Below are 274,849 nucleotides of genomic sequence, written 5' to 3' on the forward strand. Positions count from 1 at the left end.
CCATCAAACTTCTGAGTGGCAAAAGTGCTTTGAAAAATTATCCCAGCGAATGCAGAAGTGTGTTGAATTCCAAGAAGGATTTTTGGATAAAGAATAAAGTAATTTTTATTATTATTTTACTGTGGTTTCATAATTAAGCGCAAAATACATATAAAATAAATCCTTCGTATCACTAAACATAACATCCTTGGATTCCTTTATTCGCGATGTAAAATATATATTTTTAAATCCCAAGGAATATATTCCCGGGCTCTCAAACACTTTTTTTCGATAATACCTCGAGCCTTGATGTTACTGCTATACTAAATTTAAAAGTGACGACTTATGTGTAAATTTTTGAAAAAATTGGAAGAAGTTTTAGAAGAAGATGGAATTAAATCTTTGGTATGAAATAGAGGTCCCGGGAGACCAAAACACACTTGGAGAAGGTCGATGCTGCGCGAACTAGCAGATGCCGACAGCACATGGGACGGTGCAAAAACAAATCCACAGAACCGTGTACGATGGAAGAGTCTAGGCAGAGTCGAGGCCCTATGCTCCCGAGAGGAGCGAGGGAACAAGGAAAAAAATGAAATAATTTTCAATACGTAGTCTGTGCAAAGGCGAAAAATAATTCTGAAAACCACTGAACTATGCCGGATATCTTTGATATTGACAAATTTGTATAATTTATTAACTATTCTAGAGATTACGGTTTGGCGCGTGACTACCATTCGGAAGTATGTAGCTTCAAATCTGCGTGCATGAAACAGAAAAATGAAAAAAATGAATAAAAACGGCTTCAAAGTCTCCAACTTACAACGCCTCCAGAAATAAAAGCCAAGGCATGCATTTTTTAAACAGTTTGTGGTTATTTCTGCATGTTTATTTAATCTTATATTTAATTTTTTTGATTGACACTATTAAAATAAATGCGCGATATGAACCTAATTTCGATTGAAACCTCAATTTTTACTAGGGTTATCACGTCTACGAGTAAAAGCATAGGCCGGCAAATTATTTTCGTTACTCTGAAGAGTTTGACATATATAAGTTTATGTTTATCTCGATTCTTTTGGGCCATTACACACAAACCGCATGTTTTTAATGAGACACATTTTTGAAAAGTATATTTTATTGTTTGGTTACATGGTTTTCCAAATTTTATATGACATAAAGGCGTATTTTTCATGTTTATTTTCCCAATTCTTTTCCATTGAGGAAATCTGTTTTGGTGTACGTTGGCTTCATTTTCGACCATTCGCACAAAATTATTCATTACAAATTTTGCAATGCCAACTGACAGAAGTGATCCGTGTCAAAGTGCGATGTTCTCTGTATTTTATATTGTAATTAGGTAGCATCCATGCTAATTAACTTATAAAAGTTCACAGTTCTTTTGAATAATCTCTAATTCGTATAATCAAATTTATTTGAAAATAAAGACTCTGTTAACCTTTACTCAAATAGGCCTCAAAAACCTTGCGCAAAAGGCAGTCAAGATGCGTGAAAAGTGTTGAGCAATTTCATCCTCGCAGTATAGGCAGCCAGATGGCGTATTATCTTATGCTGGGTTCCAGGCCACAGAGATATACCCGAGAACTGTAGAGCTGATCAACTTACAAGATAAGGTACCTGTATGCCAAACATAAGTAATTTTATGGGGATACCTCTCGCAACTTGTAAACTTCTTATTAAGGACGCACTAATCAGTTCTGTCAATCACAGATGGATTAGTGCCAATACCTGTGAAATTGCTAGGCAAACATGGCCAAGGCTAAATCTACGTCTGTCCAAGAATATTATAAAATTGAGTAGACTTCAAATTAGGACCTTAGTAGGGCCCCTCACAGAACATTATCTCAATGGAAATCATGCAAGGAGATTAGGTCTTTACATGCATGATTTCTGTCGTATTTGCAGAAATGAGAATGAGTTGGAAACAATTCAACACCTTTTTTGCACATGCCCGGCGCTAACCAGAAGCAGGAACCGATATTTAAGATCCTACTTCTTAATGAATAGAGATAATCTATACACTTTAGGTATCAACAACCTTTTACGCTATTTCAAAAGCTCAAGATGGTTCAATATGGAAAGGAAAATGTAGCTCAGCCTCTGCGGCTCACAACGGACCCATTACGTGGTCTAGGTGGCATCGTTGTCTCTATGTGCGATGCGGGTGCCAAGCCTAACCTAACCTAACCTAGTAGCAGTCAGAACTCATAAAAAAATTGTTTGCAATGCTTTTAATGTCAGCTTCTCTTGCAGCTATCCGCTTCCTATTTTCCGATCGTGATGGTATTTTCCCCAAAGATGGATCTTGGCTCACAAATCTCTAAAGATACCTGGTCCTACTCTATTTTAGGTTTATGGAGCCCTCGGTGAATTAATTTATGGTGTGTACCTGGGCCGCCGTAGGGTTGGTGCGTGATTACCATTCGGAATTCACAGAGAGAACGTCGGTTCGAATCTCGATGAAACACCAAAATTAAGAAAAACATTTTTCTAATAGCGGTCGCCCCTCGGCAGGCAATGGCAAACCTTCGAGTGTATTTCTGTCATGAAAAAGCTCCTAATAAAAATATCTGCCGTTCGGAGTCGGCTTGAAACTGTAGGTCCCTTCATTTATGGAACAACATCAAGAGGCACACCACAAATAGGAGGAGGAGCTCGGCCATACACCCAAAAAGGGTGTAGGCGCCAATTATATATATATCTGGGAATACCTATTTTGAGTCGCGTCGTTCTAGGTTGCCTTATTTCCTAGTTGTATTCGGCCCCCCTCGAAAAGCTTTACGCGTGACTACCATTTTGTAGTGCCCGAATCCGGAGAAAAATAACATTCCCATACTAAAAATAGAGTTTTAAGTTACAAAAATATACAATCGTTCAGCCCAACCTCCCCAATAAACAACTGAGCGACGTCAGCGCCGCCATTCACAACTTGTTCACAACATTTTCTTAATTTTGCTGAAAAATTACATATTTTTGCAGCCATTCATCTGTCGATCATTTCATTCATAAACTACAGGCGCATGCAAGCACACATAGCTTTATGTATATATATGTGTGTGTATACGAATGCGTATATGAAGTAGATACCAGCAATGTGAATGAATTCTCACACTCGCTAACACATGACCACACACACACACATACACAAACACTCGCAAACAAACGCTCATTTAACATCCACAACCGCAACCGCCGCCGCTACCGTTACCAACGCCAATGCTAAAACAACACTAAAACTACAATTGTAGCCACCTGTCGTCCGCCGACCAACCCCACCACCCGCAAGCAAACGCTGCTCTAATACTTTTGCATCTCATTGTTACTTTGTGGATAGGCTGGTTTTCGACGTAAGCGCAGCGAGGCGCACGGGAGGAATCGAGTGAATTTTCTATTTTACCACACACATTAATTCATAGTTGTGGCGCTTTTTCTCAATGGAACTGGTTTTGCTGTAAGCTGCTAACTGCCAGTGGTTTGGAAGCTGGATGCTGGGGCATGCTGCCACCGCAATTGTTGTTATTATGTATGTTGTTGTTGTTATTTTTGTTGCTGGACTGCTGATTGTTATTCATCCATTGAGCTCACCTGATCCCACCAACTAACCAGCCAGGCAGCCGGGCAGCCAGCCAACGAAGCAGTCGAACAGCTGCTCATCCGGTCTGGTCAATGGGAAATGTTCGCGCACATATTTAAAAACTACAAATATAACAACAATAAAAGCAATAAGAAAGCACATATGAGCGCAATAAAACAACGGCAGTCGATGACCAACAATTACAGCAACAAACAGCAACAGCAAAAACAATAGTAAAACTATATTAAACTGCCAGTGGTTATTGTTCTTTTTGTTTTTGTGATTGGCGAAAGGAAACTTGACGGTGGGGTGGGGTGTTTGGATGTAAAGCAAACAAATCTGGACGAGAAAATACTCAATGAGTTTCATTGATTAACGCACGCGGTCGCAAATGTACGAGTATTTCGAACAAATGAGATCTGGTGGCTGGCAAACTGGCATCGAAAACGACAACAACAACAACAAGAGCATTAACAACTATAGCAATAAGAACGCACTCAGCTGCAACAACAAAGTAAGTAAATCTAAAGATATAAAGTAAAAATTTAAATTAAAGAAATTCAGTTAACTAAAATATAGAGAATCGAGAATATGTTAACGTAAATAGCAAACAACAACAAAGCAAGCTCACAATGTAGCAATAAAATGCAGCTAAAACATTTCTCCACTAGTAAGTACATTCGCTTCAATGAATCGAAATCACATTTGCGGCTAAAGCAGACTTTGGTCCGGTGCTTTTGATTAGCTGCTTTATCTATGAGTCCCATCTGCCATCTCGAAATGTACCAAATAAGAGGAAGAAACGGCTGATCTGGTTGAAGTGAGCAGAGTTAGACAGCTGCTTGCAGTCAGACAGGCCGATAGATAGGGTACATATGTGCGAGGTGTGGCTATTAAATAGCATGACTGATGCTACTACAGAAGAAATACGCTTGCGCCAAGCCCCAGCTGTTGTGCGTGAAGTCTTCTCTCTCAAATACGGTACCTCTTACTTTTGTAAGTCAAACGTATTCGAGGTAGATTTTTGTTTGGTCCGGACAATATTAAATGTAATAAATAATAGAGCAACGAATTGTTTTAAAATTTTAGCTGGAAAAGGGGAAAACTCGCTACTGAAAATTATAGCTTACTGAAGCAGTATTTCAAGTACCAAGAATCCTAGTCAAAAACGTATGGGAATACCGAATTGTGCACCTTCACTAGGCTCTTAAAGTTCAAAAATGAATGCCCTCAAATGAAATCCCCTTGGGCTCTGCACCACAATCATTCGCCGACTTGTTCTGCGTTATCTTTCAAGAAGTTAGATTAAATGTGTGGGGAGTTGGACAAGTCCAAGCACTCAGTCAAGAAGACCATTGTACTACACCCGGATAGATTTTAGCGAAAATAATAGAGAGACAGAATAGTTACAGAATGGATGGTAAGACGGAGAAATTGATTTGAGGTCTATCCTCCACAGAATCCTTATTCTCACGAAAATATAGGCACATTGGGTTGTCAAAGTACCAGTACTCTCAGGTCCTTTCCACTAAGTTTTAGGAGAAAATTCGCTAATTTCCTGTTTGGTTCTTTCACAAAGCACTTAGTTACTCTGCAGGAGCCCAACTCAAACCAACGCTTATGTGTAGACCTCATAAAGTCGTCAATCCATAATTGATCTGATGCAGAATTAACCCCTAGGATGGGTTCAGAGCCCAGTGATGTGCTTGCAGAGCCTTCATTAGTCAGTTTATCAGCCAAATGAGACAAAATTTGTTGTGTTTTGCTACACTGTTCAGTTTTGTCTTACATTCACCAACTAATTTCGAAGGTCGGCGTGGATTAGACAAGAGCCCTTAACTGTCACTACAAATTCCAATACTACTATACCGCAATATGCAGCATTCAAGATGGCATAGACTTCCGTTAAGAATACTGTAGCCATCTATCCTGTAGCGTAGGAGTACTTAGTGTCTTCGTCTACTATCCAGATCCGTTACCGTCACTAGTTTTTGACCTATCGGTGTAGAAAGTGGGCTGAAACCCCGTTTCTAGGTTCTCTGGACTTAACTATTGATCTTTATCTGGGATCAAAACGGCATACTTCCTACCGAAGCTAACGTAAGGTTTCAAGAAGTTTCTAGTCATACAGCCAATTTACCTATTTCCGTTAAACTGCCTAATACTGCTAGTGTTTTCCAGGCAGAAGTGTAGAATGTGCAGATGCAAACTAGTCAACTCCTATGAAGAAGAGATCAAATCTCTTGGTTGTGCAGGTAACATTTCTCTGATCTGGTTTCCAGAACATAGGAGCATACAGAGGGCTGATGAGCCTGTTAGGAAGGCGTCGACTAATTTGGCTTCAGTAGTCTTCTACCCTGTCATCGGCACCATTCTCACTGTTGTTACTGTTGTGTAATTGCACAACTTACTTCTCAGGAAAGCGCAAGAGAGATGTAGCTCCATTTCTTCGTATGCTATTTCGAAAACTCTTTGGTCCCAGGACAATAGACGCAGGACGCAGATAGTCTTGGAGACTCAACGCAATTCAATTTCGTACCTGTGTTCACCGATAATTGGACGATCGGCACATACGCAGAAAAACTAGGTTTACCATTTAATCCCATTTAAATTGCTGATAAGCTTGCCAGGAAGGGGCCAACTGAATTGATCTCAGATCCCATTGCAGAAGCTGTGGGGATCTATCAGAGAAGGAGAAAGCTGCTTTCTTCGACAGCCTGGGACAGCACTCCATCCTAAATCCCATCAACCTTCTCCATTACATCAATAGCTCTGACTGATTGTAGATATCTGCCCGTTGGACGTCTCACAATGGTATCAAAACGGCGCTTTAGTGCTTTATGGGGAATGCCAGACCGGCATTTCAACCATTTCACCCACTTATAGCAATTCCATCTTATTCCCTACATTTTGCACTGTAAAATTTACATTTCCTAATACAAAATAGAGGTAATGGGGTTCGTTAAAACGTTGAAACGGTTGAAAGAAAGCGGCACGTGGCGTTTTTTACTGTATTAGAAAGAACTTATGCGAGGTCATCCGATTTCAGTGACCACATCCATACATTGCCACTGATCGAATCCTTGTTTTATATATATATAATTGGCACGTACACCCTTTTTGGGTGCTTGGCCGAGCTCCCCTCCTATTTGTGGTGCGCGTCAATGCGTGCGTCAAATGTAGGGACCTATAGTTTCAAGCCGACTCCGAACGGCAGATATTTTTATGAGGAGCATTTTCATGCCATTGCCTGCCGAAGGGCGACCGCTATTAGAAAAATGTTTTTCTTAATTTTGGTGTTTCACCGAAATTCGAACCAACGTTCTCTCTGTGAATTCCGAATGGAACGTGGGCAAAATATGCTCTGCTTGTAGCCTGTACACGGTCTTGGATAGCAATTCTTGTATCATCCGTTCTACTGAGAAGCGGTCCACGCTTTCAAATTTATGATCGTCAATTCTAAGGTCGAGCGCTTTTCTCAACATGTTAAATCTTGTAAGGTATTTCCTTTTGTTTTCGTTGATCTTTAGTCGAAAGAATTCAGCTTTTGTTCGGAGTGCTTTGAATACTTTTTTGAAAAGATTCGTATTTCCCGCGGAGATGACCAGATCATTAGCAAAGCCACATATTTTGGAAGCTTTGGTGAATATAGTCAGCGTTGCAAAAATGGAAAGAATTGTATGCACATAGATTGTATGTGACAAAAGATAAATATATAAAATGTTTTACAGCGTCAGTTTCATTATTTAGTAGTCACACCTCGTATATGCTACCAAACACGCATCGCAAAAGCCGTCAAAATGCCGTTTATTACAGTAAAGTTCACACACATACACATACTTATGTAAATGTATGTGTAGACCTATGTTTCTAGGTACAATAGAAGTTCGACTTACTTAGTTGCCGCCTTCCCTCTGTTCCACTTCAGCGCTAAATACGGAGCAATCAACCTATTTCAGCACATCCGTTCACCGGTCGATTGCGTATCACGCCAAACAACAACAATACAAAAAGCGACCAATGGACACAAGACCAAAGACACTACAAAACCAACAACAACTACAACAGAACATTTACCTCTTTAGCCAGCAACATTTGTAGACAGAGATAAAATGGACCAAGAGGAAGGATGTTGTCGCCTTTGAAGAGCCAAAATAGAGAATAAGAAAGACCAGATTAGTGCAAAAAATATGCATGTAAATGAAGTCTCTAAGGAAAACTACTTTACTAAAATAAGTAAAAAGTGGCGAACACCATTCATTACAGGCAAATGACCACTCCCCTCGAACGTTCACTACTCCATCACCTCCCTTGGAGTAATACACACAGACACACCTTGCTTGGTTACGGAAGTTCCCAACATGCAAAACAGTTAATATGCCTGTGCACAAGTGTTCGGCGATCAGCGCAGATCGTTATCATTACACATATACACGCATACATATATACACACATACATCTGTACGTATGTATTAATATGTTTTCGTTTATTTGTAAGCTGTGAATCAGGATATATTTCCGGAATGACAATTCCGCGCAGCTTTGATGCAGCTGGGAAACAAGCCCACGTTTGTGCTGCTGGCGCCGGTGCTAATATTTGCATATGTCAATTTGTTGGTGTTAATAAAATTTATATTTATGAGCAGGTTGCCACACAGGCGTTATTTTATATTCGTGATTTGTGGGACATTTTTGAGAAACGGGCGGGGGAAAAATATGCGAGTAAAGCAGTATTTGTCGGTAATGGGACACAAGGGAAGTTTATATATGTATTATATGTATTTTAGTATGTCCAATCACAATTAGAGAAAGTTATTTTTCTCATGTAATGGATGGACTCTCGTTTGGTTTTTTTCTACGAAAACTATAAAAAACAAAACACCGAAGATCACTTCAGTAGCTGTTCGTGTTAAGGGGGTGGTAGGGTTTAGCGCTAAAAAAAACACTTTTTTTTGAATTTTTTACAGAAATATGGTTTAAGATACTTTAATAAAATCAGTTGCATGTTATTGTACATCTTTTCAATAAGTTTTTAAAAAATATTAATAATAAAATATTGACAAATAAGCCCATGACAGAGTTTTTTTGGAGATATGTTTTTCGAGAGGTGCTCTGCGGTGCCAATCGCCATTTGTCGTAGAATCATCTGAAACCAGAAAAGTCGAATTTTTCAGTTAAAGTATGACGTAATGCTCCCCCCCATATGAATAAAATTTTTTTTTTTTCATTTTTGTAGTTTTGGTGGCAAAAAAACGTAAAACGAGCATTTTTGGTGAAAAATTTCGCCATATTTGTAAGTGAAAAACAACCTTAAAAAAAAAAAAATACAAAAAAACAATGTGGGGGGGAGGTATTTTTGATTTAGAAAACGTGTGCCAAATTTGAAAAGAATCGGTTGAATAGTTTCGGAGTTGTGATTGGCACCGACTTTTAAGAAGTCGTTTAGGGAAAAACGCGTTTGAAAAAATGACTCTGAAAAATTATCTATGCTCCGCATTCGAGGTAGAGTGCCTACAAAGGCTATAACTTTGAGAGTTCTGCTCCGATCCACTTAAAATTTTGACACAACATTCTTGAAATGATTTACTATAAGATGAGTGAAGAAAAAAAATTTCGATTTTGTGACCCTACCCCCCCCCCCCCCCCCCTTAAAATATTTTTCTTCTTCTTCTTGATTGGCGCGATTACCGCTTAAGCGATGCTGGACGAGTTTAACAAAACGCGCCAGACGTTTCTTTTTCGTGCTAACCGGCGCCAGTTGGACACATCAAGTGAATTCAAGTCCTTCTCCCTCTGTTCTATCCAACGCAGAGGAAACTTTTCTCTTCCTCTGCTACCACCAGCTGGTATCGCATTGAATACTTTCAGAGCCAAACAATGAAGTCGCTGGATTTTTATTCGCTGTACCATGGTTATGTCGTCGGCGGCTGGTGCGTGACTTCTATTTGGAAGACGTAGTCTCGAAACTCCGTGAAACACCAAAATGAAGGAAAAGTTTTTTCTATTGTATTGTAATAGCGGTCGCCCCTCGACAGGCAATGGCAAACCTCCAAATGTATATATGCCATGAAAAAGCTCCTCATAAAAAATTGTTCGGAAACGGCTTAAAACTGTAGGTCCCACCATTTGTGAAACAACATCAAGACGTACGTCACAAGTAGGAGGAACTCGGCCTAACACCCAAAAATGGTGTAAGTGCCAATTGCCCATGTGGTTATAGCGTCCAAAAGCTCATACAAATCAATGTTCCATCGCTTACAATACTCGCCGTAACCAATGTGCACAGGTCCAACAATCTTGTGCATTTTCTTCATTTCAAACACTACAAGGGACGCCTCATCCGATGTTGTCATCGACAAAGCTTCTGCGCCATATAATAGGACGGGCATTATGAGAGCCTTGTAGAGTGTGAGTTTTGTTGTTTGAGAAAGCAATTTACTATTCAAATGCCTACTTAGTTCAAGTACCACTTGTTGACAACAAAGATTATCCGATGGATTTAAGGCTGTCGGTGTCAATACTGGTTCCTAAATAAACGAACTCTTTTACAACCTCGAAATCCTAACTGAGTTGCCAATTGTGTATAAAAATATAATAACTTTATGATTAAAAACATATCTAATTTATGAAATCAACATACCACCTTGATCAAAAAGTTCCCGGGACAACCGCCACGTGACGCTCTAAGCCAACTGCTTTAACACATGGACTGAAAAGTTCCGTGCCTTACACATAGCTGACACTAGTTTAATTGCATTCAACGCATTGGACATCCAAATGAGGCGGTAAAAACAGAAAACATAAAAAAAATCCACAAAGTCGTTTTGAATGATCGAAAACACTGTGCGACAATTTTGGGGTCATCAAAATCAAACCGCACCGGACCTTTTTTTTCTGAAAATATACCTATTCAATAGCAAAACCCTCGCTGGGTTTTTAAAAGTTAGCTCGATTTTTTTTTTTATTGCGTTTTGAAGTTTTCTATTTTCATGAGATTTTGGAGTTTTACCTGTACGCTAAATTTGACTTATAAATCGACCTTTGTTTGATTTAATCGATTTATTTTGTCATAGCTTGATGCAGAAATTTCGTACATGTACAAATAAACTTATTTTGAGAAGAACCTATATCTCAATAGGCAATTTTGAATACCAAAATTTCGAAAAATTGTATGTTTTTACCATTTTTTACTGTAATTATGAAAATAATTAAAATTTCTCACTATTTCTTTTAGCAAAAATGTTGCAAAATGTACTAAAAAAGTCATTTATAAGATAAAAACATAAAACTGAACTTTAAGTTTGTTATTTTCTAAAAAAATTAATTTTTAACAAGATTTATCTTCATAAAAATAATTTTTTTATACTCTGCTTTAAATTTTTTTTTTTAAATATCTAAAAACTCTGTAGGTAAAAATATTAAATAGATTAAGTAAAAAGAATATAGACTTGAATTCTTATATTTTTTTTTTATTAAAATAAAGAATTTTTACGTACTAAAACCTTAGAGACGAGCTCTTTTCGACAATGATTGAATTCCAACATCATCATTATCAGAGTAATCAGATTCATCAGTAAAGAATTCCATGCCTGTCTCTTCTTCTTCTACCTCATATTCTTTTTCCTCCTGGTTACTCCATTTTCCTTCATTTTCTTCCTGGTCGTATTGAAAAATATGTTTACTCCACCAACATATTTCGGCTAGTATGGCACCTGGAGCTCGTTTTTCTCGGTATCTTGACTCAAATGGCATCGCAGTTTGATGGTAGCGCTCTCCTTGCTCATCTGATTCTGTCGACAATTGTTGACTAAAATAGTCCAAATGTTGGTGAAGAAAGTGAATTTTTAGCGACATATGGACCCCAATTTTGGAAAAAGCGGGTGGTTACGTATAAAATTATTTTCATAATTACAGTAAAAAATGGTAAAAACATACAATTTTTCGAAATTTTGGTATTCAAAATTGCGTATTGAGATATAGGTTCTTCTCAAAATAAGTTTATTTGTACATGTACGAAATTTCTGCATCAAGCTATGACAAAATAAATCGATTAAATCAAACAAAGGTCGATTTATAAGTCAAATTTAGCGTACAGGTAAAACTCCAAAATCTCATGAAAATAGAAAACTTCAAAACGCAATAAAAAAAAAAATCGAGCTAACTTTTAAAAACCCAGCGAGGGTTTTGCTATTGAATAGGTATATTTTCAGAAAAAAAAGGTCCGGTGCGGTTTGATTTTTGATGTCGCACTGTGAAAGTGAAGTTGTGTGAGTTAGCTGGCATCGTCAAGATATCAAAAGAACGTCTTAGTTCACATTTCAGTGTGAAAAACCTCTGTACAAAGTGGGTGCCGTGTTTGCATAATGCTTTGTTTCATCAAAACAACGCACCGTGTCACAAGCCAATCAAAACAATGGCAAAACTACATGAGTTGAACTTCGAATTGCTCCACATCCAACGTATTCGTCAGATTTAGCTTCGAGCGACTACAGGCTGTTCTCAGACCTTAAAATAATGCTCACAGATAAGAAATTTCGCTTGAACGCAGATGTTATCGCGGAAACTGAAGGCCTACGAGTATTTTGAGGCAAAAGGTAAATCGTTCCACAAAAGTGGCATTGATATCTTAGAGCAACGCTGAATGATTGCGATATTCTTGATGGAAATTACGTTGATGAATAAAACTAATTTTGAATTAACAAAAAAAAACGTGTTTTCTTTGTTAGGCCCGGGACTTTTCAGTCCATGTGTTATTCATGAAAAAATACTGCTGTGTATCACAGTGCGAATTCAGCAGTTGTAATTTGTACATTTGTATGTTACTTTTTCATTTCTGTATATTTTACATCAGCAAACCCCAGCAAATACCCAACAACAGCCGCTTGTTTCACATACATACGTACGTGCATATATTGAAGGGGCAAGCACCACATTCGAAATGCCACATATCACTGTTCGTGTACTTACTAAATTTGCTTGTTTAAGTTTGTATGTGCCCACAAATGTATCCAGCATCCCAATGACCAAATGGCTCATTCAGTGGTCTCGTAAATACCCACAGACTCGCGTAGCAAAGATAGAAGACAACAAAAACAACGAAAAACGTGAGAGTGCGACTAAAATGGGAAGGAGAAGTGTGGAGCGTTTCCACCCATACATTTGCGCGCACACACACACGAGTTTGCAACCGCGCATGATCGCTTTCATTGTTCCAGCACATACGAATGTGTGTGTGTGTGTGTAAGTGTGTAAAAACAAAGTGAAAAAGGCATAGAAAAAACGTATTTAATTTGAGGCAAACTAGCAATGATTAGGCACATCCGGTTTACTAACCGAAAAACTGTGCTCGTATGCGGCGCAACGCACAAACACTCACGCGGGCGCATACATGCCAACACATACATATGACCGTACGTATGTACGCGTGTATGTGTGCCTGGATAAATGTTACCCGAATGAAGATAAAGTTAATGGCAATGATGCTGCTGTTGATGTTGCTGCTGCTACCATTGCTTCAGAGATTTTTGCTGCTAAAAAGTTGTTGTTGCAGCTACTGTGACCGCTGTTGCTTATTTGTAATTTTTGTGAGACTATTGATTCTGCTGGTAGTTGTAGATGATACTATTGTTGTTGTTGATAATAGCACAAGATGAAGTGGTAGTGGTGGTGGTGGTGGCGTTATTGCTCGCGTTATTGCGTTACTAAGCTCCACTCGTACATATATGTGTGTATTACTGTTGTTGTTGTTGTCTTAAGCGCAGCCTATAATGACGGTGTTTGTTTGAACTACTACTCCCGGCCGGCTCCTTTCCTTCGTTCTCGCCAACAATGTTGAACGCCTTCTGGCTGTGATCATTAATGATGTTGCTGTGGCTACTGTATTGCGCGTTGCTTTGTTGATGATCTTACGAATGGACAAACATAAAAACATTCGTACACATTCATTCTGCTATGCTGCCCCTTTGAGTGAGTGACTAGCAGGCTGGCCATTTGGCTATTAAACATATGTATGTATATGTGAGTACACATAGACTACACACACACACATACAAACATGCATACATACATACATACCTGCCAGTCTAGCTTTAATCATCATCATTATCTGGCTCATCAATGTTGCCGCAATCAGTTGCAGTGGCCAGCCAGTGCTGGTAGCAATGCAAAAGCGACAGAAATGTAAGGTAGAAATTATGGCTGTAGTAAATATTGCAAATTTTTCTTGGTTGCAAGTATTTTGGTTAATAAAGCTTAATAAACTTTTCTATGCAAAAATGTTTTTGCCACCTAAGTATTGCGGTGTTTTATGTGCGCCTATCACGCGAAGTCTATGGAATTGAATCAAGCCGCTAATTTCTTAAAAACTTTGGTTTAAAACTAACCTCGTCAAGCCGACAAATAAAAAATGGTTAAAAAAATCCATTCATGGGAGAGCATGGGGCCGCAATAACTACCAACTAATGTGAGCAAATGCGGTTGGTGACACCTATCCCTCCGAAATGTCAACCTCACCTTCATGTGGTACCTCCTGTTTAAAACGAACGAGGCTCTGGCGTCCAATCATAGGCGGTGTAACCTTAAAACCTTCAGCAGAGGAAATGCTGTAGGTACCCAAGCAATTGCACTGCTGTCTGAAGGATCAGCTGGCAACCGCGGCACCAGAATCGAATGCCCAATTACTTGCCAATCTTAAAACAACCTGCTTACAGAAACCAAAACAAACTCGTCCTTCGTAGACAATATGATTACTTAACAAGAGCCCCTATTGAGTGGAATCCCCATGGAAACCGTAGACGAGGAAGGCCATTGAACACTTGGGGACGATTGTAGGATTTGAAAACGCGCGCCGTGAATTTAACCTGGAATGAAGCTAAGAGACTGGCGCAGAGCAAATTTTAATGGAAGGAATTTGTCGTGGCCCTTTGTTTCTCACTGGAACCATAGGAAATTATAATAATAGGCGAACATGACAAATCTGGCAAAAATTAAAATACCAAATCATCTCATTATTTTGCAGCGTCTTCTAATTCGATACGTGTCTAGAATTATCAGTGCTCACAGCCCACTCCAATGACATCTTTCTTTTACTATATTTACTTTAAACGCATGAGGTCTTATTATGTTTCCCAATGGATTCAAAATGGGGTGTTTAACTCACCTTTATGAAATGGAATACAATTTTAAGTATCTGCAGAACGCATTAAAGGGGTACCAGAAATTCTAGAAAAGCTACATTCATGGGTCTCTTATTCAAAAATGACAAACGATTAGCTAAAGTTAGGTTAGATTAACTTTCTGATCAACAGCCTTTAGTGTCAACAAGACATAAAAATCGAGCAAATAAAGGGTTTTCCAACAACAGGTGTTACAGGTGAATGGATTGCGCTACGATTTTTTATGGCCGCAATTGGAATATATTGAACTGGACAACGTTTGTTTTCAACAAGACGGCACTACGTGCCACACAAGCAACGAAACCATTGATCTTTTACGGGAAAAGTTTTCGGACCATGCTATCTCTCGAAGAGGTGATCACAATTTGCCACCGAGCTCTTGTGATTTAACACCTTGTGGCTTTTTTCTTTGAGGCCACGTGAAAGAGAAGGTCTATGCCAACAGCCCAGGGTCAATTCAAGACCTCAAAGATGGAATTCGTGAGGCTGTCGAGAACTTAGGGCAGCCACTTTGCAATTCGGTTATGGAAAATTTCATGAAAAGGATATTGTCCTGTAAGCGTGGTGGGCATTTGCCTTATGTTATTTTCCACTATTAACGGCATACCTTCCTCTTTATAATGAAATAAACATCCGATCATTTATATTAAAAAATAGCATTTTTCTTTGAATATCAAAATAGCACCTCTTTTTGGAAAACCCTTTAGCAAAGATAATGGAATTGATAGCCATCTTTGTTGATCTTTGCCTTTGTTGTTTTATCTGTTTCGACTTTAAACCCACTTTCGACAAGGTGCAAAGCGATTTTGAACTTCATGTCATTCGATTAAGGCGACGGAGTTTATAAGCCTCTATTGCCATTGTCTGCTGCCATCATTTCCTGTGACAGACTGCGTCATTTGACGCAACAGTTTCAACTAAAGCGACTAAAGTTTCAACAATCAATCGAAATTCGTTTCGCCACACTTCGGCACATCACGTCATCGGTGATCCACGACAGCAGAATTCTGCTCGCTCATTGTTATATCCCGACTTCACTGGGGTTCTTTGTATTTTTTTATTTATCTAAAATTTAGAAATTTGTTTACCACTTACCCCGTTACATTTAATGGAAAATAATATTGATTGTCTTAAAAGTCCAAAATACGTCATTCATAGTTGTACTCACCTAAAACAAGAAAAAAATATTGTTACTACAATTCGAAATGTTTCTATGGAAATACAATATAACATTGAAGTATTTATATATTTAAATTATTTGGACTATTACTTAGGCATATTGACATGTACATACGTGCAAGGAGAAATCCAAAATAAAATATAAACTGGTGTCATAAAAATGTTCGTCGCCCCCTGCGGGTCGGGGAAAAGAATACATCCGCGGTAAGACATGACTGTCGTAAGAAGCGACTAAAGTTGGGCAGGAGAGGAAGGGGTTCGGCCTCATATAACCCGAGTACCTCCAGCGGCAGGGCTGAAAAGCTCATTAGGATCGAGATCAGTAAGACCCTGATTTCGGTATACTGGAAAATAATGCTACAATCGCCTCCATCCCGTTAAAACTCTGGCAAGCTTTCGGGTACGTTCCTTACACGTCACCATTAAGCTGGTGGTGCAGGCTCGGTTGAGAAATCCTGACTAGTTCCTGTCCTCGCTCTGAACTCTATTGCTCATGAAGCGTAGAGTCAATCCTCGCATGGCCTCCCTGCTCGTATAGATAACCATGGAGACACTTAGGGAAACTGCACTTTCGTGTAAGGATAGCGGCCTGAAGTCGGGACTCAAAAGAATTTGTTATGAATACCCAAAACAAAAAAGATGAGGAAGATGGAGGAAGATGCAATCTCCCAATGTAAGCTGGTGATAAGGTCTATGCAGCAGACATTCAGACCTCAAAAGAACACTAACAACGAAGTCAAAGCTGGAGTATCTAAAATAGCTGTGCTGCTGGATGTAACGCTGAACTACAGGCGTTTCTGAAAGGCAGCAGAAGACGGAAGGGCGCTCTCGAACACGCGAAAAAACACTGCCATCCAGCAAATAACAGATACTCCCACCTCTGCGACGACAAACGCGAAGCGAATGGCAATCAACCTGGCTGCCCCTGAGAGCTGTAAGAAAGCCAGCGCAAATGGACCAACAGGCAACAAAAACGGACCCCCTGAGAGAACGGATGAAGACTGGCAGACAGTTACTAAGAGGGGCAACCAAAAAAAAAACCGATGGAGAATCTAGCCGAACCAAGCAAAAGGAGCAAGCCGCTAACACAGCACGCCAAGCCAGAAGCTGTTGTGATAAAACCCGCAGAAGGTCATAGCTATGCAGATGTGCTGAAGGACTTGTGCGTGAGATTACGACTGATGAATCAGTCAAAGTAAGGTCCATCAGAAAAACGAAGGTTGACCCATACGTTTCGAATTTGATAGTGGGGAAAAAAACACGCCAGAGTTCGTGGATCAGCTGAAAGATTTGTGACATTTGGCTCAGTGGAAGCGAAATTTTTGCATCTAAAGTGTCAGTATGTTTGTGTCATCGGTACAAAAATAAGTTTCAAACAAAGAGCTAATATCAAATTTTGTTTTAAAATCGGTGAAACGTTTACCGAAATATTTGAATTGATGAAAAAAGTTTATGATGATGATTGTCTATCTCGCGCAAGAGTCCATGAGTGGTGTACGCGTTTATAGATGGTTGTGAGCACATAAATGACAATGAACATACGGGCCGCCCAAAATCAGTAATCACCGAACACGCCATTGAAATAGTTCGTAAATTTATCAAAAATGAACCGAAATCATTGCTAATATTTATGGAATCGGAGTTGAGTATCTTCAAAACATCGATTTATCGCATTTTAACTAACCACTTGGGCGTACGAAAGGTCTGTGCACAAATTCGAAAGGTCTCATTAAAGAAGCAAGAACTTCCTTTACTACATTGTAACTGGTGATAAAACGCAGTGTTTCCAACATGAACCTGAAACTAAACGTCAAAGTGCCGAATGAAATGCTCCAGACGAGCCACTTCCCAAAAAATCGCGTTTGGAGAAGTCAAAAATCAAGTCAAGTCAATCAATCTATCCTGGCGTTTTGAAGCGTTTGTTGTCGAATAGGCGCCTTGGATACCGCGAAAGAGGAAACTGGCGCTTATTGCATGATAATGCACCATCTCATCCGCACACTCCTAACCATCCCAGCACCACCTCTCCCCGCCCTCTCCCTGCATCCCATCGGTCTTTCTCTCTCGCCTCACCCCTTCATAATGGTATCACAAAGGACGAATTTTTCTTCGTCCAAGTGTACCCATTCCCTGGGCAACCATACCAACCTAACCTAACCTAACCATCTCATTGATCCACTCTTGTGATTGATTTTTTGACCAGAAATCGCATTTTAACCATCAATCACTTACCGTATTCGTCTGATATGGCTCGCTGTGACTCCTATCTATTCGGAAAATTGCATTTGGCCATGAAAAGAAAACGTTTTGCGTCCGTAGATACCATCCAAAAGAATTGTACCGACATTCTGAAGGACATTCCGGTCAATGACCAGAAACGCTTTTTCGAAAAGCTTGTAGATCGCGCAAAGCAGTGCATCGATGCCAGAGGGGACTATTTTGAATAAATAAACTCGAAGTTATCAAAGCAAAGCTCCTGTCCTTTCTATTTCAGCTCAGTCTTGTTTATTTTGGACTTCACCTTGTATGTATGTATGTATCAAACAAAGTTTTTATTTACACTTTTGTTTGTAAGTATTCAGATAAAATAAATTCAAAATGAATTTTTGAATTTAATTTATTCAAAGACATCAGATAATATTGTATTATATAATAAAATGCTTGTATTTTATTCACATAACGAAACATTTTATTAGAAATAGGCTTTGCGTTCTTATGAAAAAATATATGGGGAAACTATCTTGGACTTTAGAAAACTATAATAGCAAATTCATAAAAATGAGTTATTGAATGATCAGTTAGTTGGTTGGTTGAATTATATGGTTTATGTACTAGTGTGAACTATATTTTTGTATAGAATTAATTGAAATTAAAAGATAAATAAATAAGAAGTCAAAATTTATCGATATGTGGTGCACACTTTCCTTTGACGCCGACAGTATGCACGTGCATATATTTAGCTTAGTTTTGTCAAAATTGAATTTTTAATCTTTTTTAATTCCAGTGATTTGGGGGATTTTCGTTTAAAGCAACAATGGCAATGTGGTCAAGAAGTAAGCCTCTAAAGATAGCGAGGTGCAAATATCTTTATCTGATTTGGATGATCAAATAATAATTTTAATGACGATATCAGTATCCCACGGGGGTAAATTTCACTCAATCACTTTTATCAGCAAATCAGTAAATTTAGACCTCCATCAATTTGGTGCACACCAATTACTGAGGACGTACATGATGGAAAGTATAATGAGATGGCGCCTATCGTGATACCGTTACTTTGCTCTCAGCTAATTTCACAATGAGTTACGTGATTTTAGCACCAGTATGGCCAGATTACCATTTTCGTAACTTGATTTAGCATTTTTTTTTGTTATTTAGTCTCGGAGTTTTAATTCTTTCTTCATGACATTTTTCTAGCCTGTTATAATTAAAAGTAAAGTTTATAATTTTGTAAAATATATTTTTTTTTTAAATTACTTCAATAATTCACTCAGTTTTATTTAGCTTTACTTTTTTTAACATCTGGTGACATTGCCCGCGCTTGCAGTTATTGTTGCTGTTCTTCTGCTTTTAGCAGTCAAATCTCTCTCTCGCTACTGCAGTGTTGCCCAGCTTTGGATATAAAAACGCACTAAAATGCCCATTTAAAGAAAATAAAATACCAAATTTGTATTGAATTACATAGCGAACTTTGTATGCGTGACAAATTGTCTTTAAAATGTGCGTTTTTTTAAATAAATGGTTTATCGATTTATACAATTTAATTTATGAGTTTTTTTGTTAAAAGAAACTCTTTTGTTAAGGGAACGACTTATTTGGTATATTTCAGATTATGTTACAAAATAGAGTACTCTTTTTGAAAAAATGTCGTTATGGTTTCTTCAGTATTTTCTGGTATTTTTTTGCTTATTTTAACTATGAATACACATCTTGATGCCCTTTGTCCCACTAAGGATTGAGGACCGGAAGAAATGATTACATATCTTTGGTTTTAATTCGCATTCAGTAAATTCAAACGCTTTTTTTAAATAAAAGGTAAAAAGATTTTCAATATTAAGAAGAGTTGAGAGAAGAACATTTAATATTCTTGCATATCCTTAAAAGGAGCAAAAAATTAAATTTTCACTTTCAAAATATCAAACTTTATAAGAATCAAAAAATTTGCATTAGCACTAAAACCTTCTCAGAGTGACTTTTTTGAACATTCTTTTGTTTAATAATACAGTTTTTTTCTAACTTACAGTTTCAGTATCTTCAAATCATAAACAAAAAGAAACAAACACCAAACATAAAAATTTTCGTATTTTGGGGAAAAAGCACTAAATTTATTGTGAAAAGCCAATTGTTGGCAACACTGCAAAACTTGGCAAACGTGACGTCACGTACTCTCTGATGGGCGCAATCTTGTTTCTATCATTCTTGGAGGACGTACTGCATGAAGTCGAAAACTAAAATGGGCATTACTGAAATACTGCCGACGACATATTTCCAGATGCCAGAAATAAGCAAACTACAACCCATCAAATATTTTGTGGGGTGACTCACACCCCAATGTATCTAACGAAAGTTAAAAATTTAACGAGATTGCCGTCTTCGATTTGTTTCTAATAATAATTTTCTACCATTTATGCTAAGCAAATCTATGTAAGAGTTTAGACATTATACAGCGTGGCGCAAATTTAATCAGCCTATCGGAAGGTTTATAATTTTTGCGCATAGAATGGCGTCTAGAAACTTATAAGCAATGGAGCGCGTATAGGTCAGAGTAAGGAATTTCATCGCTCAAAATAATAAATATTATTAAATAAAAAAGTTATTCAAAAACGAAATTGGATGATTCATTTGGCGCCATATTGTAGAAAAATGTCATCACCATCCTTTCATCGATTCAAACCTGAACCACAAGCCATTTAGCATGCGATAGCTTTCGCCTCTTTGCACTCCATTCTCCGGCACTGTTTCGGTTAATATTTGTTGTTTTTGCTACGGAACGTTTTACTTCGTTTTGCCATTTTCATGCGCACTGCATAATTTTACAAAAAAATGCAAACATATTTACATATCCATGCATGTACATATGTTTGTATGCGTGTGTGTGTGTGTGCGTATGAATGTAGGTGTACTCTATTGTATTTATGAGCGTAATTAGCCACAATTATAAGCATTTAGGCATATTATTGCTGTTTACATCCAATTTAATATGATCGATTGTGGTTTTGTTGTTGTTGTTGGCGATTGTGGTGTCATTGCCGTTAGCCGATGAAGTGCTTCTCCATTAGTTGCATTCGATTGCACTGCTGGCTTGATGATAATCAATTAAATTGCAATTTATTGATGTGTCCCCATGCATATCTGCGGTTTGAAGTGAAATTGACCCCAGCTTTTCATTTCACAAAATAAGTGTGTGCGCGTACAAACATACATACACACATACATACATACATTTTTATGCATATGGCAGTATCCACATATTCGCTAGTATGTAAACTAATTGCAATGAATTATGCTTATTAAAAGCAAAAACAAAAAAGCTAAGCTACTGAAGCCGAGCTAAAATTGGATATGTATGTGTGTGTTTGTGTGTGTATGTAAGTACACATTAATGGCCGCATTGAGCATCATCTCGAGTTATAATTGATGATCGCATAAAGCGATCGTTGAACCTCAGCCAATGGAATAGACCATCGAGCTGTGAAGCTTTCGAGGTTAGTCTAGATTTTCTTGAATGAAATTATTATTTAGCGCCAAGATTCTTTAAAATAAAATTAGCTCAGGGAAAGGAAGCAAATCGCCAAAAATATGAAAACTGCCACTGCCTAGGATAGATTAACAAATAAAAAAGAGTTGACAACTTTCTAAAGCTTAAAACGACGCGCAAAAACTTGTATCTATTGCAATGCCATGGGACGAGAAAATCGCTGCTATGAACCCCATTGCATATTGGGCCAAAAATTTACTGTCTACTAAATTTGAAATATTCTTGAGAGCCTGATATTATGAAGCTAAGTACGCGAATCTCAATCATACGAAAACAGAAGAGTAAGAGAATGATTTTGTGTTCCCACGGCAGTTGGTTCTACGTTACCGTAACGACCCGGATGTATATCCGTCCAAGGATTGCCACTTCAGCAGCATTCTCCGTATGCCCATGCTGCTACAACAACAATGATTTTGTGTTTTTTTAAGGATATAATCTCTCCACAGGATTTTAGCTCTCTTAGCTATCGGAGTTCTCAAATTTTCTTCATACTCGAGTAAACAATATCCGGAGTACCAGGACACTAGCGTAGTTATTTTTTGAACGGTTCAACATTTCTAGTGCATCAACTCGGAATTGTGCAGGGTTACATTGAGATGTTCGAGCAAATCTTGTTTTGATTATTTAACAGAGATGTGCTAGATTAATTGACTGAATTTTTAAACTCCACTTTACGGGCTGGATTTTAAGAAATAAGAGGCTTTCTATTCAGATCGCTTCCATGAAAATTTCGCAACTGTTTTTGCCTTTATGTTAGCGACTTTTCATAGCTAAATGTCACAATCTCTGACCATATCAACCAGCCGTCCAAACTTCACCCCGTGAAAGTCAAAAAACTTAAGGAAGCAGTCTTGACAGTGCTAAGGAACTACATAACCCTCACACCAAACCGTTTTGAGTCATTTCTGAAAGCTTCAAGTTCCCCCTTTCTCATTCATTAATGGGTTGCATGATTTACTTCCATTTTTTTGCAGAACTTCAAGTTTTCGTACTACTATTTTGACGAACTTATGTATACAGATAAACTAAAGTCAGCTGAACAACGCTCATCCACACTTTTTGTACGTGATAGAAAATGTCACACAATCGCCTGGTGTGATCACAAAAGGTTTGAGAGAAGAAAACGCTACCCTATGAATATACCCAGAGAAGAAAAAGAAAATTCGACAGCCTGACACAGGACGAAATACCTAAATGCGGCATTATTGCGAGAAAAGAAAACACCGTAAGATTTAGTCAACTTGGCTCTCACTTCTTTGCTGAACTGCTCTCGCTGATATATTAGGCCCAGATATTAGCCACCTGACTAATTTCATCAGCAGCACTAAGCGATTATGTACTTATATATGTATACAGGGTGTCCGAAGGCAGAATTAGGAATTAAAAACCAAATTAAAAAGGTTTATCTCGATAACTCTTACAAAGAAGACAAGTGCGGATTTTATGTTTTTAAATTAAAACTCTTTTAATCTGGTATCCGTCGATTAAACTCATGTACTACTGTGGGCAAAAAGTAGGGTGAATTTATTTGTCAAACTTCGCGGGATTAAAATTTTGCTCTAGTTATTTTTTTCATGAGTTGGCAGCACTGTTAATAACATCTGGGCCAACTTTCATGTGAATGTCATTATCAGTAATATATTTACGTTTGTGTTTACCAAACGACCAAGAGTGCATTTTTCGATTTTTACAATGTCTGATTTGACTGAGCAGAATAGTGCCATCAAATTTTGTTTGCGGAATGAAATTTCGGCTGCGGAAACGTTTAGCATGTTGCAGAAGGCATTTGGTGATTCGACCATGTCACAGAAAAATGTTTATAAGTGGTACAAAGACTTCAAGCGCTCCGAACGACCATCGACGTCAACAGATGACCAACACGTCAATAAAGTGAAGGAGTTAGTGCTCAAAAATCGTCGGTTGACTGTTAAAGACCTTACTGATATGATCGGAATATCAGAAGGATCTGTGAAAACCATTTTGAAAGACCATTTGCCTACGAAAAGTCAAATCTCGTTTGGTACCGAAAACTCAATTTCTTGGGAAAAAGTCGTCGCGTTGATGTGTGTGAAACAATGCTTTCAGACTATCAGGACAAGCTCAAATGCATCGTTACGGAAGATGAGACTTGGATTTATGCTTACGACCCTGAAACAACCGTCCAATCAAGCGAATATCGTGCTAAAGGCGAGGCCAGACCGAAAAGAGCACGTCAAAGTCGTTCAAAAATAAAGGTCATGATGACAGTTTTTTTCGATTTTCGTGGTGTGGTGCACTATGAATTCCTTCCACCTGGCCAAACTGTTAATAAGGAGTATTATTTGAGCGTTATGCGTCGTTTATGTGAAGCAATTCGCCTAAAAAGACCAGAATTATGGGCCAACAACTCTTGGTTTTTGCATTACGATAATGCACCGTCTCACACTGCAGTCGTTCTTCCTGACCATTTCGCCAAAAATTCCACGCATATCGTTCCGAAACCATCTTATTCGCCTGATTTGGCTCCGTGTGACTTCTGGCTATTCCCAAAACTCAAGAGACCACTCCGGGGAACGCGTTTCGAGTCGATTGAGGAGATAAAAGCTGAATCGAAGAAGGTGCTGATGACTATACCGGAAATGGACTATTTGGCATGTTTCGGGGATTGGAAAAATCGTTGGCATAAGTGTATTTCATAGAGAGGGGATTATTTTGAAGGGGATGAAATTGATTTACAAGAATAAATAAAGATTTTTCATTTTACAACCAAATGCACCTTACTTTTTGCACACAGTAGTAATCTGGTTTCCGCGCCACTCGCTGGAGAAGTGATGTCGTGTTATTTGTACCAGAACTCAAAGCCATGTGGTCCGTGGTGTAAAATGATTCTTTCCGAAATTTATTCAAATGTGTTTTTTTTTTACAATTTTATCCGCTTCAGATGTGGCGCTTTAGAATAGCCCTTCAAACGGAGGATTCGCTGGCTGCAACATTTGCCATTTCTTTAATTTTCGATGTTGAAAGCGCGTAATTCAATGCAATTCTAAGGATTTTGCGGGGTTCCTTCGGTGTTAAAGCCATCGCAGTTCAAAATTCTCATTTTATTGATTAATTTTAAAATAGACGTTTGAAAATACTCTTGAACTAGTTTTTCATTAAAAATTCTTGGAAGCTCTATACTGATGCAATATAACAACAACAAATCACCACCATAATTGGTTTAATAAAGTACAAATCTGCTAGCATCATCTTTAGGCTTCCCAATAGACTTCTTTAAGCTTCGCAAATCTGAATGCGGAAAAGCACGCATTAACCCGAGCAGCTGCCATAATTGCGGAGCAAAATGGAAAAACTAATACGAATATATCACGAATTTTTCATTTTTCAACCCCCAATAATTAATATGCAACACTCGTAATTCGGTGCCAATCGCATATTACCCAGTGGGCCAACTCACTTATGTGCCATAATCACCAGTTACACCTTCTAATTTTGCCACTACCAATCCAGCAATAATCTGGCAATTGCATCTTCACCGACCGGTCAACTTTACATGTGGCAGCAATGTTGCCGCCCCTTTACGATTTCACAATGCAATTCGGCGTGCAACTTAAACTTATTTCTTGGCTGTTACAGTAAAAACGCGAACCAAACGCAAAGATTGATTGTTGGTTTGTTTTTGATGAAAGCATAGAAAAAGTTGGCGCGAGCGAGTTTCAGTTGCAACACATCATTGTCATGCCTTGCCATGCCACAGGGATACTATATATGTTTTTATGCGTGTATGTATGCGTGTGTGTATGTATCATTGGTAAGAATGTGCACATGTTTGTGAGTGGTAAGTATTTACATACGATTGCCTCAATCGATTGGCAATCGCGCCGCGGTGCAGTCATTAGAAAACGCACCTGCCACCAGTCGACTTGCTTTATGTACGGTAAAAAAATGCTGCAAGCAACGCCGTGCAAGTATGGCTTGTTGAGTACTGCTTACTTGCGGCTGTGTGGCAGAAAAGCATAGTTAATGAGTTGTTTGCGAGCGACTGCCTGTCATTGCCACATTTGTGGCAAATGAAGCGTTGCATTATTTTAATGGCAGTTGAGCAGCAAACGATGCAGTCAACAACTGCACGAATATATGAAAATTAACCACACAAATGTGGCAGCCATGGTTTCATATGAATTTCTACTGTTCCTATTTGTTTGAATTAATTTTTTTGCTTGCTATTGATATGAGGATCAGTTGCGTTTCATAATATGTAGTTCAGTGTTTGTTTTTATTTTGCCTTGCATAGTGGGTCAATTTGCAATTTAATGCTTCATCTATTCGTCCCTGCTATGTTGTTGCAATCGCTCCTACAATTGTATGACTAGTCGATCTGTATGCAAATAAATTTCAAAAGTCAGGCTCATCATAAAAATTATTTATTAACTACGTACATGGCGGCTCATATTAGAGCATAAGCCCTGCCCGTGCACTTCTGCGTAATAGGGGCGTGCAACCTATTGCAAGTCACTGCATCACTTCACAAATGCATTACATTACTTATATTTTTTGTTGCATTGTTGGCCACATTCATACTGCCAAGTGTTTCTAATGCGTTCAAAAGGCTTGACAAATATGTCGCTGGTGATTGATAGAATATATCTGTACTTTTTTTTAATATTAGCATTAGCGATACCAACTAAAAGTTTTAGAAAAATTTTGTGTCTATGTCACTACATTTAAAAGCAATTAATTCACGCTTTAATCAACATAATTTTACTATTAATGATGTACTGCATCGGTCAACATGGCTTTTTTATATTTTATATTTGACCTCGGTGAACAGAAAATTTCTAATTTTGCTCGGCCTACGCACTTCTATATAGTATACTTCTATGTATGTATAATATATGTATAAGAGGTGTGCCTATTATACTGTAGTAGCATAACAACACCGATACTAAAAACTAATTTTGAGCTCATACAGTGACTCACACGTCTAACGGATGCATGCAACGTCGACTTTGAAACTTTTCAATCATAATATATTAGAAAAATTTTAAGTCCTCTATCCAATTCATCCACCATTAGCAGAATAAGAGATACGCTCATTGGCAAGGAGGCTTCCTTACGCTTACTTTGGATACCAAGCCATATAGGAATTCACGGGAACGAGATGGCAGACAGTGCGGCCAAGCAAGCCGCCTCAGCATCGATTACAAAAGACGATATTGCGACACCAGAACGAAACTCGAGTGGTTAAACTACACCCACCACCACTACATTACCATAAACTTAGAGCATATACCCCTACAATACCCCACCGGCGAAGGGAAAGCACAAATAAGACACTTCTTCCGGCTACGTCTTGGCCACACTATTGACACACATCAACACATCCCGACTGGGGAGCCACCTCGAGTCTGCGCACATTGCGGAGAAGCTCTATCTTTAAACCAAATATTCCAGGATTGACCCGCCCTGGTAGACGCCACAAATCATTACCTGATTAAGAACTGAATTAAATTGTTAAAAAACCCCACATCCGATAATATCATCGCTATTAAGAACTTTATAGAGCACATCCGAGCCCGAATTTGAATTAAGTATAGGGTGGGTCATGTAAAATTTGCTTTTTGAATCGACTATAAAAAAAACAAATCAATTTTTTTCAAACCTTTTTTTTATTCTGAAGATTGAACATTGTCATTTATGAATGAAGAATAATATCGTTCAAATGATTGCCACGACTGGCTTTACAGTAGGCCATTCGATCAACCCAATTTTTAAGCACATTTTCGATTGTTTGGGCTCCAATTTCATGAATGGCAACTTCGATTTCGTGTTTTAAAGCATCAATCGTCTCTGGATGGTTCGCATAGCATTTGTCCTTAACGGCTCCCCACAAAAAATTGATATCGGAATTTCGGCTGATTATTCGGTTTTCAAAAACGGTAGCCAAAAGTTCGAGTGTAACTTTGGCAGTGTGACAAGTTGCACCGTCCTGTTGAAACCAAATGTCGTCCATGTCATCCTCTTCAATTTTTGGAAACAACTCGTTGAGCATGTCACGGTAACGCTCGCCATTTACTGTAACCGCGGCTCCTCGCTCATTTTCGAAAAAAATGGCCCGATGATGCCGCCAGACTAAAAATCGCACCAAAAAGTGACTCGTTGTGGATGCATTTGCTTCTCTACAGTAACGTGTGGATTTTCTGAGCCCCAAATCCGACAATTTTGCTTATTGACATAGCCACCGATGTGAAAATGAGCTTCATCAGAAAAGAAGAAGAAGACTCACCACTTTGGAAATAGGTTTTCAATATTTCCCAATTTTGTTCAAGCTTATAGCGTCCCATTTCGTAAATGTCAAACCTTTAAGTAAATTATGACCACATTTGACATGTCATTTGTGTTAACATTCTCAAAAAATAGGTGGTTCAAAAAGCAAACGCTATATGGGCCACCCTGTATAAATTGTGCGTATTTAGTTTTTAGTATATAAGTTTAAAAGTACAAGCATATTTAGTTTTATTTCTACACGAGCCTACTAATCTTCCTGTTTTAAAATTTTTTTTAGAGCTGATAGCCTTGGCAGCTAGTGTTCTTTTTCAATATTAACGTACTTATGGTAATTTAGTTTAATTTGTTAATAAATAATAATAATAATAAATTTAATACACATAGGACAATTTAAATTTAAAAAAATAGTTTGTACCTACTTATAATATTCCTTGCAAACACAAAAGTGTGACTTTTCAATTCACTGAGTAAAAATTAAAAACAAAACTCAAAACATACAAAATCGCTCCACAAAACTAACCGAAAAGTTACAAAAAGCACGATTTTGCAAGTAAAGGGGCTTTCGATTGTTGTGAAATTTCGTTTGCCTGTTCTGTTTTAAACATCAATAGTTATTGATCAGTCTTTGACATAGCAACACACTAATATGACGCTCTTACCTACTTATACTTCCATTGAAATTCGGAAGCTAATTATTCAGTTGCGAGAAGACAAAAAAACAATAAAAGAAATTTCAAATATCGTTAAAAGGAGCACTTCAACGATCCACGATATTATCAGAAATTGCGCAGAGTAGGGTACATAAAATATATTAGTAGGCATGGTCAAGGAAAGAGACTTACAAAAGCTCAGAAGAAGTTTATAAGATGAATTATTGACAAGGATCCTTTTTCTTTGTCGGAAAGATTAAAAAGTGTATTAGAAAGAGAAAAAGGGAAGAAGGTTTTAGCTAAAATAATCCGTCGTTCCTCAGAAGCTTCGATGTATACACCTAGTAAAGCGGTCGTAAAGAAGCCATGCATATAAATGTATTAATAACCCCAACACTGACTTAGAAAACGTTAACAAGTGGGCCTGCGTTAATGGATTGGTCTTAAATTCAAACAAATAACAGTGCATCGTTATTTACAAGAAGACATTTTAACTTGACGACTGCAATGCAGTGACACTGAACAATTCTATTATAAAATTTATGGACACTGCAAAGAAGCGAGTAACGATGAAGCGCCGCAAAACCGCATATTTTGGTCATATTATGCGTGGCCCTAAATAAATATTGTGATTGCAACTTATTGCGCAAGGTAAAATCAAGGCAAATGGTTACCTGTACGCCGGCTCGAAAAATGTGATCATGTCGCAAATTTACCACTAGAGAAACTTAAAACAGTCATTTCAGCCATCCGAAAGAAGAGAGGCCTGATTTGGCATCTAATGATTTCTTTTTGTTGAAATTTGAACAAAAATAAGGTGCGAGGTCAACGTTTTCCAGCGCTTGAAGAAGCTGTTGAAGCCTTTAAACAGCTCGTTTTAGAGGAATCCACTTATTAGTGGCAAAAGGGCTTTGAAAATTGGTTCACGCGAATGCAGAAATATATTGACTTCCAAAGAGAATATTTTATAAAGCCATTTTCGTTATTATTTTACTGTGTTTTCATTATTAAGGGCAAACTATATAAAACAGGAAAGCCTCGTGGCTCATTAAGATAGGAAAACATACATATATAGGAAGTAAAAAGCTCCTTCTACCACTGAGATTAATATGACGATGCAAGTCGCTACAGTTATTACTTTATTGCCTGCAATTTCTTATCTAGGAAAATTATAAGAAAATCGAGAAGAGGAGCTAACAAAATAAAAATGAGTTCCTTTTAAGAAACTACATATATCCGAATTCGAAACACCTCGGTATCTGTCACACAACCAAACTCATAAAAAAGTAGAAAATAGCTATTAGGCTATCATATTGTGATTGAGTTATACAAAGTTCAGGAACGGAAAAAAATCATACTACATTACTTTTTGAAGAACGACAAGGTTGAAAATTGAAATTGAAAATTTAATAGGTCGTGCCAAGGAGCACCAAGCGATTTGGAGGCTCCTGAAACACTCAGCCTAAAAGGCTCATTGTACAGGGTGGTTAAATTTTAAGGGCCGATGTTGAATGTGAACCACACCTAAACGTCAAGTTTTTTTCTGCATTTCATTTGACATTTTTCAATTAGAGACTAACCATTTTGAACCATGGAAAGATACATAATCGAGCAACGCGTTAAAGTTATTCAGGTTTATATGAAAACGGGCGTTCAAATCAAAATGCATATCGCGCACTTCGTGAAGAAAATCATCTTCAGTGATGAGGCACATTTTCACCTCAGTGGATTCGTCAATAAGCAGAATTGCCGCATTTGGGCGAATGATACTCCAAGAGTGGTTGCCGAAAAATCAATGCACCCACAAAGAGTGACTGTTTGGTGCGGTTTATGTACCGGCGGCATCATAGGGCCGTATTTTTTCCAAAATGAGGCCGGTCAGGCAGTTACTGTGAATAGTGTTCGCTATCGTAAGATGATAACGAACTTTTTATGGCCCGAATTGGAAGATATGGATGTGGACGATATGTGGTTTCAACAGGACGGTGCCACTTGTCACACAGCTAACAAAACAATGGTTCTTTTGCGTGGAAAATTTGATGGCCGAACAATCTCACGTCGCGGCAATGTCAATTGGCCGCCAAGATCATGTGATTTGACACCGTTGGACTTCTTTCTTTGCGATTATTTGAAAGAAAAGGTGTACGTCGATAAGCCAGACACAATTCAAGAGCTAAAGGATGAGATAATTCGGCACATTAACGGCATAGAACCTCAATTATGCCTCAGCGTCATCGAAAATTTGGACCATCGGATGGAGGTGTGCCGCCGAGGCTATTTTGCCGATATTTTGTTCCATAAGAAATTGAGCCATACCAATATTATCATAATAAAGAGAAATGACAATAATTTCCTAAAAAAATTGTATTTTATTCAAAATCAACACCGGCCCTTGAAACTTAACCACCCAATATTAGAGCTCTGGAAATAGGGTAGATAGTCAAGGAGGAAAAGAGAAAAGTATCAGAGAAGGAGATAGTAAAGACAAGGTTAAAAACACAACAATCTTAGAAGCGTTTAGCCTAATATTTTCATTACTGATAGTCACTTGGCTAACAGAAAAAAATGTTGATAACCTGAAGTACTGCGCCAGTGCGAAGTCCAGCCGATGAGCGAAATATTTCCACTCAAATCTTTACGTCCAACTTCGAACCATCTATGAACAGGTGAACTGTGACCTCTTTCTAAGTGTTACACCCTTCATATTCCTCTGTTCAGAAAATGTGGGTGATGAAGGATTCGCTTGAATTTAACGTAGGTGTAAACTGGTCAGTTGCAGTGGTTATTAACTCCAAATTGCGAAAAATTTCAGTGTGAGTTTAGTATTTGCGCAACCCACATAACAATTCGTAAAAAATCGGTATAAACAGATTTGGCATAAAATAATTTGCATGAGGATGAACTTTCGACCAATCGTATAATAAGCCCTACACTAGCCTTATATCAAAATGCTTATGTATGTACGAAGATTAATGTGGTATTCACCAATAGCAAAAACATGCTGAATTTATGAGATTATTTCTGTCAACATACGACGCTAGCAACCTAACACTTTACACTTGTCTGCTGTACTCAGCGCTTACGTAGACTCTGATATTTTTATCATCTGCCAAAGTTACCCACTTGAAAGATATTCCAAGCATCCTGAGACGGTATTGCTGCCTACCGTCTGAAATTTTCGACGCGCAAGGGGAAGCAAGCGTTTGGAAAAGTATAAATCAATGAATAAAATCATGCCTGAAAAACAAAAAACAAAAGCAAAAAAGAAAATATCATAATAACAAAAACTTTAGACGGCAGTGCGCATTGCAATAGCGCCAACAACAGCGAGAACATCAATTAATTGCTGTTTATGTTTTTGTTTGTGCCAGGTTGGCTGCCGTGAAAATATCATGTGGCGCTTTTGTGTCTGTGCCGCCAAAGGCTACTTGCACATTGCCAGCTAGCTCCGCTTCTTCTACTAAATATACGTATATGTATGTGTTTGTGTGCTTGTTTCACATTTTTCACCAAAAAACTACAACGAGTGATAATAATAAGCAGTGCGCGTGTGTGTGTGTGTGTGTAAGTAGCTTAAGTGCTTGTAGCCAGCGATCTGGCGCTTACACAAATAAGCTACTCGGGCATGGCATTGGGGCAGGAGCGTATTGCTTTGCAGCGTAAGCGCCACACGCACAGCGGGATGCGCTGAAAAACGCTTTGATGCGGCTGCTAAATGCCAAGTCATGGCTAGTCAAGTCAGCGCCACTTGTAGCTGCCATCTCGCTATTGTTTCACCACTTCAACACTTCTCCCGGTCGCTCGACGCAGAACGCAAACGCTCGTATCTTTTCGTCTAACTATTTGCCATCCTCTTTCCAATAATCTTTGTAAGCGTTTATAATTCTTTTGTTACACAATTTATTAAACATTTTTATTGCATTTCGCGTTCGCCTTTGTTGATTGACCTGTCTTTTAGTGTCCGTCAGCTATTAAATCTTTTTCGAAATTACTGTTTATTCAAAACGAATTCGTATTCGAGCGATTTATAGTCGCATAGGTGTTTAGAAGAGAAATGGGAAGAGTGGCGGACGTATGTATTGCAAATGTCTTGACGCTGACCATAACACCCACAATGCCAAGCACAAAATCGTACACACTTCGCCAGCGAATTTTGTGCGCTGCGTAGCTGTGCATCGCCAAGTTTCTATTGCTGGTGGCGGCGATATCGATTAGGCAGATTAGTCTAATTTATAGCAAACACTTCATGTGAAAAATTAGGAAAAAAGTTACATAAAGTCTAAACAAATACTTTATTACAACAAATGCCCACTTACATCTGCGCTCAATGAGCGGCGAGCGTCGAATGTTTAATTAAATCTAGGAAAGAATATATTGCAGTAATTAAACGATCGCAATAAAGTTGGGTAGAAGACAGCATTTAAAATTATTTGGCCAAAACGGTGAATATAGAACAGAGAAAATTATATACTTTTTCTTTCGAGTTTATATTTAACTCTCCGTTTGGAAGATGTTCCGATAATCACTTTCGCACCTCGGCAATGCAGTCTGGCCAGACTCACATACAGTCACACAAGAAACTGTACGGACCCGCACTAAAAGTGGTATTTGAGGCAAGCTGTTTATTTCTAAGCGACGTAACCTTTATAAAGGGTCTTTCAAAAGGCGCGCAAACTGGCAACTTCAAACCATATAATGCCCAACCAATTTTTTTGTTTTAATTCCGATTAAAAAATTTTAAATTTTTAGGAAAATTTGTAGCTTTTTAATAAAGTTTGTACAAAGTTTGAAAGTTTAATGGGCCTTAAAATTGCATACCCAATATTTTTTTTGCTAGCAATTTTACAATTATTATACATATTTGTCCAATTCTTGTATAAGTTTTAAAAATTGGATTAATAAGGTTTTTTTAGACTATACTTTTATAAAAAAAATAATAAACATTAAAAAAAGAAAAATAGTTAACACTAATCAACACTGTGAGGTGCTACATTTTCTTCGCGGGATCTGGTTTTAAATTATTTCATTTTTTTGTATATTCACTGTTTAACCCTGCTGAGGTAACTTACATCTTTCTTAAGAAATTTTATCTCTCTCAGTCTTTTTAAAAACTATTGAAAATAAGAGCTTATTAACTAAATAAATGATCTATATAAAAAAAAATTGTACCAAAGTATTTTAATATATACCTCAAATATACCCCCTAACCCCTTCACTTCCCAGTATCCCCACGAACAAATAAATCTAAAAGATTTTTGAAAGAAAGCAAAAACATTTTGATTGCAAAAAATGTATTAGTACAAGGTGACGCAAAATTAATCATCCAATTTTGTTTCGAGTAACTTTTATATTAAATAAAAAAATATTTTGAGCGATAGATATCTTATTTTAACCTTTTTTGGCGGGACAACTAGCAAGAACACAACTCAGACATTAATTAAGTACATTGCACTACACTTGGATTCCCTTCTAATTTTCTTTAAATCTACCCGATCTCCGAAGAAATCTGAGTAGATCTTGTGGTGCCAAGGAGCCAAGGTGGTCGCTTCTTAACACATCGGTGCCAAAGACCTCAAACCTGATTCGAACGAAGACGGGGCAGACGCACAGGAAGTGGTCCGCCGTCTCATCCTCCACTTCACAAGTTGGGCAGAGTACACTGTCTGAGATGCCCACCCTTTACATGTGCTTCGCCCACAGAAAGTGGCAGGTCATCAGTCCAACCAGCTGTCTGCACTCCCCTCTGCTTAAGGACAGGAGGGTTTGCGACAGTCGATCGGACATGACAGGTAACATTAGTTTAGTCCATCTGCAGCCTCTCTCCACCTGCCAAGCTCGCTTGTGGGTTGTAGTAACCCATTTGCTAACCGTGGCTTTGATGGCCGCAGAAAGGAGTGGGAAAACGAAGAAGTTGGACTCAGAGCCCATCTTAGCTAAGGAGTTACGATACCCTCGCTTCCCACGATACCTACGTGTCCCGGGACCCATGTTAGCATCAGGCTGTTATATCTACCGACATAGTTCAGCCTAGATTTACAGGACTCGACTACCCCTGATGTGGTTGGAGGGTTGTCTAAGGCCATGAGCGCAGCTTGGCTGTCGCTGCAGGCACATATAGATCTGCCTCTCCATCGGTTTTCCACAACAAAGTTCATCGCTTCTTGTCCTCCTGGATTCCACTTAGACCCCAGAGCCGGAACCATGCTTGGTCCTCGAGCCATCCGTGAAAATGCGAAAACAGTGTTTGCCGGGCACATTTTCAGAGTTTGATCACAACTGAGCCTCTGGCAGCACTACACTGTATCTCTTTTCAAGTACGACTCTTGATGGCATGGAGTCAAGGGGCATGGAGAGAATCGTTGGATCGAAGTTCATGCGTTCTCTGTTTTCCAATGCCAGACAGGGTCCGTACCAGTTTCCATTGTGTTTTAGCCTGCAGATGGCCTTCAAGGCCTCTCCTTGGATGAAAGCATCAAGTGGTGCCAAACCAATCAGAGCATCTAACGCCGGGCCTGAAGAAGTCCGGTGCAACAGATGGCCACAGTGCGTTGTAGTCTCGATAAGGTCCTCCTGACTCCCACGAAAGAAAGTCTACTCATCCAGACCACTGATACATAGGTGATAATAGGTCTTATCATAGCCGTATAGATCCATAGGACCTTGCTAGGAGAAAGCCTCCATGTTTTTCCAAAGACACCTTTGCACTGCCAGAAGGCTGTCAGTGCTTTGGATGTTTTTGTTTCAACGTGTGACTTCCAAAGAAGTTTACCATCGAGGATTATTCCAAGATATTTGATTTCTTTGGATAGCTGGATTGTGACCAATTCACCAGCACCCGGTCTACACCAAGTCTGCTGGCAGAGCTGCACATACTGTCGAAAGTGGCATTATCAAAAGCCTCCTCTATATCCAAAAAGATGCCCATAACGTAGTCTCTTCTTTTAGCCTTTACGCGCTACATTGCTTATCTGTTTGTATGCTGCAGCTGTTTAGTTCACAAGTGTCAAATATTATTGACGTACGACGCCAATTGCAAAAATTATAAATTTTGCGATAGGATCATTAATTTTGCGCCACCTTGTATAACATACTTCAAACTTACTTTCTTGTATTACCAATTCGTTTGTATATTTAAGTACAGTAGATTCTGTTTTTATGCGGTTTATTTTTATGCGGTTTTGAAATAGTGCTGTTTTTTTTTTTTTAAATTAAAAAATGCATGTCGACCTATCGGGAATTGTACATATAAACAAGATTCTAAACCAGCTAAGCAAAAACTCACCTTGTACTCATCACAGATTATATCAAAAATGCTAACCCTACAAGTATGGAACCGCCTGCATCACCATCCAGATCAGACGTGTTCATTTCCTTAAGTGACGGAAGTGATTTCACGCCAAATCCTAAACGAATGCGCAACACGTCATAAGACGATCATATGCGATGCTAGCATTCGTTCGCCGAAATTGTTCTGCATTTACCAACCCACACACTCTCAAAACATTGTATTGTGCCTTTGTTAGATCAAGATTAGAGTATGCCGCTATTATTTGGAGACCGTATCAAATAGGTCTGTCTAATCGGATTGAGAGAGTTCTGAAAGTCTTTCTTCGTTTTGCGCTCCGATCTTTAAACTTTTCTGAACCTGTACCATCGTACCGCTCTCGATGCTTATTAATTGACTTAAAACCACTTGATAGCAGACGATCTATTCTATCGTGCTCATTTATTATTCGTATCATTTCTGGATCTATTGATTGTCCTTCCCTTTTAAGTAAAATTCAATTTAATACCATATACCCAATATGAGGCTCCGACAGTATGAAACCTTTAAAATTGGCTTCTCGAGAACCAACTATGGGGTGAATGCTCCGATTCCTAGGGCATGTGCAGATTTAAATATGTTTTTCAATTCTTCTGGTGCTGATTTTACATGGCCGTATGGCATCTTAGTCAATCATCTTAAATCGTTCTTTTCTTAGTAACTATTAAACTATTGTACATTAGCTTAATATAGTCTGTAAGAATGTATCCATTCAAAGACAATAAATAAATAAATAAATAAATAAATAAACATGCGGGTATTGTCTGATTCTATTTCTGACGATGTAAATTTATTTTTCGATTCTGACGTTTCTTAAATAAAGATATAACTTTCAAAAATACAATTTTTTGTTTATGAGATTTTATTTAATTATTTCAGATTCATGCGGTCTATGGAACGTATCTATAGTTATAATATGGGACTAGTACCCTTTTTTATGCGATTTTATTACATTATTTCAGGTTTATGCGGTTCTTAGCATTTGAAACGTATCTATAGTTTTACTATAGAACTGGTAGCTTTTTTTATGCTGTTTTTTATGCTGCTTCTTGCGGAACGTATATACCGCATAAAAACAGAAACTACTGTATTACGAAATTCAATTAATTGAATTTTAAGGTTATTTATTTGTGGGTTTATAAGTTACTATTTCCCTACATTGGTTACATATGTATATTAAACTATTCATGTTAAAAATATACTAATTTGTCATTTAATTGCACATTATCACCAAGGTTTATCATATAACATAGTTTTACGTAAATAAACTTAAAAGTGTGTCCGTGACACCGAAACCAATTTTCTTCTAAACGCAGTATTTGTACGTATAATTTTCAGGTACGCATAATTCTTTGTGCGACTGTATATTCATTTGTTGTTTATATATTTGTAAAGAAGATAATGCAATATTTTTTTTCTTACATTTAGATAATTATGTAGATATATAGCCAATAAAACTTTAGTAAGATATACAAAATTTCATGAAGATTAAGAATATCTTTTATTTACAATTTAAATAAAAAACCTAATCCGACTCATCTTCCAAAGGAAAGTTAAATTGAAATTTATTTTTAAGCGTGGTATGAAATTAAAAAAATATTTTATTTTCTAAATATAAATTTCTCTTTTTCAGTTAAAGGCGCTGCATTCCACTCCAAACGGGAATGTGTTTATTTTTTGCTTTCGTTGGTCGATTTACTTGGCAGCCTCATAAATTTGTTTGTCACTCGTTGTTTCCAAACAAAAATCCTGCACTGAAATACGTAAGTATTCGTGTAAACGTGTAGAAGGATTGCGACTGTTTGCCGTTAACTATGCATGTATGTATATGTATATATGTATATGCATGTGTGTCTGTCTATATGACGTGTTGACTACCTCTTTCAAATAAACATAAATAAATGCTTCTATACATACCAATAACCTCTGTGTGTATGCATGTGTGTATGTATGTACGCTTGTGTATGTGAATCCATACGTTTGTATAACTTACGCAGTTACGTAATGTTGACAGCACTTGAAATTCACACTTTAATTCTTACAATTATGGCTGTATTTCTTCTCAATACAAGCCTAAAATAGTAAATATATACATACATACACACATTTTATTTTTTTTTTAGTTAAACAGAAATTAATGTTTTAATTAGGAGTTTTCGAACATAGGTAAGAAAATAAACAAGGAGCGCTCCGAGATAAATATCGCATAATTATAAGTACATATAACCCAGCGTAGATGTAGTGGAAAAAACCAGTTCGGATTTACAAAGCTCTTCTCACATACCTTCCCAGACTTATAAACATATTGCCCTTTATTGCCCTTCTAATCAAGCCTACTGAGAAGCTCAGTTAAAGGTTTTCTGTTCAAATGCCTCCCTGCCAACCTGCAAAAGCTGCCCCAGTTAACATTGGATTTCTTATTGGTTGCATTTTTTGGGTGTTTGGCCGAGCTCCTTCTCCTACTTGTGGTGTGCTTCTTGATGTTGTTCCACAAATAGAAGGACCTACAGTTGCAAGCCGACTTCGAACGGCAGATATTTTTTTATGAGGAACTTTTTCATGACAGAAATACACTCAGAGGTTTGCCATTGCGCGCCGAAGGGCGGCCGCTATTAGAAAAAACTGCTTCTATAATTTTTGTGTTTCATGCACAGAGATGTCCACCTACAAACTTCCGAATGGTAGCCTTCGGCTACGGCGACCGCCGTATTTGAGCTTTAATGACTATGATAGGGCTCGTTATCGCAACGTTCACACATACAACAGTACAAGTGATCTTTCAAGGGATCTATCTACTGGCATATTCAATGCAATGCTGCACTTCGTCGTAAAGAAAGTCAACAAAGGTGGTACCTCGTTAGATAAAACAAACCAAATGTGCGCTTACGCTGATGACATCACTATTCTCTCGAGGAGTACGTAGAATTTAAGCGAAACGTTACCAAAAATTAACAAAATTGCGAACGATATTGGCCTTACTGTAAGCGAAAGCAAAACCAAATATTTGTTGAAAGCGTGGCGACTTATGCAGGTACAAATACTTCATGTGGAAGGCTATATGTTTGAAACAGTGCAACATGTTACATATATGTATATCTGGGAGCCATGTTCACATATATGTAGCTGTGATTCAACTCCTGCAGTCAAGTATCACATCGACGCAGACAATAAAGCGTATTATGGTCACCTTAGTTTGTTCAAGTATCGACTGTAAGTAAGTAACTGTAAAGCTAAATATGTACAAAGCCCTTATCGGGATTCTTAAGGTTGCTGACTTCGCATAGACTGCTAACATGGCGAGAAAATTTTTTTCGAAAAGATTTTTTGCCCAATAATAACTATCTAATAGCGGCAGGCTAATCACCTACCCTGTCAGAAATCAAATAGATTAACGTAACCAACGCAAGACAAGCCTGGTCGAGGCCCTATGCACCCGAGAGGAGTGAACAAGGAAAAAAAAAGAAAAACATAATATATGTATCTATAGAACCCGGTATAACTCGGAACTAAATGATTTTACCCAGAACGCAACTGCTGTGCGATTTGTTAACGCGTAGCGCATAAGATGGCTAGGTCACGTTATCCATATGCCATCCATAATGGGCGTGAAGGCCGAAGGCAGACCGGGAAGCTGATAAATAGACGCATTGGAAAACGATCTTAAAGGATTGGGAATTCGTAACTACGAAGCAAAAGCTCCAAGTCGGCCGCTTCGGAGGAGCCTTGTGGAGGAAACTTTGACGCACTCCGTGTTGTAACGCTATGAATGATGATGATGATGAGGTATAGTTAGAAAAAAAAAAAAACAATTTTGCAACATGTCACGCTGTTGCTGTGAACTCAGGTGTATATCAACATATTATTAAATAAATAACTTTTCCTTCTTCTGCCGTCTTCAGCTTTTAAAGTCAAACTGAAAACAAAAATAGTTGAACGTAAATTTATAGCATACATTTGTCAGATGCAGTTTCTCTATCAGTCAATGGAAGCGTGACTGGCAAAATTCAAGCTTAGATTTCAGTTACAAAAAAAATTTAAATGCTGCTAAATAGGCGTATCCTTTTCGCAATACACGTTGGGCAATTTGTTAGTTTTGTGAGAAACTTAGAAAGCGTAGGTTGTTTTTTCAAAATGAATTCCGCGTATGGAAAATGGATTTGAAGAACTATTCCTATCTATTATACCCTAAAAGTTTAAAAATGATACGTGGATCTTCAGGAAAATATTTGAAGAAGTCAATGGTGCAATGGTATACCGAAGTTTAAAACGTTGACGCGTTCTCCGGACAAAGTCCAAAAACAAAAATGCAAAATACCTTTCCAAAACAAGGGCAGAAGATCATCGATTAGTTTGTGACAAAGCTGAACTTATCGTTGCGTGAAACTGGAGCAGTTTTAAGGGGGGGCGGGGGTAAGGGATAAAAATCGATTTTTTTTTTGCATGTTATTGTAGTAAAACATTTCAAAAATACCGTGTTAAAATTTTAAGTCAATCCGAGCAGAGCATAAAGCCGAGCCGCCTCAAGCATTTGCCGAGACGCAGCAGTTGCGCGCGTAGTCCGTTACAAACTTTAAACGCGGTTTTCTCGAACCTTTTTTTTTAAAGTGCGTAGTCATTGGCATTTGAAAACTACTCAACCGATCCTTTTGAAATTTTGCACACATATTTTACATATAAAAAACCTCCCCCCAACGTTTTTTTTCGCCATTTTTTTTTATATTAAGGTGGTTTTACACCTACAAAATGGCGGCATTTTTTCGTCAAAAATCACTTTTTACTTCAAACGACTACCAAATGGCTGAAAATGAAAATAAATCGTCAAAATAAACGTTGGGGGGAAGTTTAACTCATACTTTAACTAAATTATTCGATTTTTTTGATTTCAGATGATTCTACGCTGAGATATGCTGACTACTGCAAAATGTATTTTTGAAAAGACGTCTACGTAAATCTTCTCTCATTCGCTCATGTTGCAATATTTTTACATGAAAATTTTGTCAAATATTCTTGAAATGTTACTTTATAATATGCAACAACTTTTAATAAACTGACTTGAACCGTTTCGCTACAATAAATTCATGAAAAAAGTGTTTTTTTAGCGTTTATCCCCCTAGGAACATTTAGGTCTCGATGGATATTTTCATTGGTTATATACCACGGCACTCCAGTAACCATTTTTAATATTTTAGATTTTCTTCGTTGTATAATTGCAATATTGCTGGCACTTGCATTACCCCACAGTAGTGACGCATACATCCAGATTGGCTTAATGATTATATTGTAGAGAAGAATTCTGTGATCAAGGCTAAGCCCGGAACGGAAATTGATTAGCCAATGAAGATCTTTCGTTTTTAGCTTCATCTGTCCACTTTTGGCCTCAGTCTGCCAACCACCTTCTTATGTGTTTCAGATGACTGTTGAGTTCACCCAACGCTCTTATTAGACATTCGGAGCGACAAAGGATTGCAGTGGCGTCAGCGGGTTTGTTGGAAGATCAGACGTGTATATTACATATAAAAGCGGGCCCAGTACACTGCCCTGTGGTACGCCGGCTTTAATATCATCAGTTAGGTAGTTTTTATATATATCTTATCATAAACACCCGATTTGTAAGATAATATTATAATATTTTGTGTGAGTTTTGTGGCAGTGTGAGTTGGATTTTGTAGACAAGTCCCTCGTGCCATACTCTGTCAATCGCTTGAGCTACATCAATAAATATGGCTGAGAGATATTCCCATCGTTCAAAACCATTCTTATTTCGGAGCTGATACGATTGACTTGCTCAATCGTGCTGTGTTTCTCACGAAAACTGAACTGATGAGCTGGAACAATATTGTTTTGCTGCAGATGCGGCATCAGTTTTCGTATAGGTCTTATAGCTCATCCTGGCTTCGGGATCATTATAATATTCGATTTTTTCCATTGAGAAGGAAAGTGGCAACTTCAAGAATTGCGTAAAAGAGCACACTGAGAAATCTAACAGCGTAGTTACTTAGTTTACGAGCAGCTTTTTCATGGCAGAAAAACACTGGGAGGGTTGCCATTGTTTTAGGGGCGACCGCTATTAGAAAACCCTGGTTCTATTATCTGATGTTCATGCACGCAGATTTGAACCTACGCACACCCGAATGGTAGTCACGCAACCACGCGAATAAGTCGGCCGGAATACGGGCAATAGCTTGAATAATAGACTCATTGATATGCAATTGAAATAAGGCCATAGTTTTTAGAAAAAATGAGGGATATTTTCAAATTATAGACCAATATTTAATTTCACAGACTTGAACTTTTTTACCTGTGCCCGCCTCTTTCCATTATGCGCCGCAAAGCGAAATATCTCTAAAAAGCTTTTGAATAAAAAATTATGGCTAATCACCACAAATGCATGCGTAATAATAATGATTATAGCTAAAAGCAGAAAATTGCAAAAATTAACACAAAATTCAAATATATTTGCCAATAAATTGCCGCACTCATAACAATTAGTAGAGAAAATTGAATAAGTAGCAGTGGAAAGCAAAAAGAGAAGAGCAAACAAAAGTTGCTTGAGTGAAAATGGAAAAAAATTAAGTCAAACGGTTTTTATAGAGATTTCATTATTTTAATATATTTAAAAAAAAAACAGTCTCCCCCCACCAACTGCTTTTTACTTTTTTAATTTACTTCGTTGTTTTTTTTTTTGTTTTTTGCATTTTAACAACTTGTTTTGCACGCAGTCGGTTGATGGTTATGGCGTTTATGCCAGTCAAACGGAGTCAAAGTAGTGGGGTGACCAAGTTGTTCGTTCCCGTGTGGCGGTGCTGTGCCAGTTAATGGCAGTATCGGATCGTCAGTTACGCTGGGTTATTGACGCGCTACGTAGTTACACACATACACACACGTATACATGCATATGTGCGAGTATCAAAGCATAAACTTTTAATATTATTAAAAAGGAGCAGGTGAAACTTTACGCCAACCGACACTGACTGACCGGACTGGACCACTTTTTCCGTTGCCGCAGTCGTCACAAAACGAGCAAAAGCACCGTGTACATTACAAATTTATATGGGCTTGTATGTGTGTGTGTGTGTGTGTATACTCACATGTCCATCTGTATATTACTCTACTACTTGCTGCCGTGATTGTTTTTATGCTGTCCGCTGTTGTTTTGAATTTCGCAACAAATCTATCGTATCATCGCAGTCTAATGACCAAAGTGTGACACAGAGTTGCCACACTTTGCAGTTTTGCGAAGCATCTGAAGCAATTGAAACCATATTTGTATGTGTGTGCATATCGAAAATAAATTCATTGCTGCCTTCATTGGTTGCATGCTAATTCCACATGTTGCATGTATTGTATTTGCTGCAATCGCAATGAAATGCTGCACCGCCGCTGTCCATTCGGAGTTATGGGTTGTGAGTTGCCACGGAACAATTGCTGCAGTCAAATGGTTTCATCTCGATTTGAAGAGACAAACTTTGTTGCAACATTATTGCAAGCAGCAGCAGTGGCAGCAGTGTCAGCGGAGGCAGCAAACGTTCATTGAGCAAAACAATTGTTGCTGCGCCGTTGCTTGGAATATTAATGACGTAGCCGATTGATAATGGGGACGGCGATGGAGGTGGTATTGGGGCTGATGGTGGTGAGGTTGTTTTTTAGTTACCAGCGTTACAGCAGCAAGCAGCTTTGGCTTATGTTGCAAGTATAGTTTGCTAGCCTGCCTACTGACAAACTAGACACATACACATACACATTTCAGGCTTATGATTGTAGGGGATCTGAGTTTGATTTAAATGCGAGATATTCCATTTGAGTACTCATATGTAGACAGTGTCGGACGAGAAAAGAACACCAGCTTGAAGCAAATTTTCTTCCAAAACTGTCCTCGCTGAAAATATATGCGGTCCGAGTCTATCAATTAAAGTATACGCTCTGAAAAAGAGAGGTTCTATCCACTGTCCGTGAAACTTTAACAGTATGTATGTATGTATAATTGGCTAAGATTATCACCTACGAAAATCTTTTAAATATCACGAACAACTTGGATGCGATTAGCACACGCGGAATACCAATCAAGATATTCCTGGCATGAAATTCGAAAAATTGCACAAGATCGCTCACGTTGCTTTGAGTTTGTTTCCGCCCTATGCTCTGATCAGGAGCGGTATTTCTTCATATAACTATATAAATAATTTCATGTACAAACTCTGTATTGTTAATTTGGCAAGAGATATCAAGAAATAAAAAAAAAATGTATGTATAATTGGCGCATACACCCTCTTTGAGTGTTAAGCCGAGCTCCTCCTCCTATTTGTGGTGTGCGTCTTGATGTTGTTCCACAAATGGAGGGACCTACAGTTTCAAGCCGACTCCGAACGGCAGATATTTTTATGTGGAGCTTTTTCATGGCAAAAATAAACTCGGAGGTTTGCCGTTGCCTGCCGAGGGGCGACCGCTATCAGAAAAAACTTTTTCTTAATTTTGATCTTTCACCGAGAATTCTCACTCTGAATTCCGAATGGTAGTCACGCACCAACTCATTCTACCACGGCAGCCGCCGGAGCTTTAACAATTATTTTTTATTTATTTCAAAAAAGTGAAATAAACATTTAAATATTCTTACTGACTATTTAAAACGATAACTTAGAAATAAAGGGCAACGAAAAATCAAGCAAAATATATATATTTCGAAATCCTGTTGAATGCTCAAAGCGAGCTCACTAATGGCGCGTTTCTAGAATATTTCATACCGAGGGTCTTGAGGTAAAAAGGAAAATTGAAACAAACGGACAACTCGATATCTTAAGCTCAGATGGACTTCCAAATCGCCAAATTGCTAAAAAGATTGGTCGAAGTCCAAACGTTGTGGATCTTGAAGTGAAAAAAGTGTATTCTATGGTAAAAACTACAAAGCAGAACTGCGATGGCTTTGACAACGAAAGAAACCCAACAAATCTTTAGGATTGCATCAAATTCCGCTCTTCCAACAGCAAAAATTGAAGAATTCCCAAATGTTTGCAGGCAGCAAATCTACCTTTCGAAGAGCTTTTCTAAAACAGCCGCATCTGAAGCACAAAAACTTAGAAAAAAAACTACCTTTGAATAAATTTCGCAAAAATGTTACAAATAATGATCGCGGTAAATGGAAAAAAGTAGTATTTAATGACGAAAAGAAGTTCAATCTGGATGGGCCCGATTGATGCAATTACTATTCTCATGACTAAAAAAAAATAGGAAAACCTTGTATTACAATGTTGACCGACACGGTTGATTTTTTCTTCCAGAAAAATGATTGCCTCTAGTCGAGTGAACCCGACTGTATCTTCTATATGCTGGGGCCTGCTGCCATAAATCAAATCAAATAACTCGTAAAGATTCTCAAACAGTTAAATTAAAAATCTCTATCACATCCACCAAGCATTTCCTACATCAGCGAAGAATAATCTTAGCTTAAAGACACGAATTAGATGAGTTTGAAGAGCTTTAGCTAATTTCTAGTCACCCAAGTGTCCCCATTTGATTGTCCTGCACTGTGCGTACTTGCATTTCATTATCGTTGAGGGGTATGCCAACAAATACACAAACTATAACACATGGGTCTATTATTATTATTGTTGCAATTGGTGGCATGCAATTGTAAAAATGTTGGTCAAGTGGCAATCCACGCGCCGCGTCAATTCCCAAGCGTACTCAAGCCTAAGCACACATACACACAGATTGCATGTGTAGGTATACAATTGCACATATTCGCCTTCGTATTTTACAATTTGCTATGAAAAGTGCCACTGCAATAATGCCAAAAGCAACAATTCTATATCTACACAGCGCAAATGTAGGGTGAGCAGCAATTGTTGCTCCGTGGACTGACTTACATTCTTAAGTACCTACTCGTAACTAGATAGGCGCATACATATAAACATATAGATGTCAGTCCGTATCCATGTATGTACGCCATGTGCCACGGCAAGCGCATTAATCACACCAGGTGCTACTTCGTAAGCCAAGCCATGTGGCTCCCACTGTCCCTATGCATTTCTGTCTTACAGAGCCTCCTGCCACACAACTGTACACACACATACACATACATATGCACATATTATTGCCTGCAGTAAAGTGGTGGCGCGCGCCCGTTCAAATGAAATAAAAGCAAAATCAAAGAAATAGTTCATGCTTCAACTCCACCACCCCAGTCTCCCTCACTGCGGCGTGCATGCATTGACGGCTTTGTAAGGCCAGCTTAAGACAAGAACGCTCAAATTTTCTTTCTTTTATGAGCATCGTAAAAGAACAGCTTCTGACCGAAGAAATAAAATGTTTGAATTACTTTTACTTGGGCAGCATAGAGGCGAAATGAAACGCAGTCGTAGTAATCCATGTGTCCATTGGTATTTAACAGGCTGATGGCTGATGGGGTTTGTTCTTACTCGTATTGGTACTTCTAATCGCTGAGGAATTGGCATTAGTACTGATATGAAGTAATGGTTGCTGTCATAGGAATCCTACAGCTAAAAAATTAGTTTCGCACCAGCCACTCAGTGACACCACACTGCTGCTGCTAGTACGGAATACTGATTGCTGTTTACATTATATGGATGTTATTGTGGATGTATTGACTTTTATTTAAACAAAAACAATAATTATGTCAATAAGTTAATCAATTATATATTCCCCGTTGCTGTTTACAACCTATTTCCACCTCTCGACGAATTTGTTAACACCGTTCCGCCAAAAATCGCCTGGTGTCAAAGAAGTTGTTGAGCCACTTTTTAAGGACCTCTTTGTTATCGATAGTAACGACTTTTATATGGTTTGGCAGGGAGCGTAAAATATGGTAATCGGTCGGAGCAAGGTCCGGAGAGCACGAAGGATGCTGAAGGAACTCCCATTCGAGCTCTTGGAAATCGGCTTTGACGACTTGTGCAACAATGACTCGGGTTTCTCCTGGCCAAGGGTTGCCGCCCCAGTAAACTAGCCCTGTCTTATGTACCGTATCCCACTTGTGCAACATGAGGCCTGGCGTTGTCGTGAAGGAGTTTGATTTGACCATGTCAATGAGGTCTTTTCACGCGGTGCAGCTGGGCAATGATGTAGAGTGCCTTGTTCACCGTGGCATTCTTTTCGAGCATTTTCCAGTGCACCATGCCCTCCCAGTCCCTCCAAACACATATCATGATCTTCTTTGGATGCAGATCGGGCTTAACTCTCGGCATTGACGTATCTCCTGGAGCCATCCACTCCTTTCTTTGCTTCATATTAACGCATGGGTACCATTTCTCATCTCCCGTGATGATTCGGTACAAAAAGCGCTATTTACGACCGCGTGTTGCTCGATGGCGGGCGAGATGCTGAGAAGCAATTTGAAGGCGACTTTCTTTGTTTGTTTTTGTTGAGCTGGTGAGGCGCCCAGGCTGCTAATTTTTCGGTAAATCCCATTGAATGAAGGTGATTGAGAATCTTTTCATGATTGCAGTTCATTTTTTCCGTCAATCCACGACTGGTTTGCCGACCGTTCTGCTTCAAAAGTGATTTGAGACGTTCCTCATCGAAGAAGGTCTTCCGCGGCGGGACGTGTCAATGACGTCAAAGTCGCCATTTTTGAACTTTGCCAACCATTTCCGTGCTGCAGACTCACCTATAACACCTTTTCCATAGACGTCGTAAGTCTCCTGGGCTGCTTCGGCAGCGTTTTGAACTCGATAAAAAACAAAGAAGAGCAAATGTCGAAAATGTTTTTTTATGCCTACTGGGTATTCCAATTCTAAGCCTCAAAACTAATAAAAAATTAAATAACTCAAAAATACAACTCACATAGTTTTGTAGTGGAGAAAGAGTTCTACCGAATGAATACTTACCCTTTGCCAAGCAGCTATGAACTTATTCCCAAATCCAATAAATTTAGGTGTATTAAATAATGTACTAATTATGGAAACACTGTGGCGGCAGTCGATTTTACTTCTATTATATGTACTATTACAAAAACTGTAAATTGCAGGAGCGTCAGCCTTTCTAAATATGCAAAAATCATGAAAATCGGTTGTCAAATACTAAAACTGTCAAATCTTCTCGGAAAAAGTGCAGTAATTCTCTCAATTTTGCTCTGATTGGCTTGGAACTTTGACATATCACCTTCCAGTAAAAGTGCTATAACACTAAATATAAAATTTTCTGATACAATTTTACTGCTCAAATCGAACTGCCTGAAGATGTGACTAATTAGCGATGAAAAAATTAACGACGATTGACATACAAACACTTGGCAAGCCTTTACGTGCGTGCATGTGTACGTACTAGGGATGCTAGTATTGACGGAAAATTTTGAACTCGAGGTTTCGGGATTTTCCTTGGAACATAACCTTCCTAAAATGAGCAAAAATTCACTGAAAGCATTTCAATATAAATGGATGCAGCGCGGAGAAGATAGAGACATCTCGGCCATTTGCAGTCAACAGAAAGGCATGTGCGCTCAGTCCAACCCAGCTCTATCTTAAGTTCAATACGGGAACTGGGTCTGAATGAGGTACAGTGATGAGTAGATGGCACAAAACACCATGAGTTGGAAGTGAAAACCTCAAATAAAGCTAAATCTAACTTAAATAGACGATGAAATAACATCTTTTAGTCGGCCAAGCACAGCTAAGAGTTCTTGATAAATGATAAAAGCAATAATTTAATTTGCCTTAATATAAAAATCATTAAACAAAAATATATAAAATAGAAACCTCTAACCACATGTAGTTATTCTTATTATTGGCGTTGTACTAATGCCTAAGGATGCCTTAAACTTACGGTACATGAGAAGCTTAGCAGAACGAAATGACAATGGATTGGTCACGTCCTGCCTAAACCAACGGGCGACGTAACGAAAATGGTCATCGAATGGAATCTGCAGGGCAGCCGTAAACCAGGACGCCCAGCACAAATCTGGAGAAGGCAGACCAAGCTCGAAATCGCAGCAAAAAACAAAAGCTGGAGAGAGATAAAATGCCTAGCTTTAAAAAAATGCAGTAAATGGATTGTGGTGTTGGAGCTGGTATGTATTCTCATAGACTTGGAATTGGAAAATCTGTGCGTCTCCTTAATACCAGCAGCTTCTTACAGGCGGAAGTGCTGAAAATTGGGGAAGCTTGTAGGCTACGAATCACAGATTTCTCTTTTAAAGGCAATATCGCTATTCTTTCGGATAGCCAAGCTGCAACGCAGGCACTGGGTTTGGCTACAACAAGTGGTGGAGCAAAGTAGGAATAGCCTTACCATCTTGAGTGAAAACCATAAAGTAAGCTTAATCTGGGTCCCGGGGCACCGGAACATTGAAGGTAACGAAAAAGCAGATGAACAGGCAATAACGTTCTTGCAAGAATGCAATTTCCCTAAAATACCTTCGAATCACGGATTGTAGATGTAGAGACCAGACGAAATGCAAAATCAGCAGGACGTTATGGCCCACCTACAACCTCAAGCAATCGTCGACATTGATAAACATGAAACGACGGGACGCCTGTAGACTAACGGCAGTCATAACTGACTTTTGATTTATCGGAGAACAAGCCGCCAAAATGGGCATCCCTCACAGCACATACTGTCATAGTTGTAAATAGCCGGAGAAAAAGGAAACAATCTTCCACTTCCTCTGGGAATGCCTTGCCCTACGGAAGGACAGAATGTTAACCCTGGGCAAACCGCTGCTCGAGGGTCTCGAACAACTGTCTGGCTTAGATGTCAACAACATAATAAGGTTCTTAAACCGCACAGACTGGATATAGTCATGCCGTAAATAACTAGTAACGAGGATGTGGCAACAAAATGGTGCGTATGCGCTGGTAGGATTCTGCATGAATCACTACGTTAACCAGCCAACCAACCATCCAATGTAAATGTCAGATGGCGCCTTGCAACACAAAAAGTTTCCAAAGTCAGAAATATAAAAAGCAACTCTCGCTGTTTCAAGCTTTTTCTTAATTTTAGTCGAAGATGAAATTTTTTTCTTTGTAATTTGTAAACAACAGAAGCTTACTCAGTGCAATTGAATGAGTTGTTTTGCTAATAAATACTATATTAAGGATGCAGTTTTTAATTCGAATCAGTTTACATAATTTCGCATAGGTAAATTAAAACAAGTTTCAAAACAAGTAGAAAATTTAAAGGCTTTTATTGCAATCAAATGTGGTAATAAACAAGTTTTCACTTCTTTCAATTCGATACTTAAAATTTTTCGGGATCACGGGATTTAAGTCCCTGCTACATACCGTTAAAACATAAGTATATTCTATGGCACCTGTTGAGAAAAATAGTAAAAAGTAATTGTATGTTTCTGTAGTAAAATGCATATCCATACATTGACACGTGTACATACATGCTTATGCATGCACTGGTGTCGGTGATTTCGTATGTATGTAATATATTTTTACATATTAATGCATATACGCATACGCCAATAAAATCTCATGCAGGCACTGTAGGTGAAAACCTCCGTACTAATACATAAACGCACATACGTAAACACATACATGCACACATACATACAAACATACATTTGTGCATGTTTAAAATTTTGCAGCTAACTACTCCGCTGCTATCTAAGCTTGCCCCCTCAATTTTTTCTCCTTTTGCCCACCTCTTGCCGTCTTCATTGCCGTGCTCGCAATGCCATTAAATTTTCACATTTCCTTATGATTTTAGAGCAACTTTTGCTCGTTTTGGTGCGTCTATATACATACCTATGTATGTACGTATCTATTTGCCTGTCTCCTGCTCCAGCTTCACGCGGGCTCCTGTTTCGCACTAAGCTTCAGCTGCTGCTGCTGCCGCAACTCCAGCTGTTCTTTTCAAATCTGATCATTCCAAGTGATTTTTATGACTCGCAGCTAACTGGCGGCAAGTGATCGCTAAAGTTGTTATTTTTTTATGCTTACACACCGATGCAAATACACATACATGTGTGTGTGTGTGTTATAGGAATTGCATGTGCCGTTTCTGTTCTGCAACAACTCCAATCAAACAATTACATTGCGGTTACAAGGAGTACAAGAACTACAAAAATAGGAGTATTTAAAGTAGTAGAATGGCAGCGAAAACGGTGCAATAAGGAACTACTACTCCAGTTCGTGTGTGAGTGCGTGCTTACATACATACATGCATACATCTATGCAAATATAAATTCATTCTTATGTGCATTTTCTTCTACACACTTACATATTTACGAACGTCTCAATCGAGCGGGTAATGTAAAGACAGGTTTTGTGAAATAAGCCAAAAATATTCGAGCGATTAGAAAAAATTATTAGTATGACACAAAAATCGGCCATACATACAAATGTAAGGTTGTGGGCATTTTTTACACTTAACCTTTTAAATCTTGGTGAACTAATAGATGGTGATGCTATTTACCAAAAAATATAAACCTCCACTCTTTGGACTTCCCAATTTAAATTACCACGTTTTCCCGCTTGCATCGGAAGTTAGGTATCTTGGAGTGATACTTGGCTCCAAAGTCCATTGGAAGTTACATATTGAATATCGAGTAATGAAGTCCAGCTAACTTTCTACTTCTGCAAATCTATCTTCGGCAAAAAATGGGGACTCAAGCAACAGGTCGTTCTTTGGATGTAAAACGAAGTGATTCTGCCAATTTTATCGCCTGGTTTGGTGAGAAGCTCTTCGGAAGGGCTATAACATCACTAAACTGGGGAAGATGCAAAGGACTTAGATTAGATTAGATTCTTTATGAGGTTTACACCCCAAACTCATGGTATTTTGTGTCCTCTCTACTAATCACAGTACCACATCCAGACCCAGTTCGCAGTTATTAAACTCAGAATGGAGCTGGGTTGGATTGAGCGCATGTGCCTTTCTTCTGGCTGCAGTTGGCCGAGAAGTATCCGGGCCTGTTCCGTGCTATAGCGCTGCATTCCAGAAGAAGGTGCATTAAAGTCTCCTGAGATTGCAGAAACGACAATAATCCATAAACCAAATCCCGATCATGTGCAGATGACTGCGCAGTCTGCAATGGCCTATGAGAATGCCCGTGAGTATTCTGAGTTTATCCTTGGGAGGGACAAACACGTGTAAGAGACTGCTTCCACCGAAGCATCTAACACTTATTCCAGTGCTGCCGTTAATGTAGTTTTGCACTTATTTCCCATTGACTTTCGCGTTATTTCCATCGCTGCTCAAAGTGCAATCAGGTTAAAATGGGTTGGCACCTGGAGGCCATCCCACAAGGAACGTGGTAGCATTTTTAGGTAGTTAATTCCGCATTTATCTGAACTTCGTACAGATCTCTCCATCCGCAAACTGTAGTTTGAGGATCGTGTGCGGGCAATATTTTCAAGATCCAAACCTGGTCAACTCCTGTAAGGAGGAGATCAAATATCTTGGAGGTGCAGATAGCATCTCTTTTGCCAGCAAGTGCTACTTTGGACTGAGTAGGCAACTGAGCAGTAAAGTTCTCTCTCGACGAACAAAACTAACACTCTACAAGGCTCTCTCCTTGCTCGTCCTAACGTATGGCGCAGAAGCTTGGTCGATGACAACATCCGATGAAGCGACGCTTGGAGTGTTTGAGAGAAAGATTCTGCGCAAGATTTTTGGACCTTTGCACGTTGGCAGCGGCGAATGTCGCAGGTGATGGAACGATGAGCTGTATGAGCTTTACGACGACATAGACATAGCGCAGCGAATAAAGATCCAGCGGCTACGTTGACTGGGTCATATGTCCGAATGGATACAAACGCTCCGGCTCTGAAAGTATTCGATGCGCTACCAGCTGGTGATAGCAGAGGAAGAGGAAGTCGTTCTCTGCGTAGGAAAGATTAGGTGGGGAAGGACTCGGCTTCACTTGGTGTGTCCAACTGGCGGCAGTTAGCACGAGAAAGAAACGACTGGCGCGCTTTGTTAAACACGGCCAAAATCGCGCAAGCGATTATAGCGCCAATTAAGAAGAAGATATCATTTCTCTGATCTAGTTTCCAGGACATAAGAACATAGAGAGGAATGAAATTGCTGATGAGCCTACCAGGAAGGGACCGACTTAATTCGTCTCAGTGGTCTACTACACAATCATCAGCATCACCTTGACTGTTTTTAAAGGGAAATTGCACAATTCACTTTTAAGGAAAGCGCAGAAGAGATGGAGCTCCATTTCTTCATGTGCTATTCAGGGTCTCTTTCTCTGACCTGAGGGCAACTAACTTGCACTAAAAAAGCTTTTCATATACTCAAGCGAGGAAGAACAGGATATGAATTAAAATTTAAATGCATTTCAAGTGTTCCGACCTTTCTAAAGATTTGATTACAACGTTTCTCTTTTTTAGAGCAAAGAAGACACAAGTCCGTATTTTTAGAACGAGCATTTGAGCACTGTTCCTCTGCTTTCAGATTTAAAACTTTAACTGCAGAGCTCCATTAATAAATGGAATCACTTTCAAATACGAAGAAGCTTCAGCAGATCTCCAGAGCTGCTCACACAGCTGAATCATAATCTTATGTAAATAATTATGAAGTTATTGGAATAAGATAATAAAAAAATAATAGTTTCATTCATTGATCGCAACAGTTGGCATCGTCTACTACTTAGCTATTCCGCCAAACCGGTTAGTTGTGGGAGCGATTTAACCGCAAGACCGCAAATTAATTGATGAACGGTAGCCAGGGGTATTCTGCCTTCCTCCATCGCCATCTCCAACTCTTCTAGCGCGCCTAACAAACCAAACCAATAATCAACCTTTTTTTTTGTACGCCAGTTCAGTAAACTCAACTCGAACCCCCCAACGTCGTCACTCCAATGGTGGCGATGCATATTAATTGCGGCTAAACATAGACTAAAATTGTGATTAACATGAATTTATGGCATAAAGTTACAAACTATGAGCAGTTAGTTCCTCCCTTTTATTGATTGCTGTTTTTTTTTCGACTTTTTTCGTTTATTTTTATTTTTTTATTGTATTTCTTGCTGCTTGAGCGCCACTTTGTTTTCGATTGTTCATTTCCTTTGTGTGTTAGTCTTTTGCATTTATTTCCATTTTTTACGTTTGTTCTCCGAACCATAAAATGTACACTTTTAAATAATTAAATATTTGTCTAATATATCTTCTTAGTCCATTGACCAGCTACTCGATATTTAGCCGATCTTTGAAAGCGAACTGTTCGAGTAAAGGTGCCATCAGACGCGGCAAGGAAAGTACTTGCAATAAGCACGCCAAATTCCGTGAGCCCTTAAAAGTAGGTTTTTATTTCCGTAATTTTACTAAGAAATTAATTTTATTAATTTTCTGAAATTACTTTTCGGCGATAACTAAAACCTCTTCACTACTTTTTGAATTTAAATTTCAACTCTGATCGAGCTTTTTATTTTTACCATCGGTCTTGTGGACGTGCAAATGACTACCGATAAATTTTCAATAAAAAAAGAAAATAATGCTGATCAGCCCGCGGGTGAATATGATTGCGGTTACGTTACCAAAAAGAGAAGAAATGGATTTGCCAATGTACAGGTCAGTTTGGCTGAACGAGTTTTTCGAGCGTGATTTGGAAAAATTCTTATTATGTTTGTTGCTTTTCAATCTCGAAGTAGTCATTAACGCACAAGTAATATACATATCCGTCAAGCACCAGCGGTCAGCAGTTCTTTAGTATGAAGTCTCTCTCTTTCTAATGCAGTACCTCTCGCCTCGGTCTAGCCGTGAACTGCATTCGGATTTAGGTTTGGGTAAAAAATATCGGATTCATGAATGTCAGAAAATATATGCACCTGTACCATATAAGCGATGGAAAAATTCAACTTTAGATGTTGGTCTACGTGTAAACACAGAGAAAACGAAATATATGGACTTCGCAAAGAAACCGAGTGATGAAATCGATCGTGAATGCGTACTGAGAGTTAACAAATTGAAGGAGCTACTTAGGCCTCTTCATCAGCAGTAATTCTGACACTTCCGTGGTAATAAATGACCGATTAAGCGCGCCAAATCAATCATTCTTCGCACACATATCAAAAAATTATTAAAGCCTCAATTGCTATCAAGAGCTCAAAAGATGACAATGTATAAAGCGATTGTAAGACCCATACGAACATACAGCAGCGAGGTATGGGTACTTAAAAGAACAGACATCGACCAAATACTGAGATTTGAAAGAAAGAGACAATGTTTGTACGAGTTTGATCCATTCCCTCGAGATGACGGAGCTTATCGGATAAGCTGAACGCATTGATAGATAACGGAAACGCAGTACGCTTTGTAAAAAGTCAACGAAGTAAGATGGATGGGGTACATAGACAATGAATTGGGCGGAGAGGTAGAGAGAGACTAAGTAAACGCTGAATTAATGAGGTCACTGTGGACCTGTGGCAAATGGAATTGACAAACTGGAAAGGCGTAGTACAGGATCGATCGTAGTGGCGAACCGTAGTTGTGGAAGCAATGGTCTGCACAAGATTCTTATGATGATGATGCTATGAAAATATCGATGCATCAAATGTTGTGTAATATATATTGATATAGATATTTCATATGTATCGATATATCGATATTTGTTATAATATTATATATATCGATATTGATATATCGATATTTATTGGTATTTATATCGATATCGATATTTGGATATTTATTTTCATATATATCGATATATTTTGTAATATGTATCGATATCGACATATCGATATATTTTATTATATTTATCGCTATTTACTGTTATATAAGTATATCTATACCGATATTTATTTTTATGTTTATCGATATTTATTATTATAAATTATTGTTATATATATCGATGTGGATATATCGATATTTTTTATTCTGCTTATACCGATATTGTTAATATTTTCCTCTACTTGCTCTTCGTTATTCGCATGAGAGATTTTTCTCACATTTTGTTTCGCATTTTGATTGTAGCAAAAGAATTAGGATAGTTTTTTCCTCATTATTTAATAATAGTTTGTTGACCTTTTAAAAACTGAGTGAAGGTGCCTCACACACCGTAAAAATGCTTAGACCACTCACACTTCTTCCCAAATTATAAGTTTCCATAACGGAATATTCAAAACAATTTGTTGTTCTCTTATTGTAGAACGACTAGTCATGGGTTCTGCACCTAAACAATGCGTCGGCTCAATTTCTAGGCTTTTAGTCTATTAAGCCCCCAACTGTTAGTCCATCCGCTTTATTCTCCAAATCTTGCGCCATACGGCTTATAGCTATTTCTCGAATTGAAATTTGCATTTGCAATGAGAACAAGAATTGAATCTGTTAAAGCTAAGGAGATAAGAGCGACATGCGTTCTGAAAGCGATGTACGGAATGCAAAGGTGTGGCCAACATCAGACCGTCAACTGGCTCTCAGCGATTTTGAAGGAATCAGGAATCGTGCATCCTTGCATTTTGAAAGAGCTAACAAAAGAAGGTGTCCACTACTATTTCAAAGAATTTAAGATTACCATAGTTTTGGGATGGGTGTATAATGAAGTTGAAGATAAGTAAATAAATTTGAAATCAGTATAAAATATTTCACAGCGTTAGTCTAGCAACTAGTTTTACAGTCTGTAAACTACTTTTACAGAGTAGAGGGCAACTAGCACCCTCATTGGAAGGACTTAACCTTAACAGCCAGACTTAACCTTCCTTTCAATCCCATCTGCAGAAGCTGACAGGCGAAGGTAGTGAAAGAAAGCTTTTCTCACAACTTAACTGAATGTCCAGCAAATTAATGAAATCTCAGACATAGGGATAAAAAGTTTGTTGCTATACTTGAATCTCACGAAATGGATCTGACTCAAAACAAAAAAAAAACATCAAACAAAAACATAGAGATCACACGAGAACAGTGGTAGTAAAACGACGCTAGTCCCTAATGAGGATTATTTCAACAACAACAGAGGTCTGCTTATTTAGTAGCTACACCTCGTATGCAGTGCACCATTTTTTAAATTTGCACAAATCATATAAAGAAATTAAAAACGCATTACGGTATGAAGTTAAATACATATTTTGTTTAGCTCTGGCCTCCTTGAAGGGTCTTAAGTAGTGAAGGGACATAACCTGAGCTTCAAGTCCAACTCGTTTGCTGTTTTATTTATTTGTTTGGGCTCAGTGTCTAGTATGGGCCAAAGGATACATGTAACTGCTGTTGGGAGGAATCTCATTACTGTTTTCAAAGAGTCATTTTATTTGCTAAAGCTACTCAAAAGAACTATCGAAATGCATTTTTGAAATGTTCGCACTGAAAGTAATTTGTGGAGAAAAAGAAGTCCATTATTTTTACAGTAGATGGTTGTAGTGATCGATATCTCGTAAAGAATCGGTCAAGCAATTTAAAGTTTAGACATTACACACGCAAAAATAATGGATTTATTTTTCCCAAACTAACATTTCTGACAGCAAACTTAAGCGAAAAGTACTTCCTCGCCATGTCTGATCGCAGCTTTACCTGAGTTCGCTTAATTTTTGTAGCTGATGAGAAATTAATGAATGGACGTTTGAGGCGGTTTGTGTGTGAGAATCGAATAATGAATGAATGTGCCTGTGTATGTATGTATGTGAAGCACTGGCAGTAGCTTATTCTCTGATTGAAGTGGAAGCTGTTGCTTGCGATGACTGGCTAGAGATGCTCCGTTTGCTGGTTGGTTGACCGGTTAGCGTATCTCCGCATTTATTGTCGCTCACACAAGACGCTTTTTGTTTTCACTATTCCCGTAAATTAATGATTTTGCATAAATTAACAATACAAATGAGACGACTTGCTTTATTTGCTATCTGTTTACATACAGACGTTTGCGTGTGAGTATTGGCATTTTTTTGTAATGTAAATATTGTGCATATGTATATGTACATATATTAGTAATTAATAAATATTAATTGACTCGCCCCCAAGTTTGATTGAAAATATATTCTAGTTCAGGTTAGGTTAGGTTAGAGGTGTTCTATGACAGGTCCTAATTAGACTACGCAGCTTTGTGATATAACAGAGTGGACTCCTATTTTCCTAAAACCAAGTGGTAAACTCAGTATCATTTTCATTGACTTCCCAACTTTGAATGGCAAACGGTCATTAAGCACCTCAAAAAAAATTTCGATTTCCACATCCCAACAACTCCTACAGAAGTTATTGCAGGGAGCTCCCAATAATGGGTATGTGCTACATAAGTCAATTAAGCAACGTGAGTACCCTGAATCCCAATATAAAGGGTTATGCAAACAGATGTGTTATTTTGATATTCAAAGAAAAATGATATTTTTTAACATAAATGATCGGATGTTTATTTCATTATAAAGAGGAAGGTATGCCGTTAATAGTGGAAAATAACATCAGGCAAATGACCACCACGACTACGCTTACAGGACAATATCCTTTTCATGAAATTTTCCATAACCGAATTGCTAAGTGGCTGCTCTATGTCCTCGATAGCCTCACGAATTCCATCTTCGAGGTCTTGAAACGACCCTGGGCTGTTGGCGTAGACCTTCTCTTTCACGTGGCCCCAAAGAAAAAAGTCACAAGGTGTTAAATCACAAGAATTGGCCGCCGAGAATTGTGATCGCCTCTTCGAGAGATAACACGGTCCGAAAACTTTTCCCGTAAAAGATCTATGGTTTCGTTGCTTGTGTGGCGCATACCGCCGTCTTGTTGAAAATAAACGTTGTCCAGATCAATACCATCCAATTCCGGCCATAAAAAATCGTTAATCATCTCTCGATAGCCTTTTATATATTTAAATAACACCTGTTATAGGAAAACCCTTTATATACCAGGCTCTTCAATAAGTTTTGTGGTTCGTTGAAAGAAGGCGTTGCTATTAGACTACATTTTTTTGTTATGTTGGTCCACTCTTCATATGAACGCATGCGAAGTTTCATTTCAATCTGTCAATTCATTCTTTGTTTACAAGCTATTTAGTACCGACGTGTCACAGTATTTTCTACAGTGGAAAAAAATCAAAAATCTAGTATCGTACAGAGATTGAATTTTTATTTTTGGAAGATTTAAAAACAACGGAATTTATGAACGAATATTGTATGTATAAAGACTTTTTTCCATAAATTAGTATACTAGAAAGATGGGCGTCCTTAAACGTCCAAGCCTTGAAGACGATCCACGTCAAAGACGTCCAAAAACAGCAGCAACACCAGAAATTATTGGAAAAATACTGAATATCGTATTGGAAAATCGTCGAGTGACTGAAAGCGATTCAGAAGAAGGCCTAGGCATCTCATTGAGTGAAGTATTGTATTTCAGAAAGTTGGGTGCGCAACACCCATAGAAATATTGAGGGAAACTTTAAAGCTGATGAGCTAGCCAGAAAAGGTACTGCTCCTGAACTGTTCAGTGATAAAAGTACCATTGGAATACCCATGGCCACGAGTAAACTAATAATAAAAAACCACATTATCCAAGAGGCCAATAGGTCATGGAGAAATGAAGATACGTGTCTAACAGCTAGGCTACTATGGCCGCAAATAAACAAGAAAAGAACCAAGGAATTGCTTAGTCTCTCAAGAGACAATATCTCGAAGGTCGTGGCTTGTTTAACCGGTCACTGGCTATTTGGCAGGCATTCCCCGAGACTAGGAGTTTTCTTCCATGAACATTGCAGAAGTTGCAGAGATGAGGAAGAGGAAGAGGAAGAGGAAGAGGAAGAGGAGGAAACAGTCAAGCACTTCCTTTGCAATTGTCCAGCCCTAGCTAAAGTCAGAGCAGGTTATCTAGGTAAATATATTACTTCTTTAATTCTCTCACAGAACTGTCTGGCGTGGGGTTGGGATCAATACTACGTTTCATAAGAGCCACAAAATGATTCCACGAAGGAAGATAAATGAGGTTCCCGTGTAGCACAGTGGTATCACAACAGACCTGTAAGGTCTAAGTGAGTTGGTCTTGCAGACCGACTACCACCATAACCTAACCTAAGGTGGGTGCACAATGGGTGCCGCATTCGCTAACAATGGAACAAAAACATATTCGAGTGCCACATTCTCAACAACATTTAGAGCGTCTTCGAAATGATAAAGTGGGTTTTGTGCATCAATTCATCTCAGTGGATGAGACTTGGGTCACTCACCATGGTCCTAAATCAAACCAAGAAGTTAAAGAGTGGTTCTTCGGCTTCGAAACGAGTTCGTGTCCAGAAATCATCCAAGAAGGTTTTAGCACTAGTTTTCTGGGATGCAAAAGGAATTTTGTTTGTGGATTACTTATATATACATATATAATAGGAGTTGGCCGAGCTTCTCCACCTATTTGTGGCATGCGTCTTGATGTTGTTCCAGTTTCAAGCCGCACAGCAGATCTTCTTTATGAAGAACTTTTTCATGCCAGAAATACACTCGGAGGTTTGCCATTGCCTGCCGAGGGCGACCGCTATTAGGAAAAACTTTGTCTTCATTTTGGTCTTACACCGATATTCGAACGAATTCTCTTTCACCAGGACAATGCACCGCATCCATGAATTACAGTTCGAATTGTTGGAGCATCCCCTGTATTCACCAGATTTGGCCACTAGCGACTTCCATCTGTTTCCAGACCTAAAAAATTTCATGGGTCGAAAGCATTTTTTTATTAAATGACGAGGTCATAACATCTGTGGAAGCGTATTTTGGAGCCCTTCCAGATTCTCACTTCAAAGATGGAATTCATAAATTGTAATCTCGTTGGAGCAAGTGAATTGATGTTCAGGGAGACTATACTGAATAACAAAATGAATTTGAAACCATAAAATTGTGTTTTTCTTATCGAGCCGCAAAACTTATTGAACAACCTAGTCTACAAGAGTTCCTCTCGTTCCGTTAAGGAGCAAAGACCCGTAAAAAGTTCTTTCCAAGCTGTTCTGTCGTTTGCATGACTTTTGATTTGTGTGTTCCATGTTTCAGAGGAAATAGATTTGACAAAATTCATTTCAAAACTGAAAAGCTAAACGAAGGCTTTGGAAGTTCTTCTAACATGTATTTTTCTTCTCACATGGCTTGACGGAGGAATTGTGCAAGTTGTGTTGTCAATCTATGGTGGACTCTCAAGATATATATTTGAACACTTTATTAATTAAGCAGTGTGCAATTCGTGGTTAGAATATCGAGTTTATCAAGACAACAACGGACACAAAAATAAATACAGTGGTCACACAAGCCGGAAGGCGAAAAGTATTGACCTCACGTGCGGAACGCAACAAAGTAGCATCAGTCGCGCGAAAAGTTGAAAAATAACCTCCACGATACCATTCCGAGATATTCAAGAGTCTTGGCCTAAAAAAGTAAGCCCATAAATAGTCGTAGTTGTCTGCCAAATGCTGGTTATCATAGCAGAGTGGCACGCCGCAAGCCCTACATTTCAGATATTAGCAGAAAGAAGAGATTGGAGTTCGCCAGGCGCTATATAAATGAGCCAAATTCTTTTTGCAAAAACGTCAGATTCAACGATAAGTCGAAATTTCATGTTTTCTGATCAGAAAATACAGAACAGAATGAAAATATCTTATTTCCACCGTTAAGCATGGAGGAGGAAATGCAGTGGTTGGGGGTGCACAGCTGCATCCGGAGTAGGGAAAATGGTTTTTATTGATTACAAAATGGCCAAACATCTGTATTTAAACATTTTGAAGAATAATTTGCATGATAGTGCCATTAAACTTGGACTGGGTGCTAAAGGGCTCTTGTTCCAACAAGACAATGACCCAAAACACTCATCTTGTCTCGTGCAAGAATGGCTTATTTGTAAGCAGCGTAAAATTCCTCCTCAATTACTGGATCTAAACCCAATTGAGCATGTCTGGGAGCTCTGAGAAAGGAGAATCAGAAAGCTCAAAATAACATAAAAAGCGTAATTAAAGGCAGCTTTAAGTGTGTTCCCACGACAGTCGGTTCTACGTTACCGAAACGACCCGAATTTAAATGCGGCCAAGGACTGTCACTCCAGCAGAATTCCCCGTATGTATGTTTATGCTGCTGCAACAACAACAACAACAACAGCTTTAAATTTTGAGCGGGAGAAAATTGCTGCTAATGAAACCAAGGCATTGGTAAAAAGTATGCATCGACGCTTGGAAGCAGATATTAAAGCTAAAGGCGGTCCAAAGCAGTACTGAATACTCGTATTTTTTTTTTTTATTTTTTTATAATAAAATATTTTTTATAAGGCTATGTAGGAATAATATTTTTGCATAAAATTGTGCCTTATTTTGTTATTGCCTTAAGGGGTTACATGGGTTTCGTGGGTTCAAAACCTCGATTTTTTTTTTTGGCTTATTAATTTCTACTCAAGAATCTAAGGAATATTATCCTAAATTTTCAAGTCGATCCAAATAATAGAGAGATACAGTCCTTGGAAGGTGTGCGCTCCAAGCCACTTTTATTGTTACTCAAAACTTTAAACGCGTTTTTCTCGGAACTGTGTTTTCAAAGTCGGTTGTCAAATGTTCTCGAAAACTACTCAACCGATCTTGATGAAATTTTATTTACACAGGTGTTCGAAATACAATGTACTCGTGATTGAACGAAGGATTTTGTCTTTTTTTCAATTACAACTATTTAAAAAAAACAAAATGTCAAGCAAATTTGACCGAAATTTTCATTTTTTTGCAAAAATGTCTGCCAAAATTCCAATTTTTCCTTCGTTCAAGCACCAGTTTATGCGCTTAACTAAAACACTTATTTTTGTTTTTTTCAATTTCGATGATCCTGTCAGGAGTTATGCTGACAACGCGGACGCACCTTTTTTCGAGGGGTCACCGGAAATGACGTCACAATGGAGGATATTTAATTTCTTTTTTTGAAAATTTCGGAAATTATTCTTTAAATATGTATCTATAAGACAGAAACAAGTTTGAAAATAAATAATTTTTGAAATAAAAAAAAAATATTGAAAATATTCCTTTTTTACCCGACGAAACCCATGTAACCCCTTCAGTTCTCTAATTCCAGAAATGAACTTGAAATTTTTTGTTCATTAAATATTGAATAAATATGAACTTTTTACGAATATATCAAAATTTCGTTCTTTTGTATACATCGTGCAAAGTATCACGCATATTTGTTAATAAACTGTGAGTGTACGAATAAATTGTGTGACCACTGTATGTCAATCAAACAATATCCAATAAGGACCGCGATTTTTAAGTGATCCCAAAGTAAAGACTTTGTGCGATAAGAACTTATTGCCGACCAAAGTGCTCTAACTACTTAGTAAGTGGGTTCCACTCGCATGCTTTGTTTTCCGATCGCAGAGCATTTTTTATTAATAAAAAATTTACAGGTTTTTTATTTTATATGATTGAGTTCACGTACATCCATATGAGCCATCCAACTTAATGTACCAACGCGACACGACATATCAGTAACAGAAAAACAAAAGAAACCGAGCCTCAAGTAGATACAACATTTTTTTACTTTTTATTGTTGTTTGATTTTCGCTTCTTTGGAATCAGCCTATGTTTGCTCGCAAATGGTTGCAGTATTTGCTAACAAATTCTACCCATATGGTTTAGATGCGGACGAACGCTATCTTCTGTTGCATAGTTTTAGGCACGCAGTGTACAGTAGTGTAAGAGTAAAAAATAAAGTGAACTTATAACATTGAATGAGCTAAGAAAAGGTATTTGGAAGTTATGCTAAATGTGGTTTTATACGATATTATTTATGTAATTGTGGGATTTAACAAAAAATAATGATAATAAAATAAGGTCTAGAAATTTATATAAATTATTTTTGTTATATTATATCAAAATCTGTTTCATCTGTTTTATTCTTAATTTTGATTAATTATAAAAAAACTAAAATAAAATAGAAATTTATACAATGAAATCCCACTAACAATAACAAATTAATATAAATTTTTTAATAATTTTGAATTAAATAGAGAGAAAAATAAAAAATACTTGAAAACTAAAATAGAAGCAATGTAATATGGGAATTCCTGTGGCAACTTGCAAATTAAGGATAAAAAAATTACTCTCCAGAAGGCCAATAGGTCATGGTTAATTTGGCCGCAAATAGATAAGAAAAGTTCAGGAAAATTGCCCAACCTCTCAAGGGAGAACATCTCGAAGGTCGTGGCTTGTGCTACCGGTCATTGGCTCTTAGGTAGGCACTCTTCTAGGCTAGAAATATAATATCCTGGTAGAAACGATGAATACAAGGAACAGGCGAACACTTCCTCTGTAATTGCCCAGCCTTAGCTAAAAGTAGAGCAAAGTTGTGAAGAAAATATTATTTCGAGGAGAAGCCATCTGCAGGCTGAAACACAATGGGAATTGGTACAGCTCCTGTCCGGCATTTGACAACAGAGTATGCATGGACTTCGATGCAACGATTCTCACCATGCCCCCTGACTCCATACAATCCAGAGTCGTGCTTGAGAAGATAAGAGATAAGCTTGAGAAGAGAACTGTGGTCAAACTCAGAAAATGAGTCCGGCAAACACTGTTTTCGCAGTTCCTTCTGTCAGTAAGCAGAGGAGACTGTAGGAGGCTGGTTGGGCTGATGACGGGCCACTTTCTATGGGCAAGGCACATGGAAAGGTGGGCATCTCAGATAGTGGACTCTGCCCAGACGGCGGACCACTTCCTGTGCGTCTGCCCCGTCTTCGTTCGAATCAGGTTTGAGGTCTTTGGCACTGATGTGTTAAGAAGCGACCACCTTGGCTCCTTGGCACCCCAAGATCTACTCAGATTTCTTCGGAGGTCGAGTAGATTTACAGAAAATTAAAAAGGGAATCCAAGTGCAGTACAATGGACTTAATTATGTCTGAGTATTGCACTTGCTAGTCTGGTCCGACAAAAAAAAAATCCGGTATTGGGATAAAGCCTATCCTACGCCTCATAAAAGAGGTTCCATGATAAATAAGTAGTCAGGTTCCCATATTACACAGTGGTACCACAACGGGCCAAACACAGTCTAAGTAAGATTTTAAATAAAATGTTAAAAGCCCAAAATATGTGTACTAATTAAAAATCCAAAAAAATCAAAAATTTAAATTCAAAAAAATAAGAATCGCAAATGGTTTTCAAGAAGTACTTCATTCGCTTTAACCCATCAAATCAACCCATTTCTTGTTATTTAGTAAACATCCGATATTGCGACATTTGGATCAAAGAAAATTTCCGGAATATTCATTAGATGCTTCTAAATTCCAGCAAAATCATGGATTGATGCATATTTTGATACGGCGGTATTATCGACCTGAATTTGTTAAAGAGGCTCCAAAAATCATGGTGAAAAGAGTTGAGAAGCTGTGGTTAATAACAGATCGTTACTATTATCCGGGCTACAGCGAATTGAATAGAATCAGCTGATGATCTGACGTAGCCGGGGTTATGAATCGGTTTATTTACGAAAAAACTAAAAATGTGTTGGTGGCATACAAAAAAAATCAACACAATGGCATTTCCTTGCCGTCAACAACGACTGATTGGACGAGTGAAATGATTGTGCAGAATTCAACTGCCGAATCGCCCACGACGTGGCAGCCGAAGTTGCTCGCACAATTTTGTTTCTCTCCGTAGTAATTGGACAAACCTTGTAAATCTATTATCCCTGCAAAAAACTGTGTTCTTTGAGCTGGGCATAAAAACTGAGGGAAAAGTACAAATGATGTCTTAGTGAAGAATTCAACAGGAACGGTATAGATCTAATATTCGCCCACCCTCAATTTTTGGAATGTTTTTCTTTCATGCATTAATATAATTTTTCGTTATATATGTAGGTATATGGGCCATTTATCGCCAGACTGAAAGGAGCAAGCGAATTTTCTGACGCGTACTCGAAGAAGATTAGATGTCTAGGGTTTATAAAGAACACTGGGCCTTTCATCAAGTAATCTGCCTCGATGCACACAGCTAAAACAACTCAAGTGTGATTGCGGGAGAATATTTCAACTTTTATTATTTGAAGAATGGCCCATCAATTAGCCTGGAGCTAGAGAGCTTGCCAGCAAAATTCGGAAATCTCAAGCAAACCTGTAGTAAAACAAAAGGCGAACATTTTGAATAATTTTCTAGTTTTAAAAAATATTATTACTTAATGAAAAATAAAAATTGCAATGCAATTAAAAACTCGTCTCTTAAATTTTTAAACTAATCTTCAGTGGTGACTGAACTTATGGCACAACCAACTAATTCTTCAAACCGCCTTGATTGATCCCAAGGTAAGACAGATTTTGGATTTAAAATTTGCGTAATGTTAGCGCAACTTTTGAGGGCTCATTTCTTGAACTGCTGTTCAATATCTGCTCCAGGCTAAGCGAGAAGTTAGCTACCAGGATCATATAATTTTTATTAGGTAGTCCGCAGGGTTCTTGGGTATTAGGAGTTAGGACCGCAATTGAGAGGTGTAAAGATCTTCTTAGACTCAATGCACCTCTGTTCTTGTAATATTCACTACTTTGACTTCCCCTTAGAAATTCAACTGCATAAAATTGCACTTCGTATTAATTTTTAGTGCGCACATTTTTATGACCACCAGTGTAGGTGGTTGTGAGGACCTTGAAATCGGCATCAAACCTATCACAATGATTTATAAAATCTATTTTGAGTTAAATTTCGTACCACTAATTTGTTTCTGTTTTCATTTATTTACGGTCGGTGTATTTTCTGTTGTCTTTTGGGTATTGAAAATTCGAATTTCTTTTTTTTTAGCATATGTACATACCTACAAATGCATGTAAATCCTAAAAAAAATTATGCGAGCATGCGAAAATTTTATGAAAGTCAATCAAAACGCAAGAACATAATAAATTAGGGGACTAGGGGAAAATTAAAAACAAAAAAACTCCCACCAATGAACGCATTCCCAACAAAAAACGTATGTGGGTATGTATGTGCACACATACATACTATAAACTAAGCAAGCCGAACAGCCGATCTCGAACGTCAATCAATTCATTTTCTGCAATGAAATTTTATTTCCATTCAGGTGCTCAGGTGGTGAAAAATTTTCTGGCTCTGCAATTTGTTGTAGCTGTTGCATGTGTTGAATGAGGGTGGTGGTGGGTGAGTGTGTTGAAATTAGAGAGAAAGAAATGCGACCGACTTGGAGCGTTTATGTATTTATATTCGCGTGTGTTTTCTTTGTGCACAATTCGCCGAATGACTAATGGAGTGCCGCCGTTAAGATATTGTTGAATTTTATTTTTTGTTGCTCTTTGGTAAAATTTGTTATTGTTTATTTGACTTTTTTTGTTTTTGTATTTCTCCTTACTTGTTTATTTCGTGCACGATAAATTCTACTAGGCTTATCGCACAAATTCCTTATACAAATGTGAATTTGTTGGTGTGTTTGTGCGCTTATGAGTGCGCCTGGGTGCTTTCGTTACATACATATAATGTTTTAATTCGTTATTTTGTATTATGTATTTTTTTCTCTTTCTTTAACCTTTGAATATGCGGCGTCTCTACTCTTCGCAGACTCTACGGAATGGGCTTTTGCTTGAGTACTAGAAAATACATGCACACAAACACATACGAAAAATCATAAATAAAGAAAATTTATATGCATTTAATAATATTTTTATCGCTTGCACTTTGTTTTAGTCATATACTTATGTATGTATATTGACGACTGTGTTAATCGAACTCATAAATAGAGTAACCTAGTCTGGTGGAGTGGAATTGGTGCGCATTCATGCACAAGTGCATGGTTACAAATGCATAAACGAGGGGAGAGGAGAGAGGATTTTTTTACTTACCCCTCTTGAACGGTTTAATGCAGCTATAAATACTAAACTTCAGTAAAATTACTTTACTGGCATTTGAAATATCGAGTTTTCCACAAATCAATCGAAAAAAAGAAATAGCTATTGGGAAAATTATGATTCTTAGGCATTGTTTCGAAGCGTTGTACAAATGCAAGAGCTGTGGAGAGAGAAACTTATAGTGAGGGAGAGACAGAGACACTCAAGGCGAATTGAGCATCGAAGGTGGTTACTTCATTTTTCGCGATTTTGATAAGTCTCACGTCAGCTCCCTTCGCAATACAAACCAAAAAAAAAGTAGGAGAAATTGCATGTTTGTGAAAATTCGGCGAATGGCTTGGTAATATTGTGATTTCTGAGATTTAAATTAAACAAACTAAGTTAAAGCACAAATGAATACAAAGCCTCCAAATGCAGTTTTTTGTCGTCAACGTTGTCAAAAAAACGACGACATAGACATAGCGCAGCGAATAAAGATTCAGCGGCTACGTTGGCTGAGTCATCTCGTCCGAATGGATACAAAAGCTCCGGCTCTGAAAGTATTCGATGTGGTACCAACTGGTGGTAGCAGAGGAAGTCCTTCTCTGCGTTGGAAAGATCAGGTGGAGAAGGACTTGGCTTCACTTGGTCTGTCCAACTGGCGCCGGTTAGCGCGAGAAAGAAACGACTGCCGCGCTTTGTTAAACTGGGCCAAAATCGCGTAAGCGGTTATCGCGCCAATTAAGACGAAGGAGAAATGCAGTTTTTTGCGTTTTTATACGGAAATGCAACTGTGGCAAAAAGTGTGTGTGTGTGTATAATTTCTTGTGTTTGATTGTTTTCATTACTTTCGCCTATTCTTCTTCTTCACAAATAAGTAATTCCCCTTCCTTTTGTTTGTTTATTGAAGGACTCTTACGACACGGCGAATTCGGAAGACACAACCTTGTATTCTATCATCCTTGACAATGTGCCTGTTTACAGAAGTCATCTGACAATAGCTGATCTAAGCGATTGTGCCTTCGAAACAAATGAGTGCCAGATTTTTGTCATCCGAAGCGAAATGGGAGAGTAACTTCGGCTGTCATGTCATCCGCTATTCTGTAGCAGAATTCTCTCCGCTTATTTCGCACGTTTTCAAACACTGGTCCACTCAGTCATTGTTCAGAGGCCAAGAAAGTAACACACACAGAGATTGTGTTGATTTTTTTCGTAAATTACAAATACAATCTCAGTTTTTCGTAAACAAACCTCTGTCATAACCCCACTGGCGTTAGTTAATCAGCTGATTCTTTCAAAATCGCTGAGAGCAGGTTAACGGTCTGACACACGGCTACACCTTTTGAATTATTTTCTTCCATTTCTTCAAGCTCTACCTCCATGAGGTGAGGTTACACCGGCCAAGCAACGGTAAAAGGTTATACCCCATTAGAGGTGCGCAAAAAAAATATTTGCTCATTCTATCGCAATACCTCAACAATAACAGATTCGTGCTATGTTTTTGTTCAAGTGGATGATAGATTTCGAGTACTGCCGAGAGAACTCTAATCTCAATGAAAAGTTTGTTTACGGTTGAAGTTCACAGTGAGACTTGTTACTGACTGCATAGGGATACGCACGGAAAAAAATTGCAAATCCGATGCAGGGATAGAGTCCCCTTGTCTTCAGATTACTTGCAAACACGTATAATATACCTAATGCCCCAGATTGTTAATTTAAATTCATTTGAATAGAAATGTGATTCATATGCGGACAGAAATTTGTTTTTATTTAGGCTCGCACGTAATATTTATTCAGAAAGCCTTCAATTGCACGAATACTCGTATTTATACACGCGCACTATATTTTACACAAATTTATGTAGTCCGACGGTACGAGTAAACTACTCTTCTAACACCACCTTTTAGTAGATTGTTTGCAACGGCTAAGCAAAAATAAATACCTCTTCAAATTCATTGCATTCGTAAAAATTGATGTCACCCTCAAGAGTACCTACAAACTCATGCATTTTAAAATGATTTGTCTGAAATGAATTTAGCACACATTCATGCGGCAAACAAGCCACTTGTTGAACGTGGTCAGTACCTTCGGAGACACACACAGTGGTGGGCATAAAAATCGGGACAAATGGTAAACTTGCATTTAAAAGGCAAGTTAAGGTATGCCGATTTTTAGAAAATAACCGAAATTGGTTGAAGAGCAAAATTTTGGAGTTCTACGGAAATAAATAAATAGATATATGTATATATATTGGCGCTAACATCCTTTATTGAGTGTTTAACCGAGCTCTTCCTCCTATTTGTGGTGTAAGTCCTGATATTGTTTCACGAATGGAAAATATACCATACGATATATGCGAACCAAAGAATTGGGTTTTATAAGTATAAGTATTTATTAAAGAGTTATAACTAATTTTTTTTTCAGATTACAAAGATCAGCCTGTGCAATAACGGTCGGTGTAATCAGATCAGATCATTACCCAGGGAGACCCTTACCGCCCTGAAACACCTTATTCCCATAGATCTACATATCAAGAAGATGGCAACCATGAGTACGTGTCGGTTAAATGAAGCGGGTCACTGGAAAGAAAAACTTTTGCCCATCCCAATCTGCGACAAACTCACACACCCCGGAGAGGACTGACTACATCGTCCCAACGGTAACATTCAAAAGGAATTTCGCCACTCTCTTCCCATCTCAGGAGGATTGGAATAAGAGACTTTCACTAAACAATTTCAACACTACAATCTATAGAGATGACCCTAAAATAACATGGATTGTGGTGTCGTAGCAGAGATGGAGAAACCAGCCCACCTACAACCTCAAACAAATGTCAACATTGATAAGCATGAAACGAAGGGACGCATGGAGACTTCCGACAGTCATAACTGGATTTTGGTTTGGCTGGGAACAAGCAGCCAAAATGCGCATCCCTCACAACTCACACTGTCACAGTTTTAAACAACCAGAGAAAAAGGAAACAATTTTCCATTTCCTTTGTGAATGATCTGCCCAATGGAAGAAGAGAATTCAACCCTGGGGAAACCATTGTATGAAAGTCTCGAAGAACTGTCTGACCTAGACGCCAACAACCAAATAACGTTCTTAAATCGCACAGATTGGACATAGTCATGCTGTAAATAACCGTTAAACAAGTTGGTAACGAGGATGTGGCAATCAAATGATGCGGAAGCGCTGGAAGGATTCTGGATGAGTCACCACTTCAACGAACCAACCATGACTAACCAGGTGTGTGAAGAGGAGAACTAAAGATACGTCAAAGAGAGTAAGACTTAAACAATACCATCTCGAAGCACTGATCAATGAGCTTAACTTTGAAGACGATTTTATGCCCCTTATCATATTGAAAAGGATAGAGAGCAAGAGAGGATCTTAGAGTAAAGAAGCTTCTAGATAATCAGATTCCTTAAAATCAATCCGCCTTATTTTAAATTAATAAACGCTAGAGAGGATATGCAAGACATTTTGTGCGTGGAAACGAATTTGTGCAGAAATTTGGATGAGTCTGAGAAATCTGATTAATTCAACGCCATTTAAGCCGTTGTTTAAGTTAACAGAGGTTCGACAAATATTCAAAATATCTTTTTAATCTAATGTCTAATGACTTGTTAAGAATGTGCTATAATCTTTATGGTGATAATGTAGACTAAGTTATATATGTAAACCACAAAAATATTCCATTGAAAATGTAAACATACAAAATTAGCAAATTTGTATCCCAAAAAAAAAAAAACAAAGTCATATGCAGCATCTTTTTCAATCAACCTTTTACATACAAACTAACAACTATAACTTAAAAAAGAAAATCGCAATAATGCATCACTTTTTGGTGTTCGTAATTTTATGACCACAACTGTAGCCATTTATTAGTGATGACCATCCCGGGTTCTCAAACGTAACTTTTCTATCATATTAAATAAATGTGTACCCAAAGGGTTAAGGTAAAATATTTTTCAAATTGTGATTAGGAGCATAAATAGAAGTAAGAGGATTGGAAATAAGAATGCAAATCCAAGGCACTGTTGATTTATTCTGATACATCAAATGTACCCAAGACTTAAAATTTGTCTTAATTAATAAATGGGTGGTTTTTAAAATCAATTTATACTTAACAGTTAAATGCTTTCGATTATTGAATTTTTACTCAGTTTTACAGTTATGTCCCAAATTATATCCTGGAATCCCGAAATTTCTTGAAAAATATCTCAAGAATCAGAGACTAAAAATTAGTCGCTAATACTGACATCCCTAGTCTGTATTTATGCATATACATACATATGTACACGCATGTACATACATACACACATGTAAATTTTCATATGCAAATAACTACTCGAATGTAGAGTACACGACGGTGAACAAATTACTAGAGAACGGGATGCGACAATTTAGTCATTTCCGGTGCACAAACAAAAAACCGCTGATATACAAAAAGTTTGACGTAAAAAAAAACAACAATAATAATAAAAGCAGCAGCAGTCCGTCAAGGCGAAAAGTAACGAGAATATTAAAACAAAATCCGCACTCTTAGCGTAAATGAAGCGGGGATATGGAAGTAATCAGACCACGGTTAAAGGTACATACACATGTATGTATGTATGTATGAATGTGTATACTGTGTGTATGTATGAATGTGTATACTGTAGTGTATGTTAGGGAGGCCAGCCCCTGAAGGGGATTATTGTATATTTACATATTTACACACATATGTGCATATGTATCGACCTACATGCATGCGTGATAATAGGGGAGGGGGGAGCATACAAATTTCAGATTAGATAAGTACAATAGTTAATGAGAGGAAGATATACCACAGCAGTGAGCTGCAAAAATTGCACCTAAAAGATATGGTCACATCCCTTGCTTCCACTACCAACAACACACACTTCCTTATTCAATCTCTCCCTACTTTAAGCCAATCTATTTCTCTTTGTTACATAACAACAACAACAATTTACATTTTTACGCTCACTCATTAATTTTTAAGTTCATATTTGTTAGCTTAGTGGGAAGAATTATGTAACCTTGGAAATCATTAATATATTATAGTTACCTTCCAAATGAACGGGGTATGTATGTATGTACATATGTAAGTACACATGTAAATTGTGTGATTGTGCAGTTACTGCTAGATTTCCAAGATATCCATCAAACATCTGATGCGAATCATCTTTTTTCGATAAAATTCGAGAGGGAAAAATTTAAGTTTAACTGCAACGCTGTAACACTAGCGTGGCAGTTATTTGACCTGTTTTTTTATATACAATATTTTTTCGCGGGCCTCCCTCCAGTTTGGTTCCATTCTATATAAAAATGACCTCTGTGAAATTTGGTGCCAATCGGATAGGGGAAAGGTGTGCCCCGAGCCTTTCAATATGCAAAATTTACCCCAAAATGACAAAAAATTTTAATTTCATTAAAAGTGTGTTTTTCATTTTACATGAGTATATATACAGCGTAAATAAGTAGTAAAAAAATTTAATTGGTAAAGTATATTAAGTTATACATATATAAATTGAAGAAGGAAATTATTATCCATACAGTATTTAGCATATATAGGTAGTTCCGTATGACGCTTACTTCATTGCAATTTACAATAGTTTAATAGCAACATAAAATAAAAAACAAAAAAAAGAAATAACTCATTGAAGAAAATAAAATAAAAATGAATTAAAAATCTTTATTTTTATATATAGTTTGTTTATTGCTGTCTGGGAACTTCTGTCGATAGTCACTTACAACTTGGAGCACGTACTGCATTTGTCGCTCGTTTTTTGTATATAACTTATTAAAATCCTCTACTAGTTTAACACCTCTCTCCACCGTATCATTTGTTACTTTAAGTTTATTAACTACTTTTAAAGCTTGGACGAAATCTTCATGTTTGTGCCACCGGGCAAGATCTGTGCATAGGAATTCGTCATTTATGTTAAATCTTGCAAAGAATCGTTTTGTTTTGTTGGAGACAAATTGTACAAGTCCTTGGTTTAATAATTCAGGAACTTGGCTTGTTTCCACGGTTATTCTTTTAATACTTTTTTCACATTCAGCATCAGTTTCACGATTCAACGCCTTTACCATTTTTATTTTTGATTCTGCCGTCACATTTGGGTCAAAGAAGGCCAAGGCGATGGATTCAGGATATAAATACCACAAATAATTTTTGATTTTTTGTAAAGCCGCACGAGAGATGTCTTCGTCAACTGTCCGGTATTTATAAATTTTGGAAAGAACACTGAAATCCAAAAATGGTGCTTTGGCTGCAGAAGGTGCACAAAACCACGCTTCGATATATATACTGATAAGGAAAATGCAAATATCACAAATTGCATTTTCCTCACGCGGTGATAATTTAAATTCATCGCGAAACATGAATATCTTAAAGCAATAAATAGCCTTAGCCATCCACCTTGCATGATGGATAGCTCCTGGAGCACGGAAGGAAAAGTAGCAGCCAATTGTAAAAATTCTCGATAATCCTCTCTCGGTTGTTGTTCTTGCAACGTGCTTCGTATAAAATTAAGAACTCGGGAAACATCGACCGGATCCAAATGTTTTCTGATCTTCTTATTCACAATTCCGGTTTTAAAATTATTTACATTTATTTTACCCCAAGCAGTTTGGAACTTTTTTAAGATTGGTACGGTTGGGCCGGTAGTTTTACCCATCTTCTCCTCGAAAACGGCTTTTAAAATGATTTCGTATATGTGATGGCAGCAAGGCAAATATAAGAGATCTTTTTCTAGAAAGCTTTCAATCAAAACACACGCACCATTAAAAGCGCCCGTCTTAGAGGCAGTAGTGTCAAAAACCAATGCTTTTACGTAGTCCTGAAGGCCCCATTCCGCAAGGGTTTCGCAAACAGCTGTTGCCTGTTCTTTTCCACTCCCTAATTGCAATGCAGGTACACCAAGAAGTTGATCAGCACCGCAATTTGAAAGAATAACAGGAAGTCGGTCTACTGTCTCTTTACCTGTTAGTGATGGCAGTAATTTACTATCCCAATGTATCGTAGCGGCAGACAATTCCTTATCCTTAAAGATTCGGTAGCTTTCTTTTCGCGGAGTTTCTCACGAGAATTGTTAATAGACCACCTGTTGATCGCAAAAGTCTCCACATCTTGACCAAGGGCTTCAAGTGTAGCTATAAGAATATGAACTGCATTCCTGTCACTGATCTTGCACTTATCCAAAGCAGCAGCAAGCTTAGGAGTTATTATTATTTGTCGTCCTCTTTTTTGTTTTGCTGGTACAGACAAATGTTTTGAGCATTGCGGAATTTCCTCTGAAGCACGCTTCTAAATCTTCTCCGCTGCTTGAACTCGACGTCATCAGTATATCAGATTGAGCTAGAAATAGTATTAACAATATAAGTATGATTTAGTTCGATATACATAAATATTCATGTTAAATAGGTAGCTAGAGAAGATGAAGATATGTAAATACTTACTCAATTGAAGAACTTCATTATTGCTTCGTTCTTTTCTTTTCTCCTCTCGTAATTTTCGCTCAGAAACTCGAGTCTCTTTCGCACTTAGCTGGTAATCAATTCCATACATAAACCCCGGGCGTCCTTTCATCCGCTGATTGTTTAAGAACTGCTTATCTTCTTCAATGGATATGATATTCAATGCATTAGCGTGTGCAATATCGAAGAGATCCTCGAGTTTTTCAACGAGATCTTTTTATTTTTTTCTTATGATCCATCGACGTTCTTGCAGCATGCTTTTGAAGTTTCCGCCACTGCTGATAGAGACCTTCTAACTTTGGTATACAGTTCTTTAGTTGTTGCGTCGGAATTCGGGCTTTCTCCCAATATATCATCACTTCCCGCACAACTAGTGAAGCACTGCCTCGTATTGTTGACTTACACACCCGTAAATTGAAAAAAAAAAACTTGTAACGTTTGTTTTACAGATGGAAGTTTGTTTCCAAAAATTTCATTTGAATGATACCCGAGCAGATAAACTTTTTCTCGTAATAGAGGTCGCGACATTGTACTACCGAATGTCTTCACTTCAAATGTTGTACGCAACTAATGATTTTTTTAAAAAACTTTAATACAAAACTTTTTTAGCCATACAAATTTGAATTACCGTTGTTATTTCAGAAACGAAATGCTCGCCTACTTTATTTGATACTAGTACTAGTTTTTGATATTGATATTATCCAAGACACGATGTGTAGTCAAAAAGCAAGGGTCGAACGACTTGGTAGATTCTGCATTGAATATATTTTTTTTAAGCGTAATAATTTGAATTATCATTGTAATGTGATAAACTAAGTGCTCGGCTACTTTACTTACTACTAGTACTTATACTACAAATTTTCGGGTTTGTTGAAACTTTGAAGGCCCGGGGGCACACTTTCCACTTACCAGATTTACTTCAAACTTTTTTTCCAACATTTTTATATATAAAGGAACCAATCTGGGGGGTAGCACCAATAAAAAAATAATCTTGCAAAATAACTGCCACCCTACTGTAACGCTCTATCACAACAGTATTACACAAAGAAAGGGGAAGAATGGGAGAGAGATGTGCACATGTAGTCGTTTTGAAGGTAAAAACGACAGATGGTGGCGTTAATCGGGATTGACGACTTAATTTGGAATTACCTCAGGACTTAATTTCAACTAATACGGATTGACTACTGGACTTAATTCAAGGTGCGTCGCTTCCCAATTGCCAAATGTGTGAAAATTATTAAAAATTAATATCGCATTTCCTGTCGTCTATAGGCCTACCTATAATCTTTTGGACCCACCCAGCTACCCCCCAGACAGAGATGCGACATTGACTTAACGATATGCTGAATGTGGTAACCGTAGACATAGCAGGCAAAACGCCGCTGCACGTGCCGCTGTCAGATTGAGGAGTTCGGGCCCCAGAAACTAGACTTAAGTTACGGGCAGTGCAGTACCCTTAGAAACTTTGTCTTTTAAACATCTTGCTACCGACACTTTGGGTTTCCGGTCACAGCGCCTTAGAGGGAAACTGCTGTGCCAATGAGTTGGCCAGACAGGGCCCCTTAGACGGCATCAACGCAATATGAGAGAATAGGAGTTCCCTTAAGAACCTGTGATATGCTACTGGAAAGATGGGACTCGCGTCAACTCAGCGAGTGCTGGGCTAGTGCGCAAACATGCAAAGTCGCGAGATCATTCTGACCGCGGGTAGATTGGGGGCGCTCGTAGGAGCTTATAAGACTAACAAAGCTACAGCTTTCGAATTTGGTAGGTATCCTCACCGGACACTGTTCGTTAGGTGTCCATGCGGTGAGGCTTGGCATTGCTTCAAGCCCTTTCTGCAGAAGCTGTTTGGAAGACGAAGTGGAATCATCTCAACACCTTCTTCTCAGCTGCCCTGCTCTCGTCGTGCTAAGATTTAAGCATCTGAGCTCTCACTTTTTCGCTAAACAAGTGGATGTTGCGGGTTTAAATTTCACACATCTGGTGAAATTTATCAGCAGCTTGAAGCGTTTATTGCAAACATAAATCGCCACTCGTTGGACGCCATCCTCAAATCCTCTAATCCAACCCTTTGATTCTTTCTGGTTCCTCCCCCTCTCCTGTTCTCCTCCCCTCCCCCTGTATGGTATCACAACGGACATATTTTTGTCCAAGTGGGCCCCTCGTAAGGACAGCCATTTAACCTAACGTACCGACACTTTTTCTATCCATATTCGCTGAATATATTTGCGGGCGATATGAAATTGGAAGGAAGAATTGGTAGCGGAGTATTTTGCGAGGTGCTCCCTATTAAGCTCAAATGCAGGCTACCCGACCACTATAATATTTTCTAAGCGAAGGGAGCCGCAATCAAAGAAGCAGGAGATTAATTGCTTGCTTCTTCGGCAATTAGGGCACTGTTCCCGTTGTTGCTACGCTCGAAATTAGCCGAATGGGTTGGTGTGCGACCACCATTCGGAAGTGCGTAGGTTCAAATCTCCGTGCATGAAACACCAAAATGATAGAAAAAGTTTTTTCTAATAGCGGTCGCCCCTCGGCGGACAATGGCAAACCTCCGAATGTATTTCTGCTACGAAAAAGCTTCTCATAAAAACACCATTTGCCGTTCGGAGTCGGCTTAAAATTGCAGATCCATCCATTTGTGGAACAACATCAACACGCACACAACAAATAGAAGGAGGAGCTTGGCCAAACACCTAACAGAAGTGTACACGCCAATTATTTATTAATTTTTTATTTTTTATTGAGCTCATTTGGGTTTCTGGTCAAAGTGACAAAGCGCGAACCTGCAGGATTGATGAGATTATGGATAGACTCAGCGAGCGCTAGGTTAGTGCGTGTAAAGTCGCGAGATAATTCTGGTTACAGGTGGATCGAATACGCTTAAAGGAACTTCTAAGGCTAACAAATTCCGTGATACCTGATATTGGTTCTAGTTCTTTCTGCAGCAGTTGATTGGGTAATGAGGTGGAATCATCTAAGCACCTTCTTCTACACTGTGGCGCCTTAGCTCTCACTTTTTGTTACACCTGCGGATATGACAGATTTAGATATCACACATCTGATGAATTTCATTAGTAGCTTGAAGCGGTTAATGCAAATTATTAATTAGCCATCGTTCGATCGTCACCCTTCTCTAATCCAAAGTCCCCCTTTTTCCTTTTTCCCCTCTATGTTGTCCTTTAGCCCCTGTATGAGGATAAATTCGGGTTTTTGTCCAAGTGGACTCTTGCATTAGTACCCATTTAACCTAACCTAACCTAACATAACATAACATAACATAAAAAAAGTAAGTTTAATAAAATAAGGTAAAATTAAATTATATTAAATGAAATAAGTAGTAAAGAAACGGTTAAAACACCTGATGAAACAAAGAAAATGTTTAACTTATTTGTTAGCTTGAATCAGAATGTGAATCACTCTACTCACGCCAGCGCTCATTTGGCAGCGTTAAGTGTTGGCGATAGGCACGGGCACGTGGGCGCGTGCAAAGTTTTTATTGCATTGCATAAAATTACTAACCCACACATACTTGTGCCATTTGAAGCATGCAACAACATTGCGAATTTTAAAAAGAAAGAAATATAAAAAACGCAATGCATAAGCAAAGAAAAATACAATTCCAAGAATAATAAGAGAATATGCCAGTATTTAGAAACAGAGGATAATAGCATAAACCTCTTGGTGCAACAATAATTTTGTAGAGATTTATAGATTACAGATTTAGGAGTATTTAAAGAAATTTGACTGGCTGCAGTAATTATGAAACTTTTTCATTTATATGTAATTCACACTTATGAAGAGTATGTATGCGTGTATGTATGTATGTATATGTATGTATATGTAGTGTCAGTGCTGGTGCTAACACCAAGGGGCAGCATGAGTGAGCGTCTGCTTGACTGCAGGGGAATAATTATAATGCTTTTGCAATCACGTAATGGCAATAAGCAGAAACAACAAACCCAAACCTAGATCAAGGGGAAAAAAGCAACAACAGAACTTTTAACTGCAGTTGCCATAATCGATTGCGCGTAAAAGCGAATTATGAATGAAAAGTAAATGCATACACACAAGCATACATGCATACATCCATACATGCATATGTCTGTAAATATGAATGAATGTCTAAATGAATGAATGAATGAGTGCAGGAGAGAATGAACGAATTGCCCACAGCCAAGCAATAAAACCGGCTAGAAATACTTGTAAGCACACAAAAGTTTATGAATGAAAATTGTAAAAACATAAAAATTGTTAACGCAGCTATTTCATGGAAATACGAGCAGGGGATCAAAAGCAACAGCGGCAACAGCAATATCAACAGCAAAGAAAAACATACAAACCAAGCAACAGCAACAACAGCACATGTAGACAAACGCTATGGCAGGCAGGCAGGCAGGCAAGTGATCTCCTAAGGCGGCAACAACACCGACCGCAAAAGTGATGGCACATATGAAACGCGAGCAACATGTGGACAAACCTGCATGCAAACAAATCCACATTTGTGTACATCTCCATGCATACATACATATATACACACATACATATATGCATATGTATAAATGTATTTTTGTAGCAAAGAAACAACCAGTTTGGGCACTTTGAACATCATCATCATCATCAAGTTCACATGAATGGTTGAATATAATCAGCACTGCGGCACGTAAATATGTGTGTATGTATCTGCATACAAACCAACAACCCCACATGCCTACATACATACACACGTATGTACATATGCGCTTTTATGGAGCACACTTGTGTGGAAGTGATTATGCTGATAGATACTTTTATACAAATGTGGATACATTCAATCATGCGATTAGACGCAACAGCAAAAGGGCCAAGCCAACAGGCAGCAAGCAGCAAGCAACAGACGCAGAGAGACATGGAGCACAAGAGACGCCGTCGGCTACTCAAAAAGTATTTGCCGGCCTGACTGCTTGCCTGTCGCAAATGAAAAGCTTAACCAGCTGCACGCGAATGGATCACAATAAATTCAACTGCAACATAAACAAAAAACTTGATTTGCCCTAATGAAACCAAAAAGAAATTGTGGGGAACTGAACAGACCGATAAATTTGGTAGTGAATAGGAATATACAAGAGGGTGCGAAGGCAGATAAAAGAATATGAGAAATTATTGTATACCCTTGAGAAAGTAGCAAACTCTCACTCGAGAAAGGTAAGATTTTATCTACGACATACAGAATGCAAAGGTGTCGTCAACATCAAACGGTTAAACGGCTGTCAGCGAATTTGAAGGAATCAGCTGATTTGCTGACGTGTGCTGGCGCATGCAGAAGATGTGTCTATAATTTGCCTAACGTTCATTGAGCTTATCGGCCCCTATGCCTTTTATATTGCACCTCACTCGACAAAAGAAGGACAATATTATTTTTAACTCTGATTTAGAAAGAATAATTTTTAATGTTGCGCGGATATATCTTCGTGCTTTGTTGCCTTTCTATGCAGTTAACGCCAGAAGGAATTATGCACGTAATGCACCTATTGGAAGGGCTATTTGCGAATTTAACCAAATCTCAAAATCTGTTGTCCTTGATTTTTCTTTGCCTAAAATAATTTATACGATGCCCTAATTTAAGTAGAATTGTTCATTAGTCTGTAAGAAATTAAATAAATAACTAAATAAGGGATATGACTGCGGTTTATTTACAACAGAGGTCGGTAAAAACTGAGATTGTGTTGGTGATATGCGAAAAAGATCAACACAATTTTCGCTTATGTTGCTATGCTGCCATGTATGCCCATACTGAAAAAATCCATCAAACCGTTAACCGGCTCTCAGCGAATTTGAAAGAATTAGCAGATTGGCTGATGTAACTGGAATTATGAGAGCAATTTGTTTATGAAAGACTTAACTCAGCCTGTGTTGGTAAGATACGAAAAAGATCACCACAGTCTCCGCTTATGTTGCCGTCTGAATAACGACTGATTGGAAGAAAGTGTGAATATGTATGAAATGAGCATGCGGAATTCTGCTGCCAAACACCCCGATAATGTGACAGCCTAAAGGCCAAGCCTGGTAAACTGGACTTTTTCTGGGCCCGTGATGGAAAGAGGAGGATGGTTCCATGTGTAGAAGTCCACGCAAGTGGGGAAAGTTACTGATCGCCATTCACTTGGGAATGGCCAGGACGATTCTTCTGCATATGGTTCAAGCAGCTCACAACGGCCGGGATTAGCCCACGTATCCTCTGGGTAGCTTCCGAACACCCGTTCGGGAGTGAGCTAAAGTGAGAAGGCGAAACACTCCAGGATAGCTGGTTGTGCGTTGGGTTTGGGACCCGCCACTTAAAAATCCCCCCCAATGAAAACTTTAAAAAAGCCTCGGATGAGACCTCCCTATACTGATGACGACCCCTGCAAACGAACTAAGGAATACGATTTGAGGGCATGCACCTGGAATGTCCGGTCCCTTAATGGGGAAGGTGCCTCTGCCCGGCTGGTTGATGTCCTCGTGAGAGTAAAGGCTGACATCACTGCCATCCAAGAGATGCGATGGACGGGGCAAGGAAAGAAAACCATAGGACCTTGCGACGTCTACTACAGCTGCCATGTAAAGGAGCGCAAATTCGGTGTCGGATTTGTTGTGGGAGAGAGACTTCGTCGCCAAGTACTGTCGTTCACTCCGGTGGACGAGCGTCTCGCAACAATCCGCATCAAAGCCAGATTTTTCAACATATCGCTAATTTGCGCCCACGCCCCGACGGAAGAGAAGGACGATGCGACCAAAGATTCCTTCTATGAGCGCCAGGAACGTTCCTATGAGCGCTGCCCCCGCCACGACATAAAAATCGTGCTTGGCGACTTCAACGCCAGGGTGGGCAAGGAGGGAATTTTTGGTCCAACAGTCGGAAAATTCAGCCTGCACAACGAAACATCCGGTAACGGACAGAGGCTGATCGACTTCGCCGGGGCCCGAAACATGGTAGTCTGCAGCACCAGATTCCAGCATAAGAAGATTCACCAAGCCACCTGGCTGTCTCCTGATCGAAAAACACGAAACCAGATCGATCATGTTGTGATAGATGGAAGACACGCTTCTAGTGTATTAGATGTACGTACGATCCGAGGACCCAACATTGACTCGGATCACTACCTTGTTGCAGCCAAACTGCGCATACGCCTCTGTGCAGCAAAAAACGTGCATCTACCTACGCAAAGAATGTTCGGCATCGAAAAGCTGCAATCACAACAGACAGCCAGAAGATTCGCCACTCGACTCTCACTCCTGCTCTCAGAGAGTACTGCCCAACAAACCGGCATCCACGAACAATGGAGCAACATTTCTCGTTCTCTACGTACCGCCGCCGAAGAAGAAATCGGATTCCGGCGAGCCCGAAAAAACAACTGGTACGACGAGGAATGTCATACTGCCGCAGAAAGAAAGGATGCCGCCTATAGAGCCACGCTGCGATCGGGCGCAACGCGAGCCATGTGGGATCGCTACAGAGAGGAAGAGAGACGTATTATCCGAAAGAAGAAACGAGAGGCCGAAATACGTGAGTGCGAAGAGCTTGAGATGCTGGCCAACAGGAACAACGCCCGAAAATTCTACCAGAAAGTTCGGCGGCTTACAGAAGGTTTCAAGACCGGGGCGTTTTCCTGTAAGAACAAAGACGGCGAACTGGTGACTGACGTACAGAGCAATCTTAGATTATGGAGGGAACACTTCTCGAACCTATTAAACAGTGACAGCTGCGCATGTCACCGAGAAAGTGAAGATCCCGATACCCCAATCGTTGACGACGGAATTGTCGTTCCGCTACCCGATCATGACGAGGTGAGAATAGCGATAACGCGGCTAAAGAACAACAAAGCCGCGGGCGCCGACGGACTGCCGGCTGAGCTATTCAAACATGGCGGCGAGGAGCTGGTAAGGTGCATGCATCAGCTCCTATGCAAAATATGGTCGGATGAAAGCATGCCTGCCGATTGGAATTTAAGTGTGCTCTGCCCAATCCATAAGAAGGGCGATCCTGCAATTTGTGCCAATTACCGCGGGATTAGTCTTCTAAATATCGCCTATAAGGTTCTAGTGAGCGTATTGTGTGAAAGGCTGAAGCCCACCGTCAACCAACTGATTGGACCTTATCAGTGTGGCTTCAGACCTGGAAAGTCTACCATCGACCAAATATTCTCAATACGCCAAATCTTGGAAAAGACCCATGAAAGGAGAATCGACACACACCATCTTTTCGTCGACTTCAAAGCTGCATTCGACAGTACGGAAAGGAGTTACCTGTATGCCGCGATGTCTGAATTTGGTATCCCCGCAAAACTAATACGGCTATGTAAGATGACGTTGCTCAACACCAGCAGCGCCGTCAGAATTGGGAAGGACCTCTCCGAGCCGTTTGATACCAAACGAGGTTTCAGACAGGGTGACTCGCTGTCGTGTGACTTCTTTAACCTGATGTTGGAGAGCATCGTACGAGCCGCAGAACTTAATCGCTCGGGCACAATTTTTTATAAGAGCGTACAATTGCTGGCGTATACCGATAATATTGACACCATCGGCCTTAACAACCGCGCTGTTAGTTCTGCCTTCTCCAAACTGGATAAAGAGGCAAAGCGAATGGGTCTGGTGGTGAACGAGGACAAAACGAAGTACCTCCTGTCTTCAAACAAACAGTCGGCGCACTCGCGTATCGGCACCCACGTCACTGTAGACAGTTATAATTTCGAGGTTGTAAAAGACTTCGTCTATTTAGGAACCAGCATTAACACCGATAACAATGTCAGCCTTGAAATCCAACGTAGAATCTCTCTTGCCAACAAGTGCTACTTTGGACTAAGTAGGCAATTGAGTAGTAAAGTCCTCTCTCGACGAACAAAACTAACACTCTACAAGACTCTCATCATGCCCGTCCTAACGTATGGCGCAGAAGCTTGGACGATGACAACATCCGATGAAGCGACGCTTGGAGTGTTCGAGAGAAAGATTCTGCGTAAGATTTTTGGACCTTTGCACGTTGGCAACGGCGAATATCGCAGACGATGGAACGATGAGCTGTATGAGCTTTACGACGACATAGACATAGCGCAGCGAATAAAGATCCAGCGGCTACGTTGGCTGGGTCATGTCGTCCGAATGGATACAAACGCTCCGGCTTTGAAAGTATTCGATGCGGTACCAGCTGGTGGTAGCAGAGGAAGAGGGCGGCCTCCACTGCGTTGGAAAGATCAGGTGGAGAAGGACTTGGCTTCACTTGGTGTGTCCAACTGGCGCCGGTTAGCACGAGAAAGAAACGACTGGCGCGCTTTGTTAAACTCGGCCAAAATCGCGTAAGCGGTTATAGCGCCAATTAAGAAGAAGAAGATGGAAAGAATAATAAGATGGCGCCTATCGTGATCCCGTTACTTTGCGCTCAGCGAATTTGACAACTAGTTACGTGATTTTAGCTCCAGTATGGCCAGATTACCATTCTCGTAACTTGATTTAGCATTTTTTTTTTTGTTATTTAGTCTCGGAGTTTTAGGTTTTTCTTCATGACATTTTTCTAGCTGTTCTAATTAAAATGTCATGTTTATAATTTTTCAAAATATACATTTTTTAATAATTATTTAAAGAATTCACTCAGTTTTATTTAGCTTTCCTGTTTTTTAACATCTGGTGGCATTGACCGCGATTGCAGGTGTTGTTGGTGTTCTTCTGCTTTCGGCAGTCAAATCTCTCTCTCGCTACTGCAGTGTTGCTTTGGATATAAAAACGCACTAAAATGCCCATTCAAAGAAAATAACCCAACAAATTTTTATTGAATCACTTAAAGAACTTTGTATGCGTGACAAATTGTCTTTAAAATGTGCGTTTTTTTAAATAAATGTGTTATGCTTATGTACAATTTAATGTATGAGGTTTTTTTGTTAAGCGAGACTCTTTTGTTAAGGGAACGACTTTTTTGCTATATTTGAAGTTATGTAACTAGATAAAGTACTCTTTTTGTAAAAATGTCAGTATGGTTTCGTTAGTATTTTCTGGTATTTTCTTTACAATGAATATAACTCTTAATGTCCTATGTCTCACTAAGGATTGATGACCGGAAGAAATGATTACACCTCTATGGTTTTAATTCGCATTCAATAAATTCAAAGGCTTTTTAAAATGTGTAAAAAGGTTTTGCATCTTAAGAAGAGTTGAGAGAGGGGCATTTAATATTTTTGCATAACCTTAAATGGAGCCAAAAATTAAATTTGCTATTTCAAATTATCAAATTTTATAAGAGTAAAAAAATTTTAATTAGCACTAAAATCTTCTGAGAGTGACCTTTTTTAACCTTTTTTTGTTTAATAATATAGTTTGTTTTTTATCCTAAAGTTTCGGTAGCTTTAAATTAAAAAAAAAAGAAACAAACACGAAACTTCAAAATTTTCGAATTTTCGGTATAAAAAAGCACTAAATTTATTGCGAAGAGCAAATGGTTGGCAATACTGCACAACTCAGCAAACGTGACGTTACGTACGCTGTGATGGGCGCAATCTTCTTTCTATCATTCTTGTTCTGGGCCAATATGGAGAGCGAAAATAATACAAACAAGATTGCGTCCATCAGCGAGTGCGTGACCTCGCATTGGTGCAGTTACATGAGAGAGATTTTCAAATACAAATAAGAATGCAAGAAGGAGAAATTACACAAACAACAAACGACTATATTGCATAAGAGCTACCACAGACTGTACTTCGTACTTCGTAGATAAAATCTTACCTTTCTTGAGTGAGAGTTTGCTACTTTCTCAAGGGTGTAAATTAATTTCTCATATGTGGTAACACAATCAAACCAATACCTTATTATTCTCTCCATGGTGGGTAGAAAGAATATAGAGAATCCATCATTTTTGGTCTGAAGAACGACCAATACGTGTGTGAAGCCCCAATGACGTACCAGCCAAAGTCACTCTAAGTAGTTTGCTTGGATTTAATCTAGTACATACTACTTTTTTTTCCTTGTTCACTCCTCACGGGAGTATAGGGCCTTGGTTTCGTTAATCTATGTTGATTTCTGACCAGGTAGATGATTAGCCTGCCGCTACATACTACTAGACGGCGCAAAATTAATCACCCCATCGGAGAATTTATAATTTTTGCAAATGGCGGTGTACATCATTCATTTTTGACACTTGTAAACTAGACAGTTGTAGTAGGTACATAAACAGCACGTAAAAGTCAAACTAAAAAAAGAAAAAAATATTAAAACACATATTGCATGCTTAATTTAGTACCAGCCACCGTGTATTTAATACCAGGCTTGCTTCCTTTGAAAGTGTTCAAAAAAAAAAGAAGTTGGTTCTGGATATTTGCATGAGAAGTGTTGAATAACTTTTGTTAATTTTTATAGAGATCTCGCGAGACTTGTGTTCCAGCATTTTCCTCCACTATTGAATGCAGAGGGCGCGAGCGTTTTGAATTTTTGGATTACGTTCACCAAATTCCCTTTCGGACTCCGTATAATGAGATCCACTACCAAACGACGCTACGCTTTTGAATATAATAGATGTATACTACAGGATATGGCACCAATTAAAATGGCCAAATCGCGGACAATGTTTTTTTTCAGCGCTTCGAGACCGGTGAATCTTTTAATACGGACCTTGCTGCTATCCAAGATGGCCCAAAGTCGTCGACGTCTGGAAAATTTGAGAGTCTGGTGAAATTTAAAGTTCGGAACGTTGTTTTTTACACTCGAGCTTTGTGAGACGGTGCCGAGTCCTGTTGAAACATCCACGGTCTGCCACCGAAAGGTTTCTCTGCCCAAGGCTTCACAGCAAATGCGTCGCGGCTTCGCGTTTACTCTCGGCAAAAAGCTTCCGCGCTCTTCTAAACAATACTCTGGACTGTCATTTAGCCAACTGCCAGACAGCTGATGCCCGTGCATCTGAAGTTGGTTACACCCGAATGCTGGACCCTGTATATATATGTGGGCCGACTTTCCTGAACTACCGACCCAAGGGCTTTAATGATGTCATACCTACATAATATATAACAAAGACGAGGTCGAGGTTTACAGAAAAGAGGTACATCAAGCTCACCAGCTCTCCTATAAGTCAATTGCAAATATATTGGCCTGGAAAATGATACGGCCATCTGGAAGATATTGTAAACTTTTCTCACTGATGTAGTAGTTGCTAGGGGTACTGATTCCTCGATACCTGTACTTGCAAATAAATTATTATTATTGTTATTATTGTAGCATTTAGCACTGCAGCCTGGAAGATTTAGTGTGCTCTCTTTCGAGGATACAGAGCTTTTTCTGGGCCCAACTTTTTCAATAAATTTTAGTATTTGCACTATTTTACTACGTTTTATTTCCTCCTCTGGTAAGATATAAAATCAAATAGTGTTAAGTAAGTTAAATTTTTTAATTTTAACTCAAAGAGAAGTGTGTGAACGGTGTATGTGTAACCACATGCACACAAATCTACATACATACAAACATATGCTCGAAAAATTATGTATCGAAAGTGTGGAATTATGAATGAAACTGCAAAAGGAAAGAACCACAGGAGTCAGGCATAATTACAAACAAACAAACATATATTCGTTCTAACAGTGAGTCGGTCGATCGGTACTTAGGCACTTGGTAAGTGGAAGCCACGAATGTACGATTATATGAATGAATGCATGCAACGGATGACGGACGCACCCAGCGTCACACAGCTAGCCAAATGAATAAATGGGCCTGCATGCAGTGACAACAACGATCATATTGCCGCAGTGTACGTGGCTGTCGTTTTTGCTGCTATCGCCCACGGTCAATAGCAAAGTCAACACTACCAGCCAACTTATGCTTGCCGAGGGTCCACTTACAACCTACGTACACACATACATAAATATACCCATACATACTCACACAATAGCGCCCCTGCTGTTCTTGCTTGTTGCATGTGGCAAACAGCAGTGGCTGCAAGGCAACAAAGCCGGTTTCCCCACGGTGGGGATACGAAAAGAGCAAAAACACTACCAAAAGCATGGCAATATAATATAAAATAAAAGAAACTAATAAAAACAAAATAAAAGATACTAATAAAATCCAAATAAAAGAAACTGATAGAAAAAAAAACATACGTATGTATGTAGGGGCAAGCTGTCGTTTAAATGCAGCGTCAGAAAACAAAGTGGAAGGTAGGAAAGCATGTATGTGTGTACGTGTGCATTTTTTGTATGTGCTTATGAAGAAATGAATGAAAATATCTGGCAGCAAGTAGGGAGCGCCGTATAGCGCACTCATCAGTCAAATGCACATCAGTGTTGCCTTGGCTTGGTGGCAATGCTGGCAGCGACGTGATCGCACGAACTCATACATGCACACGTACACATGCAATGGACTTGTATGAGCATAAAGGTGGGTAAAAATACGTATGCCCACTTTTAAATCAAATACAAAAACACAAATGAAAATGAAAACGAAAACAAAATTTGCAAATATTGCAGAGGGGAACTCAGGAGAAGCACAAGAGTCTACAGTCAGAGCGGCAAAGATGGCCAGTCGTGGTGGTGAAGCTATAAGAAAAAAGCTAAAAACAGCAGTGGCAAAAAAGATAATACATAAAAAGCAAATTTGGCAAAGAACTATGGAATGGGCAAGAAACTAAAGAAATCCCGAATTTTTGTATGCACATTAGGGTGCCTCACACAAAAAAAAAGTCGTAATCGTTCCACCGCAATTAAAAAAATCATTTTGTTCTATGACTGCCTCCAAAACATTTCGGAAAGATGTATAGATTTACCGATTTGAAAATGTCTCTAAATTTTGGCCGATTTTTTGCAGTCCTTTTAATTGTAAATTTTTCTTTTATCTGAGGTCATTTTCTGGAAAATTTGTTTTTAAAAACTTATTTTACTTATAAAAAACCCGATTTCTGAAGATATTTCCAAATGACGCGTAGATCTTCATATTTTGCTGAAAGTCTTTAAATATATACATCTTACAATTCAGAACGAAAAGCTGCACCGATTTTTTTATTTTTTTTTTATAAAGAGCGAAGCTTCCTACTGCACATACATATGCTCATATGTAGGTCCAATCGATGAATGAATGAATGGCTGTGCAAAACGAAGTAAACGACAATTTCTTGTAGCAGTGCAGAAAAGTAAAACTGAAAATAACAACAGAAATGAAGAGGCCGCAACAAAAACCCATGGCAGCAGCAACATTAAATATAGCAACAAAAAAGAAAACCAAGAACAGAAACAAAAACAAAGTAGCAATCAGCAAAAGTCAGTAACAATGCTGCCATTGAGAATCCTCTTCAGTTCTCTTGGATTGCATTCAGGCACAAACTGTAGGCGAAGTTAGCAGCGCTGCCAGCAATAACCAGAAGCAGTAGCCGAGCGCAGCAGTTGAAGCAAAAAAAAAAAACAAGAAAACATTTAAGCAAATCGACTGAATGAAAAACTACTAATAACCCAACAACTGTGGTGGATAATAAAAGCAAAGTAAAGTCAAATAAATGCAAAAATAGTCAAAAAATTAAAATGTCTTTTCCCCCATCGGTGAATGAAAACGAACGTGTTTGTGAAGCAGACCAAGAGAACGTCCACAAAAACAATGAACGAAAAACTATGAATAAAGTAATGAATGAATGATTCAATGGACGCTAAAGTTGGCTGAGAGTAACGTCAACAGGCTACAGCTACCTACATACACACGTATGTATGAGTATGTACATATAGACGAGTGTATGTGCGACGTAGCGCGATCGCCAACGTTTGCGCCGACATTAGCTAGCTGCCCGCCGTGGGTAAGTTGGAGCAACTGCGAAAGAGAGCACCGCAGCCGGAGTAAAAAAGATACGGTAAGGCGAAGGAATGAGGGCACAGATAGGTGGAGATATGAGAGCTTTGCATGAGAATACAGCGACAGCAATAGTGGTATACCCAATACAACAAATATATGGTATACGCGCACAAGAGTAGACGACAACCCTGTAGGGCGAGATTAGGCTTAAGTTGAAAGGCAAATGTACAGCTAAATAGTTTAAATTAAATGGAAAAATGACACACTTCAAACTCAATGTGTGTCGTAAAATCTCTACTTGTTTCGTGGTGCATTCAAAACAACAACTAGCGCTATGTCGCTAGCCGCTGTAAATAGGAAACGTCAGATTTTAATATTTCAGGCACAAAATACAGAAATAGGTTCCAGAAGATAAATGTCTAATAGCAGTTGTCGCATAACAGTCCATGGAAAAGCTTTGAATACTGCACTGTTATGAACAAAAACTATGAACAGAATACAGATACCTTAAAAATGGAAAGCAGAACTAAGGCGTTTACCGCGAATCAGGAAGGATACTCGACCGTATACTGGCACGATATAAAGAATGCAATTTCGGTTAGTTTTCTGGAAGAAAGAATGCAATTTCGGTTAGTTTTCTGCCCGGCATAGATCCCTTTCAGCTTGTATAACGGATAGAAGAAGTTTTTAAACAACATTTGTATATAGTTTGCTATATTAACAAGCAAAATCACCATATTTGGGGATGGAAAACCCCGCACGAGATTATCGAGAAGCCAACCCAACTCCAGAGAGTGGCAGTTTAATGTAAACTTTGGAGTAGTAGTCCATTTTCTGAATACTGCCAAAACACCATTTCAGTAAAGGAGTCATTGGTTGATTGTCATTAACGATCGAGTCCAAAAACCGTCCAGACCCATACATGGTGAGCTATTCATGCGATAGAGCACTAAAACGTCAACGTGGTTTTCGAAAACTGAGAGATTAACAAGATGAGCTGCTGGATGGGCACTCGAAGCGGCCGTTTGAATCAAGTTATTCATTTTTAAATACTAAGTGAAGGAGAATTTGTTACGATCTTATAATTATTTCCGAACTAATTAAATTGATAACAATTTTGTAGAATTAATCGAACATGAAGCAATCAACCAATTAACTATAAAACACTAACCTAATTAATTTCCCTACAGGGCATGTACACACTCATGGGCACATCTGTACGTGTACATAAATATCGTCCACTTCGAATAGCTATTTGCTAACTGATTAAATGCATTTATTACAAAGTGTAATGCTTTTTCGACGAATTTATGCATTTGAGCTTACGAAATGTAAAATAAGGTAAGAATTTGAAAAACAAAACTGAATTGAATGGAAAGAAGAAATCGAGGATGGAAACAAAGAAACCAGAATGAACGCATTTCTAACAAAATAAAAAATTAAATTAAAGCGGTAAAGAGCAACAATCAACTGACCGCCAGCAGTGTCGAATTAAGATGTGTCGAATTGAATTACTGGTCGATCAGCCGGCACAGAAACTTTTAAACGCATTAAATCGACCAGACAGTTGGCTTTTTAAGCAGGTAGGTACGCAGCTGAGCAGTAAATTGATAGATTGAAAAAAAGGTGAAGTGGGCTATTCAACGAAGACTTGAAGTTGAACACGATCATTCATCTACTTTTCCAGGTAATTTAAACCGAAAATAAAATTAAAGCAGAAGGAATAAGGGAGGTGATTTCAAACTGCATTAAAATGACATCGGAAAATTTTCCCCTAATATCGTTGGATCGTTGGAACTTCAACACGATGGAAAGAATAATTAAGTGGCGCCGATCGAGTTGCCGCTACTTTGCTCTCAGTGAATTTGACAGAATCGCTGCGTTTATTTGTTTGTTGTTTATGTAATTTCTCCTTATTCATGGATTGTTGTTTGCATTTTCACATCTCTCTCATGCAACTGCATCAATGTGACATCACACACTCTCTGATGGTCGCAATCTTGTTCATTTTTGAAACTATGAGCTGTTGGATCTTAAAATTTGTATAGAAAAGTTTCCCACGGTGAGAGTGGTAGTAACGGTAAGTTTAGCTAAAATCTCCAAAAGTTCTCCATTCAATGCCATTCAATGAGTTGACAAAGTTTTTTTTGTGATGTTTTTCCCCACTTTTGCCATTGATTATTGCGAGAGTGGAAATGCCCTTTTCGCAATGAATTGACTAAGATATAAACATCGAAATGGGAGTTTTGTTTATTATTTAGTCCATGAACACAAGCTTTTTGCAATACTTATTACAACAAAAAAGTAGAAGAACTATCAAACATAATTTAAATATTTAAAAAACCCCTTAACTACAAACCTCTGAATCCCTTTAATTGCAAAATTACCACCAATCCCATTTCCTTTAACAGAGTGAAGGGGCAATTTGCAATACAAGTAGATCTCATGTGCTAAAAAGAACAAAATAGGGAATGGTTGGATAATATTAAAAAAGTATATTTTTTTTTTTTAACTAAAATGTAAGTTATAATTTCCCTAAATCATAAAAACTACAAATTTTAATTTTATTATTTTTAAGTAGCCTCTTTTTAGATATCCTATTTTCATATGCCTAACCCGTTAGTTGACTAACCAAAAATTAGAATGCTCCTCAAGGGTTAAATGCAGAAAAAGTTACATATACAGGGTTGACCATATTAAACTGACCCATTGAGTAACCCTATAACTTTTTACTGTAATTTCAGATCAGCTAATGACATACCGCGTTGGAAGCGTCAGTCGAAGGAGATTTATACCATGAAACAGTACACCCCAATAGAACGCGCTGAAATTGTTCAGCTGTACATTCAAAATTCCTTCTCGATTGTAAAAACGCAACGTGCGTGGAGAAAAAAAATAAACGCCGTCAAAGAACGCAATCAAGCAAATGCACAAAAGATTTTTGTCTTCCGGCACTGTGGCTAATACCCGACGTCCAAATAAAAAGCGGCCAAGACGATCTAACGAAAATATCGCGGCCATACGAGCCAGTATCGAGTCATCGCCGCGAACGTCAGGTAATCGTCGTTCTGCTCAGTTTGACATCCCTCGGACCACTCTACGACGTATCATTCGTTTGGATTTGGGGATATTCCCGTACAAAATACAACTAAATCAACAACTGTTACCGGCCGACAAGCCTCGTCGCTTGGAATATGCCAATTTTGTCGTCCGAATGGCCCAAACTGATGAGGATTTTTGGCATCAAATCATTATGAGTGATGAGGCCCATTTCTCCTTGAACGGAACCGTAAATAAGCAAAATCGCCGTTTCTACGCCACTGAAAACCCTCAAATTATTGAAGAGGTACCTCTCCACGACCAAAAAGTTACAGTCTGGTGTGGCATTTGCGCTGATATGGTCATTGGGCCGTTCTTCTTTGAAAATGGTCAACACCAACCATTGACCGTCAATCAAGAGCGTTATCGGGCCATGATAACCGATTTTGTGATGCCGATTGTTCGTGAAAATGGTATGGAGCACTTCTGGTTTCAGCAAGATGGCGCACCACCACACACAGCACGAGCCACCGTCAACTTATTGAAGACTTTGTTCCCTGGCCGTTTGATATCAAAAAGCGGCGATTTTGACTGGCCGCCACGATCACCGGATTTGACGCCACCGGACTTTTTTCTTTGGGGCTATTTGAAATCTAAGGTTTACGTCAACAAGCCAAAGACACTAGGCGCACTTAAGGCCAATATCCGACGGGAAATAGCCGCCATATCGGCCGAGACGCTGGCCAAAACTATGGAAAACGCCGAAAAACGGGCACATTACGCTATACGAGCTAAGGGCGACCACTTGCGCGATATCATATTCAAAAAGTGATGTAAACGAATCTCCTTGAACTAAATTAAATGTTTTTCACAATGAAACACAAAAAAATGTTTCTTTTTCCATATTTTTTTAATAATCACATGGCTCAGTTTAATATGGCCAACCCTGTAGCAATCGCATGTTCGCTGCGCGCGTTTACAAAACGAACGACTCCTATTAGGCACATTTTATTCTATTTTATTGGAACAAATATGGCATGTAGCATTTTCAACTGAACAATGAATGTAGATAAAGAATGTTATTCACCGATCGCAAATGACTTCAACCCGTTATTTTTTAGACTGTCAGTGTGCCGTGCCATTAAAAATAGAAGAGCAATTAAAGTCATGCGCGCAAAACGATACCCAACCAATAGCTCTTCTATGCTCTTCATTTTTATAGGCGAATACCTGCACACAAAGCCTTATCTCTTTCTTTTATAGTTAGTTCAAAAGTGAATAAAAAATAAGTGCAATTAAATAATTGCTGAAAGTGCAAAATTATAAAGAACATCGAAGTAATTTTACTAAGTGCATACATAATTTTAGGTAGGTGGCGGTATTTGTTGGCTTATCCGAATAAAATTTACAGATACGGTCGAAAATGTTTGAATATACCTGAACTGTGCCTTGTAATGTGAAATTAAAATGAATTCGATGCAATTTTACTGAAAAAAGTAGGAGCAGTTGTTGGCTTGAGGTACTCGCTTTTTATATTATAATTCATATTGACATTTCATACCTTACCCATGATAGGCAAGCAGCGATCAAGGTACTGACGTCAGCGCACATCAATTCAAGATGTGTTAAAGAGTGCAGGCGGCCACTCTCGCTTATGGAAGCCAATAGAAAAAGGTCTCTGACTACTAACCGCAGGGTCTTCTAGGTGCTCTGGCCAAAACTGAATCCTAGAAGGACAAAATGTCTGCTTGCAGAATGGGTGCACTTTGCAATATCTTCTGTAGGAGTTGGGGAGAAGAAGAAGACAATGAGTCGATACAACAGCTCCTCTGTGAATGAGAATGAAGAATAGGCACCAAATATCTTGGCGATTATTTGCTTGAAGACCTGGGAAATTGAAAAATGATTTACTGGAACTGGAGGGAGTAAGTTAACTTCTTAAAAAGATCTAAGTGGCTTAAGCAATTTTGTTAGTGGATGGATATCAAAAGCACGTATCACAATGGGCCTTAGGGCCACCGAGTGTCTTGTCTTAGATAAACAACCTGGCTTACTTAACCTAAACCTAATACCTTACGCAACCCATCAACTTAAGATTTATCGTCTAATCTAAAAAAGAAACTTTCCATAATAATTGCTCCGCTCTAATGCTTATGTATGCGCAATGTACAAGGTGGCGCAAAATTAATCACCTTATCAAAAGAATTCAATCATCCAGTTTTGTTTTTGAATAACTTTTTTCTGCATCAAAAAATAATTTTGAGTGATGGCAGCCTTTATTTTGACCTTTTCGCGCTCCATTGCTTGTCTGTTTGTATACTGCAGCTGTCCAGAGAGAGAGGAGAGAGAGAGAGAGAGAGAGAGAATGACAAATTTAAAACGGTGCATTGCTGCATACTCCAGTTTCTAATAAATCGTCCTTGATGAAGGCGAGTCCCAATGAACCTAAGAAACCCCACAGCAAAATTTCGATTAGAATCTTTTCACAGTTGCTGATATGAAAGTCCAAAGATAAGATACCTCAATTGGGAACCCCACTGCAAATATGTATGCATGTATATACATAGATATATGTAAATATTTGTATGCACACATGCATAAATATATTTATATTATTTTAGGACAGTATAAACATCGCTACAAAGTAAATGTATCGCTTATTTTATTCAAATATATAAAAAAAATGCATAAAGATCAGTTGGTCATGTGTAAAAATAAATTTTACGCTTTTCCCCTTTTTAGTGTGTGACGACAACAACGAAGACACGACTGATAGCTGTCGCATTCACTACATGTTTTCATTCATTTCATTTAAATACATTAAAAACAAAAAACAACAACTGCCATGAAGTACGCAAAATGCGCTGGCAAAAAATACCCAAAACCATGTGTGTTTTCATAGATGTATAGTTCTTACAAATATATGTATGTTTGTATGTATGTGCAAGATCTGAGAATGAGATGAGCTGGCGCATGCAAAGTGTCGACAACAAAAAGAACACTGTTTCTCTTTACTTTTCTCTGTTACACATACAAATGTGAGTATTACAAGCAATGCTGCAAGCTTAACTGTTATGAAGCTTTTCCATAAATCCTTAAATTGAAATTTTCTTACTTTTATCAAAATAATAAAATTAAAAAACAAAACAAACAACAAAAGAAAGAAACAAATTTAACTATTATAATAATTAACTCACACAACGAAATTCAACCCAATGTGTGATTTACGGCTTTTATTTTTCAAATCAGATGTAAGTATTTTTTTATTATAGATATTTTTCAGCTTTTTGTAACAGTTACACATTGGACTTTTAATTTCGGTCCTAATATAAATAATAATATATGGCAGAATATTTAATTGCCGTTAAAAAAAGTCACCTTAAGACTTTTACGTGTAGGAAAATGCAATAAAATTCCTTTATCTTATACATTGGGCTCAATTTAATTGTATGAATTCACAAATAAATGATGATTTTAAAGTGCGTTCGATAAATTTGTATATGGAAGAAAATATAGTAGCTAATATCAGAAATAATTCTCAAAAATCAATGGTATTTTAAGGCAACTTGCAGCTAACACTTTATTAGGGAAATATTTAGTATAATGTATATTGCTTTGAAAAAAAAAAGTGAAAAGGGAAAAATAGAGCGGTGTATCCCTATCTTAAAACTGAAAACCGCACCCTCCGGAGCCTTATAGTTTTTAAGTAATTTAATGTTAAATTTCTGTAATAAGCGAAAAGTAGGTGTTGCCATACACCTGAAATAAAAACGAAGTTCTTACGCAGAGATGTTCAGTGGAGGGTTGATTGTAAAACTGCAGTATTTTTTGCTATAATTTAGGATTAAGTAATATTTTTGAAAATAAAAAGTTTTACAAACGGGTCCTCATGCTTTTTATAAACAGATTTTCTCCACAAAATTTCGATTATCATGTCTGCAAAACAAATAAAGTAGTCGTAGTTGTCTTTATTAAAAAAACTCGTTTCCTTTCAAAAAAATAACCCTCATCAGTCCAACTCCAGCTACGCAATCCACAGTATTTTTGCGTGGAACTTCTTTTCGCGTTAAAACCATTGAACCCAAAATTAAAACGTCACGCACTAAACTCAAATACTTCATTTTTGTTCATATTTTTGTTTTCATTTGCAGGCATCCGGCAACACCATACTGTTGTCATTCCAATCTTCTTCTTATTCGCGTTTAAAATTGGAAAGTGATTGTATGGACAAATGCATTTGCATTTAATTTTAATGAAAATAATTCGAATATAAAGATAAAAATAAGTAAAAATACGCGTGTGAGTGTATATTTAGTGAATTTTAATTAAGTGTTAAGAAATATTTAGTGTAATGTGCCAAACTATAGTGAAGTTCCCGAGTGCATTTGAAAGCAAATAATTAAATAAAATAAATAAATAATTGGCGCGTACACTTCTCCGAGCTCCTCCTCCTATTTGTGGTGTGCGTCTTGATGTTGTTCCACAAATGGAGGGACCTACAGTTTCAAGCCGACTCCGAACGGCAGATATTTTTATGAGGAGCTTTTTCATGGCAGAAATACACTCGGAGGTTTGCCGTTGCCTGCCGAGGGGCGACCGCTATTAGAAAAATGTTTTTATTAATTTTGCTTTCACCGAGATTCGAACCAACGACCTCTCTGTGAATTCCGAATGGTAATCACGCACCAACCCATTCGGCTACGGCGGCCGCCTGAATTACGAAATTATTATTTCCCGAACAATTTGAAATTATAAAGATTGTTCTTTAACACCTCCCTAACATCTCCACCAAGTTTCATTAATAAAGACATTATAGTTTGCCAAAAATTGCCCAATATATGTACATTATTGCGAATCCCAGCCCTTTATTATACTATGTATATAAATACTTATAAAATTGAATGTGCTATAAAACTGAATGCAAAAAATTTATCTCAAAATTCTCATTCAAAAGCTTTAAATTTTAGTAAAATTTTCATAATTTTTGCATTAAGTTAGAAAAAAACAATGCACATGTTTTTTTATTTAATGAATGAAGATTTGATAAGAAATTAATAAGCACTAAATAAACCAAAGTGAAATAGCCGAAACTGATGAAATTGTCGTACACCTTTTTTATTGTACAGGAGCATATGCCTATGACTAAAGATCACTTGCATATGTACAAATATATCCATTCCTTAAAAAGGATGATAGATTACTAGGATCGGCCATCCGAAGCAAAGTTATGAGAATAACTTCGGCTGCTACGTCCCCGGGAACTCGGCAGCAGCACTCTGCCCGCTCATTTCACATCTATTCACACACTTTTCCAATCTGTCGCAGTTCAGAAGGCAGCGAAGTAACCTGAGTAATGGTACACTTGACTTTATTCGTATATCACCAACACAATATCAGTTTTTTTCGTAAACAACCCGCTGCCATGACCCCTCTTACGTCAGCCAATCAGCGGATTCCTGCAAAATCGCTGAGAGCCGGCTAACGGTCATTCTGCACATCGTGCATTGTGGCTACTACCAACAACCGTTAAGTGAACAAAATATAATACGCTTGGGTGAAAATTCGCGGGTATTCAACAAATCAAAAGGAACATATTTCGCTCACGGAGGTATAGCAACGCCCGCCAGGCATTACCTACTCCATATATGTATGTATGTATGTACCCAAATAGTACATAAATGGGAAGCAGAAAATAGCAACGCGTGATAGCCGTACGAAGAAATGTGTATGGTATATTTAATATGTATGTGTGTGTGTGCACACAAAATGTAAAACACTTTTATCACAGTATTTCAATCTCGAACTTTTCAATGCCAACATAAAGTTCAGCGAGTATTGTTTAGTTCAAGGGTGGTTCAAAAACTACTCTGCACAAAAAGTAATAAAACTATTTATTCAGATAAATCTTAGGCATTATTTTATTTTCCTATGAGCGAAATGTGCATATACATACATATGTAAAGTATATGTCCAGAATATATATTAGGAAGAGGTATGTTTGTATGTTTAAATTTTCGGAGTTACTTAAGTGTTAGGCTCATCGCAGAGGACAAGATGGCTGGGACACATAATAAGAAAGGAAAGCATTCGCGCCCAAAGAAAAAACATTATGGAGTATACGTCCAAAGCGGAGAGAAAAAGAGAAAACCGCGCAAAAGATGACTAGACTGCTTCGAAGAGGATCTGAAAATAATTGGAGTGAGATACTGGATGTCACTAACAAGCCAAAACCCACGCCGGGTTTTAGCACTGACTGATGATAATGAAATGTAAATTATGTAAATGCAGGGGTATATTAAATATATCTTGTTGGCGATATGACGAATTTCATTTTCATTCAGATTCATCATCATCGACATTATTGGCATGACGGTCCGGGCATGACCTTGACCTCCCGCTATAACTTCGACCAAGAATCTCGATCCTTTGCAGACATCCTCCAGTTTTCAGTCCAAAGATCTGGGCGTCGTCGTAAACTGTGTCAATCTAAGCTTTCCCTACATACAGCTTACGATTGTAGATCTTTTTTGCAGTATGCCAGCTGACTTAAGCCGCTGAAGTTTGATGCTCAGCTAGGCAATCATCGTTGTAACGTAGGCGATAGTTGATGTGATCTAGGCGCACCGGCACAAGAATGCGGTGTAGGATTTTCCACTCAAATATATTAAACGGATGAAGAGCCTTACGTATCTCCTAGGTTTCAGTAGGATAAGTAACTCAAGGCCTAATTATTGGTCTATAGAGTTTCAACTTCGTTCGCTTAGGAAGCAGCGAGGAACTTAGTGCCTAGTATAGGGAAAAGAAAGCCACATTCCCCGCCCTGAGCCTCTCACTAACTTCTTGTTTGGATGTTGCATTCGCAAAGATGATACATCCAAAACGATTTATAATTTTTGCAAATGGTTGCAATTAGTTCACAGCTTTTGTATACAAACAGACAAGCAATGGAGCGCGTAAACGTCAAAATAAAGATTTCCTCAATCAAAATTATTATTATTTTTTTGATTTAGTAAAAAGATTATGCAAAAGCACTATTGGATGATGAAACAAATTTGGGATAAATATATGTTAAACATTTTTGTTTTAAAGACCTCAGTGAAAGTTGAGTACTTTTTATAAAACCCGCAAAAAAACTTCAGTTTCTACTTTTGTAATAAGTCAAAAAAATATTTTTAACCTTTTAATACATATTTACTTCTGTATGTTTGTTTCCATTTAACCCTTCCACGTTTGTTGCTGCGCCGATTTTTGACAATCAAATGATGAACATTTCTTTTAACTTGATTTTTTTTTGAAATAGTCGTAGATTTTTAGAAAGATTTTTAGATTTTGTTCGAAATTATGTTAAGTTTGATATCCTCGCAAATTTTATACGGCTGTGTAAAATGGCATTGAGCGCTATGGTGAGCTCGGTCAGGATCGGAAAGGATTTGTGCGCACCCTTCGATACCAATCGAGGTTTCAGAAAAGGCGATTCCCGTTCGTGTGATTTCTTTAATTTCCTACTGGAAAAATTTACCTTGCCACTGAGTTGGACCGCTTTGGCACTATCTACTACGAAAGTGTCATGCTATTGGCGTATGCTGACGATAAATATTTTCAGTAGGCAATTGAGAAGTAGAGTCGAAAATAACGCTGTACAAAAACGTAAAAACCACTGCGAGTGAAATATCTTTTCTCTGAAAAATCGTTAGTCCTCTGGGACAGCGAGCTGTATGAGCTATACCGAGATGTGTGCATAGTGAAGCGTTCTCGAGGATAAACGAAAGTGCTCCGGCACGGTAGTCCTTCGAGAGGGAACGCACAGGTAGACAACAAGGAAGAGGATGACCTAGACTACGTTGGGGAGATCAAGTGTGGTATAATCTGGCAGCACTCGGTGTCAACAGCTGGCGCCAGCAAACAGCGAATCGAGCTAGATGATGCAATGTTTTCGATTAGGGCATACGTTTGTAGTGCCATCTAAGTAAGTGAGTGAGTTAGACATGAACTTTTAAACTTATAATCCTGTTTTTTCAGTCATCCGGATACTTTTAATTGCTGAAAACAGCCGATCGCAAAGCCCGAATTCTGTAAAGCGAGCGGCATTTTTAGATATTTAAAACACTGCGAGAATTGGGATATGTCGAAGGCTATCAAATTTCTTTGAGTATTAAATTCTAAAGTATGGGTCGGGTATTTCAAGTACGGTTTCGTGCATACTTTTTTACTTGTTTATTCAATTTATAAAATCGCACTTATGCCTACAAGTATTATAATTTTGTCCAGAAAGCAGTTATGTGCAACAGCTTAAAGAAATCGATATAATTATATATAAACTTTATTGTATCAAAATGCTGAGAAGGATGAGAGAAATCGATTTAGCCACTCGTGCCAGTTCATATATTTTAACGAAACTTAGCGCACATTTATTACTCTTTAGTATTGAAAATGGGTGGAATCAGTCAGTAACTACGCTCAACAGCCATATAACGGTAATTTTATTTAATGAAGAAAAATTACAAAAATTTGCTTCCCTGCTCATTTAGTTCTAACATAAAAATAATTGAGATCGGATAAAAACCACGCCTTTTTCTTATAGATGTCTTAAGACTAAATTTTTCTTCGTTTGATTCCAAAAATTAACAGCCAGGCCAAATTAAATTTTACTGCAGTCAGCGCGGGTATATACAGGGTCCGGCACTCGAAGTGTAACCAACTTCAGACCGCTCGCGCAGCTGATGCACGGGCATAAGCTGTCTGTTAGTTGGCTAAATGACAGTCCAGAGTATTGTTTACAAGCGCGCGGAAGCATTTTGCCGAGAGTGAACGCGAAAGAAGAAAATCAGTAATTCAAACGTAATAGTGTGATTGCATTATATTTGGCTGGAAAATCATAACCAGCGATTGTTCGTGAGCCCGAGCCCCTTAAAGTAAATGAAGCTTTTGTTTATCGCACCATTACTCGTCACAATGATACTGGCATACATAGCATCGCGAAACGTCATGGAGGTGGAAGATGGTCATCATGAACTCCCAAAACGACGGGGTTTATTTGACCGACCGTTCATACGAGAATTTGAGTCATCGATTGGTCACCAGGGGATAGCACCCACCACAGGTAATGGTTTGGGCTGCTATAACCACAGATGGACGCTCTCCAACCGTTTTCATCGAGCCTGACGTAATATTATCGGGAAAGTATTCTGGAAGTTGCGTTAAAGCCGTGCGCAGACAAACCTTTCGGTGGCAGACTATGGACGTTTCAACAGGACTCACCACCGTCTCACAAAACTCGAGTGAACCAAGAATGGCTGAGAAACAACGTTCCGAACTCCATAACGTCCAAACCTATGGATTATTCTCTTCAGGCCATTTTGGAGCGCAAGGTCCGAACTAAAAGATTCACCAGTCTCGAGGCGCTGAAAGAAGCCATTGTCCGCGAGAGGGAATAAATACCTGGAAGTCCCATTCGGGCAGCTTGCGATTCGTTTCTGGACCGTCTCAAGGCCATAGTCAAGGCAAAAGGAGGTCATATCGAGCAAAAGTAAATTGATTCTTAGTTTTGTATTATTTTCACACGTTTTTTACTTTGAATTGAATAAAAGTAATTTTCCATACTAAATTCATGGTCTTTTTAATTGGTTACACTTCGAGTGCCGGACCGTGTAAACTTAGTTCCGGACGAAGTTTAGTTCTGCTTATTTGTTATTAAGCGAGTAATTAAAACACATTTGTAGAAGTTTCGTTTGGTGCATAATTTAAACTTTTTTCGAAACTATCTATCTGGTAAGCTGTATGCACATTAGGGCGGGTCGATTTAAAAATCGCTCATTGCTCTGTGAAAATCGTATTCTAGGGATCAAAATAAGAAACTTTGCCGAAGGAACCATACCTCTAAAACGAAGTCTGATGTCCCCCAATTTCAAAATATCACCATTTTTGGCCTTAACATGAAAAAACAGCTAAATGGCTATGTTTTTTCTTTATTTTTATTTATTTATAATAATATCTATTTTTTCTCTTAAGAAATTTATTTAGTCAGAACATATGTAAATGAAATAATTAATTTAAGTGAGTTATAGAAAAGAAACTAAAAAGTTCGACCCAAATTGGGGGACATCAGAATTCGTTTTAGAGGTATGGTTCCTTCGGCAAAGTTTCTTATTTTGATCCCTAGAATATGATTTTCACAGAGCAATGGGCGATTTTTTTGCCTCCCCACAAATCGACCCGGCCTAATGCACATGGATGATTAAAAGCCTTGGCGCATTGTACGCGGCAAAAATGAAAACTACTTAATTGTTTGGGGTAAACTTTTCTTTATTTTTCGACATGGTCTTGTAAAGGCTTATACGCTTATACACTGTGAATGAAATCTTTTTCCCGCCAGCCATTTCTTCAAATTGCGGACCCAATAGCAGTAGCCCGAGGAATCCGAGCGAGCCAAGTCAGGAGAACAGGGGGATGTGAAACGAGTCGAAACCACATTTCCATTACTTTTCCTTGCTAAAGCGTGAGCTGATGCGTTGTCGTGATGGGAAATGATATTTTTGAAATTCACTCGGCTTCTTCGACTCGAATGCCAAACACAAAGAAGTAGACCGATTTGGCTGAAACTTGCAATATTGATAGAAAATTACACTACTCGGCAATAAAGGCCGATAGATACAGAAAAAGAAACAGATAGACGACTACACATCTATTGGGTACCCGGACATAAAGGCACTGCAGGAAACGAAATTGTAGATGAGATTGCCAAAAGCGCTGTTTACATACAATTCGAACAAGTGAACGACATACTGAAACCTTTGAATGCGGTATAGAATGCTATCGCTGCGGACACGGATAGGCAGGAGGTGGAACAATCTAGTCACTTGCAAAACTGCGAAAATCATTTTTTAACAGATAAATACGCCAGATTCGTACTAGCCCCTGTCTAGAAAGGAAAGCAGAACTATCGTAGGTATACTGACAGGTCACAATTTGTTAGCGGCATACGCATGCAAGATGGGAATTACAAACAATGATAGCTGCAGATTTTGCAATGAACTGGAACAGAGGGAAACTCTAGAGCACCTTCTATGTTCTTGTGCTGCGTTATATTAGCTAGAACCAGTTTGAAGTGCTTAGGAGCTCTACAATATGAGAAGTTAGAATATCTCTAGGGGTTAGAGCTTCAGAGCTTAGTTAGATTCGCAAAAGACGCAGACATATTAAAAGATGTCTACTACAAAGAAACGTAAGTGTCAAACTCCATCTGGTAACACTAAGGACCAATAGGTCATGTGATGGCTTTCAGCCAGCCAGGTCAACCTAACCTAACCTAACTCTACTCATATTGCGTCTCTTTCTTTTACATGAGCGTTAAATCAGATATCAGATTTCTACTGGGTTTACTCAATTGCTTTGATTGTTTTCTTCCAGCACCAGTAATCGTAAATTTGAACATTATTTTCTATATTTTTATAGTAAACATAAAACGTAGCAGTGTTTAAGTGCAAAATAATTATCAACTGTAATAAAACATGACGCGGCTAGAACACAACAAACAGGCATATTCCGTGCTATCTATGAATATGATTATGTGGGGAGGTACTTATTTACGTGTATACCTGTACACACAAACATGTAGGCATATGGCCATAAAATTGAAGTCCCACAATTGTTCCACAGCTGGCAGGGACTTGTCACTTCTTATGCTAAAGCAGGAATTAACTCATCCCGCCGCTGCTGCCGCCGTCGCCGATTGCGATTATGGATCGCTTAAAAAGTGTGCACATGAGCATACATACATATGTATGCATGTACATATGTCGGTATGTATGTATGTATGTATGTACTTTTTAAATGCAAATGTACTTCTAGCAACGCCAAACGGGTAACCGAGCGACCGACGCTGGCGTTGTGCGCCGGAAATAAAAGACGTGACTTTTAATAAAAGCAAATGATACGAACGAATATGCGCAGGAATATACGAAAACACACATAACACAATAATGAATCAGTGGAAAAATTAGAATCGAAAAAGGGAAAAATGAAAAATGAAATATTATTCATAAAAAGGCAAATAAAATACAAGTAAAAGTTTGCGTAAAAGGAATTAAATTATAGAAAGAGATATGAGTTGTGTTGCAAGTCATTTTTCATGAGACTTTGTGGCATAAGTGCGTTCTTAGGCTGCTTTAATGCAATAATCGCATTTGCGTATAGAAGTGTGTAGGTAAGTAAGCACTCGTACACAAGGAGATACGTGCGTGTGGATGTGCATTCATATGCACGAAGTGCATAAAAACTTAATTGCGTGTTTTAGAGAAAGTATTGGCCTCTGACGAACTGTGGAAATCTAGGGAGATGTCATTTTTTTTAATTTTTTATAATGAAATTTCAGTGACGCTTTTCATACAAACGAAATCAGCAGATTTATGGTGCGCGCACCCAACGACGTTATCGTAGTCCCTGTCTGTGGCCCGTGAGATACACAAAATGAAGCAAAACTTGTGCCCGTAGAAAAGCTTTGCTTGGCTTTGGTTACATATTTACGCAATACATTGCTTTGTGTGGGTTTGTGTTTGGTTTTATCGACACAATGTTGCCATTCATATTTTTGTATGCATACTTTTACACACATCTGCGTTATCAGTTACAATTTTTCATTTTATAATAAACCAAAGTCAAAAGCCAACAAACTCAAATGGATCATTTATCTATAATCAACATTGTTTTTAAGTTATTTTAATAATAATTAAAATTTTTCCAAGTTTATTTTGTAAATGATTTCGATGACTCTTTGGCAACACTGTGTGGTGAGAGAGCAATCAGCTCTCACGAACTACGATACTACGTAACGGAACTGTGGTGAGTTTTCATTTACATGGTGTCAACTGACACGGAACGTACCTTTACGTTGGTGAGTGTAAGCACCATTAACCATAGAAGACACTCCTCTGAGCTCTCTCAAATAAACTTTTACATTAACGGCCAAGCAGCCATCAAAGCAATAGCAGCTGTAATAACAAACTCACACTGCGTACGACAATGCCGGAACAGGAAGGATGAGCTAGGAACTTAGCAACAAGCCACTATCTACTGCGATCCAGGACACAAGGGAGTGGAAGGCAACAAGAAAGTGGTTATACCAGCCAAAGCAGGCGCAAATCTTCTTGTAGCTAGCACGGCCGGCGTGCAACCACATCTTTTCAAACAATGCCTGGATTAAGATGCAGCAGTGATGCAAAAAGCGAACTCAAGATGGGAAAGAACCAGCGCATGCAGAGCCAGCGCACTCACAATATCAGGTCTACAAACTATATTTTATCTCTTCACAGGAAAAAGTATAAACTTGCAGTGGGCATACTGACGAGAAACAGTTTCACTCCATCGTGCGCGGCCAAACTGAAGTTAGTGCAGAACAATTCATGCGCACGTAACGAAGTCAACGTGAGAGGAACTCTGGAACGCCTACACTGCCACTGCTCTGCACTTAGCCAAACGCGAGCAAAACAAGCTCAGGTTCTGCAATATTTTCAACCTAAGAAAACGTGGCAGATAAAATAAAAATAGAAGCCTACTTAAATTATCTGAACTGTGTTTTAAAGACAAAATATAAAGTTTTTAACCCTCCATTGGGCACCCGGATCTGGTCAGACTTTTTCGACTTTGGACATGAATTTAACGTATTTCTGTCATAGCTAACAACTTGGGCTTCCAGGTAGATTCATAAAATTTAATTTTCTATCGATTTATAGATATAACCTTTTAAAAAGGATTCTCGAATAGGACCAGTCCCGTGTACTCAACCGAAGGTTTTAAGGAAGTTGTCCAACGGAGGATTAAACTATCCATACAAACACTTGGTAACACTATGGATCAATTTCCAGTCTATGTACGATCTAGTGGATTAGCCAAGTCTAACCTAACTTAACCTTCAGTGTCCCAACGTATTGATGGGAACTTTTAGCAAATTATTAATAATATAATTTAAAAATTAAATTTAGAAATCTTAACGAGTCGAATTGTTCACTAAGGATTTTTGAAGATAAAAAAATTTTAAATACACAAATTTATATTATGTAAGACTAAGCAAACGGCCTCGGTATTCTAGCCTGCCTAGGTGCACTAGCCTGCCATCCCAGAGGCTGTGGCTCGCCCTTTTCCAAATTTACCTACTTTCCTTGTTTATAAAAAAAAAATGCTCCAATTCCATTCTTCAACCCTAAAAGCTTATCCTTTCCATCCTTACTCCCGCACAATAGTCTGCGCATTATTTGCATTGTGGCTGCTAAAACAAGCAAAAAAACAAAAACAAAATAAAGAAAAAAGAAGTTACACATTGCATCAGTGGCGCCAGCAAGAGGAAGCGGGAAATCGCGGTAATAGCTCAGAAACACCAAATTTAGCGAAGGCCTCAACCATCTGTGCGATCCTTCTGGCAGAAAAATGTGAGAGACAGATGGCGCTCCAAGCAGTAAGAAGGCGTTGTTCCTAAGCAACGACAGGTGGGCATTCCCACTATTTAGGACTAGTAGCGGCAGGCTAATCAAAAACAGATTAATGAAACCAACGCAAGACTGAATCTTGTCGAGGCCCTATGCTTCCGAGAGGAGTGAGCAAGGAGAAAAAAAACTAAGCAAACTTTTTGAGTATCAAAACCTCAAGATGCCTCTCATTCCTCAAGACGTTTCAGATAAAAATAAAACGAATCTATTAAAGATGATATCAGTACAAAGCGAATGGAATACTGAAGATGACGATTTTAAGAAGTCTGACGTCAGATCCCTTAAATGTTTGTGAAAATTCAGTGTATGGCTTGGTAATATTGCGATTTCTGAGATTTAAACTACACAAACTAATGGAAACCAAGTGCTGCGTGTTAAATTGTTAAAGCACAAATGATTATAAAGCCTCCAAATTCAGTGTTTTGCGTGTGCGTATAATTTTTTTTGTTTGTTTTTTTTTTCATTGTTATCGGTTGCTCTTTCTCTTCAGGAAAAAGTGATCCCCCTTTTTTTTGTTTATTCATGGAGCTTGACAACACAACGAATTCGGAAGACGCAACCTTGTATTCTGTCATCCTAGAAATCAGTAGATCAGCTGATTTGTTTTTTTTTTCTTTCGCCGTTTGCATTCGGATGCCAGCGTAAAATAAAGTGACGAAAAGCCTTTCCATTCGCACTAACTTCAAATGCATGTCAGCCGGCATTCAACGCAGCTCATCGTTTTCTCTTTCTTTTCTATTTTATTTTGTCGTAACATTCCAATGTACAAACCGATGGCCCCGATTTACACACAGAGACACCCGAAAGGAAGACACTGAAAATTTACTTTTAATGAAACAGTCACACCGGCAAAATTGTTTTCGGCAACATTCGTTTACCTCCTCAAGTTTGACAATACGAATAAGAAGCACAAATCCTGTCGGCAGTACGGGAAACAAAAACTTCTCTCTCTTCCCCGCCGTCCTTCTCCCACAAACAAAATTTTTCCTTTCCAAAAGTTTCCTTGTGTAAATCTGGACTTAACTTAGTACTCCCACATTTAGTGAATGCGCCTTGCTTGAAAGTATCTAAATATTGAGAGAAAAAATTGAAAATAACGCTGAAGGAGAGCATAGAGGATTTTTTTTTTGCGTTCCTCTCTCACCACATTTTTGAAAACGTTGGGTCGATTGCGCTAAAAATTAGTACATTCCACGCAGAGTGACGTAAGATCTTTGTAATTGGTTAGTTTACAAATGTTTTTTAAAAAGATTTTCATCGTTCACTGTGTGGATAATTTATCAAACTTTAAAAAAATTTTAGTTTACCAGATTCTGACAAAAATGTTGGTGCCTATTAGGGTCTGCATGAAAGAGTGTGCTAGAAAAATAGCCTCACGCGGAGCCATTTTCGCAGTTTAAAATATTTTTATTTAATTATTTAATTACGTTTCGAGATGTATTATAGAAGGTGGTGCAAAATTAATCATCCATTTTGTTTTCTAATAAATTTTTTACTATATAAAATTTTTTTTTTTTTTTTTGATTAATGGGAATCTTTGACCTTTACGCACTCCATTTCTTGTCTGTTTGTATTTTGCAGCTGTCTACTTCACAAGTGTCAAATATGATTGAAGTCGATTGTAAATCTTCCGTTAGAGTAACTAATTTTGCATGTTTGTAATTTTTGGAGGTACTAATCCTAAATCAATATGTAGAAGTTCTAAGTCAAATAAGGTCGCAAAGAAATATACATATTTTTAACAGTCTAATTTTCATGACAACGGGTTGGTCTTAACCCTTAAGGAAAGATATCTAGATTTCAGCGCAGCCATAAAGATCTCATTTCTTACTCTTACATCTGCATGGATATGTACATGCATGTATATGTAAATAAAGGGTTTTCCAATAACAAACATATGGCAGCCACTTTGCAATTGTCCTGTAAGCGTGGTCGTGGTGGTCATTTGCCTGATGTTATTTTCCACTGTTAACCACATACCTCTTATAATGAAATAAACCCCCGATCATTTATATTAAAAAACAACATTTTTCTTTGAATATCAAAATAACACCTCTTATTGGAAAACCCTTTACATGTAAGAAATAAATCGTGCATAACGTCATGGAATTATCGGTACTAGCACAAAATATTTATGTAAAATGAAGAAATGGAAAATTATAACTAAATGTGACTAAAAGTGTTGTTTTTAGTAAAACCTCGTGAAAATTAATATCGGCCTCATTACTTATTTGGGCCGAGTTTTGCGTCAACTAAGAGGAATTAGATTTGTTTTTTGTTTACGTTTTCTCAATTAATGCGCAAAATTTGTATTGTTGCTCAAATACTTATTACGTCACGAACCATTCTCGTTCTTTTTTGTTTTTTTTTTTTGCAAATATAAATTTTACACAAATCTCTACAAATATTTACGAATGTAAGCTTCCCAGCAGGAATAATTTGTACTCATGTGTTGAATTTTTTGTTATTTTTTTCTTATTCACTCCTCAGGGAGCATAGGGACTCAACAAGGCTTGTCTTGCATTGGTTTCGTTAGTCTATTTGATTTTTGACAGGGTAGGTGATTGGCCTGCCGCTATGTGATGAATAGCCAGTATTAATACAGACTAGGGTCTCGTTGGTTAAATTAATTGAAAAGAGAGTTAGCTTGTATTGAATACCCGTCTTTGTTGCCTGCGGTCCATCTTTTACCGACAAAACTAATCAATAAGCAAATCAGTTGTTCACTCATCTGCGTAACCACCGTCTGTCACACTACAATTTTAATCAGTATTAACCGCCGCCGTCTGTCTAGGCTATTAGTGAACCGGTTTGCGAAAAATCAAAAAGTAAGAAATAAAATATAACCAACAAGAATTATAATATTTTCTCTTTGCACGAGAAGACCGACGCCAATTAAGCATTCTCAGAGTTACATATATACAGTCTGTGTCAGAAGAAAATAACCGTTTTTTTTCTAATATTTCGTTCTGCTTTTTGCTGCATAACAGTCGCACTTAAGGGCTACGAAGCCAGTGCTAACTCAGGTTAGTGTCGTTCGAAACTTTTCCGTAAACGCAACCAAACAAAAATGAGTGAGCAGTACGCGAAGCGTTTTGAGGCGGTATTTTTATGCACGCATTCGAAAGTGCCGAATTTATCTTACTCCGTGGCTGCAAAAAATCAAAAAATTTTGTTGTGATGTGGAATCAGCGGTATAGGGCGAAAAAAATGTTGATGATTTTTCCGAGCGCGGTTTGAAGCGTGTGACGACAAAAATGCAGGATAAAGTGATCGTTCAACTTTTCAAGCGAGACCCTACTTTGTGACTACGCCAAACACAATTAGTTCTTGCTAAAAAGGGAATAGATGTGAGTTTCAACACCATCGAACGTCGACTGAAGGAGGAACATATCCTACCATCTCACATCATCAAAACCACTGCTCTCAGAAAAATACATTGAGAAACAACAAAACAAGAAAATGGCGTCACAGTTTTGGACTGGCCTTCCCAGTCCTCAGACGCCAACCCCATTGAAAATGTGTAGGGAATTGTAAAAACGCATCTTACCGGACGGCCAGTCCATAATTTAAAGCAACTCGTGCGACAAGTTCGCAAAATCTAGTCCTGTTTGTCGACGAACTATGCAGAAAAGCTGGTTCAAAGCATGAAGAAGATGCCAGGTGTGACTCCACAACGATGAAGACTACACGGCTTATTGAGTAATTGCAACTCGTAGTTTTGTACATACTTTCATGTAAAATTTTTTTAAATATATCGTCCCCTTAGTATAACAATAGCCTATGTGCTCATAGGCTATTATTTTTTTTTTTGAATTTTTGGATTCTCCATCGTCGACTTTATATGTGGTCAAAATTTTGTCAAATTCTAGTTCCACAAAGTGGGTCAAAACGTCAGTCAAAAAATAATAAATATTTACAGACATAACGAGATTTGAGTGAGAGCTACTTTCGACAAAAAGTTTGAAATTCATTTTCTCAAAACATCAAAAAATTTATAGGCTATTTTAATACTAAGGGGACGATATATCTCTTATTATTCATGAATAATTGCGGTTCCGTTTTTCTGACACAGTCTGTGCATACAAAAATATGTTTGGAGCAAGTTTCATTTACCGAATAGACCACTTGGGGGAATAGTGCGCCCTTTCATTAAAATGGCATTGGTTGAAAGCCCACTTTTCCTGCAGAGCAACACTGATTTAAGTTTAATGATCTAAGGCTAAATATATTTGAATACTTGATTTTTGCTTTTGCTGACGACGTTCAAATACATAGATACAAAAACAAAAACAGTATTGCGACATTCAACCTTTATTTTTGTGTGCCCATTTTTTCTTCATTATAGTTTGTCATTGTGACAGTCATTGTTGCTGATGCCATACATACGAGTACATACAGCGCTGAGGGCGCTATAGAAGTAGGCTACAAATGCTTATCTTATCATAAATTTCTATGTGAATATATGAATACATATGTATATGTATGTATGTGTATACATATGTATGCATGCATGTATGAATGTAGTTGTATGTTCATAAATACCTACTTCGCAATTGCAATTTCTTTCTACTTTTTAATTACAATACCATCGGTTTTTATTGCTTGAAACCCAGTGCTTTGGGTTTCGCCGAGCTTCTTCTACTATTTAGGGTGAGTGTCTTAGCCTTTTTCAACAGAATGAAGGGATCTACAGTTTTATGAAGCCACCGAAGAGAAGTTGGGTTTTATGAGAAGCTTCTTCATGCCAGAAATAGACGCTGAGATTTGCCATGTCTGCCGAGCGCTGATCGATATTATATATAATATATACCTATATATAATTGGCGCGTACATCCTTTTTTTGTGTGTGCGTCTTGATGTTGTTCCACAAATGGAGGGACCTACAGTTTAAAGCCGACTCCGATATTTTTATGAGGAGCTTTTTCATGGCAGAAATACACTCGGAGGTTTGCCATTGCCTGCCGAGGCGCGTCCGCTATTAGAAATATGTTTTTATTAATTTTGCTTTCACCGAGATTCGAACCTACGTTCTCTCTGTGAATTCTGAATGGTAATTACGCACCAACCCATTCGGCTACGGCGGCCGCCATTGAGACCGATATTAGAAAAATCTATTTTCTATCATTTGGTGTTTCATACCCGGTATTTCGTGCCCAGTGTTTACTATACAAGATACATATATATAAATAAATGCATACTCTCCTACATTCACACACATACATATGCGTATAACTTTTTTGTCAGTTTAGTGGGCGGTAATTGTGCACTTGGATTGATAACTGATGCTTTCCATTTCAATTCAACCGGGCTATTCCGGTCATGTTCTTCGATTTCGATGTAACTCAAATATGTTGCTCTCTGGTCAAAATAATGAGACACGTATTTTTTTGTTCGCCCGAAAAAATTTTTTTCAAGAATTATCGGCAATTTTGTTTTTCGGCTCAAAATCGATTTTTTTTTAATTATATCAGAAATTTATTTTTTTAAATGCTCATAACTTAGTCAAAAATGAACCGATTATAAAAATTCTGGATTCAAAATGATCGTCATTACTTACACGAGCGACTTAATGTAGAAACAATTGCAAAAAAGTAGTTGAAAATTTTTTATTTAGCAAAAAAGAAAAAAAATTTAAATTTTTTCGAAATTCAATATTTCAAAAAGTGTATTTTTTTTTATAACTTTTTTTAAATCAAGAGGACACCTCAAACTTCAATTGAGCTGAATGCCCAGTAGTTAAAATGAGTTGTTTTTGAGTAAAAAACCTGTTTCGCACTTTTTGTTTTTTGGAAAATAAAAAATTTTCAACTACTTTTTTGCAATTGTTTCTACATGAAGTCGTTCGTGTAAGTAATAACGATCATTTTGAACCCAGAATCATTAAAATCGGTTCATTTTTGACTAAGTTATGAGCATTTAAAAAAATAAATTTCTTATATAATGAAAAAAAAATCGATTTTGAGCCGAAGAACAAAATTGCAGATAAATCTTGAAAAAAATTTTTTTGGGCGAACAAAAAATACGTGTCTCATTATTTTGACCAGAGAGCAACATATTTGAGTTACATCGAAATCGAAGAACATGACCCGAATAGCCCGGTTGAATTGAAATGGAAAGCATCAACTGCGAAAATATGCGCGTGTAGTTCTTAGGTATGTAGATTATACATATGTATGTATGTATATATATACGAGGCGTGTTCAAAAAGTATCGCGAATCTCGATTTTTTTTTGGCGATATGTTGGTACTCATGTCTCTCATTCATGCCGATGAGTTCGGCCATTTCGAATGTTCAGTTAATTGTTGACAGCTGCTTTGCTTGCACGTGTTTCGGCTCTCTTCGATTTTTACCTATTCAAAAAGATGGTCAAAGAACCTGTATCAAATTTTTTGAAAAACGAAATTAAGTGCGCGGATGCATTCGGAATGTTGACTGTGCCATACCGATAAACTACTTTGGACCAAAGCAACGTTTATCGGTGGTACAAAATGTTGTCAGAAGGCCGGGAAGATGTAAACGACGAAAAGCGTGCCGGACGCCCGAGCACTTCAACAACAGATGAAAAAATTGATGAAGTAAAGAAAATGGTATTGGCCAATCGTAAAATCTCGATCGTAAAATCTCGAGCTATTCGATTTTTTTCAATGTATTTTCGTACCAAATCTGCTCAATTCCGACCAAAAGCAGCATCGCATGAACATTGCTAATGAGATGTTGCACTCTGTCCGCGACGACCCAAATTTGCTCCAGAGAGTCATAACTGGTGACGAATCGTGGGTTTTTTGGTTATGACGTGGAAACCAAAGCTCAATCATCTCTATGGAAGCTGGGTAAAACGGTCAATAAGGAATATTACCTGCAAGTTATGCGCCCGGATTTGTGGAAGAACAAAAATTGGCTCTTGCATCACGATAACGCCCCTGCTCACGCCTCGTTGCTTGTGCGCGACTTTTGGTTCAAAAACAACATACTAGTGATGCCGCAGCCACCGTATTCCCCAGATCTGGCCCCTGTGACTTTTTCTTGTTCGCGAAACTGAAAAAGCCCATGAAACGACGACGCTACGCTACGATTGACGAGATAAAGACGGCATCGAAGGAGGAGCTGAACAAGATTAAAAAAAAATGATTTTTTGAAGAGCTTTGAAGATTGGAAAAAACGTTGGCACAAGTGCATAATATCTCATGGGGATTACTTTGAAGGGGATAAAATAGATATTAAAGAATAAATAAATAATTTTTGAAAAAAACACAAAATTCGCGATACTTTTTGAATACACTTCGTAGATAGATACATATATAATATATACGTAAATACATATTAACAGTAATTCATTAGATGAAAAAGTGGCGTCACATTTAGTTAAGGAAGCAAAGCAAATTGAAAACCTTAAAGCCGTCTTTCTCGAATCTATATTTTTTTCAGTGATGACATTCGTTCAGCAAAGGAACGATCTAGCTTGGAGAACCCACAAACGGTTCTCATTCACTTAGAAAGAAAGACAAACAAACACACATACACACCTCTGTATTTTAGTAGTAAATATTTTCCAAGAAATTTCTTATCACTGCCCAAGGAGAAAAAACTACAAAAAAATTCGATAAAAAATTTCTGCACAACAACTTAAAACCAATAACAAAAGTGGCACAATCTATCACACATACGCATACTCATACACATACATGAAAGCACACACGCATGTGGGAGATAGTAAATATCTTAGAAACATACAAACACTTGTGCTACATTCATATCGCAAGATATTTTTACTTGGTAAATAAAAATTGAAAATATATTATAAAGTTAACAAAGAAATGTTTAACTATTATCTATTGAATACAGATACGTTTTACGTGTGAATTCAATACAAGTTGGGGAACCCAATTCATTAGGTAACATCACATAAAAGGGAATATTTATTAATTGGCATTAAAAAGAGGTGAAAAAATGTGTATGACGTTTAAGAAAAAAATAAAATAAATATAAAATATGTATGTATATACATATATATATATGGAATTATGGCGCATACATAGACACATAACAACTTCTTAAGCCTTATTTCTAGCACTTACCGATTGACGCCTCGTGATCGGACATATCCGATAGGCTGCACATTGGCGGTGGTATGTCTTTGCTGCCATCATCAGGCTCTTCTTTTATGCGGATATTTGTCTGAAGTAGAAAAAAATTTAAAAATATTTTTTTATCAGTCAATCAAAAATGCGTAATTTCATATTGTAAATATAATAAAAATAATTTCATATAAAATATATCATATATGTATGTAAATACAAATAGATGTCTAATAAATGTCAAATTTATAAAGCTTAATTTTTCAAGAAACAAAACTCTTCTTATATAATACTTCCAAAGAAATCGTAAGGCAAGCAAACGAAAGATGGCATAATGAAGCAACCTGCAAAATCGCCCGTCAACTGTGGCCGACTCTCAATGCTAAACGCACAGAATCTTTGCTAAGCCAAAACAGTCTTATCACACTGATTTCAGTCATAACGGGGCATTGCCTAATACTTAGGTAGGCACGCTCAAAGGATGGGTGTGCAAGCACATGACTTCTGTAGAAGTTGTCTTGATGAGAAAGAGACAATCTTGCATCTTCTGTGCCATTATCCTGCTCTATGCAGACAGAGATTTGCTATTCTAGGCAGAGAATTTTTTAACGAATTGGAAGATCTCAGTTCTGCAGAAATCAAAGATTTTCTAAAATTTTTGAAAAGCACATAACGTTTTTAGGAGAAATAGAGAAAGCTTCCCACGCGGCACCACAATGGGCTATGAGCCGGAGTGTGTCCCACAGGACAACCGCTTCAACCTAACCTAACCTATACTTCCAACTTATGCCCAAGCGGAGCTGGATAAGAGTTTTCTTAAGGGGTATCGGTGGTCTAGAGCTCGAAAATTAGGGTATTTTCAGGAATTTTTTTACAATAAATAAAAAAAATTAAAAACGATATTTAAAATTTTTAAGCATCTTTTATATACAAAATGAAAAAAAAAATTTTTTTTTATTTTAATAATTTAAAAAATGGCGCTGAAGTTCACCCTCCCGAAAAATTGGAACTGCATGGTGTTGTCCATTTTGGCTCTTCTATTTATTATTAATCAGTATGACTGTAGCTATGTCCCGTATTAGAATAAAAAATTAAAAAAATGACGCGGCTTTGAATTTGACACTCCGAAAATTGGGTTTTTTTTTCAGTTTTTTAATCAAAAAATACGAAATAATTGAAAAAATAATATGAGTACGGGCGATAGTCATTGATGTTGTGAACAACATACATATTAAAATTTCAGACGATTCGGTTGAATATATATATATTTTTTTTGTCAACACCAGGCCGGATTTCACTCATAGATGGCTTCAGTTGAATTTTTAGGTTTGCAGACGTAGTACGAATGTAAAACATATTTTGTTATTTGATAGTTGACAATTCAGCTGTCAATCAGCAAAAAAAAGTTGTTTGATCGGTTGCGTAGTTTTCGTTTGGCGTACGTTGAAAAGTGGAAAATCAAAAGGAACATTTTTGTCATATTTTGCTTTTTCATTTCCGCAAAGGAAAAACCGCATCGCAAGCTCATAAAAAGTTATGTGCTGTTTATGGTGACACAGCCTTAAAAGAACGGCAGTGTCAAAATTGGTTTGCCTAATTTCGTTCTGGTCACTTTTCACTCAAAGATGAAAAACGCTCTGGTCGTCCAGTTGAAGTTGATGACGCCCTAATCAAAGCAATAATCGATATGGACCGTCACAGTACAACCCGTGAGATTGCAGAGAAGCTTCATGTATCACAAACATACATTGAAAATCACTTGAAACAACTTGGCTATGTTCAAAAACTCGATATATGGGCTCCTCACGAACTGAAAGAAACGCATTTAACGCAACGCATTAACAGCTGCGATTTGCTGTAGAAACGTAATGAAAATGATCACTTTTTTAAACGACTGATAACTGGCGATGGAAAATGGGTTGTTAACATCAATAACAAGCAGAAAAGATCGTGGAGCAGGCCAGGTGAACCAACTCAAACAAAATCAAAAGCTGATATTCATCAAAAGAAGGTTTTGTTATCAGTTTGATGGGATTACAAAGGAATTGTCTACTTTGAACCCTTACCACCCAACCGAACGATCAATTCTGATGTCTACATTGAACAACTAACGAAAATAAAAAACGCAGTAGAAGAAAAGCGGCCCGAATTGACAAATCGAAAAAGTATTGTATTCCATCATGACAATGCAAAATGACACACATCTTTGGCCACTCGGCAAAAAGTATTGGAGCTTGTTTGGGATGCTTTGCTACATCCAACATATAGTACTGACCTTGCACCATCTGATTACTTTTTGTTTCGATCTTTACAAAACTCCTTGAATGGTAAAAATTTCAATAATGATGATGATGTCAAATCGTACCTGATTCAGTTTTTCGCTAATAAAAACCAGAAATTTTATGAACTTGGAATTATGATGCTACCTGAAAGATGGTAAAAGGCCATTGATCAAAATGGGCAATACATTACAGAATAAAGTTATTTAGTTCCATGAAAAAATTGCCTTTAATTTCCGCAATTACTTAGTTGCCAACCTAATAGTTTTGAGATAATAGAGTTTAAAGCTTTGAGAGTGGATATTTTCCATTGATGCCGCCGCGTGACGAATCTGACTCTTCCTGCTAAAACGCCTGTAGAATCGAAAATACTGTGAACATCATTTCAAATATTTGGCAGTATATTCTCAAAAGCATATGCTTTCGAAATATCAAAAACAAATCGATTTTTTGAAAATTCTAGACCACCCTTGGGACCCCTTAATATGAGAAATATTTTTATTTACATATACGCAATAAATTAGATATAAGACCAAAATGATAATGATGATTTCCACCAAGGTAGGTTAAGTTAGGTACTGCTGGCTAATCTCTAAAAAGCTCTCACTTAGACCCCTAGGGTCCATTGTGTTGCCAGCGCTATGTATCTGGAGTCGAAGATATCATTTTATATCTACTAAAGCAATAATAGAAAAATGTCCCAATATCGTTTCGTTTTATTTTATGCTTAAAACGGCAACTAATATCGGAAATTATTCCACATTTATTGCTGGTAATTTCGTAACGCACAGATTCTTCTTCTCTTTGCTAAACGAAATAATTATAAGACCAAAAGCGTTTGCTTTTAAATTAAAAGTGTAAAATGCAAGTTATTATGTTAAAATTATTATTTTATACGTGCTTTTGGGGTCACTTTATCTCGTTGTCATATTTATGTTGTCGCTTTGGGTTGGAAACAAAAATAATGCCGCGCGGAAAAGCTTTATATGAATTTGAGCAGGGACAAATTTTAGTTTGGGGACAGAGGCCTTAAAATGCGAGAGATTGCTTCAAAATTAAAAAGAAGTTAAACTGATTTTGTATTACAGCCATTTGAAAGAAACATACGGATGTACCAAGAGAAGTGGTAGAAAACCAAAACTTAGCGCTAGAGATGGGGAAATCAAACGTTTGGCTATAAATAAATCAAATAGTCTTGCTGAAATTAAGCACACCCTCAATTTGAAAGTTACTAACCGTCGTGTGCAACAAGTTTTGCAAGCGGATGCCAGCCTAGACAATAGTAAAACGAGTACCTAAACCACAGTTAACCACATGAGACAAACAGGCCACATTGACATTCACAGAAACGTACTAACTTTGGGAAAATTAATGGGAAAGAACAATTTTTTTCGATGAAAAAAATTTCAAACCGGATGAAATGATTTATGATGAAATGTACTGGCTTAATAAATGGAAGAAAAAGGAGGAGAGAATGGCTCGAAATTTCGGAAAGGGCTATATGATGGTTTAGGTAGCCATTCATGTCAAAGCCAAAATGCCTATATTTTTCATATTCACAAAACGGAATAGTGTCAAGTATATAGAACTTCTAGACGAAGTACCTATTACTTATTTTGATGATAACTTCGATGAGGAGTGGATTTTCCAGCATGACAACACAGCTGTTCAGGCTTCTAAAGCAACAAAAAGAGTTTTTGGCAGCGAAAAAAAACTTATTTTAGAATGGCCGGCGAAGATACTTTCTCAATCGGTTTTCAAAAATGGAAGACAGTTTGCCAGCGCTAAAAGCCTTGGAAGTGCGATTAATGTTGAATGGTCGAAAATGGATCAATGGCTTGGTGCGTGACTACCATTCGGAATTCAGAGAGAATGTAAGTTCGAATCCCGTTGAAACACCAAAATTAAGAAAAAACATTTCTAATAGCGTTCACCCCTCGGCAGACAATGGCTAACTTCCGAGTGTATTTTTGCCATGAAAAGCTCCTCACAAAAAATATCTGCCGTTCGGAATCGAGTTGAAACTGTAGGTCCCTCTATTTGTGAAACAACATTAAGACGCACATCGCAAATAGGAGGAGGAGCTCGGTCAAACACCCAAAACAGGTGTACGTGCCATATACATATATATATATTATGAAAAGTTTTAATCAAACCGAAGCCTCGCGACTTCAACAAGTTACTTGGGGTAGTCCGAATTTTCAAAAAATTGGATTTTTTGTGTGAAAATTTGAAGTGAATCCGACAAATACTTTTTAAGTTATTTCACAATTAACAAAGGGCGCTCGGTTTAAAGTTTAAATACTAAAAACAAAAATTGTTTGCCCTAAACAGATAATAAAAATATAAGAAATTTATTTGGAATTATATATTAGTTTTTTCGTGTGTTGTGTTCACGTAAGTAAGAACTACCGATATCGATAGCTAAGCTATAACAGCTGAGAATGGCAAACCGTCTTAATATTTCTGTCCAGTATGGTTCGGCAGATGAACTTGCTCGCACCGGTACAACGCTTGATCTCCAAGTGGATAAGACGGTTGTACCTAGGCCTTTAGCCACTTGCAAACTACTTGTAGATAGGGAAACCATCAGCAAGGTAAATACAAGTTGGCAAAACCTCACAACAAACGAACTAAGCAGACGGGCATGGCCGAAATGGAACAGCAGTCGATCCAAGAGCTTATTAAAATTTAGCAGAGAAGCTATAAGAAACATGATAGGGGTATTAACTGGGCAATGTTTAATAGGCAGCCACGCTAGAAGATTAGGACTCCCGTACTTCGATTTCTGTAGAAGCTGTCTTAACACAGAAGAAAAGGAAACAGTCAGACACCTTTTATGTGAGTGTGAAAGTTTACCTATAAAGAGGCTCCGCACTCTTGATACGGCATTTTTAACTGATGTAGCGGACATAGCGCAACTAAAACTAACGAAGCTTTGCTCGTTTATTAAAGCTACGAGCTGGTTTGAAAGGGAACACATAGGGCAAGGATAAGTTCCAGTGGTATCACAATGAACCTACGAAGGGTTTAAGTGCGCCATTGCGACAGCTACCCTAACTACCTACCTTCCATGGTTTGGCAAGTCCTCATAAAGCGTTTATCGTCAGAGCAATTATGGAAATTTGAAAATAAATAAATAAATAATTGGCGAGTACACTTCTGTTAGGTGTTTGGCCCAGCTCCTCCTCCTATTTGTGGTGTGCGTCTTGATGTTGTTCCACAAATGGAGGGACCTACAGTTTCAAGCCGACTCCGAACGGCAGATATTTTTATGAGGAGCTTTTTCATGGCAGAAATACACTCGGAGGTTTGCCATTGCCTGCCGAGGGGCGACCGCTATTAGAAAAATGTTTTTATTAATTTTGCTTTCACCGAGATTCGAACCAACGACCTCTCTGTGAATTCCGAATGGTAATCACGCACCAACCCATTCGGCTACGGCGGCCGAAATTTACTCCGTCAAAAAAAAGCGAAAAAAGGTCGCGAAGTTAATTAAACACTTCGTCCATTTTAAGTGCAGTTTACACGCTGGCGGCACTGGCGGCTGGGCCTTATTTCTTTCGAAATGAGGAAGGATCTGCCATTACTTATGCTGTATATCATATTCAAAAAATAAATTCCATGAAATTGTCTCCAGATTGTAAGCAAAAAAAAAAATATTTCTATAATACAGGGTGAACGATATGAAGTGTTACCAACTTCACACTGCTTGTATCTGTAAAACAGCTCATGACATCAACGTCAAAATTGTTCTAATGACAGTTCAATATATGGTTTATAAGCCATCAAAAGCGTCTCAGTTTTGTTGAATTTTTTTTTCTGTGATGGAACTCAAACGTAATAGTGTGATTGCGTTATATTTGGCTGGAAAATCACAACCAGCCATTGTTCGTGAGCTCAGACACCTCAAAGTGAATAAAATGTTTGTGTATCGCACTATAAAACGTTACAATGATACTGGTAGCATTGCAAAACGCTAAGGAGGTGGACCAAAAAAAAACCGCAGCAACGCCAGAAATGGTTCGGAAAGTGAAGGCTCGACTTGAACGAAGTCCATGTCGAAGTGGAAGAAAAATGGCCAAAGACCTGAAAATATCGCAAGACAGCAATCGACGCATATTGAAAAATGAGCTCAAGATCAAGGCTTACAAGTTCCAATAAGCACACGATCTTTCACCCCAGAAAAAAAAAGTTCGGTGCGAAAGCGCAAAGGAGTTGTTGCGCTTACACGAACGTGGTGAATTTCCTAATATTGTGTTTTCTGATGAAAAAAGTGTCTCAATTGAGCGGTTCAGAAACACTCAAAACGATCGTGTTTACTTGACCGAACGCTCATACGAGAATTTGAGCCTACGTATGGCCACTCGAAGCAATTTCCCATCGCAAGTAATGGTTTGGGCCGCAGTGACCGCTGATGGACGCTCTCCAATCGTTTTTATTGAGCCTGGTGTCAAAGTGAATGCGACTTATTATCGGGAAAATGTTTTAGAAGTTGCTTTAGAGCCGTGGACACGTAAACAGACCATGGACGTTCCAACAAGACTCGGCACCGTCTCATAAAGCTCGTGTGAACCAAGAATGGTTCAAAAACCATGTTCCACACTTCATTTCGTCCACACAATGGCTTTCGAATTCGCCAGACGCAAATCCAATGGACTATAAGGGACCTCACAATAAGGGACCTCTTTCAGCATTTTGCATTATTTCATTGAATTTTGATTTATTTCATTTCCAAATTATGCTTCTTCTTTACACCGCTACTGTTATGAACCTCTTAATTAAATGCCAAATAAGAAAAAATATATTTTATTACCTTTGGTGCTCAAATTAGTTGTGGCGATGTACATAGTTTTGAAATGGAGTGTAGTTAGATTGTGATTGTTTGTAGTTAAAAGCCTATTGAGCTATAGTCTTTTGTTCACTTAAATACTCACAGCCGCACTCATTACAAATTACCCATACAACAATAAATGCTTGCGACCTTTAAACATTTCAACAGAAACTGAAATTTTCATTAAAAAATAAGAACAAAAATAAATATGAAAATGGAAATAAAAATAAAAATACGAAAAATATCAGCAAGAGCCCACAAGGGTAGCTACTAGCGTTGAAGTGGCTATTAAAACGTCTATTAAATGTAATTAAAATAGGATCTAACCACTACGTGACCACCACACATTTTATTACTGCGCTACAAATCTGACAGCCCCCAGCGTGGAATTGGTAAAGGCAGGCAGACGTGGTGTGCCAGAGTGCAGATATAGAACAATACAATTTAGTTACAGCTACGTACATACATACACGCATACACAGTCGAATGTGTATTTGTATGGATTGTCGATCTGTGTGCGCCCTTTTGATAAGTGGCAAACGAGCTAATCTCAATAACGAATTAAATTGTCGCTTTGTCTATTTATAAACAAGCCACTTTTGCCCAATTTATTGTATTGCATTACAAAACAGCATTAAAGCATGTGTGTGTATCTACATATACACACATACATACACAGACGAGCATTTAGCGTGGCAAATGGCTCAGTGTAGGGTTTATTACAGAACTCGACTCATCAGTTTCATACGTACGTAGGTATGAAAGTATGTTTGTATGTGTGTATATATACATGCAGTTTCAGTCGACCCCCAACCGCCTAGCAAAATACGTATAGAAGTAGGTATGTAAGTGTAACAGCACTACTATGCCACCACGACAATTTGCGTTTACATACACACACACACACATGGACATCAACGCGCCACCGCCGTAATTGATCGTGTTTTATGCATTTTGCACTCTTGTTGCTGCTGTAGTGTGTCATATTTGACTGATTTATGTGTATACAAAAAAGAATTTACGCAATTGTGTACGTGTGTGCGTGTACTGTATCTCTTATTTAAACATACATACATACAGAGAAGAATATTTGACTCCAAGCAACAAATCCAATTGTACGTTTGACTCGAATTGCGTCCATGCACAGTGGCTCATCATAGTAAGAGTAGTGTTGGGAAAGCATCAAAATTCACCAAAAAGCGGGCAAATCCGAAGAAGCTTAGAACGATTTTCAATTACCAAAGAGTGAATTTTTTTTTACTTTTTCTTATAGTGGCTGTAAAAACGGTTTTTAATATTACGATTTTTTTTTTCTTTGTTATCAATACTAGGTCTGGAGGACGTCTCAAAAGCGGATCTCGCAGCTCTGCTTGACATTCTACATGATGTCTACTTTCAGTATTCATAGAGGTCGGCCTCCAGGGTCCAAAATGTGTGGCTTAATGCCATCCAAGCTAACCTAACCTAACCTAATACTAGGAGCCTTAATCTCTTACGATGAAAGAAATACTCCATCGTGGAAAAGCTACGAATGAGAAACTCTGCTCAGAAGGTGAAACCGAAAAAATTCAAATGTCGTATTTTGACTTTTAAAAATCATAGTAAAAATGAATGTTTATCGATTTTGTGTTTGGAAAGCAATTTAGGGGGTTAGGAGAAGTGAGAATTTTCAAAAAAGGTTTTTTTTTAATTTTCTTAAAGTATGATATCTTAAAAATATTGTGTGAAAATTAAAAGTGAATCCGACAAATACTTTTCGAGTTACTCAACAGTTAACAATGGGCGCTCGGGAGCTCCGGAGCAGATAACCAAACTTTAAATGCGTTTTTGAACTGGTGATCACTGTAACTTAAAAACCGCTTGGTAGATTTCAATAAAATGTATACTGCTTTTGAAAAACATAAAAAACTCGTGCCTGATCGAAGGATATTTTATTCCAAAAATTTTGATTTTTTAAACAACTAATTGTCGGTATTATTATTAATCAACTACTTAGTAAATTCGTAAATTTAATTTTATTTATTTGAAACTATTTTCTTAACCGCATTTGTTTTGCTTCAATTGCTCAAATATTGCTGTGGCTACACCCACTGTGCCCAGCTCCAGCGTTAGAGTGGAAGTCGTGAAGTAAGTCGATGGTCTTTGTGTTGTTGCTATACAATTATTATTTCTTTTTTTTCATATGATAGCAGAGGTTAAACAGTCAAGCGAATGTTTCACAAATATTTAATCAAATTTATAAAATGTTTGAAAACAACAAAGTGGGCTATAGTGAAGACCTTAGAATATTCACAGAAGGAGACTAAAGAAGGGTAAGAAGGTTGTAAGAGGGAAATTAGAACACAATGGCGAGAGCATCGAAATATTTCAATGCTACGAGTTTTAATAAAATAAGATTGCGAACATAAACAATACAGTTTGGGTTAAAATATAAATTGTAATCAATACTCATTTCAACACTCTAAAATACATGAAAATAATCAAGCGAACTCATAACCAATGAGAGTTATTGCTTATAGCTCTAAACGGACGGACGAAAATTAAGTTTCAACACATTCATATAAGTGGACGTGGTTTTATTATTATTCTTCTTGATTGATTCCTCTACCTCTGCTACCACCAGCTGTATCCATTCGGTCGACTTGACCCTGCCGAGGAAGACGATGATGGATCTTTTTTCGCTACACAATGTCTATGTCATCGTAAAGCTCATTGATCCATCGCCTGCGATACTCGCCGTCACAAATGTGCAAAATTCAAAAAATCTTCCGGATAATCTTTCTCTAAAAGCCCCCAAGTGGCGTCTTATGGTTGAAACTTTCCAAGATGGCCGAAAAACGTTCAAGATAATTCATGATAATTCAGATTGTCCCTCCACAAATGAAACGGAAACAGATGACAATATTGAAGAACCGGATTTGATTAGACACCTTTAATGGGCGCCTGAAAGACTTCTCAATGTTACTTTCACGCATTATCGAAGAAAAAGTCATCATTCATTCGGCATTGTCTGACAAAAGTTTGCTAGCCATGTACGCATTCCGGTGTTAGACCGTCTGCCTACAAACGAAGAGCTAACCGCCACTAGTGAATGATGCAGGACCATGTTGAATGAACCCCTAATACCGAAACTGCATAGCTGGAGCTGAAGCAAATGCGGTTCCAGTAAATGGACAGCAAATAAAATATTCATCAATAAGCCGATGGTCATCTTGACGAACATTATGCAAAATAACAAAAAAAAAAATAGTCGAAATTTGCCACCATCAGATATAAAACATAAATAAAAAAAATAGATGGCTTCAAATAACCAAATGCCTTTAGAAAATAAACTTAATTATACATTCTGCCAAAAAAGTATCGGGAATTGTTCAATAAAACGCAAAATAATTGTTTAATCAACAAAATTTATTTGGTTGCCTTCAAAATAGACTCCATTCGAGGCAATACACCAACGATTAGTCCAGTCATCAAAGCACCTTTTAAACGCGTTTGAAGAGATCTTCTTCAGCTCCTTCAGCGAATTCTCCTTAATGGCCTCTATCGACACAAACCGGCGTCCGTAGAGTGGCAATTTAAGTGTAGGGAAAAGGAAAAGCCACAGGGGACTAAATCCGGTGATTGCGATGATTGTTCGATTGTGTTTGTCTAGTTTTTGGTCAAAAAATTGTTCACAATATGAACCTTGTGAGACGGTGCCTTATCACGTTGCAAGATCTATGAGTTTTCTTTCCACAAGTTAGGACGTTTCCTAAGCACATTCTCTCTCTCTCTCTCAAACGTCGCAGAGCTTCCAAATAATATTCTTTATTTAAGGTAGACCCATTTGGAACGAATTCCGAGTGCAGAACACCATGATAATCAAAGAAAACGAGTAGCATGACTTTCACTTTTGACCGACTTTGACGTGGTCTTTTTGGGTTTCGGCTCATGTGGATAGCGCCATTCAGCCACATCCGCCGCCTGTTGCCTAGTTTGCATGTCAAACTCATATACCCACGTCTCAACACCTGTTATGATGCGCTGGATAAACTTGGGCCCGAATTCACTTGCTCAAGCACGTCTTCAGCCACCTTCTTCCGAAGAATTCTTTAAAAGAAAGTCAACTCTCTTGAAACGAGTCAAGCAACCAGGCGTCTCATACCCAATTGATGGTGTAAAATGTTGCGAATTGATTGGTGAGACACGCTAAAGTCCCGAGCTACCTCCCTCAAACTTAAATGATGTTTTCCCAGCAACATTTCCTTGACTTTGTCGACGTTTTCATCCGTTGGAGACGTTGATGGGCGACCAAATCGGGGCAATTCTTTCACGACTTCTCGGACCTCTGCAAAAGCGTTATACCACCCGTAGGACCGAGTTTTTGATAAAGCATACTGCTCATAGGCTTTCTGCAACATTTTAAACGGCACACGAAATCCCGTTCAGAACACAAAATTTAAGACAAATTCTTTGTTCAATATTTTTATCCATAGTGAAAATCGCAGAGCACACCTGTGGGTAACTGATATAATTAAATGCCAAAAACAAGCTAATTCACAAACTCTGCGACACTATAGAGTGCAGTTGTACCAACACTCCAGCAAAAAAAAAAAAAATAGACACTAAGCATTAAGACTAACTTCAGACATATATTTGAGTGCAAAGGAAACACACAGATGTAGCTCCATGCACTTGTCAGTGCTTAACTGTCAAACTCATATTACGCGAAAGTTTCCATTCAAAATGCCGTACAAGCTGGATTTACGTAAATCTGTCGCCAATCTGTTTGGACGACTCAGTACAAGGAAAATTCTGAAAGTGTTTGAAGATAAACCAATCTCCCGTGCGACTATTTTTTATTTTATAAAGATTGCCGGAATGAGAAAGAAACGGAAAATAAGGTTATACCGGGTGGCCCACCAAAAGTAAGTGCCGCCACAACGAAAAAACTACTGTCAAGTGCCAGCAACAAGGTTGGTCAATCAACACGCAAATTAGCACGAAAATTTGGCATTTAAAAGTCTGGCGTTCACAAGATTTTGAAAAAAAAAACAATGTAATTTATCATAAACGTAAGCGAGTACCAAAATATACAGCGAAACGACTCGAAAATATACCAATTTGCTGCCGTGCACTTCGTCGTGAACACTTTGCGAATGAAAAGTTCTTAATTTTGGATGATGAATCGTACTTCACATTTTCTCATCATGAATTCAGTGGCAACAACGATTTTGACACTGACAACATCGAAATAACACCATACGAGGTTAAATATGCCAGCAACTCAAAATTTGAGCTGAAGGTGCTGGTCATTTCTTCGAAGGGTGTTTCAGTAGCATTGATTCGCAAAAACAAAGCCAAAGCGATCAATGCTGACGTTTATATCGGTCAATGCTTGCCAAAACTAAAGAAATTCATCGATAAATATCACAATAGTGACGTTTGACCAGACCTTGCAAGCTGCCATTATGCAAAAAAAACATTGGATTGGTTAACTAAGCAAAAAATACCATTTGTGCCAAAAATGGACAATCATCCAAATGTGCCACAGGCACGTCCAATAGAAAATTTCTGAGCAGTTCTCAAGCGGATGGTATACAAATATGGCTGTGAGGCACGAAACGAGCATCAGTTGATCAATCGAATCAAGCGAAAGTTGAAAGAAATCGATATGAGCTACGTCCAAATCTTAAATCGGGACATCGCTCTATTCTACGTAAAATCGAAGACAATGGTCCATTGAGTGTAATTTAAATGTATTTTTGAGATGTAACCAATCGACTGGAGTAGCATATAAAAATAATTTTTAATTCAATTGTTTGTTTTCAAACGGCGTATGCCAAAAGTTAGTCTCAATATTAAGTGGACATATGTTAAATATGTTTTTAAATAAACAATTCTCGATATTGTTTTTACAGAATGTACAGAATTATTGCATTGGTACTGCTGGGTATTCGCTTACATCCTTAAAGAATATATATTTTTCTAAGTTGTTAATATAGTTACTAATATATTATCTGGATGTTATAGGTAATATGCAAAAAAGGAGGCTGGATTTTTAACGAGGCAATTCCTAATTTTGCACCACGATAATTCGTCATCTCGCATCTTGCGTTCTTTGACCGTAACCATTTGGCGATTCTGTAGACCTACTAGCAGTTTATCGTTTGCTTTGGCTACGTGGGACTTATAGGTAACACAAAACACCACTCCGGAGACAACGTTTCATGTTCATAGAAAAGATGCAACGTAAATTGGTGCATGCACTGAAGGCCATTTCAGAGATCGAGTTTCAAGAACTGCAAACTATTTCGGCGTAAATGTATTTTGTCGACGGGGGATTCGAAGGTAGCGAAATAGGTTTGGAGAAATGTTAATTCTCTAAACAAAGTTCACCTTCTATTTGATCGCGTATGTATGTTCTAATAATATGCGTAAATAAGTGGCGAATAGATGAAACAATTGGTGGACAGGGTCCGGCACTCGAAGTGTAACCACTAGCTGTCTGCTAATTGAATAAATGACAATCCAGAGTATTGTGAAAAAAGCGAAAAAAGAAAATCAGTAATGGATTTTAAACGTAATAGTGTGATTGCGTTTGTGACGTTTCAACAGGACTCGGCACGGTCTCACAAAACTCGAGTGAACCAAGAATGGCTAAAATACAACATTCCGACGTTCACACAATGGCTCTTAAATTCATCAAACGCGAATCTGATGGATTATTCTCTTTGGGTCATTTTGGAGAGCAAGGTCCGAACTAAAAAATCATCAGTCTCGAGGCGCTGAAGAAATCCCTTGGCCGCGAGTGGACCAAAATACCTGTAAGTCTCATTCGGTCAGCTTGCGGTTCTTTTTTGTACCGTCTCAAGGCCATAGTCAAGGCAAAAGGTTCGCATATTGAGCAAAACTAAATTGATTCTTAATTTTTTATTATTTTCACATATTTTCTTATTTTTTTTAATTGTTTACACTTAATTGTTTACCCTGTAAATAAACGTAGCTTGGCAGCGCATGAAAAGAGCTGCGTAAAATTACCTTTGTTTGTAAAATTAGTGAATGAAGCCAGTTTTATGAGGTACTCGCTAGTGGCGAATTTTGCTCGATAACTTTGTTGTTGCTTTTGCATGGAAATTTTTCGAGCAAACAAGTGGCGAATAGAAGAGGCCTTCATAGATAATATGAAAACACATCGCCATGTATCCTCATGCACACGTAAGTATGCCAGATCTAGTAAATACGCTGACTGATCGAAGATGCAAGTGTGTCGTATTCAAGCAGGGTAACGATCTGTTCCCTAAAAATGAATTCGGAAGTGGCATAAAACCATACAAAAATTGTTGTGCTCTACTGCAATATCAATTTCGGCCAAATGTCCTGATCTGGAATGCACGTGCATATGTATGTGTATGTAAATATATTCTGTGTGTAATTTGATATGTAGAGGCGTTGAGTGCAGTGCGCTCTCTACGTACTTACATACGTACGTGTACGCGAACTACTTATATATTTATGTGAGTTCAGAGTGCACATAAAAGTGGTCTCTTTTTTCTACTTTTTCAATTACATACAGCTGTCTTTTGCAGTCAGACGCATTAAGTTTCATGGATTTTCCATTTCACTGCGCAGGTGCACAGGTTCACTGTCCTATCACATAATTTTCGGCGTTCCAAGTAGAATAATGAAAAAGATGATGATATCTATGTATGGGCAAGAATATGGGATTACAAAGTGGCGTATGGCACGTCTGTGTATCAAGGAACGATTTCAAGAAAAAAGGGTATCCTAACTACATACATACATAAGCATTTTTTATTAGTACCGGTCAGATTGTGTCCAATGATCAACTGCTGATCTAAGCAGTTTATTTATTATTTACTGATAAGTGTGCATATGCACATAGATATGTATGTATGTATGTATACACATAAGTAAAAAGTGCACATTCAAATGACCGGATGAGGTGCGTGGTTTGCAGTTTAGATTACATCAAACTTGTCAGCCACAACTGGACAACCAACCGTCCGGCACAATGAACTGATCGATTGTCTCGATCAACTACCGTCTCGCGTTCAGAGTAGTTCAGTAGGTACGTACGTACGTGCATACATACATAGGTGCGGACGACACTCAATTTACTTTAGCGAGGAACTTCACTTGGAAAAAGTCAACTTTTTATTTATAGCCAGCGCACAAATACATACATACATACATACACATATATTAATGGCTGATGGCTAGTCAGTGAGTGACACACGTTGTTCATCGCAGCATACATACATAGTTATATTTCCTTTTCAATGCAAGCGCACACATACATACACACACACATATGCGACTTTGTACTAATAATTATAATTTGCAATTTACGCACATACAATGATCGTCAATTTAACATTTGCCTTCGATGTTTTGAAGTGTGCCTACACACAAGCAAACATTCAGTGCATACATACATACATGTAACCATATAACGCACTCACATACCTACATACCTATAACCAGCAATGCTAGTAGGTAGGTGCATACGCGCACATTCTAAGGATAAATACAAATGTCTATTTAAAGACACTCATCGTTGTCAACACTGTCACTCAGCGCGTGCAAATCGTATATGTCTATATATGTGTGTGCACGTACGACGGGGGCGGCTGATAAGTTCGCGTCCTAGGGTGCTAAACGAATGAAAAGTATGACTCTAATTTTATTTTTACTTTTCAATGTGAACATCAACATCATCATAATAATGCGATTTAGGAGTTGGACACTCGGCACACCCTGTTGACTATTGTTTGAATGAACCATACATTAATAGGTTTTATAGTACTGGAATTCCAGCTAGCCGTAAGTGGATTGACAATAGGGGTGGGACTATTCGAATAAAAATTATTCGAATAATAAAATATTTTATTCGAGAGGTATTCGTAATTCGAATAATATTTATTCGAATTTTTTATTCGTTTATTCGAATAATGCTATTCGAATACCTCACTATTCGAATGCCTCACTATTCGAATACCTTACTATTCGAATACCTTACTATTCGAATACCTTACTATTCGAATACATCACTATTCGTATACTTCACTATTCGAATATTTTTGGTAAATATTTATTTAGATTAGCGGACTACTAATCGGTTTATGTACAAGTGCATGCACCATGAGAAGGGCCAATGTAATTTTTATATTTTTAAAAGCATTTTCTCCCTGATGTGAATGAATATATAGTGAGGTATTCGAATAGTAAGGTATTCGAATAGTAAGGTATTCGAATAGTAAGGTATTCGAATAGTAAGGTATTCGAATAGTAAACTAGTAAACTATTCGAATAGGTAGGTATTCGAATAGTAAGGTATTCGAATAATGAACTATTCGAATTAATATAGGTCTATGAATAAGTTCGTGCGGTTTTTTTTCGAAATTTGAATTTCGGATCATTCCCATGGCTTTTAAACGTTTGGAAATGGTTGATTGATCAACTCCCAAAGTTTTTGCAACCTCTTCTTGCGTTTGAGCCGGATCTTGATCGAGCAATTCCTCCAATTCGGTATCCATGAACTTTGGCGGCGCGGCCAAAATCACCACTTTTAAAGCGTGCAAACCACTTCTGGCACGTTCGCTCAGCTAGAGCATGCTCACCATAAACTTCCACCAAGATACGATGACTTTCGGCTGCTTTTTTCTTCATATTAAAGAATTCCCCGCAAAAACACATTATTTGGCACGAAATTCGACATTTTCAAGTGTGGTAAAAATATTGTTGTTTACGCTTCAAATAAAAAACTTATACTGACGTTTGTGCCTTACGACAGTAGCTCTCCAATGAATGTTTGGAAATGTGGATCGATGGAATAATAATCAAGTTACGCCATCTGTTGTAAAACCGCACGAACTTATCCATAGACCTATATTGAAACGAATAGTATTATTCGTTTTATTCGAATAATGTTTATTCGAATATTATTCGAAAATAATCCCACCCCTAATTGACAATAAACCTGATCGAAAAAACTGCCCACGGTTCTTGACTGATAGTTTTTTGATTAGATTGGATTCGATTTTTGGGGGGTTGAACAATTCCAAACTCTCAGTCAGGAGACCATTATACTACACCCCGATAGATTTCAGTAGAAAGAATAGAGAGATAGGAAAGCTAAAATGTGGGTGGTAAGACGGAAAAATTAGTTTGAGGTCACTCTTGGATTCATTGATGAATCTTAAGAGATCCGGAAGAGGAAGAATATGAACTTTATCAATACTCGGTATATCGCAACTCAATATCCTAAGTCCGATCCTGGAAAGCACTGGACAGCTACAGAGAAAATGCTCTGCAGTGTCGTCATTCTCAAGACAGGATAGACATATCGGACTGTTGACGATCCCCATGGCAGCCATAAGCTGACCACAGGCGTTGCGTCCTGTTATTACACCCTCCAGTACTCTCAGGTCGTTTCTGCTTAGTTTTACGAGAAAGGTCGCTATTTTTTTGTTTGGTTCCTTTTCAAAACACTTGGCTACTCTGCACGATTTCAACCCAGACCAACGTCCTTTATGGGTAGACGTTATGAAGTTGACAATCCATAGTTGAATAGATGCAGAATTGACACCTAAAGGGTTTTCTAAACTGTAATTTTTTGATATTTGACAAGTAGAAAATACGCCATTAATAAAAATCGAACGATACACGCTTAACAAACGCATTAAAATTATTAAAATTCACTATAAAAATGGTGAAAATTTGGCAGTGACGGTTCGTAAAACTCGAACATTTTTGGATCAACGTGAAGCACCTCGTCGGACCGCAATACAGAAATTGGTGAAAAAATTCGAGCTGTTAGGACAAGTTAGTGATATGAAGAATAAAACCCGTGCACGTCGCTCAAGAACAGCCGAAACTATTGCTGCTGTTGCCGAAAGTGTTGAAGAAAACCCAGGTTTGTCCATTCCTCGTCGTTCTTTGGAATAAGGCATTCCACAAACGTCATTACACCTTATTTTGCGTAAAGATTTGGGTCTTAAGGCTTATAAATTTCAGTTAACACAAGAACTCAAGCCGGCCGATCATCAACAACGTCGTGTCTTAGCTGATTGGGTCGTTGAAATGTATGAAAATGATCCGGAATTCCATCGAAAAATCATCTTGAGTGATGAGGCCCTCGGTGGCTTCGTCAACAAGAAATAGTGACGGATCTGAGGCTCAGAAAATCCAAAAGTTATTGTTGAAAAGCCTCTCTATCCTCAACGTGTGACTGTTTGGTGCGGTTTATGGTCTGGCGGAGTCATTTGACCTTACTTTTTCGAAAATAAAGCTGGAGCAACAGTAACGGGGAATGGTTTGTGCTATCGAGAGATGATTAACGATTTTTTATTGCCGGAATTGGATGGTACTGATTTGGACAACGTTTATTTTCAACAAGACGGTGCTACGTGCCACACAAGCAACGAAGCCATTAATCTTTTACGGGAATAACACCTCTTATTGGGAAACCCTTGAGAGACTAGTGGCATACTTGCAGAGCTTGACGATAAAGTTGGCTTTGGTGTCTACTGTAAGAAGCCAAAAGTAATCTTTACGGCTCGACTTCCTAATCACTGTAGGCTGAAATTCTAGCCCAGCTAGGTAGCTTGCTGGTTAGGCAACAATGTGATAACCTTCAGAGAAATCTATATTTACTCCGATAGCTAAACGGCGAGTAAATCTCTTTGTGGCGTTGTCACTAATTCCATCATTTCTTGCAAATATCGGTCGTCTCTTAACGAGATGTAAACTTTCTAATCATCCCTGCTTGTCAGCGTTCGCGGGAGCCAAAGCGGTTCTGGGGTTCTTCTGATACTTGCCACGATTTAATTTTTCGATCAGTCAGTACTAATATTTACACTTTTTGAACATTTTCTTTGCTCACTATCGTCACATGGCGACCGAGACGCAGGTTGTCTTTATAGGTCTCTCTTCCTTGTTAAAATAGCCGAGTCCTGCATATGAAGATGCGAATTTATCAAAAACCGATGGCACTTCTATTTTTATAACAAAAAATTTTGAGAATTGGAGAATTATTTATACTAACAATTCGTCACGAGATAATGAGTCACCGCTAAGTACCTTAAACCGCGAAATAATTTGTCGCCCCTCGTAGAAATGTTTGTATGTATGGGTGCATGGTATATTTCAATACTTATTAATATTTGTGTGCCTTTGCATGATAACTTTAAATGAAAGCCAACAACAATATTCATTCCTATTCATTGAATGTATGTCTGTATGTGCGTTTGTATAAAAAGAATAGTTGGTTGCATTTGGCTTTGCACAAATCTGGCTAATAACGTGACTGGCATGGCCAATATGCTGAGGCACACGTTAATTTCTAAAGCACTCATTCGCAAAAGAGGATATACTCACACATAAGTATGTAAATGCATACAGACTTACACATGTGCGTGTGTGTGTGTGTGTGTGTAAGAATATTTATTCGAATGCCTAATGCAGTAGGTTGCCAGCCACGCCGGCTGTCTTCAGCAGCGGCACATAAACTCTGATCTTACATATTCAAATGTGAACTTTACGCGTACGCAGCGGAAGACGGCCAATAAACGAGCAATATGATAAATCAAAGTAATTTACAATGAAAGCGATTGAAAGCGTAATTTCTTTGATTTAAATGACAGTCGAACTGCTCCTTAATTTTTATTTTGTAAAATATTAATTTCAAAATTCTGTTCTTGCAAAAGCAGCCGTAATCATCCTTAAATCTGATATGAGATGATGATTTTATAAGCTACAGACCGATTTCTTGACACTGCGGCCTCTGCATTGGTCTGTTGAATTGAAGGTTTCTAATGAATTTAAACGCTTCCTCGGGCTTCGTCTTGGGAGAGCTGGACATACGCAGAGGATGTGCGCCCAACTCGCAATAGCAACAGACGCTTGTTTTCTGAAAGGAAAGGAAGGATAAATTGTTCAGCCTGCCTCTGACTGAACGAGCTTTAAATGTGGTTTTTTCAGTAAGTTGAAAATTTTAACATGCCCGAAAGAAGGAATTAACTCATGAAGATTTTCGTGCGATGATTTATTACAATTTTCGACGAGGATTATCGAGACCAGCAGTGCATTGACCAACTCAGGATGAATTTCGTGAAAATCGTCCAAAAACAGTTGATGCTGTGCGTCAATTGATAATGCAAGATCATCATGTCGTTTTCGCCCAAGCCAACACACTTCGGATTATAGTAGAACAATCAGTTGAGTGGCGCTCGACGCTCTACATGCTGTTTGTAAACTTTAAGAAGGCGTTCGACACTATCAAACGAGACGCAATATTGCAGTCACTGAGTAGAAAGGGAGTTCTCGCCAAGATAATCCGCCTCATCAAAGCCGTCTACGAGAACTCCGAACTGGCATTGCTTCACAAAGGCGATATCAGCAATCCAATCACTACCACCGCTGGCGTAAGGCAAGATTGTCCCCTGTCGCTGCAGGCTAAACAAAGCAAAGGCGGCTTTCGTGCGAGTGCATTCAGTATGGGGGAGTTCGCAAATCTTCAGGCGCACTAAACTACGAATATTCGGCTCATGCGTGAAGTCCATATTGTTGTACGGAAGCGAAACATGGTTGGTCTCTAACACCACCACACAGAGGCTACAATCTTTCATTAACAAATGTCTCCGCATCATCTGCAGAATATTCTGGTCAAACACCATCAGTAACGACACACCGTGGAGATTAACGAACGAGGAACCCATCCTTAGGCAAATCAAACCAAGATAGTAGCGATGAATAGGTCACACATTGAGAAAACCAGCAGATAGCATCACGAGAATGGCACTGGAACCCGTAAGGCGCCAGAGGCCGCGGCCGACCAAAAAACACTTGGAAAAGGTCGATGTTGAGCGAACTAGCAGATGCCGACATCTCATGGGATGATGCAAAGACAACAGCATAGAACGGTGTACGATGGAAGAGTTTCGACAAGACTAGACAAGACCCTATGCTCCCGCGAGGAGTGAACAAGGGGGAAAAACACAGCCAAAAACGAATCGTCCTTTATCCTTCATCAAGAATACCATATATGAGCTCTCAGGTATTAGCTCACACAAGAAAGTGGTTGAGAACTCGAAAGTTCGAATTAATGTATCATGTGCCTTACAACACTGATTTGGCACATCTTGATTCCTTTTTCCCCCCGAGCATCTAAACTAAAATGGGAAGTCAAGGTTTTGAACGGCTAAAGAAGCTATTGAGGCCTTTAAAGAGCTCGTTTTCGAGGTATCCACTTTTGAGTGTAAAATATTTAAGTTATTTATAGCAACTTAGTCCTGAGCCAATTAAACCATTATCTCGAATTAAAGCTCAGCGTTCGAAGAGCAGTCTAAAATGGTTAAGCAATAGTTCTGTGCAGTTATAGTTTTTTGCAGTGGTCATCTTTTTGTTACATAGATGATTTCATCTAAAATGGCAATATAGTCAAAGCCAGCTCTAAACGGAGAGGTACTATATTTTGTCTTATTGAATTAATTTCTTATTTCGTTTTACTCCTCTTCCTACAGTAAGTAATATTATATTTTAAGAAAACTATCATAATCATATGCAAGTTTTAAAATTTCTATCACATTTTCATATCACGCAAATTATGGTCACAGATATTTATGCCAAGAACAAACGCAGTCACTGTCATTAAACGAACCAAAATAAATTATGTATAGTATAATAAGGTGGGCAGTGCGTATGCATAAGTATAAACGTAAATATGTAGGTAACTAAAAAAGTCAACTCCCCCACAGACAATCTGCACACTAGGGGTGTTCTTATTTTTAGCTTGCGTAAGTAAACTTGTCGTTGGTTCGAATCTCCGTGAAACACCAAAATGAAGAAACAGTTTTTTCTAATAGCGGTCGCCCCTCGGCCGGCAATGGCAAACCTCCGAGTGTATTTCTGCCATAGAAAAGCTTCTCGTGAAAAATGTTTGCCGTTCGGAGTTGGCTTTAAACTGTAGGTCCCTGCATTTATGGCAAAACATCAAGACGCACCTGCATAAATTAGAGGAGGACTCGGCTTAACACCCAAAAAGGGTGTAACAGGCAATTATTTATTTAAATAAAATTGTGAATTTGTAGTAGTGTAGTCTTTAGCCATAATTTTAACCTTAACCAAATACCTCGTTTGATTTTTAAACTCAGACTCTTTGCAAAGCACGCGCCATTGGCTGCTTTCTTTTTAAGGGGTTAGGGGTGATCGGAATTTTCAAAAAAATTGATTTTTTTTTTAATTTTATTAAAGTAATATATAATATCTTAAAAATATTGTGTGAAAATTTGAAGTGAATTCGACAAATGCTTTTCGAGTTATTCAACAATTAACAAAAGGCGCTCGGGCGCTGTGGAGCGTTCGCAAAACTTTAAATGCATTTTTCTCAAAACTATGTTTTTTGAACTGGTGATCCTGTAACTTAAGAATCGCTTGGTAGATTTCAATTAAATTTATACTCATTTTGAAAAACATAAAAAATCGTGCCTGATCGAAGGAGTTTTTTTTTAATTTCGATTTTTTTTAAACAATTAATTGTCGATTTTTTTCTTAAAAATTTGCAAAAAAGCCTCGGACTACCCCTAACCCCTTAAATTACATGCTATTTTGGCACTGATAATGTTAGAAAAAAAAAGTAATAGAAACTTAGCTGATAACTTTCGAAAGCTTTTACGAGAAAAAAATTCTAGAGCAGACTTATTTTACATTTTATCCTAAACTGTCAGGAAAAATTATTTATGCTTTGATCAGCGCACCAAAATGCTAAAAGTGTGGTGTGAAATACGCAGAATAGCCGCCTTGGCGTTCTTTGAGGCCTCTGCCTAAAACTCTGCTGTACTTTGGGTCCAGCCCGCTTTTGCAATGCAACTCCACATCGAGCCAAAAAGCCGCCGATACTCCCCATTCCTACAAACAGGTCGGAGCGAACTGCGAGAGCTCCTATTCCTTGCGACACCAAATTTGCATATCCGGTTAGACTTCATAACCAAGATTACCACCAGTTGCGCTTTTATACAGCTTTGGATTGGTGGCCAGCATAAAAAATTACCAGTTTTAAGGACAAACTTAAACCAAGAAATCTTACTGCACACATCAATATCTTGAATAGGGTTCAACATTCGGTATGCCTAACCCAGGCGAAAGACCACACGGAACCCGTACTCAATTTTATAAAGAGATACAAGGTTATCTTCCCGTCTAGAGAAGAGTGGAACACTAACCCAACACGGATAAATGATGACTCACAAAAATGGTACACAGATGAGTCTAAAACGATCCAAGGAGTAGGAATAGTAGAGCCTAGAGCCCACAAATCTCTAACACTAAGTACAGATACCACGATTTTCCATGCGGAGCTCTTCGCCATAATGGAAACAGTGCAAATCATATCCAAAAGGGCTCGGGAGAGTAAAAATTAAAATATTTTCGAACAGCCAATTGGTTCTTAAAGCCTTGCATGGCTTCACATTCAAGTCAAAAGTCCTAATAGAGTTTAACAATGCACTCAACAAACTGGCCACTCACAATCAGGTCTCACTGATTTGGGTACCAGGATATGAGGGACACGAAGGCAACGAGAAGGCAGACTTTTATGCCAAATAAGGGGCAGAAGGGCATTTCCGGCTTTAACAAAAATAATATAAGGTAGTAAACCAAAACTAAAATCAGGGAACACAGGAACAGCACAAGCGCCCTTAATCAATCCAAAAAGTTTTTGAACTTCAATGCCAACAGAGCAAACTCTGCTCTGTGGAACACTTACAGGTCACTTTGCCTGTAATTAACACTTTAACACAATAGGGTTATCTAGTACAAGATTGTGCAGGTTCTGCTGTGATGAAGAGGAGTCTATGGAACGCTTAATTACCAACTGTGAGGCATTAGGCCACAGGAGACACAGAATCCTGGGCTCGTACCTACTAGAGGAGGAAGACGTACAATTGCTTCCTCCTAAGGAGCTGGTTCGATTCCTCGGTATGCTAAATAGTTATAATTAAGTAATTAGGGGCACACAATAGATCAATCTGGTCGCTGTGCATAAAGACCTTAGCCCAACCCGTACAACCATTACCATTAAGGACACTCATAAAGACAGAAATATGGAGAAACGTTTTTCAATATTCCACCAAATAACAAAAAAACCAACTGAAATAAGAGCAACCCTACTAAGCGCTCACTTTCGAATGCAGTGAAGTATGAAACTGCGTGCGTGTGAATGTGAATGGAGAACAAATTATGCAAATGCTGGCAACACGCAATGCATATTAAATGCCAAACCTGGCCAATACATGCAACACTTGCATTTCAATAAGGCGCATTGGCATTGTTTTCAATTAATTTATCTATTTCGCTGTTGTTGCTGCTGTTTTTTCTTTGTTTTTTGCTTTCAAGATGCACACTCACCTCAATTAGATTTTTTAGGAAAGTCACTCTCCGATTCTTTTTCAGACGCATGCTGCCGCTGCCGCTGACGCTGTTGTTGTTGCAGCTGTCGCTGTTGCTTGAAACTGAGTTATTGTTATTGTTATTGTTAACACTAATATTTTGATTACTATTGACTTGACTAGAACTAGCACTAGCACTAACACAGACACTATTATTTTGACTGTTGCTGTTGTTGTTTTGAGTACCACTACTACAGTTGATAGGATTATTTTTATTGAGCAAATAATTTGTGTTGAAATTGAGTATCTCACTAAAGTGAGCGCTATTCTTCTGGTAGAAAGAGGCCGGTGCAGTTGGTAGCATAAATCTGGTAGTTGCCAACTCTGTTTTACAAATCGCAAGTTCCATATTGTGTAGGCATCTGAAATGGGAAATAGGAGAAAAATATTCAAATATTTTTAAATAAATGTTTTGTAAAGTCTAAAATAAAGCGATTAATATATTAGTTAGCTCACGGAGCTTTGCCGCAAGTGAAAGTAAATTTAATGGGTTATATGCAGTTAGAATTTTCAAAAAATCGATTTTTTTTATTTTATTTTCTCCATGTAAAATTTGCTTTTTTAAATATAAAAAACTATTCAATATTTTCTCAAACTTTTTTTTTTTATTTTGAAGATTGAACATTGTCATTTATGAATGAAAAATAATATCGTTCAAATGACGGCCACGACTGACTTTACAGTAGGCCATTCGATCAACCCAATTTTTAAGCACATTTTCGATTGTTTGGGCTCCAATTTCATGAATGGCAACTTCGATTTCGTGTTTTAAAGCATCAATCGTCTCTGGATGGTTCGCATAGCATTTGTCCTTAACGGCTCTCCACAAAAAATTGTCCAACGGGCTTAAATCCAGCTCCGAGGCGGCCAATTGATATCGGAATTTCGGCTGATTATTCGGTTTTCAAAAACAGTAGCCAAAAGTTCGTAACTTTGGCAGTGTGACAAGTTGCACCATCTTGTTGAAACCAAATGTCGTCCATGCCATCCTCTTCAATTTTTGGAAACAAAAACTCGTTGAGCATGTCACGGTAATGCTCGCCATTTACTGTAACCGCGGAAGAAGAAGAAGACTCACCACTTTAGAAATAGGTTTACAATATTTCCCATTTCGTAAATGTCAAACCTTTAAGTAAATTATGAACACATTTGACATGTCATTTGTGTTATTGTACCATTCTCAAAAAAATAGGTGGTTCAAAAAGCAAACGCTAAATGGCCCACCCGTTATTTAAGAGTACAGAAAATTTAATATCGTTCCGTTGAATATTTTCGAAGTTACACACAAATTTGAAAAGGCCTTTCATAGAGCTTGAAAGTACAAGGCAAACTTTAAACGCCTTTTTCTCAGAATTGTGTTTTCAAAATCGGTGTCCAACATTACTCGAAAACAGCTAAACCGATTAGTCTCAAATTTTAACACGAGCTTCTTAAATATACTTTTTAGTAATTAATCGAAGACTTTTTCTCACCGATAAATTTTTTTTATAAACAATTTCAGGCCGAAATTTTGGTCAAAAATCGATTTTGTTTTTTTTTTTTTGAGAAACGGCAATTTTATCAAAAAAATTTATTTTGCTTATTCCTTCGATTAATTACTAGATTTACCATTACTTTAACGAAATCTGTTTGGTTTTTCAATTTCAGAGGATCCAGTTCAGAGATATAGTGGTCACCGCAAAACGTCTTTTTTGAGAGGGGCTCCCGGAAATCAGCTGTAGCTCCTTTCCAAATTAATATTTTTACTAATACTAAGTCTTAAATACAGTTAAAAGTTAACATAATGTACACATACAAATTTTTGCATCAATAAATTTAAAATTCTGGAAAATTCGCTTTTTTTCGGCCTTCTAACTGCCCTTAATTTGAAGGCCAGTTGCCCAAATCACGCATGTATTTATAAATACAGCTACAAAAGCGTATATTCGATTTCTTTCGACTGCATATATAATAAAGGGTGATTTTTTAATAGCTATAGGAAAGTTTTTAAAAAAAAAACACACGTAAAATGCATGCAAATTTTATTTAAATCGATAGTACAGTCCATATAATTTAATGTTTGAAGATTATTTCATGCAAATCTTGAGCGCGACTGCGCTTTAAATGGTCCATCCGCTTAGTCCAATTACACTCTTTCCAATGTTTCGGCCGGTATCTCACATATAAATACTTTAATGATGTCTTCCAATACGTTAATTGAAGCGGGCTTGTCTGAATAGACATGAGCTTTAACATAGCCCCACAAAAAATAATCTAAAGGCGTTATATCGCACGATCTGGGTGGCCAATTCACAGGCCCCGAACGTGATATAAAATGTTCACCGAACTAGCTTCTCAACAAGTCCATTGTTACGCCTGCTGTGTGGCATGTGGCACCGTCTTGCTGAAACCACATGTCATGCAAGTCAAGCTCTTGCATTTTGGGCAAAAAAGCAAAAAAAGTTGGATATCATTTCACGGTAGTGCTCACCATTCACAGTTACGTTACGATTCGTCGCATCTTTGAAGAAGTACGGTCCAATGATACCTCCAGCCCATAAACCGCACCAAACTGTGACCTTTTCTGTATACATTGGTAGCTCTTACAATTCTTCTGGCTGATCTTCACTCCAAAATCGACAATTCTGCTTATTTACGTACCCATTGATCCGAGAATGAGCTTCGTCGGCGAACACAATTTTTCGATAAAAAGTGGATCTTAAACTTTCCTAACAGAACCCGCATTTTTATAATAAAATTCAATGGCTTGCAAGCGTTGTTCGTTTGTAAGACGATTCATGGTTAAATTATAGACCAAACAGAAGATGTTTGACAGTGAAACAAAACACGAAACGTGCTTCAGCTGTTTAAACCAATTGTTTAAAAAGATAATAGCTAAAAAATCACCCGTTAGAATTGCTTAGTCATTGGCTTGAAATTACTCTGACATGTGTTCCCGGTCATAGGAGCATACGGGGTAATGAGACAGCGAATGGGCTAGCAAGAAAAGGTTCAGCACTCTACATAGCAGAGGCAGTAACAGTCGCCATCCCACTGAAAACAATAAAAGCATCCATTGCTTTACACTATCATGTTTTAGACGAAAGAAGATGGAAGCAATTAACAAAATGTATTACAACAAAAAAAACATGGCCGTCGTACAAAATCCAAAGGACGAATTACCTATTAGGACGCTCTCATCCAAACATTTCACGCATCACTGCAAGCCTCAAAGGTCATTGGAAGGTAGGGGATCATGCAAACAAACTCAACCTTCCTTTCAATCCCAACTGCAGAAGGTGTGAAGGAAAGTCCTTTCCACTACTTATCTGAATGTACAGGGTTGGCTTCGCTCTTTCGGTAAACCTTTCTTACTTTAAATTAATGAGATCTCAGACATCGAGATAAAGAATTTGCTGCTATACTTGGAAAAAAACAGTGGTACAGTGGTAGTACAACGGTGCTGGTCGCTAATTAAGATTATTTCAGTAGAAATATTCAACCACTTCAACAACAACAACAATAGCGAACTACAAAGGCTAACAAGTTGACTTTTATGCGTCTTCTACAACACTTCGCTTTATGAACTTCGCAAACAGATTTTTTTTCAAAGTAAATTTCTACAATTCCAAAGCGTTGTTCTGGCGTAAAATAATTCATTACTTCAAAAACCTTCTTTTTTTTCTTCTTGTTTAGCGCAATAACCGCTTACGCGATTTTGTCCGAGCTTAACAAAGCGCGGCAGTCGTTTCTAACCGGCGCCAGTTGGACACAGCAAGTGAAGTCTAGTCCTTCTCCACCTGATCTTTCCAACGCAGGGAAAGACTTCCTCTTCTTCTGCTACCACCAGCTGGTACAGCATCGAATACTTTCAGAGCCGGATCGTTTGTATCCATGCGGACGACATGACCCAGCCAATGAAGCCGCTGGATCTTTATTCGCTGGGCCATGTCTGTGCCGTCGTAGTCATTTTGCCCGTATAAGTAGGGGAATGTTTATGCTGCTACAAGAACAACAGCAACAACTACGTGAATAATTTTATGTAAGGATATTGGCTTAGGCGCCTATAAAATATAGCTCGTGCAATAACTGAGGGCAACTTTAATTTTATTTATTTGTTTTTTGTTTTTATTAACGATGCTTATACATTTTTTAGAAGCGTTTTACACTTGCATCGCCAAATGACCATCGTTTGCGTCGTATTTTCGCTGATTAGGCTTATTTATATTTATTATTCAGATTTATTGGAAAAACAGTCAACATATTGGACCGTATACTGGATATCATATTAAAATAATAAATAAAAAATGAAATTATCTACCAGATTATAATGAAAAAACAATTCATTCCAACAATATTTCTGTTATGTATTACTACATATTTTAAGTTCTCAAACTCTTAAAAAACACCCGATATAACTACGAAATGATCGAAGATCCTCAGCATTCACAAAAAATAGCTGTTAAAGTATAGTGTGGTCGTGAATTAATTTGCTTAGAATCTAGGCCTTAGTCAAGTAGAAGGGGACGGAAACAGCAAACTTCTAAACCTTCGTCTAGCGCAACATATGCCAGCGGCGCCTTTGTTGTGGTCCCTTTCAACTTCTTATTATTAGTGTTTTTTCTTTGACCTCACAAGCTATCAAAAAAGTTGCCGTGTTTAATAGACGGCAAAAAAGGAACAGAAAACTAGGAAAATATACATACATACATACATACATACATATTTATGTGATGCACAGTGCATCGCCGCCAAAAATAACCTTTGATGTCGCCTGCTTTGACGTGTTGACGACTCTCTCGCATGCCTACATACGTAGGTACTTATATGGGCGTATATACAGGTATGTACATACATATACAGATACAATTGTTTGTATGTCAATATTGTTTCAATATTTAACTCTACTAATTATGGCATTGGAGGCTTTGAAAAGCGCCGATTTTTATTAGTTAAATAAACCGAATTGTTGCTCTAAAAGGTGCATATACGAGTGTATGTGTGTGTATGTGTAAAGAATGCGGGAAGGAGTGAAAATTCAAACTTAAAAAGATGAATTAAAACGTTTAAACTTAAAATAAAACTACCTTTGAATTGTAGAAAAAACTCACAGTTTGTGCTTAATTTCACGCCTGATGACTTCTAACGACTTGTAACAACAAATACAATAAAAACGACAGCATTATCTAAGGCATCATAATTGCTAAAATCAACAAATGATTTGTTAGCTGTTGTTACTACATCTGGTTGTACATGCATGTATGTATGTATGTGCATGTTTGCAGAAATTTAACAGCAAAGTGAAAATTAAGCGATGCGCCAAATGGATTCTCAATTTATTAACTAAGGCAAATGACATCTTTTTTTACAGGTGTTGTTGTAGGTGTTAAAGTAAAATAACATAAAAAAACATTTAGTTGCCTGTATACATTTTTTTATTGTAGATACGCACACTATGACAATTATCTACAGAGCAAATCCCTCTTACCTAATTCAATGCCGCTGGGCTCGCGGGATGCATTGCGTGCAACGCTTATGAAGAAAGCTGTTAATTGTCATATGTATGTATGTATGTATATATGTATATAAATAACTGTTTTTTTTTATTCAAGAAAATTAGCCGGACAAACGCAGATTCTTCGGTGACATGCGGTCAACGGCCATGAAATTTTTGAAAAATTTTCACTTTTGAGGAAGTTTTTAATACGCAAAATGACAAAATCTACACTAAAACTACCAAAGTCGCAAAAAATGTTATTCCAAGGGTTCAGTGTGTCCACCATCTAGCCTCCAGCCATGCTTTGGTGGGGAGTGTCTTGTGAAGGCGTTACATCTCTTCATTTCTGCAAAAAACGGGACTACGATCGGGGCAAAAGTGTACCAGGAGGATGTCTTAGAAGGCGTAGTGAAGCAGTTGAGCAGTACAGGGTTGCCCATATTCGACGGACCCATCTGGCAACCCTGTATCTTTTGACAGAGACGTCAGATCGCTTAATGACATACCGCATTGGAAGCGTCAGTCAAAGCAGATTCTTACCATGGAACAATACATGGCAGGCGAGCGCTCCCAAATTGTTGAAATTTACATTCAACAAAAGAAGTCAAAAGAAGAAGAAGAAGAGCAAAATCATCATGTCCGATGAGGCTCATTTCTTATTGAATGGGACGGTAAACAAGCAAAATTGCCGTATTTACGTCGTTGAAAATCCTCTCGAAATTCAAGAGGTACCTCTTTACGACGAAAAAGTCACTTTTTGGTGCGGCGTTAGTGCGAAAACGATTGTTGGGCCGTTTTTCTTCGAAAATGAAGATGGTCAAACTGTTACCGTCAATCAGGAGCGTTATCGCGATATGATAACCACTTTTGTGATGCCAATTATTCGTCGAAAGCGTATGAGGCAGTTCTGGTATCGACAAGACGGCGCTCCATCACACACAGCTCGCACCACAATCGATTTTTTGAAGAAATTGTTTCCTCGTCGTTTGATGTCGAAAAATGGCGATTTTTACTGGGCACCGCGTTCGCCCGATTCAACGCCACCTGACTTCTTCTTGTGGGGATATTTAAAATCAAAAGTTTATATTAATAAGCCAAAGACCATAGAAGAGCTCAAGAACAACATCTGTGTGGAAATAGCTGCTATTCCAGCCGAAATGTTAGCTAAAACTATGGAAAATGCTGCAAAACGGGCACAACACGCCGTACAGGCTCAAGGCAGCCATTTGAGAGATATCATATTCAAAAAGTGATGTCAACAAATCTACTTGAACCAAATAAAATTATTATTATCGTCAACATCAAACAAATTGTGCTTTTCTTTGATTTAAAAGAAAACACATGGGTCCGTCGAATATGGGCAACCCAGTACTCTCTTCAATGGGGAGCATTGAATTTTCCAGCAAAATTCCCTTCCAGCCCATAAGGCAAAAACCACACAGCAGTGGCTAAAAAACAATATTCCAGGGTTTATAGTCACTGGTGATTGGCAGTCTGGAAGTCCAGGTCTGAATCCATTCGACTACAGTGGAAAGACACATGTTTCGCTGAAGGGGTTCTGCAGCCGGATGGTACTTAAACGATAATAATAAACATCATTACGCCATGGAAGGAATGACAACTCTTTTCCAAACGGGAATTTTTACCATGCTACAAGTAGCAGAATTAATAATTTAGAGGAAATGGAGCGGAAAACAGATTTGAGTCTTTAGTGACAATCAGGCTGCACTAAAGGCCCTGGAGAACGCGAAGCAAATCTCCAAGATTGTTCAAGAATGCAAGAAGAAGGTTAATTCTGTTGCAAGGCAGAATAAATTTGTACATACGAGTATATGGGTTCCAGGGACACCGCAGTGTTCAAGGAAATTAAATTGCCGATGAATTGGCCAACTGCAGATCAGCGTTTATCCCACAAGGACAAGAGCCAATAATCGGAATCAGTTCTACAGGAATTATGAATTGGATCAGCGACTATGTATACAATTTGCATAAAGGACGATGGTCCAGTCTAAAACTCTGCAGAACTCCAAAGTGTTTTGTGACAGAAAACTATCGAACTTTCTTCTAAAACTTGGTAGAACGAGTTCGGTTCATAGTCGGTATATTTACAAGGCACAGCCCATAGGATCGGCATATGACCACCATTGAAATCCATGAAGATCCGATTTTCCTGTCTTACTTGTAGGAGGCGGATAGCACTGAGAATTTTCTCGCTGACTGCCCGAGGAAGATATTTTCAAATTTGCCAAAGAATCTGGTACATTCTCACAGTGATGATCAGTTAAAATGCGATAAATCGATGTTTTGGAGATATTCAACTCCGATTCCATGAATTTCAATAATGATTTCAGTTCATTTTTGATAAATTTACGAACAATTTTGATAGATTTTTCGGTGATTACTGATTTTGGGCGGTCCGTAGGTTCATTGTCATTTATGTCGTCACAACCATCTCTGAAACGTGTAAGCCACTCATGAACCCTGACACGAGACAGACAATCATCGCCACGAACTTTTTTCATCAATTCAAATGTTTCCGTAAACCTCTTACTATTTTTAAAACAATTTTTGACATTAGCTCTTTGTTCGAAACTACGTTTTGATTCGATGACACGAACATACTGACATTTTAGACGCAATAACTTCGCTTCCACTGAACCGAATGTCAACAAGCTTTCATTGGAAGTTAGCTAGGGATGTAACTTCCAACGCATTAACTCATTAAAAAGTTGACGCTATCAAAAATATTTTTATGACGCCAGCCTTGTTTATTTTGGACTTCATCTTGTATACCACATATGTACATATTTTTTAAACATACAATCTCGGCTTCACCGCACGGTGTGACGTTCATAAATCCCAAAGCAATGGCTACTGTTTGGTTGAAATAAAGAGAACAACAAAACAAAATTTTATTTAGATCAGCCGGTAATACAAAACTTAAGCTGATAAAATTATCAGCATTGTATTTGCATATGTATACGTATGTACATATGAATATAATATACAGTTATTGTAAAATTGTATGGCTGACGATATGACATATCGACGCACAGTGTGACAAAAAAAATCCTTCGTATTTATGTGTGGAGTTAGTTGGTGGCGTGTGGAGCTTCATATGCTTTATATGTATGTGTGTATGTATGCATGTAGTGGTGTGTTTTGAATTTTTATCACAGGAAGTTCATTGGGACGTCTGGTGCGGGTGGGCGCGCTGTTCAAAGCGCAATCGCAGCTTATAAAAAGTCGTACACATACAAATGTGCAAACTCGTACGGATATATCGGTTTAAAATGTATCGGTTTACGTATCACTGGGCATTAAAACAAAATTGAATAATTACGTACAAATTGTTATATATATATATGTATGTCTACATATATATGTATATGTGTATTTATCGCGTGTGCATATATAGTTCGTCTTTGTATTTTATTTCACTTCCATAAGAAGGGCGATCCTGCAATCTGTGCCAATTACCGCGGGATTAGTCTTCTAAATATCGCCTATAAGGTTCTAGAGAGCGTATTGTGTGAAAAGCTGAAGCCCACCGTGAACCAACTGATTGAACCTTATCAGTGTGGCTTTAGGCCAGGAAAGTCTACCATCGACCAAATATTTACAATACGCCAAATCTTGGAAAAGACCCACGAAAGGAGAATCGACACACACCATCTTTTCGTCGATTTCAAAGCTGCATTCGACAGTACGAAGAGGAGTTATCTGTATGCCGCGATGTCTGAATTTGATATCCCCACAAAACTAATACGAGTACGACTATGCAAGATGACGTTGCTCAATACCAGCAGCGCCGTCAGAATTGGAAGGACCTCTCCGAGCCGTTTGATACCAAACGAAGTTTTTGACAGGGTGACTCGCTGTCGTGTGACTTGTTTAACCTAATATTGGAGAGCATCGTACCAGCCGCAGAACTTAATCACTCAGGCACAATTTTTTATAAGAGCGTACAATTGCTGGCGTATGCCAATGATATTGACACCATCGGCCTTAACAACCGCGCTGATAGTTCTGCCTTCTCAAACTGGATAAGGAGGCAAAGCGAATGGATCTGGTGGTGATCGAGGACAAGACGAAGTACCTCCTGTCTTCAAACAAACAATCGGCGCCCTCGCGTATCGGCACCCACGTCACTGTAGACAGTTATAACTTCGAGGTTGTAAAAGACTTCGTTTATTTAGGAACCAGCATTAACGTAGAATCTCTCTTGCCAACAAGTGCTACTTTGGACTAAGTAGGCAACTGAGCAGTAAAGTCCTCTCTCGACGAACAAAACTTACACTCTACAAGGCTCTCATCATGCCCGTCCTAACGTATGGCGCAGAAGCGTGGACGATGACAACATCCGATGAAGCGACGCTTGGAGTATTCGAGAGAAAGATTCCGCGTAAGATTTTTGGACCTTTGCACGTTGGCAACGGCGAATATCGCAGACGATGGAACGATGAGCTGTATGAGCTTTACGACGACATATACATAGCACAGCGAATAAAGAAAGATCAGGTGGAGAAGGAGTTGGCTTCACTTGGTGTGTCCAATTGGCGCCGGTTAGCACGAGAAAGAAACGACTGGCGCGCTTTGTTAAACTCGGCCAAAATCGCGTAAGCGGTTATCGCGCCAATTAAGAAGAAGAAGATTCTATTTCCCTACGCAATTGATGAATGAGCATGAGCCTTAAGGAAGCTCATTTATTTATTCGGCATATTTATTGTAAATAAAAGAAACTCACGAAGTGTATCTACAATTTTGCCATACATACATACAAAGTGGCACAAAATTAATCAACCCATGGGAGGATTTATAATTTTTGCAATGGAGCGCTTGATAGTAAACATAAAGATTTCCATCACTCAAAGTAATTTTTTGTGTATTTACTAAAAAAAGTGTTTCAAACACAAAATGGATGATTCATTTTGGGCCACCCTGTGCATATGTACATATTTGTATGCATATTTGTGTACATATTTTATGTCCTAAATGGATTCATAAGCAATGTGCAAGGCCTCTGCCAGCTCTCTTAGGATTAATTTTCGCTTATCGATCAGTTCTTCTTTTACTTATTGATGTTTTCATCAGTTTTCAATGTCGACGGCCTGCCCCTACGTCATCCACGATGCACACACGATCTCTTTTGAAGTGTTCATGTCACTCGTAAGCGACTTTTTTCTTTCGAGTATCATAACTGAAGGCGGCCGCCGTAGCCGAATGGGTTGGTGCGTGATTACCATTCGGAATTCACAGAGAGGTCGTTGGTTCGAATCTCGGTGAAATCAAACTTAATAAAAACATTTTTCTAATAGCGGTCGCCCCTCGGCAGGCAATGGCAAACCTCTGAGTGTATTTCTGCCATGAAAAAGCTCCTCATAAAAATATCTGCCGTTCGGAGTCGGTTTGAAACTGTAGGTCCCTCCATTTGTGGAACAACATCAAGACGCACACCACAAATAGGAGGAGGAGCTCGGCCAAACACCTAACAGAAGTGTATACGCCAATTATTTATTTTTTTTTATTATCATAACTGGAACAGTTTCCCCACACTTCTAAGGCTATTGCAAATTGTATCCATTTTTAACGTAAAATCGAATACAAACTCATTGTAACAAATTCAAATCCATTTTTAAACCTGTAAAAAATCGAAAACACGTGCAGAGGTATGTTAACTCAAGACGGCGTAACTTTGACAAATATCAAGCAATGGCAATACAATTTAAGTCGGAATGTTAAGCGTAGATGTGGCAACCTAGCAAAAAAAAAAAAACACAGAACTCAAATCAGTTGACTTAAGGGGTTAAGGGTAGTCAGAATTTTCAAAAAATGTTCTCAAAAATATTGTGTGAAAATTTGTAGTGAATCAGACAAATACTTTTATACGTTATTCAGCAATGAATAAAGGGCGCTCGGGCGCTCCGGAGCTCGATAGCAAAGCTTTTAATGCGTTTTTTCTCAAAACTAGGTTTTTCGAACTGATGATCACTGTAGCTTAAAAAGCGCTTGATACATTTCAATACAATTTATACTGCTTTTAGAAAACATAAAAAACTCTTGTCTCATCGAAGGACTTTTTTTTGAAAAATTATATTTTTTTTTTAACAATTAATTGCCGGTTTTTTTCTCGAAAATCTGAAAAATATTTCCTGAGGCAGCCGAATTGTTAATTTTTGAAAAATAAAAAACTTCGATCAGGCTAAAGATTATCTTATAATAAAACTAATTTTTCTTGTCCGACTAATTTTAGATGAATCTCCAAATACTTGTGATAATCACCGCAAGGCACTTCTGGAGAAACGGACTCCACACAAACAACGAATTTTGACTAGCAAAAAAAAAATATTGAAAATCATCATTTTTTCGGGCCTCTGACTACCCCTAACCGCTTAAAGCGTCATCTAGCGATTGTTCTATGAGGACTTTTTGATAAACGACACAGGGATAGGAATTTTGTATGAAATCCTCAGATCCGAAACATCATTCATAATGCGCAGACGCCATTCCTTAATTACACATGAGGTAAACGACACAGGGATAGGAATTTTGTATGAAATCCTCAGATCCGAAACATCATTCATAATGCGCAGACGCCATTCCTTAATTACACATGAGGTAGCAAATAATTGGCTAAGCTTGATCTGCATTTTCGATAATTGGCCTACCAAAATGGAGAATCACCACTTTGCTATTGAAGTGAACGACGTATTGGATTCAAAAACAGCACACATTTTTTCGCCGCCTGCAGCGACTTTTCATCTTGGTCAAGATGCTACTGAAAACTATATCCACTCTTCACAGTTTTTATACTTGTATTTTGCTACAACGTAATTCACCACTGGTTCACCAAACACGATCCCGTCGAAAAAGATTTTTTGAAGCATAATTCCACCTTCCAATTGACCCGGGATAGGGATCACTAAAGACATTTAGCGAAAAAACATTCAGCATCTTTTACTTCAACCCAATTTAAATCAATATATTATATTTATGTATGTATGTATGCTTATGTGGGCGCCCGTAAATGAATTTAGATGCACACGTAACTGTTTGCATGTATGTATGTATGTATGGGCATATTTCACAAGATATTTATACTTGGCGTATTGTTATCAGCACTGCACGAGGTGCAAAACGTTCTTATTCAAAAGGAATGTTTGTATGTATGTAAGTATTTATGCATGTGTTAACATGTCGGGAAACTAAATTTTGAGATAAAAAATGTATTCTTGAAATGCGGTGCGTTGTTTATTAAGTTTTCGCTTAAGCAAAGTAGAGCACCCACAAATGCTATGCCCCTCAAAGTAGAGAGATAGTAGACTCAGCGTATTTACTCTTAAAAACTGAGTGTATACAATACGTCGTACGTCACCGAACTCGCGTTTCAGTTTTGGAAAGGTAGCTGCTTAAGAACTACAATAGTTTGCACAGCTTTTACAGCCCCGCACAGTGTTTTGAGCTCATAAAAAGGGGGCGCAAAAAATAGAGTTTTGGCGGATTGTGATGAATTCTTTTCATATACCAACTTGCTGAGCGGCCAGAATTTATAAATAAATGAACTTTAAAGTTGGAACTTTTGGTTTGTGGCACTTTTTTATATTATTTGATAAATTTTTTTGGAAGTTAGAATTGTGGTTTGCAGGTTATGATTAGTAATAACCTAATATAACTTATTTATTTTTTTGTTGTCAACAAATATCAAGTTTTTCTTTTTATTTATAGGAATAAAAGACTTAGAATGCGTTCACATATAACTACAGGGTCCACCTTCATCAAAAAACTGTAACGTCACGTGAAATGGTTCAAAAACTGAAGAAACGACTTGGGCGAAGTCCCTGACGAAGTGCCAATCAAATGGCGAAAGAAGTGAAAATATCTGACCGTAGCTTCCGCCGTATACTGAAAACTGATCTCAAAGTCAAGCCTTACAAGATCGAAAAGACGCACGATCTCACACCAAAGCAGCAACAAGTCAGACTTGAGAGAGCGAAGGAGTGTCTTCGCTTGGCCGAAAGCGGCCAATTTCCAAACATTGTGTTTTTTGACGAGAAAATTTTTCAAATTGAGGGTGGTTAAATTTCAAGGGCCGATTTTGAATGTGAACCACACCTAAACGTCAACGACGACGTTGGACTTCTTTCTTTGGGGATATTTGAAAGAAAAGGTGTACGTCGATAAGCAATTCAAGAGCTAAGGGATGAGATAATTCGGCACATTAACGGCATAGAACCTCAATTATGCCTCAGCGTCATCGAAAATTTGGACCATCCGATGGAGGTGTGCCGCCGAGGCCACGGTGACCATTTGGCCGATATTTCATTCCATACATAATTGAGTCATACCAATATTATCATAATAAAGAGAAATGAGAATAATTTCCTAAAAAAATTGTATTTTATTCAAAATCAACACCGGCCCTTGAAACTTAACCACCATTTATTACCGGGAAAGAGTTCTGGAGATTGATTTGAAGCCGTGGGCAGACAAACACTTCAGTGGCAGACCATGGACATTTCAACAGGACTCACCACCGTCTCACAAAGCTCGTATGCACCAAGAATGGCTACAAAACAACGTTCCGAGCTTCATAACGTCCACACAACGGCTCTCGAATTCACCAGACGCGAATCAGATGGACTATTCTCTTTGGGCCATTTTGGAGAGCTATGTCCGAACTAAAATATTCGCCAGTCTAGACGCGCTGAAAAAACCCCTTATTCGCGAGCAGGCCAAAATACTTTCAAGTCACATTCGGACAGCTTGCAATTCGTTTCTGGACCGTCTCAAAGCCATATTCAAGGCAAAAGGTAGTCTCATCGAGCAAAAGCAAATTGATTCTTAATTCTGTATTATTTTCACACATTTTTTACTTTGAATTGAATAAAAGTAATTTTCCAACCTAAATTTATGACCATTTAATTGGTTACACTTCGAATGCCGGACTCTGTAGATTATCTATTTTTTTCAAGCTTAACTCGTAATTAAAAGGCGAGATTACTCATACGAAATTTCTCTACCAAAATCTGAGATTTAAAAAAAATCGTAAAGTATAAATATATGTACTTTTTGCTGTACAACCCTGATCGATATCAAAAACTAATGAAGTGAAAGAAAAGTTAATCAGTGACCCCAAATTAATGCTAAGGGAGCTGGCAGAGGCCTTGCACATTTCCTATGGATCCGTTATTAGTTAATCCGTTGTAGTTGATGATTTGAGTTTGCGCCGTCTTACTGTAAAATTGGTGCCAAAAGGCTTGAACATCATGCAAAACGGGACCACTTGATATCGCCATAGACATGATTTCCAAAGCTGAATCCGACCCAACATGCATCAAACGCATCGTTACTGGAAACGAGACCCACGTCACGTTTATGAGTCGGACACGCCATCCAGACATGAAGCGAGTGAGTTGTAAACTCCAAATGTACCAAGACCAAAAGAACCACGTCATTTTCAGACAAGAAAGCAACCGATGTTCACGGTTTTTCTGGGCTACTACGCTATTGTGCACCACGAATTTGGGCCATTCGGTCAGACAGTTAATGAGGACTATTATTTGGGTGTTATGAGACGGGTACGTGAAGAACTTCGCCAAAAAGAAAGGATTTGTGCGAAAACAACTCGTGGATTATGGACCATCAAAACACACCGTTGCATAGAGCCATTATTATCCGTGAATTTTTGACCAAGAGCGAAACGAATACCCTACCTGCGATTTTTTGGTAGAATCAACCACAGTCACTTTTTTTTGTAGTCTTTAAGGAATCATACCTTTCTAGACTTTTATTTTCTTTTGGCGGGGTAGACTAGCAAGTACAGCATTAAGTCCATTGTACTGCACTCCGATTCCTTTTTTAATTTTCTTTAAATCTACTCGTCCTCCGAAGAACTCTGAGTAGATTTTGTGGTGCCAAGGAGCCAAGGTTGTCGCTTCTTAACACATCAGTGCCAAAGACCTTAAGGGGTAACACCACTGTACACGCGTAAAATAAACACGATTTTTAAAGAATTTTTTTGTATAGAAGGAAAGGGAAAACAATCACTCTGATTTGGGAAGTTATTACTTATATACTAAAATACAAAACTACAAAGTTTGATCGAAAAATTTTACAAAATGGTGGGATTGGAGACATTTTTGTTAATTGGTTTCTCTTGAAGGAGCTCCGCGGCGCGCAACACAGAGGGTGCAAATTTTAATCTGGAACAAAGAAACATTTTTTTTCTTAATCTAGATAAGAGTAGCTAGAGAAACACGTACGGGATTTGAAAAATATTTATTTTTGTGGAATTAGCAAGCATTTGAAGGAAAAAACTCTATTTTGGACTAAAAAAACGGCACTTTAATAATTATAACAATCGTTTAAATTAATCTATAGAAAATCCCCTACGCTCTTCTCTTAAGAAGGTTATTATACAGACGTAGTGAAAAACCTGATTAAAAATATTTAAAATTGTTTGAGTTATGCTGCGTGCCAATTTCAGAAAACGTGTTTTGAGAAAAACGCGTTTAAAGTTTGGAAATTTGGAGAAGTCGTTAGGTAGCAGTCACTAACGCTTGGTTAAAAGCTTAAAATATTTATGAAATAGACTTCGGTAACGTATAAAACTTTTTGTTCTGTATTTTAAAAGGTTCAAAGAATTTTTTAAGCTTAAAAAAAAACATCAATTTTTTGAAATTTCTACAGTGGTGTTACCTCTTAAGCCTGATTCGAACGAAGGCGGGGCAGATGCACAGAAAGTGGTCCGCCGTCTCATCCTCCGCTCCACATGCTGGGCAGAGTACACTATCTGAGATGCCCACCTTTCCATGTGCTTTGCCCATAGAAAGTGGCCCGACAACAGTCCAACCAGCCTTCTACAGTCCCCTCTGCTTAGTGATAGGAGGAACTGCGACTGTCGGTTGGACATGACAGGTAACATCAGTTTTGTCCGGGCCAAGAAAGTTGGCCTCAGAGCCCATTCTGGCTAAAATGTCAGAGATCTCGTTACCCGCGATACCCACGTGTCCCGGGACCCATGTTAGCATCAGGCTATTATGTCTACCGACATAGTTCAGCCTGTAAATCCACTTCTACATTTACTAATAATAATAAACAAATTTGGAGACTTCAAGAATTCGTACATTCATAAATATTATATATAGAAAACGTCGAGTCAGACCGGCATATGATCATTTACTCTATTGCCCAGGAACTGAGAATTCGCCAGAAAAACATTTTAATTTGTGTTATCCTACAAAACGGAGAGTCTTACGCCATAGTTCCCCGTCACCTTTTCGATGGGCAATGGGCTTTACGGTGACAATGCTTTAGAAAATTTGTTATTGCCTTTTTATTACAGTTCTTTATACTCCATATTCGAGTTGAGATCAAACTCAAACTCTCCTCCGACAACCAATGTGCCTTGCATAAGCACACTTGACCATAGCAGCCGCGAAGTCAGAGAATAAAATTCGTCTGAATAATTTTAACGAATTCGAAACGTCCAAGCTTTTCTAAAATACATATTTAATGTGTGCGCTTGCATGTACATACATTTAACATTGATAAAGTATTCCAATGATTGATCAGGAGAAGAAAAAGTGAAAATAGCGAAATTTTCAAATGTCTAATTTATTATTCACATAATAAATGGGTTTGGTCGATCTGAATCCGAACATTTGTGGAGGTTAAAAGAGAAATTGTAGATGAATTTAATGCGGTGACGTAGGTAGGTACGAATAGTTGAATGTGAAATCTTTGATTTCATATGTGTATGTTTATGTTACGTGCGCGTACATCAATTACAACTTGCACCATTCCGGCGTGTCGAATTTTTCAATGTATTTTTACTTATACAGGGTTGCCCAAGTCAATTTCCTCTTGAATAGATGCTTTTTTGACACTAACCGCTCTAAGTTCTAGCTTTCCGTCAGCAGCATATCGCTGTGGAAGAATAAAATTAATAGCTTTAAGATCTACCTATTTAGGTCCGTAGTACCACATGGCATGGAAAGGTTGTGCTGATTATACCGTACATAGCTCATGGCAATTTTTATAATTCCTAAATAAAGGGTGATTTTTTAAGAGCTATTGGAAAGTTTTTCAAAAAAACACACGTAACATTCAGAAAAATTCATGAAATTTTTATTCAAATCGTTAGTACAGTCCATATAATTTAATGCTTGAAGATTATTTCATGCAAATGTTGACCGCGACTGCGCTTCAAATGGTCCATCCGCTTAGTCCAATTTTGGCATACTCTTTCCAATGTTTCGGCCGGTATCTCACATATACATAAATGCTTTAATGTTGTCTTCCAATGCGTTAATTGAAGCAGGCTTGTCTGAATAGACATGAGCTTTAACATAGCCCCACAAAAAATAATCTAAAGGCGTTATATCGCACGATCTGGGTGGCCAATTGACAGGTCCGGAACGTGAAATAAAATCTTCACCGAACTCGCCTCTCAAAAAGTCCATTGTTACGCGTGCTGTGTGGCATGTGGCAAACCTCCGAGTGCATTTCTGCCATGAAAAAAAAGCTCCACGGAGTTGGTTTGAAACTGTAGGTCCCTCCATTGTGGAACAACATCAAGACGCACGCCACAATTAGCAGGAGGAACTCGGCCAAACAACCAAAAAGGGTTTACATGCCATACCAAATATAATTTCGCGTCTATTTTGCCGTTTCTACAATAGCTAAATTTTATTTTTCTGTATGCAGGCCCATCCGTCGACACTTTCAATAAACGACGAGAATAGTTGAATTAGCAAAAGGATGATAAATAAATTGGCGGATGTGACTTTTCAATCACGCTCACATTTTATTTCATTCATTCAGCATAACATATCACAAATTGCAACCGTTATATATCTAATACCATACCCCGAAACACCCCCATCCGCTCTACTGAGCAATATCCGACAAGTGTGCGACAGCAGCCAGTCAGCTGGTACGATTATTGCATTCACAAGTGATCGTAAGTATGCACATAACTACAAATGTGTGTGTGCACGTATGTGTGTAGGTGACAAAGACATTTATGTAGGTGCAAGTACACTTATATATGTCCATGTATAGGTATGTGTGCTGCACTCCCGATACTGCAAACCTTGTTATCTAAACCCTTCAAATGTACGTCGGTGCCGCTGATATGTCTGAGAGCTGTCAGGCGACTTGACTACTGAACTGATTTTCCCGCACTTAACTTGTACGTGGTCTGCAAATATTTTCTATATTACGAAAATAAATGAGTTACATGAAGAGAAGAATGCAGGAATTTTGGTGGAAAGGAACTTTTTTATACCCAATGCATACAAAGGCATACGCCTTTTCGCCAATCTCGTATTAGGAGTTTGACCAGTAGGTCGAAGCTCGCTTTTACACAGTCTGAGGAGGTGAATGCCATTTTACCCACGTTTGCAATCCAGTTTTGTCCACGTTTGCCTTGAGGCGATTACTTTGACGAGCTTTCACTCGTTAGCTCTATGTAAATAAATATACAGTGCACTCGCGGTAACTCGAATAGCCGCTAAGTCGAACGACGTGCTAACTCGAACACATTTTTTTCCCTATTGACTAGTTTGTAACTCGAACAATATTAAAGCGCTATAACTCGAACAAAAAAACAAATTTATTTGTACACACATTCTTTTCAAACATGTACATTTTGTACATACATACATATGTAATAGTATATGTATATAAATTATATGTATACTAGTGTATTGTCCATATGAATATTTCGACGTTAATATCCCGTTAGTTTTCTGGGAACAACATCTTGCATTGACCAAATTGCTTTAAATTTGTCATTTGTAGTGTATCAGTGCATGTGAGTAATGGATCGTAAAAGGTTGAAGTGTTTAACATTAAAAGAGAGGGCTGAAGTCCTTAACAAAATTAAACGTGGATGTAGTGTTACTTCTCTAGCGAAGGAATATGGGGTAGCCAAGTCCACCATAAGTCTTATAAAAAAGAAAGACAAGGCAATTTTAAAAGCAGTAAACAACACGTTTTTGGGTCCTGGGAAGAGGAGAACTTTAAAAGCTTCTGAGTTTCCTAAAATGAAAGCCGCTTTATACAAATGGTTTCTGTCCCAAAGAAAAAAGAATTACCCAATAAGTGGACTCATCTTGAAAGAACATAACATGAAAAACATAATTTACAGGTCGAATTTACGCTTTATGATGTTAACAAATGGAATGATGGTGCCGAATTTACCGACACAGAAGTAATAATTGAAACTAGTGATTCTGAGTCTGAGTTTAACAACACAACTGAGACATGTGAGCGGATATCATCTGAGGGGGCAGTTAGCTCTATCAATAAGGTAATTCAGTGGGCCACAACTGAACAAGTAAGCCCCGCAAAGGTTAACACTCTTCAACATTGCTGCAGGCAAGAAAAGACAAACACACATTACAACTTTCTTTTCGGCCTAACTTTTCTGTTAAAGCTGACTTTTTTTGTGTAACTGACACAAAGACTGCCAAATATTTGATGAAAAATATTGAAACGAATTAATTATTTTAAACATATTCATGTTCATATCCATATGTAAATAAATAAATAAATTTAATTCAAAAAAATCGATATCGATGACTGTTTTTTTAACATAGCACACTCAATTGATAAGTCGAACAAATTCGATAAATCGAACAGCGCCTGTTTTAATTAGTTCGAGTTATCGCGAGTGCACTGTATTTATTATAGGCTCAATGCCAGCTAAATATGAATTTTAAAAGGCAAATAATTCCAAGAATTCAATTCAGGTGATAATTAGAAATGCCTACTGAGCGCACTTCTTTCTCTCCGTGGACTTTCTAACGCAGAGGGGACCCCTTCTTCTTCCACAACTCAAACCAAAAAAACTCCAACTAAAGTTCATGTAAGCGCTACATCACAAGTAAGGAAATAGTGATTTTGAAGTCTTTCAGCGACAACGGCATATTTCCCAAGATGGCACACTGTTTTTTTTATTATAAGTACGAATTATCTACTGACTAACGTTTATTCATTGTAAAAAATGGGATCTGGACGTTACGGGAGGACTATGATTCCAAACGAACGAAGCAATGGTTCACCAAGGACTGTGATGCTAAGAAAAAGATGATGATTTCAAACACTGCAGCTGGCTCTGTTGCTATACGCCTGCGCCTACATAGCTTAGAGGAAAACTTATTTGAACTTTGAGTAAGCTAAGCGAGAAATTCGAAGCATTTAGAGAGCCTCTTCGTTTGAATAAGTCTTAAGATCGGCAAAAAAAATATACGACGCAAATACCAAGTGATTGCTGACGTTGATGATTATTCTCACCAAACTCACCATCATCTCATCAAACAAACTATCAGCGCACTAGGGCCGTGGTACTCACGACATTGTTGACAGATAACAAGGGTAACAGTGATACCTTATAAGATTTGGTCATCCGAAGCAAAATTGTGGAAGTAATTTTGGCTGTCCGGTGCTCGCTCATTTTACACGGATTTTGCTCCTCCAATGAGTATAATTATCGCATTATCCCGCTATCAGCGATTTTGAAAGAATCAGCTGATTTAGGGGCGTAACCGGGTCATAGGTTAAGTTAGGTTGAAGCGGTTGTGCCTTGTGGGACACACTCAGGCTCATGGCCCATTGTGATGCCGCGTGGGGAACTTAGCCTTATCCATCCTAAAACCAATGTGTACTTTTCAAAAATTTTGGAAGATCCATAATACCTATAGAGACGAGATCTTCCCATTCATTAAAGGATTGTCTACCCAATAAACAGAGCAGGCAGTGACACAGAAGGTGCGGAACGTCTCTTCCACTTGCTCGTCTAGACAACTTCTGCAGTAGTCATGTGTTTGTCTACCCATTCTCTGGCCGTTCCTACCGATTAAATAGGCCCGTTATAACTGAAATCAGTGTGTGAAGACTGTGCTTATCTCTTCTTAGTAGAAGTTCCGTGCGTATAGCATTGAGAGTCGGCCACAGCTGTCGGGTGGCTTCATTATGCCATCTTTCATTCGCTACTCTTACAATTTCCTCGCAGATACGTAGTTTACATGCTTGCAAGGCTATACTTATATCGTTTTCTATGTACTCATCAGTTAATTTGGTACCGATTTTCGCTAGTTCATCGGCTTTGCAATTCTCCTCAATGTCGCAATGGCCAGAAACCCATGCTATCATTAGGTGTAATGACTCAGCCATCTCGGTAAGAGATGCGCGACATTTCATGGCTACCTTGGAAGTTGTCGACTGTTTTGTGAGGGATGTTATCGCCGCCTGGCTGTCAGTGAAAATGTACATGTCATTTCCAGATATCGCATCTCACTGTACTAGTGTCACGGCTTTCATTACGGCCATCAGCCCAGCCTGAAAGACACTCAGTAGTCGGGAGGCCGAAAACTGAGGGAGATTCCCAGATGAATATACACCTCCGCCCACTCTGCCCTCGAGCTTTGAGCCATCTGTGTATACCATACATGGATGAACTCACCCTGTCTTACCTCGTCCCGTTCCCACTCTTCCTGGACCATGACAATGGTTCGTTTACGAGGAAACTAGGATTGTGTTGGTGATATGCACAAAACTCGACACAGTTTACGCTCAGGTTACTTTATAGTCGTGGATTCCTTCAAAATCTGTGAGAGCCGGTTAACGGTCTGATGTTGGTCACAGCTTCTGAATTCTCTCCACCGTGATCTTGCTGAGAAACAAATTCCCCTCTATCGACGAACAAATAGAGTCACATTCTATAAGACCATAACCTTTATTGACTTTATGTACTGCACAGAACTTTGGCCGACGACAATATACTATGAGGTGGCCCTTGGAGTGTTGGGTTGGAAGATCAAGCGAAAGACTTAGCAACCTTGACGCGTTCGCGGCGGTGAATATCGCAGAAGATAGAACGATGACTTGTTCAAGATTTTCAGCGACCGAGATATAGTAGAGCGAAGAAGTATTCAGCAGCTTAGCTGGTGGTGGTATCTCCACTGCGTTGGAAAGCCCAGGTGGAGAAGCATTTGGAAGCGATTAGCATGAGGAAGAAACACGCTTAACACACTATAAGTTTAGTTAAATTCGAAAATGTAAATATAGGTTACTTCCCAAATGAGGCTAGTGAGATGTCCCTAACCTCTGGTTATGGTGGTGGTGGTAGAGGTGTTCTCTGACTGACATAGCCCAGACCCAATTAGCACAAAAGAGGCCATTTTCATACAACACTCGTAGAACCACTGCTTTTTACTAGTCGAACCATCTTAATTTGACTATGAATCTGTCTATGTCTTCTATTTTCTTTTTTGTGCGCATTCTGTGTTGCAGAGCACTCAGCCTTGGGCACTCACACATATAGGGAAAGACTGTTTCCTTAGATTCTTCTTGATTGCAGCTTCTACATCTTTCCTTGTACGGTCATCCCATCTTCCTGGCAAGGTCTCCCAAAGGCCAATGGCCAGTTATTGTTGACGTAGTTCTGAATTTGTCTGCTCGTTACTTTCTTAGAAAATCGTCAGCATAAGCACATGTATTCACTTATTTCTAGCATTGACCTGCGCATAAATGTGCGCATGTTCATAGCTGAGACACTCTCTACTTTATTGCTCCAAGCAACCCTTACGCGCATAAAGTCATTATTCCCTCCCCTATTCAGACGTTGGGTATAACAAATGATATATCCCACACAATTGAGTTTATAATATTTTTTCGTAAGTATTAGTTAATCAACGAACACTGTTATTTTTAAAATTGTTTCTCTATGTAGACTGTAGTAAATGAAACGCAACACAAGAGTAATCCTCAAACGATCATTTAGGTGGTAAATGAATGTGTGGCAAGAAAAGAGCAAAAACAGGCATTTTTATATGCATACATATGTACGATGGACGATGGACGATGTACGATGAACAATTTGAGGCACATAAATCGCAATCACAAGTACCTGTGATTACATGACGACATGGACAAATACGAGGAATGGCTGATAAACTCGTCACCTGATGCACTTAAGCCAGAACTCTACTTATACCACGCGTCCGAGGTGTTGTGGTTTGCAGCGCTAAGATTTGGTGTAGGTTTATAAAGCGCTGAGTACTAAAGAATATATGGAATGCTGGCTTTAGCGATGATTTGATAATAAGTGCCACCATTTCAGAACAGAAATAGAAAATTCTAATAATTTCGTGATTGATTATTTAGTTCTTAATGAATGGATGGATGAATCGTAAAGCGCTTTTGGAATGGTTTAAGGATAATTTGGACATATTCCTTTTTAAGTGGATAGTGGCTGTAATCCAGTATGTATGATTCAGAGCTCAAACGCGTTGCAATGCAATGAATAAAAACTAGAAAAAGGCTGCCAAAAGAAACTTAAATTTGACTAATGACCAATTTTTAAGATAGCCAGTTACAAGTACAAGGAAAGGTCATTATTATGTCAATTCATTGACTTAAAGAATATGCGATAAGCGTGCAGAAGAGATAAGTCAAGTTGTCGCGCGATATGCTCTTTGCTTTTACACGTTGGCCATCATTGAAATCCAGGCGTTAAAACAAAATACGAATTGATCAGTAATCATCAGCTAGTGGCTTTATTACAGATTATTTGACAAGTAAGAATTTAGTTTTTCATTCAATATAATCTCACTTTTTTATCCTAGTTTTTTTTATTCAATATAATCTAATTCAATCCACTAAAGACCAATAGGTCTATGTGATGGTCACTCAGTTTCATTACACTTATTCCAATAATTCTATACTAATCTTGTAATGACTTTCTGGAGTCTCTGCAAACTACTTTTCAAACGGGCTTTTGTTGGATTCTTTAACCACTATTCCGCTCACAGTGAATTGGACAGCATCAGCTGTTGAGCTAACGTGGAGTTTCACAAACAACCAAATAAAGGGTTTTTCAATTCGCGCGGGTCGATTTTGGCGCCCTGTGGCAGCCATTTTGTTTTGGTGACATCTGTCAAATCTTTTGTTTATTATTCAGTTGTTTATGCCAAATCATCATAGCAAGTTACACGATTGAACAGCACGTTCAAATGATAAAACTTTATTATCAAAATGAGTGTTCATTAACGCAAACATTGCGCGCATTGCGCGCATTGCGCCCATTTTTCGGTAGACGTGGTGGCCCTTACAATTTCTTATGGCCCATATTGAACCATATGGACCTAGATGACATGTGGTTCTAGCAGGACGGCGCTACGTGCCACACAGTAAACGCCATTTTATTCCATTTCAACATCTACCCGCCCTTATTGAAAACCCCTTTACAATACAAACAATATCATACACTTTCTCAATAATTTGCATACTGGGGGGAATACAGAAGGTCGAACATCCGTTAACCGCTATTCCGCTCTCAGTGAACTTGACAAAATCGGCTATTGAGCTAGCTATCGTAATAAATGGGCATTTTATTGTTGTATTGTGTTTAATTTCTATAGTTATTCACAAGTCAATTTATCCTATGACGAAGTCCTATAGCGCGTACACCCCGAGCTCCTCCTCCTTTTTGCGGTGTGCGTCTTGATGTTTTTCCACAAATGGAGGGACCTACAGTTTCAAGCCGACTCCAAACGGCAGATATTTTTATGAGGAGCTTTTTCATTGCAAAAATACACTCGGAAGTTTGCCATTGCCTGCCGAGGGGCGACCGCTGTTAGAAAAATGTTTCTCTTAATTTTGGTGTTTCACCGAGATTCGAACTTACGTTCCCACTGTGAATTCGGAATGGTAGTCACGCACCAACCCATTCGGCTACGGCTGCCGCTTATTTAATCTATTTATTTATTTATTTATTTATTGAACCAATGAATATAATAGATTCTTATAGGCTAAGTAGACATATTTTATGGTTAATAGGCAACAAAAAAAAGGTACAATTAAATATATAATAAATATTCAAAGATTTTACTAGGTGATCTTTTGAAAATGAAAAATCTATCTCAACAAACTTAAAGATTTTATTAAGCTCAAAGTCCTAGAAGTAAGAGCATTCTGAGCATAAAGGGACTTTGAAAGACCAACATAGAAGAGCTCCGACCTACGCAGAGCTCTGGCCGGAATATTAAAGAAAATCCTCTCAAGAAGCATCGGACAGTCAACAGCCCCACGGATTAAGTCGAAAATGAAAAATAAAGATAGGATTATATTATATTATTGATCAATAAGCATCCCGCTTCGCTCGAAAAGGTAATTTGGAAGCCATTATTTATGTTGAGCGATAGACGATTATTGATACACCAGTTGCTGAAATTATCTAAATCAATTTGCATCAATTCAGAGTAGAGGGAGCTAGTAATCGTCGAATAAATCTTAACGTGGTATGCATAAAGTAGGAATCTTGCTGACGAAAAGCAAGAGGAAATATCGTTGATAAACAGAACAAACAGAAGCGGGCCCAGAAAACTACCTTACGAAACCCCAGAGCATGCAACAAAAGGAAGAGACCTAACGTTGTCGACGACGACCAAACAATAGTGATTCTGCAAGTAAGATGAGATGCAACTGAGTGGAAGCCAATGCAGGCTAATTTTTTTAATTTAGTATTATATGGGAAACACGATCAAAGGCCTTAGAGAAATCGGTATGCTACGTCATAGCCAGCAATCGTAATCTATCACTCTTTGAAGTACATCTTCAACGGTTTTATGTCTACTTTTAATCTCTGTTACTGATAAGCCTATCAAAATTTAAAAAAAATGTATCACTGAACGATATTCGTTCCTTTCCATTCTAAAAAAATACACTGAAACACTTAAACTTCAAATGGCTTGTAAACAAAGAATTAATTGAGATAAAAAAATTATTTTTTGTTTAAAAAATATAACAATAAAATGCTGACATTTTATGTTAGCTCAATAGCTGAGTTTGTCCACCTTTCATTAGGCGTTTGATCACGCATCTGCTCCAATGTATGGTTTTCGCTTGATGTGAATCCTCCAAATGGAAGGGCCTGCAGTTTTGAACCAATTCCGAATGGCAGATGGGGGTTTTACGATAGAAATTCGCTTAGAAGTGTAACATTTCTTGCCGAGGGTCGGCCGCTGTTAGATAAACACTTTTGCTATAATTTGATGTTTCACAAGCATTCAAGAAGCTTTTAAAAAAATATGAATAAGAGCATGACAAAATACGCTGTAATGTTGCAGGTCAATTTGAAAAAAAAAAAAAATAATTAAAATACGAAATCGAACTTTCCTTTCAATAAGCATTTAAAGTTGCGAACTTGTAAGGCGGCCCTCGTGCATGCATATTTATATTGAGTCATATTACGAAATTTGCAAGACTGTCAACACTGGCGTGGGTTTGTGGTCAGACGATTTTGAAGCTGGCATGATTTGGCAGCATTCGCGCTAGTGCTCGATCGCTCATATTAACGAATCTTAAATATGTAGTGCTTGCAAACAGATACAAATTATTCTTGCTGAATTTTTTAATTTTTTATATACTAAATTGCATATTTAATATTAATATATTTTTAGCAGCATTTGTACGTGTACACTTAGCGTACACTGTTGGTGTATTAATTTATTGAATGTGACCACTTGGCTTTAATGGGGCGTGCGAAAATTACAAATGCTCAAAGTGGGATTGTGGGCGGTGCCAATGAATTGTACTGAAGTGTGAAAAATGTGCAAACGCAATCGCAAATGTGTCAGAAATATTCTACATATAAAAGAATAAATATATTATAATCTAAATAGACATTCTTTGAAATAATTTTTTAAAACATAGTACGCATGTAAAAATAAAGAAAAAAATCCATTTTTTCTTCAATACATATGTATAAACGCATGATTCAATTATTAAATTTTTGCTCACTAGTGACATTCGATTTTTGACACTCCCTTAAAAAAAAGGTTGTATTTAAGAAGGTGAATAAAGTGGAACAAATTGAATCCTTTTTGGTAAAAATGGTAGCAAAAAAGTATTTTCTTACTTAAATGGAAAGAAACTGCGAACGGTTTAAAAAATAAATTTTAGTTAATATTTGAAAGTAAAGAATGGCACAAATAGAAGTTATTAGCGGAAATTGCCAAGTCTAATATTAAAACAACAAATTATTTCACTTAATCCAAGATTTTATTTTGTGAATTATTTATTAAATTTAAAACCGATCGCGAAATTGCGAAGCTTCGCCAATATGAAACAATTTTGTTAAAAATAAATAAATAATTGGCACGTACAATTCTGTTAGGAGTTTGGCCGAGATCCTCCTCCTTTGTAGCGCGCGTCTTAGTGTTATTCCATAAATGGAAGGACCTACAGTTTAATGTAGAGCTTTTTCAGGCTGGCACTGTGCTTTACTAAGCTTCCTCTGGACACTTCATCCATTCTTGGTAAGGTGGGCTCATTGGAAACAAGTTCAGTCAATCCCAACTTTTTTATAATGAGGTATGCAGTGTTATCGGACCAATTATTCGCCCTGTCGTAACTCTTTGGAAAATGCTAGCTCTTCGCGAAACATGAATTCCTTCTAAATCAACACATCACAAGAAATAAAGCTATGTAAATTCTCCACTTATCGATCTTGGAGTACGTCAAATACTCTATCATGTCCTGACTTAAGCGGTATGTATTTCAAGTCATACTACCATAGTCCTGAACATACCGATGAAAACTCTTTAGCGAGTTGTTGCTCTTAAGCAGACCATTTTGAAAATGAAATGTTTTTTCTACAAATTTTACTTTTCCTCCACTTTTACTCAAAATGTCTAAAACTAGCAACCCAGTGTCTTGCTAAGGGAGCCGATTTGTCAAGAGAGAACGAGAAAGCTGGTTACTGAGCAAACCTTTTATCATTGAATCATGTTATAAACGTACAATTGTATACGCATCAGCCAACCTCAGCTGTTGATATAATGGAGAAAATTGATGGTATTTAGGTTTGCTGCACTGTGCCAGGCTGTCGAAGAAATGAGCACCCAGTGACATTAAACGTCTAGCTGCCACAGCCGGACATTTACAGTGAAAGTGCTCAACAGTCTCCTTGTCCGAATGGTCCCCACAGCTTCTGCAATGGGGGGGTAAAAGATAAACCTAGCTTTTCCGTGTGTGTGCCAATCATCCAGCGAGTGGTAAATGCAGCTACGAGTTTGGAAATTGAGTGGCGTGAAGTCCTCAGGGCTCTCTATTGAGGCTAAAGGGTTTTCGAAATACCACACGAAGAAATGAAGCTCTATCTTTTCTGTACTTTCCTAAGAAATAAGTTGTGCAATTTCGCTTTAACAACAGCCAAGGCGATCCCGAGGACCGGGGATACTTGATCTGGGGATGCCGAGGACCGGGGTAGGAGGTCTCTGAGACCAATTCATCCAAGATACTTGATCTGGGGATGCCGAGGACCGAATAGAAGGTCTTTGAGACCAATTCACCCAACAGATTTGATCTCTTCTTTCCAGCAGTTGACAAGTTTGCATCTGCACCATGGCATCGCCAGAGCCTTGTTCGCGGCTTGAGTATCGGAAAAAAACGTTAATATCTCCCACGCCCCCACACTCCCTAAGCATTTTGCATGCCTGAAGAATCGCAAAGACTTCTGCCTGAAAAACACTGGAAGTATGTCAGCGGTTTTCGTGCCAATCAAGGAAATAAAACGCAAGTGAAGATATTCGATAGTCTTCTTACTCCTTACGTCCAGATCTCATCTGTCGAATTTAGTACTAATTCCGAATTATCGAAAACAGAATCCAAAAGGAAACGATTTACACTTCATAGTATATCCACGTAATTCATGGTCCTAAATTCACTAGAAACACACCAGTTCGATTGAAGAGTACCTATGGTACCCTTTTTTACCCTGAAAAACACTAGCAGTATTCGGCAGTTTAAGGGAGTTAGATAAATTGGCTGATTTAGAGAAAGCCCCTGCACGACTCCCGACTCCATCTTGCAGCCGTCAGTGAAGGCAGAGGTACCAGCATCGGTAGAGATTATTCCTCCGTTCCAATCCTGCCTACTTAAAAAAATTACCCTTGAACAACTCTCGAACTCCAGTTTGCTGATTGAGAGATCTGCACGAAGTTCAGATAAATGCGGTGTTAACTGCCTAAAAATGCTATCATGTCCCTTGAGAGATTGTCTGTAGAGGTCAACCACCTTTGACCTTATTGCACTTTGAACAGCGATGGAAATGACGTGAAAATCGATAGGAAGCAAGTACAAAACGACATTCAGGGCAGCAATGGGACAAGTTCTTCATGCTCCGGTGATGCCAATACAAGCAGTATTTTGCAATGTGCAATGAAACACCAAATGATACAAAAAAGATGTTTCTATTTCAAAACCTTCGAGTGCATTTCTGATACGAAAAAGTTTCTCATCACAACGAACTTCAGATATAAGATGGCATACAACGGGAGATGTCGGTTTAAACTGGGAGAGAATATCCGCTAAGCTACTAATAAATGCCAATTACTTATACATATGTGCATGAGGTAAAATGCGATGATTTTTTCCGTTACACCACAAAAAGAACATCTCCATTCACATAAATATAAATTTTTACTCACACACACCTGCATTGAGGAGCTAAACGCTGGTATTCCACATTATTCATGCCATATTCACACATACATATGTATGTACATATGAGTGTTACTTTCCCCTCTTTACTGCTCTCTCACATACCAAACAGTTAAGAAATCGATACCATCTAAATTTTCGCAGGAAGATAAAAGTCAACCTACCACTACACTGCCTACGTAACAAGTGATCGTGTGGGGAAAAGCAACGCAACTCGTACATATACACACATACATAGTTAACAAAAAGATCCCCACAAGTGCACGTGCAAACAGTGAGGTCCTCAAGCATGTACAAAAAAGCATTGTACCGTTACGCAAGCTACACTTCTTTACACACACTTCTGTACATATGAAAAAAAAGAATTTAACCCCCATTGCCTTTGGTTTTATGCAACAGTGAACGCACACACTGGCATATTTCTACATATGATGATCATATTATTAGGATACTCGATCCTGAGCATCAAGCAGGGAAACCAAATAACACTAAGGGAGAACAGACAAGCATAAATGAAATATACCCTGCAGGAAAACTCTGAAGTAGTGAAACAAATGTCTGATTCACCTGTATCCAGACTGCCATAGCCGAAAAGTAAACGCAAAGCGAAAGTTCGACCGCGTACATAAAGTTTCAAAACCGGGGCGTTTTCTTTTAGGAACAAAGGCAGCGATCTGATGGCTGACATCCAGAGCATACGTAAGCTATGGAGCGAACACTTCTTGCACTTGCTGAATGGTGACAGCAACGGATGTCATAGAAAAGTAAAGACCCCGATCGCCCAATCGTAGACGACGGGACTATTGTTTCGTTACCGATCATAGCAAGGTGTGAATAGGAATAACGTGGCGAAAGAACAACAAATCCACGGGAGCCGACGGACTGCCAACTTACCATAGCTATTCAAGCATGGTGTCGAGGAGCTGGTAAAATGGATACATCATATTCTATGCAAAATATGGTCGGATTCGAAATTAAATGTACCCTGCCCAATCCATAAGAAAAGTGATACTGCAATCTGTGCTAATTACCGCGAGTTAGTCTTCTAAATATCTCGAATAAGGTTCTAGCGAGCGTAGTGTGTAAAGAACTAAAGCCCACCATAAACCAACTGATGGGACCTTATCAATGTGACTTTAGACTTGGAAAATCCACAATGACCAGATATTCACAATACGTTAAGTCTTGGAAAATCCCCTTTAAAGGAGAATCTACCCACATCATCTTTTCGTCGATTTAAAATCGCTTTCCACAGCATGAAAATAAGTTGTCTATATGCCGCGATGTCTGAGTTTGGTATCCCCGCAAAACTAATACGGTTGAGCAAAATGAGTAATACCAACAGCTCCGTCAGAAGGTACTCTCCAAGCCATTTGGTACCATACGTGGTTTCAAAAAGGGTGACAGTCGTGTGATTTCTTCAACCTGATGCTGGAAAAGATTGTGGGAGCAGCAGGACTTCATCACTCAAACTCCATATACATGTAATATTATGAGAGCGTACAATTTCTGGTGTATACCGATGATATTGACGTCATCGGCCTTAACAACCGCACTGTTAGTTCTGCCTTACCCAAACTGGATAAAAAAGCAAAGCCGATGGGTTTGGTGGTGAACGAGGGCAAAACGTAGTAGTATCTCCTAACAAACAGTCGGCGCACTGGTAAGTCACTGTTGACAGTTATAATTTTGAAGTAGAAAAAGACTGTGTTTATCTAGGAAACAGCATTAACACTGACAACAATGTCAGCCTTGAAATACAGCGGAGAATCTCGCTTGCCAACAAGCGCTAGTTTGGACTAAGTAGACAATCGAGTAGTAAAGGCCTTCCTCGACGAACAAAACTAACACTCTACAAGGTTCTCATCATGCACGTCCTAACGTATGGCGCAGAAGCGTGGACGATTACAACATCCGATGAAGTGACGTTTGTAGTGTTTGAGAGAAAGATTCTGCGGATGATTTCTGGACCTTTGCACGTTGGCAACGGCGAATATCGCAGGCGATGGAACGATGAGCTGTATGCGCTTTACGACGGCATAGACATAGTGCAGGGAATAAAGATCCATAGATGAATAGGTCATGTCGTCCGAATGGATACAAACGATCCGGCTGGTGCGGTACCAGCTGGTGGTAGCATAGGAAGGCCTCCTCTGCGTTGGAAAGATTAGGTGGAGAAGGGCTTGACTTCACTTGCTGTGTCCAATTAACGCCGGTTAGCACAAGAAAGAAACGACTGGCGCGCTTTGTTTAAATCGGCCAAAATTGTTTCAACGGTTTTCGTGCCAATCAAGAAAAAATAAAAAGGCAAGTGAAGATATGCGATATTCTTCTTACTCCTTACGTCCAGATCTCATCTGTTGAATTTAGTACTAATTCCGAATTATCGAAAACAGTATCCAAAAGAAAGCGTTTAACACTTCATGGTATATCCACTTAATTCATGGTCCTGAATTCACTAGAAGCACACCAGTTCGATGCTAGAAGATTTCCTTGAAGAGTACCTATGGTACCCTTTTTTATATAGGTATTTCTGGTACAAATTCATATGAAATTTAATTTTGTCATCATCTGACCAACTGGCGTCTTCCCAAACGCCCTCTGCGGTGTGTTTGCCTGAATGCCTGTGACTCTCACTTGGCATACCGGCAAATACAGAGTAGAAATTTTACTCGGGCACATTTCCACTGTTTGGTTTTTGACCACCTTACGTCATGTTTCGAAAATTCCGATGCTTTTTCAGCTCTTGTTCACTTCCAGAGTAATTGATCGCGTGATCACAAATATACCAACACACATACATACATATGTCCATATAAGTGAGACTTGTTAATGACACATTGCTACATAGTAAAGATAAGGTGCATCGATTGTTTTCTCTTTGTTATTTTTTTTTCTCTCTCTCTTTTGTTTGTTTTTGGTGCATGTTGCAGTGTTGGTGTAGTCTGCACGAGGGTAGCAATATTCCCCTATTCCAGTTGGAATGCGCACATTGTTTCATGCTTTTCAGCAGGTATGTATGTATGTACATATGTGTATATGTATTGTATGGGCAACAGAAATAACCTTGGAAATTAGTTATACAGAACACCGAGCTGATTACAGATACCAGATACTTTGTACCATACGAGACTTCTCTACATTGTAGCATTTCGCAATAGAGCACTCGAACAAGTCGTAATTACTTTGACGAACCCCCACACGGCATATATGTAGATATGTATGTATGTGTGTGTGCACACATACGCGCAACGACATTATTAGCACCGAACCTCGATTTTTTCAACGCAAGAGGTGGTTTGCGTTTTCACATTTACGCAAACAAATTAAACAGTACAACAGATATAAACAGTAATCTAAATTTTTTATGCATATTTTCTTTATCAAATTGAAAGTCGTTCATACGCCGATTTTTAACCATTTATCGGGAAACTGGAACAAAGACACGCGGGCACACCCATGAAGGTCACCAGTTTTGAATAAGGGAAATGAGGTCAATCTGCAACATTTGTGCCTTAATTACGAATTGAAATAGGCTTCAAAACTGATAGTTACTTATACAATAGAAAGCCTCGCAGGATACAAAGGCGGGTTAGGCCAGTAATGCAAGCAGGTGCCATGCGGAGCCGCTCAGCTTTCACTTAAAGTTTATCTTCAAAATAAATAATCAAGATAGTCTTCCTTTTAAGATTAAAAAACAACACTATTAACCATTTTTAAATACAAAATAAAAATTCTGTACGAAAAAAATCATATTAGGGCAAATTCACAGTTCACAAGTCAAAATGTCACACAAGTATTTCATTATTTTGGTATAATTCATCTAAACAAAGTTTCTCAAACTCGACTATCTTTGAAAACTCAATATTATTCTGCTTTGACACGTGCGTGTCAATGAATGACTTAATTCTTTGTATGCGAACTTATAAGAAAAACAAAGAAATTAACGAAAATGTTGAGTCAGATAAGATAAGATGTGACCACTCACCGGCTAAACAATTCATGTATGTATGTATATCATGCGATGCAGCCCTAGTAACGTCGCCGAATGTGCAAAATGTGCCTTGCACTTTTTCGAACTATTTCAAAGACTAGCGAAATTCTTGTAGTATTAATTCTAGTAGCATCCTAACGGAGGACTAAAGCTAGTTTGCGCTGGGCTCGAGTTGGTCCTATCACAGTCGTATACAGGTTTTGCGACAACTGTCATACTTTTTGCTCACACGTATAAGTATATACAAGCTCCCATAAATTGTACTATACATATGTATATATATCAAAATAACCTTTACTCATCTATTACACTGTGCGACAGTGATTTTATACTTTTATGGAGACCTAGTACAATTTGTAGGTATAGTAAGTAAAACTAAGAAAAATGGTATAGGAGAAATTTTCCATACACCCCCAAAATCTCGTTTTATGGCCATAAAACCGTTTTTCAGTAGGTTGATGTGTAGAATCACTCCTAACTTCGCCAATTTCTATCCGATTTCGAATTTGTTTTTTTTTTGTTCGTAAGAACAAAAACAAGCCCTTTTGACAGTGTGTTGACAATTTTTCTGAAATGACAACTGACGAGACTGTAGACGGAAGTATTTGGAATTTTTTTTATTTTTTCTCTATTTTTTCAACTTTGACATAATTTTTACGATATTATCCGTTATTGAGGATTTTTTTTAGTACACTACTGTTATAGTAAATTTAATTTTGCGTCGAATGAGTTATATTTGACTGTATCTGAATTAAAATTAAAGGAGTTGTGTGAGTTTTAAGAATTTTTTTTTTTTCTAATTTGGTATGTAGGTATAACTTACGCTAAATGGGAATAAGGACGTGTTTTGATGCGTTATTATAGATACGTAATATTTATTGGAGTATATATGTATACATAAGAGTACACTGTACTGCATGCAACAGAACTGGTTAGAACTTACGAAAATATCTGACATATTATAGCACTTTTTTTTTCAATGGAAATATGGAAAAGCTCCCAAGTGTACCAAAGTTCACACTGTACATTGATTAACAAAAGAAGTTTGTTATTATAATTTAACCGTATTAAAACGTCAAAGTTGTATTGTTTGTTTCAATGAAATTCAAGAGATATAAATCAAAACGTTGCCAGAAAAGTCGAGTTTCTCAATATTCTCCGATGATGTGGCATCATCAGCCTTATCATAAACCAGATGATTGTTATTTTTATAAAACGGACGTAAACGGTCATCATTATAAAGCTCTAAAGCACATAAAGTATGCTGATGTTGCAACTGTTAAGAACCCCGTAGTCTTGGACGATATGATTGACTCAACTGCAGGTTCAACTCATTGCTGATGATGATCAAACTGATAACAATAAACCTGATGATGAAGAGTACTTTCCGTCTGGTTCTAAGTCTTCAGAACGACACATTGTATCAAATTCAGATTTTCAGGATCTTTCTCGTGATTTACTTCTATCGGGAAGACAATCTGAAACGCTCGCTTCTCGATTTAAACAATGGAATTTAGTTGATGACGACTTCAGATGAATGATGATGATCGAATTTCTTACAGAGAAGTATTCAAAACTGATGAAGAGAATGACAAATGTACCGTACCATACTAAGCTCCAAAGGGCCGTTTCCAATGCATTTTTAAGTTTGGAACCAGTTCCGTTGGGTACTGCACCGTACCGCACCGTACCATACCGTACAATGCTGCACTGCACAATACTCCAATAAATATTGTGTGTTTATAATGACACTTGTTATCATTTTCATGCTTCGATGCCTACATACCAAATTAGTAAAAAAAAAAATAAAATCTTAAAACTCACACAACTCTTTTAATTTTAATTCAATTACAATCAAATATAGCTCATTCGACGCAAAATTAAATTTACTATAACAGTAGTGTACTAAAAAAGATCCTCAATAACGGATAATATCGTAAAAATTATGTCAAAGTTGAAAAAATTGAGAAAAAATAAAAACATTCCAAATACTTCCGTCTACAGTCTCGTCAGTTGTCATTGCAGAAAATTGTCAACACACTGTCAAAAAGGCTTGTTTTTGTTCTTTCGAACTAAAAAAACAAATTCGAAATCGGATGGAAATTGGCGAAGTTAGTAGTGATTCTTCACATCAACCTACTGAAAAACGGTTTTATGGCCATAAAATGAGATTTTGGGGGTGTATTGGAAATTTCTCCTATACCATTTTGTTTAGTTTTTCTATAGCCATAAGTTGTGCTAGGTCTCCATAAAAGTATATTTAATATTTTTTTTTTGTCACACAGTGTTATTTAAGTCCTCAACAAACATTTCTGATTGGGGAAAAAAGTATATGTAAAAGAAGCATTACTACAGTCATCGCTCATATCATGGAGGGGTATGTGAATAAATAATAGATATACTTTTAGTATGTGTGCATGCATATACATACATACGTATTTTATGCTTGTTCGTAGTCTAGCCGCGATTGATATGGCAACGTTACAAATAGCATATTTAGCAACAGGGTTGGGCATAGTTAAAACACGGAAACACTGAAGATTTAGTGATAATGAAACAATTATTTTAACTACCACTAAAAAATTAATAATGCAATTTAGTGATAGTGCAAAATGCCCAGCTCTGTTTAGCAAGTATTTCATTTGATTGTTGAAAAGAACTAGGTGTTGAGATGCTCTATTGGTGCGCCTCATGGTACTGATGAAATTCGTCAGGTTGTTAATATCAAGGCTTGCTATACTCGGGTAAGCAAATGCGGCAAAGAAATGTGGGCCAAATAGCCTAAATCTTAGAGCCACAAGAGCAGGGCAACTAAGGAGAAAGTACTAAGATTAATTCACCTCATTCACCCATAAAACAGGCGAAAAAATCTCTCAAAGTAAGCATACCTCGCGAGCAGTGTTCTGTAAGGACACCCACGAAATGCGAGAGCTCCTCAGAAAATCTCTTGAACAGCTCCAATCCACACGTGGCGAAAAAGATTTCACGACCTAGTAAGTTTGTGTATTTGCCCAGCGCTCGCAAATTTGACCTGAAGCCCAACATTCCAAGCTAATCAGCATCTTCAATAGCTTTTCTCCCAGGAACACTACAATACCTACTTGCAATGTCGCTATGATGTCGCTTGGCTGGCAGTTTAGGCAATTCGCTCGGTTGCAAAAGAATTCAGCTAATGATAAAAAAGGTACATACATATATACTAAATATTATTGGTATGTCAGCTAAGAGCAAATTTCATACTATATTTTAACAAAACGTCATTTTAATCCAAACAACCGCAACTGATAAGAAAAAAACATTGCTTCCTGGAAACATAGTTTTTTGCATGTACACGCATATGCAAATATTTGTGTTTAGACAACGCAGAACTTATGAACTGAAATATTTTTCAGCACACAAATTTTTTATATGAACATATTTACATATGTATGTAAGTATGTATGTATATAGGGAGGGTCCCCAATGAGGGGGGGTCTGAATAGAATAAAACAACTTGCGTTTGGTGTATTAAATTCAATTATTTCTTTTTTGTTTCAATGGGTTACTTAGACATACTTACATATTTATGTATGTACAGTGCATGCCCAAGAATGATAGAGTACAAAGTTAGGCAAATTTTAGTGTACAAAAAAAGAGCTTATTTTTGACGTGATGCAATTTTAGATGAGGTGTCTGAGAGAGCTATACAAGGAGTATCAAAAGAAGATTTGTAAACAAAAATTAAGGTTCAATTGGGTTAATGTAAACAAAGCCGTAAGTGCACTAGCCTGCCATACCACAGGGTATGGGTTCGAATCCCACGAAAAGCACGGTCCTCGAACTTATCCAAAATTTAACTACTTTCCCTGTTTCTAAAAAACAAAAAAAAAAACAAAAAAAAAACAAAAAAATCTCTTTCCACAAACGCAAAAACTTATCCTTTCCATCCTTACTCCCGCACAATAGTCAGCGCATTATTTGCATTGTGGCTGCTAAAGCAAGAAAAACACACAGTTACACATTGCATCAGTGGCGCCAGCAAGAGGAAGCGGGCAACCGCGGTAATAGCACAGACCATCCAAATTTAGCGAAGTCCTCAACCATCTGTGCGATCCTTCTGGCAGAAAAATGTGAAGCACAGATGGCGCTCCAAGCAGTAAGAAGGCGTTGTTCCTAAGCAACGATAGGTGGGCATTCTCACCATTTAGGACTAGCAGCGGCAGGCTAATCACCTACCCTGTCAGAAAGCAAATAGATGAACGAAACCAACGCTAGACAAGAATCTGGTCGAGGCCCTATGCTCCCGAGAGGAGTGAGCAAGGAAAAAAACAAACAAACAAAGACGATAATTCAAAAAGGAAAATAAAGAAAAAAAATAAAAGAAACAAAATGTGGCCCAAAATCTAGAGTTACATTAGCTGAACCTATTCTAAATCTGGTAGGAAAACACGTGACCGCCGCCTCAGCGCTTAGACTTAATGGTATGGCGCTATGAAACATCCGGCGGTTTGGCCAGGCTTCTTTACTACCATCTATGAGTAGTTATAATCAAGAAATCGACTACTCTTTCCCTAAACCCATCTTTGACAGGCTCTTCAAAACCAGCATCCCGTTAAGAAGAGAGTGGCGAACTCAAAGACTATAGAGAAAAGGGGAAATAAATTTTTACACGAATGAATCCAAGTTTGAAAATGAAATAGGGTATGGAGTTTTTTCAAAAGCATTAGGACTAGAATTATCTGCCCGACTTCCTGACTACTGTAGCGTCTACCAGGCGAAAGTTTTATTTATAAGGGAGGGGGTAGCAAAAGCTACGATAAATATCTTCTTGGGCATCCAGGCGGCTATCAAAATCGATGGAGACCGGATACTAAGATCAAATTTTGCTCAGGAATGCCTGGTAACTCTAAATGATATTAGCACCGTCGTTAAGGTGAGTGGTTTATATGGATTCCAGGGCATAGAAATATTGAAGTAAATTGCAATGCCGCTGAGCTAGCCAGAAAGGGTACTAATCTTTCACTGCTTTAAGGCAGAGGCAATATCGGCAACTTGCAAGTTAAGGATAAAAAATAATATTCTCCAGAGGTTCAATAGGACATGGAGAGAGGAAAATACTTGTATAACAAGCAGGCTAATTTGGCCGCAAATAGATAAGAAAAGCTCAGGAGGATTGCTCAACCTCTAAGGGGGAACATCATGAAAGTCATGGCTTGCGTCACCGGTCATTGGCTGTTAGGTAGGCACTCATCTAGGCTAGGAGGTTTTTCTCATGAATACTGCAGTAGTTGTAGAGACGAGGAAGACGAAGAAACAGTAGAACACTTCCTCTATAATTGCTCAGCCTTAACTAGGAGTAGAGCAAGGTTGTGAAGAAGATACAATTCTAACTCTTTTACGGAACTATCCCGTGTTGGGATAAAACCTATCCCATACTTCATAAAAGCGTCTAAATGGTTCCATGATGATTAAACACTGAGGTTCCCTTGTTACTAAGTAGTATCTCAACGAACCCTTATAGTCTAAGTGAGTTGCCTATTCTAAACCACATGAACCTAACCTAATCTACATCGGCTACAATATGCACTGACAGCCAAGTCCCGGTCCACGAAATAAGCAACCTTCTATATTATCTCAATCGTGTGACATACCATTATGCATGCAAGATCGTTGAAATGCTCCTTGCAGCGTTGCACGGTGGCACAGATCCGAGAGGATAGGCTCGACTGAATTTGAACAATGGTTTGGGCCTCAAACACTCCAGAACCGTCGCTCGATTGCAGCTTCTTGGTATAGATTTGGGATCTGAAAAAAATGCACAAGAAAAGGTTTAACACGTTCACGCCGGCGTGTACCAGCGGTGGCCCGCACAAGATTGCGTCTTTAGGCAGCGCGTACCACCACTGGTACTTTATTAAACGGTACCTATGAGATGAGATGCCATAAACGACTACCCTTATGAAAAAATTTCGTTTTATGACCTGCAATCGCTTCCGATAGAGCGAAAAGACTTAAACATTGCCGTCTGCCATAACATGAAATCTTTCAAACTAAAGTTTTATCATTTGCTTCTAGTGTAACTTGGCGCGATTATTTGCCATCAGTGAATAACAAATCATAAGCAATAACCTTGACAGAAGTCGCCAGAAATTCCATGGCCGTCACACACCTTCAGCACCAGCTCGTCTCTATTAGAAAGCGCTTACTTACTTACTTACTTACGCACATACATACATACACACATGTATGTGGATGCATTAAACAGTATCTAATAATGAAAAAGCGTTATAAATAAATTCGTTTGATAAGAAATCAAATAATTATCAATTACGCGCACGTGCCATAGATAAGTAAATGTAATTTATCGCAAATCAGTCTGCGTAAACTGTCTGGTTGGCGTAGCTCTCAAATCAGTTGTCGAAATGAACTTATGTTTTTAACATTTTTGTTCAGTATACTCCGGTTACTCAATCAACAAAACTTGTTGCACCCGAAGAAAATTTGTAAATCGTAGGTTTTTCTTCTCCAAAATCAGCGTTAAGAGGTAATATACAGTTAGAATTTCCAAAAACTCAATTTTTTTTTTAATTTCTTAATCTATACTAATATTATAAAGGGGAAAACTTTGTTTGTTTGTTTGTTTGTAACGAATAGGCTCAAAAACTACTGGACCGATTTTAAAAATTCTTTCACCATTCGAAAACTACATTATCCAAGAGTAACATGGATTACATTTTATTTTGGAAAAAAATAGGGTTCCGTAAGATATTTGGATTTTTTGGACACAAACTGAAAAAAATCTTATATATAAAATAAAGTCAACTTTTTGTGTGTGTTTGCTAACCGGCCGTGTCTGCACCGAATTAAACCAAACTTACACACAATGTTAAGAAGGTATTGAAGATGGTTTTCGTATAGTTTGGATATCTATTGGTGGATAGGGCTCGAGATATAGGTCAAAACGTGGACCCGGGTAACCTTCGGATGTGTATGTACAATATGGACATCAAATTGAAGCTGTTGGTGAATGCTTTAGTACAGAGTATTTTTCATGCCACTCCGTGACTGGGGTCTCGAGATATAGGTCAAAACGTGGACCCGGGTAACCTTTGGTTGTGTATGTACAATATGGGTATCAAATGAAAGCTGTTGATAAGTGCTTTAATACGGGGTAATTTTCATACCTATTGATGACTAGGGTCTCGAAATATATGCCAAAACGTGGACCCGCCGTGTCTTTGAACCGAATTATACCAAACTTACACACATTGTTAAGTAGGTGTTGAAGATGATTTCCGTATAGTTTGAATACCTATTGGTAGATAGGGTCTCGAGATATAGGTCAAAACGTGGACCCGGGTAATTTTCGGACGTGTATGTACAATATGGGTATCAAATGGAAGCTGTTGGTGAATGCTTTAGTTCAGAGTATTTTTCATGCCGCTCCGTGACTAGGGTCTCGAGATAGAGACCAAAACGTGGAGCCTAGAATGTGTTTGTACAATATGGATATCAAATTGAAGCTGTTGGTGAATGCCTTAGTATAGAGTATTTTTCATGCCGCTCCGTGACTGGGGTCTCGAGATATAGGTCAAAACGTGGACCCGGGTAACCTTTGGTTGTGTATGTACAATATGGGTATCAAATGAAAGCTGTTGATAAGTGCTTTAATACGGGGTAAGTTTCATACCTATTGATGACTAGGGTCTCGAAATATATGCCAAAACGTGGACCCGCCGTGTCTTTGCACCGAATTAAGCCAAATTTACACACATTGTTAAGGAGGTATTGAAGATGGTTTCCGTAAAGTTTGGTTGTAATTCGGAGCACTGGCAACGGGTACAGCGTTCTTTTGAACCAGCCATAATGTCGCTTACTTTTTTAACGCTTGGGGCGGAACTGAACTGTCAAATTGACAGTGTGAGTTACAATGTGTCAATATTTCTTTCTGATTTGGATGCCATAAGGAAAAAACGTAAGTGCAACATGTAAAAATTGTTTGTGAATTTTTTTGGAGTGGATTTTGGAACAGTGAATAATTTCTTACAAAATTTGAGAATTTAATGTGAAATCCGAATAAAATTATGTGTTCGTGGAAAAAACAATTTTTTTCGTTTTTTTTTTTTTTGAAAAATATAAATAGATAATGGTTAAAAAAGCTCCAATGCTTAATAAAATATTTAAATTGAAACGAAAAATTCATGGATGATCAGGAAAAAAGACGATTGTTTATTCATATGCGTTGATTTGAAATTTAAAAACAATCTTCTTTTTTCCTGATTTTCAATTTATATTTTATATTTACTCAAAAAAAAAATAGAAAAACAAAAAATATTGTTTACGCCAAAGCGCTTGAATAAAGAATAAAGAAATAAATAATATGAAAACCATATATTTTCTGTTCTAAACCATATATATTCTATTTTAGTGTGCCCAGCGAAGGGGGCCGGGTTTGCTAGTGTACATATATTTAAGAATGTGCACAGAAAATTTAATATCTTTCCAGTGAATATTTTCGAAGTTACACGTACAAAGTACAAGGCAAACTTTAAAAGCTTTTTTCTCAAAATGGTGTCTTCAAAGTCGGTGCCCAACATTACTCGAAAACGACTAAAGCGATTATTTTCATATTTCAACACGAGCTTCTTAAATATATTTTTTTGTAAATAGTCGAAGATCTTTTCTCACCGATATATATATATATTTTATAAACAATTTAAGGCCGAAATTTTGGTCAAAAATCGATTTTTTTTGGAGAAACCGCTATTTTGTCAAAAAAATGTATTTTGCTTATTCCCTCGATTAATTACTAGATTTACCATTACTTTAACGAAATCTGTTTGGTTTTTCAATTTCAGAGGATCAAGTTCAGAGATATAGTGGTCACCCCAAAATGTGTTTTTTGAGAGGAGCTCCCGGAGATCAGCTGTAGCTCCTTTCCCAATAAATATTTTTACTAATACTAAGTTTTAAAATACAGTTAAAAGATAACATAATATGTTTACAAATTTTTAGCTCAATAAATATAAAAGTTTTCTGCGAAAAAATTCTGGAAAATTCGCTTTTTCCGGCCTTCTAACTGTATACCCCTTTAGCGGGAAAAGTCGCTGAGTGCTTCACATTGGTTCTGCTTTATTGGCTTTTTGAGTGAGTAAGAACTGACTCATCAACTATCAGCACGCTTAGAAATTTGAAAAATTCACTGTTCACTTTTTATAAACCTTAAATTACCAGCAATGTTGAACGCTACAACAAATAAATTGCTGAAGACGATGTAACTGTAATTTGATTATTATTATTATTATTAATTTTTTTGTGGTACGTCAAGTCACTGGCTGGAGTGCCTTCGAAACCGTCATTCGTTACGATATTTCGGTATGAGGCGGGTTATGCTAGAAGCCAAGGCCTTCATAACAAGGAGTCGAGGTAGCCATATAGAAGAAAATATTGACTGTGTTCGGCTTTATTATATTAAATAAAAAACCTATATCTACACCTCTAAAAGAACCCGTTACTATTATGTATTCCATATTTATTAGAACGAAACAATGTCCCTTCTACTCAAATATGAACGAGACGTTATCAATTAAACGGTCCGCGGATGACATATGGCAAAAATAAATTTTTTGTTTTTTGGTAGGACTGTTATAAGCTTACATGGCAAATTTCAGCGTGATATGTCACATAGTTTGTTTTCTGTGCTACTGTAAACAAGTCAGACTCGAGTGTGTTCTTCGAATTTAACGATGGAAATTCAAGTTGAACAAAGAATTTGTTTGAAATTTTGTTATTCCAACAAAATTTCGGCTTCAGAGCAGAAGGTATTAAGAAAATTGTTTTTAATTGAAGAGGGATGCCATTTTACAAACCGTTTAAACCAATATTTCCCAGAACTGATAGGTCACATAAACATGCAATTCCAAGCTTGTAAATTAACTATCAATAAATTAACTAATCTCCACACACACTATCTTTTTTCTCTTGTCGATTTTAAAGCAGCAGTACGGAAAGGAGTTGCTTATTTGTCGCGATGTCTCAATTTGGTAACCCTGGAAAACTAATACGACTATGCCAAAAGGCCGTTGTTCAATACCAGCAGCGCTGTCGAAATTGGGAAGGACTTCTCCGAGCCGTTTAATACCAAATGAGGTTTCAGACAAGGTAACTCGCTGTCGTGTGACTTCTTTAACCTGATGTTAGAGAGGATCGTACGAGTCACAGAACTTAATCGCTCAGGCACAATTTTTTATAAGAGCGTACAATTGTTGGCGTATGCCGATAATATTAACATCATCGGCCTTAACAACGATTAGTTCTGCCTTATCCAAACTGGATAAAGAGGCTAAGCGTATGGGTCTGGTGGTGAACGAGGACAAAACAAAGTACCTCCAGTCTTCAAAGAAACAGCCGGCGCACTCGCGTATCGGCACCCACGTCACTGTTGACAGTTATGATTTCGAGGTTGTAAAATACTTCATTTATTTTGGAATCAGTTAAAACACCAATAATAGTGTCAGTCTTGTAATACAGCGGATAATCTCTCTTGCCAAAAAGTGCTACTTTGGACTAAGTTGGCAACTGAGTAGTAGAGTCCTCTCTCGACGAACAAAACTAACACTCTACAAGGTCTACAAGGCTCTCATCATGCACGTCCTAACGTATAGTGCAGAAGCGTGGACGATGACAACATCCGAAGAAGCGACGCTTGAGGTGTTTAAGAGAAAGATCCTGGGGAAGATTTTTGTACCTTTGGATGTTGACGGCGGCGAATATCACAGGCAATGGAACAATGAGGTTTATGGCGACATAACGCTATGCGGCAGCGAATAAAGATTCAGCGGCTACGATACAAACGCTCCGACTTTGAAATTATTCGATGCGGTACTAGCTGGTGCTTGCAGAGGTAGGCCCCCTCTGGGTTGGAAAAATCAAATGGAGAAGGACTTAGCTTCGCTTTGTATTCCCAACTGGCGCCGGTTAGCACAAAGAATACTCTATTAGCGCTCATTGTTAAACTTGGCCAAAATCGTGTCAAGGTAATCGTGCCAATCAAGAAGAAGAAGATACTTAGCCCCTAACAAAAGAAGTGCGTGTCAATTACTTATATATCAAAAATGTATAAACCTCAACTATCCACCAAAAAAACGACAGCAAATAAAACTTAAAAAACAAAACCGTAATTTCAGTTTAATAGTGACATACCCTATGGTCAGAGAGTATCGTGTTTGTTTAAATAAAACAAAGCAGAGTTAAATTTCGGGCAAATTCATTTTATCTCCTTCAAAATATGACCCGTCTGACGCAACCCACATGTGCCAACGTTTAACCCAGACCTCCATGCACCCCTGGTAGGCCGACGAAGCCTTCAGCTCCTTCGACGCATTCTCTTTGATCTCCTCTATCGACTGAAATCTCCCTCCACGAAATGGTAACTTCAACTTGGGAAACAAATAGAAGTCGCACGGGGCCATACCAGGTGAATACGGTGCTTGCACGATGGTATTTACTAAGTGTTTGGTCAAATAATCTAGCACGATTTGGGCTCGCTGCGATGACGCATTAACATCATGCAAAATCCAAGAATTCTTCCGGCCGTTTGCGACGTACAGCATCTCTTAAACGATTCAAAACGGATAAATAATATTAGTTATTGACTGTCTGGCCCGAAAACATAAGAAAAAAATAGGGACCGGTTCCCACGTGCACGGTTCGTTTAAATTAAACATTCCCGGTACTTTTTGATCATAGGGTAGGTCATATTCGATGACTCAAAAACTATAACTAAATATAAAAAATGGAGGCGTTCATTAACACTAAAAAATTATCCATTACTCAAAAATTGTGAGGGCCCGTCTGGTATCTGGTATTTTGTGTCTTTTTGTTCATCCACCGATTTTAAATTTGCAGTTTATACTCAGAAACGTCACTGGGTGCTCCTTTCTTCAACAGCCTGGGGCAGTGCGCCAACCCAGATCCCATCAATCTTCTCCATTATATCAACAGCTCTGGCTGGCTGTCGTTATCTGCCTGTTGGAGGTCTCATAATGGTGTCAAAACGGCGTTTCAGTGCTACTTGGGGAGTGCCAGACTGGCACTTCAACTTTCACCTACCTACCTACCTATTCAGAAACGATAAAATGCAAAATTTAGCAGCAAAAAACGGAAGTATACAAAGAAAATTCATGGTAATTTTGTGAACAAAAATTTGTTAATAAACTCAGTTGATATCTGCACTTCAAGCGGCTTTTACCAGTGACAGCAAATTTCCCGTTCGTTAACTTATTTGCTATTTTTTCTCTTTGTGAGAGACTTTTCGCCAACGCTTTTGGCTTGCATAGAAGGCTGGTAGTGGCTAATTTTGTTTTCGCACACAATTATTGCCATAAAACCTGATCATCCCTTAATGTGCAAGTGGGAGCTATGTAGCTGATAGCTTAGCTACTCCTCTTTATTCTTTCTTCGACCTTGCTTAGCGAGCGGTCTTCGCCAGCCTAACAATCAAATGGCTGTAGGCACAAACTGTTTTTTACGATATTCACCAAATTAATTACAACTTCAAATTAGTAGCCATATTATCTTGATCGGATTCCAGTGAGCGCATGCAAAGCGACACATACTACATATACGCATACATACACACAAATTTATGTTTTTATTATATGAATAAATTAAACATCCCTCTGAGGTAGTCCAACATTATGTAAAAAGAAGACTTGTTTTGTGTTGATCTAAACATAAACCTGATTTGATTTGTGTATTACCGGGCAGCCAGTCATTCACATACCGAGAAAAAAGGGTCATCAGGTGCATGTAATTAAAAATGCCTGAATATAAAAAACAACATCGTCGGATGCGGAAGAGGCGCGAGAGGAGTGGCACGTAAATATGCAGCGCTGCGAGTGTTTAATGAAAAAAAAAAGGTTTTACGTAGTTTGTAAGTACAGTTAAAACCAACAGAAATGGGTGAAAAATAAAATTTAATTCAACAAAACGATTTTACACAGCTACTCGAAACCACAAAAGGAACAAACAACAGAAAATCAAAGCAGCTAAACTTATCAAGGCAATGTTAATGATTATCATCTTAGCTTTGTGTAGATATTAGTGAGCGCCAAGGAAGCGGCTCGACTACATACACAAAACAAAAAACTAACAAAAAAAAGTAGCCAACCGGACCCTATCATCAGCACTTTGTTACGCTACAAAACAATTATAAGCCATATGAGGGGCACACATTTGGATGCACTTGGTCATTTGCCTTGTCAATTTGCTTCATCAATAGCGCTACATGCATGTGCATATATGTATGTGTGAATACACACACACACACACACACACACATACATATGTGGAAGATGCAGAAGCTGCAGCAATGGTAGCAGGAATCACTGCAGGCAAGCTGTCGATGCGGATTTTTGATGGTTGCTTACAGCTGCTGTTGGCATCCACTTGATGCGATCAACAAACTGCTAACAGAAATTCATAAATACTCTTGCATGTAAGTGAGTGCGCGAGTGTGGTGCGATCAGCGATCGATAGTGCTAACGCGTTGGATTCACAGTGGAACATGTGCATGTGGCAGCGGCCATAAAAAAGGGTCACATGTGTACAACCGACGGTAATCAGAGACCTAACAGATGCCACTATACTCCTGCTGAAGCGACTCTAAGAACGATCAGTTTGCGCACACAGCAGCACAACGTACTATGGACCAAAAAGAGATGTAGAAGTGGAGGGAAATGTGACGGTGTTTGTGTGCATATCGCAAAGATGTTGCTGCTTTCGTTTTTTGTTTCTGTTGCTTCTCATTTTCCTTTTACTTTTTTGTTTTGTTAAGTTTACTAAAGGCTGCTGTTGTTGTTGTGCTGTACTTGCTTATGTGTAGGTAGAGTTTTCAGGAACCTCCATGCATACAACCGATTATTATATTTACATATATGGAAGTTTTCACTAAACATCTTCTTAATATGTACCCGGCGCTTTGAGTTTTTCTAGTTTCAAAAATGTGTATTTATAAATTTTACATACAGGGTGCATATTGTAGTTGTGGACATACATACATATATGTTGGCTATAGGTAGGTAGGTAGGTATAGTGGTTGTCAGTTGATACCCCTAGGCCTCCTGTATGGCCATTGTGATACCACCAGGGCTGCCCCCTCTCCTCACTCTACATTGTCCTCATTGAACCAGCCTGTGACTTTAATAAATCTAACAAGGGTTGTTATTTTTAAATTGGCAACTTCTGCCAAGTTATTCAGGGAACTTTTTCCTAAAATATTGAACCTTCTTCTATCCAAAGCCATGCACCCGCATAGAAAGTGTTCTATAGTCTCTTCTTCTTCAATGTCGTTAAAGCTTCTGCAATAGTCATTATGGGGTGCTCGCAATCTACTGGCATGCCTGTCAATCACACAATGCCCTGTTAGCACCCCAGGAAGATTTCTCATGTCCTTCCTGTTCAGTTTCAACAGACGGTTTGTGCGGCCCATGTCCCATTCTGACCACGTCATCCTACTTATTACACAGGTCAGGGACTGAGTCCATTGCCCGTTGGCAGCTCGATAGTGTGTTTGTCTATAAGCATCTTACAAGTTGCTAAAGGTATAGGTATGTTCGCTTTGTCTGGTTGGATCGGTAATGTGGTACCCAATTTCGCTAGTTCATGTGCTTTGCAGTTGCCCCCTATGTCTCTATGACCCGGCACCAAGAGCAGGTTTATTCCAAAGTACTGTGATAGTTCTGTCAAAACGTCGATGCATTCGTTTACTGTCTTCGAGTTAATATTAGGCAATTTTAAAGCTTTCAGGGCCGATTGGCTATCTGAATATATGTTTATGTCTCTTGTGGTGAGAACACTTTTATTTAGGGCTAGCAGGCCTTCCCTGATAGCCAGAATTTCAGCTTGAAATACACTACAGTGTTCCGGTAGCCGAAATGAGATGTTGGCGTTTAATTCTTCAGTGTGAAGGCCTCCGCCTACTTGTTCATTTAGCTTGGAACCATCAGTATAGATACTTATTCCGCTTCTATTGTATATTACCCCATTGTCCCAATCTTCTCAATCTGTAGGCTATAACTCCCCGAAACATTTTATTTTTATTTTTCCACTTTTTCAAATAAGGCAAGGAAAACTATGTGCAACTGAACTCAATAAAGGCATGCAGTTGTCGTCGTTATTAGCGCAAATCACACCGATTTAGAAATCTCTAATTTTCTTAAGTGCTCCTGTTCATTCGTTCATAAGCCGTTCACCGTGCATTGGAAACATCAGGCGGCGATGCGGAATTTGTTGCAAAACGTAAAAACACGAGGAACGTTTTGACACTGTCCGATCTGCAGAATTTATTCCACAAGGGTGAGCGATCATTCACAAGGATCCTTCAAAACCAACGAGGGTCCTTGCGAGGAAGTTTAATGCTTCTGAATGTCTTATCCATCGAGTTGTCCATGAGGATCTCCGCTGTAAATCCTGCATTATACGTGGTGGAAGACAGTTTATGTCGGAGAAAATTCGAGAACAGTGAGTTATCCGATAAAAATGCCGTCTAAACAAAATTAAACACCATTAAACGCCTGAGATAATATGGATTTTTTTTCTGACGAAAAAAATTTTGACCAAGACCAAATGACCAACCACAGAAATGACCAAAACGACAGATAGCTTTGTTCCAATCCTACAGAGGTTCCTGTCGTCCTGCTTACGAAGTTTCCAGCCACTGTTGTGGTTTTAGTGTTGTACGCAAGGAAGTCCAATGGATTCTGCTGCATATATCGTGGTTCTAGAGACAGTAGAGAAACGCTGGATTGATAGTGTACGGAGTGACATCCTGAACATCTTTCAGCAAGTCTCTGCTCCTTCACACAAAGCTAAAAATTTGCATGGCCACATAACAACGAAGTCATGACCGCCTAAATCTCCATACCTTAATCGTCTGGATTACTATACAAGAGGCGTAGTTAGGCATCCTCATGACACCATTTTTTCTCTGAATGCTGCAACTAATACTGTTATGAACAATATGAATGAGAACCATTTGATTCGGGCATGCAAATATCATACTATATAAGTTACAAAATTGCCATTTTTCGAATACTAGCTTGAATATGCGTCAATAAAGCTGAGCAATAAAAAGCGAAAATCTCTATCATTAGAAACAAAATATTCGTAAATTTTTATGACGCTAATATCACCTGCTTCCGCTTCTGCGCCAATTAAAATAGAATCCAAAATTAATTGAATATCCAGGACACCTAATTATTTATAAATATTTCTCGTCCAGTAAGCAAAATATCTTAGCATAGCCGTTGTACTTCAGATTCTGCAATAGCTTCTGAAGCGACGCTAAATTTGTGTCTTCTGGTTCTCTTAAATTTGGGTTTAATTCATCCTGCGAAATCTGTACTTCATCTGCTATCAAAGTGATGTCTTCTGCTTCACCTTTTGAGGTATCTAAGTCATAAGCACCACTCTCATGCGGTAAATATAGGGTGGGCCATGTAAAATTTGCTTTTTGAATCGGCTATAAAAAAAAAACTAATCAATATTTTTTCAAACTTTTTTTTTATTTTGAAGATTGAACATTGTGCATTGTGACTGCCACTACTGGCTTTACAGTAGGTTATTCGACCAACCCAATTTTTAAGCACATTTTCGATTGTTTGGGCTCCAATTTCATGAATGGCAACTTCGATTTCGTGTTTTAAAGCATCAATCGTCTCTGGATGGTTCGCATAGCATTTTTCCTTAACGGCTCTCCACAAAAAATAGTCCAACGGGCTTAAATCACAGCTCCGAGGCGGCCAATTGATATCGGAATTCAAAAACGATATCCAAAAGTTCGAGTTTAACTTTGGCAGTGTGACAAGTTCCACCGTCCAGCTGAAACCAAATGTCGTCCATGTCATCCTCTTCAATTTTTGAAAACAACTCGTTGAGCATGTCACGGTAACGCTCGCCATTTACTGTAACCGCAGCTCCTCGCTCATTTTCTAAAAAAAACGGCCCGATGATGCCGCCAGACCAAAAACCGCACCAAAAAGTGACTCGTTGTGGATGCATTTGCTTCTCTACAGTAACGTGTGGATTTTCTGAGCCCCAAATCCGACAATTTGGCTTATTGACGTAGCCACCGATGTGAAAATCAGAAAAGAAGAAGAAGACTCCCCACTTTGGAAATAGGTTTTCAATATTTCCCAATTTTGTTCAAGCGTATAGCGTCCCATTTCGTAAATGTCAAACCTTTAAGTAAATTATGACCACATTTGACATGTTATTTGTGTTACCCTTCTCAAAAAAATAGGTGGTTCAAAAAGCAAACGCTATATAGCCCACCTTGTATTCATCTCTTTTACTAAAATGCCACACATTTTCGCCATCTTCTAACATTCCGCGAATTGCTTACGCCGTATATTTAGATCCTTTTCCCATTTCAACTGCATTTAATTAACAACAAAACTGAACAAAACATTAGTAAATTGTTTTAACTTTCGGTACCACAAATATGATATATGTATATGAATTGTGGCAAAGATTTCGGACATCCGCACTGAACTATGTTTTTGCTATGCTACCAGGTGGGTCATTATTAATAGTAAACAGGGAAAATACAAACCCGTTTCATTTCCCCAATAAAACTCAACTGAGAAAATTCACCATGCAAAAATCCAGCAACTGACTCTATCTATATAGATTACTAGGCTCGGCCAATAACTATGCTTGAAAACAAAATTGTGAGGAGAACTTCGGATGGCACGTCACGGGGGTGATTCGCCAGCCGAGTTCTCCACGATCATTTCACATATATGTATTCACACATTCGTCCAATCAGTCGAAGTGACATTAACTTTTTTCGTATATCACTAACACATTCTTAGTTTTTTCGTAAACAAACCGATTCATTACCCCTACTACGTCAGCCCATAAACTGATTCAATCAAATTCGCTGAGAGCCGGCTAACGGTCTGATATTGCCCACATCATTGAAAATCTTTTCGCCACGGGTTTGATATACTCGTACATATTTAGACCGGTCATAAGCAAAACTTTTGATTCATAAAACGTACTGCATTGAATTTGCTCGAGTACATTCATGAATCAAATATGAAAAGAAAAATTTGTTGTTTTTGCACTAATTTTTTTCTAAAATCTTTCAAAAGCTCGCACCTGCAATGTTAGTTCTAACGTAGGAAAAAAAACGAAATTGGGCGTAGAGCTCTTCTGTGGCATTATTATATGGGGACAGGGAACCTTTTAATCTTTCCTAGTCCATTTTTATATTTTATATATAAATATTTACGTATTTCTTAGGTTTTGTTCATTCTTTCTTGCTCGCATGGAGTTGATATACAACTCAGTGCTCACAAATATGCAACAAGTAATTGTTGTTGTAGTCGCAATTCGCTAAGTGGCTGATGAGTCCAAACCAGCTATTGATACACAGTTTTAAGGACTCATCTTGGCGCTGGCACACTTATGACTCACACTCTCATGTATTTCTCTCATATATAGATGCACACATACACACACGTAATAGTTAGTTTAGCCTTTTGATGTGTGTGCGTAACAGTATAAATAAATAAATATTAAAACTAAATAAGCCAAAATTTAAGTTTTAAGTTATCAGTTTCTCACTATGAGAAAAACGTGCGTTTTTCTAATGATCGGGCTGCAATAGAGAAGAGAGAGAACATAACCAAATGAAAGGTAACCGTAAAGAGCTATTAACATATTGCTTGAGGGGAAGAAGTTAACATTTTATGTTAGGAAAAATATTTTATTGTACAATTTGCAGAGGCGATAGTCGCTACATGTACATATATACAATGAAAACACTCACATCTAGTTGGCTAAATTGCACGATAAGCGACGCTGCTCGTATCACTGCCTTGGAAAAGTACGAATGTTGCTAAATTTGCAGCGAATGTATAGATTTAGACGGGGTGTATGGAACTGACAGGAACAGGAGACTGCCTTGTTGAGTAATAAATAGTTTTCTGCCTGAAATCGTGTTTAAACAACAGTGTTTTGTAAGAACACACTTTTCAGAATTTGTTTGTTTTATTTATTACTTTATATAATATTAACTCTCGTTTGGTTTTATAAATGAACGCGCACTGATTTTATTTTATTTAATTTTTTATTAATTTTTTAATTTTTTTGTAATGTCTTCTTTTATATTTTTCGATTACACAATATTTTTAATATCTTAGTTATTCATTGCATAAAATTTTTTCAGTGGAACCCACACTGACCTCTTAAATTTTCTTTCAAACTTTGCAATATACAAAATTACGAAAGATACAAATTTATGTTATTAAACAATTTAAAATATTATTGCATAATTTTTTAGAAGCACCTCAAATATTTGCTAGCCAAAAGAAGCAACTCACAAATAATTTTTATTTGTAAACATTCCGGTGATCTTACATTGATCGCGAAAATTTTACACCAACTTTGTTACACTCAAAACTGGATTTATCTTAAAACTTTGTTTGCTTTTTTCTTTTTTACTATTCTGAATTCTTTGGCAATTTAATAAAACGCTGATTTCCACAATTTTCTTAGAACAATAAGAAATTTGCTTAATTTTCGCTGGCTCTTGCTTTGATCTCTTAAGGAGCGCGCCAAATTACTGATTCTTCGCGCACTTTTGGAAGTGAAAAATATTTGTTTCCAATATTTCAGAATTGTTCACATTAAGTTGAATATAACAAATTTTTTATCAATTTTATACGATCTTTTACTGATGTCATGCACGAAACGCCACGATTCTGCCAACAGTGTTTTCAATTAAAAATTATTCTAATTTTTTTTTTTCAATAAACTTATTTGACTTTTTGAAGTGTCGATTTTCAGTAATTATTATTTTCAATTTCAATTTTGTAGTTTAATTTTGTGATGCTCTTAGAGTTAGGGTGGCCAGTGCAAATTAGCGCAGATTGTGCAGCAAAAAGGTTTTTTTGTTTTTGTTTAGTTTGGGTAGGAGATCTCGCTTGAATGAGATCTACACTTTTCTTAAAAACTCAAATATTACATCGAAATCAGTATTAAAATTGCACTATTTTTCGCTGTTAACTTCAAACCAACAAGAATTTAATATAGTTGGTCATCAAATCTTGAGTATGTGTTTGTTGTTAATTTTCACAGTATTTTGCTTTTTTTCAACGCATCTACTTTTAATTCACTCCCACCATTCCAAGAGTTCCTTCGTTTTTTCGTAAATCAAACTTTTTCCCCTGACTACTCTCAAAATTCTCCGCCGAGCAACAAACTAACTGTGTACGTAAGTATGTCTGTGTGCATTTGCAACCGATCGAATCGCAACTCAGATTGGATGAACTGTGCGTCTTAAATTGTTGCTATTCCTTACACTTGTTTGTTGTTATTGCTGTAGCTGCTGATGATTTTTACTTTTATTGCGATCAGTTGTTTTTGGGCGCTCCAATAGTGCCAGTAGGTAGGTAAGTAGGTAGACTCGACGAATCTGATTTACGACAAAATACGTAGGTACCTGCTGCGTATGCACACTGCGTGGTCGACTGGCTGACTGACGCACTGACGGACTGACTCGCTGACTGGCTGAGGGGTTGACGGACGTTCCGACGAGCCGGTGGGATTAGCTGACTGGCTCTCTAATTGTTGTTGTTGTCAACGACGTTGCCGTATCTCGTTTTACACCGCCGGCGTTCGAAATGTGCACATATGCAACTAAGCTGTGGTCGCAAGTTTGTATGTTGTATCTACCTATGTATGTATGTGTGTGTATGTGTGTAAGTAGATAGATATCAAGAGACAATTTGATTTTTTTGACGCTGCCACTGCTGTTGGCGCTGTCTATATAGTTTTATTGTTGCTGTTGGTCGGATTAGTAAATGTACACAAGTTTGTACTTCGAAACTGCAGTTTATGTAGGTTTTTTGAGTTTAACGAAAATTATCGTCAAACCGCCAACACGTTGCAAAATACTACTTTTTTAGCACGTTTTATTTTTAAAAATTTTATTCATTCAATATTGCCTGGCATGCATACATGCATGTATGTGTGTGCAGTTTGTTTTCTTTAACCACTCCGGAACTTAGTTATTATTGTTATTTTTATTTATAATTGTTTGTATGTTGTGATTTACATTTAATTTTCACTTTTGTTTTCTTAGAAATAGAAATTTTTAGACAAAAGTTGACGCTCTTTTTGAAATTACGTAAATATATACATATCTTTTTTTTCACTTTGCCATTTAGAAAATTATTATTAATTGCTTTCGATTTTCTTGCAAATTTTCCACAATTTTATTTTATTTTTATTTTTTCTTTAATTTACTTAGATTTTGAATTTTTCGTCTTTGTTTTTGTACATTACACGCGCTTTGGTTAAATTACTATATATTTTTATTGCTAAAAACAAAATTCACCTTTTCCAATTCGACCGTTTATAAAATTTTATACTTTTGCCGCACGCAGAGTGTCGCTATCAACTGATTTCGGCCGCATTGCTGTTCTTTCAATGTTCTCCTATCCCTAAAACTCTGCCGCGCAGTCGCTGCTAACGTCGCAGTCATCGTCGCGTCGTCGCCTTCGCCTTCGCACGGCTGCGTTGTTGCGATCGTTCGGTTCGTCTCTCATTCGTTCAAATTGGATGCTAGCTACATACATACATATATACATATGTGTAAGTTTGACTCACTATTTTGTTGTATTATAATAGTATGCATATTTGCTGGTATGTTTTTTATGTCCGCTGTATTGTTTGGGTGCTTTTTGGCCACACTGATTTTGTACAGCTGTAAGCCACCGTAAAGCTACGACTGCTGATAACAAACCAAAAAGTGAGAGTGCATGTGTGGTTATCTAAAATTCTCAGTAAATGTTAAAATATATGAAAATACATACCAAACTGGAAGTTAATCTCTACACATTTAAAAACGATATCTGTGTAGTAGATTGTACGCGCATATGCGTCTGCGTTTAAAATTTGTATGAAGCAAAAAGCGCACAGTTTTATATGCGCTTATGAATTAGTTTCAAATGAAATCTGCATTAACGACCGTAAATATTAAAGGCAATGTCAACAAGGGAGCCGTTTGTTGATAACATGCAACACACTTTCAGAATACTGAAAACAAAATATAAACTTTTCTTACCGCTGCAAACCTTGATTATATATTTTTTGAACAGTGATGCCAAATGTTTTTACGGATTATAGGCAATTACGATTTTTTTGATGTACATACGACTAATATAACGATATTTTCATTTAACTGGATATTTATGTTTGTAAACTTACTTTTTTATATTTTAATAGAACAAATTACTCTACCACCAGCATTTTGGCTATCTGGCCTACCTGTGGTAAGGTTAGATTAGGTAGTGCTGGCTGATTTTTAAAAAGATCTCACTTAGACCTCTAGGGTCCTTTGTGTTACCAGTGCTATGTATTTGGAGCCGAAGATGTTATTTTATGTAATTCTTAATGCACCTCTTCGCGAATTTCAATAAGCCGTTCAGCCTTTTGTCAGCAACTTTCTTCAAGGATCTAAAATAAATTGATTCTGGGCACATTTGTCGAGCCCTACAAAGAGCAGGGCAGTGGCAAAGTAGGTGTTCCAAAGTAACCCTAGCATTGCATGTGTTACACGCATCGCTCTGAACTAATCCCATTTTGGCTGTGTGATGTGGGGCGAGACAATGTCCCGTCAGTACTCTGCAATATTTTGCAGTCTTTTCTAGAGAGTGATAAAATAAAGTTTGTAGTTTTCGTATTCCAAGTCCTTAGTATAATTTTGACAGTTTTGTACGAGGTTAAGTGTTCCTATATCTATTGCGTTTCCGGAGCTATTTCCTCATTTATTTCCGTTTTCAGAACGCAGAATGATGGATATATTTCTGACGTGCTAAATCTCGGCAAGCGAATACCTCATTTCCTTCTATTCCTTTGTGTGCTGGTATCGAGTATCCTGCCCATTTCTGTAGTAGCCCGCGCTCTAAGAGAATTCGCCGCTTTACTTTTCGGTGTCAAAGAATGAATTTTATGAATTCCCAAACTCTTTTTTTGAATTTAACTCATAATGTTTATAAAACTTTTCATATTAGCTATAAGTGGTATCTAAAAACTAGAGTTATGTTTTGGACGTGAAATAAAAGAATCAAATCAAGGCGCTTCTCGAAAAGGTTTTATGTCACTACTGCTATGGACACTAGAGACTAATAAAATTCTGCACTAAAGGATTGACCGAAGCTGACTGCATATGCAGATAATTTAGCCGTCATAGTCTCAGTAACGGAGTAACTGACGCTGAATTTAAATCCAGAAACATAGAATTAAGAGCTTCCTTATTGCAGTTGCTGAAAATGGCAAACTGGTGTCTTGATTGAATGCGGAGAAGGTTAACAAAGCCGATGTTTTTTGTGCAGAATTTGCCTTGCAAGTAATTCAGAGTAGATAAGAAATTTGAAAAAGATCACAGGCATGGAAATATTTTATGATTTTTAAAAACGTATAGTGACATTTACTGCAGCATGAATACATACATACATACGATAATGACATTTTTAGCGCATTTCAATATTAATTTCATTACAAATTATTTTGTTACTTTTTTTTTTTTTTGTTTTTTACACCAGTTCTTCAACACTCTACTCGGAACTAAATAATTTCAAAACAGTTCTCGACACTTTGCATGCTGGACACTTATTTGACTTCATTCATGATATTATCACTAGCTAATCTATCTTATCGCTCTTCGTGTGCTTGTTCCCCGAAATAATGTTTTTTACGCTACTTTACAAGAATATATTTATATTGTATTATACTACATATGTATGTATGTATAAATGTTGTATTTCTTCTTGTAGACACAAAAAACAAAAAAAAAACACAAGCATAACGTAAATGATCGTACCAATACACGATTGTTTGCTTATCCGTCGTTTGGACAGTGGGACAGAGCGAGTATCTGCCAACAACGATGCTAACGTCGACGCTAACGTCATTCCTCGTAGCAGCAGATTTGACACAACCTGCTGCCTGGGAGAGCGGGAGAGAGAAATTGAGGAGCAGTAGGAGGAGGAGAAAAAGTCAATTCGTTTTCAATTGAAGAACCACAACAAAATGTGTTCTTTCCTTTAGCTCGCTCTGCTTTTCATTCATTCTACACGCTATTCCACCAACACTTTCACATTTCTTACAGTTGTGTGTGTAGTTTTTTTTAAGCAATCACACAAAGCAAAGCCAAAGCAAAATCAACCGTGCAAAAGAAGAAAATAAAAATTATTCACTCTTTGCACAAACCATGCTGAAGTCGGTCGGTTGTATTAGTGGCAGTGTTGCCATTTTGGTTATTTTTCATCAAAGTTGGTTATTTATTTTTTTTCACAAGAATTTTGGTTATTATATTTCTAATGTCTTTAATTTTTAGTGGAACCTCATAAGAGTGCATAGTTCAAATTATTTTACTACATTAAGAAATTGGGCATTTTCATTTCACAATTGGCAAAATTTTTGTACTGTGAGCGATTCATGTACAGCCATGGTCATATAAATAGCACATTTAGACTTTGAAAGCAAAGAGTTGAATATGTTTTTAAATAATTATTTTTTATTGGAAAAAAGCAGCATAAAAAATAAAAAATTTATTTACTTCCACTTTAAAACAAAAATATGGTCAAAAAGAATTTCAGTTCTGATTTAATTTACGAGAACATTGGTAACTCTCGAAACCTCCTGGACACATAAATGGCACATCCTAAAAAATTCCAAATGAAAGCAAAAATAGTAAACAAATCAGATAGTTAAGTAATAATATTGTTTTACCATATCCACCGTTTTTGATTACTTCTTCAAGCCGTCGCTCCACACTTTCTACAAGCTTGTGGCATATTTCCTTTGGAATTGAGTACCAAGTCTCCTCAACTGCGGCCCACAAATCATCAAAATTTTTAAAATTTTTGTTAGCGATTTTGACCTTAATATTATTCCACAAATTTTCTATTGGATTGAGATCAGCGCTCTGCGCCGGCCAATCCAGTACATTAATTTTTTCTCTTCTGAGCCATTGCTTCACTGTCTTTGCAGTATGCTTTGGATCAAATGTCCAATTTAATCGCATAAACTCAAACACAAATGGCTCCATTTCATTCCGGAGTATATTCAGATACTGAAATCTATCCATTTTACCAACCACGTGAAAAATCGGCCCAACACCTTGCCAAAAAAAAGCTCCCCAAACCATGATGCGTCCACCGCCGTGTTTAATCGTCTTTTTGGTAAACCCAGATTTAGCGCTTGATTTTTTGGACGACATACAATAGTTTTCCCATCTGGTCCCATCCTATTTATTTTGGGTCCGTCGGTCCAAAGTACGTTTTTCCAAAACTGAATAGATTTGTCTTTGTGGGATTTTGCAAAGGCAAGTCAGTGTTTGATATATCTTTTTGAGAGGAGTGGTTTTTTTCTGCTTATGCGGCCAAACAGCTGGGTTTTGTTAAGTCGCCTTCCTACAAGCTTTCTGGACACCTGTAGACTAGATTCTTGGTTTATTTCAAGCATTATTTGCCGTGCCCGGCGGCCGCCGTAGCCGAATGGGTTGGTGCGTGACTACCATTCGGAATTCACAGAGAGAACATAGGTTCGAATCTCGGTGAAACACCAAAATTAAGAAAAACATTTTTCTAATAGCGATCGCCCCTCGGCAGACAATGGTAAACCTCCGAGTGTATTTCTGCCATGAAAAAGCTTCTCATAAAAAATAGCTGCCGTTCGGAGTCGGCGTGAAACTGTAGGTCCCTCCATTTGTGTAACAACATCAAGACGCACACCACAAATAGGAGGAGGAGCTCGGACAAACACCCAAAAAGAGTGTACGTGGCAATTATATATATATACCGGTGTATAAGCTTAAATCCGCTGTTTTTTAGTAAAAAAAAAACCCATTTTTTTTATAGAAAGCAAAAAAATAATTTATTCAAAGTATTTGCCCTCGCTAGCTATACATTTTTCCCATCTCTCGGGCAATTTGTGTATACCACACCAAAAGAATTCTTCATCTTTCGAGGCGAACCACTCGTCAAGCCATTTCCGGACGTCTTCGTACGAATCGAAGTGCTGTTCGGCGAGCGCGTGACCCATCGATGAAAACAGATGATAGTCCGAAGCGGCCAGGTCTGGTGAATAAGCGGGATGAGGTAGCACCTCCCAATTGATTGTCTCCAAGTAGTTTTGGACCATTCTTGAAGAGTGCGCTGGGGCGTTGTCGTGGAGGAAAATCAGCTTCTCATGTCTTTGTTCATAACGAGGCCTTTTTTCACGCAAAGCACGGCGCAATTTGATGAGTTGTTGGTGGTAGCGATGAGAATTAACAGTTTCACCAGGTTTCAACAGCTCATAGTAAACGACACCCTGCTGATCCCACCAAACGCACAGCATCGTCTTGCGTCCAAAGCGATTAGGTCTTGATGAAGAAGTTGATAGTTGGCCGGGATCGACCCATGATTTTTTTCGTTTAGGATTCTCAAAGTATATCCACTTTTCATCGCTAGTCACCACAAGATGCAGGAACGACTTTCTTTTATGCCTAACCAGCAAGATTTCGCATGTGTTTTGGCGTCGCTCCATCTGTCTATCGTTCAATTCATGGGGTACCCATTTTCCGACTTTTTGGACCTTTCCCATGGCACGTAAACGCATGGAAATGGCTGGTTGAGTGACACCTAACTGCTTGGCAAGCATTTTTTGCGATTGGGTATCGTCCTCATCCATAAGAGCCTGCAATTCATGGTCCTCAACTTTTCTGGGCCGATTTTCACGCTTCTTGTCACTCAAGTCAAAATAGCCGTCTTTGAACCGACAGTCTCTGCAAGTTGTTTCCGATAATGCACTGTCACCATAGGCCTCCACAAGCATTCGATGCGATTCGGCAGCCGATTTCTTCAAATTAAAGCAAAAAAGTAGAGCTTCCCGCATATGCTCTTTTTTTGGCACAAAATTAGACATGATTACGCAAGGAAAAAAGTGTGTTGCTGTATGAAATCACTGATGATGTGCAGTGATTGATGTAAACAGGTGTCGAACCCATGCAAAAAAAATATGGCATTTCTATGGTAACTTGATATGCTCACTAACGCCATCTACGAGCAATCAGCGGATTAAAGCTTATACACCTGGTATATATTTGCCGTGCCCACTTAAGAGGATCTGCTTTGCTCTTACGTATTATAGCTCTATCCACATTAGCGTCAGTTTTTCGCGGCATTGGTTTTCTTTCCGTTTTTTTTGCTTAGATAGGATGAATCTTTCTTAACTAAATTAAGAGCATTATAAACCATTTTCCGAGAGCACATCATCATTTCAGCTATTTCTGCATAGCTTTTTCCGTTTTGACTCAAACGGTATATGCGAGCTCTTTTCTCTACGTCCCATTTTTAGTGCCTTTAGTGCCTTTTCGTGCCAAATAATGTGTTTTTGCGGGGAATTCTTTAATATGAAGAAAAAAGCAGCCGAAAGTCATCGTATCTTGGTGGAAGTTTATGGTGAGCATGCTCTAGCTGAGCGAACGTGCCAGAAGTGGTTTGCACGCTTTAAAAGTGGTGATTTTGGCCGCGCCGCCAAAGTTCATGGATACCGAATTGGAGGAATTGCTCGATCAAGATCCGGCTCAAACGCAAGAAGAGGTTGCAAAAACTTTGGGAGTTGATCAATCAACCATTTCCAAACGTTTAAAAGCCATGGGAATGATCCGAAATTCAAATTTCGAAAAAAAACCGCACGAACTTATTCATAGACCTATTAATTACTTTAAAATTTTATTTAAGAAACAAAAAATTATACTAAAAATCGCTGAAACAATATTAAAGTTTTATTCTCCGCTTCACAAGTTAAAATATGCTATTTTTGTGTCCACCTCAGCAAAAAGCATAAATAAAATAGAACACAAAAAATTCCATCGAAAAAATACGGTAAATTCTTCGCTTAAATGTAAGCTTAATAATGGTAATAATTGTAAACAAACAAATTTATTTGATCAAAGCAGAGTTCGTACTAAAAAACTTAACTTTACATATAAGGCTCACATTTGTGCTATTTATCTGTCCATGACTGTAAGTATGTTTTGGCAGCTTTGCAAATTTTGTTTAAAATGGTTGGCAGAAGCGATTAAAAATTGCTTTTGAAACGACCAAACTGAGAACTTGTCATTCAAAGTGGTTATTCTTTTATTCCCCGAAATTATAAGAGGAAAGTGACAGTTCGAGGCAAGAGAGACACTCATTTTGTGCCAGCAAAAGATCAAGAAAAGATATTATGTGATCTGTAAAAATATAATTGAACTTTTTTTAAACAAACATATCATTTTTTTATGAAATCTGGTATTTTATGCACTTCTGCCCTTGCGACGGTTTACAATTTGCAGGTCATAGTCAGAAACGACAACATGGAAAATTTATCAATAAAATACCTGAGTATATAAAATCTTATAGTAATATTTGTGGCAGTAATAAACTCAGCTGATAACTTCAAAATAAGTTGGAGATAAAAACTATTAAATAATGCTTTGAATGCAATAACTAGTTTAGTGGTTGTATAAAAAATATATTATGTTTAAATAACTTTTTATTTTTTGTTGAAAAAACCTGAGCACATAAGTATAATGTTAATTTCTGACTGAAAATTTGTTTATTTCTTTGTTATTATTTTTTTTTTTTTTTTTTTTTTTTTTTTGTTACAAACTTTGGTAATTTTTTCTTTTTCGTACGCGGCAATACTGATTTATACTAAGTTTAAGTAGTCGAGGAGAAGCGGCTTGCTGCAATTGTAACAGAAGCCACTCTTGTATCAGCGACATTTACAACGCTTAGATTACACACACATTGAAAATCAAACTGAAATTCAAATAATTTTCTTTTTACGAGAGCTTCATATTGTCAAGAGAGTTCAGCGCCAGCATTGCACCTCAGAGAAGACATAAATAAAAATACCCAACGAAGCCGGTGGCGCACCTTCTTCATGCGCGTGTATTCGTGATGCTATGTTGGTGTGCGTTTACTACGCGCGCACATGTAGCTAAGTTGAAATTTATGAATGAACTTTCAAGTGTGTTTTCTGTGTCGCTGCTGCCGCAGTAGGCAGCCATCGAAGCTTCGCTGTGAGTAACATTTCTGTGATCAGCGCGCATTGGTGCACTAGGGTTTCACAGCCTTGTAACCTTGGAACCTATGTAAAGGGTGGTTAAGTTTCAAGGGCCGGTATTGATTTTGAATAAAATACAATTTTTTTAGGAAATCATTGCCATTTCTCTTTATTATGATAATACTGGTATGACTCAATTACGTATGGAACAAAATATTGGCCAAATGGCCGCCGCGGCCTCGGCGTGACACCTCCATCCGATGGTCCAAATTATCGATGACGTTGAGGCATAATTGAGGTTCTATGCCGTTAATGTGCCGAATTATCTCAGCCTTTAGCTCTTGAATTGTTGCTGGCTTATCGACGTACACCTTTTCTTTCAAATAACCCCAGAGAAAGAAGTTCAACGGTGTCAAATCACATGATCTTGGCGGCCAATTGACATCGCCGCGAGGTGAGATTATTTGGCCATCAAATTTTTCGCGCAAAAGAGCCATTGCTTCGTTAGCTGTGTGATTAGTGGCACCGTCCTGTTGAAACCACGTATCGTCCAATTCGTGCCATATCGTCCAATTCGTGCCATAAAAAGTTCGTTATCATCTCACGATAGCGAACACTATTCACAGTAACTGCCTGACCGGCCTCATTTTGGAAAAAATACGGCCCAATGATGCCGCCGGCCCATAAACCGCACCAAGCAGTCACTCTTTGTGGGTGTATTGGTTTTTCGGCAATCACTCTTGAATTATCATTCGCCCAAATGCGGCAATTCTGCTTATTGACGAATCCACTGAGGTGAAAATGTGCCTCATCACTGAAGATGATTTTCTTCGAAAATCGGTCATTCACTGTTGCCATTTAGTGCCACCATTCTGACCATTGACGACGCTTGAAATGGTCAAGAGGCTTTAGTTCTTGAGTCAATTGCACCTCGTAAGCATGTAAATGCAAGTCTTTCTGCATAATGTTCATCAACGACGAGCGTGAGAGGTGCAATTGTTGGACACGCCAACGAGTTGAGGTGTACGGCTCTTCAACCACACTATCGCGAACAGCAGCAATATTTTCTGCGGTACGAGCTGTATGAGCATGCACTGGTGTTTTCACATCTCCTACAGACCCGGTTTGCTCAAACTTTTGCACAATTTTTCCGATTGTACGCACATTTGGACGATTAAATTGACCGAAAAAATCACGAAGTGCGCGCGATATGCATTTTGATTTGAACGCCCGTTTTCATAATAAACCTGAATAACTTTAACGCGTTGCTCGATTGTGTATCTTTCCATGGTTCAAATTGAGTTAGTCTGAAATTGAAAAATGTCAAATCAAATGCAGAAAACAAAGCTTGACGTTTAGGTGTGGTTCACATTCAACATCGGCCCTTGAAATTTCACCACCCTTTATAACATCAGTATAAAATTAAATAATTTGGCGAAAAAATTATAAAAATAGCTTAAAGACGATTTCGCGCCTCCCACCAAAAAAAAAAAAAAAAAAGAAGAAAAAAAGGCCAGCCGCACTATGTGCGCATATTTGAAGTGAAACTTCTTAATTTCTGGATTAAATTTGAATATTTTAATGAGGATTGACACGATTTTTTATAAAATTACATACAATAATAGTGGATAATATTATTATTCATTTATTTCTGAAATTTGTACATTAGTCGGTGTTTCAATAGCCTGTACATTTTGTATTGATGGTGCAATAGCTGCAGTGGATACAATCGGTTTGTGGTAACTGAAATAGGATATATACATATGTTCTTGACTCGATTGAGTCGATATAGCGAGAAAATATGGCATCTATCGTTGTTCCTGATTTTGTTGTTGAAATATTACGGTCATCACTCATTTGTAAATTCTGTTGATGTTCTAAAAATTCTATTAATTTCATGGAAGTTTCCGATGCAAAATTTACATTGAAATCTCCAGTTAATATGAGACGTTTCAGATCGTCCGATTGAGGCAGAAGTTTCCCACCATCACGAGTGTATCTTAATAACAAACCATGTAAAATAGCGATAATGTCGTTGATATGTGAATTCGGAGTTATGTAGGCACCCACAATTACTATGTTTTGTCCATTTATTGTACGGCACACAGAAATACAAATATCACCGACATCTTCTGTTACAGCTGCATCAACATCAAGACTGCACAGCGGTAAATCGTAAGTGTGGTGTGAGGACATTCACGGTATCATTTTTGTTGTAGTAGATAGCGACTCCTACGGTTCGAACATTACTTCTTTTACACTGGATGATGCAGTTAAAGTTCGGTAAACTGAATTCCTCACCTTCACACAACCAAGTCTCATGAAAAACTACCACATTACATTTTTCCATAACTGGATTCAATACGTCAGTAGCATGAGCATGTAGACTTTGACAATTAAAAGAGTATATCGGCAATCCTTCTCTTTGTTGTAAAAATTGAATCATTCGTTGATCTAGAGTTTCCAAAGAATAATATAACTATTATAAAATTATACTTAGAAATACTCAAATTAGTGATGTCAAATCGGGTTCAGTAAGGCACATCAGGTTTTCCTCACAATATACTGATAATTAATTTCTTCGTATAGGTACTAAATTTGACAAGTATATTTATAATGGAAATTAATTTGCAAATGTTAACTTCACTTTCACTGAATATATATTTAAATATTAAATATTATTTAATAATAATTTTGATGAACACGTGGACTACACAAATCCGCGTCGTTTTCTACGTGCCAAGGCGTTTGCGTCTCCTCGCCCCTGTAATATCACGCACATGCGCGCGTATACGGTGATCATCATATGACATAGGCCATAGGCTGCAGTATATGGCATAGTATTAGTGTATGATATATTGTATACTCTGAAATACGTACATATTTACAGAGTGGGAAGATTGCGAAGTGGCAAGCGGTCTACAACAGAGTGGGGAGACTACGAAGCACCGCAAAAAGCTAGAAAGAGAATAGCTTGTATGCCGTAGGCTTATACATTTCGTGACGGTTTTTCGTAACGCTAGCTGGTGTGTCGCGGCCTTGAAATTATACTCTGACGCGCGTAAAGAAATTTCACTTCAAAAACGTTAATCGGGCTTAATTAAATAATTGAATTTAGTGCCGCAATTCCACATGCAAACACTGCAAAATACCTTGACATAACGCTCGATGCTAAGCTTCGATGGAAGGAGCATATAAAACTTTAACGGCATGAAATCCATCTGAAGGTAATAAAAATGAAGATTAAGGCTATCCATATATAACAAAATATCTATAACATAAACAAATTATAAAGCCTGCGTGGCCCTATGGCACGCAACTATGGGGTTGCGCCAGTCAAAGTAATATAAATATACTTCAACGACTCCAGAATAAAATCCTTGGAGATATTCTCAACTCACCTTGGTTTGTTTGCAATAAAGATATTCATCGTGACCTCAAGATTCTAAAGTCGCTGAAGAAATTAAAAAACAAGCAGAAGCCCACTCCCTCAGGCTTCAAAGGCACGTGGATGAAGCTTTTGTAATGCTTTCCTATCCAATTAAGCCAGTCTCAATTCTGATAAATTTTGAGAATATCAGAAATTAAATATATGTACATACATACATATTTATGTTCATACATCATACACGTTTTTTGGTTACCTACAGAAAAGAAGTACTACTTGTGCGCACTTGACTTAGTGCGTCTTGACTTAAGAGCTCAGAAACGATAAAATGAAAAATGTATCAACAAAAAACAAAGTATCATATATAAAATATATACGAGGTGTGTTCAAAAAATTAAGTGAAGGTTTCCCTTTCCGCGTGCAACGTATAGGGTGAGCCATGTAAAATTTGCTTTTTGAATCGGCTATAAAAAAAAACTAATCAATATTTCTTCTAACTTTTTTTTTTTTATTTTGAAGATTGAACATTGTCATTTATGAATGAAAAATAATATCGTTCAAATGACTGCCACGACTGGCTTTACAGTAGGCCATTCGATCAACCCAATTTTTAAGTACATTTTCGATTGTTTGGGCTCCAATTTCATGAATGGAAACTTCGTTTTCGTGTTTTAAGGCATCAATCGTCTCTGGATGGTTCGCATAGCATTTGTCCTTAACGGCTCTCCACAAAAAATAGTCCAACGGGCTTAAATCACAGCTCCGTGGCGGCCAATTGATATCGGAGTTCCGGCTGATTATTCGGTTTTCAAAAACGGTAGCCAAAAGTTCCGGTGTAACTTTGGCAGTGTGACAAGTTGCACCGTCCTGTTGAAACCAAATGTCGTCCATGTTATCCTCTTCAATTTTTGGAAACAACTCGTTGAGCATGTCACGGTAACGCTCGCCATTTACTGTAACCGCCGCTCCTCGCTCATTTTCGAAAAAAATGGCCCGATGATGCCGCCAGACTAAAAACCGCACCAAAAAGTGACTCGTTGTGGATGCATTTGCTTCTCTACAGAAGCGTGTGGATTTTCTGAGCCCTAAATTCGACAATTTTGCTTATTGACGTAGCCACCGATGTGAAAATGAGCTTCATCAGAAAAGAAGAAGAAGACTCACCACTTTGGAAATAGGTTTTCAATATTTCCCAATTTTGTTCAAGCGTATAGCGTTCCATTTCGTAAATGTCAAACCTTTAAGTAAATTATGAACACATTTGACATGTCATTTGTGTTAACATTCTCAAAAAATAGGTGGTTCAAACAGCAAACGCTATATGGCCCACCCTGTATATCATCGCTTAGTCGTTTTAGTTCGGACTTTGTTGATCCATATACTCTAAAGTTGTTATATACGTCTCTGGTGCGTTCGAAGTTGGAATACGCCGTCTTTATTTGGAGACCATACGAGTATAACGCTTGTCATATTAGTAGGCTTGAACGTGTCCAGAAAGCTTTTATGCGATATGCTTTGCGTTCTTTAAATTTCACTGATCCAATTCCATCCTATAAAAGTCGGTGCTTGCTCATAAATCTGAAATCACTAGATATTAGAAGGACTATTCTCTCCATTACTTTCCTTTTCGACTTTATAAATGGGGTTATTGACACCCTATTGGGTGACCCAAATTGGGGGACATCAGAATTCGTTTTAGAGGTATGGTTCCTTCGGCAAAGTTTCTTATTTTGATCCCTAGAATATGATTTTCACAGAGTAATGGGCAATTTTTTTGTCTCCCCACAAATCGACTCGGCCTATTGTGCAACCATAGGGTAGAGCGACGCTTGATTCTGTCCACTAGACGATGCAATGTGAGTTGTGAACGACACACAATCACCGAACGTTATTGCTTCTCTATAATTGTGCTTCTTTGGGCTAGACAGGGACCTTGGGATACACCAGAGCTTACTCACACCGGTGGTGAAGTTACAGGCCTTCAGATGCTCAACCGATTTGGTCCACTTATGTTGATTTGACAGTTGCCGAGCCTCCACATTGAGATCCTTTATCCGAATATTCCCGAAATTGGCCTGGCGTAGGTGGTCACGTGCATTTGATTCGCTCACGGTGATTAGAGGAAATAAAATCGAGAGAACTATCAATCGAAACAAAAATGTTATGCTACTAGCCAGTAATTGTTTTGAATCAGCTATCAGCTTTGCCAGAAGTTCTCCACTACGATTTAAGAGCAGGGGAGCTGTTGTTGTTCTGGTTTTAGCAGCACAAACATTCCGCATAAAAATACAAGTAATGCTGCTGAAGTGACAGTCCTTTTCCGGATTACGCAGAACCGAGTGTCTTAGGAACGGTTGTTGTTTTAGCAGCATAAACATTCGCATTCGACACCGGCGCATTGCACCAAAACGAGCCCGTTGCCTTCTTTGGCAAACGATGCAGAATCCAGGTCCAGGGTAGGCATCGATGCCAGCACAAAAAAGAAGTGTATGGAGTAACCTTGCGCATAGAGTAGATCCCGTCACAATAGACGAGGAGTAGGGTTCGGGGCACTAAGCAGGGTTAGTTTACTGGGGTACCAGCCCTTGTTCACGTAGAAACTCGTGTCATTACGGTACGTAGAACTGGAAACGCTTGCACGCTGCCCCCTTACTTGGTCGAGTTACAAACTTTGCCTGAAAGGTTACAGCATTGCAAATATGGAGAAAAGTCTAAATTGCCACTGCATCATGTTGTTGTAATTTAAATATTCACATCTCCATATATACACACACATACGTATTTAAAGGGCTGTAATATGTAAATAGACACACCAGAGCACTTTCAGTGTTTACATACCGGAAGTAGGTATTCCCTTCGTTGTATATTCTGGGGTTTTGTGCATGTAAAATCACGCCAAGCACTTCCTAAATTTCAAAACAAATTGTAATGGAACCGATTTTCAAAGTTTATGCTCAAATTATTATTTGGTGAGTCACCTAGCGTCGAATAGCTAAAAACAAATTTCGTCGAACCAAACAAGCAAACCCCAACCAACTTAACGTGAGTGCATTTTGACATTTAAGAAAGCGAATAAAATTTTGACAGCATCGAAACACTCGTCTTCAGACTGATTGGAAGTTATTCTTTTCGCAAATAAGATTTGTGAGGGATTTAAATAAACACAATTTAGCAAAGGTAAAATAATTTAAAGCAATAAATAAGAAATCAGTGTCTCAGCTCCAGTGCTTCACATAAAGCCCGGCGTTAATTCTTTCACTCGTTGCTGCGAATTCGCAAAGTTGACATTACATAACCTTTTTTAGGTTACTCTGTAGATAATTTGCAAAAAGCTACGTTTAATTGCACTAAACTTTTGTTACCATTATAAAAATCAATATTTACAGATGTTGTCCCAATCGATACTGTCCAGCGCACGAGTCCTCCGTACCGAGGCCCGCCGCAGCATCGGCATTATCGCACCAGCGCTAAACAAAGTTTCCGATCCCATCCAACAGCTCTTTTTGGAAAAAGTGCGCGATTACAAAAAGCGCAGCAGGTACACGAAATCCGTTATAAAGAATGGTGACTTACAAAATAATTGATTTCCTTACTCTCGTTCATTTAGTGGTGGCAAACTTGTTGATTCCAATCCCGAAATCGAGCGCGAATTGAAAAACGAGTTGGAGCGCGTCGCCAAACAATACGGCGGTGATGGCAAGGTCGACATGACCAAATTCCCCGAATTCAAGTTCCCTGAAGTGAAAATCGATCCCATCACTCAAACCAACTAGATTTAAAACATTTTTTTGGAATGCTAAATTTCGATTGCCGTACAGATGTCTTGTGTGGGCGACGACGGCATGCTCGACAAGCTATTGTCGCTTGTTAATTATTTTACGGTAAAAAATTTCTTTATGTTTTAGAAACGTTAAACAATAATGCCGCCAAGCAAAATAATAAACAAATAATTGTAAAACACTTCCGTACACTTTAATATTTTGTCACAAGTCAAACATTCTTACAGCATAAATTATTTCTAAAACAGTGTGTGTGTGTTAACTTTAATTTATTTGGTTGCAATTATCTGCTCCACCGTCTCCTGCAGCAGTTGCATTTTGTGAAATTCCGCCACACGTCGGAAAGTGCGCAATAGGCCATTGATTTCGCGGCCGCTTATAAGTGGCACAAACTCACCGGCACAGGGGCAGAATTCAGCGAGATTTTCACGTTTAATTTCATTGCAGCGCACACATCGCAGATCCTGCAACACATAGGACATCGCTTTGCGTTGTACGACATCTATAATGCGCATCTCGATTTCTTCATTCTCGTAAGACACAAAGCACTGGGCACACAACCAAACGGGTCTGCAGGGAAAGATTTTAGAAATTATAGCAGTTGAGTAGATGAGTGAGAAATATAACTATCAACTAAGGTGCATATTATAGCTGAGCAGAAAAAGTTAAAAATAGTTGTAAAGAATAAGAAGCTTCTACGATCAGGTGGCGCCGCACTTGTATACCTGGTGCATATTTTTAATGGAATGTAAGTGGAGCTGAATTATGTACAGTGAAAGACTTAAGTCTACACACATCAGCATATTTTCCTATTTCTCAAGAGGTATACAATGATTGATAAAACTGTTGATTTAGTTTTTTCGGAATTCATATTTTTTTCAATTAAATTATTTTGTGCTAATTAGATGTCAGGCTGCACTGAAGGCCCTGGAGAACGCGAAGCAAGTCTCGAATATTGTTCAAGAATGTAAGAAGAAGCTTAATTCTGTCGCAAGATAAAACAGGCTTGTACTTATATGGGTTTCAGGACACTCCGGTGTTCAAGGAAACGAAATTGGCCAACCGTGGATCAGCGGTTCCCCCACAAGGGCCAGAGCCAATAATCGAAATCAGTTTCACAGGAATCATGACTTGGATCAGCGGTTATGTATACAATCTACATACAGAGCGATCATCCGGTCTAGAACGCTGCAGAACTGCAAAATGTTTTGTGACAAGTCCGAACAGAAAAAGTGTCAAACTTTCTACTAAAACTTGGAAGGAAAGACGTTCGGTTAATGGTCGGTATTATTACAGGACACCACCCATGGGGTCAGCATATGACCACCATTGAAACCATTGAGGACCCGAAGTGCCTGCCTTGGAGGATGCGGATAGCACTGAGCACTTTCTCTGTGAGTGGCCTGCCTTTGCTAGAGCAAGACAACGAGTTTTGGGTTCCGATGCTATGACAATGAGTAATATACGTTCTCTCAAACTCGAAGATATTTACAGATTTGCCAAAGAATCTGGAAAATTCTCACAGGACTAACTATCTCTACCTCTGTCTCTATTCTTTCCTATCTCTTCTCTGATACTTTTCTCCTTCCCTCCTTGACTGTCTACCCTCTTTCTAGAGCTCTAAATACAATGGGCTTTTTAGCCTAGGTGTTTTAGGAGCCACCAAATCTTCTGGTGCTTCTTGGCTCGACCGCTTCAAATTTCAATTTTAGGATAGGGTATATTGTGTATATCCCCTATAAATAATAATAATAAATTATTTCATTTATAACAAAAAATTTAACACAACAAAAAAATAGCGGTATGACAAAAGTCTGCATACAGTTCAATTAGCTTAAAACACAAATTTATTTATTTTAAAATTAGCTTTTTTTGAATACTTTTAGTATTTAGTAGCTCCACCACCGTTACCAATCCCTGCTTAAAGGCGACGTGGCATGGAACTACTTGGGTAAGCTTGCTGTTGTTGTTGTAGTAGCAAAAACATTTCCCATACATGCACGGTGAGTGCTGTTGTAGTGACATTCCGTGGCCGTATATATGTATATAGTAAATCTTGGTCGTTCCGGTGACGTAGAACCGACTGTCGGGAGAACGATTTGGGTAAGCGCTTCCTATGTCATTTGGTTCCAAGCTTCCATCAACTATTTCTTTAGCGATTTTGCGTCAGTTACTATACTTTGTTGAATTTTTATCTCTAAAACCTCCCAATTATGCACTACCGGATTTAATTTCCGACTCTGGCGGAGTATTTTTAGTTGTCTGAGTGCGTAATATAAGAGCCTCTCTTTAATAATTGGGGCAGTTTGTTTTGACCTTGGTGGAAAACCCCTACCCAAGTATGCTACTGATGGCTTCAAATGTTGTTCCATATGTTTTTTTATATTTATATCGGTTCATAGTACCTTCAATAAAGGTCCTCTTTCCAACACCAGATGCAGCCATAGCTCCCCAAACTATTAGACTACCTTCGTCGTGCTTGACAGTAGGTCTCGCATTTTTCATTTCCATATCCGAATTTCTTCTCCTCCATATTTTAGCCCGACCATTACTTCCAAATATATTGAACTTCGATTCGTCGGTAAATAAAACTTTAGACCAGAAATCCATTCCCTTGCCTTTATGCGTCGGTGCAAACTCAAGACGAAGGCGACGGTTTTTTCTGAAATCGTAGGCTTTTTACGTGGTGTCCTGTTGAAATATCCGCTAATATTAAGGAATCTTTTAATAGTTCTTGAATGAATAGTTTGCGGATGCCTCAACGATATGTTCTACCAATTTCGGAGCACTAATTCTCGAATTTTGTTCGATTTACCTTCAAATGGAGCTTACGTCTCTGCTGGACAGCATCTTTGGGCGGCCGATTCGCTTTTTATTTCCATACGAATTCATACGAACCAAAGCGGTTGGATGTATGTAGACTTTTGTCATGCCGCTTTTTTTGTTGTTATGTTGTTGTTAATTTTGTTGTTATGAACAAGTGAAATAATTCAACTTTTATAAATTTATGAATAAATATGAATCCTAGTGTCTAGTGCAGCGAACCTGCGACAAGAGCATAAAAACGTAAGTGCATGGAATAAATGATAAAGTCGAACTTAATAAGGATAGAATTAAAAAAATATCTTTGGCCAAGACTAAATTCATTTACTTTCCATCTCTGTGGTTATCTCAAATTTAGTAAAATTTCAGTTCTTGGAGACTTAATTTACGTAACTTAACTTAATACTCTGCCCAACGTGTTATAACGAAAGCTTAACTTAACTTAAGAAGCTGTAGATTTTATGTTCTTAAGTTTCGGCTGTACATAAATTGAGAGCGTTGAGAGAATCGGGATTTCCATACCTTTGATTTACTAGGTAGGTAGTTGAAATGGTTGAAGTGCCAGTCTGGCACTCCTCATGTAGCACTAAAGCGCAGTTTTAATACCATTATGAGACCTCCAACAGACAGATATCTACAACCAGCCAAAACTGTTGATATAATGGAGAAGATTGATGGGATTTAGGTTGGCGCACTGCCACAGACTGTCGAAGAAAGGAGCACCCAATGACCTTAAACGTCTATATGCCAAACCCGAACATTTACAGAGACTATGCTCAACAGTCCTACTCTCTGAAAGGTCCCCCAGCTTTTCCGCGTGTGTGACGTTCGTCCAGTGACCGATAAACACAGCTGCGAGTTTGAAAATTGAATGGCGAGGAGTCCTAAGGACTTTCTGAGTCCTTCGTATATTGTACTGAGGCCAAAGGGTTTGCGAATTGCTACATGAAGAAATGGAGCTTCATCTTTTCTGCGCTTTCTAGAGAAAGAATTTGTGTAGTTCCCCTTTAACAATTGTCAGGGGGATTCCGATGACCGGGTGAGCTCTGGGGCCAATTCAGTCCCCTTCCTAGCAAGCTCATCAGCAATTTCATTTCACTCAACGTTCCTATGTCCTGGAACCCAGATCAGAGAAATGTTACCTGCACACCCATGAGATTTGATCTCTTGCTTACAGGAGTTTACTAGTTTTGTTCTGCATCATGGCGTCGTCAGAGCTTTGATCGCGGCTTGACTATCGGAGAAGATGTTAATATCTCCCTCGCTCCCGCGTTCCCTAAGCATTTTGCATGCCTGCAGGATCGCAAAGACTTTTGCTTGAAAAACAATAGCAGTATTCGACAGTTTAAAGGAGATAGATAAATTTGCTGATTTAGAGAAAACCCCTGCTCTTGGAACCGCCAATGGAGACAGAGGTGCAAGTTTCGGTGCAGATTTTCCCCTCGATCCAATCCTGCCTATTTTAAAAGAATTGAATTACTAACTTCTAAAAATAAATGTATGTAGAAAAAATTATTCTTGTAAAGAATTTAAAGGATGTTACGGTTAAATAAATAATAGAATATACAAACACATTAATGTGTGGAGTAAACGTTGCCAATTTCTTAAGAAAAGTGAAGTTAAGTTTGTACTAAATGATACTTAAGGTTAGAATTAAGAAAAAAATGTGGCTAGTTTAACAAATCAAGTTCACTTACATGCCATCCTTCATTGCGCGATGCTTGTCTTTGCACAAATCCAAGTCACGACAGTGATTGCAGGCCTTGCAAATCACCTCGGCAATAGTGTACGTGTCACTTGGATCTTTCCATTCTGCCAAATCGGAGAATTCGCCCATGCCTACGAGTCGTAACATATTCCGCCGCAACTCATTGACTTCCTCAGCCAAACCCTTATCAACACTCAACGCCTTCACCAGCGTTCGTGTCAAATCCAAACCGGGACTCGGTCGTCCTTTACCGTAATTTTTATGCAATTTCGACACGAAATCAAACGCCGGGTGTGATATGTCCTTAATGGCTTGCCTAGTGCCCTTACCTTCGGCCAGCGATTGCATAAATAATGTCAGTAAAGTTTCGAATTTTTCTCGACACGCATTCTCATCGGGCAAATGTTCGCCGATCGTCCAATTTAGCTCCAAAGAGAGTTGCTGTTCACCTTCTCCAGTGGTGGAGGCATTCTCATCATTTTCCTCAGGTCGCCCAATCTCTTCTACGTCATCCTCATCTTCATCTTCATCCTCATTTTCCTTGCTCTTCTTTTTCGATGTCGTATTCGACTTCTCACTCTCCTCGTCATCATCATCCACACCACATAAAACAGTATCGCTAGTTACGCCTGGAGGCAATTGACCACGTATACCCGTATAGTTGGCCTGATCGAGCCAAAGCATAAAACTCCAACATTGCTCATATGAAAGTTGTATGGAGTGGAAGAGTTCCTTATTGCGCAGACTCTGCACTACGTACTCCACATAACCCAAAGCATCCGACACCGCCTTCTTGCCTGAGCTGAGTATGATACGGTTAAAGTCGGCATAAATGATTGTGGCACCAAGCCGCTTAAATTCAGCCACAATTCGCAAAAACATCTTGCGCATTAAATTGTTTAATGTACGACGCAGAGCCGGGTCGTATAATAGGGCATTTGATGAACGCACCCAGCGATAGAAATGTATCAATTGAAAATCTGCGAAAATATTCTGATTTAGAGCTACTTCGCGCAGCCAACCATTGACCATATGACGCAAAACCCTGAAGGCAGCCGAGCAGAGCGCGGTCTCATCGTAGCTGGGCAGCGTTGAGGCTGGCACGGTGCCAATCATCTCCTCCAATGATGCCTGTGGTATCACATCGAAAGTTACGGCCGAGCTGGCACCTTCCAACTCCTGTATGCGGTTCGACTGTAGCAGTGAGCTCACAGCCAAGCTGTCCAGCGCAAGCTCGACACACACATCATTATAAAAACCGGGTCGATTCTGAACAACAGTAATACTTTCTTCAAACTCGGCAAGCAAACGGCTGTCATCGGCTTCACGCCCACCCAAATCGGGGCGTGTAGTAGTAGACCACCAGAGCACAAAGTTGTTGCGTTGCAAAATTCGCGCGAAGAATAGATCTGCCCCAAAGAGTACTGTGTCTGGGGGCATGTTGCCGATGGGTACCTGAGTGAATCGAAGAGTGAAGATTGAACAAAATTATGCAACATATATGGAAAACCTTAATTAGAATAGATTGATTGGCAGTAAATTTAATATAAATTAAATTAAAAAAATAAATAAAAAAAACAAATAAAAAAAAATTAAAAAAAATAAACAAATAAACAATAAATAAAAAAAAAAACAAAATTAAAAAAGAAATAGAAAATAAAAAAACAAAAAACATAAATACAAAAAAAATAGAAAATAAAAAAACAAAAAAATAGAAAATACAAAAATGATAAAAAAGAAAAAAAAAACAAAAATTAATACAAAAAATAAAAAAATTAAAAAAAATTTTAAAATATCTAAATTTATTTATTTAGTAAACTATAACTAAACTGTATAAAAAACTAAATAAATAAAAAAATTAATTAATTAAAAAAAAATAACTGAATAAAAAAATTAATAAATAAAATTGTTTTTAATTAATTAATTATTCATTTAGTTAATTTTTTTATATTTTTTTATTTCGTCTTTTTATTTTTTTTATTTGATTTTTTTATTTAGTTTTTTTATTTAATTTTTTTATTTATTTAAAAAAAATGTATTTATTTATTTTTTTATTCAGTTATTTTTTTTAGTTAATTTATTTTTTATTTAGTTAACCATAACTAAACTGCATAAGAAACTAAATAAATAAAAAAAACTAAATAAATTAAAAAAAAAAATTAAAACAATTAAAAAATAAATAAAATAAAATAAAAATATTATTAAACCCCGGTTAGGTGTAACCAGTGCAACGGGTGGTGCCATCTTAAGACCTGCTCAGGCCTTAAGACACACAGGGAGTAGTGCACAAGGTATGTGGCCACGTGTTGCTCCCGCTCACAGGCGGCCCCCGCCTCTACGGCTACACTGCCCTCAGTGCCGGCACATCACACACTTATAAATAAAATAAAATGAAAATATTATTAAAAATAAAAATAAAAGAATAAAATAAAAAAAAAAAACTAAATAAAAAAACAAAAAATAAAAAGACGAAATAGAAAAATTTTAAAATAAATATAAAAAATAAATCAAAAAAATTACAATAAGTTAAAAAATCAATTAAAAATAGAAGAATTAAATAAACAAAACTAAATTAAAAAAAAAAAATAAAATTAAAAAATTAAAAAAAAAATTTAATTAAATAATTAAATTAAAAAAATTAAAAAGTAAATAAAAAAAAAAATTAAATAAAACTTAATATTATGATTCTTATGTAATATTTAAAGATTTAGAGAAAGTTTTCTGTATATATCGCCTAGATTTAGTTTCATGAATTTTGTTTCAGGGAATAAACTATAATTATATATATATTACATATTTCGCTCCTATGACAAACCTACCCATACAAGCAAATTTTACTTCTGACTTAACTCACCTGGAAATAGCGGCACTGGTCCAACATCATTTCCACCACATTGTTTAGATGCAAAAAGTGTCGCACCAGTGCACGCGAACCTTGGCGTTGCCAATCCAAACCCGACAAAAGCGATGCATCGTCGGTGATGTGTATACGCGCTTGTGGAAAATCAAGCAAAATAGGCATCGCCGAATTTAGTTTACGGACTTCCGTCGCCGTTTGCACATAAAGCATTGAAGGGCCACGTTTCTCCTCCTTGTAAGTGGTAAGCGCGCGCTGTATGTGCCGATAAATCTGCTTCACGTCCACTTCGATGAGCACATCAAACGTGAATTCCTCAGGTGGTAAACGCTCTACTTCCGCCACGTCTTTCATGGTTTTGATAAGCGCCAAGCGTTCGGCTGTATATAGCGTGCGCATATTTGGCATTTGATTTGTGCGCACTGTGTCCAGTACGAATATCAGCGCCTTTCTGCTGGACAACAAAAATAGTCCCCAAATTTCCTTTTTTGCAGTGGGTATATTGTGCTGATATAGGAATATTTTGCGCAGTTTGTTTTGGGCATCCTTGAGATATATGTTACCCTGCAAACGCTGTTCCAGTTGCTCAATCGAGAAACTCTCCAAGTCCTTGGTGGCCAACGAGGCTAACCGTTCCGCCTCCTGTCGTTGCACACTGCACATACAACCCATATCCATGAGAGCGCGGAACTCTAACGACATTTGCGTCTCATAAATTCCTTCAATATCCGGTGTCGCGAGATCAGCCAACATACCAAGGCAATTATCTTTGAATACTTGTTCCGGCACGCTGTAACGATACAGATTGTAGACGGGCCGAGCGCGCGGTAGTATGCGGTTAACTTTTTTCCACAGCTGCCCATCTTCGGGTGGCGCAACGCTGCGTTGATTCACATAGAAAATTCGTGGTACCGTTAATTTGATACGATGCAGTTCGTCGCCAATCATTAACCACACGGTGAAATGGCCCATATCGTCGTTGGGTACGATTTGCAGCACATGCCAGATATGATCGATGAGCGCCCGTTGCGCGCGCCTCAAAAAGCCACCAATTGTGCCGGTAGCTGTGGCGCCATCCCTTGCGCTTGGCATAAGTGGCGTCAACTTGGACGTAGCGTCATTGCGTGGACGCTTGTTAGTTTGACGCGCGCGCTGTCGGCGTTCCAGCTGCCATGCCCACTTTTTCTTTTGAAAACGCACCCACTCGATTATTTCGGCACGCGTTGTACCAATTGGAGGTGGCGCGCCAAGCGCTTGGCGCCATGTTGTCGCCTCGGGTGTGGTGTTGGCTTCATCTTCTGTTTCTCCAGAGTTCACACGCTTACGCTTAGTTACAACTGGTCTACCGCCCAACGCACACTCTGCTCTGTTGCTGGCGACTAAATCCTCCATATCGGCCACTTCGCTGGTGGCGCGTATTTCACGCGCAGTTTTCGCCTTGGGCATAAACATTTCGTTGATGCGCCGTTGCTTGAGCACGTCGTTCTTTTCAAGTATTTTTTTATGAAGCCAATCTGGATGCTGCACACGCGGCACAGGATTTGAGAGACCTTGCAGCGCTGCTGGTATGGTGATGATTTTTTGTATAGTGCCCCCTAAACGTTCAATGTAGTAATTCCAATCGAGCACATCGCGTATATCTGCGTCGCCCATGGTATTGTCCTTCAGCCAACGACGCAGATGGTATCGACGCACATTGGGTTCGGACTGGAAAATAGCCAGCGGAATGGCGCGCTCCGTAACCGGCGCACCTTCAGGTTTTTTCGAAATGATGTATTTGCATGCCAGACCTGCATCTTTGACTATTTGATCGCCCAAGAACTCAGCTAAACGCTTCGCTGTGGAAATTGAAGTACTCTTCTGCTCGCCATAATCCTCAAGTTTCTTGGACATGGATTTGTTTTCAGCGATCAAATCAAAAAGCTCCGAATCTGGCAGATTCGATCCTCGGCTATAAAGCACATCTAGCCAATAATCAGCGACTTTGGCCACAGAAGCATAACATTCCTCCAAAGTGTTGCCCGCCAAGAATGCCTCGAATACCGAACTTTGAAAATTCTTAATTAACTGCAATTCACCGCGACGTTTCACCTCAAATCCTTTTAACTCAGCTAGTGAACCATCGAAATTGAATACCGCATAACGTTTCTTTAATTTCTTGCCCTCTTCTTTAGCTGCAGGCAACACCATCGCCAAATAGGGGCCATCCACTTCGAAGAAGATTGAGTTTTCATCTCGTATCTTGTAATCGGGTAGTTTACCATCCTGAGCAGGTTTGACCAGTTCATGGTACTGATCATTGGTGAAATACTCTTTCACCATCGTGTTCAGTACTGCATTGGGGTACGAGATGTTGAATTTCTTTTTCTTCTCATGTGTTGTATGCACCGTAAACTCTTGTGGGAATGAGCCTGGCAATATACACCAAATACCATCTGTATCCAATTCTAAAGGACGTCCGACACGCTCGATTATCTCGCGAGCTTTTGTGATTATATTTGAGCCAGTATAACAGACAATTCCGGCCATAGGCATGGAATGCCAACGAGCGCCGCGACGCATCACATAGCCGTAGAAGGAGTTCAAAATGCACTTATGCGCCAGCTGCAACGAGTCATAAAGCACCTCCCTGCCCTTTGCTGATTTAATTTCCGTTGCGTCGCCAGAGGCAAGTGCTGCATTAACGGCCGCCTTAGCCACCTTTGTGAGACCCTTGTACTCATAACGACGATCGCGAAAGGCGCGCACTGTGTCCACATAGAAACTATTCTCCTTCTCACAAACGGTGGAGGTGCGTGTTTCCAATTTTGTGATCTTTGTCTTCTTGTAAGCCTTGCGACAATAATCGGTCAAACGTTTCTTTTCGTAAGCAGCCTGGTCTTCGCGCGATAATTCATGGAATGCGCGGTTCGGTCCTCCGGGAAAGAGCGGTGGAAACTTTTCCGTCTCCAATTGTTGTTGTATGCGTTGAAATTCATTTCTTGACGCGGGTAACATCTCTCCACGCCACAACCAATCCATGACGCGCTTACATTTGGCACCTGGCTTATTAAAATCGCATGCCGCACAATCAGTCTCGCTCACCATGGCGGAAGGTTGCAGGCGGTTCGTTAAAATAATATTGGGATACATAGCACCAACATCTAAATGGTAAATTACGGGCTGTTCCAAACGATTGGGAATATCATGCAGACCTGAAAGTAAATAGTAATTTAAACCTCCGTTGGACACGTAATTTAAAACCTTCGGTTGGGCACCCGCGTCAAGCCTTTTTCGTCCTATTTGAGAATCCTCTTTAAATCGATAGAAAATTAAATTTACGAAGCTATCTGGAAGCTCAAGTCGTTAGCTAAATGTGTTAAATTCACGCCGAATGTTGAAAAAGCCAGTCTGGCCAGACCCGGGTGCCCAAACGGCGGACTAAATATTGCCACTTAGCGAAATGTATTTTCTCACCTTGTAATGCCTGTGTTATTTCCTTATTTATCTCTTCCAAATTCGTTACTTTATCAGTCGGCACACCTTCTTCCACCTCAATTGCATGCACCAACACTTTTGTCACATTATCCTTTAATTGATTGACCATATTTGGATCGAGGCGGAAGCGACATGGTATATCGGCACGAAATACACCCGATTCAAGAGCTTCTACGTGGCCACCAACGTATGTCTCAGAGTCCAATACATGCCCTTCGTTCGATAGTTTGTTTAGCTCGTTTTGCTGTTTGTTAGGATAGACAATGTTCGCTCGATACGCCTGTACCATAAGTAAGGTTTCACAAAGCGTGCCCGAACCTTTGCGTAAAATCTCATCGGGTTCCATGGGAATGATAGTATTAAGCGCAAAAATAAAGGGATGCACGTATTTCATATACAAATAGTAGGTGGCCACCGCATCGGAAACGGAGTAGTTGGACAGAACTTGCGGTTGTTCAACAGCCATGCGACACATTTCTTCTGGATCCAATTCAACTGGATCGTATCGCAATTTAGCTTTTGCAACCGCTTTGAGACCTTGAGAACCAACCGGTAGATAAGAATCACGTTTTACCTAAGAGTAAAATAAATTCAAGTTGATTAAACACAAAAACAATAATTTCATTCTTACCCAACATAGACAATCCATATGTATAGACGGCCTGCTCAAATAGAACCCATCTCTTAACTTGGAAAACCCGATTTCCTGTTTCATATCCAAATCGTAAACTGCAGCACGTGTTTCAACAAATGGCCAATCGAAGAAGTCCCCGTTATATGTCACGACAATATGTGGCCGCACCTCCATTATATGATCGAAGAATTTCTGTATCAAATGCATCTCATTCTCTTCATTAAACACAATAAAATTTCCTTCAAACTCTGGTTTTGGTGTGTACTCGAAATCATCTACGTCCGTTGATATTATTTCACGATTTGTTATAAGGTAGCCCTGACCATCAATCATATATGAAATCATCATAATCTGATCCGTTTGTGCATCGGGAAATTTGAGTGGCAATTTAGTTGTTTCAATATCAAAAGCCAAAACGACTGGCTCAGGTCGCTCGAGCAGATCCGAGCGAGGCATTATTATTGGCAATTCTAAACCACCACTGCGACAGCGTATATTGTACCATTGTCCGCAAAATATGCTCAAATCAATCGACACACGCACATGATAAGGCACATCGTGCTCTCGTATGTCTAATATGAGATCCATGTAATCCATTTGCTTCTTAACTTCGCCATCGCCACCGACATTAGATGCCGCCAACGAGGATGACAGCATTTGCATATAAAAGGTATTGTTTTTTTCTCGTTCCACATTTCGCCGCACCGCTGCATTTAGCTCGCGTCGCACTTTTGTCATGGCGGTCTGGTTAAGAAACGACAGCTTCAGAAAATGTTGTTTCTTGCCAATCAAATGATTTGGTAAATCAAGATCTTCTTTACTTATATGTTCAACATTTGCCAATTGGCCGGGGTACTTGCGACTCAGAAAACGTGCCACCTCATGCGATTGTTTCTCTTCCGGTCGTATCAAGAAGTATGGTTTGTAAGCGACAGTACATTTGAAACGTGTTCCATCCATTTGTATGAAAAATAGATCTAAAGCAGCAACTAACCGGCGATCTTCGTCTAATATCTCAGTCTATAAAATATCAAAGCGTCTTAGTGCTTGGTACGTTTTTACGTTTTTATATAGCAAGTGAGACTTACCGAGTGCATATTTATAAGGTATCCAGTTCGTTCTATGCTATCCTTTACCCGGTCGAAGCCATATTTTGAGTCAATTTTGTCGTTTTCACGCGACTGCCGGTATCCAGCCTCATTGAAGAAGTCATCGCTACGATGTGATCAACTAGTAAGTATTTGCAAATTGTTTCCCTATTGTTTCAACATACCCCTCTGCACGCTTATCTGCGTTAAATTTGCCAGTGTTTTGAAGCACTTTTGCCCTGCTTCCGCCGCCTTCCTCCATAGTTTCTAGCAATAAATTTTATTATAAATTTCCTGAAAATTGAAACTTGCGAAAAATTTACCACAGTTTAAGTATTTTTGGCGGTAAATTGTTTTGAAGTAAGCACAGAGTTGCTGTATTATTGTTACTAACAATGGATATGGATTGGCCCTCAGCTGACTATCAACGAGCGCTGCCACTGTATACTTTAAACGAGTAAATAGCATTTAAAACAATAATTATGCAAAGTTATTTAAGAATATATAACAGAAATAATTGATATTGATATAAATACAGCTTTGAAACATTGCAAGATATGACTATGTGTTGACGATACTCTCTTAAAAGTCAGCGATAGAAATCTGCCTAGAGCAGTAACAAAAATGCAATAAGATCTTGACTCTTTATACAATTGGTTGTGCGTAAATAAGCTTAAACTAAATGTGACAAAAACAAAGTTTATGTTTCATTCTAGAGCAATAAGTGCTAGCTTCGGGAAACACAGCTTTCAAATAAAAAATGACAGAATTGTAGAAGTAAAGGTGATTAAATATCTTGCAATTGATATAGATAATAAGTTATAATTTGAGGAGCACGTTGAATATACAGTCAATAAGAGTGCGAAAAAATTGGGCTCGTGAAAAGATCATGCAAGTACATAGGAAAGAGGTATAAAAGTTTGGTTTATAGTACAATAGTTGAGCCGTATTTTACATACTGTCCAACGATTTTTTGACGTGATAACGTCTTATAATTTGATTTAGCCGGCAGCACACACGAAAAAATGTGTCGTTACCTTGCTCATTAGTGTTACCTTGCTCATTAGTGTTACCTTGCTCATTAGTGTTACCTTGCTCATTTGTCGTTACCTTGCTCATTGCCGTTACCTTGAATGAACTGCAAGCGAAAGCGCGAAACGGACAAAGCAAATGAACGGCAACGTTCGACATCTTGCTCTCTCCTACTTAAGTGAGCGTATATATGTATGTATATGCGCATATGTACATATATAAATTCACGTATTTGTATTTGCATATGCCTTCTTATTGATTTTTATTAATTTGATTCACTTGAAGAATTTAAAATAAAACCAAGTTTGTTAATAATACCTGCTGTTTTTATGTTATTATTATAAATTTTTTTATTATATATGAAGGAAAGAATGTATGGTAATATTTACCATATACCTTATAAGATATGTTGTATACTAATATATGTATATAAACATGCATATACATATACAATTTCGCGCAATTTTCAAAAAGAACAAATCTATATGTAAGGATGCATACAAGTCATATGGACATATCAAATATACGAATCTATTCCGTACGCAAGCAAATGTAAGCTAATGTGCTTGAACTGCAAGCGAGAGCGTGGAACGAACGACAAAGAGCACAATCGGCCCCCGCGTTCGGCAACGTTCGACATCTGGCTCTGTCCTACTTGAGTGAGCATGCATATGTATGTATATGCGCATTTGTATATAAATTCACATACTTGTATTTGCATATGCCTTCTTCCATGTGCATTGTAATGAACCACTTCTCTGTTGAGAATAGGACGATGATAGAAAAAGTAGGAAATGAAAGGAAGTGTTTCGAGTGTAAAGTGTTTTGAAAAAGGCAAATCGATGATGGTGCCTCTTAGTGTTGTTGACTTATTAACGTCTGATGCACAATCGAAATTGAAGATATCTCTCATGAATTTGATAAATGTTTCGTCATTTTTCACGTTTGTGGAAATGTAACTTGACCTATTCCATTGCAATTCCATTTACCTCCTCCTCTATATCCATACAAAATATCTATCAAACAAATAAAATTAAAATTTTGTTTTGAAAATTGCAACCATTCCATCAATATTTTCTTATGACGTTGTCACCTTAAACTATCGTCAGTAAACCGACTTTACAGACAACCTCTTTTTATGGCTAGTGACACGCAAGTTGAGAAACTCCTAAAAATGCAAAACAGAACTATGCGATTCAATTTGATACACCCATACAAGAAGTGATCAGAGACTTGAATTGGCAAAGCGTGAAGCAGCAAATATTTTATCCTTTTTAATATAAAGCAGGGCAAGTTATCACATTACCTGAGCGATAATCTTAGATACATAAACGAAACCCATTCATATTTACTCAGGGAAAGTATAGTTTTATTATTGTTTAGAACAGAAGTTGATTACAAAATATATTCTATAAAGGATTAAAATGTTTTAGCGAGCTACCAACTCAAATAAAAAATTTTGTTAACATGAGCACTTTCAAGAGGCTGCTATTTAATCACTGTAAAATGTTGCCGATTAGATAGAAACTAGACCCGTTCTTTCCAACAGTAGGAATATGCATTATATTAACTATGTTAAACTATAAATTACGCTGTAAAAACTTGATAATTGTAAACTATAATTTGTTTTATTGTACGCATATATCAATGTAGGAATATTATTTTTGTACTATTTAGCATATAAGCATATATTTGTATAAATTAGGTCCTAAGACCGTAATAACTAAATAAATAAAAATAAAATAAATATTATAACTGTAATAATTAGATCATGAATAAAGATTGAAGACAATTTGCTTACATTAATATTTCGATTTACGACCCCTTGTCCAATGTTACAAATATTTGTGGCCTCTGCACTAGATTCTTATCTTTTATTTTTTACACCAAAAATTTTCCAATATTGAATTGGAATTTTCTCAGATTATAAAAATACTTTTTGTTGTACAACCCTAGGTTATCGATAATTATTATTACAATTGTAAGGGGAAGCGTAAAAGAAAGAAGAAGTGTATGCCGGCAAAGAAAAAAGGTTTGTAGACATATTTCTAATAAAATTTTTGCTAGATATTATTAATTGTTTATTTTATTGTAAAATGTAATATTGAAATTCGTTTTCGTCCATAATTTTTTGCTACCTCAGTAGACGTCGTTTACGGATTTTCTCCAACTGTCTATTCCTAGCAGCAAAAGGCGCAATTATATTAATTATTGGTTCTCTTTGTTTTCTTCACTTTGTTAAGAATAATGAAACAAACCAAAAACACTAAAATATTCCACCAAATCAATTTCTATGAAGGAATGTCTTTCAAAGCAGTTTTGACAACTGGTATATCTCTAAACTGGAGCCTCCGAAATTAAAAAAACCAAACAGATTTCGCTAAAGTAATGTTAAATATAGTAATTAATCGAGGGAATAAGCAAAATAATTTTTTTTGATAAAATGGCGGTTACTAAAAAAAATAGATGTTTGACCAAAGCTTGGGCCTTAAATTGTTTATAAATAAAAATTATCGGTGAGAAAATATTTTTGATTAATTACTAAAATATATATTTAAGAAGCTCGTGTTAAAATTTAATACTTGTCTTGTACTTTCAAGCACTCTGAAACGCTCTTTCAAATTTGCGTGTAACTTCGAAAATATTCACAGGAACGATATTAAATTTTCTGTGTGTTTTCTTAAATATATGTACATTAAGAAAAAAAAAACAATCGGTTTTTTGAAAATTTTAACTGTATATTACACCTTAAGCGCATTTTTCAATATTGAACTGAAATTAATATGCACCTTAATTTGTTTGAAAATCAATAAGCTTACCTTTGCAACCAAATGGAAAACTAAAAATGCGATTTACTTTGTTTTGAATTACGCCGCGATTTTTCAGAACCGACGAAGGCGTTAATCAAGGTATTACTGTATTTATAAATAAATATTGCTTATTGCCTTCCTGCCGTCCGGCATCACTGAGCATAGCTCCACGTCAAAAGAAAAGCGAATCAGCTTAGAAGCCGCCTTGCCCGATAAAAAATAATTCGAGATTTTAATAAAGTTCCAACCAACACGTACAAATTCCTTCGCAATGGTAAGCTTAATTAACACAGTAGATACCGGACATGAGGATATGATCCACAATGCGGTGTTAGACTATTACGGACTGCATCTCGCTACTTGTTCGTCAGATGGTTCTGTGAAAGTTTTCGACGTCAAGAACGGAAATCAGATTTTGATTGCCGACCTCAAGGGTCACCAAGGGCCAGTGTGGCAAGTAGCTTGGGCACATCCCAAATTCGGTAATTTGTTGGCTTCTTGTTCATACGATCGGAAGGTTATCGTGTGGAAGGAAGGTGCATCAAATGATTGGACTAAATTGTAAGCACACAACTGCATATAACTCAACAATATATGCCAATAACTAACAAGTATACACATTTCAGTTACGAGTACAACAATCACGATTCTTCTGTTAATTCTGTTGCCTTTGCGCCTGCTGAATATGGTCTCATACTCGCGTGTGGGAGTTCGGATGGTTCGATTTCCATATTAACGTGCAATGTAGAATATGGCGCTTGGGATAGCAAAAAAATCTCGAACGCACATACTATCGGTTGTAATGCGATTTCCTGGTGTTCGTCAACAGTTCCAGAACCAGCATTCGATCAGCGTGCCTCCGCACGTACCGCAGCAGTAAAGCGTTTGGCTAGTGCTGGCTGCGATAACTGTGTGAAAATTTGGCGTGAAGAAGCCGATCGCTGGGTGGAGGAAAATCGCCTGGAAGGACACTCTGACTGGGTGCGTGACGTAGCTTGGGCACCTTCAATCGGGCTGGCCCGTTCACAAATCGCCTCTGCGTCACAGGACCGCCATGTTATTATATGGAATAGCACTGATCTAACTACCTGGTCGTCAACAATTCTACATACATTTGATGATGTAGTTTGGAGTGTTAGCTGGTCAATGACAGGCAACATTTTAGCCGTTACGGGTGGTGACAATAAGGTGACGCTGTGGAAGGAGAACAACGAGAATCAATGGATGTGTATAAACGATGATGCGGCGTCATCAAACACGCAACAAAGCGAACAGCGTACACTGTAAATGGCCATGTTGAATGTCGGAGAAAATTAAGAAAACTACTAATTTTTGCTTCTCGTTTGAATACGAGCTTGCGCTTCGTCATAGATTTTTGAGCCGGATTAATTTAAAAACTAATGGATTAGAGATAAGAAATTAAGTCTTGGCGCTGAGTAGTCTTATATTAACCTTTTATGTTATATTTTGTATACAAACACTAACGCATAAACGCCCTGATAATTCCATTTATATGATAACTTTCGATAGTATTGGTTCAGTTATTGTAGCAGCGGGCTTGTCGTCTACTATAGACAAATATGTTTTGTATTACGAAATAAAATTTCCGTTAAAAAGTGAAAATGTGTAAATTATTCTACATATTTATTATTATTTTTTTTAATTTAAACATCGTTCAATGCCTATTGTCAAACTTAATTATTTGTTTGAGCAAAATTAACGGATTTTATTCATCTTCTACTCTTGTGGGGATTAATTTTTCACGTGCATTATTTTTCGAAAATTGACACATTGCCAAAAGTCTTTGACGAGCGAAATTGTGGTAAGTTTTGTAAATTAGCCTACTGCACGTGTCGCTCCCAATAAAAATGACAGAAATTTCCGATTTGCATTTAAGAGGCGAATGTGGTTCCATGATGTGATATTATTTTGGTCGTTGAGCAAATATTTAGTAATAAAGAAATTATATACTAATCAATAAAATAAGGTTACTAAATATACAGTGGCGTTCAAAATAATAGTAAATAATAATATAATACGTTTTATCAAAGCCCAACGAATTAGATGGATTGGGCACGTACTGCGCATGCCGAAAGAGCGAAATGCTAGGAAAGCTTTTATTTTAACACCAATTGGAGGAAGAAAAAGAGGACGCCCACGAAAGCGATGGTTAGATGACGTCGAATCAGATCTTAAGCAAATGAACGTACACAACTGGAGAGATGTAGCCATGGATAGAATAAAGTGGAGAAAAATTGTTGATGAAGCTATGGTCCACCACGGACTGTGAGGCTAAGAAGAAGAGAAGAAGTTCAAAATAATAGAAGCGCGATGTATTGCAAAGTTTTGACTATTTTTTTTTTCATAAAAATATTTTTGTACTAAAACACAAAAACTTAGCTCAAAGTTTCAAACTTTGCACAAAATTAAAAAACAAAAACCAACAAATAGTCAGAGTTCTTAGAAAAACTTTGTATGCGGTTTTTTTTATTTAATTTTGCAATTTTTCGGCTTTGATTTTTGGTTTTTTTTTTTTCGTGATGTTGTGTTCATTTCCATCCATGTAGATAACTAGAGAACGACCGGACATGGATTTTTAAGGCCGGACCAACCATTTTCAAGGGTCAAAGAATAAACAAGCATTAAAATACAGAATGTTTTTGGAAATAAAGACAAAAGGGTACATAAGTGCCAATCACATTAATTTCAGCCCATAAAACATTCTAACGTTAGTAACAATAACAAGAAAAAAACGTATATTCCCATGTGCAAATGTAGTAAATATTTAATATCCACAGTTGAATAATTTCGAATCTTCTTCTCCTCTTCTTCTTAATTGGCGCGATAACCGCTTACGTGATTTTGGCCGAGATTAACAAAGCGCGCCAGTCGTTTCTTTCTCGTGCTAACCGGCGCCAATTGAACACACCAAGTGAAGCCAAGTCCTTCTCCACCTGATCTTTCCAACGCAGAGGAGGCTTTCCTCTTCCTCTGCTACCACCAGCTGGTACCGCATCGAATACTTTCAAAGCCGGAGCGTTTGTATCCATTCGGACGGCATAACCCATCCATCTAAACCGCTAGATCTTTATTTGTTGCGCTATGTCTATGTCGTCGTAAAGCTCATACAGCTCATCGTTCCATCGTCTGCGATATTCGCCGTTGCCAACGTGCAAAGGTCCAAAAATCTTACGCAGAATCTTTCTCTCGAACACTCCAAGCGTCGCTCCATCGGATGTTGTCATCATCCAAGCTTCTGCGCCATACGTCAGGACGGGCATGATGAGAGTCTTGTAGAGTGTTAGTTTTGTTCGTCGAGAGAGGACTTTACTGCTCAATTGCCTACTTAGTCCAAAGTAGCACTTGTTGGCAAGAGAGATTCTACGTTGGATTTCAAGGCTGACATTGTTATCGGTGTTGATGCTGGTTCCTAAATAAACGAAGTCTTTTACAACCTCAAAATTATAACTGTCAACAGTGACGTGGGTGCCGATACGCGAGTGCGCCGACTGTTTGTTTGAAGACAGGAGGTACTTCGTTTTGTCCTCGTTCACCACCAGACCCATTCGCTTTGCCTCTTTATCCAGTTTGGAGAAGGCAGAACTAACAGCGCGGTTGTTAAGGCCGATGATGTCAATATAATCGGCATACGCCAACAATTGTACGCTCTTATAAAAAATTGTGCCTGAGCGATTAAGTTCTGCGGCTCGTACGATGCTCTCCAACATCAGGTTAAAGAAGTCACACGACAGCGAGTCACCCTGTCTGAAACCTCGTTTGGGATCAAACGGCTCGGAGAGGTCCTTCCCAATTCTGATGACGCTGCTGGTGTTGAGCAACGTCATCTTACATAGCCGTATTAGTTTTGCGGGGATACTAAATTCAGACATCGCGGCATACAGGTAACTCCTTTCCGTACTGTCGAATGCAGCTTTGAAATCGACGAAAAGGTGGTGTGTGTCGATTCTCCTTTCATGGGTCTTTTCCAAGATTTGGCGTATTGAGAATATTTGGTCGATGGTAGACTTTCCAGGTCTGAAGCCACACTGATAAGGTCCAATCAGTTGGTTGACGGTGGGCTTCAGCCTTTCTCACAATACGCTTGCTAGAACCTTATAGGCGATATTTAGAAGACTAATCCCGCGGTAATTGGCACAAATTGCAGGATCGCCCTTCTTATGGATTGGGCAGAGCACACTTAAATTCCAATCGGCAGGCATGCTTTCATCCGACCATATTCTGCATAGGAGCTGATGCATGCACGTTACCAGCTCCTCGCCGCCATGTTTGAATAGCTCAGCCGGCAGTCCGTCGGCGCCCGCGGCTTTGTTGTTCTTTAGCCGTGATATTGCTATTCTCACCTCGTCATGGTCGGGTAACGGAACGACAATTCCGTCGTCAACGATTGGGGTATCGGGATCTTCACATTCTCTATGACATGCGCAGCTGTCACCGTTTAACAGGTTCGAGAAGTGTTCCCTCCATAATTTAAGATTGCTCTGTACGTCAGTCACCAGATCGCCGTCTTTGTTCTTACAGGAAAACGCCCCGGTCTTAAAACCTTCTGTAAGCCGCCGAACTTTCTGGTAAAATTTTCGGGCGTTGTTCCTATTGGCCAGCATCTCAAGCTCCTCGCACTCACGTATTTCGGCCTCTCGTTTCTTCTGTCGGATAATACGTCTCTCTTCCTTTTTCAGCTCTCTGTAGCGATCCCACATGGCTCGCGTTGCGCCCGATCGCAGCGTGGCTCTATAGGCGGCATCTTTTCTTTCGGCGGCAGCATGACATTCCTCGTCGTACCAATTGTTTTTTCGGGCTCGCCGGAATCCGATTTCTTCTTCGGCGGCGGTACGTAGGGAACGAGAAATGTTGCTCCATTGCTCGCGCATGCCGGTGTGTTGGGCAGTGCTCTCCGAGAGCAGGAGTGAGAGTCGAGTGGCGAATCTTCTGGCTGTCTGTTGTGATTGCAGCTTTTCGATGTCGAACATTCTTTGCGTAGGTAGATGTACGTTTTTTGCTGCACAGAGGCGTGTGCGCAGTTTGGCTGCAACAAGATAATGATCCGAGTCGATGTTGGGTCCTCGGATCGTACGTACATCTAATACACTAGAAGCGTGTCTTCCATCTATCACAACATGATCGATCTGGTATCGCGTTTTTCGATCAGGAGACAGCCAGGTAGCTTGGTGTATCTTTTTATGCTGGAATCTGGTGCTGCAGACTACCATGTTTCGGGCCCCGGCGAAGTCGATCAGCCTCTGTCCGTTACCGGATGTTTCGTTGTGTAGGCTGAATTTTCCGACAGTGGGACCAAAAATTCCCTCCTTGCCCACCCTGGCGTTGAAGTCGCCAAGCACGATTTTTATGTCGTGGCGGGGGCAGCGCTCATAGGAACGTTCCAAGCGCTCATAGAAAGGATCTTTGGTCGCATCGTCCTTCTCTTCCGTCGGGGCGTGGGCGCAAATTAGCGAGATGTTAAAAAATCGCGCTTTGATGCGGATTGTTGTGAGACGCTCGTCCACCGGAGTGAACGACAGTACTTGGCGACGAAGTCTCTCTCCCACAACAAATCCGACACCGAATTTGCGCTCCTTTACATGGCAGCTGTAGTAGACGTCGCAAGGTCCTATGTTTTTCTTACCTTGCCCCGTCCATCGCATCTCTTGGATGGCAGTGATGTCAGCCTTTACTTTCACGAGGACATCAACCAGCCGGGCAGAGGCACCTTCCCCATTAAGGGACCGGACATTCCAGGTGCATGCCCTCAAATCGTATTCCTTATTTTGTTTGCAGGGGTCGTCATCAGTGTTGGAAGTTCTCATCCGAGGCTTTGTTGCTGTTTTCATTGGGGGGGGCTTTTTAAGTGGCGGGTCCCAAACCCAGCGCACAACCAGCTATGCTGGGATGCTTCGCCTTCTCACTTTAGCTCACTCCCGAACGGGTGTTCGGAAGCTAACCAGAGGGTACGTGGGCTAATCCCGGACGTTGTGAGCTGCTTGAACCATATGTAGAAGAATCGTCCTGGCCACTCCCACGTGAATTGCGATCAGTAACTTTCCCCACTTGCGTGGACTTCTACACATGGAACCATCCTCCAAATGTAGTAAATACATATTTAATATCCACAGTTGAATAATTTCGTATCGCAATGTAAAAACAGAAGCCTATCGGCATTTTTAACAGGATGGTATAATGAGCGGTATTGAGCTGACTTGCAGCACTGAATCATTACTCACTAAGAATCCTCAACGGAGGCGATAAAATTTCAAAGCCTATATTTTCAATAGAAAATGTGGGCCTTGATATCAGTACTGAAAATATTTTACAAAAATTAGGTTAGGTTAGGTATATTTGGTTGGTCTGAATAGATCTCACATAGACCACAAGAGTCTGTAGTGTTTACCAGTGTAGTTGAAGTCGTGTTAAACATAGTTCGTGATGCATCATCATCATTAGCATTACAGTCTTGTGCAGACCATTGCTTCCACAACTACGGTTCTCCACTCCGATCGATTCTCTACTACTCCTTTCCAGTTTGTGATACCCATTTTCTGCAGGTCGGCTGTGACCTCATCTACCCAGCGTTTGTTTGGTCTCCCTCGACATCTCCGTCCAATTGGTTGTCTATGGAACGCTATATTGGCAGCTCTCCATTTGGGCATTCGGTACATGTGCCCCAGCCATCTGATTCGTTGACTTTTTATAAAGCGTATTGCGTTTCCATTACGTATCAATGTGTCTAGCTCATGATTGTATCTTATCCGATACGTTCCGTCATCTCGCCGGGAAGGACCATATATTGTTCGCAGTATCTTTCTTTCAAACCTTAGTATTTGGTCCATGTCTTTTGTTTTAAGTACCCATACCTCACTGCTGTATGTTAGTATGGGTCTTATAAGCGCTTTATACATTGCCATCTTTTGATCTCTTGATAGCAATCGGGACTTGAATAATTTTATGTGAGCAAAGAATGCTTTATTTGCCGCACTTACTCGGTCATTTATTGCCACGGAAGTGTCAGAATTACTGCTGATGAAAAAACCTAAGTATTTAAATTTGTCGACCTTCTGTATGCATTCACCATCTATTTCAATGTGTGCATCTTCACTCGGTTTCTTTGCGAAGTGCATATATTTTGTTTTATCTATGTTTACCCGTAGACCCACTTCTAAAGCTGTGTTTTTCAATCGCATATAAATTTTCTTAAGCTCATGTTCATTCTGTGCAATCACGACAATGTCATCGGCATAAGCTAACACTTGCGAGCTGCAATTAAAAATCGAATTGCCACATTTCAGTTTGCATACTACCTCATGTAGTAATAAATTAAAAATTGTCGCTGATAGTGAATCGCCTTGTTTTACACCTGATGAAATGCTGAATTCGTTGGTAACATCTCCATTTATCATAACCTTGGCATTAGTGTTTGATAGTGTCATCTGAATTAGTTTTATAATTTTTACCGGTATACCTTGTTTAAGCATTATGTCGTTCAGACAGTTTCTATTGATGCTGTCGAAAGCTTGCTTAAAATCAATGAACAGACAGTGAAGATTTAGTTCGAACTCTCTGTGTTTCTCAAGAATTTGCATTAGTGTGAAACATTGGTCTGTTGTGGATCTACCCTGGCGAAAACCGCACTGGTAGTCATCCAAAATTTCCTCAGCATATACGCTCAACCTTTTGTTGAGTATATTTGTAAAGACTTTATAACCAGTGTTGAGAAGAGATATGCCTCGATAATTATTACAATTTGTTTTGTCGCCTTTTTTATGTAATGGTACTATAAGGCTATTGTTCCATTCTTCCGGTAGATGTTCGGTTTCCCAAATTTTGCGTATCAGTTCTGTTATCATGTTATTGAGTACTTCGCCGCCGTATTTTAGAAGTTCTGCATTTATTTGGTCACTTCCGCTGCTTTTATTATTTTTTAACTTTTTCAGACTTTCTACCACTTCGTTACGACCCGGTGCTTCTATGAAGTTTTCTGCTGTAAAGTATGTCTCATCTATACAGTGTGGACCGTAGTCTGTTGCATGTTCTATATTCAGAAGATCACTAAAGTATTCTTGCCATCTATTCAAAATTTTTTCTCTTTCTGTTATTATTTCACCTTACTTGTTTTTGCACAAATTTGTTCGTGGCTGATATGTCTTTGTTTGGCTTCTAATTACGCTGTACATATTTCTTACATTTCCTTGACTGAAATCATTCTCGATACGCTGAACTTTGCTGTTGATGTCCTGTTTTTTCCTTTGCTTTATAATTTTCTTTGCGGCTTGCCTTTTTTCGTTATATTCAAGTAGGTTTTGTCTTGTTCGTTTGTTTAAATATTTTCTTCGCGCTTCGTTTTTTGTTTCAATAGCTGCTTTACACTCTACATCGAACCACTCATTTGTGGTGCATCTTTTTGTGCCTATTTTCTCTTTAGCTGCTCCAATAACCGCATTTTTTACTTTAGCCCAGATTGTTTCTGCTGAGTCTTCCTTTGTTACGATTAGATTACTCTTTATGATTTCTTGGTATGCACGACGCTCTTTCTCATCCGCTGAAATTCGCTCAGTACTCCATTTTACTTTCTTGAACCTGCGATCGTTGCCTATATTTGAAATTTTTTGCCTTATCCTGGCAATCACCATGTAGTGGTCAGAGTCACAGTTTGCGCCTCTAAACGATCTGACGTCAATGACCGAGGTTGCGTGTCTTTTATCCATCAATACATGATCTATCTGGTTCGATCCTCTCCTTCCGGGCATTTCCCAGGTTTGCTTATGAATTTTCTTGTGTGGAAAAGAAACGCTGCTTATCCACAGCCCGCTGCTTAGACAAAAATGTATTAGTCGTGCACCATTATCGTTCGATTCGTCGTGTAGAGAGTGCTTTCCCCCAACGTCTTTGCTAATATTGGTGTTTCCCACCTTTGCATTTAAATCTCCGAGGAGCATTTTTATGTCATATTTATATGATTTCGTGATGCATATCTTGGCGAATTTTAATAAACAGTTTGAACTTTTGTCAGCAGTATTCTTCAGAGATGAAAAGTATACCGATTCCAGGCAGTTGTACGACTGCTTAGAGCAGGGCTAGTTGCTGCTCTGCGAAGTCCACGGCGACCCTCTTCTCCACCTGGACAAAGGAGGTCAAACTGCAGCTTAAGGTAAAAGTCGATGACACACCAATTCCGACTGTTAACCACCCCAAAATCGTGGGAGTTACCTTCGACAGCTTGCTCTCCTTATCAGCGCATACAACCGCTATTGCCATTAAAGTCCAGAATCGCAACAAGGTCCTCAAATCGCTAGCCGGCAGCATCGGCACTTTCGATATTTAAGGCAATAGGCCGACCGGTTCTAAACTGTGCTGCGCCTGTCTGTTCGCCTGGAACCAGGGATTCGCAGCGGACGAAGCTATAGACCTGCCAAAACACTGCCATAAGAACTGCGACTGGATGTCTATTGACAACACAACATCTTCATGACAATACAACATCTTCATGACGAGGTCCATATGCTACCTGTGAGGGAACATAGTAAACTGTTCAGCAAGCAGTTCCTGCTAGGGTGTTACCGCAGGTCTCACCCATGCAGACACCTGCTTGAGCCTGAGCAACCTTCCAGGCGTGTCAGGAGGCACCTCCTTAATTACGCGGACGAGATCCAGGACAAAATAGACCAACAACTACTGGATCGGACAGTGTACAGGCAGATAATCAACGACATTAATCGGGAGACCCTTACCACCTTCTTAAGCTCCCGACCCTCCGAATGCAGTCATCGGAGTGTCCAACCACCTCCCATTGCAGACAAAGAGCTCAAACTTCCCTGAGGGTCCCGCGTAACCTTGGCACAACTACGTTCTGGATACTGTAACAGGTTATACTCATACTTATCCAGAATCGACCCCGACAGACTAACCATATGTCCGGCCTGTGAAGGCACCACGCACAATACTAACCACCTTTTTACATGCCCCATCAAACCCACTCATCTAACACCCATCTCCCTCAGGACCCAGCCTGTTGAAACAGCAAGTTTCCTGGGCCTACCGTTAGATCAGCTAGACGAAGACGACCGGTGATTACACTACACTGACAGGGCAAAGTTACAGCAACAACAACAACAAGTGCCGCGTGTTAAATTGTGAAAGCTCAAATGAATAAAAAGCCTCCAAATGCAGTTTTTTGCGATTTTATGTAGAAGACGCCGTGGTTAGAAAGTATGTGTGTGTGCGTACTTGTGTTTGGTCGTTTTCATTGCTTTCGCCCACTCTTCTTCTTCACAAACAAATACTTCCCCTTCCTTTTGTTTGTTCATTGATGGACTCTTACGACACGGCGAATTTGGAAGGCGCAATCTTCTTCTCTATCATACTTGGGGGATGTCATGGAATGGGTAGGTGTACTTTCAAAAAATTGCCAACAAAACAGAAATCAAGCAAAATAAGGTGAGAGCTCTTATCTGTCGAAATATTTATTTTAAAGGAAGCTGTCGAGGCAAACATTTCTTTTTTTATTTATCAGCCTATTTCCAACAATGCCAATGTACAGCTAAGGATGATGGCGATTCTAGTGCTCATTTATCAATTTAGTGCCAGAATAACTTTTTTTTCCAAGTCTCTTGAAAGAAATATATTTAGATGTATTTTCGCGATGAAGTCCATAGATAAGCGATAAGTGAGCATAAAGAGCTTGAAGTTCTGGCCGATTGGAAATATGGCGTAAATATCATCCATCATACCATCAGACTCAAATTCAGGTTACCGGACCACTGCAGTGTGTTCCAGGCAGAGGTAGCCGTAATCAAGGAGGGAGCTGCTCACATGCGTACTTACAGTCAGGAAAGTAAATATTTACTCCGACAACCAAGCGGTAATAAGGGCCCCCGGTTGACATTAAAAATCTGATGAATTTCATCAGCAGCACAAAGCGGTTGACGCAAACGCAGCACCGTCATCGTTCATAATACACACACTCTAAACCCATCCTCCTAACCATCCCACCACCACCTCTCCCCGCACTCTCCTTTCAGCCGATCAGTTTTCTCTTTTACCTCACCTCCTTCGCAAAGGTACCACAAAGGACGAACGAATTGTCTTTTTACTTCCGAAACGAGTAGCGCAGTAGATTATTCTCACTCTCTATGTGAGTACCCAAGTCTGGGTGATCTATGACATAAACGCTGGGGGAATTCTCGATGGCCAACATGAAAGAAATTGCAGTAAAGAAAATTGACGACATAGGCAGATTCATGGACAAATCACGATGGTTCGACTAATAATAAAGCAGTGGTTCTACAAGAGGTGTATCAAAATGGCATCTTTTATGCTAATTGGGTCCGGGCTGTGTGGCTCAGGCAACACCTACACCAACCAACTAACCAGGCTCGGTTAATTGAGTACCTCCTATGCGGCCCTACCAAAGACAGTTATGCCTCCGAGTGGGCGCAAGAGATTTACTCATAAACGTCTTACCAACTTAAGGGAGGGGTAAGGGATAAAAATCGATTTTTTTTTTTGCATGTTATTGTAGTAAAACATTTCAAAAATACCGTGTTAAAATTTTAAGTCAATCCGAGCAAAACTTTTTAAGTTATAGAGCATAAAGCCGAGCCGCCTCAAACATCTGCCGAGACGCAGCAGTTGCGCGCGTAGTCCGTTACAAACGTATACCTGCGTGCGGACTCAGGTATACTTTTGTATCTGTCTATTGCTCCAAAAATATTTCTAGTACATTCTTTTGTATTCAATAACAGCTGCTGATGCTTCAAACTATGTATTATACCTATATAACAACTGTAAATCTCAAAGGGAGCAGAGAGAAGCATCAGTTTGTCGTGCCAGAAGATGTTTTGAACGCAATAAAACCAATTTACGTAGATTTGAGTAAAGATGAACTTTTAGAGAGATGCCTGGGTGGTTTTACTCAAAACACTAACGAGAGTTTAAATCAGCTTATATGGAGGATTGCTCCGAAAAAACTCTCTGGCAGTACAAGTATCGTTCAACTGGCAGCTCTGGTAGCTGCATGCACCTTTAATGAAGGCACAGGTGCTTTGCTGCAGTTTATGTATGACATGGGGATTAGCATTGGGCCAAGCGCTCACGAATATGCGAGAAGAGTGGACCAAACTCGCATCGAAAGATCTGACCAAAACTGCCACCAACAGACTAAGGAGGGCAGGATAGCTCGTAGACCTGCTAAAAAAGATGCTGAAGACAATGACAAAGCTAGTGGAAACATACTCTATGGTGCTGGAATCGACGACTCCGTGTAAATAGAGAGAAAAAAGTATTTTCTTGACGTTTTCATAACTTAAAACTTTAAACGCGGTTTTCTCGAACCTTTTTTTTTAAAGTGCGTAGTCATTGGCATTTGAAAACTACTCAACCGATCCTTTTGAAATTTTGCACACATATTTTACATATAAAAAACCTCCGCCCAACGTTTTTTTTTCGCCATTTTTTTTTATATTAAGGTGGTTTTACACCTACAAAATGGCGGAATTTTTTCGTCAAAAATCACTTTTTACTTCAAACGACTACCAAATGGCTGAAAATGAAAATAAATCGTCAAAATAAACGTTGGAGGGAAGTTTAACTCATACTTTAACTAAATTATTCGATTTTTTTGATTTCAGATGATTCTACGCTGAGATATGCTGACTACTGCAAAATGTATTTTTGAAAAGACGTCTATGTAAATGTGCTCTCATTCGCTCATTTTGCAATATTTTTACATGAAAATTTTATGAAATATTCTTGAAATGTTACTTTATAATATGCAACAACTTTTAATAAACTGACTTGAACCGTTTCGCTACAATAAATTCATAAAAAAGTGTTTTTTTAGCGTTTATCCCTTACCCCCCCTTAAACTAAACTAAAACATCTACATTATACATACATTCATATATTTAACTTAAATAATAAAAAATTTGCTGATAGGGTAACATTTTCGAAAAGCTCGCAAAAGTGGATTAAACGAATATAAAATGCTTCACTGCTCGCAGGTCAATAACAAAGTACACCTGCATATTGCATACACTTAATAATGCTTTATATAGAAAGTAATGTTTTCAAATAAAAAATCGCAACGAATAAGCGCGGCACTACTACATATAAACGAAAAACTGCATTGCAATCAACACTGCATAAGCAATTCACAGGAAAATGCATTTCAGTAAAGCAACTTCCCCTCACTTGAGTCAACAAGTGCAATCACGCGGTTTTAATTAATTGGTGTAAATTAAAATTCATTTTAATTGCAAAATGTTACATATATACCTGGTGGGGCAGTTCAACTTTTGACTTGCATGTACACGTAAGTTTAACTGTAGAGGTGAGTGTTAAGAAAAGCGATTATACGCGTACCTCTCGCGCTCGGCGCAGAGTTCACTATACTCAGAACTGTTACTGAATTCCACCAACACCGCTGCAAATCGCAAGCAACAACATTAAATTGGAGGTATGTTAAAAAGAGTCCGACCGATTATTGGGCATCGGCATCGGCATCGGCAATGGCCGTTTTTAACCGATTCTTAGCCGTTGCTTTGTAGTTTTTTCGCACATTACTCTTAGAATATTAATTTATTATATTTTTTAAAATAATTTGCAGAATAGTTTCGGACAAGCGCGTTAACTTACACTAAGGTGGTCATAATATTAAAATTATAAAACAAAAACAAAAAAATATAAATTTTTTGCGGAACACCTAACAGCGTGAAGTTATTCAAAAACAAAAAAGTAGCTTAGGTTATGGAGGTAGTCGGTCCGTATGGCCAACTCACTTAGACCTTACAGGTCCGTTGTAATACCACTGTGTGACACGGAACCTTGTTTATTTACTCTCATGAAACTATTTTGAGACTCTTATGAAGCGGAGGATTGGTCTAATCCTCGCGCCAGCTAGTTCTGTAAGAGAATTGAAAAAGTGTTTACCTAGACAACCTGCTCTGATTTTAGCTAAGGCTGGACAATTGCAAAGGAAGTGCTCAACTGTTTCTTCCTCTTCCTCATCTCTACAGCTTCTACAATATTCATGGGAGAATACCCCTAGTCTCAAGAAATACCTTCCAAATAGCCAGTGGCCGGTGTCACAAGCCACGACCTTCGGGATATCTTCTCTTGAGAGGCTAAGCAATTTCTTTGTCATTTTCTTGTTTATTTGCGGCCATAGTAGCCTGGCTGTTACACATGTATCTTCATCTTCCCATAACTTATTGGCCTCTTGGGTAATGTTGTTTTTTATTATTAATTTACTCGTGGCCAAAGGTATTCCAATGGTACTTTTAGCACGGAACAGTTGAAGAGCAGTACCTTTTCTGGCTAGCTCATCAGCTCTACAGTTTCCCTCAATATCTCTGTGCCCCGGAACCCAAATAAGGCTGACCTTGAATACTAATATCATTTAGGGCTGCTTGGCATTCCTGTGCAACCTTTGATCTTAGTATAGCCGCATTCATTGATTTAATGGCCGCTTGGCTATCCGAGAATATATTTATAGTCGTTTTTGTTACGGAATACATTTTTAGGTATGTGGGCACTTCTTTTATGGCTAGAACCTCTGCCTGATAGACGCTGCAATGTTGTCTGGTAGTCGAACGGATAGTTCCAGTCCTAATTCTTTCGAAAATACTCCGTAGCCAACTTTATCGTCAAAACAAAAAAGTAACTTAATATGACATTTCAAGTCGAACTGTGAAGGTGTAGAGATCTTAGGGGTTCCAACTAGAACTTCGAGCTTGAAAAATCAGTATTTTTCATAAATTCAAATTATTTGTTTAAAATTTGAAATGTTATTAAATATGATTTTTTTAGTTTTACTGCATCAAAAATAGTGTTAAAATTCAGTTAAATTAAGCAAAATTTAGATTCTCAATAAAAGGGATTCAATAAAGTTTTAAGTACAAAGTGGCTTGCGACATTTTGACTAATTAACAACAAAAACGATATGAATTGTTTCTTTTTTCAAATTTTCTGCAGAGTATGAGAATTATGAAACTTCTGCAAATATTCACAAAAATTTAAAACTCTTTAATTAGTATTTTCAGAATAATTTTGGAATGCAGTTGTATAGCCCATTAAATTCTAGTAAAATTCACACTGCAAGTGGCTAAAAAATACCGTAGATTTTTTTAATTAACTATTGGAGGTTGAATTAGTTTTAAAGGTTTTTTTCGAAGATTTGGGGCTTTATTGTGAAAAAACGGTACAAAATATTTTATTCGAAGTATTGGCCATCGCTAGCTACAACTTTCGCCCATCTTTCGGGCAATTTCCGGATGCCGTTTCTCCAAAATTCTGGCCGCTGTTTGGCTATCCATGACTCAACCCATATTTTGGTAGCCTCGTACGAGGAGAACCGCTGGTCCGCCAAATCGAGACTCATATGCCGGAACAAATGATAATCGGAGGGAGCTATGTCTGGACTATACGGCGGGTGGGGTAACACTTCCCAGCCAAGCGTTCCAAGGTATTTTTTGACAGGTTGAGCAACATGCGGCCGAGCGTTGTCATGTTGCAAAATAACCTTGTCGTGCCTTTTTACCGTGTCCGGCCGTTTTTCTTTCAATGCCCGGCTTAAACGCATCAATTGCAGTCGGTAACGATCCCTCGTGATTGTTTCGCCCGGTTGGAGCAGCTCAAAATATACGACGCCGACCTGATCCCACCAAATGCAGAGCATGATTTTCTTGCCGTGAATATTCTGCTTGGCCGTCGACGTTGATGCGTGGCCGGGCAAACCCCATGATTTTTTGCGTTTTGGGTTATCGTAGTGGATCCATTTTTCGCCGCCAGTCACCACCCGATGCAAAAAACCCTTCCGATTTTGTCGCTCGATCAGCAATTCGCACTTAAAAAATCGCCGTTCGACGTCGCGCAGCTTCCACTCGTACGGGACCCAATGTCCTTGCTTTTGGATCATTCCCATCGCTTTTAGACGCTTGCAAACGGTTGATTTATCAACGCCCAATGATTCAGCAAGCTCTTCTTGGGTTTGGCACGAGTCTTTGTTTACCAATTCCCCCAATTCCGCGTCCTCGAACTTTTTGGTCTGGCCAAGACGCTCCTTGTCTTCGGTGTGAAAATCACCACTTTTGAATCGTCGAAACCAGTACTCACATGTTGAAATCGACGGAGTATGGTCTGGGTAGGCCTCCTGCAGCAATTCACGGGCTTGGGCTGTATTTTTTTTCAAATTGAAGCAGAAAAGCAAAGCTTCCCGCAAATTGCGTTTCGACGGCACGAAAGTTGACATACTCGGAGCACGAAAACACTGCGTTGTTTATACTTCAGCGAAATGACAGATACTGATAAACAAAGCCTAGGGATGAGGCTTTGTCATGAATATATATTCAGTATTGCCAACGCGATAAAGTGATAAATAGCGCCATCTGTGTGTCACCTTTAAAACTAGTTCAACCTCCAATATTTTGCTTATCGATATTACAAAAAAGTTTCGCGTAAGTGAGTACCCTATTAGTGTACGAGTACAGGGTCCGGCACTCGAAGTGATGCACGGGCATCAGCTATCTGTTAGTTGACTAAATGACAGTCCAGAGTATTGTTTACAAGCACGCGGAAGCATTTTACCGAGAGTAAACACGAAGCCGAGACGCTTTTGCTGTGAAGCAGCGGGCAGACAAACCTTTCGGTGGCACACCATGGGCGTTTCAACAGGACTCGACATCGTCTCACAAATTTCGAGTGCACCAAGAATGGCTAAAAAAGGCCGTTCCGAACTTCATAACGTCCACATAATGGCTTTTTGGACCATTTTGGAGAAGAAGGTCCAAACTAAAAGATTCACCAGTCTCGAGACGCTGAAGAAAGCCATTATTCGGGAGTGGGCCAGAATACCTGCAAGTCATGGCAGCTTGCGATTCGTTTCTGGATCACCTCAAAGCCATAGTCAAGGCAAAAGCTGATCATATCGAACAAAAGTAAATCGATTCTTAATTTTGTATTATTTTCACATACATATTTTTTACTTTGAATTGAATAAAAGTAATTTTCCAAACTAAATTTGTGGGCTTTTTAATTAGTTACATTTCGAGTGCCGGACCCTGTACATGATTTTTAATGGAAAGTACGGAATTTTATTTGTTGGGATATTTTCAATTAAATATAATAGTAATTGTGCACAAAATTATGTAACGTGGAAAGAATATAATCTCTTCCTATATTTTCTTTATTCGAAACTTTGAAGAAGAACCACCAGAGTCAACACATAAAAATGGAATGGAAAAACACTGCGAGTAGTTTACTAGGAAAGCATCGCAAGTTGACAGGATGTATTACACCGGCTGTTTTTTTCATTCACTCATTTATGTACATATATACAGTTTACGTACAACTGCAGAAACCAAGTGGAAGGTTTTATCTACGGAAGCAGTTGCTTTATTATTGCATAGTCAACATTTTGAAGAAAGCGCCGATTCAGATTAAGCAAAATTATTAAATTTACAACTCATTTACATTTACTATTTATATATAAAGTAGTTTATTATTTTTAATTCAATATATAAATACTCTGAGTACAACAACAATAATCATTTTTCTGTTCAATTTCCTCCAAAGTATTTTCAACAAATAAACAAATTATTACTCTTTCACCTTTCAATTAGAAAAAAATGCGTTTTGTATGCTCTTTTACACGGAAAATAAGTGCTTACGTGCCGAATTTCATGTCGATATTTTTTAAACAGCAATTGGATTAAGTCTCACCAGATTGGCAAACTCTTACACTGTGCGGCGGGTATTCGCGCAATTTGCAGCGACTAGGTCAATTTACTTGACCACTCATTAACCTCACTTTATATGCACATTTCATTTCGTTTTTACTACAACCGACATGCCAACATGGCAGCACATACACTCACGTGCAAAACTGTGGCACAGCACTTCATATTTCAACAACCGTTACCTTCCCCGTTAACTTAGAAATTAAAAATGACAGACCCCACTGAAGGCCATTGTAGCCAGTGTGCGAATTAAGTTAGCGTTATATTGTAGGTATATATCCCCTATAAATAATAATAATAATAAAAATGACAGAAGAGCAAAAAGAAAATTTCGAATATAGATATGTACTTAATAACTAAGTAATTGCGGATTTTTTTAGAAAATCAAAGACAATTTTTTATGGAACTAAATTACTTCATTCTGTAATGTATTGCCCATTTTGATCAATGACCTTTTTTGCCACCTTTCAGGCAGCATCATAATCCCACATTCATAAAATTTCTGGTTTTTACTAGCAAAAAACTGAATGAGGTACGATTTGACATCATCATCATTATTGAAATTTTTACCATTTAAGGAGTTTTGTAAAGATCGAAAGAAAAAGTAATCAGATGGTGCAAGGTCGGGACTATATGGTGGATGTGGCAAAACATCCCAACCAAGCTCCAAAAATTTTTGCCGAGTGGCTTGCATTGTCATGATGGAATGCAATATTTTCTTGATTTGTCAATTCGGGCCGCTTCGGTTGGGTGGTAAGAGTTCAAAGTAAACAGGGTGCGCCATATAGCGTTTACTGTTTGAACCACCTATTTTTTTGAGAAGGGTAACACAAATGACATGTCAAATGTGTTTATAATTTACTTAAAGGCTTGACATTTCCGAAATGGGACGCTATACGCTTGAACAAAATTGGGAAATATTGAAAACCTATTTCCAAAGTGGTGAGTCTTCTTCTTCTTTTCTGATGAAGTTCATTTTCACATCGGTGGCTACGTCAATAAGCAAAATTGTCGGATTTGGGGTTCAGAAAATCCACACGTTACTGTAGAGAAGCAAATGCATCTACAACGCATCACAGTTTGGTGCAGTTTTTGGTCTGGCGGCATCATCGGGCCATTTTTTTTCGAAAATGAGCGAGGAGCCGCGGTTACAGTAAATGGCGAGCGTTACCGTGACATGCTCAACGAGTTGTTTCCAAAAATTGAAGAGGATGACATGGACGACATTTGGTTTCAACAGGACCGTGCAACTTGTCACACTGCCAAAGTTACACTCGAACTTTTGGCTACCGTTTTTGAAAACCGAATAATCAGCCGAAATTCCGATATCAATTGGCCGCCTCGGCGCTGTGATTTAAGACCGTTGGACTATTTTTTGTGGAGAGCCGTTAAGGACAAATGCTATGCGAACCATCCAGAGACGATTGATGCTTTAAACACGAAATCGAAGTTGCCATTCATGAAATTGGAGTCCAAACAATCGAAAATGTGCTTAAAAATTGGGTTGATCGAATGGCCTACTGTAAAGCCAGTCGTGACAGTCATTTGAACGATATTATTATACTTTTCACTCATAAATGACAATGTTCAATCTTAAAAATAAAGAAAAAAGTTTGAAAAAGTATTGATTAGTTTTTTTTTATAGCCGATTCAAAAAGCAAATTTTACATGGCCTACTCTGTACAATTCCTTTGTAATCCCACCAAACTCATAACAAAACCTTCTTTTGATCAATATCAGCTTTTGATGTTGCTTGAGTTGGTACACGTGGCCTGCTGCACGATCTGTTCCGCTTGATATTGTTGTAAGCAACCCATTTTCCATCGCCAGTTATCAGTCGTTTTAAAAATGGATCATTTTCATTACGTTTCTTTAGCAAATCGCAGCTGTTAATACGTTGCGTTAAATGCATTTCTTTCAGTTCGTGAGGAACCCATTTATCGAGTGTTTGAACATAGCCAAATTGTTTTAAGTGATTTTCAATGCATGTATGCGATACATGAAGCTTCTCTGCAATCTCACGTGTTGTACTGTGAGGATCCGAATCGATTATTGCTTTGATTGGGGCGTCTTCGTTCAACTGGACGACCAGAGCGTTTTTCATCTTTGAGTGAAAAATCACCAGGACGAAATTTGGCAAACAAATTCTGACACTGCCGTTCTTTTAAGCCTTCTTCATCATAAACAGCACATAACCGCATCGCAAAGTTTTCCCTTTGCGGAAATAAAAAGGCAAAATATGACGAAAATGTTCCTTTTGATTTTCTATTTTTCAACGAACGCTAAACGAAAACTACGCAACCGATCTAAAAACTTTTTTTACTGATTGACAGCTGAATTGCCAACTATCAAATAACAAAATGTGTTTTACATTTGTACTCCGTCTGCAAACCTAAAAATTCAATTGAAGCCATCTATGAGTGAAATCCGCAATTACTTAGTTGCCAACCCAATATATTATGTTACAGTTTTGCACGTCAGTGTATGCCCATATTTGTAGGTTATGCTGTTTATGTTAAGGCGACGATTAGACTCTAACGCTTTGCAGCTGATATAATCACCACTACTGTAGCTTAAAGTGTTGTAGCAGATCAATGCCGCCACCTACGTCACCTTTGTACTTGGCAGGAATATTTGAAGATACGCTGTTGCTTTGTTTCTTTTTTTGGTTAGTGATTTTGCGCTGAAACTATAGCATGAATATGAACTAAGTTTGAATATCCAGCTACTCACTCCTTATGTACATATTTGACTGCCTGCCACGTAGACTTCAAGCTGTGATTGATAATAAAAGATGCCCAACGAAGTATTAAATACCTTAGGTTGGGTTAGGTTGAAGGGGTTGTCCACTGTCGGACACACTCAGGCTCACCCACACCATTGTGATGCCGCGTGAGGAACTTGCCCTTATCCCTCCTAAAACCAATATGTACTTTTCAAAAATTTTGTAAGATCCATAAAAAATAATAAATAATTAAAGGGGATAGATCACGACAGTGACACAGAAGGAGTGATATCGTCTCTTCCTCGTCTAGACAACTTCTACAGAAGCCTTTTGCTTGCACACCCATTCTCTGGGCGTTCCTACCGATTAGGCAGGCCCCGTTATAACTGAAATCACTGTGTCAAGACTATGCTTATCTCTTCTTAGTAGAAGTTCCGTGCGTTTAGTATTGTGAGTCGGCCACAACTGTCGGGCGATTTTGCAAGTGGCTTCATTACGCCATCTTTCATTCGCTACTCTTACAATTTCCTCGCGGATACGTAGTCTACATGTTTGCAAGGGTATACCTATATCATTGTCTAAATACTCATCAGTCAATTTGGTACCGATTTTCGCTAGTTCATCGGCTCTGCAATTCCCCTCAATGTCACAATGGCCAGAAACCCATGCTATCATTAGGTGAAATGACTCAGCCATCTTGGTAAGAGATGCGCGACATTTCATGGCTACCTTGGAAGTTGTCGACTGTTTTGTGAGGAATTTTATCGCCACCTGGCTGTCAGTGAAAATGTACATGTCATTTCCAAATATCGCATCTCACTGTACCAGTATCACGGCTTTCATTACGGCCATCAGTTCAGCCTGAAAGACACTACAGTAGTCGTGAGGCCGAAAACTGAGGGAGATCCCCAGATGCTCGGAATATCATCTCCGCCCACCCTACACTCGAGCTTTGAACCATCTGTGTATACCATACATGGATGAACTCGCCCTGTCTTACCTCGTCCCGTTCCCACTCTGCCCTCGAGGGTAATAGGGTCGTGAACATTGAAATGACAAGTATAGGCGGGACTGTATAGTCCACCTATCCGGGAAGCACCAACGTCTATGTTTGACCACTTACTTAAAGTGCTCAGGCTTATTAAATATCTTAACATTTGAAAATTTATTAAACTGCGACGTGAGTTCTCTGCATGTTTTTTTTTTTTGATTTTTTTTTTAATTACAATGAAATGAGTCGATACGTTTTTGTACTTTATGTTGAGATATGAAATAAAACAAAATAAATAAAATATCTTGATACTCTGTCTTTTCATTTTCGCAAAATATTATGAAATATAGAAGGCTTTACAGAAAATCGTGTCTGTATCAAATAAGGCGGGAGTGACTGTAGCCAATTACTTAGGCGAGGTCAAGTAATAATGCTCATCGGTATTTTGTTTTCAGTGCTTGCAGTGGCTAAAGCCCAAAAATCCAACAATTTTACTAAGCAAATTTCTCTCAAGCACTACTTGACATAAATCAATTCAAGGCAAGACGTACTTTCTGGCATCCTAGTTGATATCAAACGGCACAAAAACACAACCCGACGTTAAATATTGTATGTAGTCGTAGACATCCCATAGCTGTCGCTACCCATGCCCGTTCAAAGCCATGGGCTGCAATTCCTTTGACTTGAATTCCGTGTACTATAAAAATGTTGCACACTTCGAATTAACTCCTGCTGAGAGCAGCCAGTGTACAGCCACTCCACACACTTCAATAGAGCATTTGGCGTAGTTGAAATTCTTAACCAAGATTCAGTGAATCTATTCGCAAAATATTTGAAGTTAAATAATCGGAACTTTGGTCGAGGGGTCTTTTGCAAGAAACTCTGCTCTAAGCTACTCATGGACTGCTATGGAACTCTACAGGAGATCTCTGAGCAAAGCCGTCTTTATGATCCTTTAAATTACTGAAAGCATTAGAAGATAAAAATAAAATAAATAATTGGTGCGTACACTACTGTTTGAAGGGACCTACAGTTTCAAGCCGACTAAAAACGGCAGATATTTTTTATGAGGAGCTTTTTTATGATAGAAATACACTCGGAGGTTTGCCGTTGTCTGGCGAGGGGCGACCGCCTTGGCAATAAATTGAACGAGAAGTATATGAGGCAAAGAAAGGGATAATAAGGCTTTCAATTTTGTGTTATTCAGGTTGTTATTGAAGGCTCATAAAACTTTTGCGCGTACCCAGCGCGTTCTTCATTTTGTTCTGTGCAAAGAAAATCTTCGGTGTTAAAAGATTACGCACACAAAATATAACCTAAAATGATAGACTGACACCAACACCTGTGGTACTAAACCAGGCCACCTGATTTGTCCCTGCCTCAAGATTAGCCACTCCTACCAATCTATTCCATACATTATTTATATCCTAAAAAGGTGTTTTGAGGCACGATTATACTTTTTGGGTATCATTTTAACAAACTTTTTGAGTTACTGTTTTAAGGGGATTTTCTGATTTGTATATAAAATATATTTCGCACAAAAAATGCAAAAAAAAAAACAACTTCCCTCCACGCCCAACAAAGTATTCATTAGCATTCATCCCAACAAATAGCCAAGCACCTGGCGAGTACACGCCCAATATGCAAGTGAGTTAATCTATAGGCAGGCCACCATTCGTAGATGACGCAATGGATTGCGTGCAACCAAACCGTCATCAATTTAACAAAAAAAAACCCTTCTCAGTCCGCGCAACGTTCAAGATAAAAGAACGGAACAAACAATTGTTCAAAAGTCAAAGGCAAAGCCAACCAGAGAAAAAAAGAAATTAAAGGCAAAATTATAGACAAAGGGTCAAATTATCGTAAGGCCAAGCATACCCTGTAGGGAAAACCTGTACTGACTTGGCACTAGCGAAATTTTGTAAACAACGAACCACTTCGCTATTCATATCCGGAGTAGCGAAATTAGTTTTCTCGTATACTGAAACCGTAGCACTATTGGGTTAAATGCGGCTTCTGATGCAGTGGCTTCAGTAATGTTAGACGCGACTATCCTAAATGCCAATATGTGGTACATTGATCAAATAGATCAACCGGAACAACCGCCAAGTGACGCTCGAGTTCAGCTGATTTGAGTTTTGTTAGGTTACCGCATCTATGATTAACATTCCTACCAAAATTTTATCGCCATTGCTTGACATTTTTAAAAGTTACGCCGTCTTGAGTAAATCTGTCTCTGCACGTGTTTTCGATTTTTTACAGTGTCAAATTTGATTTGAATTTGCAACAACGAGTAATAGATTTTGCATTAAAAACGGATTCAATGCTGCGCAAATCTTAGAAATGTTTTTTGAAACTGGGAAACTGTTTCGGCAAGAATACTCTAAAGAAAACAGCCGACAGCGAGTCCATTGAGGATGACGAACGTCGAAAACTGATGAAAACATCAATAAGGTGATAGAAAATTTGATCAATAACCGCAAATTAACCAGCAGAGAGCTGGCAGAGGACGTGAACATTGCTTATGGATCCGTTAAGGATATTGTAGTTAATGATTGGATTTGCAACGTGTTGCTGCAAAGCTAGTCTCAAAGGATCTGAATTTCATGCAAGAAAGATACCGCGTTGATATTGTGAAAGACATGATTTCCAAGGCTGAATCAGACCCAACATTCATCAAACGCATCATTACTGGAGGCGAGACGTGGGTTTATGAGTACTACACACAATCCAGACATCAGTCGAGCGGGAGGAGAGCTCCGAATGCATTAAGACCAAAATAATCACGGCGTTTGCAGTGAAAAAAGAAAGCGGTGCTTACGATTTTTATAGGTTATGACGGTATTGTACACCACGAGTTTTAGCCAGAAAATCAAACAGTTAATAACTATTATTTGAACATTATGAGACGTTCACGAGAAGCAGTTCGCCAAAAAAGGAAGGATTTGTTTAAAATAACTCGTGGATTTTGCATCATGAAAGCACACCGTCGCATAGTGCTATAATTATCCGTCAGTTTTTGATCAAAAACGAAACGAATATCATCCAACAGCCATCGAATTCACCTGATATGGCTTCCTGTGGTATTTTTCTGTTTGATCGAAATGTTGACGTGAATGTACGGAAAAGAGAAAGTATCTACTGTGAAAATCAAATGATATCAGATGACAAAATAAATAGGTTTGTCAACTTTGCTTTAAGATACTCATACAAAATTTATTTGAAATTTCTTGTAAAACTACCAGCAACAAGAGCAATGTAATGTGTTTTTGCTTTTGGTATCTGAAATTTGTAAAAGAAGATTAACAGTTAAAAAACAGATTAACCGTTAAAAAACCGATTAAAAGTTTAGGTTAGCGGGGAACAGATTGGAGTCTTTAGTGACAGTCAAGCTGTACTGAAGACTTTGGGGAACGTAAAGCAAACCTTCAAAGATTGTTCAAGAATAGAAGAAGACGTTTAATTCTGTCATAATGGAATTACCGATGAATTGGCCAACTGTGGATCAGTGGTTTCCTCAAAGGGACCAGTGCCAATACTCGGAATCACTTCTACAGGAATCATGAATTAGATCAGCAATTATGTATGCAATTTACAAGGGATGGCCCAGTCTTAAACGCTACAGAACGGCAAAGTGTTTTGTGACACGCACGAACTGAAAACTATCGAAATTTTTTCTAAAACTTGATAGAAAACACGTTTGGTTGATGGTCGGTATTATTACAAGACACAACCCATGGGGTCAGCATATGACTGATATCACGGGAATCATTGAGGACCCGATTTGCCTGTCTTGTGTAGAGGAGGCGAATAGCACTGAGCGTTTTCTCGCTGACTGTCCGGCCTTTGCTAGAGCAAGGCTACGAAATTTTGGTTCCGATGTCATGAGAATGAGTGAAATTCGTTCTCTTTAATTGAAAGATATTTTCAGATTTTCCAAAGATTTGGAAAATTCTCACAGAAATAAATATCTCTATCTTTGTCCTTATTCTATCCTATCTCTTTCTCTCTCTGCACTTCTCTCCTTTCCTCCATGACTTAGGCTTTTTAGCCTGAGTGTTTTAGGAGGTACCAATCTGGTGGTGTTTCTAGGCTTGCCTTCTTCTAATTTCAGTTTCAAAAGTGTAGAGTAATTTAAACAAAATTTGGCAATTAGAGACCAAAAGATAGAAAAAAATCAAATACTGATACTACCAGTTAAATGTGCCCTGTCTGTTATACATTATTTAACTCATTAAGTTCTGCTTTGTTGACTTTTTTTAAATTCAATAAATGTAACTTCTTAGGTACTGGTCACATTGAATTTTAGTAAAACATAAATTATTAAATTTCTAATTTCAGTACAATCAAATAAAAAACAAAAATGAAGCTGAATATTTCCTCCTCGACCAACCAGTTACATTGCAGTGAAGAGCTGGTGAAGAAAAAAACCTGTACTAGGCATAGTTCTAAATTCACCGGAATAATTCGAAACATGCGTAAATTCCTTGAGGGAATTTCCACAAATACGCATATACTAAATAGGCGAACACTTTGAGCGCCGAAAAATGTATCAACCTAAGCATGAAGGCGGTATATATTATGGTGGTGGTACAATTATTCTTGCAATCGTCTACTATTGTAGTGTAAGCGCATGTAAGCCACTTCCACTTCAACTACTTCAGCTTTGCCCGCATGTAGAAAGCCAACACGTAATCAGTGAATCAGTTTGAAAGGCGAAGGCATTAATTTTTTTGTTTTTGTTTTTGTTTTGTTTTTTCTGTAATTTTATATTAGTTACTTTCTCTTTTCCGTACGACGCTATCGCAAATCATTGCTCGACACTTCCCAGCGTGAATTTTGCAAAAAATTTAAGAATGAATTTGGTAAAGACCATCACCACGGGGGACAAATGTACGAGTATAAAATGTGCTGTTTTGTGGTATTTAAAAGAACGCCGGCTTTATGATCCAGACTTTACTCTGGAATCGGTTTTGTACTCGTATACTCAAAAGATAAATTTTATAGCTATCGATTCGCGGTATTGTACGAGCGGGAGTGAAACCGCATACGATGTATGACAGCAGGGACGACTGAGAGACTGGAAATATTTAGCAGAAGTTTATTTATTTATTCAAAACAACGCTGAACGTCGCTCGGGAAATGCGTGTAAAATATTGATTATTTATTTATTTATTGAAAACAGTATTGGGTATGGGAATAAGTTTCCATCCTTTCTTAGCCAAAGTTGCGAATTCTTTAAACAATTAAATACCAGGTGTATAAGCTTAAATCCGCTGTTTTTTAGTAAAAAAAAACCCATTTTTTTATAGAAAGCAAAAAAATAATTTATTCAAAGTATTTGCCCTCGCTAGCTATACATTTTTCCCATCTCTCGGTCAATTTGTGTATACCACGCCAAAAGAATTCTTCATATTTCGAGGCGAACCACTCGTCAAGCCATTTCCGGACGTCTTCGTACGAATCGAAGTGCTGTTCGGCGAGCGCGTGACCCATCGATGAAAACAGATGATAGCCCGAAGGGGCCAGGTCTGGTGAATAAGCGGGATGAGGTAGCACCTCCCAATTAATTGTCTCCAAGTAGTTTTGGACCATTCTTGACGTGTGCGATGGGGCGTTGTCGTGGAGGAAAATCAGCTTCTCATGTCTTTGTTCATAACGAGGCCTTTTTTCACGCAAAGCACGGCGCAATTTGATGAGTTGTTGGTGGTAGCGATGAGAATTAACAGTTTCACCAGGTTTCAACAGCTCATTGTAAACAACACCCTGCTGATCCCACCAAACGCACAGCATCGTCTTGCGTCCAAAGCGATTAGGTCTTGATGAAGAAGTTGATAGTTGGCCGGGATCGACCCATGATTTTTTTCGTTTACGATTCTCAAAGTATATCCACTTTTCATCGCTAGTCACCACAAGATGCAGGAACGACTTTCTTTTATGCCTAGCCAGCAAGATTTCGCATGTGTTTTGGCGTCGCTCCATCTGTCTATCGTTCAATTCATAGGGTACCCATTTTCCGACTTTTTGGACCTTTCCCATGGCACGTAAACGCATGGAAATGGCTGGTTGAGTGACAACTAACTGCTCGGCAAGCATTTTTTGCGATCCTCATCCAAAAGAGCCTGAAATTCATGGTCCTCAACTTTTCTGGGCCGATTTTCACGCTTCTTGTCACTCAAGTCAAAATAGCCGTCTTTGAACCGACAGTCTCTGCAAGTTGTTTCCGATAATGCACTGTCACCATAGGCCTCCACAAGCATGCGATGCGATTCGGCAGCCGATTTCTTCAAATTAAAGCAAAAAAGTAGAGCTTCCCGCATATGCTCTTTTTTTGGCACAAAATTAGACATGATTACGCAAGGAAAAAAATGTGTTGCTGTATGAAATCACTGATGATGTGCAGTGATTGATGTAAACAGGTGTCGAACCCATGCAAAAAAAATATGGCATTTCTATGGTAACTTGATATGCTCACTAACGCCATCTACGAGCAATCAGCGGATTTAAGCTTATACACCTGGTAATACATGATATTATGTGAAGTATGTGCCATTGGAAGATGCAACTTTACTCCATCTTTCAGGCAGCATACGGATTCCTTTGACAAAAAAAAAATCTTTTGACTTGTTCCATTTTTTTCGCTGTCGATGGACCTGGTTCATCTGACAAGCTCCAATATTTTCGACGCTTAGGGTTACCATAATAGATCCATTACTCATCGCCAGGACTATGCGATGCAGACAACCAGCAAACGTCTCTCGATATCCCTCTCCTTCAATGGATGTGGCACCCAGTTATCTGCTTCTGGACTATTCCCATCGCGTGCAAACGTTAAAGCTTGATAGTTATATAAGTAGATTCTGTTTTTATGCGCTATATACGTTCCGCAAGAAACAGCATAAAAAAAGCTACCAGTTCTATAGTAAAACTATAGATACGTTTCAAAAGTGCTAAGAACCGCATAAATCTGGAATAATGTAATAAAATCGCATAAGAAAGGGTACTAGTCCCATATTATAACTATAGATATGTTCCATAGACCGCACGAATCTGAAATAATTAAATAAAATCGCATAAACAAAAAATTGTATTTTTGAAAATTATATCTTTATTTAAGAAACGTCAGAATAAAAAATAAATTTACATCGTTAGAAATAGAATCAGACAATACCCGCATGTTGCGCATTCGTTTAGGATTTGGCGTAAAATCACTTTCGTTACTTGAGGAAATGTACACGTCTGATCTAGATAGTTATGCAGGCGGTTCCATACTTGTAGTGTTAGCATTTCTGATGTAATCTGTGATGAGCTTTTGCTTAGCTGGTTTAGAATCTTGTTTATACAATTCCCGATAGGTCGACATGCATTTTTTAATTTTTTAAAAAACCGCACTATTTCAAAACCGCATAAAAAAACCCGCATAAAAACAGAATCTACTGTATATATATAATTGGCGCGTACACCCTTTTTGGGTGTTTGGCCGAGCTCCTCCTCCTATTTGTGGTGTGCGTCTTGATGTTGTTCCACAAAAGGAGTGACCTACAGTTTCAAGCCGACTCCGAACGGCAGATATTTTTATGAGGAGCTTTTTCATGGCGGAAATACACTCGGAGGTTTGCCATTGCCTGCTGAGGGGCATCACTATTAGAAAAATGTTTTTCTTAATTTTGGTGCTTCACCGAGATTCGAACCGACGTTCTCTCTGTGAATTATAGTCACTTGATAGTTACCCAACTAAATAATGTAATTCGCCTATTAAAAGGACAGAATTTTTAAATTTTGCAGAAATCCTCAAAAGTGATATTATCGCCTTCAAAGTGAAACATTTTTGGAACTCTATTTTCGCTACTGCCATCAGAGCCGTCTCCGATTTTCCCTTTACTTCCATTTGCTGTTTAACGCGTTCCTGTAGTGGTTTTTTGACCCGATCAAACAGAAAAAAGTCGCAAGTAGCCATAACAGGCTAATTCGATGGCAGTTGAATGGATTTCTTTTCGTTTTTAGTCAAAAATTCACGGATAATGTGGGATGATGTGTTTTCAAATCCATGTATGCAAAATGCACGAGCTGTTTTTCACAAATCCTTCTTTTTTTGCGAATTGCTTCATATAAACATCTCATAATGCCCAAATAATAGTCCTCATTAGTTCTCTGACCTCCTGACAAATTCTCGTGGTGTACAATGCTGTTGTAATCCATAATAACCGTGAGCATATTTTTCTTTTTTCATTAACTAAAACGGTGAAGTTAGTTCCAATTCCAACAGAACTTGTGGTAGCGCTCAATGTCATCTTACTCAGCCGTATTAATTTTACGGGGATACCAAACTCTGGCATAGCGATATAAAAGTGATTCCTATATAGGGATCAAAGGTGGCTATAAAATCAATGAAGTAATGGTGTATGTCGATTTGTTTTTCGTGGGTTTTCTCCAGGATTTGGCAAATCGGGAGGACCTGGTCTGAAGCCGCACTGATAAGGCCCAACCAGTTCGTTGACGATGGATTTCATTAACTCACACAATACTCTCGACAGAACTTTATATGCGATGTTAAGTAGGAGCTTCTCACGGAAGTTTGCGAAGATTGCAGGACTACCCGTCTTATGTCCCTACTGGACAAAGCACACTCTGGTTCCAGTCACTTGACATGCTCTCATCCGATCATGATGCATGCGCTTTGTCAGCTCTTCGCCTCCAGCTTTGAATTGCTCGGCAAGAAGTCCGTCGGCTCCAGCATCTTTGTTGTTCTTGAAACGCCTAATGGTTATTCGCACTTGCACAAGAGTGGTGGTACGACGGTGCCGTCGTCAGCGACTGAGGCTGGTGTGTATGCTCGGCACGGTGGGGAAAGTGTTTGAGCGCATCAATTGTGACCGGCTACAAAGCTATCTGGAATGCCCAACCGGTCCATCTAACAAAAAATTTGACTCCAAGTCCCTGGATATCTAATACGAATAATACGAACCTACTTTAGGGATAGAATCTTGCAGTATGATACAGATGACGGTCTAAAGAAATATAAAGTCACTGGTGGCGTCTCTCAGGGATCAGTCTTTGGACCCCCGCTGTGGAATGCCATCTACGACGGAGTACTTAGCTTAAAATTGCCGGATAAAGCAACACTGGTAGGCTATGCCGGTGACATCGCTCTCGTGGGCACGGACAAGAAGCTAGACCACCTGCAGCAGAAGTGTAATGATGCAGCAGCTAGGGTGCAACTATGGCTCTCTGCAGCGGGGCTGAAATTGGCTGCATAAAAAACGGAAGCGGTCCTCGTAACTGCGTGAAGAAAAAGAGAGTTCATGAAATTGCGGATAGGTGCCCATGAAATACTGTCGAAAGAGGCTATAAAGTATCTAGGCGTAATGATTGATGCACGGTTTTGCTTTAAGCAACACTTAGCAACTGTGGGTTCTAAAGCAGCGGCAGTCAACGGTGCTCTTACAAGAATTCTTCTAAACATAGGCGGACCGCAAGGCGCCCGAAGGCACCTCCTGGCAAGTGTGGTGGATTGAGTCATCTTATATGCTGCTCCTATATGGGCAGGAGCTAAGTCATCAAATGTTAGTCATCAAGTGCACCGACGAAATGCACTAAGAGTCGCGTGCGTATACAGGACCATATCGGACGACGCGGCTTGCGTCATCGCTGGAAAGCTCTCAATAGACATAAATGGGACAACTTTATGACAGGCAAGGAGAAAAGCCGACAACTGAAGCGAAAGCTGCAAAACGTCTGCATTCGTTAGAAAAGTGGCAAAGCAGATGGGACTCGTTTGTTACAGGACGTTGGACCTATAGACCCAAAATTAGCTAATGGGTGAGTAGAAGGCACGGAGACGTAGACCACTATTTAACCAAAACATTGAGCGGGCAAGGATGTTTCCGGGAGTACCTCCATCGTTTTCACATGGATGACACTTTGTTCTGTCCAAGCTGCAACAATGCATTAGCAAGCGCGGAGCACGTGTTCTTCTATTGTGATCGTTTCAACGAAGAACGCCGAACGCTTGAGTTAGTCTTGGGCGAACAGCTGAGCCCAGACAGCTTAATCAATAACATGTGTGCATCCAATGACTGTTGGAACGCAGTCAAAAGTTTTGCAAAGAGGATAATGCTGCACATACAACGCGCGGAGTGGCAGCGCAAAACGCAGAGAAAAACAAATCCGCCCTCGATAGGAGGTGGACTGTCTACGAACTGACGACAAATCACAGACCGTCGAGTCATGTGTTCACGACGGCATAAGATGGCATAATATTACCGTAACATTTTCTTTGCTACAGATGCAAAAGGAACCTCGATAGTGTACGATATCCATACGCCCATGTGAGAGGAACCTGAGAGCATGCCACACATACCATTGGTATGACGGCACAGAGACATTAGAAAACGCGCCTATAGCATGAAGCTGGCTACAAATACAGTGGACCCAGTCGTGGGTCCATTTAATGGACACCGTTTTGGGCCTTCTCGAAGTAATGCAAGGTAGTTCCGGGAAGGGAGTCTCCCCAGAAGAAGAGGAGGGATTGTTTTAGTGGCAACACCATTCAATGCAGTTGACGACGGTTGCTGTAAGTGCAAAGGCATTTTGAGCCCTCCTCACCCACAAAAAAAAAAAAAAGCGACTGGGGCATCAGAGTCTACTTGCTCAACCACGCAGCTACATCCACCATTCAGCAACTAGGAGAAGCAATTCCTCCTCCTGCCTTGGTCATCCGTTACCAGATCGTTGTTTTCGTCTTTACAGGAACTGGCCCTGGTCTTAAAACCTTCCTTCTGGCGCTTGACGCGTTGATCAAATCTATGGGTCATGTTCCTGTCACCTAGTATCTCAAGCTAGAAGTTGAAAATTACTAAAATCTTTAAATCTAGTTTTGACTCATATTTTCAAATTACATTTCGAAATGTTTAGTGAATCGATCCTTAACTAACATATACACAAGAATATTAAACCAATATATTTTTTTAGCTCTTGAATCTTTGTCCAGTAAAAGAAGCCCTACAAACCATTAACAAAAATTGCCTTAAAAATAGGCAATAACATCGAACCGCACACAAACGTACATACACATAAATTGATTGCATGAACTTGTGACCTTTTGAAACTGAGAAATAATTCATACTCGAACACGCTTACACTTTTCAATAATCCAACATTCCAAAACCGAATATCGTCAGGAGTTTCAAGAGTGCTTCGACTAATTCGACAAGGAGCAAATAGCCAATGAGAAATGCAGCGCCCGGAAAAGGCAAACAAACACGATAACACCTGCATGCATGGACATGTATTTGTTTGTTGATGTAATTTCAAGGGCTCCAGTACAACCGGAAAAGAAGGGAAATGCACTTGAACCACTTTGACCAAATGATAAATTAAAAACTGACGACGTTTGCCATTGGACGTAAGGTTAATTTTGTGGCAATTGCAGTTCGAGCAGCACACTGGCGCATATGCACACAAGCATTGGATGACTCGCATGCACATACACATGCACGCACATACCTATATGTATACATTGCATTTGCGCGAGTCCAAAACTTTTTATATTTTTTATTATATTTATATGATCCTGTTTTCGTATACAGTACATATATATATGTCGATACGTGCATATTTACTAATACTTACATACATGCATATGTGGGACTTCTGTGCTAATAATGGGCAGCGTGCAACATGCATGCATAAGTGGCTATTGTAGCAAAACACGGATATGAAATGGCGCCAAATTGTAAGGTGCAAGCAGGCCGCCATGAGAAGGAAGCGGAGAGCTTAGTTTTTATAGATACGTGCATAGAGGTGGATACATCTCATGGGTGCGACTAGGTGATCTAAAATGAGGGGATATTAACTCAAAAGTCAAATTACACAAATCAATCACAGCGGTGGTATAATTGAAAACAATTCTTTTCTTTTTTGAGAATTAATTTTTTCAAGAGAATAGCGAGCAGTTACCATAGATCTATGCATATCATACCAAGAACTGTTAGTCCAGTTTATGCTATTCTTTTGGGTAAAAATTGTTGAAAAAATGTGCAACAAATTCCAAATAGCCTAAATTTCTTTGGGCTATAATTTCGTCTTTTCAAAATTCTATAAAGACAAGTTAATATAAAATTAATAAAGGGTTTTCCAATAACAGGTGTGATTTTGAATAACCTGCTATTTCGGTAGATGTCACTTTTCAAGCTGTCATTTTTTGATATTTGACAAGTAGAAACTACGCCATTAATAAAAATCGAACGATACACGCTTAACAAACGCATTGAAATTATTAAAATTCACTATAAAAATGGTGAAAATTTGGCAGTGACGGTTCGTAAAACTCGAACATTTTTGGGTCACGTGAATCCCCTTGTCGGACCGCAATACAGAAATTGGTGAAAAAATTCGAGCTGTTGGGGCAAGTTAGTGATGTAAAGAAAGAAACCCGTGCACGTCGCTCAAGAACAGCCGAAAGTGTTGAAGAAAACAGCCCAGGTTTGCCCATTCCCCGTCGTTCTTAAGAATTAGACATTCCACAAACGTCATTACACCGTATTTTGCATAAAGATTTGGCTATCAAGGCTTATAAAGTCCAGTTAACACAAGAACTCAAGCCGGCCGATCATCAACAACGTCGTGTCTTTGCTGATTGGGTCCTTGAAATGCATGAAAATGATCCGGAATTCCATCGAAAACTCATCTTGAGTGATGCGGCCCATTCCCACCTCGGTGGCTTCGACAACAAGCAAAATTGTCGGATCTGGGGCTCAGAAAATCCAAAAGTTATTGTTGAAAAGCCTCTCTATCCTCAACGTGTGACTGTTTGGTGCGATTTATGGTCCGGCGGAGTCATTGGACCTTACTTTTTCGAAAATGAAGCTGGAGCAACAGTTACGGTGAGTGGATTGCGCTATCAAGAGATGATTAACGATTTTTTATGCCACACAAGCAACGAAACCATTGATCTTATACGGGAATAACACCTCTTATTGGAAAACCCTTTATTTTGGGTATTAAAATTTTGTGTAAAAAAATATTTAAGCTATAATTTTGCATGATTCAATAAATAAGGTTGTGTAAAGTTTACAACTGATTTCAGATGCTACTTAAGGGGGGCCCCTGGAATTGGCCTGGAATTTTCAAAAAATCAATTTCTTTTTTGATATTTCAAAAGTTTTTGGAAGGATATTCCCAGTATTTTCGATTCTACAGCCGTTTTAACAGGTAAAGTCAGATTCGTCACGCGGCGGCATCAATGCTTGCACTATCCGCTCGCAAAACTTTAAACTCAATTATCTCAAAACTAATTTTTTCAGCCAGGTGTTGTCAAAAAACAAAAAAACTATTCAAGCGAATCGTCTGAAATTTTGTTCACAACATCAATGGCTATCGATCATACTAGAATCATATTATTTTTTCAATTATTTCGTATTTTTTTATTAAAAAACTGAAAAAAAACCCGATTTTTAGAGTGTCAAATTCATAACCGCGCCATTTTGTAAAAAATTTTTATTCTAGTACGAGACATAGCTACAGTCATACAGAATAATAATTTTTTTGGTTTTTGTGTTTCAGATAAATAAAAGAGCCAAAATGTGCAACACCGTCCAGGATCAATTTTTCGGGAGGGTAAACTTTTGCAGGGGATTTGCTCAAACTTTATTTTCGAGTTTTTGGATACCCATTGGTACTTTATGTGCGTAGAAACTAGATGAATTTGTAACTTATGTAGATAACGGTATTTTGAGGTGGGACATATGTGTCCCAACAGTATTTAAAAATGGGATATATTTGTCCCAACAGGGTACAAACTACACCTAGAAAGTAGAAACATTTTTTTGGTAATAACATATGATTTGCAATTTTATTTATTTTATGAATGTGATGAAGCAAAACATTGTATACAGAATGGCAAATTGCAAGCCCGGCAAATAATTTTTGTTTTTTTCGCGACTTTTCGATTGGCGCATGCTACGCACCGACGTCTTTTAGACTGCTCTATGGGTAAATGATCCCCCACATTTGTCATTGATTTGTACCTATTCGATGATCTTCCAGACCGACGGGATCGTTTATATGCGGTAGATTCCTTTCCTTTTTCAATTAGCGACTCAGCAATCTCGACCAGCACTGGTAAGAAGGTAGGTTTCTTCCTATTCAGCTCCGAATATATAACCCAAGTGTTTACAGCAGCCATCATCATGCCACGATAAAATATTTTTTTTACCATTTATTTGATTTTCTGTTTATATCATGCAATCCCGACATTTGATCTGCCAAGTCCACACCGCCCATTATTGCGCGGTACGTCTTTACGATGTCAGGGCATGGAAACTCTGCCTCATGGTTATACGACATGACAAACATGCATCCAAGTACTCGTAATATATCAATTTCACCGGAGTCCATCTGAAGAAGTTTTTTTTTGTTTCGCTCCGTTATGGGTATTTTCCTGAACCTCTCATTAGTACATTGGGCAATGTACAAAGACATACTTCTTGGAAACAATTTGCGAAAAATTTCGTAGGGGGTTGAATGGCGCCCAATATTTATCAGAGAACGTAAATTGAATATGAATTTACGCTTCTGTATTTACTGCAATTTTACATTCGCGGTGGTTACTAACCGATTTTATTGAAACAAATGACTCATTCGGTGTGCTCCAAATAACCTTGCCTGAGTCTTCCTCACCTCGTGCACGTTGATCGTCTATGCCACCATTCTCGTCACTCAATCCGGTCTCCTCTGAATCGCTGGAAGAATCGTCATTGCCAGTGGTTTTATCTAACTCAGGACTATAAATATCATCACTGTCGTCACTAAAATCAGTTCCTGATTCCATGGATTCATCATCATCTTCTTGAAGTAATGCACTAATTTGATCGCGATTTAATTTCGACATTTTTGCTGTCTACGAGGTTGCAAAAATAAAAAAATTAGCTGTGTGATACTTTATGTACAATGTACTGCTGTACTATATAAAGCCCTGCTGGGACACATGCATCCCAAAATTAATTTTCGCTGAATATTTTTCACAAAACTCTTATTAAAATATATATTTGTACTTACCAGTAAAAGGGCAATATTTTTCTTTAGAAAAATCAACACTTCTTATAAAAATATGTATTATTTCACCAAAATTACGCGTAAATTTGATGCAATATTAGCGACTGCTCACAAACAACTGATCAAAACTAAACACAATTGAAGCAGTGTGGAATACGGATAACGGTAAATTGTAAGTATTGTTCGCAGCTACTGATTGGAACATTTTTGTTGAGTTTCCTATGAAAATTGCAAGTTTCAGGGTGAAGTGAACATGCTGTGGGATATCAGTGTCCCAGCAGTAGCGAAAGGGTTAAATTATAAAAATAAATTTTTTTTTCATTTTTGTATCTAAAATAAGTGAAATAAAATGCCTAAAAAAATTAAATATCGTTTTTATTTTTTTTTTTAATTGTAAAAAAGTTCCTGAAAATATCCTAAATTTTCGAGCTCTAGACCACCGGAACCCTTAATCTTACTTAATTGGTGCATTTCGGAAGTACGAGAAAAAGGGGCAGTAAAAAATGGAAGAAAGGTTGATGTACTCAAACCGTAGAATAATTTTATGTTATTTAAGGGTTGTACTGAATTTTTTGGACTTAACCATTCCCGTGGACTTGTCAAATGTATATTGATGATGTGATTACCACTGTAAGTGCTTAGTTATCGAGTTTTTTTTATACTATATTTCATAATAGTTTTGTTTGTATAGGTAGGTTAGATGGCAAGAGTACCCCAGGTGCACTACAAGTAGCACTTACGAGCCGTTTTCATACCATAATGTGGACCACTGCCTGCGAAAAATTTATGGAAAAGAAAACCATCTACAGCCATCCAGTACTGTTGATGTAGTGGAGGAAAGAAAAGGGATCTAAGCTGGAGAATTTCCTCAAGCCATCCCCAAAGGGCACGCTAAGGAATCTCAAGCGCTTAGCCGCCAGAGCCGGACATTTTTAACGAAAGTGCTCAACAGTCTCTTTCTCTGCAGGATTCCCACAACTTCTGCAATTGGGGTTGTGCGGTAGTCCAAGCTTCTTCGCATGATCACCCAGTAACCAGTCAACACCGCAATGAGTTTGGAAATTGAATGGCGGTGAATTCCCCATCACCTTAAGCGTCACATCTGTTCCTGTCGTATTAAGGCCATAGTGTTTTGAGTACTATCTCGATGAGACAGACCTCCATCTGTCTTGCGCTTTTTTGAGAAAGAAATTGTGCAGTTTCCCTTTAACAACGATCAAGGGCGCATCGATGTCTGAGATGGGGACAACGAAAACCGGTTTTGTCGACTTCTTCCTGGCAAGTTCATCGGCTATTTCATTTGCATCTATATTCCTATGCCCAGGAACCCAGATAAGGGAAATGTTTCCTGCACGTACGCGACGTTTGAGTTCCTCCTTACAGGAGTTCACCAGATGCAATACGGCGACGACAGGGCCTTGATCGCAGCTTGACTATCGGAAAAAATATTAATGTCTCCCTCCCAACAGGGATCCCCAAGAATTTTGCATACTTGCAAGATCGCGAAGACCTCTGCTTAAAAAACGCTGCTCGTTTTCTGCAAAAGAAATATTGGCTGATTTAGAGAAAACCCCGCTCCAGCTCCAGATTCCATCATGGATCCGTCAGTGAAAACAGAGGTACATACATATATCCGTGCCAACTCTCTCCTCTTTCCAATCTTGCCTGCTCGGAAAGATAGCCCTAGCACAACCTTCAAGATGCTACTATGCTCTACAGAAAGTTGCCTCCAGAGGCCAATCTCCTTCAACCGAATAGCGCTCTGAGCAGCAATGGATTTAACTTGAAGATCCTTGGGAAGTAAGTGCAGAATGACGTCGAAGGCAGCAGTGGGGCATGTAGATATTTTAATTTAGTAAAGTTTCTCAAATTTGCCATGATTTTTTCAGGTTTTAAAAAGAGGCACATCCTAAATCCAAAAGCTCGTTGTTTGACAAACAATTTTGATAACCAAAACCATACAGAAATAAAATACAGATACGTTTCCATGGCAGTCGGTTCTACGTTATCGAAACGACCCGGATTTATATCCGGCAAAGGATTGCCACTCCAGCAGCATTCCCCGTATGCAAGAATGAGGAATGCTTATGCTGCTACAACAACAACAACAGAAATAAAATACAACTTAAGTTAGTGTTTTCCACTTAATTGTTGGACTTTAACAATTTCTACATCTTTCGGTATGTTTCACAAAAGCTTTAACGATCTACATCTTAAAAACTATAAGTTTCCCACAAAAAAATATATTTTTCCCATTCTCAAAAGATCCATTAATCATTAATCCAATTTTGGATATTGTCTGCGCCATATCGTCACAAGCCCAGTGAATTGTTTTGGTTGCCTCTTCCAACTTTTTGATCTGCCCCTCAGAAAGTATTTGACTGACGTGTGATTTGAATTTATCCAGTTTGACAAGTCGTTCATTAAGATGGGCCAATTACTTTTCCAGCTGAAATATACGACAATCAGTGTATGAATTAAATCAAATTTTTTTGAAATAAAACTACATCTTTTAAATGAAAAAGTATTTACTCTGTTTGCGTAGAAGCGTCAACCAAAGAATGGGCATTGTTTTTGTTTGTTTTCTATCCGAAATACCGTCAACATAGACGGCATGCACGATTCATACTGATCGCTAAAAGTGCACCTCATTCGGCACCACACACAGTCAGTATTACTACTAAATTTGACTTGCGAAACGATACACCTACGTACTAAACGCTAACTCCGACCTCTATAGCTTTAGTTTGCCCTGTGGTACCGCCGTTTAGGCATTCCTTCGCAGGGGCAAGCTGGACAGTATGGCTCTTCATATATGTTTCTCTCGCTGCTTACCCTTCATTACTTCTTTGTCTTCTTTGCCTACTGCGTTCCCATTTTTTTTTCGCAGTTCCTGTAACGCACTTGCGGATCATTCTCTCATCTTGGCCCACACCAACTTTGATTGCAGCATGTGATTTACAAAGTTGCCTGGGGTTATTCTTTCGTTCACCATTTTTTCTATCCACGTTCTCTCAGATGTGTATCTCGGGCAGGAGAAGAAGATATGTTCCGCGTTCTCACTACCGTTGGCGCAGAAGGAGCAGTCTGTTGCGTCCTCGTGGCCGAGTTTTTGAAGATGAAGTTTTGAAAATAGCATCCATGTCTCGTCAAGAACTGTGCCAGGTAGTAATCCGTGTCACCATGTGTTCTCTCATGCCTGCACGCTTCTGATGAGTTTATGTATTCACCTCCCTTCCTCTGCATCTGAGGAATTGTCTTGGCGACTATGGTCAAGGCAATGTCGTCTGCGTAAAGGATGGACCGTCTCATTCCAGAAATGCAAAATTTCGATAGGCATTGCAAGATCATCACTTGGCAACTTCGATCTCTCTGACTCGATCTTGAAATCCGTTGCCGAAAAATGATAGACGCAAATTTTGTGTCTGGTTTCAATGAAATGCCGCACAATTTTACCAAATCTTTACTTTTCATTTTATCTTTTGTGACGTCAACAACTTAACACCTTTTTTGCTCACGTTTTGGGGCACAACAAAGACAGTATTGCCTGCTCACTTTTTCAACAAAAGTTTTCATTTCTATGCTCTTGAGTAGAACTCTCTCTGAAGCTGAGAGTGGCATGAACAATGACGGCGGCAACGGTGGAACCTCTAGGTACAGCTGGTATATTGCTAGTCGAATAGTGACAAGGGAATCGATAAGGTTTTCCTTATCTTCCTTTGAGAACTTTAAGTCCCCTGGACCTGACGGAATATATCCAGTAATGCTTAAAAAAGGAGGAGACAGGCCGATTGACGGCGACGACAATGGCGACGCGTAAGAGTAGTATTTATTCCAAAACCAGGAAAAGATGACTATTCCCTAGCAAAAAGTTTCAGACCAATCAGTTTGACATCGTTCAGGTTGAAAAGTCTGGAACGAGTGGTGGAGAAACATATTCGAGTGGGGGTATTGCCGAGAAGTCCACTTAGTAGAAACCAACACGCTTACCAGAGTGGAAAATCATGTGAATCAGCCTTACACGATCTTGTTAGCAAGATTGAAGCTGGGCTGGAAGCTGACGAATACACAATGGGCGTGTTCGTGGACATTGAGGGGGCTTTTGATAATGCCACTTTCGGCTCGATATGTTCTTCTGCCGAACGACATGGAGTTAATCAAGCCATTATAAAATGGATATACTCCATGCTCTCTGAGAGGCTGTTAACCGCTGGTGGGAGCGGCGACGAGCAAATCACAGTCAGGGCCAAGCAAGGATGTCCCCAAGGGGGTGTTCTTTCTCCGCTGCTGTGGTGCTTCGTCGTAGACTCCCTATTAGCGGAGATGCAGGAACTCGGATTTCACGTCCAAGCATATGCGGACGACGTCTGTGCGCTAACATCGGATAAATCCTTAAGGAGGCTTTGCACGAAAGTGCAGAGGATCCTTGACAAAATCGATGATTGGTGCATGAGACAAGGTCTTTCCGTTAATCCGAACAAAACAACCATAGTCTTGTTTACGAGAAAACGGAAATTGGATGGACTCAGTCTTCCAACACTGAAAGGTGTGACACTTGGTCTCTCCAACGAAGTTAAATATCTAGGAGTAATCTTGGATAAGAAGGTGACCTGGGAGACACACGTTTCACTGAAGTTGAATCGTGCATTGAAGATTTTTCAGCAATGCCGTAGAGCCTTTGGCAAAACTTGGGGCCTGAAACCTGCTGTGGTCCTATGGATATACACGGCACTTATCAGACCAATCATCACTTACGCTTCTGTGGTCTGGTGGCGACGGAGCATGGTTAAGTCCACAATCCGGGAACTATACAGGCTGCAAAGAAGTGTATGTTTATGCATCACGGGTGCCATGAGTACAACCTCTGGTGATGCCCTAAATGCTATGCTTAATTTGCTCCCCCTGGATCTTAAGATACAACAGGAAGCAATAAAAGCAATGTGTAGACTCCATAAATATGGTTTCTGGCACGAAGATGGAACTACGGGACACAGAGAAATCTTTAAGTTGCTGTCGGAGCAGTATCCACTGTTTTTGGCACCTAAAGATGACCTGATACCCACAGTTTCATTCGGAAGGAAATTTGATGTCAGATTTCCATTGCGTGAGCAATGGAGCAATCCAGAATGCATGCAGGGAGGTTTGACGGATATTTTCTTTACCGATGGGTCCAAGACTGAAATAGGGTCTGGAGCCGGATGGTACTTAAACGATAGTAATAAGTATCACTATGCTATGGGGGGAATGGCAACTGTTTTCCAAACAGAAGTTTTTGCCATCCTAAAAGTAGCCGAATGGATAATCGAGAGGAGATGGAGCGGGAAACAGATTGGAGTCTTCAGTGACAGTCAGGCTGCATTGAAGGCCCTGGAGAACGCGAAGCAAACCTCAAAGATTGTTCAAGAATGTAAGAAGAAGCTTAATTCTGTCGCAAGACAAAACAGGCTTGTACTTATATGGGTTCCAGGACACTCCGGTGTTCAAGGAAACGAAATCGCCGACGAATTGGCCAACCGTAGATCAGCGGTGCCCCCACAGGGGCCAGAGCCAATAATCGGAATCAGTCCCGCAGGAATCAAGAATTGGATCAACGATTATGTAGGCAATCTACATAAAGAGCGATGGTCCGGTCTAGAACGCTGCAGAACTGCAAAGTGTTTTGTGACAAGTCCGAACAGAAAACTGTCAAACTTTCTACTAAAACTTAGAAGGAAAGACATTCGGTTGATGGTCGGCATCATTACGGGACACAACCCATGGGGTCAGCATATGACCACCATTAGAATCATCGAGGACCCGGTATGCCTGTCCTGCTTGGAGGAGGCGGATAGCACTGAGCACTTTCTCTGTGAGTGTCCTGCCTTTGCTAGAGCGCGACTACGGGTATTGGGTTCAGATGTCATGGGAATGAGTGATATTCGTTCTCTAAAACTGGAGGATATTTACAGATTCGCCAAAGAATCTGGAAAATTCTCACAGGACTAACTATCTCTATCTCTGTCTCTATTCTTTCCTATCTCTTTCTCTGATACTTTTCTCCCTCCCTCCTTGACTATCTACCCCCTTTCCAGAGCTTTAAATACAATGGGCTTTTTAGCCTGAGTGTTTTAGGAGCCACCAAATCTCCTGGTGCTCCTTGGCTCGACCTCTTCAAATTCAATTCAATTCAATGCTCTTGAGTACCTTTTCTTTGAATTTGCTCTGTAATAAAAAAAAATGCTTTTTCAAAAACACATCAGGGATCTATTAAGTAGTTCGAAATGACCGGCTATGACTACAAAGAAAAACATGATTGTTTTAATTTCATTGCAAAATTAATATCTATAAAAAACTCAAGTGAACACAATTGGCAACTCAATAATAATATTTGCATGATATACTTATATGTTTGTATTAGTGTCAATTAAAATATTATTATAGGCCCAAGCACTGTCACATATTTTGCATTTCATTATGCGTTAATAATGTATGGCAATCGAGGCAATCGATTTGCAGATTACTTGTACGATTTATCAGCACATGTACATTCTGTCAAAAGAATATCGGGAATTGTTCATTTAGACACATATGCATGTCTAATTTTATTTTCTGGAATGTTGGTACAACTGTCCCCCGTAGTGTCGGGTTTACGAAAAGTATAATACTTTTGCAGACGCGTGGCTACTCGACTCGTTCCAAAAGAGAGTTGAATTTCTTTTAAAGAATTCTTCGGAAGAAGGTGGCTGAAGACATGCTTGAGCAAGTGAATTTGGGCTCCACGTTTATCCAGCGCATCATAACAGGTGATAAGACGTGGGTATATGAGTTTGACAGGCTAATTGCGCTATCCACATGAGCCGAAACCCAAAAAACCACGTCAAAGTCGGTCAAAGTGGGTTAAAAGTGAACGTCATGCTACTCGTTTGTTGGTAGTGTTGTGCACTCGGAGTTCGTTCCAAATGGCTCTACTCAATTTGTGCAAAGAAAACTCATGGATCTTGCCCCAGGATAACGCACCGTCTCACAAGGCTCATAATGTGAACACTTTTTTGACCAAAAACTCGACAAATCGACAAATATAATTGAACAACCACCGTATTCACCGTATTTAGTCCCCTGTGACTTTTCCCTTTTCCCAAAACTTAAATTGCTATTCCTCGGACGCTGCTAAGAGTCGATAGAGGCCATTAAGGAGAATTCGCTGAAAGAGCTGAAGAAGTTCTCTTCAAACGCGCTTAAAAGAAGCTTTGATGACTGGACTAATCGTTGGCATATGTGTATTGTTCCGAATGGAGCATATTTTAAGGGTGACAAAATAAATTTTTTTGATTAAACAATCAGTTTGCGTTTTATTGAACAATCCCCGGTTCTTTTTTGGCAGAATGTATGTGTTGAGTCCTTTACTGTATAGATGCTCTGCACAAATACAATTTAACCCGTTTGAGAAACGAACAAAATTTATATTGCAACATTGCCCTTATGTAGGGTGGTGTTATGAGTTGCGAAGCGAATTTGTTTTGCAAAGCGAATACTCACGCGAAAATTGCGGGCACTGGCATTATGAGGGGTGAATGAATTCATTCTCTTGCTCTTGCTTCAAAGAAGATTTAGTTCGTTTGCAGGAGTCGTCTTGTGTGAAAGGCTGAAGCCCATCGTCAACCAACTAATTGGACCTTATCAGTGTGCCTTTAGACCCGGAAAGTCCATCATCAACCAGATATTCACAATACGCCAAGTGTTGGAAAAGACCCATGAAAGGAGAATCGACACACACCATCTGTTCGTGGACTTTAAAGCTACAGTCGATATTACGAAAAGGAGTTACCTATAATCAACTAAATCTATGTAAGATGACGTTGCGCCGTCAGAATTGGGAAGGACTTTTCAGAGCCGTTTGATCCCAAACGAGGTTTCAGCGAGAGTGACCCGCTGTGGTGTGACTTCTTCAACCTGATGTGGGAGAGGATCGTACGAGCCGCAGAACTTAATCGCTCAGGCACAATTTTTATAAGAGCGTACAATTGTTGGCGTATGTCGATGATATTGACTTCATCGGCCTTAACAACCGCGCTGTTAGTTCTGCCTTCTCCAAACTGGATAAAAAAGCAAAGCCGATGGGCTTGGTGGTGAACGAGGACAAAACTGTAGTACCTTCTAAGAAACAGTCAGCGCACTGGCATGTCACTGTTGACAGTTATAATTTCGAGGTTGTAAAAGACTTCGTTTATTTAGGAACGAGCATCAACACTGATAGCAATGCCAGCCTGGAAACCCAACGTAGAATATCTCTTGCCAACAAGTGCTACTTTAGACTAAGTAGACAACTGAGTAGTAAATTCCTTTCTCGAAGAACAAAACTTACACTCTACAAGGCTCTCTCATCATGCCCGTCCTAACGTATGGCGCAGAAGCTTGTACGATGAAGCGACGGTTGGAGTGTTTGAGAGAAAGATTCTGCGTAAGATTTTTGGACCTTTGCACGTTGGTAACGGCGAATAACGCAGGCGATGGAACGATGAGCTGTATGAGCTTTACGACGACATAGACATAGACGCAACGAATAAAGATCTAGCGGTTTAGATGACTGGGTTATGTCGTCCGAATGGATACAAACGCTCCGGCTCTGAAAGTATTCGATGCGGTACCAGCAAATGGTAGTATGGGAAGAGGAAGGTCTCCTCTGCGTTGGAAAGATCAGGTGGAGAAGGACTTAACTTCATTTGCCGTGTCCACCTGACGCCATTAGCATGAGAAAGAAATGATTGGGGCGCTTTGTTAAACTCGGTCGCTGCAGCGGGTTTGGTGTCAATTAAAAAGAAGAAGAATGGAAGATTTATAATTTTCGCCAATGACGCCGCCCGCCAATCATATTTGACACTTCTGAACAAATGTGTATACTACCGCTGTGGTATACAAACAAACAAGCAGTGGAACGCTAAGGGTTAAATTCACGATTTCTATCACTCAAAACATTTTTTTACTTAATAATAAAGCTATTCAAAAACAAAATTGGATAAATGTTTTGCCTTTTACCTCCTTCTATTTGTGATGTGCGTGCTGCTTAGTCGGCAGATGGTTTTTATGAGGAGTTTTTTCATGGCAGGTTTGCCATTACCTACCGACATTTTCTATCATTTGATGTTTTGTTTCGGTGTTTCAAGCCCGGGCACTACCGAAAGATAGTCGCGCACCAACCAATCGGCTAATTCGGCCGCGGGTATTTTGCTGGCATAACAAGAAAAAGAAAAATAAGGCGGCAGCCGTAGCCGAATGGGTTGGTGTGTGATTACCATTCGGAATTCACAGTGAGAACGTTGGTTCGAATCTCGGTGAAACACGAAAATTAATAAAAACATTTTTCTAATAGCGGTCGCCCCTCGGCAGGCAATGGCAAACCTCCGAGTGTATTTCTGCCATGAAAAAGCTCCTCATAAAAATATCTGCCGTTCGGAGTCGGCTTGAAACTGTAGGTCCCTCCATTTGTGGAACAACATCAAGACGCACACCACAAATAGGAGGAGGAGCTCGGCCAAACACCCAAACAGCGTGTACGCGCCAATTATATATTAGCCTATACCGCCTTCAATGTCTACAATTAAACCAATAACCCAAAGTAAAGCGAGCCTATTGCCATATTTTTTCTTCCTACTAGCTTAATATAATATTTGTAACTCGTGTGCCTCGAAATGAAAATAAATCGAATAGTCTCGGGTTGCTAAAATATGCATATAATAAGCAGAGTTTTCGTGATTGACGCAGTCATTAATCAAAAAAATTTCAGGAACTCGACTCAGTTTGACAAATTATTAACTTTAATTACAAATGCGACTATAAGCCCGTGCAGGATTTTGCGTTCTTAAATAAAAATTTTAGCATATTTATATGCACATAACAAATTTTTTTTCTTAAGCCTAAAAATTTATATATAGTAAATATATTATGGCATCTTAGGTACTTCGCTGGCGCTTACCCAGGTTTTTTTTGTGTCCCATTTGGTAAAAAAATTCGTGAGATTCGAATATAATTATTTATTCATTATTTATTTTGTGACGCATTCACTGTAGCATGTGAAGTACTCATATCAAATTTACCATGGTTGTTGGTAGTGTTTGTACATACACGCAGCACATCGCAATCAATCTCCATTTACGCGTTTCCACGCCAAAAATGTCACTCTCCATTATTAACATAAATAGTTGCAAATACAATTTGTAGACTTTTATGAATATAGTTACAAATGGACCCAATATACTTTGCACATTTTTGCCGCAAAATTGGTAATTAAACGTTAAGTGAAACTATTTAATTACAGACTATCATCCAACCTGCCAAATATCGCAATGTTACTCATACGCCACGCAGAACCAGGTGCGAATGTTTGCATAGTCAATGGTGAATGGTGAAAATATTTGCAATGCGGTATGAGTGGATACGCTTTCCCAACTTAATTTGACTGCAGTCTCAATTTCAGATGTACATACATTCGCACATAGAAAAACTGTTAAACGAGTTCATGCAAAAGAATTCAGTTGACTCAATTTATATTTATGGTTAAATGGTGTGCGTACGAACAATTTGTTTTATGCAAATGCGTCCGATACAGTGTCGAACTAGTTACCTGACCATCGCGAATTCCGGCACTGCCAACTTTTTTGGCAAACCTAATGTATACCATTACCATTCGTGTCGTTATTGCCGCTACAATTGCCAACATCATTACCACTGCCATTAGCAACACACACATCCTTTCAGTCCATTTCCAATCCCATATTCAAACCACTGCCATTGCCCTCAATTGACCCAAAAGTAGCAGAGATTAAATGCAAGACTTTGTGCCGTAAACAAACACTATATGTACTTACATATATAATATAAACTAAATTTGCCAACTAAATAAAATGTCTGTGATCGATTTGCAGTACGAGCCTACATAACTTACGTGGTCTAAATGTGGAAGCCAGTATTATATTTCAAAGCAGACTAACATTTTTTCACAATTTCTTTTCGTTTTTTGTAGCAAAAATAGATTTAAACGTGCACAAGCGGTCATTTACAGGCGGTTCTGATGAATTTTTTAGCCACACGATTGGTAGTAAGTGTATGGGAAAGTTTTGGTATGTCAAAGGGTGAGATTGACTAAATCCAATGTTGATATAGGTGGGTATGCCGCACAAATTCCTAGCCATAAATTTTCAGCAGTTCTACAAGCAAACCTATGAAAAGGTACAATGATATTACACACAAACTCCTATGCACCTTTGCGCCAAGTTATTCCATAGAACTTTTTTCACATATCGGCTGTCTGCCGTAGCAGTAATGAGATAGAGTTAGATAGCGACATTAACTACCGCCATCCAACTGGAAGATGAGTGTTTTTAGAAATTGTATACTCTTTATTTATTCTTCGAAATCCATTTCAGTTCCTTCATAGTAATGCGCCTACGACAAAATATACGAATTCCAATTTTTCTACTAATTCTCAAAACAGTTGTTTCAGGCGAATTCGTTATGAGATGGCGCATTATCGTTCTGCAGTCGTGTCGCAAATGAAAAAAAAAAACTATTTTCTCATTAACCGAACCTATTTGTACATATAAGGTGACGTAAAATGAAATACCCTATCGGAAGATTTATAATTTTTACAAATGGCGTCGTTCGTCAATCATATTTGACACTTGTGAGCTATTTTATTTACAAATTGCCCCGCTGTGGTGGCTCCACTGAAAATT

General features: G+C 38.5%; 4 protein-coding genes across 4 annotated transcripts; 2 read left to right on the forward strand and 2 right to left on the reverse strand.

Annotated features, from left to right (window-relative positions):
- Positions 1–13,302: 13,302 nt before the first annotated feature.
- LOC129237555 (putative uncharacterized protein DDB_G0286901) lies at positions 13,303–192,973 on the reverse strand. The gene is made up of 4 exons (XM_054872375.1): positions 192,758–192,973; positions 139,917–140,319; positions 115,398–115,497; positions 13,303–13,475 (listed from the first exon to the last, which is right to left on the reverse strand). Exons 2-4 carry the CDS (start codon positions 140,304–140,306, stop codon positions 13,303–13,305), a joined length of 663 nt encoding a protein of 220 aa, XP_054728350.1. The 5' UTR covers positions 140,307–140,319; positions 192,758–192,973.
- A 16,492-nt stretch (positions 192,974–209,465) lies between these two features.
- On the forward strand, positions 209,466–210,382 carry LOC129236349 (ATP synthase-coupling factor 6, mitochondrial). The gene is made up of 3 exons (XM_054870690.1): positions 209,466–209,599; positions 209,809–209,960; positions 210,030–210,382. Exons 2-3 carry the CDS (start codon positions 209,809–209,811, stop codon positions 210,193–210,195), a joined length of 318 nt encoding a protein of 105 aa, XP_054726665.1. The 5' UTR covers positions 209,466–209,599; the 3' UTR covers positions 210,196–210,382.
- Positions 210,373–223,146, reverse strand: LOC129236348 (DNA polymerase epsilon catalytic subunit 1). The gene is made up of 7 exons (XM_054870689.1): positions 222,974–223,146; positions 222,789–222,915; positions 221,698–222,720; positions 221,046–221,640; positions 217,587–220,783; positions 214,722–216,187; positions 210,373–210,771 (listed from the first exon to the last, which is right to left on the reverse strand). Exons 1-7 carry the CDS (start codon positions 223,048–223,050, stop codon positions 210,471–210,473), a joined length of 6,786 nt encoding a protein of 2,261 aa, XP_054726664.1. The 5' UTR covers positions 223,051–223,146; the 3' UTR covers positions 210,373–210,470.
- Positions 223,147–226,785: 3,639 nt separating this feature from the next.
- LOC129236350 (protein SEC13 homolog) lies at positions 226,786–228,253 on the forward strand. Its single transcript, XM_054870691.1, has 2 exons — positions 226,786–227,191; positions 227,257–228,253. Exons 1-2 carry the CDS (start codon positions 226,902–226,904, stop codon positions 227,915–227,917), a joined length of 951 nt encoding a protein of 316 aa, XP_054726666.1. The 5' UTR covers positions 226,786–226,901; the 3' UTR covers positions 227,918–228,253.
- The last annotated feature ends 46,596 nt before the right edge of the window (positions 228,254–274,849 follow it).

Source organism: Anastrepha obliqua, chromosome 1, assembly GCF_027943255.1.
Source record: "Anastrepha obliqua isolate idAnaObli1 chromosome 1, idAnaObli1_1.0, whole genome shotgun sequence".
Taxonomy (NCBI): Eukaryota; Metazoa; Arthropoda; class Insecta; order Diptera; family Tephritidae; genus Anastrepha; species Anastrepha obliqua.

Coding starts and splice junctions, on each gene's coding strand:
- LOC129237555 (XM_054872375.1), bottom strand. CDS start 140,306: ATGGAACTTGCGATTTGTAAAACAGAGTTGGCAACTACCAGATTTATG. Junction 115,498..139,916: donor TCCTAAAAAATCTAATTGAG/GTGAGTGTGCAT, acceptor TTTCTACTTCAG/ACAAATATCCGCATAAAAGA. Junction 13,476..115,397: donor CGATCACGAGGCGTCAATCG/GTAAGTGCTAGA, acceptor TCCATTCGTAAG/ATCATCAACAAAGCAACGCG.
- LOC129236349 (XM_054870690.1), top strand. CDS start 209,809: ATGTTGTCCCAATCGATACTGTCCAGCGCACGAGTCCTCCGTACCGAG. Junction 209,961..210,029: donor GATTACAAAAAGCGCAGCAG/GTACACGAAATC, acceptor TCGTTCATTTAG/TGGTGGCAAACTTGTTGATT.
- LOC129236348 (XM_054870689.1), bottom strand. CDS start 223,050: ATGGAGGAAGGCGGCGGAAGCAGGGCAAAAGTGCTTCAAAACACTGGC. Junction 222,721..222,788: donor ACCTTATAAATATGCACTCG/GTAAGTCTCACT, acceptor GATATTTTATAG/ACTGAGATATTAGACGAAGA. Junction 210,772..214,721: donor CGCGCAATGAAGGATGGCAT/GTAAGTGAACTT, acceptor CTTTCCCTGCAG/ACCCGTTTGGTTGTGTGCCC.
- LOC129236350 (XM_054870691.1), top strand. CDS start 226,902: ATGGTAAGCTTAATTAACACAGTAGATACCGGACATGAGGATATGATC. Junction 227,192..227,256: donor TCAAATGATTGGACTAAATT/GTAAGCACACAA, acceptor TACACATTTCAG/TTACGAGTACAACAATCACG.